The 229,668-nt window shown below is 47.8% G+C and overlaps 25 protein-coding genes and 1 long non-coding RNA gene across 52 annotated transcripts; 12 read left to right on the top strand and 14 right to left on the bottom strand.

Annotated features, from left to right (window-relative positions):
* The first annotated feature begins 879 nt into the window (after nucleotides 1-879).
* On the top strand, nucleotides 880-8,155 carry khdc4 (KH domain containing 4, pre-mRNA splicing factor). Of its 5 annotated transcripts, none has more exons than XR_015101175.1 (14): nucleotides 880-1,036; nucleotides 1,283-1,463; nucleotides 1,952-2,080; nucleotides 2,632-2,711; nucleotides 2,798-2,850; nucleotides 2,945-3,120; nucleotides 3,320-3,531; nucleotides 4,217-4,277; nucleotides 4,349-4,409; nucleotides 5,177-5,517; nucleotides 5,657-5,803; nucleotides 6,337-6,418; nucleotides 6,890-6,975; nucleotides 7,568-7,639. XR_015101175.1 is itself a non-coding variant. In XM_086113427.1 (14 exons), the coding sequence occupies exons 1-14, from the start codon at nucleotides 1,008-1,010 to the stop codon at nucleotides 7,792-7,794; spliced, it is 1,893 nt and encodes a 630-aa protein (XP_085969553.1). In that variant the 5' UTR covers nucleotides 880-1,007; the 3' UTR covers nucleotides 7,795-8,155. The 5 variants fall into 5 exon arrangements, 3 of the variants coding, with proteins under 3 accessions (XP_085969553.1, XP_085969551.1, XP_085969554.1); XR_015101174.1 differs by having other exon boundaries at nucleotides 7,565-7,636; XM_086113427.1 differs by having other exon boundaries at nucleotides 6,309-6,418; nucleotides 7,568-8,155.
* Nucleotides 8,156-15,335: 7,180 nt separating this feature from the next.
* On the bottom strand, nucleotides 15,336-16,644 carry uts2r3 (urotensin-2 receptor 3). The gene has a single exon (XM_086113813.1). The coding sequence runs from the start codon at nucleotides 16,518-16,520 to the stop codon at nucleotides 15,351-15,353; it is 1,170 nt and encodes a 389-aa protein (XP_085969939.1). The 5' UTR covers nucleotides 16,521-16,644; the 3' UTR covers nucleotides 15,336-15,350.
* Nucleotides 16,645-24,513: 7,869 nt separating this feature from the next.
* kcnj14 (potassium inwardly rectifying channel subfamily J member 14) lies at nucleotides 24,514-36,231 on the top strand. Of its 3 annotated transcripts, XM_086113123.1 has the most exons (7): nucleotides 24,514-25,203; nucleotides 28,029-28,170; nucleotides 28,573-28,669; nucleotides 28,750-28,784; nucleotides 29,384-30,865; nucleotides 32,519-32,836; nucleotides 33,120-36,231. In XM_086113123.1, exons 5-7 carry the CDS (start codon nucleotides 29,945-29,947, stop codon nucleotides 33,342-33,344), a joined length of 1,464 nt encoding a protein of 487 aa, XP_085969249.1. In that variant the 5' UTR covers nucleotides 24,514-25,203; nucleotides 28,029-28,170; nucleotides 28,573-28,669; nucleotides 28,750-28,784; nucleotides 29,384-29,944; the 3' UTR covers nucleotides 33,345-36,231. The 3 variants fall into 3 exon arrangements, with proteins under 3 accessions (XP_085969249.1, XP_085969250.1, XP_085969251.1); XM_086113124.1 differs by lacking the exon at nucleotides 28,750-28,784; XM_086113125.1 differs by lacking the exons at nucleotides 24,514-25,203; nucleotides 28,029-28,170; nucleotides 28,750-28,784 and having other exon boundaries at nucleotides 28,191-28,669.
* On the bottom strand, nucleotides 32,461-34,234 carry LOC147204367 (uncharacterized). Its single transcript, XR_015101151.1, has 2 exons — nucleotides 33,933-34,234; nucleotides 32,461-33,847 (listed from the first exon to the last, which is right to left on the bottom strand). It is a non-coding gene; the product is annotated as an uncharacterized LOC147204367 (long non-coding RNA).
* Nucleotides 36,232-37,874: 1,643 nt separating the features above from the next.
* myh14 (myosin, heavy chain 14, non-muscle) lies at nucleotides 37,875-69,879 on the top strand. 6 transcript variants are annotated; one of them, XM_086113930.1, is made up of 45 exons: nucleotides 37,875-38,078; nucleotides 42,460-42,640; nucleotides 44,867-45,073; nucleotides 45,366-45,522; nucleotides 47,719-47,746; nucleotides 48,491-48,605; nucleotides 48,895-48,942; nucleotides 50,565-50,657; nucleotides 50,767-50,830; nucleotides 51,067-51,165; nucleotides 51,540-51,683; nucleotides 51,762-51,976; nucleotides 52,271-52,423; nucleotides 53,174-53,347; nucleotides 53,491-53,664; nucleotides 53,763-53,877; nucleotides 54,136-54,204; nucleotides 55,536-55,744; nucleotides 56,136-56,257; nucleotides 56,358-56,427; nucleotides 56,597-56,757; nucleotides 58,105-58,213; nucleotides 58,635-58,766; nucleotides 58,851-59,057; nucleotides 59,132-59,269; nucleotides 59,346-59,469; nucleotides 59,587-59,758; nucleotides 59,848-60,060; nucleotides 60,338-60,482; nucleotides 60,781-60,987; nucleotides 61,073-61,177; nucleotides 61,277-61,429; nucleotides 61,907-62,155; nucleotides 62,240-62,353; nucleotides 62,582-62,680; nucleotides 62,750-62,962; nucleotides 63,053-63,214; nucleotides 63,309-63,437; nucleotides 63,629-63,717; nucleotides 63,798-63,921; nucleotides 64,322-64,530; nucleotides 64,752-64,860; nucleotides 65,050-65,222; nucleotides 65,376-65,399; nucleotides 65,745-69,879. In XM_086113930.1, exons 2-45 carry the CDS (start codon nucleotides 42,473-42,475, stop codon nucleotides 65,938-65,940), a joined length of 6,180 nt encoding a protein of 2,059 aa, XP_085970056.1. In that variant the 5' UTR covers nucleotides 37,875-38,078; nucleotides 42,460-42,472; the 3' UTR covers nucleotides 65,941-69,879. The 6 variants fall into 6 exon arrangements, with proteins under 6 accessions (XP_085970056.1, XP_085970057.1, XP_085970058.1 ...); XM_086113932.1 differs by lacking the exon at nucleotides 48,895-48,942 and adding an exon at nucleotides 49,221-49,232 and having other exon boundaries at nucleotides 37,876-38,078; XM_086113931.1 differs by lacking the exon at nucleotides 65,376-65,399.
* Nucleotides 69,880-69,929: 50 nt separating this feature from the next.
* Nucleotides 69,930-72,808, bottom strand: c16h19orf85 (chromosome 16 C19orf85 homolog). Its single transcript, XM_086113936.1, has 3 exons — nucleotides 72,725-72,808; nucleotides 71,688-71,877; nucleotides 69,930-71,330 (listed from the first exon to the last, which is right to left on the bottom strand). Exons 2-3 carry the CDS (start codon nucleotides 71,873-71,875, stop codon nucleotides 70,625-70,627), a joined length of 894 nt encoding a protein of 297 aa, XP_085970062.1. The 5' UTR covers nucleotides 71,876-71,877; nucleotides 72,725-72,808; the 3' UTR covers nucleotides 69,930-70,624.
* Nucleotides 72,809-73,880: 1,072 nt separating this feature from the next.
* Nucleotides 73,881-76,551, top strand: LOC147204363 (mpv17-like protein). 2 transcript variants are annotated; one of them, XM_086113819.1, is made up of 4 exons: nucleotides 73,881-74,514; nucleotides 75,923-75,993; nucleotides 76,063-76,092; nucleotides 76,208-76,551. In XM_086113819.1, exons 1-4 carry the CDS (start codon nucleotides 74,202-74,204, stop codon nucleotides 76,322-76,324), a joined length of 531 nt encoding a protein of 176 aa, XP_085969945.1. In that variant the 5' UTR covers nucleotides 73,881-74,201; the 3' UTR covers nucleotides 76,325-76,551. The 2 variants fall into 2 exon arrangements, with proteins under 2 accessions (XP_085969945.1, XP_085969944.1); XM_086113818.1 differs by having other exon boundaries at nucleotides 75,923-76,092.
* A 441-nt stretch (nucleotides 76,552-76,992) lies between these two features.
* On the top strand, nucleotides 76,993-81,481 carry rpl18 (ribosomal protein L18). Its single transcript, XM_086112977.1, has 7 exons — nucleotides 76,993-77,059; nucleotides 77,644-77,730; nucleotides 78,274-78,381; nucleotides 78,865-78,963; nucleotides 79,292-79,415; nucleotides 80,605-80,674; nucleotides 81,347-81,481. Exons 1-7 carry the CDS (start codon nucleotides 77,057-77,059, stop codon nucleotides 81,420-81,422), a joined length of 567 nt encoding a protein of 188 aa, XP_085969103.1. The 5' UTR covers nucleotides 76,993-77,056; the 3' UTR covers nucleotides 81,423-81,481.
* A 222-nt stretch (nucleotides 81,482-81,703) lies between these two features.
* Nucleotides 81,704-93,547, top strand: sphk2 (sphingosine kinase 2). Its single transcript, XM_086112976.1, has 8 exons — nucleotides 81,704-81,873; nucleotides 84,951-86,234; nucleotides 87,468-87,617; nucleotides 87,701-87,795; nucleotides 87,874-87,989; nucleotides 88,086-88,295; nucleotides 88,737-90,267; nucleotides 91,414-93,547. The coding sequence occupies exons 2-8, from the start codon at nucleotides 85,742-85,744 to the stop codon at nucleotides 91,474-91,476; spliced, it is 2,658 nt and encodes an 885-aa protein (XP_085969102.1). The 5' UTR covers nucleotides 81,704-81,873; nucleotides 84,951-85,741; the 3' UTR covers nucleotides 91,477-93,547.
* A 645-nt stretch (nucleotides 93,548-94,192) lies between these two features.
* cyth2 (cytohesin 2) lies at nucleotides 94,193-103,276 on the top strand. Its single transcript, XM_086113432.1, has 12 exons — nucleotides 94,193-94,367; nucleotides 95,517-95,667; nucleotides 96,010-96,076; nucleotides 96,157-96,275; nucleotides 96,353-96,433; nucleotides 96,659-96,771; nucleotides 97,483-97,631; nucleotides 97,707-97,818; nucleotides 98,263-98,339; nucleotides 99,540-99,611; nucleotides 100,487-100,641; nucleotides 100,845-103,276. The coding sequence occupies exons 1-12, from the start codon at nucleotides 94,301-94,303 to the stop codon at nucleotides 100,930-100,932; spliced, it is 1,251 nt and encodes a 416-aa protein (XP_085969558.1). The 5' UTR covers nucleotides 94,193-94,300; the 3' UTR covers nucleotides 100,933-103,276.
* A 913-nt stretch (nucleotides 103,277-104,189) lies between these two features.
* Nucleotides 104,190-107,960, bottom strand: LOC147204359 (neuronal pentraxin-2). Of its 2 annotated transcripts, none has more exons than XM_086112743.1 (5): nucleotides 107,478-107,960; nucleotides 106,018-106,339; nucleotides 105,532-105,779; nucleotides 105,130-105,309; nucleotides 104,190-104,399 (listed from the first exon to the last, which is right to left on the bottom strand). In XM_086112743.1, the coding sequence occupies exons 1-5, from the start codon at nucleotides 107,958-107,960 to the stop codon at nucleotides 104,190-104,192; spliced, it is 1,443 nt and encodes a 480-aa protein (XP_085968869.1). The 2 variants fall into 2 exon arrangements, with proteins under 2 accessions (XP_085968869.1, XP_085968870.1); XM_086112744.1 differs by having other exon boundaries at nucleotides 106,018-106,336.
* Nucleotides 105,545-124,915, top strand: LOC147204358 (BAR/IMD domain-containing adapter protein 2). Of its 4 annotated transcripts, none has more exons than XM_086112742.1 (17): nucleotides 105,545-105,667; nucleotides 109,993-110,191; nucleotides 111,306-111,491; nucleotides 112,849-112,971; nucleotides 113,037-113,112; nucleotides 114,640-114,726; nucleotides 115,869-115,930; nucleotides 116,030-116,101; nucleotides 116,884-117,021; nucleotides 117,311-117,463; nucleotides 118,205-118,381; nucleotides 118,608-119,223; nucleotides 119,717-119,909; nucleotides 121,057-121,149; nucleotides 121,893-122,052; nucleotides 122,135-122,175; nucleotides 122,401-124,915. In XM_086112742.1, exons 4-17 carry the CDS (start codon nucleotides 112,924-112,926, stop codon nucleotides 122,471-122,473), a joined length of 1,989 nt encoding a protein of 662 aa, XP_085968868.1. In that variant the 5' UTR covers nucleotides 105,545-105,667; nucleotides 109,993-110,191; nucleotides 111,306-111,491; nucleotides 112,849-112,923; the 3' UTR covers nucleotides 122,474-124,915. The 4 variants fall into 4 exon arrangements, 3 of the variants coding, with proteins under 3 accessions (XP_085968868.1, XP_085968866.1, XP_085968867.1); XM_086112740.1 differs by having other exon boundaries at nucleotides 119,669-119,909; XM_086112741.1 differs by lacking the exon at nucleotides 105,545-105,667 and adding an exon at nucleotides 107,934-108,068 and having other exon boundaries at nucleotides 119,669-119,909.
* Nucleotides 124,916-125,251: 336 nt separating this feature from the next.
* Nucleotides 125,252-126,357, bottom strand: ndufa3 (NADH:ubiquinone oxidoreductase subunit A3). Its single transcript, XM_086112747.1, has 4 exons — nucleotides 126,333-126,357; nucleotides 125,978-126,052; nucleotides 125,823-125,900; nucleotides 125,252-125,417 (listed from the first exon to the last, which is right to left on the bottom strand). The coding sequence occupies exons 1-4, from the start codon at nucleotides 126,337-126,339 to the stop codon at nucleotides 125,326-125,328; spliced, it is 252 nt and encodes an 83-aa protein (XP_085968873.1). The 5' UTR covers nucleotides 126,340-126,357; the 3' UTR covers nucleotides 125,252-125,325.
* A 57-nt stretch (nucleotides 126,358-126,414) lies between these two features.
* On the top strand, nucleotides 126,415-130,474 carry tfpt (TCF3 (E2A) fusion partner). 2 transcript variants are annotated; one of them, XM_086112746.1, is made up of 7 exons: nucleotides 126,415-126,633; nucleotides 126,939-127,040; nucleotides 128,424-128,546; nucleotides 128,770-128,840; nucleotides 128,927-128,996; nucleotides 129,400-129,558; nucleotides 130,076-130,474. In XM_086112746.1, the coding sequence occupies exons 2-7, from the start codon at nucleotides 126,942-126,944 to the stop codon at nucleotides 130,148-130,150; spliced, it is 597 nt and encodes a 198-aa protein (XP_085968872.1). In that variant the 5' UTR covers nucleotides 126,415-126,633; nucleotides 126,939-126,941; the 3' UTR covers nucleotides 130,151-130,474. The 2 variants fall into 2 exon arrangements, with proteins under 2 accessions (XP_085968872.1, XP_085968871.1); XM_086112745.1 differs by having other exon boundaries at nucleotides 126,417-126,633; nucleotides 126,904-127,040.
* Nucleotides 130,475-131,278: 804 nt separating this feature from the next.
* cnot3a (CCR4-NOT transcription complex, subunit 3a) lies at nucleotides 131,279-142,447 on the top strand. 4 transcript variants are annotated; one of them, XM_086113393.1, is made up of 18 exons: nucleotides 131,279-131,411; nucleotides 132,018-132,073; nucleotides 132,220-132,287; nucleotides 132,375-132,449; nucleotides 133,354-133,443; nucleotides 133,522-133,650; nucleotides 133,740-133,835; nucleotides 133,926-134,145; nucleotides 134,270-134,397; nucleotides 135,317-135,373; nucleotides 136,258-137,191; nucleotides 137,882-137,987; nucleotides 138,077-138,218; nucleotides 138,651-138,750; nucleotides 138,967-139,162; nucleotides 140,350-140,482; nucleotides 140,926-141,051; nucleotides 141,491-142,447. In XM_086113393.1, the coding sequence occupies exons 2-18, from the start codon at nucleotides 132,049-132,051 to the stop codon at nucleotides 141,587-141,589; spliced, it is 2,724 nt and encodes a 907-aa protein (XP_085969519.1). In that variant the 5' UTR covers nucleotides 131,279-131,411; nucleotides 132,018-132,048; the 3' UTR covers nucleotides 141,590-142,447. The 4 variants fall into 4 exon arrangements, with proteins under 4 accessions (XP_085969519.1, XP_085969516.1, XP_085969520.1 ...); XM_086113390.1 differs by having other exon boundaries at nucleotides 134,264-134,397; XM_086113392.1 differs by having other exon boundaries at nucleotides 131,290-131,411; nucleotides 132,003-132,073; nucleotides 134,264-134,397.
* A 786-nt stretch (nucleotides 142,448-143,233) lies between these two features.
* On the bottom strand, nucleotides 143,234-147,750 carry prpf31 (PRP31 pre-mRNA processing factor 31 homolog (yeast)). Its single transcript, XM_086113395.1, has 14 exons — nucleotides 147,603-147,750; nucleotides 146,891-147,106; nucleotides 146,670-146,730; nucleotides 146,503-146,586; nucleotides 146,324-146,421; nucleotides 146,047-146,153; nucleotides 145,431-145,600; nucleotides 145,195-145,352; nucleotides 144,541-144,630; nucleotides 144,245-144,372; nucleotides 144,054-144,126; nucleotides 143,813-143,941; nucleotides 143,502-143,600; nucleotides 143,234-143,417 (listed from the first exon to the last, which is right to left on the bottom strand). Exons 2-14 carry the CDS (start codon nucleotides 147,104-147,106, stop codon nucleotides 143,304-143,306), a joined length of 1,527 nt encoding a protein of 508 aa, XP_085969521.1. The 5' UTR covers nucleotides 147,603-147,750; the 3' UTR covers nucleotides 143,234-143,303.
* A 724-nt stretch (nucleotides 147,751-148,474) lies between these two features.
* On the bottom strand, nucleotides 148,475-164,397 carry lmtk3 (lemur tyrosine kinase 3). 3 transcript variants are annotated; one of them, XR_015101213.1, is made up of 17 exons: nucleotides 164,170-164,397; nucleotides 161,216-161,349; nucleotides 160,569-160,713; nucleotides 160,023-160,096; nucleotides 159,815-159,933; nucleotides 159,045-159,132; nucleotides 158,597-158,745; nucleotides 158,287-158,371; nucleotides 158,057-158,178; nucleotides 157,680-157,829; nucleotides 151,794-157,578; nucleotides 151,545-151,708; nucleotides 151,284-151,411; nucleotides 150,733-151,067; nucleotides 150,564-150,639; nucleotides 149,535-149,766; nucleotides 148,475-149,455 (listed from the first exon to the last, which is right to left on the bottom strand). XR_015101213.1 is itself a non-coding variant. In XM_086113896.1 (17 exons), exons 1-17 carry the CDS (start codon nucleotides 164,258-164,260, stop codon nucleotides 149,645-149,647), a joined length of 7,677 nt encoding a protein of 2,558 aa, XP_085970022.1. In that variant the 5' UTR covers nucleotides 164,261-164,397; the 3' UTR covers nucleotides 148,475-149,644. The 3 variants fall into 3 exon arrangements, 2 of the variants coding, with proteins under 2 accessions (XP_085970022.1, XP_085970021.1); XM_086113896.1 differs by having other exon boundaries at nucleotides 148,475-149,766; nucleotides 151,794-151,900; nucleotides 151,991-157,578; XM_086113895.1 differs by having other exon boundaries at nucleotides 148,475-149,766.
* Nucleotides 164,398-164,629: 232 nt separating this feature from the next.
* Nucleotides 164,630-169,467, bottom strand: leng1 (leukocyte receptor cluster (LRC) member 1). Of its 3 annotated transcripts, none has more exons than XM_086113340.1 (6): nucleotides 169,329-169,392; nucleotides 168,765-168,833; nucleotides 168,480-168,657; nucleotides 167,551-167,733; nucleotides 166,987-167,300; nucleotides 164,630-165,846 (listed from the first exon to the last, which is right to left on the bottom strand). In XM_086113340.1, exons 3-6 carry the CDS (start codon nucleotides 168,609-168,611, stop codon nucleotides 165,627-165,629), a joined length of 849 nt encoding a protein of 282 aa, XP_085969466.1. In that variant the 5' UTR covers nucleotides 168,612-168,657; nucleotides 168,765-168,833; nucleotides 169,329-169,392; the 3' UTR covers nucleotides 164,630-165,626. The 3 variants fall into 3 exon arrangements, with proteins under 3 accessions (XP_085969466.1, XP_085969467.1, XP_085969465.1); XM_086113341.1 differs by having other exon boundaries at nucleotides 168,765-168,854; nucleotides 169,329-169,374; XM_086113339.1 differs by lacking the exon at nucleotides 168,765-168,833 and having other exon boundaries at nucleotides 169,329-169,467.
* A 393-nt stretch (nucleotides 169,468-169,860) lies between these two features.
* tmc4 (transmembrane channel-like 4) lies at nucleotides 169,861-176,974 on the bottom strand. Its single transcript, XM_086113334.1, has 16 exons — nucleotides 176,345-176,974; nucleotides 176,046-176,274; nucleotides 175,782-175,933; nucleotides 175,266-175,415; nucleotides 175,105-175,190; nucleotides 174,120-174,265; nucleotides 173,858-174,005; nucleotides 173,335-173,493; nucleotides 173,095-173,252; nucleotides 172,520-172,640; nucleotides 172,228-172,325; nucleotides 171,958-172,141; nucleotides 171,304-171,434; nucleotides 171,043-171,198; nucleotides 170,132-170,210; nucleotides 169,861-170,048 (listed from the first exon to the last, which is right to left on the bottom strand). Exons 1-16 carry the CDS (start codon nucleotides 176,388-176,390, stop codon nucleotides 169,965-169,967), a joined length of 2,127 nt encoding a protein of 708 aa, XP_085969460.1. The 5' UTR covers nucleotides 176,391-176,974; the 3' UTR covers nucleotides 169,861-169,964.
* Nucleotides 176,975-177,116: 142 nt separating this feature from the next.
* mboat7 (membrane bound O-acyltransferase domain containing 7) lies at nucleotides 177,117-183,816 on the bottom strand. Of its 3 annotated transcripts, none has more exons than XM_086113335.1 (9): nucleotides 183,742-183,816; nucleotides 182,548-182,630; nucleotides 182,340-182,469; nucleotides 181,433-181,559; nucleotides 181,193-181,349; nucleotides 179,552-179,747; nucleotides 179,252-179,404; nucleotides 178,450-178,626; nucleotides 177,117-178,321 (listed from the first exon to the last, which is right to left on the bottom strand). In XM_086113335.1, the coding sequence occupies exons 2-9, from the start codon at nucleotides 182,621-182,623 to the stop codon at nucleotides 177,931-177,933; spliced, it is 1,407 nt and encodes a 468-aa protein (XP_085969461.1). In that variant the 5' UTR covers nucleotides 182,624-182,630; nucleotides 183,742-183,816; the 3' UTR covers nucleotides 177,117-177,930. The 3 variants fall into 3 exon arrangements, with proteins under 3 accessions (XP_085969461.1, XP_085969462.1, XP_085969463.1); XM_086113336.1 differs by having other exon boundaries at nucleotides 183,738-183,788; XM_086113337.1 differs by lacking the exon at nucleotides 183,742-183,816 and adding an exon at nucleotides 183,571-183,699.
* A 196-nt stretch (nucleotides 183,817-184,012) lies between these two features.
* rps9 (ribosomal protein S9) lies at nucleotides 184,013-186,282 on the bottom strand. The gene is made up of 5 exons (XM_086114485.1): nucleotides 186,227-186,282; nucleotides 185,644-185,756; nucleotides 185,231-185,353; nucleotides 184,869-185,055; nucleotides 184,013-184,271 (listed from the first exon to the last, which is right to left on the bottom strand). Exons 2-5 carry the CDS (start codon nucleotides 185,738-185,740, stop codon nucleotides 184,094-184,096), a joined length of 585 nt encoding a protein of 194 aa, XP_085970611.1. The 5' UTR covers nucleotides 185,741-185,756; nucleotides 186,227-186,282; the 3' UTR covers nucleotides 184,013-184,093.
* An 871-nt stretch (nucleotides 186,283-187,153) lies between these two features.
* Nucleotides 187,154-197,777, top strand: rbfox1l (RNA binding fox-1 homolog 1, like). The gene is made up of 12 exons (XM_086113040.1): nucleotides 187,154-187,330; nucleotides 190,511-190,747; nucleotides 192,989-193,171; nucleotides 193,706-193,759; nucleotides 193,842-193,934; nucleotides 194,102-194,171; nucleotides 194,240-194,299; nucleotides 194,368-194,500; nucleotides 195,115-195,154; nucleotides 195,239-195,309; nucleotides 195,396-195,477; nucleotides 195,969-197,777. Exons 1-12 carry the CDS (start codon nucleotides 187,244-187,246, stop codon nucleotides 196,011-196,013), a joined length of 1,155 nt encoding a protein of 384 aa, XP_085969166.1. The 5' UTR covers nucleotides 187,154-187,243; the 3' UTR covers nucleotides 196,014-197,777.
* A 261-nt stretch (nucleotides 197,778-198,038) lies between these two features.
* leng8 (leukocyte receptor cluster (LRC) member 8) lies at nucleotides 198,039-207,667 on the bottom strand. Its single transcript, XM_086113039.1, has 15 exons — nucleotides 207,330-207,667; nucleotides 206,526-206,652; nucleotides 206,302-206,424; nucleotides 206,142-206,222; nucleotides 204,890-205,304; nucleotides 204,576-204,729; nucleotides 204,326-204,496; nucleotides 203,983-204,222; nucleotides 203,528-203,686; nucleotides 203,155-203,449; nucleotides 202,413-202,514; nucleotides 202,263-202,331; nucleotides 202,046-202,175; nucleotides 201,766-201,973; nucleotides 198,039-201,136 (listed from the first exon to the last, which is right to left on the bottom strand). The coding sequence occupies exons 1-15, from the start codon at nucleotides 207,368-207,370 to the stop codon at nucleotides 200,974-200,976; spliced, it is 2,478 nt and encodes an 825-aa protein (XP_085969165.1). The 5' UTR covers nucleotides 207,371-207,667; the 3' UTR covers nucleotides 198,039-200,973.
* Nucleotides 207,668-211,756: 4,089 nt separating this feature from the next.
* cdc42ep5 (CDC42 effector protein (Rho GTPase binding) 5) lies at nucleotides 211,757-214,662 on the top strand. Its single transcript, XM_086113811.1, has 2 exons — nucleotides 211,757-211,917; nucleotides 212,684-214,662. Exon 2 carries the CDS (start codon nucleotides 212,686-212,688, stop codon nucleotides 213,529-213,531), a length of 846 nt encoding a protein of 281 aa, XP_085969937.1. The 5' UTR covers nucleotides 211,757-211,917; nucleotides 212,684-212,685; the 3' UTR covers nucleotides 213,532-214,662.
* A 495-nt stretch (nucleotides 214,663-215,157) lies between these two features.
* On the bottom strand, nucleotides 215,158-220,481 carry grwd1 (glutamate-rich WD repeat containing 1). Its single transcript, XM_086113810.1, has 7 exons — nucleotides 220,198-220,481; nucleotides 219,007-219,124; nucleotides 217,890-218,067; nucleotides 217,599-217,809; nucleotides 217,127-217,272; nucleotides 216,815-217,006; nucleotides 215,158-215,846 (listed from the first exon to the last, which is right to left on the bottom strand). Exons 1-7 carry the CDS (start codon nucleotides 220,427-220,429, stop codon nucleotides 215,538-215,540), a joined length of 1,386 nt encoding a protein of 461 aa, XP_085969936.1. The 5' UTR covers nucleotides 220,430-220,481; the 3' UTR covers nucleotides 215,158-215,537.
* Nucleotides 220,482-223,345: 2,864 nt separating this feature from the next.
* Nucleotides 223,346-228,074, bottom strand: LOC147204344 (uncharacterized). The gene is made up of 5 exons (XM_086114496.1): nucleotides 227,982-228,074; nucleotides 226,223-226,323; nucleotides 225,554-225,625; nucleotides 225,289-225,435; nucleotides 223,346-224,705 (listed from the first exon to the last, which is right to left on the bottom strand). Exons 1-5 carry the CDS (start codon nucleotides 227,992-227,994, stop codon nucleotides 224,346-224,348), a joined length of 693 nt encoding a protein of 230 aa, XP_085970622.1. The 5' UTR covers nucleotides 227,995-228,074; the 3' UTR covers nucleotides 223,346-224,345.
* Nucleotides 228,075-229,668: the final 1,594 nt, after the last annotated feature.

The following is a 229,668-nucleotide window of genomic DNA, read 5'->3' as shown; positions in this document are numbered from 1 at the left end:
GTCAGTTTTCGGGCGGGAGATGCAAAGCGTCCTCGGTTTACATAGTGTTTGGTTCCTAGGCAACAGCTCAACCCGAATTTGCACGGATGTCGCCATAGTTCATCACAAACGTACAATAAGACTGTCGTCATTTCACAATGCAAAAGAGAAACGTCTTTCCCTACTGCTCATATGTTGATGCCGACTTGAAATTGTCTTGCTTTTTTTCTAACTCAGCAGTTTTTTTAAACAGATATTTTCTTTTTATGTTTTTAAGTTTGACTTTAAAAAGCTTCCGCAATGGGGATTTTACCATGTGTTGTAATTTATCACTATGACGTTTCTGAAAAAAAAAAAAAAAAAAAATCACCTGTTGCTAAACCGAGTCTTTAAGACAGGGGTGCGCATTACGTCGATCCTGATCTACCGGTAGATCTAAGACAGGTCCCGGGTAGATCCGAGGAGTGTCGAGTAGAAAAAAAGGAGGAGCCAATCGGCGCATCGTTATCGCCGACATGCCCTGCTCAGCCAGGGTCTCCAGTTAGTCAAACATTAATACACACACAGTCGGCTGCTGCGGTCCTCTGCAATACATCTGTTAGTGCACGCAAAGAATACAACGGATCATTTTAACAAGCGATCGCGGTAATGCGTAGATTATAGTCCAAAAATATAAAATGTATAACGTAAAAATCACTTTATAATTTATTATTTTATACAATTCGCCGAGGGGACCGGACAGAGGAGGTCGGCGGTCCGGTCGTGGATCGCGGTCCGCCAGTTGAGGAAGGAGGCTGATATATACTGTACCTCCAAAATGGAACAGGTGAGCGCCACCATTTTGAAAAACGACCAGATTGTCTTTGTCGCCCTCTCACGGCGGCTTTGAGCAACAACCCACAAACCGGAGACGGAAGCGTCAGCTTGCTTAGCTCAGCGTCAGTTCGTGCCGTACGTGTGCTAAATATAGGAGAAGACAACCCTCGCGTGTGTTTTACACGGCGAAAGAGGAACTCTTAAGGACCTATATGTCATTAGGTGGAAGTCAAAACGGCGGGTGAGTTTGCGTTCGTGTAAATTTTCGCCGTCGTCATTTATACCCTTGTGATATTTATGTAATCACGGAGGACTCTTGCTGCGAATTAGCTCTTTGTAGTTAGCCACATTTTATTCGAACGGGCTACATACCTTTCCGTCTCTTAAAATACCGCAATCACAACAAGGCCTGTAATCATATGATCATATGCAAACCTTCCACTCGGCTGCGTATGAGTAAACGGTGCGTTGTTGTTGTTTTACTTAGCCGCCGCGCCAGCAAGTGGGACCAGCCGGGTCCCGGTTGCGGAGGACCGGGGGAGGCTGAGGCGGCACCCACCGGAGCTCTGGACGCAGCCGCCGCCGTTGCCGCGAAGATTAACGCCATGCTCGTGGCCAAGGGCAAACTCAAGCCCTCGCAGATCGGCCCACCGGGGCCTGTTGAAAAGGTACGCGACAAACACTGCTGCAAGCAAAGTTTTCTGCCGTTTGATTTTGTTTAACCTGCTCCTGGAATGAGAGTCGCTTGACACCGCCAGAGGTATGACTGTAATCATAGGGTTGTAGTTGGCAGTAGTTTAGAACTGCCCTGCGTCATAATGACACCCGGAGGCAGTTCAAATTGCAGCGGTACTTTGATTTGTTCGTACAAAGGACCTAATTTACCTGTCAGCTTTATTTATGGATGCTTTTCGAAACCGCCACACCGCTTCCTCCTATGAGCTCCAGTTAGGAGGTAGGCAGCAGCATTTTGGACAAACCGGAGACATGATGAGATGTACAAGGGCCACCGAGACCAAACACGAGAAGTTTAGTGCCACCCAGGCTTTGATTTTCCCCAGACAGCCCAAATGTGTCCATGAAAAGCATTTTCTATAAATGTAATCTTTGAGGTAAAACCACTCCGTTTATCGTTCCCTCCCCTTCTCCCTGACAGGTAATGGGCATCGGGAAACCTCAGGTGCCAGCCAAGACTAAAGACGACCTGGTGGTGGCGGAGGTCGAGATCAATGATGTCCCGATCACATGCCGGAATCTCTTGACGCGAGGACAGACACAAGACGAGGTCAGTATGGATGACTGGGTGCCTGCGTTTCGGACATCTCATTCATGTAAACATTTTTTAAATACCAAAAATGGCCATACGGGTTTTTCACAGGATAGCGACGATATCTCGGTCAATTATCATGTTAGCGGTGTTTCAACGCCTGATTCTCATGTTTTCGAAGCCTCATTTTATGTACTTGGTGATTTTTTTTTTTTAATCAATCATTCAAATTTGACAGGGTTGTACAGTCACTATTATAGAAGCCAATCAATACGATACAAAAATATAATATAAAAGCATGCAACTATGTCACGTTTCTCACCTGAGTCACAATGTATTGAAGAAGTTGCCGAGCACTAATGATTCTGAAGGCTCTGGGCAGATTAGACAGACGTGTTTTAATGATTGAAAAACAAACGAACAAACAAATAAAATCTAATATTTGTGTGTACTGGAAGCAGCGCAGCCAATGCAATTTCATGGAACACGAATTAGAATTGAGGTTAGCCGCTTGATGGCCCACCACTGATGAAATCTATTTGAAGATGTGCTCAACTCTTTGTTTCCAGATCAGTAAAGTGAGCAGTGCCGCCGTGTCCACCCGAGGACGCTACATGACTGCAGAGGAGAAGGGCAAAGCGCCACCCGGGTGACTTTTTTTTTTTTTTTTGGATTTCTTCTTGTTATTTTTTTTAATGTATGTCCTAATACGACCTCTGCGCTCTTTTGTCCCAGGGACCGCCCTCTGTATCTGCACGTTCAGGGACAGACGCGGGAGCTCGTGGACCGTCAGTACAGTAGTCATGCGTGTCATGTGTAATGATGATGATGTATTTATTTTTAATTTTTGTCTGCGACTGATGATTTCCTCTGCGCTTTTAGGAGCTGTGAACAAGATCAAGGAGATCATCACCAACGGGGTTGTGAAAGCAGCCACCGCCTCGTCGTCGGCGTCCTCGTCCTTCTCCTCCACCACGCCCGCCGTGACCGTTTATCAGCAAGCACCTCCACCTTCGCTTCCCCCGATGGCGCATCACAAGCCGCACTTCCACACCGGGGTAAGAGGGCGACGTGAGGATCTAAAACACACTGGGACCTCAAAAGTTTTGCAAGTCTTTCCTCAAGCTCCTACCATAAAGACTTTTTTTTTTTTTTAAAGTTTTTGTGGAAATAACCTTTGGAAGTGCCACTTGAATTCCCGAGCACTCCAAAATAGGTTTTGCCTTGACAACTGATTCCCGTGACATGTTCTGACAGATGCACTACGTTCAAGATAAGATCTTTGTGGGCCTGGAGCACGCCATCCCGGGCTTTGTGGTCAAAGAGCGGGTGGAGGGACCGAGCTGCTCGTACTTGCAGCACATCCAGTCTGAGACCGGGGCCAAAGTCTTCCTCAGGGGAAAGGGCTCGGGCTGTCTGGAGCCCACATCTGGACGAGAGGCCTTCGAGCCCATGTACATCTACATCAGGTGGGAGGGGGGGGGGGGGGGGCGCTCAAGTCCGCGTGATTTTCGAAATCGCTCCCCATCTAATCGATCGCGCTTGCCATTGTGGCCACCAATGGTTGGAAGGCATTTGTCACACCCCGTCCGGCGATTGGTCAACGATAGACACAGTTGGCGATGCACTTTGTCCAACAAAAGCAAATGGCGCATTTTTCCGTGAGCTTCTCTCGCCCACCGTCGATGTCCAGTCACTCAACACGCAGATCGGTTCGCCAATCCACTGTCGGCTGCGCTCGTGCGCACGCGTCACTCACCAGGTCAGGCCCCGCCTTTTAAAGCCACGCACACCCACACTCAAAAGTCACACAGACTACCCAAGTAAGACGTGAGGAAAGCGACCCAAGTGAACAAAAACGATAACTGCATTCCACATCAATTTGATGTTTGTATTCTATGTTGAAATGAAACTCCTCAGCTCATCTCAACATCTTGGCATCAAAATGCCAGAAGACGGTAGCAAATGTCCGTTTGTCTCAACAAAACCCCTTTACACACTCCAACATCTGACGTCGTTTGAATCCGCAAATGGTCTTTGACAATGTGCGGTGAATCTGGACTGCGTGGATGGTTGTGAACACGGCTCCCCTGCGCTTGTCCGGATGGAACAGTAGTACTTTGAGCTCACCGCGTTTCCCATCTTTCACTGCAGTCATCCCAAACCGGAAGGTCTTGCGGCGGCCAAAACTTTGTGTCAAAACCTGCTTCAGACCGTGAGTAGCGCCTTCGATCGCTTGCTCCTGTTCGCGTTGAACCACGCTGAGCTTTTGTCTTCTTTGATCAGGTCCACGCGGAGTATTCTCGCTTCCTCGCTCAAATGAGCTCAGTGATGCCATCGCAACAAGGTAGGTTGTCAAAACGGGATTTCAACATTTCTTTATTTTGGGACATTTTTGGTCAAGGTTGACCCGCTCACGCCTTTTTTTTTTTTTCTTCTTTCTTTTAAACAACCCGAATCAGAGTCTTTGGTTTTAAGTGCCAGGGGACGCCAATGGCAGCAATTTGGGCCAATCGCCCAAAGATGCTTGAGCCTTTGATTTGTTCAACGCTGAACATGATTCGGCGGGCTTGAATGAAGCGTCCGAGCGGCAGCTACGTAGCTGTTGGGTTCGCGCGCGACTTTGCTCGTCTAGAAACGACACCGTTGATACATGACCTCGTTAAACGCAACCGGTGGCAAACGAGCTTGCTTGGCACCTGCTTGTCACCTTGTCGCCTCATTCACCCTCGGGGAGCCTTTCCTTTGAAGTGTCTGTGTCTGTCACTCTTTGAAAGACACCATGGGGGGGGGGGGGGTTTGTTGCTGATGTTTACATATCTTTGCCTTGCCTCACGAAGGGGAAGGAAAAGAAACTCTGACGACTCCAAGAACTTGAGTTGGAACCTTGCCGTCTGGCAAAATTTGCAATCAAGCTGATGGGATAGCCCTCCCAACGAGATAAAAAGAGAGCGTGAGATGTGGGGGGGGGGGGGAGTCTCCCTTGACAGATCTGTGAACGGTGTCGCTCCATGTTTTTTTTTTTCTCTTCTCAAATAAAGGTCATGATTTTTTTTCGAAGACTTGGTTTCCTTGGACAAGACACTGACATTCGGACCCCTCTGCTCCTTGCAGGCTTCACGCAGCCCCCGGTGATGAACGGGATGCCCCCGTACTACCCCCCGGCCGGCTTCCAGCCGGGCTACCCCATGCCGGTGCCGCCGCCTCAGAACCAGCCCCCGCCGATGCCCTTCCCCGTGCACTCCCCCATGCCGCCCCCTGCGCCACACAAGGTTGTTCTCCCTCAGTTCCCACCGACGCCGGTGCCTCCACCGCCGCCTCCAAATCTGGGCCCGCCGCTCTGTCCGGCGCCTCCCGTTTCCGCTCCCGTTCCGGCACCTCTTCCGCCACCCGTTCTGCCTCCGGTTCCGGTTCCGGCCCCAGTTCCAGTTCCTCCTCCGGCTTCGGTGGTTCAGGTACCCATTTGCGATCATTGGGAATGTCATACCGTGCGCGATGATCATAGCTGACAGCGAACGGAACACTCAAAAATGCTTTTTCGGGACGCCTTGATTCCGTACTTGGCAAACAAACGTGTTTCTCGTCTCGGAGCAGACGCTTCCTCCCATGTCCTACGTTCCGTCGGCTGTGGCGCCGCCCAAAGCGCCGCCTCCTCCGTCCATGTCGGCCAATCCAGCGCAGAAAAGACGATTCACAGAAGAAGTACCCGACGAGTGTGACAGTGGCCTGCTCGGCTATCAGGTGAGCAACCGCTACAACGCGGCAATCGCTTTCTACATCTGCCTTGCCTTTTCACACACCGTCATCATCATTAGCTGTACGCAAGTCAGCTGACTTCATGCTAAAATGCATGGGAAACGCCATCGATGGGCTAACAAAGATTAGCATCGCTATTAGCTTAGCATGTACAGAACGAATATGCAAATAGAAGGTTCAATAATGCTCTCAAGCATATCTCCTCCCCCACACTGTGGGAACAATTCAAACTCTTGAAATTTTGCTTTACTTTTGTCTCTTTTTTTAATCATGTTGGTGTGTGAAGCTTTTTGACGTGCTTAGTGGGGAAAAAATATTTTCTGTGATGGGCTGAAAAGTGTCGAAAAATTGTGACCCAGGAAAAGTTGGTCAGACACCTGGTCAGAAATAAGAGACGGAAAAAACTAAAAAAGTGACACTTGATGCTGTGGCCAGTAGAGTCAAGTTGAGGATGTCCGCTAATGGCGCCTGTGTGTCTTTCTGCTCATAGCATGGACCCATTCATATGACTAATTTAGGTGCAGGCTTCTCCGCGGGCTGCCCCGAGACTGCAGGACCCCCACCTTCGAGTTCCTCTGGCCCGACGAGTGCGAGGGACAGGTAGGCAGAGTTTAGTTGGAAATCATTTCCCCTACACTGACTTTACTTCCTTTTTATATATCTATAGATATCTATCTATCTATCTATATATATACACACACACACACACACATACTCAAACACTATGTGACACGGTTTCTCATATTACCATAAACGCTATTATTTTAAGGAACATGCTTGATTACTTTCTTCACTCAGAATATGCCACTATTTTCAACACGGAATGATTGTAACGTTACAATTTTGCTTTGGCCAACATCGTGAACGAAACGCTGCGCAGTCTGACTGGCAAACCAAAAAAATGCACCAACAAACCAATCCAAAAATATTGCATGCAAACATATTGTAGTTTTAACAACTGCACCACAATTTAAAACCACTGCCCTGTTTATTTAATCAGTAGCGGAACAACGTTGTTGTTTTTATCTCATCACTATAAATGTCTAAGTGTCGGTTGGCTTGTTTCTTCAGTAGGCAGCTAATGCCTCCACCGCTGTTGCCCGTAAATGGTGTGAGACCCAAGATGGAGGAGAGGAGGCCACCGCAAGGCCCCGTGGGTAAGTCCAGTACGTCACATTGAGAAATCCCGTCCAAGTCCGCTCTCCGCAGAAGTGGAGTGTGCCCCCCACCCCCCGTTTTAGCAGGAATCCACATAGACTTAAACTAAAAATATCTCCTATGGCTGAGCTGAGGCAGGGTTGATGCATTTCCATGACTCTTCCAGGATTCTGCAGCAGCGACTAAAAAAACCGACAAATAGTTGATGGAGCCTTTTATCCAGTGTCTTGTCCCGTTCTGATGACATCATCATCTGTGTGCAGCGTTGGCCTCCCTCACTAACGAGAGTCTCTCCTGTTTTTGTGTTTTCTCTTTTTTTCCTCTGTTTTTCCTCTCTTCCATGTCATCCCTGGGGGGCTGGGGGGGGCTGATAACGACCTGTCACGTGCCGCCATCCTGACGCTCCTTTGGACGCCCCCCCCCCGACTGACCAATGGCGGTTGCGGGATGGCCCTCCCATCCTCCGCCAAACTAATCTTTTTCTTCCAATGTGGATTGTGTTGAATTGCTGCTGCCATGTTTTGTTGTTGTTGTTGTTGTTTTCTTGTCCCCCCCCTCCAAATGTGCATCCTCCCCGCCTCCTTTTAGCAGAGCCGACTGGGAAGAGGCTAAAAACGGGCTTGGTCGCATACGCCGGCGACTCCTCCGACGAAGAGGAAGACCACCCGAGCTCCAAAGCCTCGGGGTCAGGTAACCCTGGGGGCTCTCCTTCTACCTCCTTAGACTGGATCCAGGGGTACCGCTGCCCGCCGCCGCCGCCCCCCCGGGCGAAAACGCAGCCGCAGCAGCAGTCTATGCCTTTCTGGATGGCACCCTGAAAGTTCGACAGCAGTTCTGCGCGGATGACTCGTAGCTTTGGGTTTAGTTCAAGTAAGCATATTTTGTGTTTTCTACACACATGTACAGTGTAAAGATGATCCTTTTTCGAAGTGACACTTTGCAAAGCTGCGATGTTGGAAAGGTCACATCAGCAATGCCAGTTTGAATTTTGGAAGAAAAAAAAAAGTGAATATCTGAATAGATTCTTTGTGGAAACAATAAAAAAGGATGAGCAGCTTTAATTTCATCCTTCTTCAGTCCTGGACACACCATGTTGTTTTGTTTTTGTCGCAATTGTATTGGACTAATGTGTAGTAATTTAAATGTTGCTTTTTGGAAATAAAGTGGCGTAAATTATAATCCTGTGTAAAAAAAAATTCCTACCAAGCGACCAGCCCCGCTTGGTAGGGCCTCCCTGATGGCCACCTGCGTTAGGACGCGTGTATTTTACTTTTTTTTTTCTAATGTTTTTCGAAGAGAGGCACACACACACACACACACGCACGCACGCACGCACGCCATGATGAGAAACAGCCTGAAACTGAGGCATGCGATACACTTTTGCAGCCTGTTAACTATCGTAGCTCACACGTACCGTTTTAAAGTGCTTCCCTGGGCTCTCCTAGATTCCTATTCTTTGCCCGTGCCCTCGGTGAATTGTATATGAAGCAAACTCTGAATGAGAATAATGACGATGAAAGATAAGAGTGCAACAGCTCTGAACACAAGCTGCAATTGCAGTCTGCTGAGCGCTAACAACTTCCGGTGACGTAATCACGCGCCACCGTAAATTAAAGATTTACCTGCTTTATTTTATTTTTTAAATATTTTTTTTGTGAAAATGAGACTGATAGGATGATTAGGGTGCAGTGTTCATTAACACAAACAAATATATAACTAACAGATACATAGACACACAAATGTTTGTTTGTTTTTTTTCTCCTCGACACTCCTTGGATCTACCTGGGACCTGTCTTAGATCTACCGGTAGATCAGGAATGACGTAATGGGCTCTATCAGATAGAGTTTTTAACCAATCATATTTCAGATAGCTTGTGTTGCCAGGTAAACAAAATTTGCTCGGGGCCTTCAGATTAAACAGAGCAGGCCCCTGTGCGCTGTAAATGAACAGGCCCAGTCAGCTTGCAATAGCCAATCAGATCACGAGTCTGCGTACCAGGGCCAGCTGGAAGGCCTGACGTCGACACTGGACGTGCGCGTTCGGTGATTGGATGAGCGCCTGCTAGAGGAAGCTGTTGCTGCATTTTGACCCAAAATGGAGGCGCGCGTTCGGTGATTGGATGAGCGCCTGCTAGAGGGAGCTGTTGCTGCATATTGACCAAAAATGGCCGAAGGAGAAGACGTTGATCTGGTTGCAGGACTACTTTCCACACAATTTTCAAGACGGACCTTCCGCTGGATTTACCAATTGAAGTTGTTTTACCAAGGCAGCAAGGAAACATCAGAGCACGGCCGGGCACTTACAAGCTACGGTGCGTTTCAAAATGTTTGGGGACACTCGCGTAGATCTGCAGCTCAGTGAACAGGCACTACATTGGTGAGTAAATGAATTCTATTTTACATTTCTTCTTCTTATTTTATTTTGTTAGTACTAACGGTAACGAAATAAAATGACAAAGATACAAAAAAGGTATCAAATAAATCAGCTCACCTGCAACTTATAATGGCGCATTGTCGTCAGCTTCGTGCACTAAAATTCGTTCAATCTCAGCTGCTCAACATTTTCAGTTATTTGCCGTTGTATATCCTATTCTCAAAATGCAAATGATCTGTTCATTTTATTTTCAAAGAATAGTTTTTGTTCTTGTGTGGTTGGTGTCTCATATGAAACTGCGACATTGCGCAATTTATTGGACAGACTTGTTTATGATCACACAGCGTAATTTGGGTGGCATTTTATTTAGTATTTTTAAAATCTTTTTATTTTTGACAATATCTGTAAATGTAGTTCCCTGCTCTTAATTGTGAATGCATACTTGATGGTTTTAAATGCTCCTGAAATGAAGTGCTGCCTGACGAGCCTATATTGTGTTCATGTATGTGACGTCACTGAAGGCCTAAGGTTGAAATGCACGGCCCGCCACTGTCTGCTCTGAACACTGTTATTACAACTTTAAACTGCTCCGCTACAGTCAACATTTGTAAATTTAAAAATGAATCGAGTGCCACTCTGAGCGTAGGCGTTGACGGACAGTTCTACCCTGACACACCAAGACATTATGTCTGCCTTTGGAGAGACTTTGGAGTGTCTTCTGCATAGTCGCCCATAATGTTCGCATGAATAAAGTGTCATAAGGTCAGCGTTCAGAAGAACCTCCATGCCTGACTCGACTCGGATGCCCGTTTACGTGCGAGAAGAGGAGGAGGCCGAGAGTTGGGGAGGAGACCGCAGAGAAGAGCAGACGTGTCATATTTACAGTCTTGCTAGTAAGAGCCCAAGTGCGAACCGTAATACGTATGTCGGTTGGTGTAACCTCCGGCCTCTCAAGCTCACAAGCCAAGGCCTCGCCTGATCCTGGCCGCTCACGCCGACGTGCGAAGTCACCGAATGTGATGGAGAGGAGGGCGCCTCCCTGCGGGGTCCCATTGAGTCAAACAAAGAAACACTGTGAGCAGCCGTGGGTTCTGTATTTGCTGTCAAACCAGCAATTACAACGAGGTCAAGCACAAACACATTTGATCCAAGATCGTTTTCCCATGCCAAACGAGAGAATACAAACCAGCTGGCCATTGCAAAGATCAGACTACAACATTTCAACAATCCAAATGGACGTATCGTGGTGCCTCGACTTGAAAACTGAATTCATTCCGCGACCATGCTTGTATGTGAAAGCGCATCTGTCTCTGAGTATCTTTCTTGGATTTAAATGAACGGAAATGCAATTCGTCTGTTTCAGCCCCATCATCACCATCATCAAATCTTTTGTCATTTATTTTGGATTTGAAATATAGCACTCTACATTATTGCACTTTTTTAAAAATATAATAATAATAATAATAACATCATTGAGTAGATGGTAACAAATTCAACATTCATTCATCGTGATTTCGTGCCTCAACGTGCATTGGCGTTGCGCTCCTTGTGTGCGCACCCTGGCCACTAGAGGGCAGTGTAATGCAGATGTGCATATTCCACAAAGATGAGTTTCACAACAAAGAGACGCAGTCAATTTTAGTCGTGTTTGGCAGAGGATAAAGAATATCTGCCCGTTTTGTTTTCAATCATCTGTTGCAGTTGCAACTGCCTCAGCATTGATGCTAGTTTTGTTCGGCCGCCTACGATGTTTTGCAGTGTGTGGTAGCATTTTGTCAATGATTCGGTTCGATTAACTCCGCAACGTTTCATTCTTGGATTAATGTTTAGAATTAAATTGGGAATGGCAATAAACGGGCTTCAGGAAGCACTTGGCCTTCTTTTGGAAAAATATATTTTTTTCTTTTTTTTTTTTGCCATACGGAGATGTATTGTATATTTCGGATTTTGCATAAAACGAGCCCGTTTTTAAAATGGTTTTCTTTTATATGATGCCATGCTTACAGCCATATAAATATGTCAAGCGTATATGCAGGAAACATCGAAGGGTGAGGGGGGAAAGAGGGAAAGCATATGGAGGGATTGAATTTTCGCAGGAAGAGAAGGGAGTGCCGCGGGAATCTTTTTCGGCGTACGTATGCACAGAACGGGAGCCTCCTATACAGCTCGCAGCGGGATCTTGGCCCGGGCCGCGGCCTCGTCTCGTCTGCCCGGCGGGGTGCTTTCCTGAGCGGGCTGCCCAGGGGAGGGGCACCTGCCAGCAGGCGTGATCACTGGTCAAGAGGAGGGCCCGGCAGGCGGGGCCGGGGGGGCGCCGGGATGGAAAAGATGCTCGCTGGTTCCAGGAAAGAGAGACATCTGTTGGATGTATGAAATCCTCAGGTGGAGCGCGGCGACGTTCCCTCTCGCAACCCTTTGTCCCGGCGAGCGGCTAACGACGCCGGCTGCTATCTCGGGATGAGATCAGAAGCTTCTGTTGTCCAGCAGAGCGAGAGTTATGATTGGAGCGGGCCGCCTGGCGCTGGCCACTACCAACAAGCGCAAAGTTTATAGATGGGCCGGCCTGCCAACTGACACAATATTTTCCATCCATTTGGTCGCCTCGGGCTAACGGTGCCTATTTGAAGTTGATCAAACACTCGGTCATCCCAGCAGCCTCGTGGGAGAACGTCATCATCTCGTATGTTGAAATTTTATAGCACGTACGCGCGCGTCATTTTTTTTTTTTTGCATGTTCCCATAGCCTCGCTAACACAATGGACCGAGTATCAAAATAAAAGCTACGTTAGCGTACGATACCAAGTGGAAAAATAGACAACCCCGCGGCGTGTGTACAGGGCTGCAGCCGACCGTTATTATACATATCTAATGGGCTGCTAAGTGCTAACGTAAGCTCGCAGGCTGACCCGGCCGGCCTTCTTCTCTTATTTATCGTCCCAGCAATACAAATCCCCAAAGGTCCGGCACGTGAAGCGATCTCTGGAGACGGCTGCGTGTGGTAAATGTCATTTTTGCTGTTGTGATCCGTGTTGTTGTGGAACTAGCCATCGACGGTGCGACGCCATTCGCCCACGTTTCAAATTTCAGAAGTAGTCGCCGACCGCATTTCGCTCCGTGCTGGGCCTTTAAAAAATAAAATACATTTTAAAAAAAAAACACCTCCTTGATTCTCGCACGAGGGCTTTCACAAATAAGTGGAACTCGCTCGACAAGACATTTCCGAATGTGCCGAGATAGCCGCGGTTGTGTGCAAAAGGCTGATGGATATAACATTAACTCCTCAACAGGAGCGTCCCCCCCCACCCCCAACCCTGTGGTGGGAGCGCACACAGCTGCAGATCATAAGTGCGGCGGGAGCATCGTGTCGCAAGGTAGCCACGTAAATGAAAACGCATGCTCGGACCAGAGAAAGTCCTCAGCGCGGTTGACGTATCAAGAAATACGCTTCAGATGACTTGGGGTGTCTCTCTTGCGAGGCTTTTCAGTCGGATTTCCTCGCATTTGCTTTCATGTGCTGACGAGTACCGGGGCCCAAGCGGGTAGCCTGCTCGACTTCTCTCAGTAGGCTCATTTTGTAATGGTCGCTTAAATCAAATCAGGTATAAAAGTTTGGGAAAAGTTGGTTATTATGTGATTGAATAACGCTCAATCGAGCTTAATGGTTTTACTGTCTGGTGTGTGTGAGGGAAGGGGGTGGGGGTGGGGGTGGGGGGGGGGGGGGAAACCATTGACCCAGATACCGTGTGTCACTCAAGAATGAATGGTGACATTGAGCTCCCGATGAAATAAAAACCTCAAGAAAATCATCCGTCTTGCTACTGTAAAGTTGCCAACGAGGCCGTAAATATGTGCAATGATGAATTAAACGCGTATTGTTTTATTTTTATTTGTCCCAGCCTCGTCTCTTGCTAGTGCCAGTCGTTAACGGCTAAAATATCAGAATCTAAGAATGCTGATTTTTGGGATGGCCACTGTATTCAGTTGCTTCGATTGATTAAGAGGTCTTGTCATGTGCGTGGAATTGATTGTTGATGCGTCGCATCTTGAAGCAATGGAGACAAAATGGAGTGCACTCTTTGACCGCTACCGCGGGGCTGCGGCCCTTTGAATTTGGTCTGCTGCGTGGCATGCTGATGAAGTGCCGCCTCCATGAGGCAAAACCATTACTGTATTTATAGATAGATATCTACATAAATTTCATACATTTTGATTTCATCAAAATCACAAGAAAAGCACCCAGTCGTTCCACGCCTCGCTCCGACAAATCAATTCGAGTATATATTTCAATGTCTTCATCTCTTTTGTAGCAATCACTCATAACGTGCTTCTCGGAAATATTTCAGACGATCTGGAAAGTAATCGCAACTTATCTGAGCTCGATTTGAGTTCCAAAAAAAAAAAAAAAAAAATTCTACTGCATTTAAGGTTACTCGATCTTAGCTCTCTGCTCCCGCCCCATTAAATGGGGACATTTATGGCTTGCGTTAGGAATTATGAAGTCTAGAGAAGAAAATAACCGGTCTTGCAGCAAATGTCTTTACCAGACGTTTGAACCAGACGTCAAAAAAAATTGGGCCATGCGGGCACTTTAAAATAACCGCCATCCCTCTGATCAAGCACCATCCTCTGCGTTGTTATTTTTTTATTTTTAAATCTCTTCACCTCATCCTTACTGCGCTGTGTCATCCAATAATATTTGCCCGTGTGCGTCAACGAGCAGCGGGGTTTGTGCTCCAGTACGGCGTGCCCTTCGAGCTGGGCCTACCGAAAGCTCGTTGCTTCGGGGGGGGCAAACGTCACTCAGATCTTTGCAAATTATAGCCGGCTGCTGCAACTGAAGTATCGCACCATGATGCTGCGTTTTTTTTTTTTTTTTTAAATTGTCAAGCAAGATGTCATAACTTGCAGCACCCTAGCATAGCAAGAGATGTTTGTAATATTTTGTGATTATTTTTGAAAGTATTGGGAAGCTCTCGGTATGATACAGCGCAGTGCTACACCATTGCGCGACCATCCGGCCATTCATTAGCATTTGTCTTTGCTTTCCATACTGATGCAAACCTAACATCAGTATGTCATCAAGTACCGGTCCAGGATTGGCTTCTAATTTACCTGCCATGCCCGTTTTTTTTTTTTGTTTCTCATGCATCGAAGGTCTCTAGAATCAGCCCATGTAATGAAGTGTCCGGCGGTGTTCATTTTGCCCCGGTAACAGATCGAATGACTCTTTCAGTTGCAGAAAGCATCAGCTTTATTTCGAGCTCTAGATTAAGCCTTTAATATCAACATCAGTCAGTGACAGAGTCGAAGCCATGCGACAGCATTGCGCGTTCCAACCGAGCAACATCAAAGCGTGTTTTTAAACGTACACGAAGCTAAGCGAAGACTCGCTAAGGCTTCATTCGCAACGCCTCCGAAAAATCCAGGAGATACAGACGAGTTGACGACTGCAAACGTCTGTCAAAGAAGGACACAAAAAAATTCCTTGACCCTTTTTTTTTTTTTTTAAGAAAACAAGCCAAAGTGCATCAATAATTGACACCGGAGATGTTTGTGCATGCAAAATCTTCATCCAGCAAATAAAATGACATTCCTGCGCTTGGTGATTTGGTTCATGTAGCAATCATCTTCTTAATCTTAATAATAACAACAACTCACCTACAGTGATGCTCTTTTCCGATATTTTTACCCAGCAGCGGACGGATCATTTTTTTGTTCTACTTTCGCCGTGACTCGGATTGTCATTTTTGCACCGCCAGAAAACCAAACACGAGCGACTCTTTCATTCCGAAGTTGACACGGAACTGACTTGGCGAACAAGCGGAATCGTTGGGCTTTGGTGTCAACTGAGAATAATGCAAAAAACGATGAATTGACAGTATACAACCCCCACCCCCCCCCCCCACCCCCTCAGGCCCCCAGCCCCGCCCCACATGCGCCCATGTCAGAAAGCACACACAAGAAGGCTCACATTATTGTGCCGGGTGATCCAAAGGAAGCCTATTGCAGCGGACCGCTCTTGCGGCAGAGCCGATTGGCCGAGGTCAGAGTTTGACGTTTGCGTCTTCGCTTCCCAGTCAGTAGCGTGTAGAAGAACGGATTCACGCAAGAGTTTCCGTAGGTCAGTCCCGTGAGGATCCGGTTCACCGTCACTTGAGTGCCGACCGGTACTGTCCTCAGCATGTCGGGCTGGTAGAGAGGCAGCAGCTGCCAGATCCAGAAAGGGAGGAAGCAAGCCCAAAAGGCCAGGACGATGCCCAAGATGAGAAGCAGGACTTTGGGTTTGGGCGCGCGGGCGGGGCAAGCGGCGCTCGCGCCCGTCCCCCACGGGGCCCGGGTCTGAGACACCCAGTAAAGTCGGCCCAGGGTGGCGTAGAGCGCGCCGATGGCCAGGCCCGGCCCGAGAATGCTGGTGCAGAAGAGCACGCTCAGATAGGCCTTGGAGCTCTGCTCGTCCCACGCCGGCACGCACAGCCGGCCCTCCTGGTTCTCCCCGTCTTCCAGGTGCAGGCTGATCATCATGGGCAAGCTCAGCGCCACGGCCAGCCCCCAAGCCGAGCTCACTCGCAGCAGGCCCGACGAGTTGGCGGACGAGGTGTGCAGGGGCCGCGCCACGGCCCGGTAGCGGTCCAGGCTCATGGCGGTGAGCGTGAAGATGGAGGCGTGCATGGTGAGGAGGTCCAGGCTCAGGAGGAGACGGCAGCCCAGCTCGCCGAAGGCCCAGTCGGACGCCAGGCTGTCGTAGACGATGAAGGGGGCGGTGAACAGGTAGAGCAGGTCGGCCAGAGCCAGGCTCAGCACCTGCAGGTGAAGGGAGGAGGAGGGGGAGGAGGAGGGGGAGGAGAGGGGGGACGAGGAGGGGGAGAGCGAGGAAGGGCCGGAAAGGCAGGAGGGTGCGGGAACTCGCGTGAAGCAGCAGGCCGGGCCCGCTCCGCTCCTCCTCCTGCTGCTCCTGCTCCTGCGGCGCCTCAGGAGGAGGCCCAGAGTGTACAGGTTGCCCGTGATGCCCAGGAGGGAGAGCAGGGAGAGGAAAGAGCAGAACACGGCGGTGGATGCCAGGCTGGGAGATGGAGAGCTCGGGGCAGGGGTGGCAGGCAGAGAGAAATTGGCACTGGTGGGCAAGGCGGACGGTGCGGGGGGAGGCAAAGGCAAGGAGCCCGAGGCGTCCATTTATAGGAATTGTTAGCTGCCGAGGATGTCTGGAGGAATCGTGCAGGCTGGTGAATTTTATTCCAGGCTCAAGCCGCTTGATGGTAACGCATGCGAGTCGGCGGGGACAGATTCGGGGAAACCAAGAAAGAAACGCAGAGCTGTTATTCTCTCTCGGCGTTCTCCGTCACGCGGCAGGGCCAAAGGCAACAAAAGATAAACGCATTCGGTGCGTGCCTAGTGTGGAGTGCGACACGCAAATCAGCGGTAGAAATGCAAATGTCAGCGAAATGCCATGTTTTATGTGGTCGGCACAAGCCTTCCCGGTTTTATGGATTCCTTGGGAGTCGGTCTAGGCGGTCCTGGTTTCCGTAAATAATCGGATTTTCGCTCCGATCGAGGCTCTAAATCTTGACGGAAACCTCGGAGGCGGCTCGTCGCTTGGACACCGATCACTTCAGTGGCACAACTGAGATACCCGAAGATGATGATATTGTGCGCGGGGACACTTTCTCCCCCCCCCCCGCCCCCCTCGCTACTGAATGGAGACCCAATTGACATGGTTGACTCGAAGTTTTGACATTTTGGTCCGCTTTGACAGATGACACGCAGACACATTCTCGACATAAGAGCTCTGCGTGGGGGGCGCCCGCCCCCGACCCCGTGCGACGCACGCAGACCCGGGCGGCACCGGGGTTAAGAGCTGCAGTTGAACTGGAGAGGAGCAGCCGGTCCCCCCCCCGCTGTGCCGCGTGCCTCCGCGTTTACCAGCTCGCTTTGAATAGCTTTCCTGACCGCGCCACTTTGCTCGACGCAATCGTCTTTGCAACAGATGTCCGCGTCGGACGTCCGCCGTGATGAATTCACCTCCACGTATTCGCTCTCGAGCGTTTTTTTTTTGACTCCAGAATTTGAACGCCCTGCATAAAAACACATAAAAACGGTCCTTCATCTTACCTCAGAGAAGGTGGTGCGGAAACAATATTCCACCGATTGGTCTGGTCAAAAAGTTCCCTCTCCATTTTCGAATCCTTCTCGTGTGTTCATGAGTGGTCTTAAAATCCCCAGAATTTGGACTTGAACGTTTGGGCCGGATGACGAGATCCCCGGACACTCGATCGGCAAACTTTGCGATGCGAACTCCGCTGTCTCGTCCCGTCTCGCCCGGTGCCGCTCCCTCTCCTCGGCGCAGTCTTTGATGTGTCCACTGCCCCGTGTGTGTGCCGCGTGCGTGTTTGAGGAGAAAGGGGGTGGGATGCTGAGTGACGGACTCATCCTACACAATGGTGAATCGTAAGAGCAAGTTGTGTGGGCCTAAACCGGACCCAGGTGGTCCTAGCTGAGTGATTTATTTATTTTGAATTCAGTGACCACTTTGATTTCCATCCTAACAAATCACTCCGAACGGACAAGAATTGTCTTAAAACGCTGCAAAACCCGCAGACCCAAAAATGATATTTTTGCTCAATCTTTTGAAACCGCTTTGAACGATGACAGGTTTGCGGCCGCTTTACGCCCCGCTGATACTTTATTTGCGTGTTCCGTCATGTTTTGCTGGTTTTCGAATGTTTTGAAACCTTTAAGCCGGGCGTAAATCACCCTTTGGACCCCTTGACTATAAATGGTGTTTTGGCAAATGGTCAGTTGAGGTCTCTGACTCCTTTAGAAAGTCTTCAAAGCTCCCAATTTGAATAGAAATGTGTCTAATACATTTTGGCACAGTGTCGGTCAATAAACATTGTTTTATGTTGAGAGGGAAGAAATGTCATCTGTGCGGTATGTGCGGCACATTTGACGATAAAGTCGAATCCAATCCAATTTTAATTGAATCCGTTGCACACTACTAAAAAAAACAACCAAACAACATTTTTTCCATTACCTGTTTTTAATTGAGGCAAACAGCACCGTGTTGTATAAGGCATCATTAACTCATTCACTCCCAAAGACGTTTTTAAACGTCTTTTCAGACTTGGTCTAGAATTGGCTGGTACTGAATGAGTTAAAGAGAAGCTTCAAAAAGTCAACTGGCCTCAAGTGCAATTGACTCCATTTGCAGTCGCATCCATGTGTATGGTGTGTCCCTTTCAGGGGCGTGGCCTCGTGAGTGAAGGCCACTTGGCCAGCTCGTCTGCAGTTAGGTTAATGTTTCTTAATTGACTCATTGCATTGCTTCCCATGGGGCTTTTTTCCCTTCGCTTTCAGTTGAAACTTCAAAAAACAACCGGCGACAAGATCCCACTTGTTTAGCGCCGAAGCAACTCCCGAACATTTGCTCCATCCCGCCCCTGGAATCTTTTCATTTAGTTTGTTTGGCTGCGGCCCAGCGTTGCCCGTCTTCATCGTTTGAACCGGATTGGAGGTGGGGCTTTTTCTGGCGGATAATGCGGCCCCCCTCAACACCACATTCGTGATACCCTGAACGGAAAATGCCCCCCCCCCCTCAACGTATAAGGCAAATTGCTTCGGACAGCTCCCGCTTTGCGGGTAGTTCGCCATGTTTTCTTTTCATGTATTCAGGCACACGAGTGAAATGGAAGGCTCCCGCCGGAGCCTGTGGGGAAAGGTAGACTTACAACCTCAGCCAACCGACGTATCGCCGCTGTCGTCTCGCAATAACGCACTTTGACGCCGACCCTGGGTCAAACGCGAGAGATTGATATGAGATACGTTGTTTCATTTATCCACGAAATGATCTTAATCAGTCGCTTGTCGTTTTTTTTTTACATGTCAGCAAAGAGTTGGAAAGGTAGAGCGCGAGTCCCCAAAAGGCACATCAATGCTTATATGATGTTTTCGAATGGCCCTCCAGATGGGGAAAAAGGCTTCAAAAGTTAGCGTGAAGAGGAGGCTCGACTTGTCACCGGATAAACGGGCCTTTCTAGAGTCCTGGAGCGTAGCTCACAGTTGCCTGTTACCCGACCAGTTGTTTTTGGCCCGCCGCATGCGGAGCCCGTCGCCGCGCCTTGCCAGCTTCAAGAGGCTGCATGATTGAGTCAGGACTGGACCGGCTAAGTGTGCGTGCGAAGCGATAGCAGCGTTGGTTGGCTGCCTCGTACATGTGCTGGCATATGCACGATGGACAGAGATGGGCAGTAAAAGAATGTGTGTGTGTGTGTGTGGGGGGGGGTGCATACCTATCCCCACAGGGTGTGAGGAATTTGAAAAAATACCTGGCACGAGGATGCCAAAATGGGTGGTGGGGGTGGGGGGGTATGAGACGCTGCCATCATGCAAGTAGACACGGATGGATCGTCAGAAAGGAACTCCCTGTTGGCCTCATACTGACTCTAATGTGTGGGGAGTTAAGATTGTTTAAGTTTGTAGGGTTGTCCTTCTTTTGAGGGAAGAAGCCTTTAAAAACGCTTGAAAATTCTCATATCATGTGACTATTGAAGTTTATGAAGCTAAAATAATTGAAATTTGAATTCCATGATCATGATACGGTCACGATTTGTGTTGCGTTGTGGGGGGGGGGGGGGGGTTTATTGGGCGGGAGGTTGTTCATCTGTTGCATCATATTTTTTTTTTCAAACACGGAGTCTGTCCATCTTACTAACTGAAAGGGCCCGCGGCAGTAAATAGGTCCTCCACCCCCACCTGTCTTCCAGTGTTACATAAATGTAGCAGAGAAACATCAAGTCGCAGGAAATGAAAAGGCTTGACGCTATTTATTTGTCTCGGCACATCCGTCTGGATCGCTTGCGACACATTATATAATTACATTTACCTGAGCTATGGGTTCGTTCTCGTGCTTTGACCCGCCCTTCATGCATTTTGCGCTTGTTAATTGTGACGCATCAATCTCAAATATGCAAATGATGGAGCGCGCTGAAGGAGTTTGGTCCAATCTCGCCGCTGCAGACTCCGAGGCACAATTCTTAAGCCCACTCGGGCAGTTCAAATCCCAAACAAATGCATTTTTAGTGATCATTCCATTTGTTGGAAATGCACATTTCCATTGTCCTTTATTTTTCTTTCATTATTCCCAACATTGTAGTTACCAAACAGGTTTCTGTATTTTCTCAAATCGGGAGCCCTACTCCTACTACTTAGTCTAAAAGCGCAATTGCCGAAATAATTAGAAATTACTGTCACAATATCAATTCAACAAATACAACTGGGCATGCTAAAAGTGTGTTTTTTTTAAAACTAGGTCTGTGTAAATCCAGGTCATGGTAATCCGCAAGGGTCTGTTTTGGGGCATTTTTTGGTGTGTTGTATGTATGGTTTTTGTTTTGTTTTGTTTTTCTTGAATTACTTTCTGCGAATAGATGCCCCCTCCCCCTTCCATCATGTTTGCCGTAAATCTCTCTCAAATAAAAAAACAAAACTGTCATGAAGCTCCATCATACTGGAGATGCAGACTTTTAAAAATGTGTCTAGCAAGTTTTGCGTTGGCCGCCCGTGAATGGGAAAATTGTGATGTCATCGGAGGCCAGCACTGAGCGAAAAGGCGAACTTTCACACAGACTGGAAGCAGCGGAACCAAAAGAAAAGCAAATCCATTCATAACGTTTTCTTATTCGAATTGAGGTGAAAAATTGTCGCCCAGCGCTTCTGCTCGAATTTGGGCCTTTTGACACATGTCTCGAAGCGGTCCAAGTCACGGGAGCGATTGTTCCCTCGGGTTTCTCTCTGCTTCCGAGAGTTCACCAAAGGTCCGGCGCGTAAAAACAGAACCGCTCTTGAGACCGCACTCGCAGCCCCCTCTTGAAAAAACAGACTTTATTTTTCAGTGTATCTTTGTGTATTGATGCAGCCCACCCAAATAAACGTACAGTGTCCAATCATCGGGGAATCCCGCCAGGACGGAATCCCGCCAGGACGGAAACCCGCGTCAACATTAACGGCTCCCTAACGTCTCCCCGGCCGTCCTTGCCTCTCGCCTTCATTTAATTAATTTGCGGCGGCGTTGCTTCGCAAACGCACTGACAAATGACCGTCCTCGGTATCATAGCCTTGATTAAATGGGCGGACGCTTTCTCGCGTGACAAACGGTCGCTGGATCAGACTGATTCACAATTCGTGATGAGTTATTGATCCACCCCCCCCCCCCTTCCTCGTTACTAAGTCAGGAGTCCATTGGTAACGTCTTCCCGGCGAAAGAGTTCCATGAGAATTCACACTATGATTCTCTGTATTTCCCTGAAGTTCCCATTTGTGGCTACTTTCGCTTTTAGGATGGCTTCCGCAATTCATGTCCATTTGCTGCTACAGTGGCACCTTGACTGGCAAGTCGAATGTGTTCCGGGACCATGCTCGTAACGTAACACGTTTGGTTCTCAAATCATCTTTCGCAATTGAAATGAATTGAAATGTCACCAATCTGTTCCAGTGCAGCACCCTCCCCCCTCCAAAAAAACGCCACCAACCACAAAAAATGGTAAGATGTTTTTTTTAATAGGAAAAATGGTGCCGTAAACCAAACAGTTCACAGATAATTAATTAACTTAAGTCCCCCGGCCCTTCTGCGAGTTATGTTGAACGCTCCGTCTTACGACCACAACATCGACTGTAGTTTTGGTAGCGTGACTGTCGTGTTGTATCGTATGCTAGCATTAGGCTGGCAGAGTTTCACGAGTCAAAGTTAGACTCATTTTGTACACTCTGTGTATATCTTTTTGTTTTATGTTGGCTTTAAAGTTAACTTCAGCCGGCAGTGGCGATGAACAGCTTGAAGCGAGTATTTGGCCTCTTGTTTACAGAACTGTTTAACGTGTGCCAAACCTCTGCTTGCTGTAAAAGTTTGGTTTGCAACTCAAGGCAAATAAATAAATAAATAAACCTTGCTGGAATAACAACACGCACAACTCCAGAAATTGTGGCCGGAGGCCAATCATGTGGGAATGGATACCTGAAAGACCAGTTTGTAGTCCTTGACACAAAATAGTGATTATGCAAGTCATCATGACGGCGATGGATCAAAAGAGAGCAAATTCTAACACGGTACATATCCGAGCAAAAATTCGGGCCGCCCCCCTCTCAACTGCCTCATATTCGTTTTGCTTCACTTTCTGGATTGGCATGTTCCGAAGACACATCTGATAGAACCGTTTTGGGTGTACTCGAATCCCATTGGCAAATATCCAATTCATGAGGGGTTTTTTTTTTTTCCACTTTGGACAAGGCCTGATTCCAGTGTAGCATATTCCATTGAATTCATTGTCTTCCTTCCTTTGCTCAGGCTTGATGCATCTTGTGCCACTTGGGAGCGAAAGAAAAGCCTCATTGGAACCTTGTCGTGTAAATTCAGTGAAAGTATTGCCACGGTGACTCAAACCTGCCTCATATGCACATCGCCTCTGCCTCTCACATGAGCAAAGCCAGAGCACACTTGCATTATTTCAGGACATGGACGGACGGGTGAAATTCCACGTCAAGCGCTTCTGATTATAAACGTGGGCGCAGCGAGCAGGTGTGCCGCCTCCACCCCACTGCTTCAAATGGCCTGATTGTCTGCCGAGATTCAAAACAGACCGACACGAGCCTCCTCCCGTCTGAAACAAAAATGGTTCGAACCTGCCCCCTGGTGGCTTGTCAAGGTAATTGCAGCCAATCATCAACATGGCGTCATCATGCTGTGAATCACCGCTGAAGGCTGCCAGCGCGGAGGGTTGTTCCCTCCGTCCGAATAATATCTCAAGGCGAGCTGACGTCAGCTTTCCCATTGACTGCTGTGCGTCAAATCAATCATTTTAGAGTCGCCGTATGGAGGTAGCGCGCGTTTAACTTAAACAGTGGAAACGTTGGCTCGGGGCTGAACTCTCGAGCCGTGTGAAGCGCCGGTGGTTTTGTGCCTCATTAGCCGTCGCGCGATACGAACGGAAAGTTCGTTCTCACAGATGAACCACTTTTCTCGTTGTTTTAGGCTAAACACACAAACGAGGCTCGTCAAGCCACAGGGAAGACTTATTAGGCTGCAACTTGGAAAGTCCAATGTCCAGAGAGTCAAAGTCAGGGGTCTCAAACTTTGGTCCTCCAAGCCTCCTGCCTGTTTTCCGTCTTTCCCCGTTGCAACACACCTGAATTCCAACGATCGGGGCCGTTATCGGGCCAGGACCGCAGTTTGCTTGGTCAAATTGATCTGGCGTCGTCACGCGGGAGGTCATGCTGCACGTTTTGCGAGACTCCAGATCGGGGAGCATCTGAAGCAGGGACGCTTGTTGTTGTCGTGGGCCGCATCCTTATTCCGGTTTGCCCCCAACAGAATGCGACGACTGCTTGACCTCAGAGAGAAGCGTTTCACACAATAAGACAGTTGAGAGAGGTCAACCAACGCCATGCTGTAATTGATGTGATGGGTTCTTTTTCGTTTGAAAACCGAGTGCCTCGTTATTGCAGCGTGGAAAAGCCCTACAGTTTATTTTTTCATGATTTTGAAGCTTTGTCTTATATACGTGGGTTTTCTCCGGGTACTCCGCTTTCCTCCCACATTCCAAAAACATGCACGGCAGGCTGATTGAACACTCGAAATTGTCCTCGGGTGTGAGTGTGAGCGCGGATGGTTGTTCGTCTCCGTGTGCCCTGCGATTGGCCGGCGACCAGTTTAAGGTGTCCCCCGCCTACTGCCCGAAGACAGCTGGGATAGGCCCCAGGCCCCAGCCCCCCCCGCCCCGCGACCCGTGTGAGGAAAAAGCAGTTCAGAAAATGGATGGTGTTCTATACTTGCCATTTTTTTTTCAAAATCACTCAAATTCAGCAGAGTTGGTAACAACACGCTTTGCTGTGGCGTATCAAACTTTTCTATGCACATATATACGGTATAACATTTATATTGACTTTACAGGATTTTAATATCGGTGAAGTCCCATGTGGAGTGGGTGCGTGATATCAGCCTGATTCTTCTGGTAAATTTGACATCATCATCCTCACTGCCAACATCATCACGCATGACTCCTCCGTCACCGGCTCGCAACCTCCAAACCACACCCCCACTGTTTTCCACAGGTCAATCACGCACACACACACACACACACACACACGTACACCCTTGCGTAATATCTGGTGGCATATATTCTGCAACGATTCACTTTCTCATCCGCCACAATGAGTTGCATTGAAGCTTTTCCATTTTTCCAACGCTGCGCGTGACATCCGGCCGCACGGGCTGCTTGCGGCAGCTGTTTTGCTCCTGGAGCCGTCTGACGACCGTTTCCGCGTGCGACGCGTGTTGGCATCGCTGCGACGTCTTGATTTGAGATTAAATCGGATTAGGGGAAAAGTAAACACGCGGCAGTTGTTCTCTCACTCTGCTTTACATTCTCTCTCTCTCACACACGGAATACACGTGCAGTTGCAATTTGCAATTGAAATGCTCTTGACTGACATTGACATATTGATGAAGTGTGTATGGTTATGTATGAAGTCTATTCCTGCCAGCAGATGCAACAAAATGTCAAACTCGTGGTGGTATTAAAATATGGATTTGCAATGTTCTAACCGTCCGTCTATGACGATTGACTTCTTCTCCCTCTAAGATCGCGCACTCTTAGAATGAACCGGGACCGCGCGACGAGGTCAGCAGCAGCGGCGTGCGCCCGCCGCGGGAGGGACGTCGCGCCTCGGGAGCGCGCCCGCCACGCCGCCGGGACAGTTGACGCGGCGACGCGGCTCCAGCGAGCTCTTATGAATTGACACCTTTCTCCAAACTCTTATTTTCAATTGCGCAAAGATGACATCGTGAAGCTGCCCGAGGAGACGTTGGGTGAGTGGAAGTTCATTTTCATTGTCCAAACACACTTGTTGATTTCTTCTACGCCGTGTCGAATTTGCCATTTCGAGTCATGAGCGACGTTCATTGGTTGTCGGTTCGGGTGAGCTTGCCATGGAAGAAAATTGTCATTTCAAATGTGAAGAAACTGGAGTTTTTATTTGGATTGACAAGATTTTTTTTATTTTTTTTTTTCCAAACGGAAGTTGCTTTGAACAGTAAGAGAAATATCTTAATTCACCCTTAGAACTGCCCATTTTTAATTGAGCTTGCAGCATACTAGATCCCGTAGTCATTTGCATTTTAAATGTAGAGGCCCGACGACAAAGTCCGGACAGGTTTGGAAGCACTTGTCTCGGGTCCAAATAGTCCGATGTTGATCTCATCATCACTTTTGCAAGGTATAAATTAGCGAACGGAAATGTTGGTCATTTCCAGCGTAATTGACTCCGCGGTTGCCTTGCGCTGGGCTTCCTCCTTGTCGCTCAGAGAACAAAGTGAAAAGCATTGTGCTCATGCCGCCTCTTTCTTAACGGGATTTCAAGTCGCTCGTTGCTTTTTGGGGAAAACGGTCACGAGAAGGATTCTGAAGGCTCGCTAACTCCGCACCGCTAGCTGGTGTTCTTAACTAGCGTGCGTCTCTTTGCGTCCATGTCAGTGAGTGTTTTTTTTTTTTCCTCTTCACTCTGCCCCCCAAATCGCATGATTGCGGTCAACTTTGGATGGTCCACGCTAGCGCACAATGGAGGGCAAACAGACTGTGCTGATTATTTATTGTTGGGTTGCACGTATTTCCTTAATTAGAAGCCCGCAGCGTCTTAGCAGATTAACATTTGGTCGCCGCCACATGGCGACCTCCATTTTTGCATGCGGCCGGACGAGGGGAAAAGAAGCGGCGGAGTTTCAATTAGACGGAACGAGGCGAGCTGCCAAGACGAGCGCACGCATGTGCTTGTTATGGGCCACTAAATAACTGGGTGTGCGTATCGGGTTTTGGGCTGACTTTGTTTGACCTAATGCAACCTCCATCAAAAAAAACACAACAGCGTGGCGCTAGCCCTCTTATTGATCACGCTGGTTGAAAACCAAAAGGCCACTCAACCGTTGGAATGTATTTGTTTGAAGATGCAATTTCCTCTCTTACATCTTTGAAGTCATATCCAAATGCGGTTTGTAAAGCCGATTAAAATTCTCCCCAAAGTAAACGGGCCTTTAGTAGCGAACGAGAGCAATGTGAGGAAAGAGAGAGGACTCATCTGTGTCCTGGTTTCTAACTGCCACCGATCAATCGCAAACTATCGACGCGCGCATATTTGCTTTGCGCTGGCTTCGGCTCTCTTTGACGTTGTAACTTTGCGTGAGCGGTATTGATGAGTCCGCACTTAGCGATAGAGCATCGGACGAAATATGCCGCGAGAAATCGTCGTTGATTTTACTGCGTCAAACAACAAAAGTGCATGACGAGGCAGGGATGTTTTTATTATTGTCCACTTGGGGGCGCCATCCTCACGCGCAACGTTATTAACCTGTGGCTGATTGTGTCGGGCTTCAAAAGACAGGTGAGTGACGTGGGTGCCATGCAATGCGAGTCCAGTTGGCTGCTGCGAGCTTAGCTGTTAACTGGCTAACGTTAGCGTGAACGTTCGACAGTCGGCACTTGGGTGTGAATGTTAATGGTATGTTTTTTTTTTTGGTCACTGCTTTGTCAATAAAGCAACGGGTTGCGCACAATCACTTGTCGGGGATGTTACCGTACGTCCAAACCTGCGGCGATAGGCTTGATTAGATTCGCTAACAACGTCAACATTACCTTGCGTCACCAATTGCAGTAGTTCCGCGGTGTAAGCCAGCTCTGCTCTCTGAAAACTTGGACATTCCCTGTCTTTTCTGCCCTCCGACCTCCTGATTAATTCCATTCCAGTCCCTTTGACACATTCAAGGCGTGGTTTATTAAAATCTCAAATTGGCAATGGGCTATCCTCTTTACGCTCTTGGGAGATAATCAGTCTAAAAATGGCGTCATAGAACACGTTTTCTTCAACTAGGTCATAAAGTTGAGCTTTTCATCAAGCGGCGTTGGATTTTGTTCCATGACGCCTGATCCGTTTCTTTTTCCCTCGCGAGATCTGTCGGTAGGTCTCGGGCTCGTATGCGTTTGCACGACAGCGTCTTTTGTCGCAGCTTTCATTATCGCCAGCCGTCATCGGTCACTTTGAAGGGCGGCGACTGAGATTCGTTCGCTGACGGGCTTCGCGTGTGACCCAGGCCACTTGACAAATCACCTCGCCATGCACGATAAGATAAGGCAACACGTGGAGGCCGACATTGGATCGCGCTGCACACACGCACACACACACACACACACTTGCTTAATCACCTCCTCTGGGTAACCGTCGTCCAGCGACACTCGGGGGGCACAATGGGAGATAGCAGACCAATAATGTTGGGGTCAAGTGGAGCGCAGCCATCAAGGTCGGCGCTTTGTGCTCTGGACCTTTAATCAAGCGGAGAAATACTGGCCGAGTCACAAATATCCATCCGTTACTTGAACCGCTTCATCGTGGGCGCGCCGCAGCCTATCCCAGCAGTGGGCGGGGCGCACACCCGCAACCAGGCGCAGACTTACAAAATAGGCCTCATGAATTTAGGGCTACGCTTGTGGAAGCGCAATTGTGTGTGTGTTTTTTTTTTTCTATACACTGAAGCTACGCATCATTTTGTTGTACCTGTGCTGATATTCATCTTCGGGTGAGGAGTGGCAATGTCGTGCGAAGTGATGATGAAAGCGCCATTATTTTGTCATTTGAATCTCTTCCCAGGCTCGGCAGCAATAACGGACGTCTGTGGGATGCTCTTGCGATTCGACTGACTGGAAGGAAAAAATAAATACCTAAATAAAAATAACAATAAGATCCAGACAGAAAAAAACCAAAAAAAAAAAAACTAAGGACTGCATTCAAGGTAAGCGTCCGCTCATCTGTTTTTTTCCAATGACCGTTTATACGATAAAACGGCGTGCGGTAAAAAGGCAAATGTATCTTGTGGTTTTTGTCCGTACCGCTCGTCTGCAATTTACAAGCATGTTGCGTCCAGCCGGTGAGTCATAAATCCGTCGGATGCTTGGGATGCCAGTTTTATTGCCGCCATTGCCTCTTATGGGATTACAGACGATACCGTCGATCGGAATATTTGAAGCTCTTGCCTTCAGCTGGCTTCTGTCGATGCTGAGCGTCATTTTGGCTCCATTGGCAGACGGCGCCGGGGGCCGCGCGCTGACCTCACTTTTTTTTTTTTTCTCGAAGAAGAAGAAGACGACGCACGCCGGCTAACTTGTCTTTCTCTTTCCGCCCTTCGTCTTTTCAGGCCTGCCGGTGGCGCATCGCGCAAGAGCCTCCTCGGGCCTTGCGAGAGAAAAGAGACCAACTCTCCCGACGAGCCGGCAAAGACGCTCGCACGCAAGGTGGCGGCGCCCTTTTCTCTACGGAATCTTTTGCCTGAAGCCACCGAGACAAGCTTTGCTTTTTGCTGAACATGCGCCAGAAGGGAAAGTCGGCAGGCGTCACTTCCCAATTCAGGCAGGATCTTTTCCCTCCTTTTCATGTGTTGTCGTAGCACGCGGGAATCGACATTTTCCCCAATGTTCTGCTCGCCGCCAGAAATGCCGATGGGCTTTTTGTGAGCCTGTTGAAAGCGGGAGTGCCAGCTCAAGACCCGATTTCTCAAAGCCGCCGACTTTCTCGGCCTCCCTAAGACCGTAAAACCGTCTTCTCTCCGTCTTCGGGTGACCTGTGCACTTGCCGTTCGCCTTTTTTGCGACTCTTGCAACGAATCGGGTCGATTTCAGACCGGCTGGCCGTTATTTCTGATCAGGCTTTGACGCCGAGGCGTGCGGAGGCTCCGTCCGGGCGGGGACAGACGCGTCCGTTTCGCTTGATCTCTTGCATCGTGCGATAATCTTCAGGAAAGTAGCGATGGCAAAATGGGAGGTTGTAAAAGCTGCGACATGACGGGAGAAGAAGCGTCCTCGCGCGATATCGTTCTTGACTTTGAAAAACAGCCCTCAGTCTTGAGGGGGAACCATTTGGTAGTTCATTCAGAATAGGAGTTTGGGATTTCACGTATTCAAGATTCCCTTTCGTTCTTTTTTCCTTTCTTTTGTCACGCCAAAACCAAGGCATCTTCAAACGACTGTCACGTAAGAAACGGCATGTTTCGCTCTTTTCAAGCGCATGCAGAGCCGTCCTTTCGATCATCTCCCGCCCGTGATTTGTCCGTGTCCGGAGTTTGCGCCTCTTCCCATCGTTTGCCGTAGCGTTCGTCAAACGGCGCCCGAGTCCGCCTTCTCCCGTATTCCTTGAAGCTGAGCAACCCCCCCCCCCCACCCCCACCCCCCCCGCATGCTTTTTCATTGCCCGTTGAGGTCAATCCAGCCTTCCATCCCCCGGCTAATAGATGTTGGCCGTTTGCTTCAATGCACGGACAGCGTTCTTCCACGGACGCGCCGCGTGGATGTGCTCGATGAAGCCATTTTAGCTGGGAGGGAGCTTTCAGGGAAAAGGAGCCTTGTCCGAAGTGGAACTGAACAACGGCTGCGAAGACGATCCCCCCGTTGCCGTCGGACGGTATGGATCGTGAGGATTTCATCGTTTTGAATATGCACTGAAGAGCGACAACCGTCGTTCCCTCCGTCGCACAAACTTGCCCTCGCGGCGTTGAACAGACTCGAGAGCGCGCCATGGGCGCGGCACGCGTCAAACGGCGCTTCAGCCCTGCGGTGGATGGGCCGGCGGCGGCGGAGGAGGAGGAGGAGGAAGTCACGAGGCTGGCGCAGAGCGCGGCCGTCAATGGCGCCGCCCTGCCTCTGGACCGCGATGCGCGGAGGCAGAGTGCCGCGGGAGAGTCGGCGGCGGGAGAAGGCGGGGAGAGAACGGCGGCAACGCGCTCAGACCCGAGGAGGGGAAGAGGAAGCGGTGCCGGAGGAAGAAGGGAAGGCCGGCCCGGCTCGGACCGGCGTTCCCGCTCTTCCGCCGGCCGCCGGCCCCGAAAGCGCTTTGTGGGCAAGGACGGACGCTGCAACGTTACCTTTGTCAACATGAGCGAGAGGGGCCGGCGCTATCTCGGTGACCTCTTCACCACCTGCGTGGACATCCGCTGGCGCTGGATGCTGCTGATCTTCGCTCTCTCCTTTCTTCTCTCCTGGCTGCTCTTTGGATTTGCCTTCTGGCTCATCGCCTCCGCGCACGGGGACCTCTCCGTGCGCCCGCTCCCCGTCGCCGGAGGGGCGGGCGACGGGGAGGCGGCGCGGGTGGCGCCGGAGCCCTGCTTCCTCCAAGTGAACAGCTTCACGGCGGCTTTCCTCTTCTCGCTGGAGACGCAGACCTCCATCGGTTACGGATTCCGAAGCGTGACCGAGCGGTGTCCCCTGGCGGTGGCGGCGGTCGTTTTGCAGTGCATCACGGGCTGCATTATTGACGCCTTCATCGTCGGGGCGGTCATGGCAAAGATGGCCAAGCCCAAGAAGCGCAACGAAACTCTGGTCTTCTCCGAAAGCGCCGTGGTGGCCCTGCGCGACGGCAAACTGTGCATGATGTGGAGAGTGGGAAACCTGCGCAAGAGTCACCTGGTGGAGGCTCACGTCCGAGCGCAGCTGTTAAAGGTAAGCCGGCGGGACGTTCATCGTGACCGGACGGTCGAACGCCCGCTCGTCGTCCACCGACAATCCACGGCGAAGGCATTTGTAGTTACGTAAGATGCCACAAGGTGGCAGCCGTGCGCTTAAACACGGCGAGACAACCGCACACCGTCGCGAACGCACGTTACATCGGGAACTTTATTTGGGAGTTCAAGTTGTTCAAACCGACCACAATCACACGAAGCTTATCGAACGTAGCAGCCGAAATCTGACGTGGCATCGAACAAAACATGCACGCTTCCGCTTTGCATCTTGCTCTCTGGAATTAGTCCGGGATAAAAGCGATCAAACCGTTCAACTTTTGGCATTTAATGACAACGTTAAAAGTTAGCGAACACAGGCAAATTCTTCGGGTAGACGACATGGGCTGTTGATAGAAGCGCAAACTTCTTGTTGCACTTTTGATGGTACATGAGGTCAAAGACCGCCACCAAAAAGTGACATTTTGAACAGACGCAAAAAAACAAAACAAAACATAGTTAAGACTTCGCCCTGAGCACAGAAACAGCAAATCGACATGATTGTGGTCGGCAAAAAATAATAAATACCGAGAAAGTCTTACTTCGTTGCCATTGAGGAACTATGTTGCAGTGACTTGAGAAGCTTCACATAATGCTTTGCTGGCATCATGTGGCGTCTATCGACAATGATCAGCCACATTGGTTGACGACACATTCTTTCCGCGTCATCTGAGAGATTGCTTGCTGCTGTTTTCTTTAGCAACAAGTTAAAGTAGGCCGAGAAGTTTGGAGGGCCGACACGAATGTTTTTTTTAAATGGATTTTCTTCGATTTGTCTTAATCAAATGTTGACCATGTACAGTATGGAGAAGGGGGGCGGGGGGGGGGGGGGGGGGGAATGAGGGCAGGTCCACAGCGATGCCAATGGAAACGTCCAGGGGAGGATCAACAACACCTTCCTCGCAGCTGTGATTGACTCCGATCGAGATAAAAGAGGCGGACAGAGTGCCGAAACCATCTGGCCTGTATTCTGTGGCCGGGAGTTAATGACAGCTTGTTTTATTCTCCCTCTCGGGGTTAGGAAGATTTACCACGGATTAACTCGCACACTCCATTGTCCCTTTGTCATCGCATTTTTTGCTGCGTGTCGACTCGATCAGCCTTGTTGAACTGATTTTTAAACCGACTCCTTTATCCCACATTGAAATCAAACTCACTGTGAGGAGTGTCTGGTGCGAGTCGGCGCGCCGTCAAATGTATCCTCGAGGTGGGGGGGGGGGGGAATCTGTGAAGGTAGTATGTGATGTCTCTTAAGAGTGAAGCAAAGAGGAAAGGGCAGATGGGATTAGTTTTTTTTTTTAAGGGCTAAAAAAAAAATGCAATTGCAAATTCTGTGAGTGGATATGAAGGGTAGCATCCGTGATGAGACGTTACAGGATTTGATGAGTACAACGCGAGGTGATTTCAAACCACCGGGTTGTGTTTTTTCCACGCCTCCCTCAAAACGTGTTCCAACTCAGTAATTACTTTTAAGCAATTATATTCCAAAACAAATCTTATAATTCACTCCACAGGGTCTCCGGTAACGGTTCCAGTTGCCATTTTTTACAAATCTGAGTTTATTATTATTTTTTTTTTGTTGCTGCCTTGGCAACAGTCAAGGGTGACGGCAGAAGGAGAGTTCCTTCCACTGGACAACTTGGACATCAATGTTGGCTTTGACACGGGCACCGACCGCATCTTCTTGGTCTCGCCGGTCACAATCGTCCACGAGATCGACGACGAGTCCCCATTCTTCGAGATGGACCGCAAGGCCCTGGAAAGCGATAGCGAACTGGAGGTGGTGGTGATACTGGAGGGCATGGTGGAGGCCACGGCAATGACCACGCAATGCCGCAGCTCTTATCTGGCTTCGGAAATCCAGTGGGGCTATCGTTTTGAACCTGTGCTCTTTGAGAAGAAGGACCGCTACGAGGTAATGACACGAAGACCTGTTCATACCACCTCTGCGTACAAGGGCTGGGGAGGGATTTGCAACGTTATCATAAATTTCACACAGCAACCAACCTTCGTATTTTGGGAAACGCTTAATGCTGCCGGTATGACTCTGGCGCCAGGTGGCTAAGAAATCCACCCCTGAAGGAGCAGCGCATTGTCCATTGAATCAAAGCAAAAGTGTGCCCCAGATACTGACTAAAAAAGGGAAAAGAAATGGGCGGGCCACCCGTCTAAACCACACGTCCTTTCCTTTTTTCCAGGTGGACTACTCATTCTTCCATCGCACATACGAGATCCCAAACACGCCCTTGTGTAGCGCTAAAGAGCTTGCGGAGCTCAAATACATCAAGAGCTCACGCTCATCATTCTGCTATGAGAACGAAGTGGCTCTGCAACTCATTCCTCCCGAGGACAGAGCCGACCCAGATCCCGAGTGTGCCGCGCCGTCAAACAGGAGGCTGTCGGACCACCTCCACTACACCTGAGAGAAAGAGTCAAATGGAGAGGCCGCGTAGGATGGGACTCTACGCTGTCACCGTGCCGGCTGATTGGTCCTGGCAATCTTTCCAAATCATTGAAAATTTGAGTCTGCTCAGTTCCAACCTGGCCCATCACGACTGCAGCACAGCCATCGCGGATGGAACAAGCAACAGCTCCCCGTGGTGGCGGTCACTTGCAACTGCATTTCCCATGGACCTTGGAAGGATTTCAGTGGAATTCGGATGCAGTGAACGGTCGTGTATCCTCCCAGGTAGACCTCAGGAATGTATCTCAGTATGACGCTGATTTATCGTTGTGCTTTTCACATGGTAAGTATGGACAATACAGTGAACCCTCGTTTATCGCGAGGGGTTACATTCCTGAAAGAACCCGCGAGAGGCGAAAGTAGTCGGTAGAACTGCTCCTGAAGGTTTTCTTCTTAGTTTAGAAAGACTTGACGAGTCGACCGATGTTCAACAGCCTTTATTGCGTCCATCGCTGATGAACACTGACAAAAATAGACAACGACACGATGTATAACTTAGCTTCAGCATCTCAACAACATAAAACACACATTAATCATGGCCACGTACCGTTTCGCCTTCTAAACAGAAACGTAGGAGTAATGAAAAGAAATCGAAGCTCTTTCCGTATGCACCTCACGCTTTCGTCTCTCTTCTCACAAAGACGTAACTCCGTCCTTATCGGTGTGAACCACTTCCTGCCACTTAATGCAATCCTAAAATGTAACAGCAGGAGGCACAATAGCTTAAATAAATGTGGACTCGTCAGCAAATCGCATGCCGGGAAAAAGGAGAACCTTATAGTACATTCATTTTAATATGACCGTGAATCACGACAGTTACAGTCAACAAACACAATACCGTACTATAAAATGAAACCAAAGATCTAAACCTGTTTTTGTTGCAAACCTAAATTTGGCAACCTGTATATTGACGAAGCGCGGAGACTGTTGACAGCCAATCAGGACGCAGAGGCACTGTTTAAAAAAAAATAAAAATAATCTGCACTCACAGTGAAAAAAGATGAACCGTGTTTTAGCCAGGGTTCACTGTATATTTTTCGACGGTTGCCTGTGGTGAGAGAGATCAATTACATGGAGAAACAGTGACAAACTAGCAGCGGTTTGGAGCTTTTCCATGTAATTACTGTCTGCTGTTTAGTGTTGGGGGGGGGGGGGGGGGTTACCCGTTTTTTTTACACTATGCAGAAGCCTGACATGATTGTGAGTTTTACTTTGTCATTCGTTCATGATACTGGGAACGCACGTTTATTGGGTAACATGTTCCTGACCAACCCACGATAGGCAAAAGAGAGATCCTACCTACCCACCGACCTACCTACCCACCTACCTACCTACCTACCTACCCACCTACCCACCGACCTACCTACCCACCGACCTACCTACCCACCCACCTACCTACCCACCCACCTACCTACCTACCTACCTACCTACCCACCTACCTACCTACCTACCCACCTACCTACCTACCATGGGGGTTCACTGTATCTCTTTGTTCCAGGAATATTAACCCTGAAAGTGTCTTTGTATGTATAAATTATATTTATTATTTTCCTTCTCTGAAGAAGTGATAGAGGTGGACTTGTTCTGATGATATGCCTTGCTTGGGTTAGTTAGTTAAACCAAATACCGGTTGTAAACAAATGCATCCGTGTTTATCTCTATTCCATTTTCCCTTTGGATATGTTGCAAGTGGTTCACATGCTTTGACCATTTGTATTGGGGTGGTGCCTTTGAGCTGCATCTGAAGCTGTCCCTTGTGCCGCAGCAGTAATTTGGGGCTTTATTTTGGACAGCCCGTGTTTATTGTGTTCGGTAGAGCACCAAATGAGGTGAATGTGCGCTGTGCCGCAAAGAGCGAAAATGCCTGAGTAACTGATGCTCCCCAATAAGGTTTTTGATTGTCTGGACACGTCACAAGATGGTGGCAAGCCATTGTTTTGGCTAAATGAAGCTCCTCCTCCTTACTTCAACCTAGTTGTTTGGCACTAAGTTGCCACAAGGTGGCGCCAAAGCAGTGTTTAGTATTTCTTATTATCGCACTAAAAAGCCCAAGAGTCGTTTTTGTAATGCGTTTTTTTAAATAAGGAAAAGGGCACTGTATAGTTGTATATCATAAATACAAAGTAATATAACATGGTTGAATGCAGAGAATTGAACAGTTTGTGTATCATGATTAATTCACTTTGGCCACCAGAGAGCAGCATAATACAAGCATATGTCTATACTGTACATGAAGGAGCCAGTTGCAAAATCTCCGTAAGCTGCAATAATATTCCTTATTTTTCGCAGAGAATAAAGAATACATACCTGTGAGTATTGTTAAATTGTCATATATGCGGCGAGGGGATAAATCCGCGAATAGGTGATCCACAAATTGGCGGGGGCCACTGAATAAAGCAATTTATTCGATTGTTATGGTTGTCACTTGAAATTGTTTCTCCCATTGAACAAACAACCTCCATTGCTATCCTTTTCACTCGAGGAAAACATGGAAGATTAATATCGGTGACGACGCCTTTGCTTCTGTTCGACTGTTACTGCAGTTGGGGAGTTTTTGTAACCTATGTGTTTGAATGTTGTCAATTGTTGCGTCTTGCCATAAACATCCACCCTCAAGTTCTATTGATAGGCCGCACGGTGGGTCATGGGGCCCGCCTTCACTTCTGTGAAATATAACTTCAACTTTAGAGCAGCATCGCTTTAGCACTCTGTTTTCAACGTTGCATAAAAATTGTGACATGTTCTTTTTTTAAATGATGTCTCTCCTCCTATTATATGCGTTTAGACCAGGCGTTTGCAACTTTTGCTGTAGGGTCTCATTAAATATTTACAAATATTTACATGGACAGATGGGCCAAGTCAATTTTTCCATTTACATTTCAGTACTGTATTTTACTCTAAAAAAAAAGTTACGTGTTGGAAAAATAATCCGTGAAACAGCAAGGCGCCCTGCATTATCGGGAGGAAAACACTTTATACATTGAACTGTTTTGTGAGGGTTTTTTTGTTGGTTTTTTTTTTTATGTTATAGGACAAGAATGGCGAGGGCCATACTTTGATGATTGATTACAGACTGATACTTTGACTGATTTCGGCTGTATTGTATTACTAAAACGCACACATCTGTGAATTTGCATTTAGAGCTGCTTTTGGCAAATGCGGCTTTCAAATGAAACTGTGAGAACAAACAAGTCAAAGTTGAATAGCTGATGTTGAGTTATTCAACTCGCAAAACTGAGACATCCCCTTTCAACAGTTTTATTGTTGAGTAATTCATGTGTACTCTATCTATAAGATTTGTATAGTTGAACCGGAAAAAGAATTATTTAACTCCAGGTCTGCTTCCCAGGCGGTTAGTTCTCTAGACTCTCACACTCTGTACATTAACTGGAAGTACAGATACAAAAAAAAAAGAGATAAACATGACAGCAGGTAAGCTGATTCTAAAATGGACACGATGTAAACTTAAAGCATTGAACCGACTTATCTGTTGCTCGGATGAATAGCACAGTTGTGCTCTTTTGGCGGTGAAATGGATAGTTCGGTTCGCTCGCCATTATGTTTTTCTCATATACTGAAAGGCACCCCAAGCAAACATTTCATACCTACCTGCGAGAAAATGCCTTCCACAAACCCACTGACGGAGGTCTGGTTCTCAGTCTGTCCCTTTACAAGTGGCTGCCTTGTCACCAGTCTTTTGCTCTCAACTTTTGTATACAACAAAGATTATGAAAATACTTTCGTCCATAAAGCAGCCATGCATTCAAATGGACAAGTGGACAAAAAGTTTTTTTAAAAATCGTCATAACACGAAATGCAAGCAAAGCACAGATAGAGTAAAAAAAAAAATACACTCGAAGTATTTGCGATTCGTTACTCTCCACCAATGAGTACCAGGCAAAAGGCATTTGATTAATACTCGTCAGGACCGTTCAGTCAGCTCTGGGTGGGTCGGTGTGAATCACGTACGTGAGATAAGCGTGCAACGCTAACAGACCTCAGATCGGTGTGTGTGAGGTCTTCGCAGTCGCGTCGTTAAAAACAAAGGGCGCGCAAATCTCCGTACTGTTGCGCGAGGCTGACGCACAGGCACCTGCTGCGGCGCTCCCTGTTGGCTGTCGCGCTCGTCGAGTCGCGCTTTAGCCCCGCCCTTCCCGTGTCATCATTGGTCAGCGGCGTCATTGCTTTGACGCCATTCGTCACCGCTTCCGTGTCGTGCCAGTCAAGGGGCGGACGGATGTCACCGAGTCGTCAGGGTGGCTTCACGGCGCCCTATGTAGCTTCCCATTGGCGTGTCCCTGGACTGGGCCCGAACTTTCGCTTCTCATTGGCGTTCGGACAGGAAGCGTGGCTCTGGGGCTGAAGCCTTGCGCTCTGCCCTTACCCTCTCTCTCTCTCGCTCTGTTTCTATCTGTTTCTATCTCTCTCTCCCTCTCTCTCCCCCCCCCCCCTTTCCCTCCCTCCCCTCCCTCCCTCTCCCTCTCTGTCTACTTTATTCCCAAGCAGGACCGTGTGTCTGTGTGTGTGTGTGTGTGTGTGTGTATTGAATGTGCGGCTCCACTGGGCTTGAACGGTGCGATGATAAAAGACGTCTCTGCGGTAGGCTACACACCTATCCGAGAGCGAAATAGCCAAGAAACATCCTGAGGACGGTCCTCCGTTGACCTTTAACCGTTTGGAGCACAAGCTGAAGGTAAGAGCTTTGAACTGGTGTGTAATTCAAGTTAAAAAAAGGGAGCCGGTGTGAGCGTCTTGATCGCCTCATATTTGCGCCTTGTAGCCGGCTAACGCTAGTTGAGCTGGCGTAAGAATGAACGTTGGTGGTGAGGCGTTCACGGTGCTTTTTACCTTTGTTAAAACAAAGACGTGCCTCGATTTTTTTTTTTTACAAAGGGAAAGCCACCGGCTGACTGACCGTTTCATTACGCATTGCAGCCGTTGTGACCGGGAGCCGATCGGTGTGCTATTAACGCTTTGTAACGAGACAGAGAAAAAAGTCAGGTATTATTTCACTGCTATGTGTCATTTTTGCCTTCCACATGTCAGTCGGGAAAAGGGCCGCAATCGATCACCGAGGTGTGGTTTTGAGTCGGGGGACATTTTCAGGGTCCCCCGCTAACACCGCCGAGGTGTGCTGACTGGCTGCCTGCGTATCATTATAATAATAGCTTCATTACAACCCTTGCCTTGCTGATAAAATGCCTCATCATGCACCTTTAAAGCCAACTAGACGAAGGTGTGTCCGGCTCCAATCCCATACCAATTAAAAATTAATTGAATTCCCTTCACTCTTTCACTCCATCTCTATCTACCGAAGACTCCAAATATTAAATACTTCTTTAATCCAGATCGCGTCTGTGATGTCAGCCAAAAAGATATTACCTGATTTCAATAGCTCTCAAAATGGCTTCTAAAATAATGTACTAAGACAATTGAATGTTTTGACTGGGTCCTTCCACCCCACAACACCTACTCACGCTTACTCCTTTCCTTGATTCCTTTCTTCCCTCCTGACCTAACTTCTTGTTTTTCATTTTACATTTTCCACCCTTGCTTCTCAAAACGAGGTTCAAACCCAGAACCTCGAACTGTGGGGCAGATGTGCTCACCGCAACATATATTTTTATATATATATATATATATATATATATATCTGTAAAAGAAAGAAATGTGACACCCTCACATAGTGGATGGCCTCAGTTCGGGTTGTTGTTTGTTAGGCTGCAGCGTTCAGAATGTTGCTATGGAGGGAAGCTGTTTGCCTGTGTGTGTGTGCGTGTGCGTGTGCGTCCGTCCGTGTGTCCCAGTGTCCATCCATGTGTCCCTGTGACTGCAATTGTTTGTGTGTGTGTGTGTGTGTGTGTGTGTGTGTGTGTGTGGAGGAACAGGACAAACGAGACGGAATTGTGGACCAATGAGTCCACATCTCCCACGCTTGCCAGTCTCACAAGAGGTTGCACATAGTTGGTTTATGATGACAAGTTTATAGTAGTGGGCACATTCCATCGGATGATTTTCACATTGTTGAAGACTTCGGATGCAAAAATTGACCACTATGAGCAGATGTAGTACCCGTTGATAAAACGCAGTGTCACTTTAGTGTGCTTTGTTGTTCCCAAAGGGAAACCTGCCTCGGGACAGGATAAATAGCCACTTTAGAAACAGCTAATGCAATCGAGACAGTTTCGGAAAAGGTACACCTAACCGTCAGGGTTGCTACATTTTTTTGTTGGAAACCGTCCTATGGAAATAAAAAGGGAGTTTAAAAAAAAAAAGTGAAGTGAAGGTTAGCTTTGTAGGGAACTCTGGGAAAATGCATTTACCAGAATCCAGACTCGATTACTTGGAGCGCTACACTCCATTCCCAGTCATCAATTCCCATGCTCAGTGTCCAAGCAGTCCTTAACTTGTATCTACTGCTGTGGCCAATGAGTCGAGCTTGGTGTTCTCACCTGAGGATTTTTTTAAGAAGAACATTTTTTAAAAAAGCAAACCAACACGGCAGACTTGTCCTTCACAAACCAACCCCGAGCTATTTCATTGCCACAGAGTGACAGACCGGCTGACTGGGTGGTGCTGGCTCTATTGTCTATTCCACACCCTGTCTTATTGTAACAGGTATGGTAGTGGCGGGGTTACAACAAACTTTCTGCCCTGTCATCAACAAACATTGCAGGCAAAGAAGAAGAAAAAAAAAGCGAAGCTTGAGTGCGACGCACGACAGGAATCAAGCCTGATGACATACCTGCCGTGGCTCGGAGACACCTGATATTTTACACACGCGAAGGCACTCGCTACAGGGCGGTTTCATAGTCCGCATTTCTCATCGGCACGCTCGGCTAATCAGCGAAAAGAATGCGTTCTTGGAGTAGCTTTGTAAATAAAATGTGGGAAGAGAGAAGTCGCTCATGCGAATGCGACGCGACTGCGGGCTAAGCTTGCCGGGCGTGATGTCAGGCATTTGAAAGTCTCATGACTGCACACAAAGCACGTCATCATAGAAAATGAACAAAGTAACTTAATTATCATAGGAGTGTTCCGTTCTGCACATTTGGTGCAGCCTTTTGAAAACTCTTGGGGCTCCATGAAGTATCTTATCATTTTGAATAACAGTGGAATAATCAAAGACAAGAACAATTCTGGTTGGTTTTATCGGACCCTTTTTATTTAAACTCATTCTCATGGACCTATTTTTGTTTTTGACGGGGCAGGGGCGTTCACATGGGCGGAGAAAGAAAGATCTGAAAATGGCTGCCATTGAGTATCAATCAACGTGGCCCCTTTTCCGGTTTCCTTTTTTTTTTGTAGATACAAGCCATCATCATTTTTGCCATTCCCAGTTGAAGTTTAATGTGAAAGTAAACATAAAACAAAGAACCACGCTTGTATTTCACCAAAGCTCATTCCATTTCTTACAAGCGTCTGATAGCTTGTTGCTAACGCACAGCGCAAGACGTCGACGACAGGCTAACAAAACTAGCACCGGTGATTAAAAAAATGCAAATTAGCCAGGCTAGAGTCCCAAGCGGTTTCCGTGAATAAAGGAGAGTTGCGAAGGCTGAACTGTGAGCACGTGAGGGCCAGTGCATCTTTTCTTTTTGGCAAAAATACAACAAAGGAATTTTTCTTCATCTTTCAGCTAAAATGGCACCGTGACTTACAAATAGGAAACAACCAATTAAATGTCTGGCCAATTTAATCGGCTGATATTGGCTCTTTTAAACTCAACAAAAATCCTTTTTTTTTTTTTTTAACACATTGACAACATAAGAAAAAGGTAAGCGTTGCACTCCACAAAAATTGTTTTTTTCTCCCTTCGGTTCATCTCTTCATTGTTGAAAAGCCATCTTATAATTAACTAGCTAATTAATCGCTGACCACAATTTTTGTCTGCCAAATATCAAACCGCCCTTAAAAAAAATCCTTATTGGACACGAGTAAATGTTGTATTCCTGGGTGACATTGTTAACCAAGCAGTGACCGTTCATTGCGGGCGGTAGAAACAGCGCGGCAGCCAGGCCGCCGTGTAAAGCGTCATCAGTCTTTGTGGCCTCCTTGGGAAGTTTTCGACTGACTGGTTCTCACGGAACGACGACGTTGTCAGAACTCATCTCTAATGCCCCCGTCGTACCTCCGCACTCGTTTCACGCTCGCCACTTTGCGCCGTCGCCTCATCTTTCACAGAATAACGACCCGGAACGCCTTTGCCTCGGCACTTTTGCCTCCGCGCGGTCCATTTTTCTTTGCTTTACAGCCGTGGCGCCTCAGCAAATGCAACTTTTCCACTTTGCGTCTCCTCTCCCTCAGCTGCCATGTCGGTTCACTCCCCCTTTCCTGCATCCCTGTCTTCTCCTCGATTTGTTCTGTCTTCCAATTAGGCCATCACTGGTCCGCGCTCACATCGCATGTGGCCTGGATGCTTCGTGCTCGCTATTCTTGCTCTCCTTGGCCGGTTTAACACTACACGGCTCAAGCGACACCATTCCCCCAATGTTTCGTATCCTTCCAAGTGGCACAAATCCGATATGTGTCCTGAATCTCTGATAAAAAAAGCGTATGTACCCAAACTTTATAGTTTTTTGTGCCTTTGTGTTGTGACGAATCAAATTTTGAGTGACAAGCGCGCTTCAAATGCCTTGCCGCTCCAGTGCAAAAAAGGGGCAAAAAATTAGAATGATGTGTGTGGGCATGGAGAGTCACAGTCGCCGATGCACTGTCGGCAGCCAAGCACACAAATTCATCTTGGATTTGTCGTTCGATAGCTGGTTGAGGATTTACCAACTTCATTCTCCGCTGAATACAGAATGTTGGAAGCCATCACATGATACCCTCCCCCGCCCCAAAAAAAGACATCATACTCGCCAAGGATGCTCCTTAGAAATGATATTGTGTGTGCGCTTTTCAGCTGTGGCTGTCCTGCTCCGAGCGGTGCAGCCATGAGAAACACTCCAAAATGAAGGGAAAACACTGTTGGAAGGAAACTAATAAAATTCACTGCAACAAATGTGATCGTGTTCTGGCCAACTGGTTGCTGTTTGTGTCATTCCTGGTTTTCTCCCCTCTCCTTCTCACAGTGTCAGCAGTATCATGTCCAGGCCATTAGGGAGCGGCGTGAACGATGTCACCCGCTTCCTCACGTCGGGGGTGGTTCCGAGTTCCCCCACCGCCAAATCGCCCATGTTGTCCGCCGCCGGCCAGGCCGACTGGGCGGCCAAACGTCTGGTGTGGGTGCCGTCAGAGAAGCATGGCTTTGAGGTGAGTGGCTGTGACCAAAAAAAACAAAACATCCATGTAAGTCTGGTCGATTCATCAGTACAATCGAGACGATTGGCTTTTTTTTTTTTCTTAGCAGTGTCCATTCTTCCATTCCATTAACACTACGAGGGCAGCAAACACAGAAACACTAGTGAATCAATTTTGTCACTGACTTGGAATCGCTTTCCAGCTTTGGTCAATGAGCAAAAAAAAAAAAAAAAGCAACCCGCTGCCAAGTACATTCAAAGGCTGTTGCGAGCAAAGGGTGTAGCGCAACCAACTTAGCCAACAGTTGAAATAGATGAGGATATTGCTGTCAGCCAATTCTCAGGAGACCCCATTCGGCTGTTGGCCTTCGGCAATTGCTTCGCAATGCTGGCACCAAACTTGAAAATAGGATCTAATACTACAACATCGATACCACTGAACAAGACATGTATGTTTCAAAACAAAAGGGGTGGGGGGGGCATCCAAAAAGCAAAACTTTATTCCCGTCCCATTTACCTTTTTTCTTTTCGTAATTGAGAGGGGTGGGGCGTTCAAACTGGAAATGTAATTTTTGTAAAATAAATGTGAGATTTAATTTTAAGGTCATATCAACCAGTTCTTCTGTCAACAAACGAAATAAATTTCAGCTTGTCCGTATTCCAATTGTCGACCACGATAACGCCCTCCGAAAGGATTCTCCCTGAGCGTACGGCTTCAGGGTCGGGCGTGTCCAACAAGTGAGACCGAGCAGCCACGAATCTCTCACTCAACTCATCATGCTCCGTGGCCTCTCGGACTAGCGGGATTGAATTTATTATTATTTTTTGCCGCGATACGTCATTACGAAGTTCCACTTTGTGTAAATTGCTGCGTCGCAGCGATTGGTGCTCGCTGCAGGATTCGGCGTGAATTTGAAGTCATCCCATCTTTTCTGCCAAACTAGTTTCAGCGCAATCTGTGACTAGAACAATGCTCTCCCTTCACATTCCCCCTTCCGCGCAGACGCCGACTTCATTTTACACGCCCGATGAGAATGGCGCTGCTGAGGAAACGCGCATGAGGCAGCCAGAGATGGTTGCCTCAAGGTGCTCCTTCAGTTATTCTATGAAACTTCCCTTACTTTCCTCCATGAAGTATCTCCAGTTGGTCCAGAATGCTGCCGCTCACTTCCTGACTTGTACTTGTAAGAGGGAGCACATAGGTCCCACTCTGGCATCCCTTCACTGGCTCTTTTGAGATCCTGTGATTTGTTTTCAAATCACGAAATGGCCTGGCCTCACCTTACCTCTTGGAGCTCCCCAGCCCCTGCCCGATGTCTCAGGTCTTCAGACCAGACACTATTTAGAGGTACCAAGAACGCCAGAATGTCATGATCGAATAAAGTCAGTCAATTTAAGTCAACTTAAAAAAAAGAGTTGTAATGATGCCACCAAAAAAAAAAAATCTGAAAGTTAACAATTTGACATCATTCCCACCCCCACCGGACTCGAACACTCTTTTTTTGCAACTAGAGCTCGCGCTAATATGATGTAAAAACACACTCATCGTTTAGCCGTGTTGTTAAATAACAGCACTTTCCCTTCCGCATGTGTCAGGTGTCTGGAATTCTCACAATGTTAGCGTTTAGCCTGCTGAGTCAGTCGAGGCTGCCCATCCCCGCCGCAGTTCTGTCACCGTGGCAACACAGCGATGACACACATAGCACCGCCAATCAAAATGACCCTACAGTTTGTCCTGCTATGTCGCAGTTCTTGGGGATTTTTCTACTTTTTTATTTTATTTATTTTTTTGAGAGATTTTCTGTCTCTGGTGGATTTTTGCTCTTCCCTGCGTGGCTTTAATCCATTCCACGGATCCCCGGGTACTTACTACCGTAATGCCCTGCAAGTGGGAAAGGAGAGCCAGGCAGTGCGCACACTCATACAGGACCTGCTGCTGGCCACAGCTCACGCCCAAGCACTTACACGCAAACTTACTGATGTCAGGCGCCACCTTTGTCGGCCCTGCCTCGGCCTCGTAAAGTCACATACATGGACAAAGGCGAATTTAGGGCAATTAATATCACATTCAAACCGCTTCACTCAATAAACGGTCAAGTCATAGTTCAGCAAGAAATCAACATAGTGATGGTTCTTCGGGCACATGTGTTGCCAAGTGTGTGTGTGTGTGCGTGTGCGCGCGGGTGGCCCTCGTTTTTAAGGAACATTCTTAACGAGCCTCTGGTCTCCCTTTGGACAGTCGGCCAGCATCAAGGAGGAGCGCGGCGACGAGGTGGAGGTGGAGCTGAGCGACAGCATGAGGCTGCTGACGCTCTCCAGGGAGGAGGTGCAGCGGATGAACCCGCCGCGCTTCAGCAAAGTGGAGGACATGGCCGACCTCACCTGCCTCAATGAAGCCTCCGTGCTGCACAACCTGAGGGAGAGATACTACTCAGGCTTGATTTATGTGAGCGCACTCGCCGCTGTTGTGCCACACGTTCACTGGCGTGGACAAAAGTTTCATCTGAATTGACCGGTCATGGATGTGGCCAGGCCACTTTCCGTTGCTTTGTCCATTTGAATTCAATGAATCGCTCGGCTCTAACTCAGAGCACAAGCACACGGGAGCTGCTCTCAGCCACAACCCTCAGAAAGACACTCGCACACAGACTTGCTGGGATCACATGGCAACCCAGCAGGCCCCGCCTCTTTCAGGGCGCATCCGCGTACGCACATCTGACTATTTTCTGATTTTGCAGACATATTCCGGCCTCTTCTGCGTGGTGGTGAACCCCTATAAGAACCTGCCCATCTACACAGAGTCCATCGTGGAGATGTACCGGGGCAAAAAGCGCCACGAGATGCCACCGCACATTTACGCCATATCGGAGGCGGCCTATCGGAGCATGCTGCAAGGTACTTAGCGCCGCTATCTTTGACCTCTCCCGACAACCGAGCAATCCCCAAGCATCTGCTATCAGCTCAGCTCGACTGGAATGTGCCGCGAAATCGCGCGCGTGATCTTTGGTCGCGTCACCTCGCCGTGAGCGCGATTCCAGGGCGTGGTATTCCTGCCACTTATCGCTCTTATCGAAAGTGGATGGAAATTTGTTTTGAGATGGTATTTTTCCTGAAAGAAAGTGCTGAGGAGTGGCGTCGCTCGATCGTTACTCGGCACAGTGCTGATTGTAAGGAACAGGAATTCATTCTGTAGGATTGACACTCATTGAAGACTTGACAAAAGTACTTGCACTTAAACTAGAAGTCTAGATACTAATTCTGTACATGTTGATAACTTTCGGTTCACATTCATCCAGAAAGAAAAATGACGTTGCATGCTCCAGTCAGGCTATTCAATGCCACCCAACAGTCGACAGGGACCGTCCTATTTGTCCCTATTCATCATCAACCAATCAATAGCTTAATGCTATAAAAATAATGTCAAATGGCATAAGTGGCTAACGAATAGCATCGGATATTTAAACACAACCGGTGTGTTAACACCTGTAGACAATGAAACAAACCTCAGAAAGCCATTTATTCTACATCCTCTGTTTAATTCTTTACATTCAGTCTCACTGTGGTATGACTGTATTTTTTTGGAATGTTTTCAAGTGTAACATGATAGAGTGAGGTCGCACATTCCAAAAACGTGCATGGCAGGTTAATGGAACAGTTTAAATAGGTGTGATTGTGAGCACGAATGGTCCTTCCAACGATGTGGACCCTGCGAATGGATAGCAACCAGCTCAGGGTGTCCCCCGCCGGGAGGCCAGAACGGATAAATGACATTTCCTTTCATTTCAATGGGGAGAGATGATTTGAGATACACGTGTTTTGAGTTTGGAGCACGTTCACCAAACAAACCTTTTTAAAAAAATTTTTTAAAGAATCTGTTGCCGTTGTCGTTTATGCTACCTTGTTCATGTCAGGTCTGTTCTGTTGTACGCTAATAAGCACATCCGCAGAGGTTGAAAAAAAAAAGCCACAGGCCTGGTAAAAGTAAAAAGTCGTCGGATAAGTAAATACTCCAGTAAAGGACAGATACTTGAATTTTTCTACTGTATTGAAGGACCGAAACAAAGTACTGGTCGTTTGCCACTTCCCTCCACTGGGGGGAAACAAAAAGGTAAGAAAGTATTTCAAAGCAGCTGGATTGAGCAACATCTCTGCCCCAGGGTGTCTCCCTGAGATAACAGGACGGGGCAGATCAGATTCTGGGGCTATGTGTTAGCCACCACCCTCAGGGTTGGCTGCAGGTGTGTTACTGCGGCGACAGAACCAGTAGGACCAGTATGAATTCTTCCACGCTTGAACACATGTGAAAAGCTCTTAAGAAACGGTTACAAGTCCGGCTCCCGAAAAATGTGGCCCGCCAGGGGGACAAAATGGGCCGGCGACCTCGTTTGCGGCTCGAATTAGGCATGCGGAGGGTAGACCGGATAGCGAAGGAAGTTAACGTCACAACAATTGGCCCGGATGAATCACTCCGGCCTCTCGTCTGTCAATCATGAGGTGCGAAGCTAAGAGGAGGCGTCAAATTAGGTGTGCAGTCCTCAGATCGCTGATTTTGATTTAACGTGGCACCTCGACGTCAAATCAATTTGTGTCTTTTGAAATGCCATCCATTCTTGCGGGCCACCTAAAAACGCCACCATTTTTTTTTTTCTTACGTGGCATCTTTCGATGGATGCCTGTGATGGATGCATCACAAAGATTTTGGGGAGCAAGAATAAGGTTCTGTATTGATCAACATCAGCGAATGATAAGAAATAAACTGGTTCCCTAAAACGTGATTACGGTGGGTACTGTAGTATTGGTGTGATGGATGTGTGCCGTAAAGGAGTCGCCTGGAGTCGAGTCAGCGTGTGAGCCTTGAGCACCAGTCAAAGCACTGGACGCAAAACATTAAGAAAAAAAAAAAACCCCCACCCCTTAGCTAGCTGCCTTGACATTGCCAATGTACCACTGCACTTGTCAAACAAGTGCTTTTACAACTGGGACTGTACATCCAGAGGCGGGCCCGCATTCTCTTGTCAACTTCAGCTTTTGATTTATGACTTGGTGTGATGTCACTCTTTTAACTTTATTTTTTTTTTTGTCTTTGCACAGACCGAGAGGATCAGTCAATCCTGTGCACGTGAGTAGCCGAAAGCTGCTGAATTTGTTTTGCCTTGAGGGAACAGTCAAGTGTGCGACCGTGTCAGGCATTAGTGTCAGTCAGGGCGCATGTCTGGCTTTCGGGTAATATGGGATTGTTTTTCCTCTCTTTTAGCTTTCGCTGACCTTTTCGAAGCTAGTTAGATTAGACCACAACAATAAAATTAATGAGAATCCCCTTTTCTCAGTTTATTCCCAAAGGGACGTTTGAAATTTGAGCCTGTTTCGTTTTCCACAAAAATATGACCCTCTTGTACTCCGCTTACCACTTCAACCAGTGAATTTCATTTTGAAGCCTGTTACTAGACTTTGCCGGAAGGTTGGGAATCACTGCTCTGTTCGATCCGTCAATTTGAATGCAGTAGTTTGTGTCTTTTTGAAAGCGTGCACAGCTGTTGCCCTCTGTGCTTGCGTGCATCCAACCAACCATTTACTGGTTCGCCATAACAAAGGCCTTGTCACCGTTTTGTAGTAAAAATCGCTGGAAACGTTGCAAACGGGCTACGTTCAAACGAGTTTCGACTGTTGTATATTTGTTAGCGTTTAGAAAAGAACTTGAAGTCTTCGATTTGGCTCCGTTCACAACCTTCAGTCGTCCCCCCTTTGGTTTCAACGTTCACCCGAGTGGCACGGCAGCCTCCGCTGAATGATGTGATGCGATGTATTGGTTTTGTTTTTTCAGGATGAGCTCTAGTCACTCTTCAATTTGGATGCTGTGTTTCAGGGGCGAGTCGGGCGCCGGCAAAACCGAAAACACAAAGAAAGTCATTCAGTATCTGGCGCATGTCGCTTCCTCTCACAAGGGTGCTACCGCCATCAGGAGCAAAGACGCCTTACAGGTTGGATGCCGTTTTGCGCACTCTTTCAAATCGTGGCGACCTTTAAGGCTAGAAAATAGTGCTGTCTCGTGCTACGATCGGTGCTAACACTTAGCGCTGCTTTTCTTTTCTGCGTCTTTAAAATACGAGCCCATTTCATTCACCGTTGGGCATTCTCGCTACCTCTGGGCCGTGCTCGGAAATGCCACATCTCTCTCTCTCTCTCTTTCTCCCTCGTGGGGTGACGCACTTATATTTATTCCCACTTGCGTCTTCCTTCCTGTTGCTCTTTCCCCTGCTGCATGCCCAGATGGATGGCGCTCGCTCCTTAACCAGGGGCACCACTTTGGTCAACAAGGTGAGTCGACTCCTTGCTGCTGTCCTGCCCTGTGCTTTCTTTTTCCTTTTTTTTTTTTTCGCGCATCTTCTAACCAGCTGCACAACAGTAACTCCGATGAAGCGCCAGTGACTCTTTCCCGTCGTGTTTGCATGCAACGGCCAAGACCTTTGCTTTTAATTTCACATAATTTCTCATGTCTTTGTTGTCTTTTTTTTTAAATTAACCCCATTTCTTTATCCCATCCATGTGTTCACCTGCCCACCTCCATCTCTCCACCTTTCTGCACAATTCCTCAGATTATGCAATATGTGAGTATGCACTAACTTTGGGGCAATAGGGTCAGGTGGGAAGGGGGCGGCACGGCTAAAATTACTCTCTTCACACAAGAGCCATGTTATCCGATTGTAGCGCTATGCGTGTGTATGCCTGTCGCGGACTGCCGATGGAAAGGTAAGTGCGGGAGAGTGTGGCTTTCAGATTGCGTTTCCGCCGCGGAGTGACCTGTGAGACACACTCTACGCCAATCCTCAACACAGCCAGTTGCTCAGCCAAAGCACGAGCCTCGGCCTGTTTCCAAACTGGCTGCCGTTGCATCGCGCGCCACCATTGAGATGTTGCGAGATGTTAACGAGTGCGCAGTTTTGCCTCACACACAATGTGTAATTGTCCTACAAATATGTCCCAACTCGACAAGACACACTAGTACATGTACCTTCATATGGATAGAAGGCTATCAAATAAATGCTTCAAATGGCCTCGAGCAGATCAGGGTGGACAAAACCACACCCCGCACCACAGGATCATCTTTAGGGACACGGTTTGATTTGAGCGGTCATTCCTTGGGTATCTTGAAAGGCGCTTATAAATAAAATGTATTATTATTATTATTATTATTATTATTTAAAGTAGAGGAAACGTCTATGCCAAGGCTGAGCATCCTAATTTGGATCCACCAACTTATATGTGCTCCTCAGCAAATGTTTAGGATGTTTGGCTCTCAGGTTAAATTTCAGATGAGTGGTGCATGATAGATAAACACACAACCACATGCCTGAATTGGGGCAATAGTCACGAGGATAATGGCCGCATCATTGGCCTCCATGTGATGAAATCAGCATCTCCTGAAGAAATAATCTTGACTGACCATACAGAAAGAGAGCTACAGCTTGACCATTCCCGGACTGTACGGGGTCGACAACGCCTTACGCCGCCGGCAAACACGGCCGTGTGGCTGACAGCTAGAGTACATGACAAGCTTTCTTACGTGCCCGGTTGAGCCGATGGGCTTTGCACGGTCGCCGGCCGGCGCTGCGCAACAATCGCGCCAATGCACGGCAGCGGGCGAGAGCCCGCATGAGCTGAAACTGCCCCTGTTTGTGCGACAACAGCTCGTTACCTCATGACGGCCCATTGTTCTGACAAGTGCTGGCGGCCATTGTTATTTGTGTTTGTGTGTGTGTGTGCGTGTGTGTGTGTGTGGCTATTTTAGGACATCCTTTTGTGTCAATGCACTTGAAAGATGACACCAAGATATTTTTAAATCTTTAGATCCATTTACCACGAAAATGATTACTCCAAAAAGATTTCACAGTTGTATATTGTGTGTTACGTTCCAAACGGATTTGTGTGTGCGTGCCCAGGGCGAGCTGGAGAGACAGCTGCTGCAAGCCAACCCCATACTGGAGGCCTTCGGCAACGCAAAAACGACCAAGAATGACAATTCCTCAAGATTTGTAAGCTCATCGTTCATTCATTTCTTTATTTATGTATTTATTTTAGTTGTGACACGTACCATTGTTCGAGTTTTGTTTTTGTTTTTACAGACATCATTTCTTTCCTCAGGGTAAATTCATCCGCATTAATTTTGATGTGGCGGGCTACATCGTCGGTGCCAACATTGAGACCTGTATCCTTCTCACGCAAGAGGAGCCCCGTTTGCCGTCGAATGTCACAGATGTTTCGAGTCATTTCAACAAGCAAAAGTGATTTGACATACAAGTGCCACTCTTAAGTCAAGGTTGAGGCCGATTTGTCTTTGCGGCCTCTTTCTGTGTCAAAGAAGCTATTGTGGCCGCTCCTTCCGTCTTCCTTTCCTGTTTGCACGATATCAGCGTGTGAACATCCTTGACTCGTAAACTCAAGACCTCCTGGAAAAGTCCCGGGCCACCCGTCAGGCTAAAGATGAGCGGACGTTCCACATCTTTTACCAGATGTTGCATGGAGCTTCTGAGGCAATGAAATGTGAGGAGAAATGATCAAGCGATGAAAGACATAAAAGGGCCGGTCATGACAAGGTTGCAGAGAACGTCAACGTGCTGACGTCTACGAGAGCCAGTTTACTGGCCCCGTGAGGATCAATTTGAAATCTGACACAGTATAGAAAGAGTCGCGTGTGTAATGATTACAGGCTGAAATCTGATTTGCCAAAAATAAATAAAGCCCGGTAAAAAAATCTAGCATCCACATCGACCTCTGGAAGCAGGACAGCCAAGTGAAACGCGACAACATGAAGGGAAGAGAACACCTTGTCATGAACCAAATCATTAGAATTTTGTTGGTTGTGCTTCTGATTCACCTCTGATGAAACTTGTCACGTGATTTCTTTTTGCCCCTAGCGGACCTGCTCTTAGGAACCGCCGACGAGTACCGCTTTCTCAGCGGAGGTACCATTACAGTCCCTGGTCAGAGTGATGCCGAGAACTTCACCCAGACTATGGACTCCATGGCCATAATGGGCTTCAACCCCGAGGAGCTGATGTGTAAGTTGAGGTTCCCGCGAGTCATCTGTACGTCGGCTCGCCAATCACCTCGCCTCGACGTTGCCGTCGTCTCCTCAGCCATGCTGAAGGTGACATCCGCCGTGCTCCAGTTCGGGAACATTTCCTTCACAAAGGAGAAGAACCACGATCAGGCGTCCATGCCCGACAACACGGCGGCTCAGAAACTGTGCCACCTGCTGGGCATCAACGTAATGGAGTTCACCCGAGCCATCCTCACGCCGAGGATCAAAGTGGGTCGGGAGTACGTTCAGAAGGCCCAAACAAAAGAACAGGTAATAGCCATTCACCGCGGCCTCACGCCCTTCTTGCGGCTGGCGCGAAAAAAAGTTCTTGAGAGAGAACCTGCGGTATTACGCACCAGACTTGGATCAGCAGTAGCCTACAGCCATGTTGGCGCTTTCCCTATTTCTCCCATTCACTATTTAAACAGCTGACTTGGCACTCTGCTTTGTATAATAGAGCGCTTCGTAATCACAACCGCTCAGACGTATGCGGGCGCCGACATTCCAAATTGGACTATAGCAACTTGAGAAAGCCTCGACGTTGATCCCATTTCATGTCTCCAGGCTGACTTTGCGGTGGAGGCCCTGGCCAAGGCAACATACGAGCGCCTGTTCAGGTGGTTGGTGCACAGAATCAACAGAGCGCTGGACCGCAGGCAGAGACAGGGAGCCTCCTTCATCGGCATCCTGGACATCGCCGGCTTCGAGATCTTCCTGGTGCGTTTTTATCCCGATCCGGGCTACTGTTTTCAACTTGAACAGGTTCCGTCCAGGAAACATTTCCTTTGTACGTCAGTGAGGTTTTTTATTTTTTATTTTTTTTGCTTCATTAAAAACACAGTGCATGACCCCCCCAAAAAAAGTGCTTTTTGGCGAGCTAGAATGCATTAACGGCATTTCAATTCATTTCCATGGGGAAAATTGATTTGATATACAGCAGTAGCTGGAATTTTGTGATGAGGTCATTCCAGAAAGTCGGTCTCAACGCGGCGCGTAAGAAAACCAAAGCAATATGGTTGAACTTTGTAAAGTGTACTTCTCTCTCCATATGTCTTACTTTGTGCAATTGCTGATGCCCGCCTTCGAGGAAAAGAGCCTCTTCATCTCAGTGGGACACCAAACCGGTTAAATAAAGTTGAAGTAAATTCATTCATAAAATGTCAATCCAATGAAACCCCAAAATATGAACAAAACACACATTGAACCCTTTGATGCACCCGATAACGTGATGAGCTGTATTCCTGATGGCGTTTGGAACGGAGAACAGATTATTCAAGGGTAAAATACCCAGTGGCCAAATCAATCTGCCTGAAAATAAGTGTAGCATAACCACACTAGATAACTATATAAAAAAAAATACAAGACAGCGAGTGCTTCAAGCAACACGGAAATGTGCCTGCCGTTTAGGCCGCCGGAGGCTCGTGGTTTTCTTGGGCCGTCAAACGTTCTCCTTTGCCTCCTGTGCAGCTGAACTCCTTCGAGCAGCTCTGCATCAACTACACCAACGAGAAGCTGCAGCAGCTCTTCAACCACACCATGTTCATCCTGGAGCAAGAGGAGTACCAGCGAGAAGGCATCGAGTGGAACTTTATCGACTTTGGCCTCGACTTGCAACCGTGCATCGATCTCATTGAAAGACCGGTAGGTTCACCTTGCCAGATCAAAAACCTTTGCTCGGAGGTCAGATGCACCATTTTCAAACCGTTTCTAGGCGCACAAGCCTTTGTACAGTACACAATGGTTTTTGTCCATAACGTGTCCCGCCCGGTCTTTGCCTCGGCTAGGTCCAACCTCCGGGCGTTCTGGCTCTGCTGGACGAAGAGTGCTGGTTCCCGCGAGCTACGGACCAGTCGTTTGTGGAAAAGCTGACCAGTCAGCAAGGCAACCACCCCAAATTCTTCAAATCCAAGCAGCCGCGCGGCGAGGCCGACTTTTCCATCATCCACTACGCCGGCAAGGTGCCCATCGACTCCAAAAGAAGGAAACGGCGGACGGTGCAAAACCATGTCTGACCTTTTGTTTTTGTTTTTTTACTTCCCGGATTCCGCGCCACCAGGTTGACTACAAGGCCAACGATTGGTTGGTCAAGAACATGGATCCCCTGAACGACAATGTGGCGTCCCTCCTCCACCAGTCGTCCGACCATTTTGTCTCCGAGTTGTGGAAGGAGGGTGAGACTGATGCGCTCGACTGTCCTCCTCATGCATTCAACCCGCGTGAATGAGCGACAACATCTTTGTCACCTTTTCTCCTCAAAGCCCTCAAGTACAAGCAACGAAGTGCTACTAACTGACTATTTTCTCTCCTTTTTTTTATCTTGCATCACACTTTCATCTGTCTCTCTTCCTTCACGTTCTCTGCTGTGCTGACTCAATCTTTCCTGATTCTCGGTCCTCTTTCCCTCTTTGCTTTCCCGCACCCCACCTCAGATATTCAAACTCTACCTCGTGTCTACTTCTTTGACTCCTACACCACACTGCAGGCAAATGGCTCCGACAGTAGGTTCCTCTGCACCGCTGCGTGTGTCCTGCATGAACCTCTCCCCTCCTACTCGAGATCGTGTGCTTTCCGTCCGCCTGTGTCTCTTGATTAGGTCAAAAGAGTGAACCCCCGTTTATTTAGTTGTTCCCACCCGGTGAAAATCGACCAGGTAGTGAACGCACACTTTTGCTTGGCGACCGTTCTTTCTCTTTGCTGTCAAGAAAAGAGAGACGGCGGTATAACATGACTTGCCGAAGCGAAAAGAAGACGCTCCGTTCTCCAAATCGACGCGCTTGCTTCACGCTTGTCCACAAAGTGCTACCGTTTAACACTTTATTTCCCCCCCCGAAATTTTGCTGCTGTAGACTGCAAATTTCCCCAGTGTGGGAGAAAATCTTCAATTCCAATTTGCCAGCATACAGTAAAAATCGTTTCATCATTTCTGATATAGCGGTGGGTTCACTGTGTTGTTTTTTTTCTTCCTGTATTAGCGCTGCTTTCAGTAGATGTGCCTGCGTGACGTCTGGTTTCCCATTTCACCGGCACTTGAATGGTGATTTGTGACCTGTGTGAAGATAGCAGCATGCTCACGCCAAAGCAACATCCCACCTCGCGGCATCCAGGCGGAGTTGAATACTTAGCAATGGATGAGCTCGGCAGACGCACAATATTGCCTTCCTAGCATTCAAACACGATGCAAATGACATTTGGCCATTTGGTGTTTTTCTTTATTTGGTGCCTTGAGAAAGAAACAAAAAAATCTCTCCAAACTCGATCAGAAGCACTTTTTCAATGTGATCATGTCTACAAAGAGTAGCGGCTGTGAAGCAATATTCTGCATCTCTGAAAGTCGAGCGTCCCGTATTTCCTCAAAGTGTTGCCTCCGTTGCCGCGCCACAATTAGCCGTTGGGTGCGCCTCCCTCCCGAAATAAGACACCTCCGCTCCCATCAGTGAAAAACCAGGCAGTGACTTAATTGTCTCAGTTCTAGACGCTCTTGTTAAATAGGTACCGCTGAGGCGGAATGGTGCGATTGATCCCCAAACAGTTGAAGATCCTTTCGAAGTCGTCTACAACGCGACTCTAAAAATGGTACAGGGAGTGGGCATGCGGAAAAGCCTTTCTGGATGATTGTCCTTTTTTTAGGCAGATCTTGTACCATCTTAGAGCATTTCAGTTGACCCCCGCCCCCCCAAAAAAAATGCCCCCCGCCACCATGTGCGAGAATACAGTACGTCCATCTATCTGATAGCGTGCTTTGGGCCGAGCTTTGGTCGTGTTTTTTGAGCTGATTGACGAGTGTGGGGAAATGCCTTAACGCCGCCCCCGCTGCGCGCTTTCTGTCCAGTGGACCGCATCATCGGTCTTGACCAGGTGTCGTCATCAGGCGAGAACAGCGGGCAGGTTGCGTTTGGCGCATCGGGACTGAAGACCAAGAAGGGAATGTTCAGGACCGTGGGCCAGCTGTACAAAGAGTCGCTCGCCAAGCTGATGGCCACGCTGAGGAACACCAACCCCAACTTCCTGCGCTGCATCATTCCCAACCACGAGAAGAGGGTGAGACGCGAGAGGAAAATCAGACAGTTCTACTGAACCAATTTTTTTTTTTTACCATGGCGCTTAAACTAATGTTACAATTTTAAAAGATTGCAGCGCATTCATGCAATATTCCAATGCTGCTAAATGCCATTCCTTCATTCATGAAATGTCATTATGATTCCCAAATGAATCATACAATTTTGTCATTGTGATTCATACATCAGTATAGTGAATTTTGTCACGCATGCGTGAATGAAAGTCTGCTTAAAAATGACTGAATTAAGTCCTCATAATTGACACATGATTAAAAATCTTTACCATGCTTAAACAAGTGGGCCCCTTGAAAAATATTCGGGCAATTCCCTTCAACAAAATGGACATCTCACTCTTATTTTTTATTTTTTTTAAGGCTGGCAAGCTGGCACCGCACTTAGTTTTGGACCAGCTGAGGTGCAACGGGGTCCTGGAGGGCATCCGCATCTGCCGACAAGGCTTCCCGAACCGCATCCCCTTCCAGGAGTTCAGACAGAGGCGAGAGTGTTTCTAATTGTACACCGACCGGCCACTTGTGCCTCATCCACGCGCATTCCACGCCTGCTTCAGCGCCCGCTAACTGAAATGTGTCCCGCAGATACGAGATTCTGACTCCCAACGCTATTCCTCGCACCTTCATGGACGGAAAACAGGCGTCAGAACTCATGGCGAGTCCTTTTCCGCCAGCGGCGTGGGCCATGCGTCGCGGGCCCGTCTGACCTAATGCCGCACGTCACAATTGCGCGCATCCTTTGTGCCGCTAGTGTGACACGTGTGTAGCAGTCAAATGATCACTCCACCAAATGCAGATTTGAATCTCCTCCTGTCTTTGCTCAGATCAAAGCCTTGGAGCTGGATCCCAACCTATTCCGGGTGGGCCAAAGCAAAGTGTTCTTCAGAGCCGGCGTGCTGGCGCACCTGGAGGAGGAGCGGGACTTAAAAATCACAGACACTATCATACGCTTCCAAAGTGCTGCCAGAGGCTACCTCGCACGCAAGTGAGGAAACACTCGCTAGGTGTTGAACCCCGGGGGGCTGTCGCACTTGGCCACGTGGTGGTTGTGCTGGCCCTCGGGGGGGGGGGGTTGCTCATCATGGTCAAAGTACAGACAGTTGTGAAAAAAAGAAAAGAAAAATAAGAGGCGGTAACAGTTTAAACAGTAGGGCAGAGGCAAGAGGGGGCCCGGCCCCCTCCAATAAATGTCGTTCCCTCCCCTTCACGCTAAATCCCCCAAAATATATTTCACATATTTTTATCATCTCATGCCTCTCTCCTCCGCTCCACTTGCGTCTTAATGTCTTGCTTATTACTATTTTTTTTCTTCAGTCGATGACACCATACCAGGATGCCTGGGCCTTTCTTTTGGACATGCCAAATGAAGTAACTGTTAAGTTGTTTGTTTTTTTCTAGGCTAATAGTAATAATAACTAAATATAAATATTACCAAACGAAAACATCATCCTATGGGTATTTAAAAAAAAATTGATGAAATACCCTACAAATCAAGGTCAGGAGGTTTGAGTGCATCAAGTGACCCTAAGAAGTATACCAACAGAAGGTCGTCTTCATAGGGACACACAAGTTGGCAAGTTTGGAGGTTAGAGGCCTGACAAAGTGCCGTCAGCTTAGGTGGAGACGAGGACATACAACTCAGCCGAACCCAAGTTCAGACAGGGTCGGTCGAACAACAATAAGCACAATCAAATAAGTGCGCCAAGCATTTGAGACGAGAGTGCCTTACAAGGCACTTGTTTAGTGGCCCCGCATCCAAGTCAGTGAATTTGTCACTCAGCCACGGTCAAAGGAGCTGGAGTATCGCACAAAGGCGAGCGCTGGATCTGGCTCGCGGGCCTTGTGGAATTTTGACACCTTGGCTCTGCGCGGACTCAAATCTTGACTACTTCCAACTGATTGTTGAAACGAGGACCCGTTGGGACAAAATGACCCAAGGAGCACGGTCGCGTCCAAAAGCGCCTCGAGCCACACGGATGCTTGAACTTTCTGCCAATCCGTACTCACGACGTGGGACGTCCTCGACGGGAATTTGGCGAGCCGCCATCGGAATGCCGCGAACGGCGTGAAAAATGGGAGACGCGGGCTAATTAGAAACTGGAAATGTCGGTTCATTCACATTGACAGCCAGCTGTCAGAATGCGCGAAAGAGCGTGTCACTGTTGGAACTGTACGCCGCCTCTACTCCGAATACAATTGACGGCGTTTTCAAGCCTGCAATCTCATCAAATAACAAAAATATTATTTGAAGGACTCGAAATGACTTCAACACCGGCAACAGACCCCAAATGTCAAAGAGCCCTCTCCACCTTTTGTCTTGCTCTCCTCTTAGAGCCTTCATGAAGAAACAGCAGCAGCTGAGCGCTCTGAGGGTGATGCAGAGGAACTGTCACGCTTATCTCATCCTCAAGAACTGGCAATGGTGGCGGCTTTTCACAAAGGTGCGACCGGCTAGTAAGATTGGCGCCTTTCAACTTTGTTCTCGCAGCGTTTCCCCCAACATGCGCAGTAGCCTGAATTGATATTGTAACAAGGATAAAAAGACTGCCTTGGTTTGTTATATTTCACACACATTTCCCGTAATTATGACTGGTGGAGTTTAGCGTCGGACGATGGCGATGGCCAACTGGCCCTGGAAACTACCCACAACCTTTTCCCACTTGCATGACTGTAAATAAATTGTCTTTACAAGGACGATGACCGTTTTTACCGGCACCGTCCGTCACAAACTTTTCCGTGGTCCCGCCTCATAGACTCTTCCTCTCATCTTACATTTGATCATTTTCACGTTGCCAAAGTCTTTAGTCAGCTTTAGGACCAAATATCGCAAGGTTTTCGTGAGTCTTGCTGTGCGCTTGGCAGGTGAAACCGCTGCTGCAAGTGACGCGGCAGGATGAGGAAATCCAGATCCGAGAATCGGAGCTGCTCAAGGCCAAGGAAAGACTTGCCCGAGTGGAGCAGGACTTCACCGACCTGGACAAGAAACACACCGTGGTGAGCAAACCTCCTAACTCGGGAGATCAGAGCCTTGTCGCAGATGTCCCTGGCCCATTGTCCCACCTCTTCGTCATCCGTCAGCTGATAGAGGAGAAGGCGGTGCTGGCCGACCAGCTGCAGGCCGAGGCCGAGCTTTTTGCAGAGGCCGAGGAGATGCGGTCCAGGCTGGCCAGTCGCAAGCAGGAGCTGGAGGACGTGCTCACCGAGCTGGAGAGCCGCTTGGAGGAGGAGGAGGAGAGGGGCCTTCAGATGAGCAACGAGAAGAAGAAAATGCAGCAGAATATTCAGGTAAGGAAGGTGGAGGGGAAGAAAAAACAAGTTTCCGTATTTATGTTGCGCTTGCAATTTGATCCTCCTCTTAGGACCTGGAGGAGCAGCTAGAAGAGGAAGAAAGCGCCAGGCAGCGCCTCTTGCTGGAGAAGGTCTCCCTGGAGACCAAAGTCAAAAGTATGGAGAACGACCTTCTGACGGCGGCGGAGCAGAGAGATCGCCTCGGCAAGGTTGGCGTCGCGCGGACCGCCGTCGATCTTGTCGGAATAGCTTTGCCCACGCTGTCAATCGCGTGGTGTCGAGCAGGAGAAGAGACAGCTGGAGGAGCGCCTGGCCGAGGTGACTGACAACCTCACCGAAGAAGAGGAGAAGAGCAAGAGTCTGAATAAGCTCAAGAACAAACAGGAGGCCGTCATCGCCGACCTCGAAGGTGAAAAGAGCGCAAATGTTGACTGCACTTGTGCGCGACCTCTCAATCGATCCATTTGGAAGGGTCTGTTTTCCGTGTGTTGCCATCGATGTCCCTCTCTCACCGCGTGTGGTTTAGATCGTCTCAAGCGCGAGGAGCAGGGGCACCAGGAGCAGGAAAAGTGGAAGAGGCGGATGGAGACCGAGGCGATAGAGGCGCAAGAGCAGCTGTCTGACCTGAGCCTCGTCTCCGGCGAGCTGAAGGGCAGCCTGTCCCAGAAGGAAAAAGAAATCACCGGACTGCAGAGCCGGTGCGGACCCACCGAGCCGCGGCGATGGAATAAGACAAAGGAGAGTCCCGGTCAACTAATAGCTTTCTTTCCACGTGGAAAAAAAAAAGGTTGGAGGAGGAGGTGGCACGGCGCTCGGAAGCGCAGAGGTCGCTGAGGGAAGCCATGTCGCAGGTGTCCGAGCTGAAGGAGGAAGTGGAGAACGAGCGAGGCATGCGAGAGCGGGCCGAAAAACAGAGGCGAGACCTCGGGGAGGAGCTGGAGGCCTTGCGGACCGAGCTGGAGGACACCCTCGACACCACCGCCGCCCAGCAGGAGCTCAGGTTTGGACGGATGATGCCGAGTCGGTGTTGAAACGATGCGGGCAGCGACGACATTCTGAATTGTTGACGTTTCGCCGAGACGGCTGAAGAGAAAGCGGCCACGGGGCGTGAGGAAAGTAAATGTTCCTTTCTAGCTCAGAATGAGATCAGGTGGGGAATATTTTTGAGATGCAAAATGCAGGAGTGGCTTGGAGTCTCCCATGGAAAAGCGAAGCCTGATCAAACCTCAAGCTGGGGCGCGCACGTTTTTAGCGAGCCTTTATCTCCCCCCGCGCAGGTCCCGTCGGGAGGTGGAGTTAAACGACCTCCAGCGTTGCGTGGAAGATGAGACGCGCCGCCACGAGGCCCAGCTGTCGGAGCTCCGAATCAAGCACAGCGCCGTCGTAGACAATCTGCAGGAGCAGCTGGACAACAGCAAGAGGGTGAGAAGGAGAAACGCAAGGGGGACGCCTTTCAAAGCCTCCCGCGCAACAAATCCGGGATCCGCAGAGACCATCGCAAATCCTTTTTTCAAACATTGCGCACACAATAGTATCAAGAGCGCTTTGAAGGAATGACAACAGACTAAAAAAAAATCTCTTCATGAAGAATTTGAATGCGCTTGCTTCAAGCCGTTGGGGATAAAAAAAAATAAATCGATGCGGAAAACAAAGATGAACACGCGGGTTTCACTCTGCACGCGGCGTCATCGGTCGCGTTGCGCTCCGTGCTCCCGTTCAGACGCGCCAGTCGTTGGAGAAGGCCAAGATGGTGCTGGAGGAAGAGAAGCAGAGTTTGAGCACGGAGCTGAAGGGCCTCCAGGCCAGCCGCACCGAGAGCGACCGAGGACGCAAGAGGGCCGAAAGTCAGCTGCAGGAGCTCACCATGCGCCTCACCCAGGCCGACCAAGAGAGGGAGGAAAGGGAGGAGCGAGTGCACAAGCTGCAGGTGAGACCGGCGGACGCCGCCGCCGCGGGCGTTTTGACCGACGACGTCGTCGTCACGTCTTTGCACTCCTTCTGTCTTGTTCCAGAATGAAATTGAGTCGCTCTCCAGCAATTTGTCATCCTTTGACAGCAAATCCCTCCGTCTGTCGAAAGAAGTCAACAGTCTGGAGAGCCAGCTTCATGACTCACAGGTAACGCACACGCTCTCGCACTTTTTTTAGTGGAGGAAATCCTCCCCCCCCCCCCCCCCCCCCCCCCCCCGGCTAATCTTTTTGCTCTCCACCCTCCAGGAGCTCTTGCAGGAGGAGACCCGCCAGAAGTTGGCCCTGGCCGCCAGGGTGCGAGCGCTGGAGGACGAGAGGAACGGACTGACGGAGAGACTGGAGGAGGAAGAGGAGAAAGCCAGGGAGCATTGCCGGCAGATTCAGACTCACACTCAGCAGGTAGGCCGCGCCCGCCCCGCCCCGCCCGACACCTCTTTGTTCGGAGCTCAATTCGGGCTGGTGAAGAGGCACCGTTCCACCGATTTGCTTCACAGGCGTAATTTGACTTCATCAAATCCATTTTCTTCATTGTCATCAATTCAAATGCCATTCATCCATGCCAGCCGCCACGAAAATGTTTTCACGAAAAAAATGCATTCAAAAAGATCTACGTGCCGTATTTTCACGCCGGGTGCTAGCTCCGTGTTTAACACATACACAAGATTGGACACAGGCATGGTGAAACATCGCGTCAACAATCAATTTAAAAAGGCAGCGGGAGCAATTATTGAAGGATTTAACTATGCACTCACGTTATTTGTTTGAATCGATCCTCACTCGCAACTTGAGTCCGGACGTTTTCTGGCCTTGACCGAGGACAAAGTTGTTTATTTCGGAGGCACTCACGCTCGCTTTTCGCCGCCGCGACTCCCCCAGCTGTCGGAGATGCGCAAGCACTCGGAGGAGGTGAACACGGCGGTGGAGAGCGGCGAGGAGACCCGCAGGAAGCTTCAGAGAGAGCTGGACGCCACCGTCCAGAGAGAGAAACAGCGGGAGGAGGAGAAGGAGCGCGTGGAAAGGCAGCGCGAGCGCCTCAGGGAGGAGATCGAGGACATGACTCTGGCCCTGCAGCGGGAGAGGCAGAACTGCACGGCACTGGAGAAGAGGCAGAAGAAGTTCGACCAGGTGGGTTCGGGGCGGGGCCTCGCAATTCCCACGCGGACGCCCTTCCGGATGCCATGCGCATCACCTGCGCCTCTTCTACCGCAGTGTCTGGCCGAGGAGAAGGCGGTGAGCACTCGCCTGGCTGAAGAGAAGGACCGAGCGGAAGCTGACAGTCGAGAAAAGGAGACGCGCTATCTGGCGTTGTCCAGGGCACTACAGGTACGTCGAAGTCGGACCACGGCAAATTTCCCGACCCGCCGCCGATGGCTCAAACTTGACGACGGGTGAACTTGTACTTGAAACGAGAGAGAACGAAAGCGCGTGATGTGACAAAATGGGCCAATTGCTGCTTTTGACAACCTTGGACAGCGAATCTCTTCCGTTACACTTAAGTGCAGCCGATTGCGGGGGGCGGTTCAGGATTTTCATCGCCGTATTTGTGCGTAGGAGGCGCAGGACCAGCGGGAGGAGCTGGAGCGATCCAACAAGCAGCTTCGCCTGGAAATGGAACAGCTCGTCAACCAGCAGGACGACGTGGGAAAGAACGTAAGACTTCGGTCGAAGTCCTTCTTGTCTTTCTTCGGCGAGTCCTCGCGTCACCTTGCGCGCGTGCAGGTCCACGAGCTGGAGAGGACCCGGAGGGCTCTGGAGGCGGAGGCCGAAAGCCTCCGTACCCAGACGCAGGATCTGGAGGAGGAGCTGACGGAGGCGGAGAACTCCAGGCTGAGGCTGGAGGTCACCCTGCAGGCGCTCAAGGCTCAGTTCGAGAGGGAGATCAGCAGCAGTGAGGAGAAGGGCGAGGAGAAGAGGAGGGCCCTGAGCAAGCAGGTCGAGACGGGCAAGCCCACAGGAGCAGACCTCCGGGGGGGGGGGGGGCGTATCTGCGGGGCTGAGTGTGCTCCTTCCTCGTGTTGCCAGGTGAGGGAGCTGGAGATCCAGCTGGAGGAAGAGCGCAGTCAGCGCTCCCAGGCCGTGCTCACCAAGAAGCAGCTGGAAGCCGAGCTGCAGGATTCCGAGGCTCAGGTGGAAACCTCCAGCCGCAGCAAGGAGGAAGCCGTCAAGCATCTGCGGAAGCTGCAGGTAGCAAGCGCTCGCGCTCGCGCCGCACCTTCCCCGCTGTCAACGCGCCACGCCGTCGGGGGGGAAAAAAAACATCTCGGCGGCTTTGTCTCAGAGTCAACTCAAGGAGGCGCTCCGAGAGCTGGATGAGGCCAAGATCACGCGAGACGAGGTCATCGCGCAGTCCAAAGACAACGATAAGAAAATCCAAACGCTGGAGGCCGAAGTCCTGCAGCTCACCGAGGTTTGTCAAACACGCCACCTGGAGGAGGCGCTGGAGGAGAAAAGTCACCTCATCCGTCATTCGGGAGCTGCTCTCGGCCACGGCTCGCGCCCAGACGCGCCAGATGCAGACTCGCGGAAACCATCACACAAATGTGGATGGTTTGTTGTTGTTCCTTCGACTAACCGCGCGGCATCTTTTTGCGTGCGCAGGAGCTGTCCGTATCCGACCGGCAGAGAAGGCAGGCTCAGCAAGAGAGAGACGAAATGGCTGACGACATGGTCAACAACAGCTCCGGGAAGTCCGTCTCACACCGACGCGCCGCGTCAAATTCATGTCGGGCTCGTCGTGTTGTTTGCTAACGGCGCCGCCTTTGTTCAGGTCGGCGCTATTTGAAGAGAAGCGCCGGTTAGAGATGCGAGTCAGCCAACTGGAGGAGGAGCTGGAGGAGGAGCAGACCAATGCTGAGCTCCTGTCGGAGAGACAAAGAAAGATGGCTTTGCAGGTGCGTGCCTTTCAGCCAAAGACGCTCCTTGCCGTTGCCGATGCACTGGCAGCCATTTACGGAATGCCCCAAGTAGTGGGCCACGCAAATTCGGGCTCTCGCAATCAGCCCACACCTCTCCATGACATCACTTGCTAGACTGCGCCCATTAACTCCTTCAGTGCTAGCCAATTCTGGACCAAGTCTGAAAAGACGGTTAAAAACGTCTTTGGGAGTGAATGAGTTAAAGATACACACAAACCAAAAAATTAATGGCAAAACCTCTTTCGTGATGTTTTTAGTCCGGTGTTATTCTTTATTCATAACATTTGATGTTTTTGTTGTTGTTTGGAACGAAATCATGGCAGTTGAATTCATTTTAACGGGGAAAGCCACTTTGCACCTTCCTGCCGTCGTTCAGGTGGAGACGCTGACGGTGCAGCTGCAGGGCGAGAGGACCCTGGCCCAGAAGGCGGAGGCGGCGCGGGAGCAGCTGGAGCGCCACAACAAGGACATGAAGACGCGGCTGGAGGAGCTGGAGGGAACCGTCAGGGGCAAACACCGGCTCAGCGTCGCCGCCTTGGAGACCAAGATCGAATCGATGGAGGAGCAGCTGGAACAGGAGAGACAGTGAGAGACCAAAACACCTCGTTTTGGGGGAGGGGGAGGGTGTTTTTCCTTCTTCTTCCAAGAATCTAGCAACCAACAACTAAATGTTAAATCTATCTATTATTGGAAATGGTGCATTTATATGATTAAAAAAAAGAATAATATGGACTATGAAATTTCTCATCAATACCTCCGATACAGTACATCGATACTAAAATAAAAGTGTTTGTTTTGTCTCTTAGGGAGCGCGCTATTGCCAACAAGTTGGTGAGGAAGACGGAGAAGAAACTGAAGGAGGTGATGATGCAGGCCGAAGACGAGAGGAGGCACGCCGACCAATACAGAGACCAGGTAGACAAGATCTCATCATTGCATACCTTTCATTGAAGAGAAAGCTTTTTGTCGGCGGAGTTTTCACCTCGGAAAGACACCAAACCTCGGTTCATTCCCAAGACCGAGAAGGAGTGAAAATACACCGTCTTCATGTGAGAGCGATTTGCTTTTCCTCTATTCATTCGAATTGCGATCTGTCTGGCGTAGCTGGATAAGTCCATGGTGCGCCTGAGGCAGCTGAAGCGTCAGCTGGAAGAAGTGGAGGAGGAGAACTCGCGCTCCAACGCGCAGAAGAGGAAGCTGCAGCGAGAACTGGAGGAGCTGACGGAAAACAGCCAAAGCAGGATGCGTGAGATCACCACCCTGCGCAACCAGCTCAGGTAGGCGCGGCGGCCGTGCTCCCGCCATGCCGGCGCCATTTCACTTGACCCTTGACCATCATTTTACTTTTGCTTTGCTCTGTTTGCTTCCGTTTGTGTTCACCTAACACTGTCCCATCTGTGCCCATCTGTCCACGTCACACCAACACTCAGCGTCCCTGAATGGAGACCAGAGCAGTAGGTCATTGTGTTTTTTGCTCTTCGTCTTTTTGGAGTTTTTTTTTCTGTCCATGTCTAAACCTGTGCGTGTGTGTGCATGTGTGTAAACCATGTTTTGTTACCGTTTGTGGATTTAATGTACCGGTATTTATTTTATCCCATTGGCATATACCACTTTTTTTTTTTTTTTTGGCAGGGGTGGGTAAACGTTTGTGCAGTGGGATACATTATAGTCCAATGTCGTGTACTTTTAGTTCGTTATTGGGACAAAATGCTTTTAACCGACTCCCGAGGCGTTTTGGGCGTATATTGTTGATGCGGCGTACGCAGCCACATGCCGTACTAATTAAGTCGATTGTGCAGACGTACTCCGTTGCCGCTGACGATGCGCGGACGGCGAGCTCTGGTGGACGAGTACTCGTTGGACAACTCGGATTCGGAGGAGCCGCCCGCCTCGCCCACGCCCTCCCTGGGAACGCCCCGAACCCCGACCCCGTCCTCGGAGCACAGCCTGGACCCGAACCCGCCGCCCTACAGCGTCAACAACCTACACCAATGATGTACCACACATACACACGCAACACTAGTTTAGGATACAGTCAATGAATTGCTCAAGGAAGTTGCTTTTTTTTCCCCCCCTTTCAACAAGTGCAAACAAAAGAGATTTTACGGATTTATTTATTTTTTAACCTTCCAATGCAATATGTAACATTCGAAATGACATCATGATGCAGCTTCAACTTTCACATTTGAATCAGCTGCACAGCGTAAAGGTGTAGAACTAGACGACCCTTACACTGTATCATGGGTGGGCAACCTTTTGCTATCCGGGGCCAAATTGAAATTATGAAGGGGAAAAAAAAATCGACTGCATTCCACCAAATAGTAGCCGCCCTTCTAATAAAAGCCTCCCTCAATTTAGATGCCTCACTTTTTCATCTTGATTTAAAAAAAAAAAAAAAGCTTGTATCAATGGCGTTGTAATGAATTTGGCTGCTGTTGCTAACCAAAAACGCAGCCCCTACAGTGGGGTGGAATAAATCAAAACGGCTGTTGTAGTGACTCCACAATGTTGTGGGCGTCCCCCTACCCTGTCATAAAAGGGTGCTCAATGTGCACCTTGAAGGGTCCAATGCCTTGTCAGTGGAGCGCTAAACTCCTTTTGCGCTCCTTGAACAGGCTGCGTATTGGGACCCTTAAAACGGGGACCGTTTCCAGGCCAATCGTGTACCTTAGGGTACAATTGGGTCACAGGCGCATCGGACTCCGGGGAACTAAAACACTCAAACCATGAAGACCCGATGACGAAAGATACTCAGCATGGCGTACTGCAATGCATCGTGGGAGTTCTGAAAAGCGCACAAGCGACAGCGAACGGTCAACACTTCGTTTGAACGGCATTCGGTTGCCCATCCCCTGGTGCCGATGACTGTAGGCGCCATACATTTGGACCGAACACTTGTTTATACCCTCATGTGACAAAAAAAAAGTCGAAACGTGGTCCCTTTGCTAGTTTCCACTATTTCAGTTCCTTTAGCACTTATTTGTTGCTCGGGGTTCCGTTGCGAAGAAGAAAATTGAAGCGCTGCCCTTTTTTTTTCCAGACAGTGTAGGAGACCCTCCTTCTATCTCCGGGCCACTATTTATTTTTGATTGAATTATTTGTTTTTTTCCAGATTTGATTTGCACGCAGAGCCGGCGCGTAACTCACCAGCCACATGTTGCCCACCCCTGATGTTCCCATGACAAAAATAAAAGGGCTGCCGCAGAGTGACAAATTAGACAATCCATTTGCGTGAGCCAGATATTTGATTCAACGTGTGAATTTGACCTCTTGCGTGACGGAATATGTCTCTAGGTCACGCCGTGTGACTTTTTACAAGGGTCATTTGCATAGCGACCGCCCGATGTGCTGACACGGCGGGGGAATTTGCCCGCCGGCTGCCATCCACCCGTGAACAAGTAGCTCGCAAACGCTACCTCACGCCAAACAGGTTGTCGAATCGTTCCGCGGCGGGTGTAATTTATTTGTGCAAAACTCTCGAGTCGTTTGAATTTCTCTAATTTATATCAAGCTAAATATGTTGATGCTTCTTTTTACTGTACAAACATTTACTGTCTGTCACAGGGGAGGCAGTTTTCTACCCCAAATATTTTAATCCAAAGCAAAACACTTTGCGGGGGTGGGGGCGAGGGGGGGGGGGTCTTGTTTTGTTTTTAAACTGAGGAACGCATTTTATTTGGACGGTTGTCTGAGTATTGTTTACTGCTTTACATTTGAACCGAAATGACAGCTGCTGCGTGGATGAGAAAAGGGACGAAAGGTCGTAGGAGAGAGTAGAAAAAGATCGGCTCTCATCCGGCGTTGCTTTTGGATGAATTCCCTTCTAGATAAAATGAATATTGTAGGTTGAGTTGAAAAGAAAAAAAATCGAGGCAACAAGTTAATACAAGTTAGGAATAACCTTTTATGTTAACCTTGGCAAGCATCCAAACTCATGTTTCCTCTTCTTGTTCCTTTTCGGGGATATTTCAGTCACATTTTGTACACTGTTTACATGCGTGTGCCCGATGGAGACATTTGGACACAATTGGCACCATTGGAATATGCGTCGTAAATGGGGACGGTGGGGCGGGCGCATTAATTCGGAATATCTAGGGCTCGGAATGATACATATCGCATCGGGTATATGAGATATGTCTCACTTGTAACGTCCACGGAAACTGACAGGTTTCGGAAACTAATGGGATGAACATGAAATGAAAATGGTGGACTTGCAGGACTTGAAATGATGACGAGCTGATCTCTTGTGCCACACCGAGCTCCTCATACGGCTGCTAAACCTGGAAAACAAACTTGCTCAAATCACGTCATAAAAGCCTGCCTTTTGCATCAGTGAAGCTCCAAATCGGATGAACTAGTGTCAAAGTGATTTTATTTTATTTTTTTCTAAAATGACCTCTTAAGCGAAACGAAGTTAGCATTAGCTTCGGACGCGAAAGGTTTCAAGATGCAGAAAGTGCTTTTTTTGCCCACGCTCAAATGTTTCTGGAATTGTTGTCAATGTTTGGACTGTGGAGAAAGTATATACACTGACCCGTCTTTATGTTTACCAAAATGAAGGATGCACTGGACCAGTTCAGTAGAAGACAAGTTTGCCTTTTAATCAAGAGTTGACGTTAGATCTGTGCGAAGCTAGCATGAGCAATGATGGTTTTGCCTCAAATGAGAGCTACCAGACAACGAAAGGATTACATTTGAACCAATCAATGATTCTTTTTAGGGTTTTCTTTTTGCCTTTACACACCACCCACAATGGATTTGATGTGTCGACTTTAAGCTTTGATGGATACGGAAAATGTCTGCCGCCTAGCCCTTTTGTGTCGAGTCCATTTTCAGGGGCTGCTTTGACATAATTATCAAAGTAACTGAAAGCCCTTTGTCGTTACCGATTTCAAGCGCCACTTGACGCTTGTTTGCGGCTCTTACTGCCTTCACCTTTGTCTCCAGTAAAGAAGGCGCCTGGCCTGCTCTCCCGCTGGGTTGAGATGAGGTGAGGAGGCCGGAGTTGCCTTCCGCTCGGAGTACAATTGCGTCATTGTAAATGCAAATGCCACAGTCAATCACGTGGTGGTGCTTTTGTTTCACATTGCTTGTGGTGCGTAAAGGCAAAATCATTAAACGTGCGTTACGCTACGCTAACAACAGTGTGTTACGCTACGCTAACAACAGGCTCGCAACGAATCACAGCTGCCAGACAACTGAAGGATCGCGTTTTGAACCAATCAATGACTTGTTAGGATATCCGTCCTTGCGCATCACCACAACGGATCAAAACAAACAAACAATATTGATGGTTTATCGACGATTAGGCGGTTTGGCAAAGATACGATATTACATTTTACATTTTGGTTTTTGGCTTGCGCAAATGCCAAGACGACTGGTTTGAGATCGGGTGACTGCAATATTCCTTTTATTTGCTTTCAAAATGTCCACAATTGCATTTTTACAGTAACCGTAAATGCTGAATGTTTTATTTCATAGTCCCTCGTGACGGTGTGGAAAAACAAAATGATCAAAACTCTCGGCTCTCCAAATAGCTGGACCTAACCGTAAAACACACACTAATGAGTTTTTGATTTGTCTGTTTGTTTTTAAGTGCTTTTTCTGGCAATATGCAAATGACTTGTGTGTTGTGTAACGGCTGCACCTTGCACATCAGCGGCGGGTGGAATTGTCCATATCGGCATCGACTGTTGGTGAACACGCGTGCGTTCACGAGCCCCAAAGTTGAATTGTGGAACGCCACAAAGCTCTGTTCGGTCGAGGCAAGCTGATTCTCAAAGGTGTTTTGCTTCTACTTTTCTCACTTATGGTTTGCTCATGGCTACTGTGCAACTTGAAACATTGTTTTGTTTTGGTTTTGTTTGTTAATGATGCTGTAAAAGAAAAGATATCTGTCCGGGGTCCACTTTTAATATATGTTGTTGGTTTTCACTTTGCTGCATCTGTGCTTTATTTCTCACACACGCACAAAACAACAAAAGTTCTAAATGGATCATTTATTTGATCAGCCAGTTCCATTTTTTGCTCTCAGCATTTTGTTACATTTAACACGTAATACAGTAATCCCTCGTTTATCGCGGTTAATCGGGACCAAAACCAACCGCGATAAACGGAAATCCGCGAAGTAGCGTCCAATTAACAAACAGTTTTTTTTAAAGTCCGCAAACGGTCCTTCAGACCGTTCATCTCAAACTGATGCCCGCTCCGGTTGAGGTACTGCCGACAGCACCAAGCGACGGAGTAGCACGCTGGATGGTTTCGTTCCCATGGTATATGCGTGCATTCACGTTTACTTTGGCGACGCTTAATTCAGTGACTGTTGCCGTTCTCATTGCGGAGACTTTTTTTTTTAGAAAAGTGGTGTGAGATTTGGAAATACACGCTCACATCATTCATCTTCCATTTGCCGATTTTGCTGACGACGAACGCCTTGATGACGAAAACTTCATTATAACGACCAGATTTTTCTCACCAAATGGTTTCACGTTTTATAAAATCACTTTTCCTTCATATTGACAATTTGTCATTGACGTGTTTGTATTGTCTCACGTGTTCCTCCGTAGTTGGCGGCCGTTTCATTGGAACTGGTTAACAAGGAACTCCCCCGTTAGACATACAGATTCACGATGACCCTCGAGGTATGACGACCTCATGTAAAGAAACTTAACAGATCTTTTTATGGGGTGTAAACACCATGGTGGTAAAGCGTGTTAAAAGCTGCACATTCGGGTGACTCGCTGTCCATGAGGATGTCGGTGAACATCAATTGGTCTTCGTGAGGCGGCGTCGCGATGTGGCGAAGTGAGGCTTCCAGAGGCGGGGCCCAAAAAGACTGTGCCACGCCCCCCGTTGACATCTTGTGTTGGCAGCCGGACAGCACGGGAACTGGTTCGGGGATGGCATAGTCTCGGTCTTTGGGTAAATCCGTTACGATTGGTCCGCTGTCGCCGCCGAGGCCGCATCCACCGTCTCCGTCCTCGCTTTTCGAAAAGTGACCCGTGTGATGAATGGCACCGTCGTCCACAGAGAACAGATCCATAATGTCCTCCCAGTCGCTCTCGGCGATATCGGCCAAATTGCGAGGGTCACCGGGGATGTCGAACATTTGCGCGGCATCAAAGGACAACGGCGAAAGCGGTGGCACGAAGGAGGGAGAGATGGGGGCACCGTCTTCAGAATCGTCCTTAGGGAAGAACGTTTCACCTGCGGGACATGTTGAGGACCTGTTGCGTTGTTCCTTTGTCCCGCTTTCGACTTCCTGGGCGTCACTGTGGTTGCGGCCGTCCGAGCGGTCGCATGACGGCTCGGCCGTTGACTCCGCCTCCTTCAAGTAGAGAGTGGACGCGAGGCGGCGATTGGCCGCCTCGATGTCAGCAAACTTCCTGTTTGCGTGCGAAAGGACATGTCAGATTCACCTCAAAACAATGCCCTCACTTAAATGTACGCCGTGCGCCCATTTGTTGCCGGGTGAATCGTCAACTTTTGACAAAACGCCTCCCTCACAAAGGTGCCGAACCCCAATTAACTTCCGAGCGACCTGTAATCAGTTGCCGTGACCCCATTAGTTGCAGCATGAGGCGTTCACTGGTGGAATAAACGGACCCTCCAAATAGCCACGGTGCCGCACTTCGTCATCTTCTACTTGTGATCACCGAATACCTCCCGTAAATAAACACGGGCCAATTTGTTGCCAGGAGGGTCATCCACTTCAAGACAAATAAATGCCTCACTCAACACACCTCTGTATCATGTTGTGCAGGAAGCGGCGGTGGTTGACCTGCCGCTTGGAGGGGCGGTTCCTGCGGGGCTTCTGGAGGGTCCTCATCATGTGACCCGCCGCCGATGTGACAAACGTGTACAGGTCCCGACCCCGAGGAGCCCCTCGCTCCGGCCCAGGCTCCAGTGGCAGCGACGCGGATGCTTGCATGCCTTGGACATCAGACCCAAGCAAACAAAGCAGTGAGAAACTGTCCTTCTAGTCATGCTTGCAGTTGGCGTTGAATTTCAAGACACAGTATTTCCTGTCCTGGGGAAGGGGATGGGGGCGGGGTCCAAACTTTCTCACATACAGGAAACGGAGGTGCCCAAGTCCAGTCCTCGAGAGAGGGAGATCTTGCACCATCCTTGTTTTTCTATTTTTGGGGGGTGGGGGGGGGTTGCAAAAGTTTTTTTTAATGAATTTATATCAGTCATAATGCGATTGCATGAAATCCGGATGTTTTAGTCTGAATTATACCCAAATATAACACGCACGAAATCCGTTAAGTAAAAAAAACAAAAAAAACAATGAGCACTAAAGTAAACTGAGACTGACAAAAGCAACAGCACATAAAATGTACTGAAACCAACCAATGAAAATCAGGTATTGTGTTATTTTTGTGGTCCGCAAGAAATATCTTCCAAAAAATAATAGTCTTATAGTTGGGTCAGTACTAGCGTTAGCATCAGGATATTTTAGTTGTAAATATATTAGCTGGTGTGTTTGTCCTTCATCATGTTGGACGACCCTTTCTGACACGAGGCAGCACGTTTCACTTTTGCCTGGAGGCACTTGAGATTTCTTGACCGTTTGAAGACACCCAGTGCAGGGGGAAGCAAAGCAGCCCCAGAACCTCACTCTGCCTGCTTTTGTGGCTTGTCAATATGCATTTCAGTGCCACCCTTCAGTTTTTTTAATCTTCTGTTCATTTCCATTCACCCCCATCAAAAGTTTCCAACAATGAAAATTCCCAAATTTTGCAACCTCAAATTAGAGGAACGAGTTAAAAATCCAAACCTGTCCTTTTCCTTCTTGTCTTCTTCCTCCAAACGAGCGACGAGGTGGCCCTGTCGAAGGCGTCCGTCACTGTGAGAGCATGCGCGTGTTTTCTGAACCCAAGTCAAGTGACATCCGCGCAAATGATGCCCTTCCTTTTTCTATGACCACCCCACGCCCCCGGCGCCCCAGCATTCAGAATCGAATCCCACTTGCTCAGAGCCCTACACCAAAACCAGGCAATTATCGGAGGAGTCAAACCATGGACACGCATCCACCATTGTGTCACGCACAAAAGGCCGCTTGCCCTGCAAAACCGCTGCGCACTTCTTAATTGAACCGCTTAAACCGTCATGCTCATTAGCGCATTCTCAGAGGGAAGAGCCTACGTGGTTGCTAGTGCCTTAATTGACCCGTACCAGACGTGCAAGCACCTTCCAAGGCGGGGCCATTTTGGACAAAGTGGACGGACAATGAAGGGCAATTACTCGATTGGAAGAAAACTGGCTTGAGCGAAAACACTCCCGCTCCAAAGTGGAAGAGAAGTAGAAGTACATGTTTGTGTCAAAAGAACTGCGACCGTAACAACAGCTCCAAAAGCGTGGCGCCGCCTCCGCCATGCTTTTGGGGCTGTTTTGAGTGAGCTAAAGTCGAGTGTTGAACTCAGTGGCAGCACAACGCCCTCGTGCTTTTGCTCAGGGATGGCGCTACACTCGGGCTAACTGGGGCGATAGCCTGATCAGATATCTGTGTAGCCTCAGTGAAGCCTCTCCAACATGATATTTAAAATATATCAATTTTTTTTTTCAGTCAAGCCCCTCTCTAGCCCTAGGTGAACAGCTGAACTTTATTTGGGGATAATTAAAATGGTGTCAGGTGTGTGTTGATTCTCATTTAACGTGTTTGAATGTGACTGGTCAATTCTCAACATAGTCCATTTTATGGGCAGCATGGAGAAAACGACACCGCACGTCGAACTTCCTTCCACTTCTCGAGCTTGACTGTTTTGAAGGTCTATTTTGAGCGTCACACGTGAGGCCGCGAGAGGCAGCTCCATTTTTGTCTTCAGCTCTTACACGGTGGCAAGAGTTCTCTTTCTGCTAAGTCACTCAAGCGCTTCAGAATGACTTTAAAAGCACAGAATGCGTGCGCTTTGACTCACAGCAAACTTTGTAACTGTCGTGAACTTTAAGTAGCTCGCGTTACTCTTTTTTCTTTTTTTTATCAGATCATTGCAGCAAGCTGACATGTTATCGCGGGGGAGAATGGTTGAACTTTGACCCAGTGAGAAGGGCCTCCGAGATTGATTTCAGCTCCTCCTCGTCCAACAGAGTCGTGGGAAGGAGTCTCTCCGGGCCGAGGAAGTTGGCAGAGGAGCCGTGTCGGGACCTTAAGAAAGCAAGGATTGTGGAATTTCGACCTCCTCAGTTCAGAATTATTTTCAAATCTGGGATTTCATTCCAATCGGTCCCCTCTTACTGTTTGTAAGCTTTTGAACATGAACAGGGCCCGGGCTGCATTCAGGGCCCACCCGTACATCAGCAACGTGGTCGGCTACACGGCGCTGTTCTCCTGCGCCGACCTTTTCCAGCAGCGCGCGTCGCGCCGCCGAGACCGCTCCGCCGGCGTGGACTGGCGCCAGACAGCCCGCGTGGCCACCGTGGGCTTCTGTTTCCACGCCAACTTTAACTACCGGTGGCTGCGCTGGCTGGAAAGGATGCTGCCTGGGGGCGGGGTCAAGGCGGTGACGGGCAAGGTGGTGGTGGATCAGCTGGTGGCCGCCCCGCTCACCATCAGCGCCTTTTATATTGGTGAGTTGCCGATTGAAATCATCTTCTTTTGTTCAGTTCAAACAGTCACTCTGGTAAGTGATAACAGTGATTTTGTTTTTGTCGCTTCAATTCAATGGACATAGACCTGCTCCTACGTGTTCGCACACCTTGGCCACCAGGAGGAAGTATAATACAGATATAAGGATATACAGTACAGCAAACCCTCGCTATAACGCGGTTCTTCTTTCACTGCTGTTTCACGGATTTTTTTTTTTAGTGCCATTTTTTTGTTGTTTGAAGAGTGCATTCTGTTCTGTATCCAGATTGGCTAAAGGACTGTAGACCAATGTCAACAGTCTTGGCACCTCATCTCTGTAAATCTTGCAAAAATTACAAACAAAACAGTTTTTGATCACTGGCTTCATTCTGTAGTACAGTATTGTATGATAATTGTAAAAAGAAAGTCGACCGTAATTGTCTTTGATTTCTTTTTCATTACTCCTACATTTCTGTTTAGAAGGCGAAACGGTATGTGGCCATGACTAATGTGTGTTTTATGTTGTTGAGATGCTGAAGGTATGTTGTACATTGCGTCATTGTCTATTTTTGTCAGTGTTCACCAGCGATGGACGCCCTGGGTGGATAATAAAGGCTGTTGAACATTGGTCGCCTCGTCAAGTCTTTCTAAACTAAGAAGAAAACCTTCAGGAGTAGTTCCAGCACACTGACTACTTCACTGATTTCTGCTCTTGCAGGTTCTTTTTGGAACGTAACCACCGCGATAATGGAGGGTTCGCTGTACAGGACTTGACATGGAGTGGGTCAAACTTGCTTCAGTCAGCTGTAGTAATAATACTGTACTGCTCATTCTTCGCAGAGGACAAAGCCAGGATTTCCTTAACTTGGGCCTTTTTATTCATTGGCCAGTGGGATTGTTATGGTTACGCCCAGTCAATTCTGCCTCGCAACAGCATAGCGGTGACTTGGGGGAAAAAAATCCAGACGGGTTTGCACTGCTGCAACTGTTGGATTTTTTAAAAACATTCCATACGTCAGGCATTGTCAGTAACTTTTTTCTGCGTTCAGTATTTTCCAACATTACTGCTGGGAAGCAATCATGCACAACAAGTCAAAATGGCATAAAATAAGGTCTTTTAATTTTGTATTTTGCATTGTGCTTTAAATAGCTGTGTCCATAATTCATAGTACAGTATTTGATATCATCCGATCTCGAACAATGGTCGCCTGTCTCGGATCCACCACCAGTCATCCCAACAATTTGTCAATCATGTGTTGGTTCTTCCTGCGATTGGCTGGCAACCGGTTCAGGGTGTCCCCCGCCGACTGCCCGAAGAAAGTTGGGACCACCAGCACCCACCGCGACCCTTGTGAGGATAAGCAGATCGGAAAATGGATGCATGAATGTGTTGGTTCTTCCTCCTTTCAGGTTTGAGTTTCCTCGAAAACAAAGATAATCTTTTTCAAGATTGTAAAGAGAAATTCTGGACGTCTTACAAGGTACACATTTCAATTTTGGTGGTAATTGTACAGTGCTCTAAAATCAATGCTATTTATGTCTTTCTTCAGACTGGTGTGGTGTTCTGGTCGACAATGCAGGTGAGATCTCATTGGTTGCTCACCTACTGTCAAAGATAGATTTCAAGCTTCAGCTTTAACTTTAGTTACTCCCCCCCGCCCTCGACCATCATCATGATCATTATCACCATCCCAGGCTGTGAACTTTTCCCTGGTCCCCCCCATGGCTCGGACGGTGTTCCTTGGGGGAGTCGCCCTCGTGTTCACCATTTTCCTGTGTCACCTCCGACAGCAGGACCACAAACTGGAATGAATTTTCGCCAACTTTTGTACTCAATGGCCATCTACTGCACTGTTGTCATTTTTTTTCTTCAAGATTTTAATAGCGTGTCGAATGAAATTTCAGACCATTCTAATCAGAATTCTAATGAGATTGTCACGTGTGATTAAAGCCCCATTTTAATTGTCATATGGGTTGTTTACCATTGATGATTTCTTCTATTTTGTTGGTGCTGCATAGATGAATTTGAAAGTGTAATATCAGAGGCTGTTGTAAACGATAAGTGTTTCTTATAAAAGCTAAAGATATTGCTGCATAATTTGTTTGTGTCTTTTTATGACATTCAAAGAAATTAATCGACAATACATCTTTGTTTATAGAGGGCTTTCACAACACGCTCTGCAGCTGTAAAGGGGAAAACCAAGGAATAAATGCGTCTTTGTTGTATTGTCATAGCAAGGCAGAATTGTATATAGTTAACATATAGTTAATGGTTTTCAAGGAAATAAAATAGGTTGATAATGTTACTTTACTGACAGACGCATACTCAGATTAATAATCGTAACTATTTTGTAAATGGCATATAAATCGATGCTTTGATTTATCCTGTCGCTAGAGGCGCCGTTCAATATTCCGCCCAGTTTTTACACGTGGTGCCTACCGGAAGTCATGGTTGACTTTAACCAATCAGAAACGCGAGATTTCCGTGCACTGTTTATCGCGAGACTTACGCTCTTCCTTTTCCCTTTTCCCTTTGAATCCAAGATGGTAGGTGCCACTAGTTTAACTTTCACGATACGCCAGTTTGACTATCCACGGTCATCCTCCTAATTGTCACCGCGCAACATATTCATTGTGACATTTACCGATTGTGGGAACAGTTTACATTGCGATGCAACCGCTATTTCGTGGTATATGTCCTTCCCAATCACGTTAGCTTCGTCTCTTCTTGTCCACAGCTAGCCAGACTAAATCCTTGACGGTACACACAACACACCTTGAAAAGTGGCTCTCGATGTAAAACAACAAGGTCCAAGCTAAAGTATACGTATAGTATGTATATATATATAGTATAAGTATACGAATGTGTCATGTGGTGGTGATGGTGGTGCTACACCTCTCATCTTTGCGTTGGCCAACTAATTATCCGCGAGCGCTTGAAAGTCAACGTGTGTACCGACCGACTTGTTCAAATATCGCGATGCGCCTCGTGTAGTTCATTTTAATTAAGTCTTGTATTCGTGGGTGGAAAAAGCACTGGTCCCAGTTTGTACCAAGCGCCCACTAGTTACAATCGAGGAAATGAATGAAGGTGATCTTGTTCATTTATGTGTGTTTCGTGATTCCAAAAGGGAGTTGACATCAGACATAACAAGGACCGTAAGGTGCACAGGAAGGAGCCAAAGAGCCAGGATATCTACCTGAGGCTCCTGGTCAAGGTAAGTGCGTCACACACAGATGTGCACTGAACCTCTGTTGATCGCCGGGGAGATGTTTCTTACCCAACTTTCGATTGTTGACAATCGGTCATGTCGAGACCACATGATTAACATCCCCCTCACTCCCATAAGCGATCGTTACATTTTAAAATACTGCAAATTTCAATTGTATTTCGCAGTGCACGTTCTCACGCTCACTTTTAACAATCTGATTTTTTTAAAACCTCGCTTTGAGGTATCGAAAATGTGTTCATTTTGCAGTTATCCAAATCAGATGCAAAGAAGTATTTTCTTCGAGCTGTTTTTACCCCATAGTTGAAGTTTAGTTTAAAACTTGACATTGAAACAAAGATTGCATGTTTAAACCTTTAAGTGTTGAAGTAAACCATACAGTTTTGTCCAATGAAGGTTCATGAACTTCATTGATGGGCTAATGGAAATTCTAACCCTTCAAATAATACATCACTACTAGAACGGATACGGAGCACCGACACGTTTGGAATGGAACACAATAACGTGTCCTCAACATGGTTTGCCTTGTAGCTGTACAGGTTCCTGGCCCGCCGCTCCAATGCGCCCTTCAACAAGGTTGTCCTGAAGAGGCTCTTCATGAGCAGGACCAACAGGCCTCCCATCTCCATTTCCCGCCTGGTCAGTCTTTCCAACCTCATACTCCTCATGATGAAAAGACCAAGTCCGAAATGCTTAATTCGTTCAAATTCTTGGATCGTAACCTTGTGTACGAGTTTGAAAAAACAAAACAAGCCTACTGGGGCTTCATTGAAAACAAAGAGAAGTTCCTTCATGCGGGCCGAAACCTCAGTAAGTCACAATTTGGTCAATTTGACTGCAGTAGCAGCGAAAGATGACCAGCTTTTCCTTGTAATCCGCCAGCAGCGCCACTGTCATCCTTGCCTAGATGGCGCCGTTTCATAAAACAAAAGCACCGAGCACCATAGATGAGTTGAGCTTGAATCCTCTCGAGGCCGCTCAATTTTCACGGTCCTCGGCGTAGCAGATAGCTCGCCCTTTAAACCGTGTTTCGTAAGCGTGTCTCTTCGTAGGGGAATTTTTGTACACACAGAGTCGTTACGGATTGTCGAGTCAAAAATGTCGATTTGTGTCTCGTTCCAGATCAGGAAGATGAACATGGCCGGCCGCGAAAACAAAATCGCCGTCGTCGTGGGATCAATCACCGACGATGTCAGGATCCAGAAAGTGCCCAAGCTCAAGGTCAGCGGCCACTTTGCATTTTCCACGACTTTGTGTGGGCGCGACCCCTTCTGTGCCTTAGTGTGACACTTCCAGTCTGTGTGTCTGCCGCTGACACTGGAAGCGCTCTGCCGTTGCAACGGGATGTTCTTAGTGGGAAATGGACATTTAGTTTACAGTGTCATCGGCCGGCTGCAGCACACACAGACTGGAAGAGTCACAGAAAGGTGGAGGAGTTGAATATATTTTTTTCTTTTTTCCCTGGATCCAATTCCCGAATGCGGATTAGCTCTGACTTTTTGGGAGTGGTCCACGCTTGTGTCTCTGATTGTGACGTCGCTCTCTCAAGGTGTGCGCTCTGAGGGTGACTGACGGTGCTCGTCGCAGGATCCTGCAGGCCGGAGGCCAAGTGATGACTTTTGACCAGCTGGCTATGGCGACACCCAAAGGACATGGCACAGTGCTGCTGTCTGGTAAGGACAATGCCGCGCATTTTTTCAGTGCTCGGGAAAGGTCGAGATTTAGCCCTGGGCTCACGACGCACCGCGTTTACGGTGAATGCGTCGCACGGCTGAAACTCCAAAAGCAACATCGCAATGAACAATTCGATTTTGAAATATGGAAGATTGCGATCTGAAAACAAAAACGCGCTGCTTCATTTCAGTCGCTCAGTAGGGTTTATATTTTTTCTGGATTTTATTTTTATTTTTTTCATTGCTCGTTTCAAGATGAGATGAATGTCTAAGTGGCGTAGTCCACATGTCGACATTTATGTTTCATGAAGAGTGGAAATGTAAAAGCCACGGCTCGGCTTGCTTTATTGTCGTCATCGGATGTATAGCTTCTTGACTTGTTTATGCCCCGCCTGTTTTGTACAATTGTGACATTCTCCTAGTGAATGCAAGTCAGTGTTTACGAAGGTAACGGCTCCAACTGAAGTAGATGAACTCTTTCATCTTGATTAAGGGTTCTTTTTTTATTTATTTGAGCGGACGTTTCACCCAGTAGCGCAAAACATTTACGTGTCATAAATCTGACATTCTCTATTGTAATACAGGTGACGTTACTGCTTGTGTATGTTAAAAAAATACATGGGAAGAGGAGCTTGAAAAAATTGTCGCATAAGAAATCACAATATTGAGGGGGCAAAAAAATGGTATCCTTCAAAATCATACTTTATACACACTCGGCGTCTCGTGACTTCTTGGCTGATTCTGAGAAGCTGCACCTATTGTGGTACTGCACTTGGTTGACAGAGGCAGTCCTGCCGTGTTGTATAAATGATCAGAGTGTAGATGTCAAGCATGTGGAAAGTGTGCGGTCGCGCTCCCTTTGTGGTGGTCAGACGCAAGCAGCCGCCGTCGTTCAATATCCAGGCATGGATGTTCTTTTCGATGAAACTTTAATCCGCAGCCACTTGCTACTGCGGATGCATGTTGTTGGTCCTGAGCCAAAAATTACAAGAGAAAAGACTGCTTGAATTGATTTTGGGCTTCACAAGCCCGTGGGTCACTTAAGGGAACGTCATCTATGTGCCCGAACCCCAAAATTCGGAGAACCTTTGGGAACCTCCACAGCCGCATGTTGATCATTTTTGTAGACGATGGCAAACGAGATAATAAAACCACACCTGAAGGCTATGAAAATGTTTTTGTTTTTCAGGTCCCCGTAAGGGCAGAGAGGTCTACAGGCACTTTGGAAAAGCTCCTGGAACTCCTCACAGCCACACCAAGTATGTTCATTTCTTATGATCTTCAAGCCGCCATTTATTCTGATGAAGTGTTCCTCAAAAACAGCTTTGTAAGCCCCGAAATCTACATTTAAATTGATTGTAAGCCACTCCAATATTTTGCACAATGTGAAGACTGCATTTAAATAATGTCGTGCACGTTTCATAAATGTGTACCAAAATGTGTTTTTTAACTGTTCTTTCATAGATGCCATTCAAATATATTTCACATCAGTTCAATACAACGGAACTGTCATGCAATGAAATGTTCGCACGTTCTCAAAGTGTCTCAAAATGACACTTTGAGAATCCCTGGTGAAATTGTTTCAAGACTCATTGGCTTTGTTGCTATCGTCACTTTCGAGTCGAGTCAAATGTATGCATATGGCTCTTTATCACAAACGAGCATCAAAAGGTGGACTTTGCACAATCAGGATTTTGATCCGATCAGAATGTACTCGTATATTAAGTTAAACGGCTTTTTATTTTATATTTCTTACTGCTCACTCAACTCCTGCTATTCGCAGGGATCGGGGCGGAAGAGCCAACAGATAACCCAAATTTGTTTAGAATTGACATTTATTGAAATGGGGCGAACCTCGCACGGCCCCTCTCCTCAAAGGTCAATAAACGTGTGTTAATCGTAACTTGTGCTAACCTCTTTTTCTTTTCCAGGCCCTACGTTCGATCCAAGGGCAGGAAGTTCGAGAGAGCTCGCGGTCGCAGAGCCAGCCGCGGCTACAAGAATTAAAGTCTCGCTTTGTTGACCGTGCTTTCGGTTTCAAATAAAAAGACTGGCTGTACAAAACACTTCCTCTTTTGTGTTCTGTCCTGCCCCTTATATGGTGCCACTGCCACAAACTTGGTGTGTGCAAATTCTTGTAACATGACCTTCAACAACGATACATTCCTTTGAGCAGCTTCGGCTGAAAGCGCGAGGGCAAGTCATGGCTCTGCGTGGAAATGATTGGCTGCCGAGGCATTTTGATTGAGGCGTTCTGGTCCAAACAGGAAGCGCGCGACGGTCCGTCACTGATTGGAGAATGTCGGAGGGTGTCGCGATGTTTTCCATCTCGCCATTGGGTTTCCTTTGCGCCGCTCAACGCAGCAACAACAGCAGCAGCAGCGTGCGCGCTTCCGGCAGCGCAGCAACACACCGCTTGGCATCGGAACGAACAGCTGTCCACGGCAGACGAGATGAGGTACGGCGCCGTCTCCTTCCATTTCGATTATAGCGGACTGCTTGGTAATCTCGCCTTGTTAAACCTTTGCTCTGGAGTCCAAACCTAACCTCGCTAGCCGACTTCCATGCGACTATCAACGTAGCTAGTCGCGAACCTACAAAAAAGGAGCGTTGAATGCCTTCCGAATATATCTTAGGGCTCTTTTAAGTATCTATCGCTTGGACACCGAATCACTTGACGCTTCACGTTTCAAGACGAGAAGCAGCCAGTTAGCTTCCAGTTGGCGTATCGGTACTTTAGCACACTTGGCTAACGTCAAAACAAAGTCGCCAGAAATTGCGATGTCCTATCCCAGGACAAATTACAACGCATAGCGTCTGGTTTAGTAGCTCGGACTTTGAAATGAATCTCTATCGCCATACCAAGCCGAAGAAGCCTGTCCGGCTAACATCCGCGCAACACCGGTTAAAGTTCAAACACGAAGCACACTTTGTTTTCAATTTTACGCTAAATTTTCCGTCCCCCAGAATGAGTGCATTTTTACGGAATCATCAATTGTCGAAGTAAAAAATATGGTTCAGCGAGGAGATGGTGTTGCGTGATTAATGCATTTTTTCATCAATTGGAACTTATCACTCGGGGGGGGGGGGGGGGGGGGGTTTGTACGGGGTGCAGTCTTAAGTCAAACCCAGTACAATCACCCACTCACTGAATCAATCAATCTATCTATCAATCAAAGCCTTCAAACCAGAAAACAAAACCATTGAGTCCGGTGTGACTCTTCAAGGGCGATCTGGCCAAGAAGACAGAGCACAAATAACGTCATAATCACGGTACGATGAATACATAAAAAAAGACAGTAGACATCAAGGTATTCGTTCCAAAGAGGATAAAAGAACAACAGTACAGTTTCAAACAGAAAACTGTCACTCGGCTACCAATTCAAACAGAAAACTGTCGATATTTGTGGCGCAGCAAGTACAGAACAAATGGATATATTGCAAACACGGCAAAACAACTGCAGTCGACTGTATCGTAACACCCTGAGAAAGATTACAGTACATGATTTGCTTTTCGTCAGGGCCCAGAAGATGCCCATGCCCACTAAAAATGTTTTGTTTACGACAAGATTATGAAAGGTAATCAGTCCATTTTATCGTACATGACCATAGACACAGAGCCCATTTTTATGGAGCAAAAGCACCGATTGATCAACAATTTAAACCTGAGGTTTGTGCTTCCAAGCCAAAAATGTTTTGCCGGGGCCATCTTGCCTCACCTGTGCACGCTCTGAATATGAGAAAGGACATGAGAAGTGGAGGCGGTTCAGCATGAGTCTCGAACACCACATGTATAAATTGAGCAAGGCAGTTTGATGAATGTTATTGTTGAGCGTCAAACAATATATGCAGTCAGGGGTTAAAAGCGAGAGCTTGCCCTCACATGCCCAAAATACCCCCCACAAGTCAGTCCACAGCAGCTTCATTGTGTCGGAGTCCAAATTAGCCCATTGCTTGTATTCTTATTTGACGGGTCCACGCCCTGCTTCAAGGACCAAAGGTGCAACAATGGCCGCCCGGCTGCTCCTTTTGGAATGCGAACCTTATCAAAACAGGACATCGGCCAGGCATTGATTCTGTCTGCGCCGCAGCTTGCATAATGTTTCCTGACTGTCGTAAAAGTTGAAAGTAAGAGGTGACCACCTCCAATAGTTGAGCAATGATCGTGCCAAGCGTTGTACTTTGACATATCAAAGCAGCTTTGAACCGTCATATTCCCCGGCGCATTTGTACGCTACGATGAAAGGTCTTTTCTCAGTGAATCGAGACCTTCATGATATTGGCCTGAATTCAAAGAAAGCTGAGTCATTTCTCAGTGCTCAGTTTGTTTGCTTGTCATTTAGCCAGCCAACAAACATTGCGTACATTTACCCCCCCCCCCCCACCCCCAAAAAAAGTATAATAACATAAATAAATTAATTAAATACACTGATGGAGGCCTAGCGCTTGCATCAAACTGCCTATTGTCGCACCCAGTTGAAGTTTACCGTCAAAGTAGTGCCTCAGGAAAGTTTGCGAGCTTAATGCTAACACACAATGCAATACGTATGTATATATACATAGATACATATATTTATATATATATGTGTGTGAGTGTGTGTGTCTACGTACGCAGGGTCCGACATTAACGGTGGCTTGATGGCCCTAGGTCACTATGTGGCCAGCTGAATTTCTCCCGACAGTTTTAAAATAAATGCAATGAAAAGAACACATTCTTTCTTTATATTTATTCTTCAATATTTTCAGTTTTATCCACTTAAAACGATCCATCGTCATGGATTACATCCTTCCTATGGAATGGATTACGCAAGATCGAAAGCCCAGAGGGAAAACAAAATCTGTACATTGCGACATTGACAGCCAGCTACCCTAACTACAGAAGAGTGTGTATATTGTTTTTGCCTAGCGATCGTTGAAGCTTAGCATATTATATCGTGAGTATACAGGGTCGGTGCAACATGATTGGGCCACCAGCCAAAAAGGCTTCATGACGTCGCCTGCTTCATATCAATTTCAACATAAAAGAGCCTGTGAGAACTAGAGTGGACCTTCTGCATTTTGAAAGGGAAAAGCCAAAAGTGACTTCCTCAAATGTAATTCTACAAATGAAGTCAAAGGGCATCGTATCCGTCGGATGGATGCTTGTCTAGCAAAGTCTGCAAGTCTCGGACTACTCGTGACCGGCGTCATTGCGGGCAGATGCGGTTCGTTGTCTCGAAAGCTTTTGGCCACGGTGCTTGTTGTGTGTCAGCAAATTCCCGGTGATGATGATGATGACTTTGACTCACAATGTGGCTGAGCGAAAACAAAATGAGCGCGTCATGCAAGGTACCCGCCCACGTCTTCCTCTTCTCGCCGGTTTGCGTGAAGAAGACCCAAATTTTCTGGATGGTGTCAACATCATCGAGCTGGACTTTGATCGGCAGCGTCGCAAAATGGGAATTCGGGAGCTGGGCTACTCGGAAGCTAGCAAAATTGCCAAATATATCGCAGTCGACTAGAAAACAACGCTGTCATTTGGCGTCTTTTATGCAGGCGGCGAGACGTCCGCGAGGGAAGGCGGCGCTTGGAATTTTTACCATGACGAAGAGCCACCTGGACCTGTCTCCCTGTTTTTGGTTTGTTTGTTTTGTTTTTGGCCCCCTGTCCGCCTGTCTCTCTGCTGTTGCCGCCACCCAGATGGAGGACAGATTAAAAAAAAAAAAAAAGACGACGACACTCCTTGGCTCTTATCATCTCGTCAAAATCAAGAACAATCCTGCACTTTTTCCTGTCTGCCCAGCACCAAACAGGCAGCCTCATCACAAACATGTTTATTTAATGAGCTTTTTTTTTTTTTTTTAGCCTCCTTGTGGAGTCACGGTGTTGATTTTGCTTTTTTTTTCCCAACTTACTCATTTGATCAGTATTCTCAGTGGAACTTGATGCGTGTTTAATTATTTAAAAAAGTCTCTCTTATTGATGTTGTAGCTGCTAAATCGCCTTACGTTGTGATGTTGTTTTTGTTTTACCTCGTGGATCTGACCTGTTTGAAATGTGTTCAACGATGACCTGACCCAGACTGAACTGTAGATCCTTATCTCAGCGACACACTGGAAGCTTCCATTTTGTCACGATGAATCAGAAACTGTTTGGCTTTCTTCTCCAATGCAGACACCGAGAAGGACACATGGGAAGGAAATGGTTTTTCTTGTCAACGCGAGAACTGAAAGATCTTTTTTGAATCAATTGAAGTTGGCCTCGCGGCTTTTAAATTTGTAAAAAAAAATATTATTATTATTTTTTTTTTGGCCTCGTTCAAACCGGTCCACCTCCGGCAAGCGAGGATGCGCTCCCCGGAACCGTCCTCACCCCCCCCATCGGAAGCCCTCCTTCACGGCCAGTTTGCCGGCTGGGCCTCCGGCGGCAACAACCACGCCGGCGGCAGCAACAGCAGCGGCAGCAACAACAACGGCTGCCCCGACAGCCCCGGCGGTCCGGGGGGGCTCTCCCCGGCCGCCTCGCCCACGTTGGCTCCGGCCTCCAACTACGCCCTGACCCTCACGCACGCGCACGTCCACGTCCAGCGCCTGTCGCCGCGTCCGGGCAAGGAGGCCCGTCTGCTGCTGCCCATGTCGGAGCTGGTGGGCTGCAGCTGCCCCCGTGCCCCCGCGCCCCCTCTCCTGGTGCTCTACTGGTACCCGCCGGGCAAACGACGCAAAGGGGTGTCGCGCCGCCGCCAGGTGAGGGCCTACCTGGCCGAGAGCAGAAGCGAGGCGGAGCGATGGTCGGCCGCCGTGCAGTGTTTGCTCCGAGGGGTGCCGGTCACGTCTGAAACGGGTGAGGGTGCTCATCGCATGCGCGAATACGGTTGTTTTAGTCTTTGCATGTAAATGTTGACTTGTCGACCGTCGAACTGGAGTTTGTGAGTTTGTCGTTGAATTCGTCAGATCTCGGGTGCCTGTAACGCGCTTGACTTTGGAGTCGGCCAGTCCTCCACGAAGTTGGTGGCTGGAGTTCACTGCAAACCTCTTTCCTCTTGCTTCCATTTTGATTCCGGCGTCATTTGTAAACGGTTGCTAAATATAGCTTCCTGTCATTGTGACCCAAGACATGAAAGCATTTTTGAGGAAAAACGCCAACCGACGGCGGGGGTGTCAACGCCTGAAATGGCTTGATGTCACTGCTACGTGTACTTTCAATATACTTTGCTAGCTGCTCGTCCCAATTTTCACCTTTTTTTGCGTCGCCTCGGCGCTTCCCCGGCATCTGACCTCCTTTCCTGTCTCCTTCCTCCCCCCTTTGCCTCTTGAATGTGTCTAATCTCCCTCTCTCCTTTTGTTTCCTGACCTCAACGAAAACCTCCTCATCCCCCTCGCCGTGTTTACTCCCAAGCAGCGAACGCAGCCGCCCTCACGTCAACCCAGCCGCCGAAGTTCATCCGTCATCTCTGCTCCTTTGTTTGCTTCGCTTGTTGTTTGGCGCGGCGCTCGTGATGGGTTTTCGCGGTGGCCGTGAGCTAGATTGCTTTTCTGTTGATGTGTGCTGGAGTGCTCGCGGATTGTCGTTACGTAATCCAAGATTAAGTGTGCGGTCGCATCATCTCCCTGAGCACTCAATCAAATGGCGAATCGAGGCGAGTCACGTTGAAATACGGCACGTATCCAGTCGTCTTTTATCGGAGAGATGCATCTTGGGAAGAAATGGCGCATTTACGTTGCTGACAAGTTTGTTGAAATGGATGTGAAATGACCACCAAAACGTCATGACATCACACACCGCGGTGGACTTGTGGGGACGTATTTTAACTCTGTGTGGAAGATGACATGGAAAAAAAAGGTCTCTGTTTGGAAGTCGCAAAGTGTTGAAACGTTGCATTGAGCATTTGACATTTCTGCCAATTTATGAGCATTCTCCCCGCACAGCGCCGGGTTGTGTGCAAAACTGTAAATCCTGCACCCAAGGTCCACCATTGTGCAACAACGCGGTGACGGTTTACCTCACATCCCGCTTGGCCCCATTTTAAGCCGTCTCATTCTCACCCACTAATTTATCCCCCTCCCCCCGTTTAAGAATTTTCCAGAAGCTTGCTACCTCGTCCCAGGCGACTACTGCTGCTGGTCAATCCCTTCAGCGGGCGAGGACAGGCAATGCAGTGGTGTCAGACGCACATCCTGCCGATGATCAGAGAGGCCAACATCAGCTACAACCTGATCCAGACAGGTAGCGCCACCACGGCAAAATGGACCCTCATGAGACTATGCCGATGTTGAACAAGTTGCCCACTGCGTCTCAATTTGCCTCAGAGCGGCAGAACCACGCCAGAGAGCTGATCAGGGACATCTCGCTCCCGGAGTGGGACGGCGTCGTCATCATTTCTGGAGATGGCCTCCTGCACGAGGCGAGAATGGAAAAGGGCGAACGGGGACGCATCACGGGAGGCGCCTCGATGCTGATACGATGCGCTCTGATCCGGCAGGTTATAAATGGCCTCATGGAGCGTCCAGATTGGGAGCAAGCGATCAAAACGCCCGTTGGCATTCTGCCATGCGGCTCAGGCAACGCGCTGGCCGGGTCCATCAACCACCACGCAGGGTAGGAAACATTGCAGCGTTGTCGCGACGGTGGCGCAACATTTAAGCCCTTCGCCGACATCTGCGTTGCAAGTCACGTTTTATGGTGCGCGTGTAGGTTTGACATGTGCCTTCGGGAGCCTCTGCTTTTGAACTGCTGTTTCCTGCTTTGTCGCGGCGGCGTGCGGCCCATGGACCTGGTCTCCGTGACGACCAGCCCGCCCGGCACCAACAACGGTCGGACTGCTCCTGCCGTGCCCAGGAGGCTCTTTTCCTTCCTGTCCGTCGCCTGGGGATTTGTGTCCGATGTGGATATCGAAAGTGAGAGGTGAGCAACGGAAACGTTCGACAAATGGGTGAAGAAAATCCCGCAGCAAACTGGGAAAAAAAAATCCAAGACATAAAAAATAATGGGGGGGGGGGATTGAGAATATGCCAACCCACGGGTGCCGAACTGCGAATATGCAGGAGTCGACTGTAGGTTTACACTGTAATATCGTGATTCGCCACTAGATGGCGCTTGTGTATTTGGCCCTTCCACTGCCCGCACTACAACGTGAGTAGGCCGAATCTTTTTTTATTTTTTGTCCAGATTTCAAATGATATGCAGGGCAAACATAATACCTCACTCATTTTAAACGCTGAGTGAGTTGATTTTTAGGTTTTGCGCCATCTTTGAATGGTCATTTTTATGCAAGGGAGCCTTCGCGTTTGGGGGAGAAAAAAAAATGACAGTGCGCCATTTCAAGTCCTTGTCACGTGACGGCAGGTATCGGGGCCTGGGCTCGGCACGTTTCACCCTGGGCACGCTGGTGCGCATCGCTTCCCTCCGCTCCTACAAAGGTCGTCTGTCCTACCTGCCGCCCTCCGCCGTGGCCACGTCACCCGACGCCACGCCTCCGCCGCCGAGGAGGCCCCTCTCCCGAAGCGTCACCGAGGGCCTGGAGGGCTTCTGCAAACCCCCCATCCATCGCACCTCCTCCGACATGGGCATCAGCGAACAGCGGAGCCTGCGGCGGGGCGAGGGCGAGCAGGAGAAGGAGGAGCGGCAGCGGCAAAGAGAAAGGAGACGCCTGCGAGCCCGGGGCGGCGCGACCGGCGTGGTGAGGGCCAGCAGCCTGATGGAGGACAGGGAGAAGGAGAACGAGGGGGCGGTTGAGATGGAAGAGGCCAGGCTGAAGGGCCAACGGGGTGACTGCGCCGTGGGAGGGGACGGCGGACTGGGGCAGATTCAAGACGAATGCCGCGACGAGGGACCAACCGAGGAGGACTCGAGCGAGACGGAAGAGGAGCGGCATCAGGCCGGCGACGGGCCGGACGGCGGAAAGGGTGAGGGGGTGGTGCGCGGCCAAGAGCTCGGTGAGGGCTTGGAGGCAGATGGAGGCTGTTCGGCCTATCAAGATGGACTCCGGGAAGTCGGACGGGCCGTCAGGAAGAACTCTGCTCCTTCCAGCCAGATTGCCAACACTCTGTTCGCTCAAGCCGACTGCAATTGCGTGGAGGACGTGGACCTGGATGGAAGCTACTACCAGAGAGAGGTGTACCCTCTGGATGTCACCCGCGAACGAGCCCTCACCATCTCCTCCCCCTTTCGGCGCCCCCTGTTGGCCTACAAAGCCAGAGTCGCCGACCAGAACCAGAACTCCTCGCGGCCGAGGCCCCTCTCTCTCCTGCAGCACTCGCACTCCAACTCGCTGCCTCCGAAACTTCCCTCCCTGTCCCTCTCTCTGTCCCCCACGCCTCCGTCCTCGCCTTCGTGCGCCTCCCCGCACTCCTCGTCCTACCTGGCCCCGCGCCCCAACACGCCCGGTTCCGCCTCGCCCTCGCCCTCCGTACGCACGTCCTCCTCCTCCTCCTCCTCCTCGTTCAGCTTTGACATGGTCGAGCCAGCGGGAGCCCTGAAGAACCGTCCTTACGTCACGCTGCCTTTAAATGTCCCCAGAGATGACCTGCTGCCCCCGCTGGAGCAACCGCTTCCCACGCGAGACTGGGTCACCATCGAGGGGGACTTTGTCCTGGTTTTGGCCCTTTACCAGAGCCACCTGGGAGCCGACCTGCACGCCGCGCCGCAGGCCAAGTTCGACGACGGGCTCATCCACCTGACCTTTGTGCGGGCGGGCATATCCAGAGCCACGTTACTGCGACTGTTCTTTGCCATGGAGAGAGGAACGCACCACTCCGTCAGCTCGCCCTACGTCAGCCACATTTCCTGCCGCGCCTTCCGGCTGCAGCCTCTGTCTGCGCGCGGGACCCTCACCGTGGACGGAGAGCTCGTGCCGTACGGGCCCTTGCAAGCGCAGGTCAGTTGGATGGCAGCGAATCTCTGCCTTTGTTTTTTTTCTCTTGCGCATGAGGTGGAATTTCTTTTCTCAGGGATGGCAATTTTCCGCGGAAATCCGCCGTTTTATTTCTTAAATTGATCATTTTTGTGAATCGTCTAAATCCGTTGAGAAAATTTTAGGGAGGGTCAGGTACCTTATCGTCGAGTTTTCACGAGCTCTCCCGATCAGTCTTTCCATCTTCCGATTGTAAACAGCCCTGCGATTGGACGTGTGTGATGTCTTACTTGTTGTGATTGGTCGCCCCGTCCAGGCCACGCCCCTTTCCGCTTTTTTCATCACTCGCCATTGCCGTTTTCTGAAATGTCATAGCTATGAAAATCTGTGTTGGGCCAGCTGTCGTTGGTCAAACTTAAAATTAAACCCAAAAAGCCTATCTAGAAAACCTGATTTGCAAGGCAAAAAAAAAAATAAAAAAAAGGGAAGGCGTTCCTTAAATCAGCGTCAAACATCCGTTTTTGAAGCCAACTCTGATTTTACCACATGGCAAAACATGTCAACTTTGACAGCGTTACATTCCGACTCCGTGATTTGCGGCGACTTCCAACAGAAACGCGAGCCTATTTTAATATGCACGAATAAAGCGTGCTCGACGTGCGCATACCTCCAGACATGGCAGACATCTCGTCACACCGCGACGCCCAAAATTAAGTGAGCAAATATCGACGGAATCCAAATCTTCATTTTGAATGCAGTCAAGAGTATGAATCTAAAATTTCTCAACAATATAATGACAGATGATGTGCCTCGATGGGCAAACGAGAGGATGTAGAATGATACGAGTCACACCAAATACTGTTCCATCAGCCACGCGTGTCCCGTAGCGACTCGTTGGCGATTGTTTGAGGAACGAGCTAGATGACTCGTTTAATTAGTCATCTCCTGAAAAGGCCCAAATCTCAGCCGAGAGAGAGTATTATTCACCACATGTGGCCGTGACCGTTATCAGAGACGAACCACAAAGACCCTGTTAGCGCGCACCCGAATGAGATTGGGACGTGTGTCAGTTAAAATGGTCCCACAAATTCCCTTTGCGGCGGTCCGCCATTTTCTTGCGAATCGAGTTAGCGCTTGCATGTTTTTTGACGCCTTATCCTTGCGTTGCAGGTTCATCCCTCCATGGCGCGACTCATTGTTGGTGACTCGGGAGTGCAGGTCACCAGGTTCTAAATCAGGAATTGTTTGAAACACTCACCTCTGAATGATGTCCCCCCTTCTGTTGCTGCGTATGCTCTTGAGAGACTGAAAAAACCGAGGTCGCACAAACGGGTTGACGGAAAAAAAGGGATAACTTTGCCGAGCCGCCCATCGATAGAGCAGGAATGCAGGGATTAATTGTGACATTTGATTTGATTTTTTTTAATGGAGGAATGCAAACTGCACCGCATTGCACAGCTGCGGGGTTACGCCAAGCGAGCCCGGCAGACGCATGAAAACTGCACAGCCTGGAATAACGAGGGAAGAACAATCGAATGTTAGCTGATTTTTGTTTGTGTTCACCCCCCCCCCCCCTGCAGACTGTGCATGATTTGGGGCTATGTGTACGTGATGGTATGCATGCTCAAAAGCACTACCGATATTTTTGCCTTACGGGTGGGGGGGGGGGGAGAAGAACATTCAATTGACTTTGCCGACAACGCTCGACAGCAGCCCCATGTCGGAGCTTCGGTGGTTAACAAAGTTCATTTCACTTACTTGACCTTCAACAGTATTTGATGTCGACATTAGGTTGCACTCAATAATCCTCTGGAGTGCATTGAAGGCTCATTTCGCGCAGCACATGAAAGCCTCTTTCACACGGAGCCGGCAATTTATCCACCTCTTAGACAGAACTCGGCAATGCTACGAGCGCGCCCCTTACAGATACTCGGGGCTGTACCGACTCGCTGACCACTGCTGCTAACAGTCAAGCCACATGATCCGAGCGTAAGGAAAGCAGGGAATTGAGTCTGCCGCATGCGAAGCGCTCCGCCATTATTCACGTTCAAAGTGATGTTGTTGCTTCAAAATGCACATCTAACGAATCCCCTTTGGCAGTCAACGGATCTAAAGCCCCTCTTTCATAGAATCGTTCCCCATCTGTCAAATTGACGCTGGTGGTGAAGTCACTTGAGTTTGCTGCTTCGGTTTCTCAAATTTTCGCTCGCGAGTGAAACAAAAAAAATGTGCCGCGCGATAGCTCCAATCTCTAAAAACTCATCACTTGTGTCCCTCGTAAGGAGGAAACCGGACCCCTCCTTCCCGTATTGCTTATTATACAGAAGCGCAACATTAAAAGGGAAGGTCGGGTGATGCTGCATTTTAGAGGATGTGTGAAAGGGGCTAAAATCACAACACTAGAATGCACACTTGACGTTTTAAAGGTGCGGCGTACTTTGCAAGAAAGAAAGCACCAGAACGAGTACCTTAGACCAGATGCTACAAAAAAAATCATTTGTCAATTTGTTTTTAATGATCATTTTTAGCTGGGAAAGTTGAATGTACAAACATTAAAAACAACACTTTTGCGTGCGGGGTGGGGGTTTGGGGGTCACAATGACGGGAAGTGAATTTGACTGAGCATTGACAACTGAAATCCTGTTCATGTGTCTAGCTTTGCCTTAAATGACCTCACAGATATTTTCAGATGAAATCAAACAACAGGGAGTGACAATTGATGACCTGCTTGGTGTCGATGGAATTATCAGACCTGCTGATGAACTGGTCAAATCAATAACACGTGCACTGGATCAAACAGTCAAGATAAATGTGTGAACTGTTTGGGTCCCTGTCAGCACAGCGCATGTCCTGCTCATGCCTGGAGATATCAATGCCTTTTGTTTTATAATCCAGCTGAAAATCTTGACGGGCAAAAAGTGCACGACACCGTTTCACTGCTCATCAGGCTGCTATTTTGCTTGTTGGATTCTGTTTTGTTTTGTTTTGTTTTTTTAATTTGTGCACAGTACAGCTAGAGTCTACCACAATGAAGTAGGGTTGTAATAACACCACATAGAAGAATATCACAATTTACACTTTTGATCCGTATGAACCATATCAAAAGACTTTTTTAAGATTGACCATCTTTGGATGTTGGAATGGAACAAATGGATTGGTCTGCCTCTTGTTAATGTCATGCACTCGTCTAGAGCGGCTCTGCTTGTAAGAAATTGCATTTATTACTAAAATGAAGAACAGCATATACGCTTACAGTGTACAGTTCATAGTTGTGTGTTTTCAATAAATGCAACAGAAAAACTGCTATGACTTGGTTTTTCTCCGGTAATCGAGAATGCAGCTGCCTCACTACTGCAATGAAACCACACAAACAAGAATATAGCACTGCAATTATACAGTTGATGTTAAATGTGTGAAAGTAGTACATCTACATGAAATATCTTGAGATGCTATTCCTGATGAGTAAATGACGTAAATGTGTGCCGATCTCTATGGGCGTGTCAACTCATCCATCGTTGATCGTGGGAGTTATGTTCCAACAAGAACCTGTGATCAGTGAAATCCGCAAAGTAGTCAACTTTATTTTTCACAATGATCACAAATACAATACTGTATTGAATGAAACCAAAGATTAAACCTCTTTTTCACACAATGCACTGTAAAAAAATTGCACGAAAAAATCAGTGAAAGCCTGAAGCCGTGCAAGATGAACCGTGTTATAGCGAGCGATTACTGTATAGCTAGTGGAAGTGCTGTAGGTTGTAAGTTTAGCACTGACGTTGAAACTTTAAGATTTCATATAAAAATGGGGCCCAACGTCGAGTTTTGGAAAATAAAACTGCGGAGCGGAAACCCGTTATCGAAATAAAACATCGATTTTGAAAGATGACGCGCGGACCGGAAATGTTATCCTCGATCACCAGACATCGCTTCCGGTGTGGGCACCGTCTTTGTCTCCGGCCCGACATATCGAAACCACTAGTGGTCGTGGTTTTTTCCTCCTTCCTTTCACTTACGAGGATATATTTGCATATATATCCACATTTTCTACTATTGAATGACAGTCGACTCGGAAATATTTATGCCTAAAAGTAAAGCGCCGAAAATGGATGACTTGGACTACAGTAAGTGGCTTAACGAGGAGCTGGTTTTATGGAGACGTTATCGGCAAGCTAGCGGCGGCTAGCCCGAATCGCTTTTAGCTCGTGCTGTTTGATTAGGGGCTGACAAAAGAGGGGGTTCGGTACACAGTCAGACGCAAACGAGCAGAACGTGTTCTTAAATAGCTGTTAAAATCGTATCGCACAGTCTCGCCGTGGCTCAGTTCGATTGACGCAGATGTCGGCTTCATATCGATCCATTTTAATACACTATCGGCCAATGTTTCGGGTCAGGCCGCCAGGTGGACTTTTAACTGCGCCGCTGGGCTTCGCGTTACGCGGCGTCTTATTCTTTAAAATGCTTCTTAACCCGGGCTCGTAACAAGCCGTTTGTTATTATTGTGTTGGATGCGGACTGTGGGCGTGGTTGTTGGGACGAGGTGGGGGTGAAGGCTTCGTTTTGGATTCGTCATGGCGTTCCTTGCAGCGTGGTAAACTATTGGTCCGGGGTTCACAAATGGCCACATTAACTGTCGAGTTAAAGCCCGGTAACCCACGAGTCATTAAGGTAGCGGTGGGCAACTCGGGTCCTCGATGGCCGCCTTCCTGCGTGTTTGAGATGACGCCCTCCTCCCACACGCCTGATTTAAAAGATCAGGATCGTTATGAGACTTATGAAGAGCTTGCTGAGGAGCTGATCATTTAAATCAGGTGTGTTGGAGGAGCGAGACATCTAAAATTTGCAGGAAAGCGGCCCTCGAGGACCGGCGGCCGCCCACACCAGTTTATGGTGTTCGAGACAATGTTTTCTTTGATGTAACTGAAAGTTGGAGTCGCCAGCAAAAGCGCAGAAAAGCATGGCATGCCTGGAATTGAACCCCATACTGCTACTATGAGGCCGACAAAACCGACACTCGGTCATTGTGCCGCCTTTCGTAAAGCCCCAATGATCCTGAGCAGGACGCGGAATAGACAAGATGGATTTTCCCCTCACTTTTTAACTTCCTGATAACAATGGCAGATTACGGCCATTCTTCCCAATGTCAGTAAAACTGCTGTTTATAATTTAGTTTGAGCTTAAGAAAGAGGCACTCCTGTTTTTGTTTTTTGTCAGAGTGCAGTCAGTGCTTGTCGTTCCTGCAGCGTTAACGGACTCCTTCTTCTCACCCGCAGTCCCAGTAGACCTGAGCCCAGAGGAGCGCTCGGAGCTGGAGGACATCCGCAGAAGGAAGGGGGTCCTGTTACAGGAGATCCAGAGGCTCCGCGAGGAGCTCAGGGAGGCCATTTTGGAGGTGGAGGGGCTGGAGGCCAGCACAGAGGGCAGGTGAGGAGGGGCCACGCCAGGCCCAATTACGGTCGCGCGTGGTCAAACGATGGTTCGGGCAATTTTAGTCTCAACGTCTCCTGCTCACACGTGACTCACGCTTTAAACGGCGCAGCCTATTGTCCTCAGCGCTCCCAGTCGAAGGCAACAGCCACCGTTGTACGAAATCCATGTGAGGACGCTGGCGAATTTCCAGTTTGTTCATATTTTCACAATATGACCGAGACGAGTCTGAATTGTTGGGCCCTTGACGTCGCGTCTTCCATTGTCCACTCGAATTCCTCTGCGAGCAACGGTCTTTCTCGGGTCGTAATCGGGCCTCGTCTGCTCTTCGCCGTGCAGTAAAACCCTTCAGAAAAATCGACATGTGGCGATGGGAAGGAAGAAGTTCAACATGGACCCTAAAAAGGTAGGAATGTCCAAATGTCGCTCGAACAGAGTGCGAGGAGGGCGCATGGGAGGTGACGGGCCGTCCGTTTGTCTTGGCAGGGCATCGTGTTTCTCGTGGAGAACGAGCTGCTCAGACACACTCCGGAGGACATCGCTCAGTTCCTCTACAAAGGCGAAGGCCTCAACAAGACGGCCATCGGCGATTACCTCGGAGAAAGGTGGTGAATTGGAATCTACCGTCGCTCTTAATCGCCTCCTGCCCCTCATTTACGGCTGCTTCTCCGCGCCGCTGCAGGGACGACTTCAACATCAAAGTCCTCCAGGCCTTCGTTGACCTGCACGAGTTCACCGATCTCAACCTCGTCCAGGCCCTCAGGTAAGCGTCAACTCTGCAAAGGAAACTCATCGCACCCTGCGAGACAAAACGTACGGCCTCGTGGAAAGTGCCAAACCCTCGCAAGCGCAGCGACTCCATTTTGCAAACCGACAGCGGTTCGTGCTGAACTTTGGAGCAACCGCCATGATCTCGGCGTGCTCCATTGATCGTTTGGTCCAGCGTGCGCCTAAAGCTGATTCAAAGACTGATGTGTCTTGCTCGCAGACAGTTTTTGTGGAGTTTCCGTCTGCCCGGTGAAGCCCAGAAGATTGATCGGATGATGGAGGCATTTGCCCAGCGATACTGTCACTGTAACCCCGGCGTCTTCCAGAGCACTGGTACACGCGCACACATGCACGCACATTTCATCAGGGGGTTTTTTTTTTCTTTCCCTATTTCTGCTCCTGCCGACTGAAAGCGAAAGTGCAGCTGGACTCCGAAACGCCCCGTTGAACACGTTTTGTCAAAGTGACAAAACGAAAAAGTCATCGGCCCACTTTCAGCCGTATCGTTGCTCGCCATTTGTTTCGATCGTCCCCCTCTACGGCGCCAACGCACCAAACGTTTCAACAAACGATCGAACGTCCGCATTCTTAAACGTCATCGCAGCTCCTGACATCGTTTTAGAAAGCTATCCAACCCGCAGACGCACTTGTGTGCGTGTTGTGGGTTGAGCCACTCAACGTTGTTTTGCGGTTCGACCGTAATGGGATGAAAGTTGAGTCCGAGTCGGTTCGCGCCGTTGATATTTTTCAGAAGGAACGGAGCAGTTTCACGTAATTATGATGGATGCCCTTGGAAAAAAGTCCCCAAAAGGAGCGATTCAAAATCCCAAAAATGTCGTTGCATGTATCACACTGAAAGTCGCATGGCCAACCGGAAGACACTTTGCGTTCCTTTCATTGTCACACTTTCCCAAAGCGGCTTCTTTCTTGACATTCTCTTCTCTTACGTTTGAATGCATTTTTGTCCAACACGCGTGACTTATCGCGGCCACTTGAGGCGCTTTAGTTCCTCCGCCTTGCTCTGAACCCGCCGCTCGTTGGCAGACACGTGTTACGTGCTGTCCTTCGCCATCATCATGCTCAACACCAGCCTCCATAACCCCAACGTGAGGGACAAGCCGGGCCTGGACCGCTTCATCTCCATGAACCGAGGCATCAACGACGGAGGCGACCTGCCCGAGGACCTCCTGCGCGTAAGGCGAAGCTTCCGCCCCGTCCGCCGCAGCGCGCCGCGGCGCTCGCCCTGATTTCTTCTCTTCTCGCTCCAGAACCTCTACGAAAGTATCAAAAACGAGCCCTTCAAGATCCCCGAGGACGACGGCAACGACCTCACGCACACCTTCTTCAACCCCGACAGAGAAGGCTGGCTGCTCAAGCTCGGTGAGAGAGCAAAACGCCGCTCTCGGGCGTTGGCACCTTTGCTGTTTTCTCTTCCGAAGCTTTTTTTTGGGGGGGGGGGGGGGTCCCATGCATCTCTGTCTGTCTACCTGGCAACAAAATGGCGCCCGAAGGGCTCACTGTTGTTGCATGGCATTGGCGGGGCTTGCCGGGTGTGTCACTAATGTATCATGTCCTTCTCTCTCTCTCTCTCTCTCTCTCTCTCTTTCTTCCTCTCTCGTGTGCCTCTCAATAAATCCGCCGGCCCCCTTTTCATCTTCCGCTTCTTCTCCCGCGGCTTCCGCTGCCGCCGCTTGTTTTCTCAGGAGGTATGTACTGACCAACTCACCGTTGCGTTCGCGGGCGTAGGAAGGTAGCTCACGGCGGGAAGGGGAAAGAAAACCTTTGCGCAGGTGACTCCTTCTGACTAGCGTCCCTTGTTTGCAGGGGGGCGGGTGAAAACCTGGAAACGCCGATGGTTCATCCTCACAGACAACTGCCTCTACTACTTTGAATACACAACGGTAAGTCGGCACACTTTCCTCGTGGAGCCTCGCGCGTTTTACAACAACAACAAAAAAAAAAAATGTCGGATCTCGCTCGATTGTGCCGGCGTGCCTCCCGCGTGGCCCGTCAATCGTCTCAATCATTGAGATTGCTTTCGCTCAAGTCCTTCACTTCCCAAATTTCAAGCCATGTACATTTACGACCGACAGAGTGAAACGTTTCATGATTTCATTTTTAGGTCCAAACAATGTTGATGTTTGGAAGGGAACGATTGTTTTTTTTTTCTTTCTCCTAGACCAGGGGTGAGCAAACCTTTTGGCTCGGGGGCCACATTGACTTTTAAAATTTGACAGAAGGGCCAGGTCAGCACGAGCTATGGTACATTAAAAAAAAAACTGCATTTGTTGACAGTCCATATCAAACATCAACAGAACAAAAGCATGAAAGTACGGTATTAATATACTTTTTTTAAATGACAAAAGTGTTGTTGATGACCTATTTTAGCCTGTGCATCGCTGCAGATGGGTTGTGATCAGACCAGTAGAAGTAGAGCGATACAGAGGTACTAGGTGGTCGAAAAGATTGCCCCGCCCCCACGTGTTCTGCAACTTCAAATCAATGCGCCACCTGGCGGTGAAATGCCTGTCATTACAAGTCCAATTGAAATGAATGCAATCATTCACATCGAACCTTAATTGTGGACCAACCTTCGGCGGGCCGGATTAAAAAGACCAACGGGCCGGATTCGGCCCGGGGGCCGTAGTTTGCCCACCCCTGTCCTAGACCCTTAAAATTGATAGTTTGCTAACACACCTTCATCAAATTTCACCACGCAAGCCCAAAGTCCCGACTTGAAGCTCTTTTCCACCGCACTCGACATGGCTCAATATTGGGAAGAGTAAAAAAAAAAAAAAAATCCTCATTGTTTTCAATCTAGACAGAAAAACAGGCAGGATTTGTCCTTCTGAAAAGGATCCGTATGGAGGCGGTCAGTGGTCGGATTGAAGTTGAGCCGCGAAAGGATTCATTTGTTCATCTGAATGTTTGGGACGCTTGAGAAGTCGGACCGGTTGGGCGGCTGGTGCCCGGCCGGCTCCAAGCCGTCACAACCCTCGCCGCGGGCTCCATCTTTTCTGACTTTTTTTTTTGCGCGTGGCTCCTTTTCGCACCCCGCCGGTCCCGGCTTTGCTCTGAAGCCGTGCCTTTTCCACTCGCAGGACAAAGAACCTCGAGGCATCATCCCCTTGGAGAACCTCAGCATCCGCGAGGTGGAGGACCCACGCAAACCGGTAAGATCACATTCCGCTTTGTTTGTTGGCGGCGAGGCTGGATTTAGCCTGCATGCTTGACACAACTCCAGATTTTTTTTTTTTGGCAAGCGGCACAATTGGGAGAGCAGTGGAACTAAAAAAAAAACAAAGAAGAAGAAATGGAGTCAGGCCGGTTCTGTTGGGGGAAAGCGGGCCTTCTTTCTCTCGCGTGTTCGTTGAATTTCGGACGAGGAGAATGTTGCTTCGTCAAATACAGGCTGGAATCGATGAACAGTTTCTCCAAAGCTTTTTAGTAACGGAATATTCCGGGCGTCAGTGAATTACAGACGATGGCTGCGTGTCACGAATGCGAAGCAGGAAGAGATTCACATCATTTATGTACCATCAGAAGAGCGGTACCGAGAAACAAGGTGTGATGTCGTGACTTTCGTTTCTCCTAAACCAATTCTCAGCTTGGCGCATTCCAATGTTTGTGCGTCTCCGGCAGGGAGTATTTCAATTTGAAGTGATGATTGTTACAAGGACGCCAAGCGACACCGCGGGCACGGGAAAGTTCTACAGCATGACTAAATATGAGCAGAATACAGACTTCAGTCGCATTCCGTATGTGGCAAGTTTTGGGTAGCGGCCAATGTGGGGGCAGCACAAATGCACCGATGGCCTCTCCCGTGAAATCACACTTTGTCCACAAGTTTGTTGTGTATATGGAAGAACGTGATGAGGTGTTTTCGATGTTCCATTGACATTGATACCTTGCTTGAAGGTTAAGGTAAGGTAGGTACCAGCATACGCGAAAATAGTAAGTGTGAAATCAGAATGGGACACCGGCACTTGCCGTGTCCAATCGGGCCCGAACGAGTTTTTACGCGGCCATTCTCATCCGATCCCAACAGAACTGCTTCGAGTTGTACATCCCCAACAACCGCGGTCAACTCATCAAGGCGTGCAAGACGGAGGCGGATGGCCGCGTGGTGGAGGGAAACCACATGGTGTACCGCATCTCCGCCCCCACGCCCGAGGAGAAGGACGAGTGGATCCACAGCATCAAGTACGTCAACAAATTACAAGGAGCGGGGAAAAAGCGCCTTTATTTGACAAAGTGCATCGGAATCACCGGGCACGCTGAACGCCACATTTCAGCATTGCAATGTTGACAAGTTTGCTGACCGTAGCGTTCCAATTTTAGTAGAAGCGAAAGTACATCATACAAATGTCATTTTGACTAAGGTTTGTGTGCACGTGTCACGCCAGGTCTGCGGTCAGCGTGGACCCCTTCTACGAAATGCTCGCTGCCAGGAAGAAACGTATATCGCTGAAGAAGAAAGAAGAGCAGGCCTAGAGTGTTACCCGCGTCCGCCCTCCTCCTTTTCGCCTCCTCTTCCTCCCTCCGAACTCCTCGTCCCTGCAGCCGCCACGTTGAACACACTGGCCGACATCCGCGCGGGCGAGGGACCGTGCCGTCCTCAAAACGGGAACTCTTCGGAAAATTCTAGCTGCAAAGGCTCATCACATGCAGTGTTCCCCCAAGTATGTGCAATTTTTTTGGTTTTTCTTTTGGTGGTCTTTCTGGGATGCCACAAGATTGCGACAAAACACGGTCTCATATAAAAGCGCTGCTTTGGTGTCATCTTGTGATAATCGTGTGTCGAGGCACTATGTCGAAGTGAGTGGAGGAGCCTCCAGTCCCACTGGACAGGCCTAATGTCAAATCGTAAAGTATTCGACCTTTTGGCGGAGCGTCAATTATTTCCCGCAGTTCAGTTCTTTAAGGCTGCATGTTGAAGCGGGGAGAGGAGCTTCGGATTGACGGATCGAAAAGTAGTGCTTTGGCCCCAACTTGTAGCATCTTGCGGAAGGGCTCCCTCCATCCCCATCCCGCCGCAAGTGCTTTGTCACAACGCTTTCCTGTTCCATTGGCCTCAATCGAAGCTCCTCCTCCCCCCCCCCCCGCACTTCAGCATCCAGCCCAACACAACCAAAAGCCGCAAAATGGCGACAATAAAGCTCCTCAACTCGCTGCTTTTCTATTAGGCAGGGCAATGGCATGTCGAGTAGAAGCTCCTCCCATCACTTCAACATGGCTCCTCGGCACAAAGATGCCAGAGGATGGTGCCAAAGCACTACTTTTGTGTGCTTTGGCGCCACCCTGTGGCATCTCAGGCGTAGGATGAAAGCACTTTTTTTTTTCTCTCTCTTTTGAAATCAGCCAGAGCTTTGAATACAAGCTCCTTCTCTCACTTTTGTCATCGTGGGACCAGAATGGTGCCAGAGCACCACGTTTCTTTTTATACTTTGATGTGATTCGAGAACATTTCAGAAAATACACCACATGAATTTACGAGAGAATCACGACTAGGCAGGGGACACTATTAATAAGCAATTGATGGATTTAGATCTCCCCTCTGAAAAAAACAAAAAAGTCCTCATTGCTCCAGCCTCCATTCTTGACAAGTAGATGAAGAGGTGACATTTTGACCTCCGCCCCCTCATCCAAGGCAGCTCATGACATTGTACGACTTTTTTGTAAATAGGCGTTAGCATCTTTGTTTACAGCACACCTGGAAAGACCATTTAATTTATTGTTCCTGTTTTGTACAAGCTACTGTTAGGAGCACACGTAGACGAGCGTGAAGTCGCCAACGAGTCTTTAGCGTGCCTAGAAGAAGAGCCGCCAGGATATGTGCCGTTTTGCCCGGTGAAGCACAAGCCTCCATGAAATAATCCCACGTTGTTTTCTCGCATTTCTTCGGCTTCCCGCTGTCCACGGAACACAAAATATCCAGCGCTCCGTCCAGGTCAAACGAGTCCTGTGACCTTGTTTTAAATGAACCGGATTTGACACGTTCATGCTTTTTGTAGACGGTAACTGAACTCGAGATGCGTTATTTGTTTTCACTGCACTTTATTAGTTCCTTGCGCCTGCCGCGCGCGTTGGTGAACCAGCTCGCCAATAAGTGAGAGTGGGGCTGGGGAACCGCATGCAGGCCAAACTCGGAGGGAAGTCTTCTAAAAAGACATTGGTTCAATCTTTTGATCATATTTTGATGGCCCCTGTTGGAAAACCAAAAAACGGGTTCCCCACCGCACGTTGATACAAAATGCGATCACCTGCTCTCTTTCAAGTTCAGAAGTTCTCGACCTTCATGCTCTGTAGGCGGGGGTTTTTTTTCTTCTCTAAATATTTTAGTTCTTGATTCCCAAAAAAAAAAAAAAAGGTAGCATGAGGCTGAATGATGACACTGATCGTATTTGGACCTTTGTAGCCGCGGCGACGGCCAAGCGGATGAACACAAACTTTGCGAGTTGCCTTTACGTTAGTCGTTTCTCTCCCAAAGCTTGCAAAGGCCCGGCCTTTTGCCAGTCCCGTACGTGCTTCCGTGTATTTGCCTGTGGGCCTTCTTCGACCTTCTGGAAGTTCTTGAAGTGCAAAGTTGCCAAAAAAGGAAAAAGTCAAAAGATCCAAGTGTTACAAACTGCACAGCAAAATTCTTTTGTTTCTGAGCCACCTCTTTCTGAAAATGTCTTTATTTTCTATTTATTTATTTACTTATGCCGAAGTGAAGATGGAGCTAGATATGATGTAAATGTAGCAAATGGTGCAAACCGCGCACACACACACACACACACATACATTGGTGCCAGTAAACTACAGTGTGACAATAAAAAGGTGATGATTGACTGTTGATTGATATGCGTTTCTATTCATCTTCATTCAAGTGGCCCAAAAATAAGAAAAACAGATGACAAACAATTTTGATTTGGGGGATTTAAAAACAAAAGTAACAAAAATGATCATAAAATTAGAAACACAGAAGCATTCTGAGTGATGGGATGTCAGGCAGCTGAGAGGATTCAGAAGTGAGGATTGATTTTTGCGCGACATGTACATTTTTATCACCTCACGACTTTTAATTGTTTGTATATTCCAGAATATAAAACTTCAGCCCGATAGATTCAGTGCTATAGTCGTAAGACTCTCTTCGAAGTAAGTCCTGCTCCCATCACAGCTCAACTCTTGCCTTCCCGTGCTGACGCTCGCTGAGTATTGTGACAAATTGACTTCATGATTTGAAGTTACATTATTTGAAGAAGTGCCATTAAAATGACAAAATGACAAAAAAAAAATTATATACAGTCACAGTTCAATAACTTTTTCAGGACACTTCTACTGATCCATACTTGCGCTAGTGTGTTTAAAACGATACATTTGAAGAGTCGTCGTCACAAAAGGACTCTGAGTAAAATCTACGTCAATGTGTAAGTCTAACAAAATGATGACACTTCTTTGGTTATTTAGCTGTATTTTGTGTGGAAATCTTCCAGATAAATTTGTCAACACATTGTTACAACAAAGTAAATGATTAGCTAAATTATGAATAAAGTGACAAGATGTCAGAGAACCTAACTAATCATCAGACATTGGCCATTCAGGCTATTATGTTGCCTCAAAGACTGTACAAGTGACCCCCCCCCCAAAGTTCAAATCAAGGCATTGATCCCCCCCCCCCCCCCCTTAAAAAAGTCTTTTGACCCCCATTTTAGAGCATCACAGTGTTTTGTATTGTCACCGTCAAATGTGATGCGCTGGAGTCTTTTTCAGTGACAGGTCTGGAAGGGGCGCCTCAAGACACCCCCGTGCAGCTCCACGTCCGCGTCGGACCACGAGATGACGTCGCCGGCCAGGTGGTTGCGGCACGACGCCAGGCCCTGGATGTCGGCCCCGCTCAGGACCGAGGACCACATCTGCACGTCGGCCAGCTCCCCCACAAAGGACTGCGTGGCGTCGAAACGCCCACCCAGTGTGTCCTTCAACCGGTGGAGGGAAGGACAAATACCAAGTTACTGAACTTGAGTCGGAGTCCGCAAAGCAAGCAAAAAACCCCAAAACAAAACATTTTCACGGTGTAAAAGCTAGCTAGCATTTTTAGTGAAGCTGTTTTTGTTGTTGTGCCAAGCTATCGAAATGGATGTCGTGTCCAACTGACAGGAAAAACTTTTGTACTTCAGTACATATCTGTTTATTTATTTTTTTTTGTTGAATCAGCACTCATACTTTTACCACCATTTATTCGTTTTTTGGGGTTTTGAAGTAGTGTTTTGCCGCCATCTTCTGGCTTCTTGGTGCCAGGGAAACTAGGTTGAAGTGAGTTGGGAGCTTCATTTGAACAAAAGTAGTACTTTTGTGCTAAGGAACTGTTAAAGTGAGTTTAGCTTTATTTTTTAATTTCTTTTGGCAGTATGGTGCCAAGAAACCACGTTTGAGTGAGTTGAGAAGCTTCACTTCAACAAAAGTAGTGCTTTGCTGCCATCTTCTGGCATCCTGGTGCCAAGTGTATGAAAGTAGGTTTAGTGCCAGGGAACTATGAAAGGAGGAGCTTGATTTTGAGAAAAGTAGTGCATTGCTGTTATCTTGTGGCATATACAGGTAGGTGCCAGGGAACTATGTTGGAGCTTCATTTTTGTCACGTCTACCTCCAAGGCAACACGTTGATTGGATGAATTGATGGTAAAAAATGTCTTTCTCGTTTGTTGTCACCTGTTCCTGTCCCAGGACAAAGACCCCTCCTGCTCTGACGGGATGCCAGGGGGCCAGACCCTCGCCGGACCCCTGCAGGTCGCCATCTTTGTAGGCCTCCCAGTGGCCGTCTCGCGTGGACCACGTCACGCAGACGTGGTGCCACTTGCCGTCACTCAGCGTCACGGGCAAAGACACGGCCTGCGACGAAGGTCAGTCACATTTTGCGACAATCGGTTAAAAAAAAATAAAAATACAAGGACAAAAGTATTGGGCCAGCTGGCTATTCCTATCAAAATGTCCCACAATGCATCACTCGACCCACACTAAGAGTTACAAAGAGGCTAAAATGAGAGCAAAAGATCAACTCCATCAAAGTGTTGTTGTTGTTTTTTTTTTGCCTCCCACGACCCCCCACCTCACCTGGTCGTCGACCAGCAGCTCCACGGGATTGCCCCCCCACTCGATCAGCACCACTTGGTTGGCCTGGCCCGGTGCCGAGTAGGAGAACGGCGTCCCCATGGCGGGCCCGGCGCCGGCCTTGATCCGCAGACACAAAGTGAGTGCGAAGATCTGGCGCGGCAGCGTCCTCTTGATGCGCGCGTGCATGTAGCCCGTGCGCACGGGGAAGCTCAGCTGGAAGGCGCCGACCTCCTTCTTCCGGGCCCAACCTGAAGGTCCAGTGCAGCGAAAGGCAGCATGTGAATGTTGCTCACCTGCAGTGGTGGCAACTAAGTACAAAGACTTGCTTGCTCAATTTTTCAACAGGAGTATTTGGCATTTTGGGGCTTGATGTCGCCTGAAAAAACGACATCACAACTGTGATGTCCTTTTCAAATCAGTAGTTCTGCTTGAAGCAGAAAATTTGAACCCAAGTACGGTGTGAGGACTTGAGTCTCCATTGCGCACCTGCAAGGTGAAGCTGGTCGAGCATGTTGTCCAGTTTGTTGCCGCGGTGACCTCCTCCTGCGAGGTCATCGTGACCGCCCGCCTCGTCGCGCTCGTGACCGCCCTCGTCCCCGCGGCGGCTCTCGTCGAGGCCCTCGTCCCCGCGATGGCTTCCGTCGCCGCGCTCCTCAAAGTATCCGGTGTGGTTGCTGTCGCCGCTGTGGTCGTTCGGGTGTTGCCGCTGGTGGTCGTGCGGGTGCAGCTGCTCCTCCAGAGTGTCGATCTTCCTCTGCAGAAGCTCCTTCAGGGAGCTCGAGTAGGTCAGGGACGAGTTCCTCTTCTGCTGGGGGATTGCAAGACACGTCGGGCGCGTGGTTAGAACCGTTTGCCACGTGGCAAGGTGGTCTCGGGTTTGAATTGGTGTTCGGGCAAAGCCGTTCTGGTGGAGCTTGCATGGTTTCTTTATATGTATCATTTACTCTGAAAGAGGCGGGGCCCAAACATTTCATCAAAACGGATTCGTCCAATTGTCTTTGATGATGATCATTATGACGGTCTTAATTCACGGACAATGCTTCATCTGTCGGGATCTTTTTAAGGACTCCCCCTTCCTTCTCATGCAATGGACTATTCCGTCTTTCTCCTTCAACTCGACGCCTCTGAACAGAGCAGAAACTCGAGCACACGCCAAAATGTCTTTCACTGTCAACCATCTCCACCGATTGAATGACACATTTGAATGATCTCTGAGCAACCCAAATCAACAGGATTTTTTCTTCTTATCGTGCCATGTTTGCGGCGCTCTCGTCGAATGGAAAGTTTCGGCTCAGCTGCCACCTTCATGAGGGCAAGAAAAGGGATGAATAGCGAGAGAATCGTGAACGGTTGAATTTCTGCGCATGTGTGCCGGTCAACCCTGCGATTGACAGGCGATTGGCGCGCTCGAGAGAATGTTTGTAAGCGTTTGTGTGGTTGGTCCATTGTGCCTTCGGGTGTAATCCGTGCGCGGCCTAATTACCTCAGTCAAGGCAGATCAGCCTAATTGCTGCTGATCTTCGAGCCCCGACCCCGCCCACCCAACTCCTGCCCCCGCCCTTCCTCACGACGCCGCTCCTGACATGGATCTGCGGTCACGATTCAGCAAAGCGCCCGGGAAGACGCCATCATGATGGCCCGTGGTCAACCCACAAAGAGTCGATTTTGCGACTTGAGCACGTGCTTATTTTCTTGACGACTTTTCATCTTGCCAATCCATGGCCGAAGGAAAGAGAGTCGTCGAATTTTGTGGGCTCAACGAATGATTCTTGTCTCACGCCAGTCTAAAAAGCACCAGCTCCACCCGTTAAAAAAACAAACAAAATCCACGTCAAGGTTGTTTTTCTGTTCTTTTTTCCTTCTAGGTCAAGGAGTTCAAAGAGTAGCTGGAATTTGAAGGGTCCCTCCCCACCCCCTCTTTTCCCCAGCACAAGTATCTGTCTCACCTGCAGGTTTTCCAGCCTGTCCTTGAGCGCCTGCAGCATCCTCTCCATCTGCTCCGACGAGGACGACAGGGCGGCCCCCGAGCTCACGTGCTCCACGACGTCCCTCTCTCGGGGCTTTGCGCCGTCGGCTCCGTCCGAGGGCGCGCTGGCTCGGTCGAAGCCCTCGCACAGGGCAAGCTTGGCGGTCAGCTCTCGGATGGTCTCCCTCTGGTCCAGGATGGTCTCTCTGTGGCGCAGCAGACTCTCGCGCAGGTGCAGCGTGGCGGCCTTGGCCTCGCCGCTCGCTCCCCACCAGCCGGCCGGAGGCGCGCCCGCAGCGGGGAAGCAGGCGGGGTCGGCGTCCGCCGGAATGGGGGTGCACACCAAGCGCGGCTGTGCGCCGCCGTGCAAGTCGTTCAGGTCCCGCGTGGAAGACGCGGGCAGCAGGAGCAGAGAGAGGAGGAGGATGACCAACGGAGGCGCCGTCTTCCTTTTTCTCTCCATCCTTCTGAAGACTCGGCATCAAAGTCGAAAGGCCATCGTCCGGGCGGCCGATTGGTTCTTGCTTCCTTCACCGATTTCTGGGATGGAACTGCAAAACGAGAGCCACAGGTCTGATGCGCTTTCCGCCGCTCTCTCGGTGTTCACCTTTCTCTGCCGGCGACGTAGCGTGACAGGCAGAACAATGTAAGATGAGGGGAAAGCGAATGCAGATGGGGTTTTTTTGCAGGGGGAGGGGGGGCAGATATCCAAAGGCTTGGTATAAAAACTGAGAACAATGTCGCGTTGAATAATGCAGATCTAGCTTGCAAGTGTTTTTCACCATTTCGGTTTGCCTGAGGTATTGGCTGGAAGGGGGGGGGGTGGGGGGGGGACACACTTGGCGCCTGGCACACATTTTTTTTTAAAGGTTTTAAAGCCTCTCTTGTTTTCTTTAGACACCTCCTGAAAAGGGCGACCGATGGGTCCAAATTCCATCTTGTGAAACGGAATCCCCTGTGTGGCCATTTTGTCTTGACGGTGACATGAAACGTCCCGCATGATAGAAAGTTGAGGCCTCCGCACGGGTGGACTCCGACGTCGGACGGCAAGCGGCAAAGGACGTCGGGACCGCGGCTCTGGTTGCCCTCTTTTTAGAGCGCCGAGGCTTAGAGCCCAGACAGATGGTCTCCAAGTCGCGAAGCGTGTCAATACCGATCTCGCCTGTTGGATCCTCCTGCCACTTGATCAGTTTATCAGCAGCGGCAACCGGCTCAATTAACCTAATTAGGAGCAGTTGTTGCGCTCCCTTGACCTCGGATCGCCGGGCTTCTTCGGCGTCCCCCTCCTCCTCCTCCTCGGTCTGCGTTCTGCGTGTTGGCGGTAATCCGCGGCGAGGTCGCCGCGCCAGATGGCGGCTATTTAAGTCGCGCCATCGGTTGTAAACGGAAAACCCGACAAGTGCGCCTTAAAAGCTCAGACGGAAGCAAGTTGCCGGGCGCGGAAATAAGCGGCGAGCGCTTCAAGGTCACCGTTTTGGTCGTTTGTTTCTTAGAAGCTTTCACAAGCTCGCAGGCCCCTTTTTCAGCGTTCGTGTTGAAGACGGTGTGACAAAATCGGAACAATTTCTCTCCTGATGAAAGTTTGCTTCTTTTTTTTTTTCCTGATCCTAAACTCAACTCTTCACTCATGTATGCAAAACACTTCATGTCATCTTTTTCTTCTATTTTTGTCTCACTTTTGGGGCGTAATATTCAGACTCCAATGTGCCTTTTGTAACATTCGGTCCTCTAAAATGAGTCTGGATTTTTGTCACAGTTGATGATGCCACGATTTCATTCATAAAATTCAGAATAGATTTTCCTAAAGAGTTTTTTATGTCATTTTGCATCTGAGCGAAGCTCATAAATTGCAACTTGATTCTTTTTCCAAATGATTTTTTTCATAAAATGATCCCCTCCCTCCTGTTGAACCTCATTCCGGATGATTTCATCACTTCTTTCCAGTTACTCCTGTAAGAAATACTTCTCACTTTATTTTCTCTTTTCATTATTTAAATTAGTTGCTTTTCCCGCTTCTATGGCTTTTTTTCAATCCATTGTAATATTCCTGCTTTATTTTCATTGAGATTATTATATATTACATTTTGTTATAGTTAAAAAAAAAAGTCATCGTTTGGAATATTTTGCATGACTTTTTCTTGCATGATTGCAACTTCCCGCTGGCAACACTCGTAAACGTTAATCTCGCAATATTATCCCGTGAACCGCCAAATGTACGACTTTCCTCGTATTGTTTGTGTTTATGTCGTCCGTCTCCAACGGTGAGCGTGTTCAAAGCGTAGCTCGGCCTGATTTGGAGACGGGCGGCCAAAATGCATGCCACTCCCTTCCCATGTTCCTCACATTTTGTCTCGAGAAAATCAGAAGAGGTCTTACCTGCCGTTTTGGTCGCTCGAGCATCCGCGCGCACACTGCTGAGATTTTGCCAGGGATTTCCTCGTTGGGAGCCTTCCTCGTCATCTGCCTCTTCCCTCCTCCTCTCTCTCGCTTGGCAGACTCCGCCTCCAAGGGGACCGAGCGCTTACCTTCCAAGATGCCGTCGTATGGGCAAACATGCCGGCACGCGAGCTGCTGACCTGATTGGCAGCCAACGAGGTGGCGGCAGGACACGTCGCCGCTTTAAGGGTGAAAGGTCAAATCAACGTCTCACACACACCGATTGAAAGACGGCAGCCTGCCTCTTCATCTGTACAAGTGAGAGAACCCCCCCCCCCACCCGTACACACAATTCTCCACACTCGTTTCAGTCAATTCCACCCAACTTGAATCTGCAAACTTGTGTGCTTCATTTAGTTGGAACCAGGCTGTGAGAATTCTGAGTATGCCAACAACTGAGGAAAAAATATTAGGATTATTGTTAATTTCTTATGTTGTGTGTCCTGAACAGTGCTTTTTAATTTTTATTTTTTTTGCTTTTGTGAAAGCGCGATTTCAATAAAGTTGAGATGAATTTTGTTCGGTTCGTCACGAAAGCGTCCATCAAACAAGTAGCAATCATCGAAGATCTGCTTCCCTCTAGTGGCCAAAAGCCGTTTAGCGTTTTCGATGCACTCGAAGAGCGGCGTGTGAGCCTGGAGTTGATGTTTGCAAAAGTGGTTTCATCCTCGCCCTGGGAGCCTACAACGGCTCGGTCTTCTGCTTTGACACGTTATCTTCCGTGTGACGTGTTGGCTTCATCAACGCGGGGTTTTCTTTCTTTCTAGTTCTTCATTTTGTGTCCCTCAAACAGGATCAACTAAAAATTCCCCCCAAAGAGTTTGACAAAGAAAGGCCAAGGTGAATCAAATGTCTAGTGAGTGGTTTCTTCCGCACAAAAAGCGAGAGCGGAAGTGGGACCCTCCTCATCTCCGGACGTGGCAACCTCACCAAGAAGAGTCGAGGGCCCGCCGTGTCCTTCGGGGAGCAGGAATGCGCGCTACTCTTGATCTATGTAGGCCAGGCCTGTGCCTGTGCCTGGACCCCCAACCCCCCCTCTTTTTTTTAGGGGGGGGGGCTTAAAAAGGTTCAAGTCATTATTCTCCTGCTGCTATTCAGACCAGGTCCCGTCAGCTCATTGTTATTCAGGCCCAGTGAGGGAAAGCAAGCGAGCGAGCGGCAGGCCACTACTTTGGAGGCCGATCGCGCTCCGCCGGGAAGCTGCGAGGGCGGACCTGCTATGCAGGGGGGGAGGGGGGGGGGCTGGAGAAAGAGCTCCTGGACACTTTTTTTTTTCACTTTATGCATCCGTGAAGGCATGTTGCTAATCGGCTCAGTAATGAGGAGAGGTACTGAACGGCACCAAATATCTGACCTCCATTCTTGTGTGCAGGCGAGGGAGAGAGAGAGAGAGAGAGCGAGCGCATGTGAAAAAGGGGTGGAGGGGAGTTGAGATTTAGTGGCCTGCCTGGTGAAACAATCCCCCCACTCACTGAAGCCACCCGACACAAGAAGAGAGAGGACAGCTCATCAGGAACTCTCGCTCGCTCGCCTCTTCCGACTATGAGATGAGAACAAGGTAACTCCTTTTTTTTTTGCTATCCCGTACTGTGGTGTTCCATTTGCTGCACACTTCAACAGGCTGTAAAAGGCCAGGCTCACATCCACCACCTACAACAATGACGAGACCATTTTGTGTGTGTCTTGAAGTGAGTCGGGCTCGGCAACCGATCCCGTTTTGTCGCCGCTTTGCTCGATTGTGCGGCGGTGGGAAATGATTTGGTCACAGTTGAGCCGTGCTTCTTGTTCTTTCCAGCATTGTTGCTCGCCTTAACCCTTGACCGTGTAGAAAATACTTTCAACTCCAGTAATGTCACCCAGTATCGTGTTTCTCAAACTTTTTCTATTACATGAGGTATCAATTTTTTTTTTGGGGGGGGGCACTTGTCTCTTGAAGACGTTTCATTGCTAAAATGTACATTTAACGTCACTGTAACATACCGGTATGTATTTGTGTACAGTATTTGTCTACATATATTTAGATAAATATAGGTAGATGTACACGCGCACACACACGTGGATTTTTTGGTGACTACATTTTCCCCATTTGCCTTAATTGCTAATTTGCTGGCAGAAATCATGTTTTTTTGGGGGGGGGGGGCAGATAGATGGAAGGATGGATGGCTAGAGCAAATGCCTTTAAATGCATCAATTAGTGCCCCCCCCCACCTTCCCAGGCTCAAAAGCACATGAATGCATCTTCTGTCAGCTCCCAACCACCTGCAGACTTTCCCCTCTTTCATGCTAAAAACACTGCAACTCCCCCAGAAGAAAATCTCTCAAGATATTCTCCACTTTGAAAGAATTCACAATCTTCTGCTTTTTGTTGTCGCAGCCCTTCTGACACACACACACACACACAGAAGACCCGGGTGGCCCTAATGAGCAATAGTCTGGAATCGTTTTTCTTTGCGCCACGTCGCACGAGCTGATCTGGGTCAACGTCTTGCCTGTAATCTCACTCACATAATAAAGCCCGTGGCTGCGCACTTTGATTTCTTTTTTTTTTTGCCACCGCGCAAAACCAACCTGGACATCCTCTTCCCATTGTGTGGCTCCGTTTTGACACCTGTGACTGGCCGCCCCCACGCCGGCCCATTCTGCTTATCTTGCGGAATATTTGGCTTGGCCCGATAGCGCTGATATTGGCCCCAACATGTCTATCCGGGTGAAAATATCTGCTTTTAGTCAAGGGCATGCGCTCCTATCTTGACGTGAGGTTGCAGTGACCTCCAAACACCCCCCGGCGCCTTTTTTTTTATATTTTTTTCTAAATCACATACTTGCACTAATTAGCTGCAATAATCTCACACCTTTGAATAAATATAAAGACTCCCTTTCCTAATTCAGCGTATCTCTCTTCTCCTGTAAATCAGAGCGTCCTGACCAAGGAAGAGCGAGACCCCGTCAGGAACAACACACTTGGAAGAGAGAAGCCGCAGAAGCACAAAATGTCACGAACGGACGAGGTCAACAAGATGACGGAGAATGTTTATAAGGTATGAACGCTCCGTTTCACAATTGCCAAGTGGTCGCGGCTGACAAGTTTGATGTTTGCCAACAGGGGATCCTGGACCACTTTAACCCCAGCTTGAAGAATTTTGTCACCATGGGAAAACACTACGAGAAAGCCCTCACAGGTTTGTTCCCCCGACCCCACCCCCCACCACCCCAAAAAAATGTCTGCATTATGTTGAAGTCCGTTGTGGCGCGGTGGGGGGCACTTGAACTATGTATCTAATGTATATATATATACATACATACATATATATATAATTTTAGTGTCTGTTTACGTGCATTTGATATGTAGCAGTGTGTATTGTCCCAAATTACGTGTCACACTTTCAACTTTCATTCTACTCCTGCTGTCGGGGAAATGAAATGTGGAGGAGTGAAAAGCATCTGTTAGCATATCAAAGTTCAAGGCTTCTCAAGATTTGTCTCTCCAAGGAGGAATTTTGTCTGAGAGTAGGAGACAGCTGCATCAACAAATTGCAAGGCATCGTAAATCACACATGACTGAAAAACGCCATGTCGACATTCTATTCATAGCTTTCCATCTTGGTTTTCCCCCGCGATTGAAACATACCTCCTCATCAATGAATTAAGCAGTCAAAGGTCCTATTTGGTCTTCGTCTCAAGACATTTTGGACAAGCGTATCCTTGCAAATTTGTGGGAGGCCCTTTTCTCTGATTCGCCGGCTACAAAGCAAGGTCCATCAAGACACGCTTGGGTGACTTTGGCACACGGAGGAAGCTCAGAGCAAAAAGCTGTCGGAGCATTTCAACTCTTCATCTTCCAGTCGGGCGTCCGTCCCAATGCCTACCGTGAGGAAGTCTTCCAAATACTTTCTTATTGCACTGAAGAAGACATTTTTTGTTACGGTCTTGGAATTTTTCAGACAACTTTTCACTTTCAGTCCCTAGATTGGAACACCAGATACTTTTCTGCGAGTCGCTTTTTCTTGTCACTCAGTAGCACGCACACCTTCAACAGTGGAAATCTGGTCATAAAAGTGAAAGAAAAACAGTATGACAGAATCTTTGTTGCGTGTCCAAACTCAAAATGCCGTGTTCCTAACTTGGGTCCCGTTTCTTGTCCATTTTGAAAATCCACCCTAATACCCATTTTAATTCCTTGGCATTCAACACAGCACGAGGCTTGAGCCCCTATCTTTTTATTGTATTAAACTATGTAAGTCTTTCAAAATTATGTTCAATCATCTTAGGTTTTATATGCAGTTTTTATTTATGGACGGCAATTTTAAAGTGCTCTGAAAAATGAAATGAAGTTGAGTTTGTCCACATATTTATGAGTTAGCTTTTTCTGTTTACGCAGCATTTTGAACATCCTCAAAGTGACGTCTCGACTCTTATGCTGATCCTGTAATGAGTACAATGGTTAAAAAAAAGAATTGTAGATACTTGCCGTGCGTTTATCCAGATTGACATCATTTTCGTCCACATCTCATTCCCTACCCCTCAACGATGTTTTGTCAAAATTGATTGTGTCGTGTTTGTGTAATCTTGCTAAGTGTATCCGGTTCAGATGTCAAAATCAATGTCATTGGGAAAAGCCACCGTATAACCGTAACAAAGCTAGTGGTGGCCTAAAAGTTTTACTTGGTAGCGCGTGAACGTTTCCCAACATGTTCTGTCTTCCTTAGGAGTGACAGTGGCAGCGAAGGGCTACTTTGACGCTCTGGTCAAGCTGGGAGAGTTGGCCAGCGACAGCCAAGGCTCCAAGGAGCTGGGTGAGTGCATGCGCAAGGTGCAGGTTGAAGGGAAGAAAAATAAAAACCAGCCGCTCATAGACTCCAACCAGCTGAGAGGATTCGGGGCGTGGGGAAATGGTCTGTGGGACTCGGAGAGCTTTGTGTTTGTCCAGGGAGGAGATGAAGACACAAGAGGAAATGTAGAGAGCGAGGAAACGCGGGGAAAGGGAGAGAGTGGACTCATTGTTGGGAGATTAACAACACCGCATGATCTCATTGTGATGCCGAAAAGAGCGGGGGAGGCGGGCAGGGGTGTCAAGAGGGCAAGATGCCAGCCGCTGCATACTACTGCGCTCTGTGGCCCATCCAGAGAGGACGCTTGCTTCGCGTTTGTCAACCGGGGCTCTGTGTGCAAGCTACTAAAACATCTTTCGCAATATATTTAGACCGCCTTGTGACTTATTACACAGTTGAGCGCAGCGACGTGTATGTCCGTGAGCCCCGAGGCATAAGGCCTCGTGGTTTGGTGCGCATTTACCTCATACTGTATGTTCACTTGTTATGATGCCCAAACGTTTCCATGCTTACGTTGACGGGGCCACTCTGGAGTGTGGCAGTTTCCGGGTCCGCATCGCTGTCGCTTCAAAACATCACCGACGCTCGGGTGGATTACTGAAATGAATGACGATTATTACAGGGCCGCACCACAGTATGGCGGGAGCATCCGGTCCGCGACAACTATCAATGCGCATTCCTCGTTGCGCTGACGACTAACAAAATATTGTTTCTACTCTTACAAGGAAATTAAATCTACGTGTGTGATCGTATAGTATTTTTAACTAAAATGATAAGAATCCCAGTCGTCTATTTTTGCAACTACACACAGTAAAAGAGGAGGAGAACAGATTTTCCCTTGTTTACAAAGCGTCATTGAACGCACCAGATAACAAAGTTTACGTATGACTCCGTTTGGCGTACCGTATAATCATAATCGCAATAATTGAAGAAAAGCATGTCTGCAACTACAATTTGAGATGATTTACATCTCGTGTAGCTCTCTTTCTTAATATGCTTTTAAACCTATAGAGCTGTTAAACCGCTTTTCATTGTTTTGTCCCAATCTCAATGGACTATTTTATTCTGCTCTGTTCTATCCTCTTGCCGGTGACCCCGTTGCGCAGGAGACACGTTATTTCAAATGGCCGAGGTCCACAGACAGATCCAGGTGCAGCTGGAAGACGTGGTAAGGCGGGAGGGAGAACGCCACAGAACGCGCGCGGGCATCAAGTTGTGAGACACGAATGAACATTTGCGCGCGTGCCTTTTGGCCATTTTTCAACAGCTCAAGTTGTTTCATTCCGAGCTGCTGGCCCAGCTGGAGCAGAAGCTGGAGCTGGACATAAAATACCTCACAGTAAGTCTACTCGAGGATGGGAGGTCCTCCCGCAGATGACGCCCGCTCGCAATCATCTTCACGGGGCGCCCCGTCTGGAAATCCGTAGATTTTCATTTGTGACCGTGACTTCATCCGTTGCAGTTTTACCTCGCCGCTTCCACACCTTTTCGTGTGATTTTTCTTCCTTCCGAGTCGACCCGGTCCAAAAAAAATGTGTTGGGGAAATTTGGTTGACAAAAAACGAGACCATGAAAATTCGACAGCTCCTCGCCTATAATCAGCAGCTTGGTATTTAGTCTTTAAGTTATTATTTTATCAGTTATTAGTCGTAAAATCTATTAAGTGTAACAGCGGCGACAAGCGATGGAACATTAGAGTTAGCTTATATTTCATTTTGACTGTTGTTTTTCAAAATCAGTCCATTTTAATACAATTTCAGAGCAAATCTGCCAATTTTCATTCGTTTTTATTTTGTTCAAAATTTGGGAGAAATTTACTGTATTTCACTGACAAGTTTGAATTCAACACACCTGCTTCCCATTGACACCCTCGACCTTGTAGCGTCAATGATTCACATGACAGAAGGGCTGCAACATTTCTCACTGGGCCCAATTTGGACATTTTCACTCAGGGGTGTACTCACTTCTGTTGCCAACGTTTAGACATATAGTTGAGGAGGACAGTCGAGATACACTCTTATCCAAACTCCACGCTGACTGCTTTGTAGTATCATTTCATCACTATTGTCCCAAGAAAAAAAAAGAAAACATTTCTAAAAAGGTCAAATTGTCCTCCTTTAGGCCACACTAAAGAAGTACCAGAACGAGCGGCGGTCCAAGACCGATTCCATCGAGCGCTGCCAGGCGCAGCTGAAGAAGCTGCGCAGGAAGAGCTTGGGCAGCCGCCACCCGAACAAGTACGGAGACCGAGAGATGCAGGCGAGTCTACGCCCGGCTCCTCCAAAACTCGCTTGTTTTTTGGAAATCAACAGGTCGCTCTAAAATGAGCTTACACGGCAATCTGCATCAGCTGAGAGGGTTTTATTTGCCTAATATGGAAGTCAAGGAAGCAAGTGTTGTTTTCTAGGAAAGGTCAACGCGGCCACGAGCGCTGTTTTGGATTCGTTTGTGATGCAGGAAGCGATGTCGCGTGTGCCATTCCCGGTTGGCAACAACGTGTACTCGAAAGGTCACTCCTCAAATGATATGCGTCCGATTGCGTTCTCAGTTTGTGGAGCTGATGAGTCGGCGCCAAGTGGAGCTGGACACGCTGGTCGCTACGGGTTACAGGTCGGCGCTGACCGAGGAGAGGAGGCGATACTGCTTCCTGGTGGATCGGCAGTGTTGCGTGACCAAGCTGCTCATCAACTACCACTGCAAGGTGACGGCGTCGACTCGCCCCTCGGTCAGCCGCGGCGGTCCGCCTGCGATCCGGTCGACGCTTGAGCAAAACGTGCGGTCGTGACATCACGAAAGAAAATGTGAAGGCTTTAACAGCTTTGCCACCATTTTGGTTTTTCGATTCAATGGACACTGTGCTGCTCCTGAAGAAAAAAAAAAAAAAGGGGGCGATTGTTATCCATTTTTCTCTCTTTTGTAACGTTAAACAAATAACAGTAGAGGGGACCCCAAAATAACTAATTAATCAGCTGATGATCGGAATTTTAATTTTGGAATCTGCGTTAAGCTCAGAAATGATCATTTCTTGCTTGTTCAAATTCGCCAACAATATGTTTCAAAAATGTATTAAGCTGAAACATGTTTAAAGCGTTGGGGAATTGGTGTTCAACAGATCTTGAGCCCCTATTTTAGTGTTACTTTTTTTTTTTTAATTGCATTTAACTACTGTATGTTGCTGTTCTATTGTTTTAAAAACACGTTCAATGATTTTGGTTTTGGTGTGCGATTTTCATTGACTTTTCTTTTTTTTCACAGCACTTTGAAAGTGCTCCGTAAATGAAATGATATTGTTTACCTTTATCGCAGATTTCCACCCAGCGCGGGTGGGTACGGAGGATTATCCTCCAGGATGAGCAGGACATTCACTGTAGCGGGTTTGTGTTTCAAAATAAGTCATTCGTTCGGATGGGTTTTTTTTCTTTTCTTTCAAAATTCGGCACAGGTGAAGGAGCTCCTGTCACAAAAACTGTCGTCGTGGCAGCAGTCGTGCACTCAGCCGACCAAACTACCAGAGCGCGCTCTCAACTTGCTGCGTCACACGGCGCCGCAGAGCTCCGGGGCCGCCGGGATCGCCGAGGTCCTCCGATACACCAAGCTGGGATGCTCTCAGCCGGAACAGGTCAGACCGCGACGGTGTTCCAGTGTTGCATTTTTTCCAAAGCGTTTAGCCGCATCCCCGGGTTAATATGATCGTCCTCACGGCCCTCGGAGGGGAAAACGCAAACGCCACGTGACCCGGACAAATTGTCCCCAAGTTTGAATGTAAAAATGGATAGAAGGATGTCACGTGTTGCAGCCGAGGCGGAGCTTTGTGGCTTTTCAGTAGCTGGTGTCTTGTTTTGTAGAGGCTGTCGGTTCAAGAGGTGCCACCTCTGTTGAATGGTGACCGCTCGCAGCAGCAGCAGCACTCGCTCCCCTCCTCGTCCTCCCAGAGCGACGCCTGCCCTCAGGGCTCTCCGCAGACCTTCCGGTCCGTGTCCGCCGCCGGAACCTCGTCGAGAGGAGCGTCCCCTCAGCACAGCTGCTCCCCGCTCACCGCGTCGGCGACCAGTCCCCTGGCCGACGCCGGCGCCGGCCCCGGCGCGTCCACCCCCACAGGAGGCGCGGCGCAGCCCGCCTCCTCTCTCCTCTTGGCCGCCAACACCGGCAACCTGTCGCCGAGCCTCATCCCCTCCACCGTCATGTCGCTCAGCCAGGTGGCCCCGAGCGAAAGCGCCTCGCAGGGCGTCACGCTGGCGATTCCGCACAGCGCCCCCCACAGCCCGACGCTGCCCCACAGCGCCCCTCTGTCCAGGGCTATGACTCCCGTGCAGCTGCTGCACCAACAGGTGGGCCCGGGAGGGAACAACACTCTACCTGTCGCTCATCCTTGGCTGAAGAAGACTGCCGAGATGTGCGCCACGTCCACTCTTCCGCTTCCCAAGCGGCCCGGCAGCGAGATGAGGCTGGACGGCTTTCAAGGTGATGTGGACCTCAAAGTTTCATCTGCACCAGCCACGCGTTGACTTCATCGCGTCACAATTACGGAAACCATCAATACTGTAAACGAAGGCATTCAAAACGGCACGCGCGCTTCTGAAATGGTTAGGAAGCGAGATGCATCTCGAGCCGTCGCCGAACTGAACCGTAACGTGCTCACCGGAGACGCCGATTGTTCCGTTGGATTGAGTGTGTGTGTGTGTGTGTGTGTGTGTGCGTTTTGCTCGCCAAAGTTGGCTGGAACAACTTTTGCTCCGACCGACCAATCGGAGGACGGGAAAAAAAATGCCGTCGTGTCGAATTGCGATTGGGGATCGGGTAACAAGTGATCAGGGCTCATGGGACATTCGCAAGCCAAATTAGTAAAGTATCCCGGTCTGCCTGTTGTAAATGAATGAACACAAAGGTTTTGCCACTCTTGCTCCAGGTATATCCTGTCCATTTCTCCATATTCATCCTTGGCTTTTTGGCTCAGGCGCCAGGATGCCGCCTCTTTCGGGGCCCACGCGGGTGGAGGCCATGTTTGCTCACTCGCCCGGCGCGTCGGAAGGCGGCGTAGGAGGCGGCGGAGCTTCCTTGCTGCACTTCCTGCCGGGGGACGGCATCACCCTGCTGATTTCTGAGCCGAGAGACGGGTGGCACTACGGGCGGAATGATCGCACCGGGCGGTACGTTCCGAGGCTCAGATTACAGCCGGAAACGCGTCCGGGCCACTTGGTCCCAAACCTCGAAGGAATGTTGTTTTTTTCCACATTCTGCATTACTATAAAGATGATGGCAGGGAAAAAATAGTCACTGGGGAGATTTGTCATTTCTATTTGTAGTACAGTGGACTACAAATAGTTCTAATCTGTGCGGAATTGATGCCCATTATACTTTTTTTTTTTCCACAGAATATTCTTTCTCAAGTCATTCTTTTTTATGCGAGTCATATTATGTTGGAGTAACGGCAGTCTTACACTTTTGGGCTCCCCTACCCACCTCCCGTTGAAATGGACTAAGATTCAAACACACAAATATAAAACGAAAGTCAAGTCAAGTCAACAGTATTTCTCGAGCACTTTCAAACAGCCATCGCTGCGTACAAAGCGCTGTACATGGAGCAATTTAACATGCACAATAAACAGTCAGACAAATCGCTAATAAAGGCGGTAGAAAGCACCAAACAGTAAAACCAAGAACAAATCCAAGTCATGCTGAGTCGAATGCCAAAGAATACAAGTGAGTTTTGAAGATGGGCAGCGAGGAGGCTTGCCAAATGTTCAGTGGGAGCTCATTCCGGAGAGAGGGACCGGCAACAGAAAAGGCTCGATCCCCTCTGAGCCTCACTTTAGTTCTTGGTACTTCTAATAAAGTCTGCTCCACAGACCTGAGGCGCCGGGCAGGTGCGTAGGGGCGGATGAGCTCAGAGAGGTAAGGTGGCGCGAGATTATTCAGAGATTTGAAAACAAATAAGAGGATCTTGAAAAGAACTCTAAAATGAATGGGGAGCCAGTGAAGCACTCACAAGGAGCCGCTTTAGGCCACAACTCACGTCCAGGCGCTCGCACTGAATTGGGCAGGCATCACTGACTAGGCCACGCCCCTTGAAGGCACACATCAAACACTGGCTATTCATTTCTCTTCTTTTATTTTGTGTTCTTGGACTGTATGCTTTTCTCATCTGATCCAGGTTGCCATTTAGTTTTTTCTTTCTGCTTTTAAATGCTCCATTTGATTTGGCTCTCTTTGAGTGTTTATAAAGACTCATTTAAGAAGAAGAAAAAAAAAGATGATTGTGATCAAGCTTTTGTTTTTTTTTGTGATGTTTGACAGGAAAGGCTGGTTCCCTTTCTCCTACACTCAGCCACAACATGGCCGGACAGATCACCTTGAGAGGCGAGTCAGCCTTGACCACACACCCAAAAGGTACAACCCTATATTACAGTCCTGCTTATAAGATAAGAAAACCTTTATTAGTCTCGCAATGGAGAAATTCACGATTCACAGCAGCAAAGCTATGAAAGGAAGAAGTAGAACAACAAAACATAGGAGCTGCTGGAAAGGCAGCCACTCACGCGGCGCCATTTTGAAGTCAAAATAACAAAAATAACACAACACAACACATGGGACACAGACGGCCGTGCAATCTTCGCCACTTTTCTGCATACACTTTGTTGTCTGAAGCGGTTCTAGATGAAAGAGGAGAGGATCAAAGTGTCCTTTCACCAGTGGATCAGAGACGTCATGCTGAAAATGTGCACGCGTCCGCTACAAGCTAAGTTTTGAAAGCAAACGCGAAGCTGTAGCGTCCATTGACGAAAAAGAGATTGGCTCACATCTCCTGTCCCATGTAAATCCACTTCGATTCCAAGCCGCGGCTCCCGGTTCCACATTATCCTGTCATTGTCAATCACTGGCCGCGACATTAGGTACGCCTGGACATCAAATGAGATTTCATCTGACGTATGACTAGATTGCCACCTGACGGAAGTGCCGCAATGAACTGCAACCGTTGGATTGCAATGTGAATGCAAAACTTCTCAGGCGGTGTCAAATCTCAAGCGAATATCTCATTGGGTTGGGCAGGTGGACCAATGAAGTGTCTGCTTAGTGAATGTAGCAATTGCCTGATAATGTGTGCACCCCGCCCCGCCCCGCCCCACCCGCAGCTCCTTTTTCCTTTCCAAGGCCAACAGCACCAGCATGAGCCAGCTGGACCAGCTGGTGTCTCCCAATCTCAACCCCGAGTCGGCGGAGGAGCGCTCCTTCCCCCCCCAGAGGATCAGCACCTTCCGGCCGCGCCCGTACAGCATGGCCGACTCCAACAGGGTCAGAGGCTGATCAAGCAAAACGTAGATACGCCAAGACGGCGTGAGTAATGACCACGGTCTTTGTTTCTCAACTATGGCAGATCTGCGCGCAGTTGGCCTCCTCGCCACCGTCTCCAACGAGGTATTTGTTAACATGCGTCTTAAGTATTGAGCATCTCCGACTGATCCAGAATGTTCGGGGCAGGGGGGGGGATATGCTTTTAAAATAACATTTTCCATTTTTAAAAATGTTCCCCCTTTGAGCTTCTCGAAAACAAATGAGAGCAACAGCTCGCCAACAGAGAATCTCTTTTCTCTTGAGTTTGAGGGAGCATTTGTATGTATTGTTTTTTTTTTTGTAATTCAGGACCAACCCGTTTGCCCACATTCGTCTCCGAAGAACCGTCACCAACGATCGCTCGGCGCCAATCATCGAGTGAGCGCGCTGCTTTTGGGGACAGAACACATCATTGCTTCGAGAGTACTCCCCCCACCCCCTCTCTGTTTTCTTTACATTTCATTTATTGTGATGCAAGTTAGTTGTGTTTTTTTTTTTTTTTTTTTTTTTTCTAAAGGTGGATGTTCTGTGATCCATCAAAATTGTTCAGTGAGACTAAAACGGGGCTGGGCCAATGCTTTCTGATCAGGGAAGTCCTGCGAGGGCTCTACTAAAATCATGAAAAATAATACCAATATACTGTCATTGTTTTGAGGCCCACCACTGCTCCAGATAAACACCAATGCTCAAAATCAACATCATTTTAGTTTTGTTTATTTTATTTTATTTTTTTGGATCATCCGCTGTAATGGACATTTTTCGGCTTCTCTCCAACAACTCTTTTGCCTATCGTTAGCCTTTTGTTTGCCTTCTTGCCTCACTCACAGAGGTGCTTTTAGCTGAGTGTGTGGCAGGATTGGCTTCTATTCTATAGATTGGGCACATCTGCAGTCGAGTCAAGCCAATCAACTCGACTGCAGCCAATTAAGCTACGGTAATTGGCTGATAAATTCAGATTGTGACCTTAGGTGGCATATAGTTTTAGATTCGGGTGTTTTTGGCACTGCTTTCAAGATGTACAGGTAGTTATTGTATAAATTAGGATTTCACAGTCGTGTGTGTGTGTGTGTGCGTGCGTGCGCGTGGCTGTAACAGGCTGAGGCCAGTAATCAAACATGCTGCTGCTTTGATATTGCGTATCACCGGTGTTGCTCTTCACCTTGTTTAGTGTAATGTTCTCGACATTTTTGGGGTCCGGGACATCTGCTTATTTTTGCCCAACCCTGAGAATTGACACCCCCCCCCCCCCCTGTCACGGTCTGCTTCATCTAAAACAGGCAGAGTTTTTTTTTGTTGTTGTTGTTTTTTTTGTCAGTCTCATGACCTGACTTTCCAAATGCTAACTTGATCCTTGCAAGTTAGCAATTTTAGCCGTAGCTTCTTCCTGCTGATGTTTCATCATAAAAGATGAATTAAGTCACGATCCCACAGAAATGCTCGGGATTTTGTCATTTTGAAATGAATGCAGCTAATGTTCAATTTGCATTAACACTCTGCCATAGTAACTTGAACAATGCAAATGTGAGCGAGAGCCCCCCCCCCCCCCCCCATCCCCTTCCTGGGTAAAAAGCTCAAAAAACAACATTCTGTCATGTAGTTATATCCACTGTGAGCTAAACTTAAAATGTAGTTAATTCATGATGAAGTTGTCTCTCGGTAGAAGACAGTTTTAAAACTGCACAAGAGCAGTGGGTCACCTGGACTGCAGGATGCTTTTATTTTAAGGAGGGGGGGGGGGGGGGTTCCCCCCCGAAAGGAAGAAGAAAGTCGTGGAGGGTAAGTTTGAAGAAAAGTCAATATTTTAGTCTTTGGAGGTTTTTGATTCCTTTTCAGTCCCCCGATACAAAGCTAAGTCATCATGAGGGTGAGATGCACCATCATTGTTTGCGTTTAACCCAGGAGACTGAGCTGAATCTCGTGTTGGTCAAAGGTTTGCAGTACTGTATTGGAAAGTGCTGGAGAAGGTTTACAGGAAAGTTGTCGAAAGCCACGGAAGCGTTCATTGCTCAGCGAGACATCAAATGCCTTTTTTGTAGCTCTGTAGCCGGAAGAGAAAGATGGTGTTTGTAAAGCCAATGTTGTAACTGCTATGATGTGATATTTGCAGTTCCTCGAGGGAGATGACATCATCAAGACTAACGGCCGCCCCCATAATCGAGTCGAGATGCGCTTGCTTTGGCACAAATTCTGATCCAACGTGTATGTGATCTTTTCACTTTGGTGTTCGGATATTTGTATCCATGTTGTGGAATCAGGTTGGCTTAAAATGATGAATGTGAAGTTGATATAACGATGTTGAAGTTCAAGGTATTCAAACGACAAAATCAACAACGTATCCCGAATTTTGTTGGGAAGAAACGGCTCCACCGAATGCAGAGCACATGACGTAATCGCATGATCAAGACTAGACGTGAATATTTCGAGTGGAGTACGAGTGAAGCGCCATGTCCACACTGTTGCTCATTGCGGCCGGTTTGGACATTTTCTCTTCGCGCTGTACTCCACTTTTGTTGCCAACCGTTTGATTGCATTTGTGTGGAGGAACTCGAAGTTTAGTTCGACAAGCTCTACACTGACTACATTGTAGAAAAGTGTCACATCTTCAGTGTTGTCCCACGAAAACGAAAATGTGAGGGATATTCTCACTCGGGTGAGATTTTGTAAAAGTCTTCTTCCAATTTGAAATGCTAACAAACACTATGCAAATGTTTCGACATTAGCCATGTGAAATTGTATACAAAGTAAGAGTCTAGGTGGCTGCAGTTTCCTAACATGAGTAATAATGAATACTGACATTGAGCAAAATAAAGAAAAATCTGTGGCAGACGCGTTCCCGTTTTTCTTTTCTATTGGGTTCATTCAAGTTGGAGCTTTCTGGTGATATAACAATCGCTGACTAAGTAGTTTAACCAAAGACGTCTGTTCTCACAGTTCATCCTATTTTATGCTTTGTGCGGGGCAAATCATGATCGCGTGCAATAATAAACTCAATTCAAATTTTAATCCGCTTGAAGCTTGGTCAAAGCGCTCGGGCGGGATCAGGCTGATGTTGAATCTGCCACGACCTACTCAAGGTAGAAAAAAGAATTCAAACAAAAGCTAAACCCATTGTTGCTTCATCCTGTTTTTCCGCCAGTCAAATGACGAGCAACGAGGCAAATACGGTGAACTAAATAGACAATTTTTATTGTGGGCCATTGACAAAGGCAAAACAAAGTGATCAAGAATGTGAAGTTAAAGGTCTTTCAGCCATTGCAGCCTGTCTCCCCTTTGCTCACACGGGTGCACGGGAATGTCGGACAAGTTTCCGTCATCTCGAACAGGAACTGCGATGGGGGACGAGGAAGATGTTAGGCAGAACAAAAGACCGTGAGATCTATATTTGTGACTGCAGTCTATTTAAACTTGCATTTTACAATTATTTTGAATCTATCCCCCCCCCCCCAAAAGTTCTTATGGAGCTCTACACTAAATAATCTAATATTAACAATACGAGGCAGAGAGGGCCCCAACTTATCTCAAAAAATGGTCATTGTTGCCGCAGAGCAGAGATAGTCTATGCCTGTGAGTATTGTTTCATACTCTATTTGTACTGCATGTGTTGCTGCTCCTTGTGTGTTAAATGCTTGCAGTTTACTTGGCCAATAAAGATGATTCTGATAATATAATGAAAGCTATGTAAACCAACGAACTGGTTGGCAGTTGTCACAGACTGTAGTGTCAGAATTTACCTGGGTAGGTGTATGGCACCGCAGAATTGATCATTCCTGAATACTTTGTGTATGGACTTATTACCGGGAGCACAAGACCTAACGAAAAAAAGTCAAAATTAGTCCTTTATTTGACAAATATGGCCGATGTGAAGACGGACTCGTTGTGGACTCACCCATTAGACCTATCGCGCAAGAGGCGAAGATGACAGGCTCTTTATTCCACGCATTCTTTAAAAAGGCTGCAACCCCTGCACAGAGACACAGACGGTGATCATTATATTTTCAAACGGCGGACATTTTACGACAGATAATATACAGTTAATCCAGGAAAACCTAACTATATTAGCCAGCGTTAGCAAAACACCCAAGGTCACGCGTTTTTAATCAATAAAACATCATTTGCCACAGCAATTAGTCTTTTTACTTGGTTTGAAAAACGAATTATTGCATTATGCATGAATGACGTAAGGAATATTAATGCTTATTTCAAACAATTGTCATGTCCAAATAATCGGAACACACACGCACCCGCCATCTTGGTTTGTGACGTACAAACTGGTGGTGGCTCATGGGAAATGTAGTTGTGTCGTCGGCCATGACGTATAAATCGTGTGCCTGCTGCATGTAAACACAAGCGAGTCGGTGCGAAATGAGGAGTCACATTTCATGCTAATTTCTTCACCATAATGTGTTACTAAAGTATCCACTAGGCCTCTTGATGAATAACTAGGTGTTTTTGGATGTGCTGTTAACCATGATTGTTTCTTAACTTTGAAGAGACACAAGTACTCCCGTCTTGAACTCAACTGGGCATCGACTTCTAAGAACGGTAAGTACAGTACTGCCAAGGATAAGGAATGGACATACAGTATTCTTCTTACAGTTAGGTGATTTATCTCTCACCGTTATCCGCACCACTCAACGACCATTAACCACAGTAAGACGTTATTGTACTGGACACCATCAAATTGCACTTCATCAACTTAATTCTAGAACTCCGCTTAATGATCCGTGAGAGTTATTACAGGGTAACAAATATTAAGATTCTTTTTTTTTTTCTCTTGGAGGATTCTTAGGTGTTTTTTTTTCTCCGTTGCAGTTTCGGGTGCCCCCATTTACTACCCCCTTTCCCAGATAATGGAAGACTTCTCTGGTTTGGCCCTCCCTCCTCTATTTGGGGGACACATCCTGGAAGCGGAACTGGAACCAGGTGTTGTGGAGCTCGGACCCGGGGAGGTGATTTTCGTGTCATTTGTTTTCTGTCAATTACACATTTTGTATTATAAACAACCAAATATCTTTGCCTTTCAAGCCGCTTCCTCAATGCTAACGCTGATTAGGATCTGTCTTGCAGCGCTATAACCCTTTCGGCCAGGAGTGCCCAATACATCGATCGCGATTGATCCGGATCCAAGTCAACCAAGAGGGGTGGGAGGAGGAATTGCGGGGGGAAAAAAAAAAAAAAAAGATTTGTGTGTCTGTGTGTTTCGGTTTCGTTCATGCCAGGGGCCATTCCGGCTGTGCCTGCGTGTGCATACGGTTGGACGTGTGCGATCGGGCCGATGGCGGGAGGTTGGTCGCTTCAAAAGTCGATCTTTGGTCAAAAAAGTTTGGCCACCGATGCTTTAGGCAATGGCTTGAATATAAATGGCAAAATAACCTATGCAGATAGACAAGATAACAGTCAAATATTCTTTATCCTCTGCAAAGAACGATTAATATCAGTGCTGTACAGGTTAGGTGAGCCATCTCAATGAAAAGTATTATCAGTCTTTTTTGTCTTATAGTGCCCCCGGATGGCCAAGGTGGGCACTCAATAGAAAGACCGGCACAACAGCCAAAACTGTTGTCACTCTTAAAAATGTTTTAATTCTATTTAATAATAACATACATAGGATGTACTTCCTGAGGCTGCTGAGGAAGCATGGCCTGCCACAGGAGGTGCTACGACAGTTCTACACGGCAGTCATCGAATCAATCCTGTGTTCTTCCATCACGGTTTGGTTTGGGGCCGCCACAAAAAAGGACAAAATCCGACTTCAACGGACAGTTAGGACGGCGGAAAAAATCGTTGGCACCGCCCTACCCACTCTTGAGGACTTGCACACTGCAAGAATCAAGACAAGGGCACGGAAAATCCTCCTGGATCCCCCGCACCCTGCCCACCACCTTTTCCAGCTACTCCCCTCAGGCAGACGCTACAGATCCATGCGCACCAAATCCAGTAGACACTTAAACAGCTTCTTCCCTCTAGCCATTAACTCCTTAAACAGTCACTGACGTAGTCACTCTTCTTGTACTACAAATACTGCTACTGGTTACTCTAAAATGGTTCAATGATTTGTTGTTTACGATGATACTAATGCAGCGTGTTATACCGGAGACAAATTCCTTGTGTGTTCTACATACTTGGCCAATAAAGATGATTCTGATTCTGACATGATTGTATATTTTCAGGAACTCTGATATCGTGGAGTTTTGTTTATTTTTTTTCCTCGGGGTGGAGGATGGCATTTGCATTCATTCCAAGTGTAAATGTTTTGTTTCGAACAAATGTACCTTCCTTCCTGTTTTAAAATGGAGCACTTTTCACTGACTGAGATTGTTGTCTGTCCCCAGGTGGAATTGGGCCCAGGGGGCAACGAACTGCTGGAGAGCGCTGCCCCGGAGGACAAAGAGAGAAGAGTTCTCGATAAGAGGAAATATCTGGCGCTGAATAGACGATGCAAAGAGATTGAACAGGTTGCGTCTGTGTTTATTGTTTCTATCATTTGGTACCCCCCAAACTATGTCATATTTTGTCGAGGAAGAAAATGCAAAATGAAAGAGATTCCTCCAAAGAATGACAACCGTTTTGGGGAGACTGTTTTCATTTGGATGGGCTCAAAATTTATGAATCTCATTTCCGAATATCAGCATAAGGCAAAGTGTATTGAACTACCATCCTCACCACTGTCCCATCCAGGTGAATCACAAGATCCTCGGTCGCCTTCACCAAGTCCAAAGACTTACGCGACGTCTGAAGAAAGAAAGGCGGTAGGGAATGGTTTTGCTTTCTTCTCATCTCATCTTAAATGTGTTCTGGGCCCCTTTTTGTTAACACTACTATTGTTCTGTTACAGGTTCCTCATGAAGACCCTCGATGCTCATGGAGACGACTACAGGAATGCTCAGCTCACCATGCTGCTGGAGGTCAGCTGTGACACAATGAAAACCAAAAGGGTTCTTATTCATGTGTGTGTCTGTTTCATTTTAATTACATTTCATTATGTTCAAAAACCAAATCTTATGACACTCAAATATCTTTTTTAAACGTTTACTTATAAATGGTGTGTACAAGTCAAAAAAGTGTGTGTGTGTGTATGTGTATATATATATATTCATTCAATTTCTTTGAGTATGACCGTCTATGTTCAGAAGTGTTGAATGGGCCAATGAAGAGGCAATTTCGATTTCACTTTTCACTCTTTCCGTCGCCCCTGATGAAAAATGTAGCTTTTCTTCTGTTTCTAACATCTGATGTCCTTCTCCTTGAACCGCAAAAGGCCACCTCGGTGCACGTGTCTTTTCATGTCATGATGTCGCTCTGTTGCAGGATGAGCCCGGAGCACCTTCGGACGCAGCTGTCGGCGCTGCGGACGATCGGATCAACGGCGTGACGGGTTCCACCTCATCTCCCGCTTTTCACCATCCCTCTGGGCCCAAGAAGCGAAGACACGTTACGCCGAAGCAAGAGAAGGACAAAGATTTACAGGTAGGCTTTTGGCCCACACTTTCAGGGGATTTTACAGAATGCTTTCCGTAATGCCCTCGCACGCAGGGAAAGGAGAGCCACCGTTGCGTTCTACTTTTCGGCCGGGAGAAGAGTAAAACACAGACAATGAGCGCAGTCGCGAAGAATCTCCCCTCGGCCACAGCTCTCATCGACACACTCACGCAGACTCGTCAACACACGTCGCCTAGCTAGCTAGCCCCACCTCTTCAAGGCACATGCATGTCTCGAACACATACACACTACAAGACGTTTTGTACGCATTGCTCCCTAGCTGCACTTCCCTCCAAAAGTATCGGAGTCCTGTAGCGAGGTCACACAAACATCGGGCATTGCCAATACAACAATTTGGAATCTCTTAAAAAACTGTTCCAGTGCCTTTGGAGGAGGATTGTAGTTCAGGTGGGCCTGGAACGTATCCCCCGATTGAAACGGGATTCACCGTATACAGTATATTGATTTCATAGCTGGTTGATTTAATTGCTTTTTTTTTCTCCAGAATGAAGCAGATATGACGGTGCTGTCGGACGCGCAGTTTGGAGAAATGCCCAGCCCGACCTCACTATCACACTGACAGAAATAAATGCGTGTACAGTAAGAGGCACACAGTTTGACCAGTTTCATCGGAAAATAAGTTAGTGAACAGGTGCTGTCTTGTCTCATTTGGATATTTTCCTCTTTGTATAATGACGTCCCATCATAGCACTTCTTTCCCCCCCCCCCCCCCCCTCCCAAAAAACGTTTTGCGATACATTTATGTGCATTGTTATTTGCCGATTTGATTAGTGGATCTGCTGTGAATATTTTTGGAAAAAATGTTAAACACTGGTTTTGGTTGTCTTTTTTTGCGGGTTTTGAAATCTAGATTACAACCATTAAAAGCAGTAGAATGCTGTCATTCAGGAGTCGCTCACCTCTTTGAAAATGGGAGCTCCTTTTTGGGTACGCATTAATACCAGTTTGAAACACACTTCTAAAATCTGCTCAAATGACCTTCAATTGTGTGTTATTAATAGCATTCATATATGTTAAGACACTGATCACAATAATTGATTTAACCAGATTGGAAACGGATAAATATCACTTTGCAACACCTATTTCATAATATATCTGCTAGTGTTGACATTTTCAAATGCTCCCTTCTAGACCATCAGCAGACCTGCAGGCACTCACGTGGTCCCAGGACTAGGTGCTACGTGGTACCCCCAAATGGCACCATGTTGGTGACTCCTACTCATTGCATCAGAGACATTTGTGATAATTTACTTAGATGATTTGGCAAGTCGCAATTATCAAAATAAAAGAAGTAGTTACCATTTTAACGTTGAACAATTCTGCAGACTGCTATAGGTTTACCTAATAAAGTTGGCATCATAAGTGTGTTTTGTGTGAACAGTGCGTGTTTGGCGGTAATGGCACTGTTGTCGGTCGTTATTTTAGGAGAAAAATCATTGGGAATAAATTAATTCAATATTATGGGATGAATATACGCTTTTAGTTTGTGTCAGACATCAAACCCAGCATTAAAAGACTATTCTTCATTGTGTGTGTCTATGTGGGGTTGTAATTCATCGCACAACTGAACCGACGGCTGGCCGTCGTCCCAGCGGAAATCCATCATTGACAGACATCGCGCTCGTCCAATCAGAGGTCGTAGATGGGATTTAGGGCGGGTTTGGAATGGAGAGGAGGGATCTTTTAGCAACCGTCCATCTTCAGCTATATTCCAGTCAACGAGCTTGTCGAAAAGAAAACACAATTTGGAAGTGAAGAAGACCTTCTGGAATAAGTTGTGGCTGTTATTGACAAAAGAGAAACGAAAGCCCATATCATAGGTAAATGTGGAAGAAAGAAAAGTGCGACTCTTAATGGTCGACTCGAGCCAATTTCCCTTTTTCCTAAATATGGCTAGCTGAGCCGCTAGCTAGCATTTTATGCCTTAGCTAGCCAGAAAGACAAATTAGCTAGCAGGTTTGCGATGGGAACGCTTTCTAAACTAATTTGCGTTTCACCACGCACAAGTGCTTTGCCAGAGCTATGCATTTGTTATTGCATGAATGCGATGTCCTCCCAAAGATATGCATCGTGCTACATGCTGAAAAGCGAGCTCGTAGGTGCTCGAGCGAGGGGGACGAGCTTTAGCAGCTGGCTAAGCAGCGTTAGCCGAATAGCTGCCAGCCATATCTGTCATAGTTTTGCGAGAGGCAATTCCGTTTCTGTGCATATAGACGAAACGACGGCGTAGTTATGTTTTGAGAGTGGATTTGAATGCGCGCCGCTCATGAGCGCGCAGCGCTAGTTAACGTCAGTTAGTGTGGCGCGGCTATCGTGCAAGTTGGTTTGATGAATTATGTTTTGTTTGATGCTGTGAGTGTTATGTATTACCCCCCCCCCCCCCCACATGCACACACACTTTGCTCACACAGCTAACTTTGTGACAGACGGAATGTGGACATCGTCGTAGTCAGAGCCATGGCTGACAAGAGAAAACTTCAAGGTAAACACTTGTTTGTGGGAGAGTGTCATTTGTTGTGCTGTTAGCACGGACTCCCTCATGGTGTTGTATTCTAGCCCTGCCTCAATTGCGTGACAATGTTACGGATCGTAATGAATGAATGTATTTAATGGTTCTTCCCCACACAGGTGAGATTGACAGATGCTTGAAAAAAGTAGCAGAAGGCGTGGAACAGTTTGAGGACATTTGGCAGAAGGTGAGAACGTTTGTCTTGTGTGTTTCCGCTGTCTCTGTTGGAAAAGAACGCACTGGTTTACCGGGAACGCACCCCCGTCTGTTGTAGCTTCACAATGCAGCTAATGCAAACCAGAAGGAAAAATACGAAGCCGACCTCAAGAAAGAGATTAAAAAACTACAGGTATGACATATTCCCAGATTTATTTTCTTCATTTTTTTCAGTCATGTGCCTGCATAAAATTGTCTCACAGGCTGGATTCACATTGCAGGGTCAAGTACTAAATACTTTTGCTGAGAATTTCGAGTGGCTCAATCTGGAGCGGTTCACAGAACACGTGTAACAATGCTAAAATTGCACTCAACAAGTGTCGACACTGGGCAGCGGCAATAACACAAAAGTAAACCATCAGATATACATAAAACATATTGAGTTGGCTTGTGCTACGCTGGCTGCCGTGCACAATGGACATCGTCAAATATTTTTGATCGATGGATAGCAGCTATCATACAAGCCTCTTGTACTTTTGGGGGAATACCGAAATAAAATGATTCCATTGTGATGTGAAGGTTCAGATATGGGTGCACGGTGATCAGTGTGCAAAATGGTGACGACCCAATTGATCAAATGTGATAATGGCATTTCCCTCCCAGGGCGGAAATGTAACGCAGGCCTCGGGGAGGCGAGATTTCCTCAGTCTCTCAGTGGAGTAGGGCAGTGACACGTATTCATTCTTTTTTTAAATCATTTTTTTTGTTTCGACGATTGACTTAGCTCCAATGTGTGGTTTAGATTTACAGTAGGGTTGCTTTAGTTGGGGCTGTATGTTTATGCCGTTTGAGCAGATGTGGATGTTGATGTCAAGGTGGCGTGAGCAGTGTGAATCGCATCGACGCTGAGCTCGAATCGGCACAAAACCGAGACGCGTCCGATTTGGAGGCTATTCAATCGATTGCATTTTTGAAAAGGATCACGTTCACTGTCATAATGCATTTTCCAGTTGTGCCGCCGGAGAGCAAAAAAAAAAAAAACGGCCAATTGTGTCGCTTGTAAATTCAGCCCAAATGTTTGCCGGTTCTCCTTGCAGCGACTGAGAGATCAGATAAAAACATGGGTGGCCTCCAACGAGATCAAGGACAAACGGCAGCTCGTGGAGAACCGCAAGCTCATCGAGACGGTACGCCGCCCTTTTGACATGCGTTGTGTTCTCCTTGCTCATGTTGGCATAATGAAGGGCTTCCATTGTGACCGTTAGCAAATGGAGCGGTTCAAAGTGGTGGAGCGGGAAACAAAAACCAAGGCCTACTCCAAAGAAGGATTGGGGCTCGCTCAGAAAGTGGATCCGGCTCAGAGGGAAAAGGAGGAGACGGGGCAATGGCTAACAGTAATGCGACGTCCCGACTTGAATATGCACAAGTTTTCTTCCGACCAAGGCTGCGACGTCCTCGTTCCTTCTCTTGCCCTCTCTTGCAGAATACGATAGACACTCTAAACATGCAGGTCGATCAGTTTGAAAGCGAGGTGGAGTCTCTTTCGGTTCAAACGCGAAAGAAGAAAGGTGACAAAGAGGTAAACCCACTTTGATTGCTTCCCTCCAAGCAAGTTGAAGTTGCTCGTCTCAGACGGCTCCTTTCCCCTCGGCCTCGTCCCGTCGTGCAGAAGCAAGATCGAATCGACGAGCTCAAGCGTTTGATCGAGAGGCACCGGTTCCACATTCGCATGTTGGAGACCATTTTACGGATGCTGGACAACGACTCTGTGCCGGTGGACGCCATTCAGAAGATCAAAGATGACGTGGAGTATTACATTGATTCTTCGCAAGACCCCGACTTTGAAGAGAACGAATTCCTGTACGATGACTTGGACCTCGAAGACATCCGTGAGTTGCGATTTGTGTTTTGGGATACCCAAACATCCCGAGGCTTTATTGTTGTTGTTGAGGGTTTTTTTTTTCCCCCCCTCCCCTTCCCCTCGCGATGTTGTCTGATTTCTCGAAGCTGCAGCATTAGTGGCCACGTCTCCATCGGGTCAGGGCAACATGGAAGATGAGATGTACCTCCACTCGAGCAGCACTCCCACTTCCACCACCTCGTCGTCACCCATCCCTCCGTCGCCGGCCACTTGCGCCGCGGTGAGTTTCTCTGCTTTTGCCCCCCTGCCATCGAAACTCCAGCCAGCCCCGGTTCAACGCGCGCAAAAGATCCGCGTAAGCGTGATAAAATGTGGGCCTTGTGGTGAAATTTCAGGATGAAACTAAAATTCCTTTTTGTGAGCTTAATTTGACACTTTTTGAAAGCGAAACATCGGAGAAGATCAAATTAAGTGGGACCGTAAAAGGTTCTGTACCTTTTAGGATCGTCCAGAAATTTCAACCGGAGGCTGAACATTGCAGCTTTTTCGTGAGTGGCTTTTAATCATGTATTTCCTCAAGTCGTGGCCTCCGCTCAATTCAATTCTCCAATTCATCAACGGTCAAATAGTTGCGGCACCTCCGATGTCAGGAAACAAGAATAACACCACGATTCATTTCTGCAGCTGTATTTCCCAGTGGCGTACCCCAAACCGAGGCCCTAAATATCCTTCCTAATGACTCTTAAGCCTTCAATACATCGTTGAGATCTTCAATAACTCCACAGATGTGATATCTGTCTGCATCTTGCCATTTTCTTCATTTTACATTTTTTTTACTTTTTCGGTCTAAAATCTTCAGCGGTCCTCAATTTGACAACAAAAAACATTTATAGGACAGTCAATTTTTTTCCTCATACGGTCCTGGCATATGCGTAAATATTTAAACGACCCAACATTTTCACCCCCTAGCAGATGCCCGGAGGTCAAATAACGCCCCCAGCCACTAAATGAGGAAATCCTTTGGTTTGAGTGCTTGTACATTCCCTCTTTTGAGCCCCCCCCCCCTACCCTGCTAACCCACCTGCAAGCCCCCGTTGTGTTCTAATCCACTGGCTCGTGTGCTGACTCAACAACCTTCCCCCCCCCCCCCCCCCCCCAAAAAAAAGTGGATTGTCACATGAAGGTATCTCCTCCTATAGGAGAACTCAGAGGACGATAAGAAAAAGGGCCGCTCAACAGACACTGAAGTTAGTCAGGTGAGAGGCTCTCATCTGTGCTGTGTGGCTTAGATGAACAGTGTAGCGCCGTTGCGCTCTTCGCCCTTGGTCCTGAAGAGTCCCGGTGGCCGAAGGCTTCCTGTTCCCTTCAAAGCAACACTTTTGTCTCTCTGGGACCACGGCTGGGGACTTCTGCTTTGGTTGTGTCATCTTCTGACTATGTTGGGCTTCTTGAGTTCACGCTGCACTTTCCTCTGTGTGCACTTGAGCCATGTCCACACGTACCCGGATGTTGTTTGAATTTTATTTTTATTTTTTCTAGAAGCCGGGTGAAAGCGAGCGCTCGGACTACACGCACACGACAGTTTTTTCAAGAGCACATGAAAAACACGCTGCACATTTTTGCCCATCATTTTGGGGAGTAGTGTTGAGTGAATTTCGCTTTCTGTTCAAAATGGGCTCTTGAACAATACTTTGGCACTCACCGCAGGGTCATTGTTCCAAATCGCCCCTCGTCGATCTGGAGACCGGAAGTCGCCAGAATGATTCTGAGGTGGACAACGTCAAATTGGCATCATGACGGCAAATACTTTACGCTCCTAAAAATCACATCGTCTTTGTTGCGCCGTACATTGATTGTCGATCACCTCCAAAGCCGCGAATGGCATAAACCGATGGCACATTGCTTGTCCTTTCGAACATGATGCGACCGTATTTCTAAATTGCAAATGACCAGAGGAGAAAATAGCAGAGCTTGTAGTAAAAATGTACGAGCGCCTTGCGGCTCCATTCCGTCGACTCGGGCGCACCTTTTTCAAACGATCCGCGTACGTGTAGAGATGAGCCCTTCGTATGCGGCTCGGATTTGGAACTGCGGACGAGCCTATCTGACGTGTTCCTCTGTGGTGCTTTTTGGCTTCCAGTCGCCTGTTAAGAACGGCACGCCCTCCCTGCTCTCCTCCTTCTCCTCCTCCACCACGTCCGGCTCCTCCTCCTCGTCCTCCCTGGTGTCCATGGCGAGCGTGGTCGGAGGCGGCCCCGTGGTTCCGACCAGCAGCGGCCTCATAGGAAGCTTCAGCAGCGCCGTGCAACAGCATCAGCATCTGCCCGCGCAGCAGCAGCAACAGCAGCAGCAGCAGCATCACGCTCAGTCGCAGAACCAATCGCAGCAGCAGCAGCAGCCCCCTCTGTCCAAACCGTCGGCTTCCTCAAATAGCACCCCCAGTCCGCCCGGCAACCTGCTGCTCCCGGCTTCCACCGCCTCGTCTCTGCCGGCGCCCAGCACGCCCGTCTCATCGGCTGCCGGTTCCCTCGCCCAGCCCTCGTCCGGGTCCGCTCCCGTGTCCAGCTTGGGGCTCGGGCTCGGATTGGGTTTGGGCAAAGGGGGCATGACGGGGGGCGGCGGAGCCGGCCAGATGTCGTCTTTGGGCCTGGGGGTCCACTCGGCGCCCCTGAGCACCATGGCGGGGCTCATTTCGGGGTCCACGCCGGCGCCGTACGCGCAGGCGGCGGCGCCGGGGGGCTTGGGCCTGAGCGGCAGCGGCGGCGCGCCGTCCGGCATTTCGGCGGAGAGCAGCACGTCCATCATCGCCACCTCCGGCTCCAGCGGCGTCACGACCAACGGAGCGGCCACGGCGCTCGGCCTGCTGGGCTCCGGCCACGGCTCGCTGAGCGGAAGCATTCTGGGCCTGGTGTCCGGCCAGAACGCGTCGTCCGCCGCCTCTCAGGCGCCCCCCAGTTCCGTCGGCGCTTCGCCCGGAGTGGTCGGCATGATGGGGGGCAACGGCGGCATTGTCGGAGGCGTGAGCGCCGCGCCCGCCCGACCGCCCAGCGGACTCAAGCAGAATGGAAGCACAAGTATGTGGCCCGGTGGCCCCCCTCGGTGTTTGGCAAACTTGATTGAGGCCTTTTGAAAAATCTCACCACGCATCGCCAAAAATTCACGATGGGTCCGCGGGTTCATTGTGTACCTTTGCCAGCACGGCGCCGTGATGATTCTTTTCGTATTGCCGTACGACGGAGTTTTGTTCACATGACGGCAACATCTACCGAATTCGTACGTGCGTTGGAATGTGCCGCAGACCGTCGCGAACGCCGGCGTTGAGCCGTTACTTGGACTTATTTGATCCTCTCCCATCCGATGGAAGAGTATGTAAATTTGAATATCGGAGATTCCCTGGCCAGTCCGTCTCAACTTTTGAACGACTCCGAAAACGTTGGGCATTGTTGTGCTCCCTTCCGGCTGAAATTTCAGAATGAACCTAAAATGGACTGAGAGATACAGAAAGGCAGCGCTCGTTCCCGTGCTTGGGAGTTTTGTTGCTGGCTTCGTGGATCCAGCACCTGATGTAAATTGAAGTGAAGGCAATTTGTAAGAAACATGACGTGTGCGCGCATGATTTGCCTTTGCGGGCCACATCGAATGATTTCCCCCGGGCCTCGAGTTTGACACCAGTGATCTTCACTGTCACTTGACAGTAAACGTCTCCAAAGCATGTGTCGGCCCTTTGTCCTCCGTGCCGGCTGACCTTCTGCGATCTCCTTCAGGTTACAGCGCTGTCGTGGCCGAAAGTTCGGCCGAGTCGGCTCTGAGCACCCCGAGCCAATCTCAAAGCAGCCAGCCGTCATCCCTCAGTTCCTCCGCCAGCCAGCCGTACGTCCCCCTTTTCCTTTTGCACTCTTGATTGTGCTCGGCGCGCTCCAGACTCGCAGCGACCGCTCGTCTCTCTCTTGCCCGCGCAGGTTGGACAACGGGCCCAGCTTAATCAGCTCCATCACCTTACCCCCGAGCTCGCCGTCGCCCTCCTTTTCGGACAGCACGCCCGGCGGAGGGAGCCTCCTCAACGGGCCGCACTCCTACACGCAGGCCTCCGAGGGCCTCAAGGTGAGCTCCGCTAATTGACTCGACATCATCTTGCGTGCCGCGGGGACACACTGCAATTGGCCGTGCCTCCGGCAAGTCCGCCGCACATGTCGGAGGAGGAAAATGTCGTCCAACGGTCACGACTCGAGCAGAGACTTGCTAGCGCTTGAAAGAAAATGTGGCGTCTAAGCAACCGCTGAGGGCATGACTCAAGTTCGTCAAAATGGTTGCGAAAGAAAGGAAAGCAAAGCGTTCTAAAATGTTCAGGGCAACTGTGTTGTATTTAAAAAGTGAAATACAACTGAATTGTACTTCACAAATGTACTGTACAGGCTTTTTAAAAAAAATCCCTGGTCTGTGTCAAGAAGCCTGCTTGTTGTTTGTTTTTGTTTTTTTTCTACCTCAAGATAGCACCGCTCTGATATCTCTGACCTGTCCTCGTCCCCTCCTCAGGCTCCCGAGCCTCTTATCTCCCTGAAGGCCATGGCGGAGAGGGCGGCCCTGGGATCGGGCCTTGACGGAGAGATCCCCAACCTGCACCTAACCGAGCGAGGTCGGAACGCCCACGCCTCCTTGTCCCTTCGCTTCGCCGGACGCTGAAAATGTGCCCCGCGTAGCCGTAGCGGTCCTTAGTTGTAGTACAGAAAGCGCAACGCGTGCTTGCGCCCACCTTGTAGCCATTGCGAGCGAAGCACAATGTCGAGCGCAGGCGAGTTGCCGCGTTAGCGAACGGCGTTCTTGACGGCGCTCTCTCCTCCTTTTCCTGCAGACATCTTCTCGTCGTCCGCGGCGCCCGGCGCCCCTGCCGCGCCGCAGCCATCCGTGTCCGAGGTCAGCATCCCGCCGTCGCTCGGCGTCTGTCCCTTGGGGCCCACCCCCCTCCCCAAAGACCAGTTGTACCAGCAGGCCATGCAGGAGTCGGCGTGGACGCACATGCCGCACCCCTCTGACTCCGAGAGGATCAGGTGAGGGCCTCTAGTCGCGAGTGGCAGCGCGCGTTGAAGTACCGTATTTTCACGCCCTCTTCAAAGGTGCCACGTCACTTACGTGTGCTGTTTCTTGAACACGTACACAAGATGCATTGTATTCCTGGACGCAGGTGTGGCCACGCGTACGCCGGCGTCAACAATACGGCTGCGTGCATGCGCGCTAGCGTCGGTTTTTAAAAAGGCAGCCGGAGCCACACTGAGTTGCCTTTATTGAAGTATTGTACTCAAGTTATTCCTTTTTTTTTTTATCAATCCTCATCCTCAAATCCATCAGAGTCCTCATCTTGGACATTTGAAATGAACGGCAAGCTCACAATCAAACACGCCGGGTTTCCCTCCCGTCCGTCATTGTCAGAGCCGCTCTCCTTTGCCAATCTATTCCCAAATTGTGGCGTCACTCGCCCGGCGCTGCCTCTCACTCTTAGTCGAGCTGCGTTTGCCATCGTCACCCACGCTGGCCGCTTCTGTCCGCTACCATGGCAACCAAGCACAACAGGAAGGCCCGCCCTTCGCGCGCCCCGTTGAGCGTATCGCTACCGTGCCGGTCCCCTTTCTTCTCTCCGGTGTGGTTCACCGCGATGTCAAAGATGTCGGTAACGGAAGCCAAGTGAGTCCGGCAGAATAAAGGATTCAGAGCTCCGATAAGCGCCGCAGCGGAAGCTAGCCACCCTTTTTTCCTTGTAATCCGCCGCATGTCGGTGCGCCGCGGTCGTCCTTTCCCGGATGGATAGATGGCGCCGTTTCAAACAACAGAAGCACCGAGCACCATGGATGAGTTGATCTTGAATTCTCCCACGGCGCCCTCCGTGTAACTGATAGCTTGCCATCGAAATTGTATTTCCTAAGCGTGTGTTCGTAGGGACCATTTTTAGGGTGTTGTTTTGCACAACGCGCCTATTGGGGGCGTGCCTTTAGCGTCCACGTTTCCCTTGAACATGCACGCGCTGTCCTTCGCAACGTCCGCTTTTCCTCGATATAAGTTAAGCCGCGCGTCTTTGCGATATCGGTCAGTCAAGCGGAGTCACCGAAGTCGGCCGACAGCGTTCACAGAGTTACACGAGGCGACTCGCGTTATTCGGCGTGGAGAAAATGCCGGCCCGTGTCGTGCGCCTTTTGCGCGGACGTCTTTGTGCTGCGTTTGATCCGATTCTGTGTCGTCGCAGGCAATACTTGATGAGGAACCCGTGCCCCACCTTGCCCTTCCATTATCAGATGCCTCCGCACCACTCGGACTCCATCGAGTTCTACCAGCGACTGTCCACAGAAACACTGTTTTTCATCTTCTACTACCTGGAGGTGAGCACGTGACACGTCGGTCGGCTCGGTCGACGGCACCTCCGCTCGTTCCTCGCTTTGAGTGATGAAGTCTAGTCTATTTGTCAAGATTTTCTATTTGTGCATTTATAAACCCGTGAAAACAAATTTAACTAGAATGATATCATGACCAGAGAGGCAACAAAAAAAATGCGGACAAAGTACTGTTTTTGCATAAGTCAATCTCAAATCAATTCACCATAGTTACTTGCTACCAAGATGCCACAAAATAGTGAACAAAGTATAGGTGAGGGGTGATTTTTTTTGGTGTGTGGAAAAAGCTTGTTTGGGGGAAGTCCGCTCCCGGGGGGTCGTTGTCAAAACTCACTGGAAGTCTCATTATTTGGAGGGGGTTGTTGCATTGGCACATTTTTCTCTCCACTCTTAATTGTGACAAGTCACTCCCACTTTGTGGCCTCCCCCAGGGCACCAAGGCTCAGTACCTGTCGGCCAAGGCGTTGAAGAAGCAGTCATGGAGGTTTCACACCAAGTACATGATGTGGTTCCAGAGGCACGAGGAGCCCAAGACTATCACTGATGAGTTTGAACAGGTCAGGATCTCTCTCTCTCTAGTCTGCACAAACACGCCTTGACCAGCATCAAAATGTCTTTCACAGTGCAGACAATGTTTGAAGTAACATTGGATTGGATTGGATAAGCTTTCCAATGTTACATGCGTCTCATGTGTGACCTTCTTCATTCCTACGATGTGGTGTTCCGTCGAAGTGAATGGAAATGCCAATCCCATTTTGATTAGCAAAAACAACGCTCAATATTGTACAATTATAAATAGAGAGTACTTGTAATAACTAAAGAGAATACAAAGATTGAAACGTTTTCATTGAATTGGTCTATTTTGCTTCCCGTCATTTCTATGGCTAAAATGCATCACTTTTTCTCCCCGCTGTCGGGAATACATTGTGCACGCATGATGTACTGATGTTTTTTTTTTGTTTTGTTTTGTTTTTTTGGGTGGGGGGTGTCCCACAGGGCACTTACATTTACTTTGACTATGAGAAATGGGGCCAGCGGAAGAAGGAGGGCTTCACGTTTGAGTACAGGTACCTGGAAGACCGAGACCTGCAGTGATCGCCCCTCCCGGAGGACACCCGAGAGACACAAATGTACTGCTGTCGACATTCCGAGACTGAACTCCAAACTGTGGATAGAGATTGTGATGTGTAGTAGAAAACGCTCTCCCCACTCCCAAAAATGAAAAAAAAAAAACAAGCCCATCAACAACAACAACAACAAAAAAACGCCAACAAAAAAGCAAAGAGCGGTGTCTGTTATAGGCTGCGTCTCATGCGAAGCCCCCATCGCTTAAGTAGCGCCTGGCCCTTCACCAAACGGAATATAACAACAACAAGAAGCGCCCTCTGGGCTTCTCTTCCTCGCCCCCTTCGATCAAACGTCCTCGCGCTGCCTGACGCGAGAGAGCGTTGCCGCGCCAGGCGTGCGTTCCTGCCGGTTTGTGCGCGCACTCACTTTGTGGCATTAGGAAAGCCCGACCCTCCCTCTAATGCATGTTTCTTATCGTTTGTTTTCTTTCTTTCTTTCTTTCTTTCCAAAAAACAACAACAGACATTCTGTGTACACGAGCCTGGACGCCTCTTATGACCGGACACGAAACGACAACAAAAATGTTCCTTGTGAAATCAAACTGCCCTTCTTGTATTTACTGTAACTTTCTGGTCCAGAAGCGGGGGAGGTACAGCGGACATTTTCGTCTCGGTGCGTAGGATTGGCTTCGTTTTAAAACCCTGTGAATGCCTGTCGTGGTCACTCTTAGACCTAGTGAGCGCTTATCAATAGTGTTCTTGATCTTGTCGTGGTCCATTTAATACAACGAGAAGGCAAAAGGCGGCTGAGAGCGACCACAGGGCCTCTCCCTGTGGCAGGGATAGCGTCCTAATCGGACTTGGATTAAATTGCTATGCAATTGAACTGGTCTCTGACTCCCTCTCTTTACCAATAAAGTTTGTTTTTAAGTTAAACGGGTTGCATTCTTATTATGGCTTTTGTGTTTTGAAGACGACGTTCCGTACATCCTCACAGGAGGATTTGGGTTGTTGATTGTCGGCGAGTGAATCGCAAAGGTTCTCGCCGCCTTGTTAAAATGCGGGTTTAGAAATCGAAGGTGGCGAACCGAGTCACAGATTGTCTGCATTTCTTTCGTGCTCAAGTCAATCCCACTGGGGCCACATGACAGAATTGGGGACAATTTCTTTTTTTCCTGTTGTGGGTGGGTGGGGGGGGGGGGCGTACATCCTGTTGGTTGCCCACCACGGCTCTGTCAGAATTCAATTTCTTTTCGTCATAACTTGTTCAGGTGAAAGTGCACCAAAACTGTTTACATGCATCCGCTTGAAAAAACCAAATCCTGAAAGCCTCTTTCTTGCCGTTGTTCCATCTCGCCCCCCCCCCCCCTCCCACCAAGTGGACAGTTAGACTAGGCTGGGGTTTGGTTTTGTTTTTTTTTTTCTCTTCCCCCTCCTTCCAGCACTCATGTTGATCATCATTATGATCATTTCAGAGGTGTACTACAGTGACAATATTTGTTGTGTGTAAAAGCAGCTGACTGGTAAGGGGGGAGGTTTTGACTGTGAAAAGGCGAGTGTGCCCGTTGTCTTGTCACAGCTCTGCATGGGAGATGTTACAGAGTTCTAAAGCAGGATTGTACACATTTCAATAAATACTTTTGACAAATCACATGGCTGCGTGGAGTCCAAATTAACAAAGATGTACACGTTTTATTGAAATTAAAAAGTCAAGCGCACACAAACAAAAAGGACGGCAGATTTCACTTCTGGGATTCCTTCTTGACTTTGAGGAATTCTGCCATGTTGGAGAAGTATTTCTGGTTGGCCTCCGCCACCTTTTTCTCCGCCGCTTGCGGGTTGACGATCTCCAGCCCCTGGCAAGGAGATGAAACGGTGACGATACTGAATGCGGGGTGGCGCTGGGGTGGGCCAAAAGGAGACTTTGCCGCCGTTTTCACCTGGAGAGGAGTGAAGGCCACGCTGGAGCTGGTCCCCGACGAGCGATCTCTCACCGTGGACTTGCCGCCATACGTCATGCTCTGCTTCTGCAAAGTCCTCTGTTGGCAAAGCACAACATTTCCTTGTGTTTGACAATGAATGGGTCACTTTTACATACGCAAGTGACATGCAGGAAGAAAACAAAACGAAAAAAATAAATAAATAGAGTGGCAAACTAAGCTGTGACAAAGTGCTGGAAACCATCAAAAATAAGGTTCGACTACAAATAGTTAGACTAAAGCAGCCTTACAAAGACTTGGCCGGTTTTTACCTGGAGCGATTTGGATATTCTGGCCTTGGTGGCGTCGTTGACCTGCGCCTGCCTGACGCGACCGCTGCCGCTTTTCCCCAACTGACCTAGACTGAAGCCCAGATCCTCCTGGTAGGCGTCATCCTCGATCTGCCATCACAACAAAGGAAAAGTTACCATAAAGCCACGTGGTGTACTTTTTTTTTTTCTCCAGCATGCGTTCCAAAGCAACACACGTGATGCGGAGGAATTGTTAGCGTACTTCGGCAAAGGTCATCCTGTTGGCATGTTTCCTGATCTCGGTCAGGCCCAGACGCTCCTTCATCTTTCGATACCTTCGAAAAGAGGCGCAGGCTCAAAAAGGAAACGGTGGCTATTGGCAACATCGCAGTTTGAAAAATGACTCTTCTCTATTTGCTTGGGGGGGCGGGGGGGGGGTGTGTGCTTGCGTACCTCCTGCCTCCCCTCTTCTTCCTCTGCCCGTCCAAAGGAGCAGGCAGCGGTTTGACCTGCTTGACAGGCGGCGGCTCCTGCCACTTGTCGAACTTCCTCTCGATTTCTTCTTTCAAGTCGTAACCAACCTGCAGCATCGCCACAGAGTTTGACGATTTAGAATTCGGCTGGCACCCTGTAAAAGACGCCCCACCCCCCTTCCTCCAATCCAATCTGCGTCCACGACGTGCAGAATTGCGCCGTCATCTTGATCAAGGCACAATAATTACGCCATCGTCATGAGCGCGCCTGCTCACCTTTCCGTCAGAGCTCTCGTGGAAACTGTCCACTCTGGAGGCCAACGTGCATTTGGCGGACACCAGACGGGCCGCCTTCCTCCTGAGATCCTGAAAGGAGACGGCGAGACAGTGAACTTCCATTGAATCAGCCGATACATTTCACCCTCTTATTCTGGCGCCATCGTGTGGCATCGAGGTATCAAGGACCTTCATTGAACGACCCGAGGGGCTTTATTTAGAAAAAAAATATTTTTTCCACTGGCGGCAGAGCAACAATAAACCGTTTATTTCAAAAGGAGATGGGTTCAAAACACGCGGAAGAGTGGGCGCAAAGGATAAAACTCCAACTTCGCACAATTCCGTCTGACTGAAAAGGGGAGCACATTTTAGAGGTTATTGGATCAATCGAAGACCAAATTAATCCACCGCGATTTTCGATCATCGATTCATTTTTTGGAGGCCTCGTTTTATTTGAAGTGGCCCAAAAGTCCTCCGAATTTCAGCAAGGGTAAGTAGGCTTCGATTTCTGCCGTCCTGCGGTGAAGCGGGCCGACGCCCTTTGCGCGGACTCACCATAAAACGGTCGCGAGCGTTTGCTTTTGCTGAAGAAAACAACGAGGGACATTTGGGTGGAATTTCTGCGACAAAAGCAGAAGAGCGGAAAGGACTCACGGGCGGGAGCGTCTGCACCACGTCGCAGTGGTAGATGAAGCCGGTGTGGGGCAGCAGCGAGGTGCTGCTGAAGCCCGACAGCGTTCGCCTCTGCGCTCCCAGCAGCATCAGGTTGCAGGCGGGCATCTTGGACAGGTTGGTCAGGCCGCCGGCGATACCTGAGGGCACCACGTCCACATCGTCAGCAAGCGGGGGAATAGGCGGCCGGCGAGCGAGCGTGCGAGGCCATTGCCGACCCATGATCTTGGCGGCGGTGGACGCCCCGACGATGATGGAGAGATTGGGCGCAATGAAGGACATCCTGGACTCCACGTACTCGTAGATCTGGTGCTTGGATTGGTTGAGCTCCAGAGCCATGTCGCACGACTCCTCCAGCTGCTTCAGCTCCGCGTCGTTCAGCAGAGACCTCAACGCACACGCACACAGTTCACTACACGGATGCCGTTGGAAAAAAACGCAGCCTCGGGGGATTTGAAAAATGCCATTTGAGTACACCCCGATGTTGATTCGAGTTCCAATCATCGTTCAGCCTGAACTGAGCCGAACGAATTCTGCCCGGCAACCGGTGGACGGGCATACCGATGAGCAAATGAAGGTTGCCGGTGAATTGCCGTGCCCAGCCAGACCGATCGCTCAACGCAGCGTCAAGCTCTGGCCAAGCTCTGGTCTGGTCTGGTACCACCTCTGCCTCAATTTGAGCCAGGACCCCCCCCCCCCCCCCCCCCCGAATACTTGTTCTGATCGACGGTGTTTCTAACGTGGCTGTTTGAAGAGAAATGGCACGTCACACAGCACAGCACAAAAGCGTGTTGGCGTTTCCTCGTGGCGCGACCGCGACCGCGTGCACCTCACCCCTGCGTGGTGGAGGCTGTGACGCTCACGACCATGATGGTTGCGTTGGTGAGGATCTGCTGTAAAGTCTCGTTGTTTTTGCACTTCTCCAGGTTGTTGCCCAGCTCCTGAGCACAAGGGCAGAGAAAAACATATTCGTCCAGAGGGGTGCCATTCACATTCAGGTGGGTGGGGGGGGGGGGGGGTTCCTCAAGATGATTCTTCTGCTGTCCACTGAGTTGCTGTAAATCCAGAATTTCGTCTTTGCGGTGCTGAGAAAGTCTTATTCTACTCTCACCTTGACTGTGCGGATGTAATCTAAAGAATCGGGCACCAGCGATTCCAGCTCAGGGAACCTCTTGGAGTATTTGTCGCGAGTAAACTTGTGAATGATATCTGGAGGCAAAAACGAGGACTCGGGTCGACACAAGGCAACTGAGAAATGGAGAACGTCCGGAGGGCAACGGTCACACTCACTGAGTTCGTTGTCGATCTCCACCGTCAGGTTATTGGCCGCCACGATGAGTCTGTATTCTGGGTCGGCCTCTACGGGGCCTGACACTGGAGGGGCAAGAAAGAAGGAAAGAATCATAATAACAAGAATAATGATAACACAAAAATGGCTTATTACGATTTTAGCTCACCCTCTGAATTCTTGCGCTGCTTTCCGACATATCTTGATATCTTCTCCATGATATCTGAAAACTGTCACACAACGGCTTCATGAAGAAACGACCACATCGACAGACATTTCAACACAATCTCACGTCGGGATGGCAGGGGGTGCACGGAGGTTATCCGCAGGGTTTCAAACTTCAAAAATTCCCCCAAATTTGCAACCCTCATTTCACATTCTGAAACGTACCTGTTTGCTGTTTCGGAGCTTTGCGATGGCCGCGACGCTGTCGGCTTTACTGTAGTCCACTTCCATCTCCTCGGGGATGTCCTCCAGCCCGCCGTCGTTCCTCCCCTGCGAGGCTTCTCCGTCGCTGTCGCCTTCCTCTCCTTCTGGATACAGGCCATCCTCGCCCTCGTCGCCCGCTTCCTCCAAGTCTGCTAGGAGCTCGTCTGCCAGAGACATCTGCACGCAGGGGCAGAAATGCTGACAGTTTACATTTAAAAACAAACACTGACTAAACCTCTGGGATATTGGCCTTTCTGTGACAGTCTCTCTGCATCTTTGTTGCAAACTGTTGATGACACCTTAGGCTCGGCCTAAAAATCCCAAATCGACATGCTATCTTGGCCAATATGGCTATACTATATGCTATGTGTACATAGAATGCTCAATGCACAGCATGCTGACAGTCATTTGTGTGCGAAGTATGTCAGTCAGACTGCCTAACATTTATCCACTAAATGACAAGTTTAAACGACCTGTTACAAGCATCCACAATAAGCTCCGGACTCTTGACTGAATTACACCTATGACTGACAATACAAAGAACGAATAAGGATTGCATTAACAATAACAAAGTACGTGCGAAGCTATTGCACTGCGTTTAGTTGACGATCGAGTCCAAGGTAGCGAACGTTGGCTAACGCTAATAAACCCTCTCGCACGCACATGAACTTACCTGGAATGTTCTAACTTCACGAGATTAATAACGAAAGCAGACAAGCGTCCTTAATCGGGTTCAAAGCCTTTTAAATGATTCGACAAAGGCCGAGTTTCACCCTTTTCTATCACAAATGGAAGAAGCTCGGACGGTGCTTGTCGCGTGATTAATACGTCACACAAAGCCTATGGCCTTATGGGAAAATAGTGTTGTAGTCGGCTATCAGACAAACGGGAATCGGGGAAAGGGCCTGGAGCTGCTTCGCTAATAATTATATTTTATACATGAATTAAATATTTAATTTTTGATTAAATATAGGAGAATCATACAATACAAGGTTTTTTTTCTGTTCTAGTATTATCACAAGTACAAATTACTATTAGATCCATCAAATTGATAATTGTTGCCCAAATGTCAAGGTTTCTAGTAATGATCCTTGTGGAACACCACTTGACAACCCATCCATCTGTCCATCTATTTTCTATAGCACTGGACCTTATTCGGGTTGTGGTGAGCTGGAGCCTCAAAGTCTCAGCTGACTATTGGCGAGAGGCGGGGTGCATCCTGGACTGGTCGCCAGCCAATCCCATGGCAATCAAGCTTTTTACACAAGCACATTTCAAGACAATTCAGTCATCATTGAAGAGAACATGCTTGTTTTTGGAATCGTGGGAGGATGCACCACAGGAAAGCCAGAAAAGAGATTTGAACCCCAAACAACAGAATTGTGAGACAAATACGCTAATTTGTTGACTGTGCTGCCAAACACTAAAATATATCCTGAATATTGTCATTACAGTTTTTTTAGATTCGGTCGAAGTAAAAGACTGTTGCATTAGAGACAATAATTAGAATAGAAACAAGGTAAAAAGCGAGCATCCAAATGGAAATGCTTTTGGAGTTTTTATTCTTCCCCATTGTTTTTACAATATCCCTTGAAATAGGTTTCTTAAAACAAGACAGGTTTTAAATAAACACTAAAACAGGCTAAACAAACTATTCGATCCATGACTGCATGATGGATTGTTATTCGTACAAAATAAATTCATAATCTACACACACACACACACACACACACATGCGCGCACACAATGAAACGGAAGCTATTTACTGATGAAAAGCCTTTTTTGTCAGTTTTTCATGCTAAGCTACACTGAGCCTTTTGAAAAGAATGACAACACTGCTAAACATACATAGACATTGGAGGAAATGAAGTATTACATATTGGTACATATTGACAGGTAAAATTATACAAAATACCTTTTTTGGTGCAATTAAGACGTGTGGGAAAATATTTTGCTTTATTTGTTATGAAGATCTTACAGAAGAGATAATCTAGATGCATTCTGGCCCAAATTATAAATGTGTGTATGCCAACTGCATAAAATAAATAACATCAATAAATACATATCAAAAGAAATGCTTGGCATCTGGCTTTACAAACAGAAAAAAATGAAATGGCAATAAAAGAAGAGACTACTTTTTAGGAACTCAAAGTACAAAGAAAATGATTGTTTTGAATTGTTAATGCAGGCTGAGAAGAAGACATTGAAAAAGTAAACATTTTAAAAATGATCTCCTATTCACTTTGTATGGCGACGTTTTGTACAGATGTGAACGTATTCTAGGAGGAGCTGAGCAAATTGCGTTTCAAAGCGACGGCGGTAAAAAAACCTCCATGAAGAGAGGCCTGATCAAAAACAAAAAAAAACAAAAAAAAACCCGAAAAGAAGAGGACAAACAAAGACCCTTCCCCTCCCGTTTGGGGAATAATGATGCCGAAAAGAGAAGCTGGTACACAGCGAGACTCCCGCTGCATCTGTGTCAAAACGCCTCGCTGGTTCCTCCTTCCAAAGATGCTTGAATAAACTCTGTAAACAGGGTGGCTGGTCAAAACTGGATGGCGTCCAGCATTTCCAAAGGGGAGTCGAGTCGTCCACTTCCATTCACCTGTCCAGTAGAAAAATAGCCTCTGTGTGAATGGTTGCTTGCTGGGGTCCAATTCAGGGCTCAGTCTCCGAGGGTTGACTGCCAAAGTCTTTCCCGTGGTTCAAGCGACATCACGCCAAGTGGGGGTCCTTGGCCGGGCTGACGGTGAACCGTGACGATGTCACCGCATTGGCCCCACCCACCGGGGCTCTGGCCTCTTTGCGCTTGAAATCTTTGTTTTTGCTGCTGGAACCTGGTCGAGAGTGAGAGAGACACCAGCACACCGCTTATGCTAAGGCTTCGATGAAAACGATACTGGGTCCGTCCAGGGGGAGTCCGTCATTTTTCTCGCATCTTAAGTTAAAGCTTGAATTCAAGCATGAATGGATCATTTCTTTGATGAAGAACCCCCCCCCCCCCCCCCACACACACACACACACACCCCCGCCTGCAAAAAGATAGTGCAGGTCGAACATGAAAATGAAAACCTCAGCTCGCTCAAATCCAATCTTCAACGGAATCTCGAGTAAAAGTAACTCAATCTGCTCGAAATAGATTGCTAACTAGTAACCCAATAACTTTTTGCTATGTCAGGATCTTCAACATCATCAAACACTTCATTTAAAAAAAAAAAACGAAATCTAATAAAAACGAAAGTAGAATAAAGCATTTTTGAAAAAGTAAGAGCAAACCTGCTCTCAAAACTAATTAAAAGTAACTGAACTGAAAAAATATATATATACTTTTCAAAACGAAATGAGGAAGGCGTATGGTATCTCCTCATTATTTGATACGTGAGGCAGGCACGCCGGGGGGTTGCTAGCTAGGTGGCTAAAGATAGCTCAGAAGGTAGGTGGGAATAGTTGGGAAAGTAGAGCAGCCCTGTTTGCACTGCAGGCTGGTAAAGGTAGAACGGAAGATCAATATGCAAAGTTAGTTGATGGAATCCAAACCGCGGTGAGATTCAATCAACTCTCCCGCTTGTTTTTTTTTAGATCAATGAAATCGATGCCCATCGTCAGCAGCGAAAAGCAGTCTTGATATTCTCACCATGTAATGTGTTTTTGACAGACGCAGCGGCTGGACTCGTGTGCGCTGAAGTGCTCAACGCATTAGTTGGCGTTTCCTGTGGCAGGAGACAAGAGAGAAGCCCGTCTCAGTGAACCATCAACAGCTACTCTGTGTGACTTAAGAGAGACACGCGGCATGGCGTGCGTACCTGATCAAAAAGATAAATGGTGACATCATCAAAAAAGGACACATTTCTCCCTCTGTCTCTCTCTCTGTCTAACGGCTCCTTGGGCGACTTGAGCAGGCTTCTCAGGCCGACGCGTTTGTCCACGTCCGTCTCGGTGACGACGATGACCCGGCGGGAGCTTTCGTCCTCCGCCTCGTCTTCCTCCTCCTCTTCGGGATCGCTTCCCGGAAGCAAGCCCCTCCGTCTGCCGATCCGACTGCCGATCGCCCCGTCCCCAAATCCTCCTTTGCCGCTCGGGTTGAGGGGCAGAGTCAGGGCGAGGGGCGGGAGGGCCAGAGAGAGACGAGCTACTTTGGCTACAAGACAAAAAAGAGAAAAAAAAAGCACATTTTCTCTTTGTAGTTTCATTTTATAGACACCTCAGTTGTCGGAGGCTGACACACCGTAGGCACTTGGTAATTGACCAAGCGAATAGAATACCGTACATCAGTATTATTTTAAAATGATGAGAAAAAGATCACGTCAAAAAAAAAAAAAAAAGCGATAGCGCAGAGAGACATTGTAAGACAAACCTTTGATCGCCTGGTTTGCAGACGACTGCAGTGTTGTAACCTCCGGTTGTTCAATCACAGTGAGCGGCCCGCTTTCAGTTTTCTCGCTCTCCGCATTGGGCTCAGCGCAGCTTTCCTGCTCCGTTTGGCTAAAACAACAACAAGGAGTCACGTGGACAGTCTGGGTCTGGAGTTTTGTGCATTAAAAATTAAATAAAAAACAAACACATATCGCTGAGGGATGGACTTTGATGATTAGCGTGCAGAGGCTTGCTTCAATACCTGTTGTCCTGGTTTTGGTCCTGCACAGCGGTCGTCTCGCTCTTGCTCTCGGACGTTTTGTCCCCCCAGGGCCGAAGTGTGACTGTGTCCTTAACTGTCGCTCCCCAAAGCACGTTTGTTTTCACATTCTCACTCAGGGAGAACTGGAGCCGTTCCTCACACACCTGAGAGGACAGAGCGCCACCAGGAACAAGAAATGAGAGCGTTGAAGCGAGATGGGAAAGATGAACCTGAGCTCCGTTTTCTGACCTGCATCATGAGGCCGTTCTTGGTGGTCATCTTGGAAAGATTACTCTGATCCTTAGCAGCCGAGGTTTGCCCCGGTGACCTCAACGCCTCCTCCGCATCCTCTGCGTCTGAGGAATCGACCAGCAGATGGGATTCATCAGGAATCCCGTCCGAAGCTACCCTGCGCTCCTTGACAGCGGAACCGCTTGTCTCCTCACCGCACAGGCTCGAAGCGGCGCCTTTTTGATCGGGCGTTTTCTTCAGGCGCTCTAAAAGCTCGAGGTTTTCCAAGAAAATGTCACTCAAGGTGCCCTCCTCATCCCCGGATATGCAACACAGTTGTTCCAGTTTCTCAAAATCCTCCAAGGCTTCCTCATCCATGTCTTTCCATTCGGAAATGAATAATTCAGGCAGGTGATTGACAGGAGCTGGTGATGGGTGGGCGTCATTCTGACCTTGGGTCTCGGAGGAGTTCCTTTCGGTGTCTCGTGACACATGCTCAGAAGGGTGGTTCCGATTGGCCACGGTGCCCTTATTCTGAATAGTTGCCAGATCTTGCAGAGGTGTCTTCGTGAAACTGGTTTGGGGAAATTCTGCCTCAGGGTTCAAGTCTTCGAAATTCGGGGGACTGCTCAATTCCTCGGTCTCTGAAAGGGATGGCGGCGGACTCGGAAAAGAGTCATCTAAACTCTCCATCTTATCGTCCTGCATGTCAAGGTCAATGCTCGGAGGAGGACTGGGGAAGTCCACTGAGCTGAAGTTGTCCACCTGCGGATCAGCCACGTCTGCGAAATTGTCCTCTCCCTTTGGCGTGCTCACGCTGTCTTCTGCGGGGTGCTCAGCATGACGTGAACGTCCTCTTTCAACTTGACAATACAAGTCAGAGTCAAGGTTTTGCTGGTCCGAGTAGTTCTCCTGAGGGCCTTCGGTTTCGCGAAAGGTAACGTTGGCATGTTGACTCTCCAAAGTGCGAGAGAAGCAGTTCACCGAAACAGCATTGTCGTCAACTTTTTGTGCCGCGGGCGGCGACGGCGGCTCCTTCTCCTGGAGCTCGCGGAGTTGACGCTGAGGCCAAATGTTAAAGTTGTGATTTTCTTCTGGCCCCGCAAGTCGCCCATCCCCGATCGTGCCCATACTGAGAGACTTGTGCTTGTGCTCACCTTTCTCAGAGTTCTCTTGATCGGGGATTTCTTTATTCTCCACTTCATCCGATGTTTTCCCCAATGCATTCAATCTGTCTATTGCCACAAGGTTTTCCCAATTTTCAACCTGTTGAACATCCGCCCCCTCCTGCTGAACCTCTCGGTGGACATCTTCCTTCCCGGATGGATTTTCGGTTAACCCCTGCCTTTCATCATTCCAGGACCCCTCACAAGTGACCAGCGCACCGGGGTGGGGCTCACTTCCTGCAAGCTCATCATTTTCTTCCGCCTCCCAAAACTCCCGACCCACGACGAGACGCTCGGCCACCTCCCACGCTTCAGTCCGCAAGCCGGGGAACAGTTCAGACCTCAGCTCATTATCCGAACACCTCTTTTCGGGAGCGGCCCACTGGTCGTTTTCGTCGGGCCAAACAAGCAATTCCCCCGACTGTGAATAACGCTGGCGCTCCAGCTGATTGCTCTTATTGTCACGGTTTACTCTCACCCCCTCGCCGTCCTCGAGACCGTTAGTCCGACGCTTTGCTTCTTCTTTCAGGGGTGACCTCTCCTCCTTCACGACGTGACTCAACTCTGCAGCTGCCAGCGCTTTCTCCGTCTCCGTCCGGACCTTTGTCGTCTCGTTCTCACAGTCATCTGAGCAGTGCAGGTCTCGCAAGCCCAGCTGGTTGTGGTCGGTGTGGTGCAGCTCCAGCTCAGCCATCTTGTTCCTGATCTTGGGTCTTTCAATGCCTTCCTCTCTCCAAGAGGGAACCGTGAGATCGCTCACTTTACCCTCATCCGAAGGGGTTTCTTCATGAAACCTAGGGCGCTTCATAGAACCGTCGCACAGGTCAGACAGTTTGGACTCTGTGCTGTCGATGAGAGATTCGATCGCGGCATTTCCACAGCGATGGACACCGAAAGAAGTGACATTGTTTTTTATTATTGTGTAATCCTTGGCTCTGTTGGCATGCGGAGTCAAATATTTCTCTTCACCATCCATATATTGGCAGTCCGCCACATGAGAGATGACTTCATCGGCGCACGGTTGGTGTTTCGTACCATTGCTGCGCGTAAAGCTCTGAAGTGGCACGTCTTCTAATTTGGAGAACAACTTATCAATAAAGTCAACGCAGTCTTGGATTGGGGGATCATCAAGCAGTCGGGAGGATTTCTGACCGTTCAAGAAAATGCCAGAATTCTCTCGCTGCCCCGGCTCGAACCCTTTGATCGGAATATCTGCGGCAGTGCCAAAGTCATTTTCGGGCGTATTCTGACAAGACGTATTGATCTTCTCAAATATCCGGAGGTTGTTTCTCGAAGGGTACTTGTGTTCGGCCTCGCCCTCTTCTTCAGTTTCTGTTTTTTCCTCAATCCCCACGAGTGTTCCTCTCTCACCTCCTCTGCCACAGCTTTGCCTGGAGCCGACAAGTCCGTCGCTGCTCCTCCTGCTCATCCCATCCCCTTCCCAATCACTGTCTGAGAAATAAGCCGAGTCCCGATGCGGCGTTTCATTGCCCAGAGCCCGCCAGCCGCCGCCTCCCACTCCCATCCAGGACTCGCTGGGAGTGAGGCAGTCGGCAGAGCTGGATGTCGCAAGTGACAGGACGGAGTCAGTGGGGGTGCTCAGCGAGATGTCGCCCGACGCCTCCCCATCTGGAGTGGTTGCAGTGGCGGCTTTGTCAGCGACATGTTTTTCTTGGATACTCTCATTGTGCTGTCGTGAATGCTTATCGTCCAGATCTGTGCTGGGGTCACCACAATCTTTTGAGTGATCCATATCAGCTGCTACAGACGCCTTATCGGTGTCGCGCTTTTCAGCGTCAACTGCGATTCCATCTCCTCGCTTTGGACTGCTGACCCGCGGGTCATCCCTGGATAACTTGCCGTTCTCAAAGAAAGAAGCTTTGCGACTATGATCTGCAAGGAGTGATCTCACAGGGATGGAGGCTTCGACATCCTTGTTGCAAACTTGAGCTGAAAGCTGTGAAAGATCTGCGGCTTGTCCCTCTCCTCTCGCAGGTAAGGCGGGTCCATCCCAACTCTCTTCTGTTTTCTGACGAGCAAGCGTTTGGTTGTGCAGCAGGCCATTTTTGGGCATGATTTCTGAAAAGACATAGTCCCCAGACTGGCAGTGATCTGCGTCACTTCCTTGGTTGCCCGATTTCACGGTTGCGCCTATATGAAGGACGGGGATCTCGGGTCTGGTGGAAACTTTGATCTCGGTCTTTTTAGCACGCTTCGTGACTTGGGCGTAGATGGCCTCGGTTTGCGTTTCATCTTTTCCTTGGTTAGATGAGCATATGGAGCTCTCCGATTGAAAGCGGATGGTCTGGGCTGAATTTGGATCGATACATATGGACTCGTACTCGGGCGAGAGAGGGGTCGGAGAGGAATCCGCTTCTTTTCTGTTTGTAGCCGTGTTTTGCCTGGATATGATTTCAGTTAGAAACGTCTCCGCCGACTGGATCTCCTGAAGGAATTCCTCCCTCGTCATTTCCGTTCTCTGTGACTCCTTCTCCGTCTGCTGTGGTTGACACTCTCCTTTCCCAGCGATGATCTCGGAGAGGAGGGAGTGTGACCCTCTTACGCCTTTTGAATAAACGTCTTCAGCTTCAGTGGATGAGGGAAGGCCCGGGGCACAAACAAATGGGCGCAACCTAGTTCCGGATGGGTAGAGGTACTTCACCGGATCATTTCCTGACCCTCCATTTAGATCTGCGTCCGTGTCGACCTCCGTCAGAAAAAGATCTCGGTGGAACGATTCATGAGACGCTGTCAAGTTCTTCTCCGTTGGTGCCGTGCTGCTCTGGTGTTTCTCCGACACCCACGACTGTCCAGCTGAGCCCAGCTCTGTAATCAGAGACTGGGAACGTCGCATCCCCTTGATGGGCAACACGACATTTTTCGATCTCTCCGCATCTCTCCTCTCCTTCTGCCCAACTTCCCACGAACTGTCGGACTTGCACTCACTCGGCTCTGCCGCAGTAGATAGCTCTGTCAGAAACAGATGCATGGGGGATTTCTTGGCAGCGGCTACACGTTCTGCCTGAAGTTCCGCATCTTCCTTCCAAATTGCCGGCAAGATGGTGTCGAGACGGGACTGGGTCCTCTTCATTCCCCGGGAAAGGATCCCTCTGGAGCCCGGCTCTCCGTCCTCGGACGGGCCCGAACGAGTGACCGAGGTGCCGCTGCTCGGTTTCTCAGGAGACAAGAAGGGCGAATCGTCCTCATCTGAGTAGGTGGGACTGGATGAGGACTGCCCATCAGTCCTGGGCTGAGGGCGAGCTATATTGCGATAAATCGGGCGCAGGGGGTTTTCTCTGCGAATGGGCGACTCAAAGTCTTTCGCACGAGAGTGAGCGCCCTCCTTTGAGTTGTGCGTTGATGTTGTGTGTCCGGTCTCTCTCTTGGCAGGGTCACGGGTTAGCGGGTCTCTCATCGATCGGTACCTAGAATAAGAGTTTGTGTTGTTGCTCAGGCAAGTTCTTTGTTTGGTGTGAGGAGGGAGAGGCGGCGGACACGTTTGAGTTGGGGGGTAAATGGGATGACTGGATGGTGGGAGGGAGGGAGAGAGGGACGGAGATGGCGGCAAAGTCTGTCGAGCTCGATGGAGTCCCAGGTGACCAAAGCTAGAAGGTGGGCAGCTGTTCATCTGATGGGGGTCGGTCTCAATTTTGCCACTCGGGTTGTAATGAGGAAGTCCTCTGTACCCGAGCGGAGGTGCGGGCAGCGGGCGCCAGTGAAGGTGGTTGGCTGATGACAAAGACAGCGAGCGAGGTTTCGGAGGAAGGATTGGAGCTTGAGAACTTGAGGAAGGTTTTTTGTCAGGAGTCTTATCTTCTTCTTCATCTTCTCCTAAATCGATCACCGAGAAGTCGGTCACTCTGCTCGAAGTGTCTCGGAACTCAGCCACGCCCGTGTTGGGGACCTGGAGTTTCACCTCACTCGATCGCACGGTCTGCGTACCTTTTGCACCGGCACACTTGTCAGAGGAACAATAGGGCACTCGCTCTTTTCCCAGCATGCCGCTGCGGAGTTCCACAAGCTCCATGTCTCCGGGACAAATTGAGTCCGGCTGGCTCTTCCCTTTGAGGGTCGGCGACTTCTCCTGGGGAGTGTGCTCCTCCAGTCGGATGTAGTACTCGCTGGTGAGGGAAGGGCTGCGTGCGCTGATCACCGGCACCACAGTTGGGGTGTCCAGGGACTGCCTGTGGTTGTTGTTGGTCACAGCCGGAATGGGTTGAGCAGGGGGGAGAGGTTTGTAGCCCCGTCTGGCATGAGCTTTCTCCCAAAAATACTCAAAGTTCAACCCTTTGCTGGTTTCGGTCACAGTCAGAATGTCGTCCAACTCGGATGAGGAATGCGTGCCGCGGATTCCCACCGGGTCCAGCAGAGGGTAGGAGCTGTGGCGGTCTCGCCGCCGCTCGTGCGCCGCCTGGAAGGCTGGTGGGCGGAGCAAGTCCCAGCGTCTTTCAAACGACTCCTCGCTCTCGCCTCTCCTTCTCCCACCGTCATACTGATCTTCCTCCTCATCCTCGTCGCCGACGTTCCCCCTCGCCGTTCCTCGCTCGGCCGCCAGAAGGGAGGAGAGGAGAAGGAATACCTCGGCCACCGATGGCCGCTGGGACGGAGGTAGCCAGCAGGACTGCATGATCTCGTACCTTCAGAGATGAGGGGAAAGGGCTCAAGTCCAATGTCATCATTTTTGTCAAAAAAGTGACAGTCCATGACATGACCGTGTTGTGAGAAGAGCTTCACTGACCAGTAATCTGCATGCGAGAGTTTCAGTCTTGGCTGGGCCAGCGTGATCTGTCGCTCCCTGACGACAAATGTCAGAACCTCCTCGTCACTCAAGTGCCTGTGAGGCTGAGAGCCAAACTCAAATAGCTCCCATATGACCACCCCCAGGGACCTGCAAGTAGGACGTTGAGGAGAGGAGATTAGTCATGGCAAAGCTTGCACTTCTCAAAGACGACACTGATCGCGCGAGAAAGTCGAGGAACGCAAAATCCAGTCGTAACACATTCATCTGACGTTAGAAGAGACATTTACCTGCATGCTCGAATGAGAGCCAAGACAATAGATTGGAAAAACCCAAAAAGATGTTTTTTGTTTTGGTTTTTTTCCAACAGAACTTACCACACATTGCTGGTCTTGGTTTGGTCAGTGACGATCAGGGAGCCTCGGTACTCTTCCAGGAGTTCCGGAGCGATCCATCGTAGAGGAATCCAAAGCTTGTCAGGAGTGAGGTAATAGTCCTCCTGCGCGCATACGTGAAGGTACATTGACAGTAAGGAGTCTTCGGCACGGAATGCTGTTGTGAGCCTTTATCCGATGACTTTGGAAAAAGACAAACTGAGTGGGCTTACCTTGTATTGATTGTGCGACAGGCCGTAGTCGCCGATCCTCACAGTGAGGTCGGAGGTCAGCAGGCAGTTTCTTAAAGCCAGATCACTACAGACGACAACGCGATCATCATTCCTCATATGGAATAACCTTTGTAGATTTTGTCCAAACGGTGAATGCCTACTTTTCTTGTTTTTAACTCATTCAGTACCAGCCAATTCTGGATCAAGTCTGAAAAGACGTTTAAATACGTCTTTGGGAGTGAATGAGCTAATAAGCAGTAAAATGATCCAAACAACTAGTATAGCCTTTCGCTGCAGGCGGCATTCCCACCTGTGGATGTAGCTGTTCTCGTGAAGGTGCAGCAGGCCCGATGCGATTTCGAAGGCCATCCGCTGAAGAGTCAACAGGTCCCGCGTGGGAAGGTCCGGCGTCATCCCGTCAGCCTTCCGCTGGGCTCGCAGGTAATGCTTCAAGTCACCCTGCGAGGACACAAAGTGACGGGGATGACTCAACCCAACAAGCGCACCGGCCCCTCTGTCGTCATAAATATGTCCCCCCTGTTTTTTTTTAATTTATTTTTTTATGTTTTGTTTTCCAGCGCACTGCCACGGAATTTAATAATGAGCCGGCAGTCTTTGCGTAAAGTCGTTAAGGCTGAAGGGCGAGAAATAAAGCGGGGGATGATGTCAAAGGATGACAAATAGCAGCTAAGGGGAGGACGTCGGGAAAGTGCCCCCCCCGCAAAGGCTCAATCAATCGGCTTTGCTTCCCCACTGACCAGCTGACAGAATTCCATGACCAGGAGGAAAGGGATGCTTTCGCTGCACCGGCCCAAACACTGAAGGATGTTGGGATGTTTCAGACTCCTGCATGGGGACACAAATCAGACTTTGTCAAAAACAGCAACATCAAATCAAATAAAACAACTTTGGCGGCATGAAAGGTCGGATCAATGTCCAAAAAAAATAGAGTATCAAAGGCAAGCTGGCGGCAGTGAAAAAATGGAATGAGTGAGATCAACAACACATGAAGGTCATAATAATTATAATCCTAATAGTAATAATAATAATGATGCATCTGAGGAAGATGTCAACAAACGTCTTCTCAATCCGGCGGTTTTTGACCGTTGCTTATGTACTGCACAAGTTTCACTCCCGGAACGGCCAGGCACTTTCCAGCCCGGATCATCTGGAAGGACTCCCCCCTTCGTGCTTAAAAGCTCACTTTTCTCGGATTGGACAAATTGCACACGCTCACTGTGGGCCATCTCCCTCGGGGATGCACCGTGACAATGCTATTAAATTTGCGCTGCCGCTACACTTTCAAACATACTACTATAGTTCCTGCGCTACTTTCTTTCTAATATGTTTTATGTGGCAATATATACATATACATACATCTCCTTCAAAAATATGTTTTGGGACACGTGAAGCCATCTCTGCTGCCAATTGTCTGTTGACCGGGGTAATGAAACTGGACTAGCGAAGCCATCCCTGTTGTGGAAGTGGCAGAGGGCAACAACGCCCGTGACAACAACGGCTCGCTCACCTGTACGGCTCCGACTCGGCCAAGAATTTCCTCTGCTCCAGCGGACCGGCGCCGACGCGTAACTCCTTCACCACCACCTGCGAGGAGCTGCAGTCGCACAGCACCTCGGCCAGGATCACCTGCCGGACGAGCGGCCGACGGCAAGGTTGGCGTTTCATTTGACCGACATGACGACGAGCGGAAGATACCGGAAAGGCCGACGTCTTACTTTTCCGAACCAGCCATTTCCAATCTCCTGCAGGTAGTTCAAAGTGTGCCTTTTGAAGTACTGGGTCTTGGAGTCTGCCCAAAGAACGAGACAGAAACAACCTTGATGATGTGAGAACTCCCACAGACATAAGAGTGTGCTGAAACATTCGAAACCAGGCCTGGAAAAAAGGCTTGAGGCCCAAACGAGGAGGTGCCATACTCACCTATTCGCAGATGTGTTGATTTATTTTTCAACATCCTCCAAAAAATACCAAATATCTTTTGTGGGGTGAGGACAAGCCAATCCCCGTTTTGCAGAGAAAACATTTATCCAATGTGGATTTAACACTCAACGTACGTCTCACTAACACCAAAAGGCAATTTTCCTTGACGGGGGAGTGGATGACAACTGCCCCATCGGCCCACCGCTTTGCACACCACTGTCTCACATGGACCTAAATACCCATCACTCACCCCAAAACTCCCACCAAAAAGACCCCCCCCCCCCTCCCCTCCAAAAAAACCCCCAAAAACCTTTACTGAGAGGAAAGAAGCCGAAAGTTACCTCCATGGTGCAGGGCGGCGCAGTTGGGCCTCTCCCTGACGGGCAAAGTGTAGACCTCCGGGAGCGAGGGGCATGACGACAGGCTGTCCTCCTGGATGGGACTGGACCCCCCCGAGCACTCCTCCCCGTCCGCATTGTCAAACTCCTACGAGGAAGGAAAAGAATTGCACTGAGAAAAAGAATTTTTTTTATTAGTATCACTTTGAAATATTATGTATATTTGACTATACATTATTGTTATATATTCTTGTATATATTATATTTATGTCATTATTATTCTTATTTCTAATAGCCATAGTAGTAATACTGCTGATGAATAAATCAATTAAAATGTCACGTATAATAATTGTTCTTGTTATTGTCATTTGTATCATTCTGAAAGAAACTGGAGTCTTTTTAACAATGTTTTTATTATATAATAACTTTTATGATTATTAATAAGAGTCATAACTTTATTTCATTGATAAATGTGTGGGGAAAAATAACAGCAATTATTATTATTCATAGTATTTCGATTAGGACGACAAGTCGAGTCAGTTTCGTCATCTCGATCTCGTAAATGATGATTTTTGATTCAATCCTGTCCTTGAAACCCGTGAGGCCAATTTAGAAGGTGCGCGTGTTGTCCAACTCTGAGGCGGCCTTACATTGAATCCCACGCCGCCCCTCTTGCAGCACAGACAGGTGAGGAGCAGCAGAACAAAGGAGACCAGCCCCGAGCACGAGATGAGGATGACCACGTAAGGCGGAGGAGACAGCGACGCCGTCCTGCTCTGAGAAACTGAAAGCAGCACACACCAAGAAAAGGGGGGAGGGTTAGTTCGGGTACGTCTTCATTTCTGCATTTTTTTAAAAATAGGAGCCTTGAAGAAACAAGGCAGAATCAGAAAAGTGCGAAATCGTGTTACACGGCTCTTTTGTTTTGGAGGGAGAAATTAGCCATTGGAGCGTTGTCCTACAGCGACAGGTTGAGGTCAACCCCAATGGACGGCTTGCATCAAGGGAATTCTTTCTTTTTTTTTACTTAGGTGGGAAGCAGGAAAGTCCAAGGTTGGAAGAAAAACAATTTAAAAAAGTGGAATCAAGAATTGACGTTTGAAACTAGCAGCTGCTAATTCCGGTATAAGGACAGGAAGCACGAGGAGAGGGAAGTGTCAGCATTCCACTCACAGTTAAGAAGCCAAGGAAGGAGGGGGGGGCTTGGGGTGGGGGGCTGGTGCTGCTAATCGGGAGGGAAGAAAAGGGGGTGGAAAACGGAATAAAAGAAATGACGTAAGAAAGGTTTACGAGTGAGGTGAGAAAGAGAGAGAAAAATAGGGAGGGGGCGGGACATGTGGACATTTGTACCTCAAAGTGGCCGTTTGTGGGGGGTGACCCATCTGTAGAAAAGAAAAGGGGCAGGGAGGGCAGGCTGGTTAAACACCCTCATGGTGACATGTGCAGACGGCGCGATCGTAAAGGCACTGGGGCTCGTCACTTTAGCACCCAATTCCATCACTCTACTCCGTCGGTCGGATTTCCACATAAATCACAACCCGCCAGTCAATCTAAGGCAGCGTTAAGGTCTTGAACACAATACGATACGTGTCTGTCGAGGTAGTTTTTTTCAGCTTGCTTTTGTGTTGCCATGTCAATCTAATCTGCCCAGTGCTCGCTCGTGTAATTGTAAATTGAGGGGTTCGTTGTTTTTCAATGGATGGCTCGACTTTACGAAATGGCAAAAAGGAGCGACGGATTCCGTTTGAACGAAGCTTTATTGAAAGGACGATCGAAAAAACACACGCCTCTCGTCAAAGAAATCACTTCCTGCTTTCCCTTTCTTCAGCCAATCAGAAGCTATCAACATAAAAACATCTCTAAGCAATTATTAAACAACAAAATGTGAGTTGGGTATTCTTAACATGAAATAATATGATGCTTAAACATAAAATGATAATAATTAATGATATAACCTAAGCTTACATAATTATCACTTCACAGTATATTGGCAACTGGGACTGTTTCTGTCACCAAGCACTTTTCAAATTCATTCTTACACGGCCAGAGCGCTGCAAAAGTATCAGTGGTGTATTTGATGTACTGTATTTTGTTTCAATGTTTGAGATTTTCTTTGGAAAGGTAACTATTCACCGTGAACTTGAAATAATTTGTTTTGTATGCGATTGATGGTTTTTCTAGGCGAGGCCATTTAAAGGGAAAAAATATCATTGAAAAACAGCACTACCGCTAGTTGGAACGAATTGGAATCCCTCCACAGGTGGACACAGCCGCCGGCCCACTGTTCAACACTTTATTCTACACACGGTAACAAAGTACACGAGCGCATTCTTCGATGAGCCGCCAAACGCCTCAACTGACACCGTCACTCAATACATAAGCCAGTTAGCAGCCAGCCAAACTCAACATTCTTGCTGGGATGACTTCCACGTCACTCGAGAGGCCAAGCACTTGGGGACAATTTTATGATGTCACCAATAGGACGCAGTTGTCAATTAGCAGGCACTAATATTACTGCAGCTGACTGAGCAGTTGAGACTGTCCTCACGCGGAGATGCATCCATGCATACATGCGGGATGCAGATGTTATACTGACCCCTGGTGGCAGAGGCGCGCACACCAGAGGGAGCAGCACAGCGGCCATGAAAAATAAAGCATGAAATGATGATGTGCAAATTGATTAAGTCTTGCCGATCTGTTCAATTCGGTTGTTACTGTGTGTTTTCTTAAGGACGTCACTGGACTACATTTTTTATGAGTACAGTCCCTGGCAAGGTCGTCTCACTGTCAACAGTGCATGCATACATTTCAGAGCACATTTAAAAATGCATGACCCTCCCCAAAATAGTGTCGGAGTAAGGCTGCTGAGATAAATTGTGTGACAGGGCAAGTGACGCTTGCGTGTGCTTTCCGTGCACTTTTCAATGGAAGTGGATGACGACAACCTGCTGAGTTGGAAAGAAGTCGCATTGGAAATAAATCAGTCAGAATTTCGCCAAACGAAAGCCTCTTGCCTCAATACGAGCATGATGGTCAATGCACCCCCCCCCCTCCCCCCAATCCGAGCATATGATGCACACAAGCATCATAAACAATAGCTCTGAATACATATTTTGTATTTTTTGAAGGTTACACAGACACATAGTGGACCTAAAAAGGAACCTAACCTCACCTCAACGGCCTTGTGCATCATGCTCCAGCAACGTCTTCTCACAACAACACAAAGACATGCACATACTGCACAACTCGGCCAAAATCTTGAAGGGGCGCGTGGGTGGTGGTGGTGTAGAAATTCATAAAAATAGAAGCTAGTCTGCATTGCTTCAAAGCCTGAATAATGCGAAGGTCTTTTTTCCTGATGCCATCGACGTGGGGCCGAACGTTGCAACCTCCCCCTCCTCGAATCAGTTTTATTTTGCATCACTGCACGCATGCACCATTCTCCCGCTGCGATCATCATCGGCATTATCTCACGGCCACGTTGGTAATAAAGCATAATAAAGACACCGCCGCCCCCTCCCCCCATCGTCCTCTCTCCAGCCTCCCTGACAGCTCTACAATTCAAGCGCCTCCATCCTCCATCCCCTCCACCGATTCGACTCACCTTCCCTCTGCGGGGCTCCGAGCGCTCTCTCCGGGCTCATGTACGACATGACCCCCGCCAGAGCCACCATCACCCAGCAGTGGGGCCGCATCGTCGCCGCCACAACAACAACAGCATCGGAGTCCTCCGGTCCCGAGCGCTCTGTCTCCGTCCTTCCTTCCTTCCTCTTGTGTGTGTGTGTGTTTTTGTGGTGGTATGAAAGAGCTTTCTTCGCCCCCCCCCAACTCCCGTCCTCCTCTTCTTCTAATCCGCAATTCCGTTTAGTGATCTCGACCCGCTATTGTGCATCCGCAGGCTGCTCATACATGACAACATCCAACCAAGCACGGTCACCCCACCTCCCCCTTCTATGAATATGCACCCCCCCCCCCCCCCGCCTCACAGACACATAGCTCCCCAAAATATATCCACATCCTCCGCCGGATGACGTCACAAGAACACATTGTCATGGCTCCCGCCGTGCGATAGTAAATAAGTGGACCAGTCTTTATATTTGAGCTCATACATACATAAATAGCGCGTCGGCGTTTTTAATACAATACAGGTGTGATTCATTGATGAACTATCGGAGGGTAGCGACAATTAGCTGTCATTCGGACACGCCCACTAGAGGCATCAAAAAGATAAAATCATGTTGAAAAAGCCAACGTAGAAACATTTCCGCCTGAGGTGAATTGTAAAATTATATCCGGAGGAATAATGAATTGAACAATGCCACAAGAGGTGAACATATATATAAAAAGTTGCTGGTTAAGGGAAAACATCGATGTACATTCAAGGCTTACTTTGAAAACACATTTGGTGGCCCAAAACAAAAAATATGTATCCATGTTTGTCTTGAAGCTGGGTTTGCGCCGACATGTCAACTGGTGAATCCGATTAAAGCGAGATCAAATAAACTTAACACGAGTGGACTCGAAGTGGATGAGTGGAAACAGGATGCGGCTGAGCTCAATTTGCACAGTTTTTGCGGTTATCATTATTGTGGCTTGTCGTCTGTCCGTATGTACAAAATCACTGCGATAGTCCAACACTGTGGTAGCTTGACTTGCGAATTTAATTCAATCAATCACATCTCCACGTTCCCCCTCTGAAGTGAATGGAAAAGTCATGAATCCCGTCTGTACCTTGAAGGGGTGTGGCCTAATGAGCGACACGTGCTGGAGTCGGTTTGTCCAGCTCATTCAGTGCGAGCGCCTTGGGTGCGAGTCGTGGCCTACAGCAGCTTCTTCAAATGTCCTTATTTCAATATTTATGCGTTTGACTACTGATCCGAGAAATGAAGGTCACACAATAACAAATGAGGAAACTCACAAGTCACTGGTTTCTCGCATACGACATGAAAATCATTTTCATTTCACTGATTCGGACACTTTTCCTTCGAATGAACAAAATATTTACATCGCTTGTTGCGCGTCAAACGCGGCCCGCCATTTTTCTGGGAACATACCCAAAGTTCATAATTTTAGGATCTCGTCCCTCCAGCTGTCTCTGTCGCGCCGTTGCCGCTTGCGGGCCAGCTCTGGGAAGTAGGCGTTGTTGTAGGGCCGGTCTCGCTCATTCACTCCCTTGCCGGCCTCCTTGTCCTTGCCATTCCGTTGAGCCAGCAGCTCCCGGGCCCGCCGCCGTTCCTCTGCCTCACGCTGCAAACGCTCTGCACGGAGTCTCTCGATTGAGCTAGCGAGACAAAGCAAGCAGACCGCTGAAGGATTATTGGGCTGGAGTCAGTTCACTTGGAACAATTTTGAAAAATCATCTCGTTGCAAACTTCCGACCCACCCCCCCAAATATTGCGTTTGCAATTTTTTTTTTCTCCAAGACCACCTTTGTCCATTTTTTTGAGTAAACATAAGCAATACATTATTTTGTATGACACGACACAATATCAACTAAATCATCAAATGAAACATTAATTAATTACGAAAGGCAGTTTATCTACTAACGCTCTGAGCACCGCTCATGTGAAATGCCATCGGTGGGAATCCTCGCAACTACTTTTTTGTTTGTTTGTTTTTTTATTTTTAAAGTGCGGAGAAAAGTCTCGGCCAAATCTGGCTAGAATCTAGCTGCTAGATCAGAAAACTGACAACATTAGGAAAACAATATTTATGGTCAGCAGATGGCAGCATGAAATCTCTTTTGGAGGCGCTCACCAACGAGGAGAAAGCTTCTAAAACGCGGCACTTTGGGAAACGGGACCTTGACAAGCAGCTTGTGATTGTCACAAAAGAGAGAAAAGATGGTGGACGTTATTCAAGTTTGGAAGTGGACGTGATGATGTAAAGCAGGTGCCGTACATGCACGCATGCATACGCATCAGTAAAGACGACTAAATGGCGTGCAAAAACTTTGCAGGGCATGTCCAAAGTTACATTTTGACACCAGTGATTCATTATAAATACATTTTGTCATCCAAAACATTTTCATCCTTGTTGGTGGTATTTTTGAGAAAATGTTTGAAGCCTCACTCAAGCAAAAATGATTCCAGTCAGGTTTTTTTGGGGGGGAGTGGGGGGTGTTCTGAAATAGATGATTTGGATGAAACCATTTCCTGCTGATGATTAAAACAAGGTAGAAACAAACTCTTCTTGTGTCAGTTGATAGTTTCTGTGCCGACACCCTCTTTGAAGAATTGAAAGAATTCACTTGCCGACCGTGAAAGACTCGAGTTGCAGTCCTGCAAGCGTTCCTCATGACAACTTCAAATTACAAAGTCATCCGAAAAATAAATAGCGGTGCTCACGTAAAATGCAGCGACCTGAAAAAGATCCTCGGTTCCTCCGCCCCATTGGCACGCAGCGACGGGCTTTTTTTTACCTTTCCTCACGGCTGCGCTTTTCGCCTCTGTCGCGCTTGTCTTTCTTCTTGCTCTTGTGCGTCTTGGTGGGCGTCTGGCCCAAAGCTTTCTTCATCTCCCTCAACGGGTCCAGACTGTCCTTCAGCCGCCGATCCTTCTTCTCCCGCTCCTCCTCGCTTAACTCCTTCCTCTTCTCGCCGGGCTTCTCCTTTTCTTTCTTTTTCTCCTCCTCCTCCTCCTTCTCTTGGCCAGTTTTCATGTACCACGGCGTGACCTCGGTGCCCGGTTGGGGCCCGAGAGACACCAGTAAGCCGATGGCGCGCTCCTGTTTCTCCTGGAAATTGGCCACAAACACGCATTTCATTGACGGGGACAGTTTTCAAGGATGTCAGGTTGCTCAGGTTTGTGTGACTGAATGATTTGAGTTATTCAACTGATCTAGCAACCACAACAACTAAACCAAGAAGCAGAATGGGGTGGTGGTGCATCTATTAATTGGTAACTATTCGTTTTTTTTTTTTGGTCCAATTCAGTGACCAAATTAATCACTTTCGTTAGTTGCAGCCCTGAGAAATAGTACCTACCTTCTCCTCTTTCTTTTCTTTGAGATACTCCTCATTGTCCTTTTTCTCCACAGACTCTTCGAGGGGGAAGAGGTTGAGATGCTCCAAGGCTCCGCCGCGTTCCTCATCTTTCACCTCCTGGCTTCCTCCTACTTCCGACTGTAGAGCCGCTCGGGCTTTCCTTCGCAGAAACTCGGTGCGTGCCTGGAGGTGTGCGAGAGAAGACGCCGTGTAATCGGAGGGAACGGCGAGAGCACTTAGCGCAGAGCGCTGCCAATACAAACACCGGGGACCTGGAGGTCAAGCGATCCTGGAGCCACATCAAAATTGATTTTTTTTTTTTTTTTTTGCTTGGCTTACAACCACAATAAAGCTTTGGAAAAATGCGTTGTGTAGTGTTTGCATTATTACCCAAAAGGTATTACAAAACAAAGACGCACACATGATTACAAGTAAGCTCAATAAACAGGCTGTTAAACATTTTATTTTACACCAAGCAAAATTTCACAATAAGAGGAGGATAGACGTGAATTCTGTCGGTTCTGCCATCCAGTGGAAGCGCATTTAATTGTTCTTTTGGCACGATACGTCTGGCATACAGAGATGAACAAAGAACCACAATGGGCACGGCATCAACAATTTGGACTAGCAATTCAATGAAAGTGGCTCATCTTCCCACGGCGCAATGGTTCGGAATCACAGGCTTAAGTCACGCACTCGTCATTGGTCAGTCGACTAGGAAACGTTGATGTGACGCACCAGTGAGTAGTCCAAGACACTAAAAATCACACTAGCATGAACATGACTTCATGCCAATGCTATGTTTTTGTTTTTAATATGCAGGACTCCACAGATACTTTTACATAGTACATACAGTATAACCATTTTCCACTGCGCCTTATCGACCCCCCGCCCCTATTCCTGTTCGTGTGTGTGGAACAACGAGTCACCTCTTGCTCGGCACGTTCCACTCTCCGCTTGGCCTCTCGCTCCTCCGCGGCTGCCTGAGCTTCATCTCTCCTCACCCGGGCAACGTTGTCCTTGTTGCGGACGTGCCAGCTCTTCTTGGGGAGAATGTTCATGGTGAAGTCCGCAGGACGCTGGTTAGCCCGCTAAGCTCCACATCGACTGTGGCGGAAAAGAATATTGAACGCTTCAATCAATGAAACATCTCGTACAGGAGTGTCACTGAACACATAACGGTACATAGCCTAAACTACAATATAAAAACTTACGCGTGGTCGAGTATGACGGAAGGCTGAATGAATCGTGAGATCTGTGTACTAGTACGCTCCATGTCCTCACTAGGAAGACAAGTCAGCACACTGGTCGAGGAAATGTGTGAGAATGTTTTTTTTTTCCACTACTGTGTGACTTTTCTTCACACTCATAGGAGATCTTTGACAAACTAGTAGGACAACTGCATATTACTAGTGAGGCTCAAGTACTTGTGGGTATGTATGATGATAGTGCAACTCGGGCTGTACAGTAGTGCCACCAGTGCAACATAGTGATAGGACCTCAATTATGCCGGCAATAAAAGGATATCTAAAACACTTTTAAACAACTACCTTGCACTAGTTGGCGCTTTTGTCCTCGTTTGGGGGAAAAAAATGCTCAAGCGACTTTGCATACGCTACAAGCATATCAAAATTAGCATTAGCGCTCTCTTCTGTAAGCATTCGCTAGTGGACCTGAGCTCATTTTTAAGTTTACCCGACAGGCTCTCGAACACATAACAGTACACGTTTAATAAGATACGGATGAAAAAGGAGATCAAATCGATGGAAGTAACATACCTGGCAGAAAGTTGCATTTGCTAGGCAGCCACCGGAAGACCTCACCGGAAGTAAACACGAAACGTCTTGCAACGACACAATTTAAACTCTTGATGTCGCCACATGCCGTTTAATTTATTAATATGAACTAAAACGTCGTAGACGTAGACGAATGATGCAAAGTCATGCAAAATCAGATACATTCATGACATGTATTTAGACTTTTTGATGTGGTTTCTTGCCATCGCGCATTGCAAAGTGAAATGGCTGCATTTGTTTTCAAGTGCAGCCCGCTAAATTTTTGGTTGGGGTATCTGCCCATCAGTTCTGCGGTTTGGGATTCAAACCTCGGCTGGAGCCTTCCTGTGTGGAGTTTGCACGTTACTCCACGGCTTTCTGCTGAAGGTCCACAGCCCCAAAAGATGCATGATTCTAAATTGTCCGCAGGTATGAATCAGTGTGTGGATTGGGTGGCAACTAACCCACGTGATACCCCACCATTTCACACTCACCACAAAATCATGAATCTTCAACCGACTTGCTAATACACAAATGATGTAAAAATAAGTTTTTATTTTACATGATTTTTTTTCCATAATTATCATGAATACCTGTATCTTAACTGCAATAAAACAGTCCGCAATGGGGAAACGTTAGTCACGCAAAGTCTCTTGTTGGTATCTGCAGTTGGCGACTCATATTCTCAATCTGTTTAACCAAGAACTGCTTGTCACGGCCTTCCTGTGAAGGGGGAAAAAAGGTGGTAGGACCACACAAAGGGACAAAAATAGACAAAGCAATCAAGGAAAAACAGTGCAGATTACCTGTTTGAGTTGAGCTCTGAGCAAAGTAACAATTTTTCCATAAACAGCTGCCAGAGCGATGACATAACACATCACTACGCTGTTTGGGGGGAAAACAAAAAGAATCATTTTGCATGGAAGGATCGCATAATAAGCATTCAAGAGACACAACATTAGGTACGCCAGCACAAAAAAATATTTCAAAACAATTCTTGACTGTTGTGTTTTTGTGAGCAGGTGAACTGGACTACAGGCGATAGGTGCGGTACCCCCCAGGACTGGTCGCCAGCCAACCACAGGCCACATACAGACAGACATCGATCGGCAAAAATAGCCACAGACTATCGAGAGTTTTCAACCAACATGTTTTCAGAATGTGGGGGGGGGGAAGTCAAGTGGAACAACCGGTGAGTAAGTCCACCTCACAGTGCGGAGGTCCAGGGTTCCATTCCAGGCTCCGGCCATCCTGTGTGGCGTTGGCATGTTTTCCCCGTGACTGCGTGGGTTTTCGCCGGGTACTCCGGTTCCCTCCCACATTCCAAAAACATGCATGGTAGGTTAAAGGAACGCTCTAAATGAAACGGAAGTGTGATTGTGAGTGCGAAGGGTTATTTGTCCATGTGTGCGATTGCGATTGGCTGGCCACCAGTTCAGGGTGTACCCCGCCAATGGCCCGGAGACGGCTGGGATAGGCTCCCGCACGCCCATGTACACAATCATGAACCCATGGTACATCAACGTTAAACTATTCAAAACAAACAAATCACCCTCACATTTGGCTCATCAGTGGGATATATATATTTTTTCCGATTTGGACCGAGTTCAAATAAATGAGGTTTTCAGCAAAAAAAAAAATTCATTAGGATTGACTCCTCAGATGACACGTAATGTTGTGGCCATGTGTTGATGTGTAATCGTGCAACTTCACTGACCAAGATAATGCAAAGAGAGGGACCAAGAATGCCTGGGATCCAACGAAGAAGAGAAAGTCCTGCGTGACTTTCGAGAGGCGGTCGAAAGACGTCGGAACGATGGCCCACATGTAGGGGAAGACGCGGAAGGGCCCGCAGCCCATAGATGGACGGATCCTGAAGAACCAAACGTGGCTCTTCAACAACGGCCGTGCATCCATTTTTTGGCAACGCGACACGATAGGACGTAACGATTCATAATCAGCCAAGGCGACGACTCACTCGGCCACACTGTAGATCATAACCAGAGTGGCCATGGCCCATCCGAACAGCAGCACCATCAGGAAGAAGAAGTTGGAGGTGGTGGAGCGGAAAGTCTTGAGTGCGGGGCGGCAGTTGGAGAAGAGTGTCACCTGAGGGGACGCGACGCAGCCGGTTGGAGTATGGAAACCCTTTTGAGCCGACACCCGCGATCCAGCGGAACTCACTCTTTTTCCTCGCTAGTAGAACAACTGTGGCATTCGAAGCAAGCACGGTGAAGCGGCGTTTAGTTGCCGACAGAAGCAAAGTCGGCCTCAACTATAAATGCCTTTAAATCCGTGGTTAAAAAAAAAAAAAAGCCTTTAAATGTCTGATAGATTCCAGTGACGTGATTTCTTTTTTTCAAACAATGTGGGGCTCGGGTGTTGAAATCGAAAAGTCAGCTTTCCCAAAACTGACAGTAGTCAGTTGCTTTGTGATTGAAGTTCGGAGCATGCGGTTGTCAATGAGTCCACAGTTCGGCCTCACTAGTAACATGTAGTTGTCATCTGAGCGCGTCAGCGACTGGTGGGACAAAGAGCGTACAACCGATGCGATACGACGAGCGGACGCCGGGTATCAAGGACATCAAATCAATGCTCAAACGGCTTTCCCGAGACGAGTCAAGCGGCTTACCTTCTTGCAGTAGAAGAGGATGACAAACTTGGCGGTATTAATAAGGGGCAGCAGGGGGCAGAAGAGAGCCCCCGTCCAGACCACCGTCTGCCCATCCACCAGGTTCAGCACGTTGGCAGACACCACAAACTCCTGTCGCCCCACCCATCGAGCCACCTTGTTGGACCAGTTGTCCACCAGCATCCTGTCAAACACAAGCCAAAGACTGCAGCAGTTGCCCCCCCCCGCCCCCGCACCCAAAAATGGAAACGTGAGACCATTTCGGCGCACCTGCGAGGAAACTCGACCAACACCAGAGCGCCGATGGTGACGATGAGGTCGAAAAGCGTCAACTTGTACATTTCCTGCCCCACTCGCGTTTCCCAGCACTGAAACAAACATGAAGAAAAAAAAAAAAAAGGAAATTGCACAATGTTGACCTACAAGCACAAACACAGTATGATGCTTATAGTTCGGCTGAAGTGGTAGAAGCGCTCACGCACTGTGTACTTCAGTATTAGTACAAGTATTGACGTTAAAAAAAAAAAAAAGAGAGAGATGCGTGACGTTTGTGAATGCTTACCGGGTACTCCTCGTGGTTGTACTGACACAGGTCACACTTGCCCGTGTCCGCCTGGCATTTGATTTGACCCCAAAGGGTGAACAGCAAAACTCCCAAGCTCACCAAGCGCAGGAACACCGACCTGAACGTGAGAGAATGCAATGATGGAAAACTGTCGCGATTGCCGCCGGTGTTTGAATTTTATCACGAGAAAAGGAGTCCTCGTAAGGACACGGTTGTCGACTGATTGGTTTATATCGGATCGAGATGAGTTCAGCACTGAAGAAGTGTTCATGTTGACAAAGACAGAGATTTGCTTGCATGACTGTTGTACTCTCATCTTCGATTCACGTTTGTGCCACACGTTTTGGCTTTTAAAAAAAAAAAAGGCATATTCCATCACAATTGCAATATTGTTGGCAGGAAAAGAAAAGAAAAACGAGAGATGACTTTTCAAACTCGTTCAGAAGGAGAGCAAATCAGTGCCCCCCCCCCTTTCTACCAGTTGCCATCGAGCGAAGGATAATCATTTTTGCCTTGTCGTGACAATAACTCCCGGCGTCAACAATCCAAGTCCACAAATGCGCCGGCCAAACCTCAGCAGCGCCAGGACGACCGTGGTGCTGGGCGGATAGCGCTCGACCAGGGCGATCTGCTCGCAGAGCAGCGGCACCAGGAAGTTACCAGCGGTGATCACGATGGACGGCAGATACTCCAAAATTAAACCCAGAATTCCGATCTGACCACTCCTCTCCTGTTCGGGGGCAAAAAACAAACAAACAAAAAAGAACAAATCCGTCACACTTCCTCCATTAAATCCAGTCGTGAGTGCTGACCTGACTGAAAACGGTGGCCATAAAGATGCCGTAGCAGGCTGCCCCGATGAGCCCCAACGCAACAAAGCCCATGACGATGCGAAGGGAGTACAGGACGACCTTCTGAGGCAAGGTCAGAGAGGCTGCTCTCTTCTTCATGAGTTGCTCCTCCAGATCCACCTGAGTGGAGCAAAAACACATTTTGAGAGGCAAAAATCGTTTCTTCCACTTTGTGCTCGAGTGCTGATTTATGAAGAGGTCAGATCAATGATCCTCGAGGGAACTGAAAAATGGTCACCTAACAATTTTTTTTGGAGGGGGGGGGGGTTCGGATTGTGGAGATGGGGTTTTGGCCTTTTGACCCTTCCGTTTTTCTGTACGTAGCCCTTGAAGGAATAAGTTTGGACACCTCGACATGAAGCCAAGTGGCCAACCGATGTGCTTGCTTAAAAATACACAACTTGCAATTCTCTTTGTCTTCTGTTTATTTGGACAGTAAGCAACTTATGAACCCGAAAGGTGGTCTTGCGTGTCCCCATCTGACCTGCAGCCGGTAACGGATGTTTTTCTGCTTCAGCTTGGTCGCTCGGTCTCCCAGGCAACCGTAGTCCCAGCCCGTGAACACGATCATGCTGTAGTTGCCCGCTGCGCTGCCTCCCGTCGCCACGGCAACGCGAGCGGCCGTCCCCATCCTGCGTGAGAGCGGAAATTGCGGAATTCGAGAGGAAATTGCGTTTGTTTGTTCGGTCAAATGAACACGCATATGGCGAGCGCGACACACAAAGCGAGTTTGTTCTGTGACTGACCGAGCCGTGATGCAGATGAGGCAAAATGCAAAGTAGAAGACGGCAGTGAAGAGGTAGGCCAGCGGGATGTTGTAGGAGAAGTTCCTGTCGCCCACCAGCGTGTTGCCGTAGTAGCCATAAAACAAGTACGAATACTCCATGAAGCCCTGAACACAGGGAGAACTGTTCATCAGAAAGCGTACAGAGCAACATGTACAACTCATTACATCCTCGTTTCCCAACTTTTATTGAGCAACGGTATATATCCTAAAGGAGAAAAATGCCACAGCACCATTCATCCATCTTCTAATCTTACTTATCCTCACGAGGGTCTCGGGGGGGTGGTGGAGACTATCCCAGCCGTCTTCGGGCACTAGGCGGGGGACACCCCGAACCGGTTGGCACACACAGACGAACAACCATCCACGCTCACACTCACACCTAGGGACAATTTAGAGTGTTCAATCAGCCTGCCCTGCATGTTTTTGGAGAGCCGGAATCGAACCCACGACCTCTGCACTGTGAGGTCGACGCGCTAACCACTCGTTCACCGGACCGCCCTATGCCGCAGCACATGTCACAAAAAGGATATGAGAGGAACTTTTTTTTTTTTTGGGGCCATACTCAAGTGTAATTGCACATCCAGTACAGTAGATGGCAGCAGCACTCTCACAGTCAGAGAGCGCGCAAGGAGTATTCGCTGTTCTGCAGAGGTGTACTTGCAATAATTTTACAGACAAATGATACTATTGATAGTTGCGGCGGATACTTTGGGGGCGTGGGGGGGGGGCAAAATATTTTCTTCTTCTTGAGGGGGGCGGGCATAACAAAACACAAATAAGAAGCACTGCACTCAAGTAAATGAGAAGCACCAAGAGTCAAATTATCCAAATAATCAATGAACTGCCATTAAAAAAACTGCATTAAATTGGTACTCGATGAAATTGCAAATGCTCTCTGCCCTCGCCATTTTAGCGAGTTGCCTTGGGTCGCTTGAGTTTCTCACCGTTCCTGAAAGGAAGTCAAGGACGTAGTTATAGAACGCCACCAAGCCTTGAGGATTGGGATCATATTTCATGCATTCCTCGGGCCCTGCAAAACACGCACGCACGCAGCGCAAGGCCTCAACAAAGCGCACTTGCAAAGGTCGTTGACCGGAGCGCGTACCGGTGGGGTACGCGGGGCTGCTGTGGACGGATCGGAGGACGATGCTGGGGATGACGACGAACCCGGCGATCAGTAAGAAAGACACCAAATTGAGTAGCACCAGGAAACGCAGGAGCAGGAAGTAAGACTGGACACCGCCGCCAAAGTTGCCTGAGGGGACCAAATGAAAAAAGATGCCGTGTATGAATTGTGCTGAAGGTTGGAAAGCTGAAGCGACACGCGAAGGGATTGCGGTAAATATCGAAATGTAGAGAGCTAGCTTCGAAATGCATTCAATGTGGAAGGCGGTGGTGAATGTGTCAAGCTATCTCATTTCATTGGGAAAATTTGGGACAGTGGGAAATTTCCCGGATGACCGCAAAAAAATTCAAGTGAGAATTCATGGTCGGTCAATCAAGCCAATTATGTAAAATATTTCTCAAAATTGGGGGCCAGGGGTAAAAAAATGTGACATTGTGAGAATGTCGGGACTCTTGGAAACTGGCTAAACTGAACAAAATAGTTAATGTAGAGTACCTCCGATCTGCTGCAAAGACTTCCTCCACAGCATAAAAAGGTTTAGGAACTCTCCGGCAACGTTTCGGATTTTCTTGAGCATTTTGCGCTTCTTTTGTTTCCAGGACGTCATCCTGGAGGAAGCGACGGGCACGTGCATTTCCTGCACCTGCCTGGAGACGGAAAACAATGCGCATGGCGATAGAAAATGTGGAGTTGACCTCTACTACAAAACGAGATTGAATTCACAAAAATGATCTTTTAAAAAAAAACAACATTTCAGACCTCACAGCTCTTTTCAGCACCATGGGCAGAGGGATGGTGCGCAGCTCCCGAAGCTCCTGGCCCGATTCTCTGCCGCCATCCACTTCTTCATCGTCCACATCCTCACCCCTCGCTCCTTCTGAGGCTGCCGGGTCCCAGTCGAAGTGAGGGTAGTTCCGGTTGGACCCTCGAGACGAAGGACGTCTTAATCTCGGCGAGCCCTGGCCATTAGAGTACTCGTAATCCGCCACTGCGAGACAACGGAGGCTTTTAGACAGGCAAGCGAAGCAATTGGAGTGCCGGGAGGAATAAGGACTCACCTTCAGCGTATTCATCGTCTCCATATCCTGGTCTGTGTGGGTCCATTCCTCACAAGTAACTATGAATACAAGTCAAAATAAGAGGAAGGCAAAAAAGGGGAGCTTGTTTTGAGGGAACTGGATTTCCTGGATTGTCTCTGCCCTCCTCCGATGGACTTTACTCTCTGAGAAGGAAGACACACACTTCCTTGTATTCTATTGTGTGCTTTAACCCATTCTCACCCGCAACAATGGAGCACAATTCATCCCATTCAAAGAATAAATAAGTACATAGAGGGAAAATTGTGTATAAAAATCCTTAACGTCCTGACAACATAAATGATCTGGAAAGCGAATACTATGTACATTGCGCATTAAATACATTTTTTTTTGGGGTGATATATAAAATGAGACCAAGATGAATGATTTGAAATTTCTTTTCCACCATTGATGTGATCAATAACCCGCAAAACTCAATGGGGCGGGGGGCAAGGAGGGGGTTATTGAGAGGCACTCTAATTAGTGGCAGCTACGCGCCGACTCCCATTTAAAATGAAATCAAATGCGACTGCTTTCACATTGCCAGTTATGTGAGGGTGTGCGCATTTATGCAACCACGTTTTCTCACTGGGTTGTTTTTATTTCCGCTTTTGAAAATATTTGAAATGATTTATCTTGGTCTGGTTTTTGTTGTTATTTACAATACAATAAAATGCATCCTGATTTATAGAGCGCTTTCACAACGGCTGCAGCTGTAACAAAGCGCTTATTTCACAAAAACCTGGCATTTGACCAGGGGTGTGTACACTTTTTATTCCTCCTGAATTCTGAAGTTGGGACTTTACAAGATGATATGAACAGTGGTGGGATAACATAACATAACAACAGGCGGGGTGTGTTTGTGTTGTCAAGGTGCAGTTCACAGCGACAGCTAAACCGACGTCGTCTCAAAAGACATTGATCAGTGCAATTTCATTCTTTGCCATGTGAATGGCAGGTAACGTACGTGCGGCGCGTGTCACGGTTCAGAGTAGAACTCAAAGCAGGGAGTGCCACAGCAGGAAAAGTGACCAAAAATGCAGAAACAAAAAAGAAATGAATAAGAGACACGTGCAATCCAGATGAATTGCAGTACTTGATCACAGAATCGTCTGGGCGTACAACATGCAACATTCCTTTGGACTTTAAATGTTGTTCAATATGACAAGAAGGTAGGAGTTGAGTGGGTTTGGGTAGGTAGAGAGATAGATAGAATGGCACTCCACTTTTATTTCTATGATGATTGAGTCAACGCCAAGTCATTTTCTTTGTTTCATGTTTCATTTGATTGTAGATTAAACGGGGAGTGGCAATGAACAGCGCAAATTATTATCATTATTTTTTTTAAATAAAACTCCTGTATGTTGTGAAGTGTGTCGAGTCGAGCTGAGTTGAGTTCGCCGCCACCCAAATCAGCCCGACGACGGCTCGCAATATTGCAAAACCTCAAAGCTGGGTCACTTGTATCGCACAGCAAGACCGAACATGTCCAGAAACGTGTGATGCCTAAAAGTCTTGAGCAAACGCCGCCTCTCCCGTCCCTCCGGTTGAGTCAAGCGACATCCCATTCAGTGGTCTTTTTCAGTTTTGTCGTCACGTGTTATTTTGGACTTATCCGTCTTCCCCTTGTCTCCTCGCCTGGCTCCCTCGAGGACCCCGCCCACTATCATACAGCCCACAGCCAGCACGTGCACGGCGAAGTAGATGGACGACCAGTAGCTGATGGTGTCGGAGGCTTTGAGCAGCACAAAGCCCATGCACATGTAATCGTAGGCTCGCATCTTCAGGAACCAGTGGATCCCGTCGAAGATTTTCTGACCGCGGGGGCCTAGCCGGGCGCGGACCGACGCCTCCATGGCCGACTCGGCGGCGATGCAAAGCGGGATGGTGAGGAAAGAGAGGTAGTATCCGGCGTGGAGGCCGTGCCAGTAGGCGCTGATGAACATGGTCCAGCCCGCCCTAAGTACAGCGTACACTCGTCAGTTTACGCACGGACCGCGGGAGGAAGCGTCCGAAGAAGCGTCAAAGCGGCGTTTGCCATTTGTTGTCAAGTGCGGGAAATCAAAACACACATTTCCCTCCCTCACCTGAGCGCGTAGGACTTGAAGGGGGCGTTGGGGTAGACGTAGTGGTGCAGCCACCACTGCACCGTCATGTTCCAGTAGCGCATGCCGTGGCGCACCTTCACGCAGAAGTCCGTGTTGTAGCAGTCGATGTTCTGGATGGTCTTAAAGTCGTACGTCTCCTCGGCCGCCGAGTCGAGGCTTGAGGGAAAACACAAACATTTGTGCTAAAGACGGGTTTCATATATCGGGTTATAAATATATGAGAGAGAGAGATATATGGATATACAACACACAATCAAATGAACTCATGTCGATAAATACAATGAAAAGCAAATATCCAGCGGCAGGAAATATCATTTAGGAAGTTATCAGGATGTTAATCCTTGTCATATGTGTGTTTGTGTGACCAATAGTTTGAATGTGTGCCGTACTGAACAAATTTGCGTTTGATTTGTGTCGGACTGTTTTCTTTTCTTTTTTTTTAAGGTTGTGACATCCAGTTCAGTTTCTTGTGCAACTTGTATTGCTTGTTCAAATGAAGATTCACTTTGTTTTATCAACGACTCTCATTTAAGGGGACACGGTTTTGGAATGTTGAATTCTGCGTCATAAAAAATGATCGCAGAGTGACTCGTAAACCGTAAATGGGCGCTCACTTACGGAGCACTTTTCTATCCCAAAGCGCCCTACAATCTTTCCTCATTTACCGACGAGTGACGCAGCATCAGGAGTAACGGGGTGTTCAGTATCGTGCGCAAGGACACTTGGACGAGGTTGCAATGGCCGGGGATCGAACCCCAGCTGAACGACCACTTTCAGGCACCTGTAGCGGACGGTGGGTCCTCCGCCCGGTTTGCACTGAGCCCGTTCCGGATAGCAGCCCAGACCGGCGCTGATGCATCCGGCCTCTGCGCCGCACCAGGCGGCGTAGAAACGCATCCTGAACGCGAAGAACACCACCACCATGTAGAAAAACCTGACGTGACGGAGACGGACAAGAGCATGGGTGTTGGAAACAGGATTTCAGACATAGGTCATGATGCCTGCGTCATACTGAGAGCTCTGTCTAAGAGAGAGAGAGAGCAAAATATCCGACAAATGAGCCGTAAAGAACTAAAGTCACCTGAAAAAGAAATTGTGATCCAGGAACTGGTGGGTGCGGACATAAGCCAGAGGGAAGGCGGAGTTTACAGCCAGAAAGAGCGCACCGTAGACGGGCACCAGCTTCAGCCGCTGCAGGCATGGCATCCAGCCGGGCAGGGCCAACGGTTTGGGCTGTTCCAGCCAGTCGGTGTAAGTTTGGAAGCGAAAAAATGGGCCTTTTGGGGGGTGGGGGGTGGGGGGGGGGATACCGGAGAGAGTGAGAAAAGGCGGTCATGAAAGGACAATGATAGACGTGAATGAACAGTGGAGATGCCAGGTAAGGAAAACACAAAAGGAGAAAACGATGGCCTTGGGTTGGGGAAGAGCACAACAGCAGCAGAGTAGAGCTACAACAGGAGGGCTGAAACATTTTGGAAAATAATGGACTGGAAATTGGGATTGGGTTTTTTTCGCCCCTCAATATGCTCATTTGCCACGAATTAATGGGAAGGTTGTAACTGAAAGACAGTTTATTAGCGACTCCCGCTGGAGTCGTGAGATTCCTCAGCACCTTGATTTGCAGTCTCGCACGCTAACCCCCGAGTTGCTGGTTTCTTTTGATTATCAGAGGGAATAATATGAAGAAAGAAAGATTCAAAGCATCCCAATAAAGTGTCGATGTTTTCCAATCCTGGTGTCAAGGCGAGTCGCATTTTCCCATAGCGACGCGTAAGATGCTTCAGAGTCATTTCAAAAGCATGTTTTTGAAAGTCTTGGTCTTGAACGATTTGCACTTTCCGTATTCTCAGCACAATTTGTATTTTTTTTCAATTCCTTGACTTTGCTTTTCAATCGCTTTATTTATGTTTGTAACTGCTTTCAAAATCGGGCTTTTATTTACAATATGGGAAGCAGGTTGCAGATTAACTGCGCAGTAAATTAGTGATTCAATGCATTTATTTATTTGTTGTTTATCCATCCATCCATCCATTTTCCGAACCGCTTGATCCTCACAAGGGTCGCGGGGGGTGCTGGAGCCTATCCCAGCCGTCTCCGGGCAGTAGGCGGGGGACACCCTGAATCAGTTGCCAGCCAATCGCAGGGCACACAGAGACGAACAACCAACCACGCCCACACTCACACCTAGGGACAATTTAGAGCGTCCAATCAGCCTGCCATGCATGTTTTTGGAATGTGGGAGGAAACCGGAGCACCCGGAGAAAACCCACGCAGCCCCGGGGAGAACATGCAAACTCCACACAGGGAGGCCGGAGCTGGAATCGAACCCGGTACCTCTGCACTGTGAAGCCGACGCGCTAACCACTGGACTACCGGGCCGCTCCTTGTTGTTTATTATTTATGTTATTTTTTTACGACCACTAATTACTGCAAAAAAAAAAAAAAAGTTTCTTATTCAGTCCCTTAACTTGCCTTCTACTAGATCGCAATGTCAATTTGAATTTGATGAATTGTTCAGCCCTCTACATTCTACTTGGTACTATTTAACTACAATACGCGTCATACGTGTACCGACTCACGCGATGTTGGATAGTTTGCAGAGTGAGACAAAGAGAGAGAACAGTTAACGGTCACGCGTCAAGCCATTTCGACAGGATGAACAGGACAAGATGAAAATGTTTCCACATATCCTCTTACAAGTGACGCGAGCTCGTGTCCCCACCTGTCATGACGCCCACGTAACAGTAGCTGTAGGACATGATGTCGTACAGCGACGGCTCCCGAGACAGATGAGCAACGACCGAAGACCTGCCGAAGGAGCTCGCTTCCTTCTTCTTCTCCGCGTGGAAGCCGTGCACCTCATTGGCCAGGCTCACCATCTAAGATGGAAGGCAATGCAGAAAGTGGCAAAAAAAAAACAAGCAAACAACTTGTGGATTTCGCTTTGAGGGCCATCGTGTACCTTGAGAGTGAGAAGCAGCTGGACGGCGTTGGCAAAAGGCGTCGGCGCTGACAAACCGAACCACGTGACCAGCCGGAAGAAAAGGAGGTAGAGGAAAGTCCAGGTGAGACTCAACGCGGGCGCCAGCCTTCATGCGCAGACAAGAATGTGCTCAGGAGGAGCCCGGAATTCATTCATTGTCATGGGTATAAAAACTCTAGACACCACAACTGATTTATTTTTTCTTTTCAAGAGAGAAGTCCAAATATACTCAGATAATGCGGTTGCAGAAGTGTTCACACCCACTTATAACTGGGAAGCGCTTGTGTTCAAAATTATCCAGTCCCACTCAAACTTACTTTAACTCATGAAGTGCCAGACATTTTCAGACCCTTCTTTACTCTAGCACGTGAAAAACAACAACAACAACAAAAAACAAAGACAAACCTGGGATGCAATGCCTGGATTTTTTTTTTTTTTTTTAAAGATAAACCACATCCTCGGCACTGAATGAATTAAATGGGAGTCAGCACACACATGCCACCATGGACAAAGCCTGTGATTGACCTCAAACACATTTCAGATGTTCTAGTAGGCTTTCGTGACATTGTTTTGCTTTGTAACAGAAGCCTGATGGTTATGCGCGAACACTGACGGCTACTTTGAAGATAGCACGAGGCTGTCATCACTAAGCGTATGGTGTTCATTGGTTGATGAGCAGCAGCGTGTTTGCGCCAAACATTCCTTGTAGAATTATGGCCAAAAGGAACATAACACATTTTGCTACATGCATGGTCTGTTTTTTGTTGTTTTTTTAAATCATGTGCTATATCTTATTGTTCTCAAATGTTTTGAGACTCCGCTATATCCCGGTGGTCTACAAAAATAAATAAAAATGTAAAAAAATAATTTAAAATACTACAGGTACCTCCAGCTACTCTTGATAATAATCCACGTTCCGATCACCGTCACCAGCGAGTGGAGGGCGTGCACTTGACAGGTGGCGATAGTAACGGAGAGGCCCAGAAGCATGGCAGCCCCCTGCTTTACAGGAGGACCTGAAACCAAAAGACGATATCAAGACCCCAACTCGTCCAAACTGTCCAAAACAAGGAAGGACTCCAAAAGACACTCACTGAGGTAACGGAAAAGGAATCCGAGCGGGATGGAGGCTGCTAGGACTCCCAAGTACACCAGCTCATCGGGAGACATTGTTGCTCTGCAAGACCAAAACAAATTCTGAGATTAATATAAGTGAGAGTATCAAAAAGGTTCCAGGACTGGTGTCACAAAAGATATATTTCAAAACCTAAGACATCCTGTGGCTTTCGCTTTGTTCAGTGCGCAAGAAAACGAGCGCATCGGGGCAGGACAGCATGCCTGCTCAAAATCCCCTCAGCATCTGGCAGTTCTTGGCAGAGAACACTTGTGCAACCTCCCTACTCCCCCAAACGTGCTTTTTTTATTTTAAAAGGCGTGGTCAACAAGATGGTCGTGATGATGGAGAATCTTTCGAGGCGTGTATGAAGGTGTAAGCAGAGAAGGCTGGAAAAGTCAATGGACTCCAGAGGAATACACTGAAGTTGAGAACTCGCCAACTTGGATGTGAACTATAGGTTGTGTGACAGAATTTCTCGAGCTCACCAAGTACATCGAAAATTGAGATTTTAATACGAGAGCTGCAGGAAGAAAACATCTGCCTTTTCAGGTACATTGTTCTTTTAGTTGACCTTTTCTGAGCAAAGAATTAAAAATGTAACAATAAAATACCTCTGTGCACCACGATTACACTTATAGTAGGCTACAAGTACAGTTGAATTAATCTACCTAGAAGTCAAGTAAAACAAAAAAAGGCAGGCTTTTTCTACCTCAGTGCACGCTGACATTCGTTATTTCTGGTTTTGGTGCTTTGTATGCACGAGGAAACTTTAGTTCGGGATAGGCAGCAATGTGGCACAAGGAACGATATAACATTTGCAAAGCAAATTTGAGGTTTTACACTGAAACGTATTTTAGTAGCCGGGCTGTGTATCTACAACCTATGAATGTATTTAGAATCAAAACTATGCAGAACTCCGCCGGATTTTTCTTCGCCTTAACTAGGTAAGTCAACGTCGATTTAAAAATCGCTTCAGTGTAAAACACAAGCGGTCACTCACATGGACAAAGCAGATATTGTTGAAAGAGTTCGAAACGAAGTGAAAGTCGGCACCCGGGCGGGAAAAGCAGTTTCACAATGCTAACAGCACGACAGCGTAGGACATTCCAAACAGTTTCGACGGCAAGCGTAATACATTTACACAAGCGTGACATGATGCCAACATACTTACACTGATGACTGCTCGGTGGAGACGAACCCAACCCTATTTTGCCATTCCGACAAGTCTCCGCAGATTTGTAGTAACTTCCGGGTTCGTGACGTTTCACTTCATAATTGGACGCGGCCATTTTAGCTTTGCGGTGGGCTACCAAAGGGGGGGTATGTCTTTTTCCAAAGATCCACCCCAAGACCATCCTGGTTTGTAAGACGTTCACAAGCCTGCTATGAATCGAAAATGTAACAAGAACCGCCCCCCCCCCCCCAAGAACAAGACAACTCAGTTTGTTGGTCAAACCAAACATTTATTGAAAGCATGACAGAACAGAAAGTATCATAGCGCACTTCCTGATTTGACCCCCTTCTTAATCCTCCTCCTCCTCATCAGCTCCGCCAGCTCCTCCCTGGCCCTTCTTGGAGTTCTTTCTCTTGACGCGGCCTGGACGTCCACCGCCGTACGGAGACCTGAGGGAGAAGTCGATGTGCTTCTGGCTGTCCAGGCGCACCACGAAGGAGGGGATGTTCACCACCTGCTTGCGCACACTGCGGAGAGATTGCGGGGGAAACTTTAGAATATGACGTTTGATGCCATTTTGTGAACAAGGGCAAGCTACACTACTCAAGTTAGGGATTCGGGTGAAATATCAGGATGCACCGAGAATACTAAAAGGTGGACACATGCTTTTTGAAAGTTTGGAGAGCCATCATGTGGACATGTGCATTTAAAAGTATCCATCAAAGTCTCAGTGATTCCTGAAATTTCAATTCAACTTTGTGCAAGTAGTGTAGTTTCACACAGGCTTCATTGACGAGGAATTCTTGACACCACAGAAAATCTGCTCATTTAAAATCTTTAATCATCAGCCTGGGGTGTTGCCAGTAGCAACCGCTACCATTGCCCGAGATGCAACCCGTACCTTACCTAAACAGCCCCCGGCATCAGTTGGCAGGATTGGCTCTGGGCAATGCTTTACTGACAAGGTATACGGCTTTGATGCCGAATTGACCTTGATGATATTTAACCCGTCTCAGCAGAAGGTGTTAAAAGCCAGCAGTCCTCTGATGGAAGAGGAGGCATCGGGCATCTCATAAGACTTGTCGCCCTCTCTCCAATGTGTCGATTTGGTGTGATCAACGTACCGGATGTGCCTCTGGCGGATAAGCACGCGGGCGTGGTGGATACTCTTGGCCAGTCCGAGCTTGAAAACCTGAGTCTGAAGTCTCCTCTCCAAGAAGTCCTCAACCTTCAGACCCAGGATATAATCCAGCTTCATCTTGGCTTCATCCAACACACCGATACGCACCAGACGCCTGAGCAAGGCATTACCTACATGTGACAAAAGAATTTAGTTCCACCCTGCAAAAAACAATTAAATATTTCAGGGGCACACTAGCCCTCATTTACGAGGAATTCGCGACCACACTGGAAATTCAGACAAATTTGAGAATTAAATCACTGGCTCAAGCATCCAAGTAGCTTTTAACACAAATTGGATGAGTACCTTCAAACAGACGCTTTGGTTCTTTCTCATCCAAAGTGAGCAGCTCTCTGGCAGCTTTACGAATCTTAGCCAGGGTGAACTTGACTCTCCACACTTCACGCTTGTTCCTCAAGCCATACTCGCCTAAAAGAGATGATGGGTCCAAGATTGTCATATGAGCAAACGGGTCCACATTCATAGTACAGATAGATACCTTGGCCTTTGGAGGGTTTTTTTTTTAAAACCTCAGCGCACTTTAATTGACTCATTTCAAATCCATTTTCCAACAATCAATGCTATTACAGCCAAACCCCAATACAACTGAAGCTCAAACCGTGGCTTATTAACTCGACTCATTATCTTATTAAAACGACTCGCAGGTTGTGGCCCTCTTAAGTCAAGGTACCACTGTTTTGCAATCAGCCATTACATACCAATGAGTTTCAACTCCTGGTCGAGACGGGACTTCTCGAAGGGACGGCGGGGGGTGACATATGTCTTGCGGCAGACCCAACTCCTGGCAACGGGCATGGCTGCTTACAAGGACCTGAAACACGACAATTAGCTCATCAACGCATAGCAGGTCTTTAGATGACCATCCATGCCCAGGACAGCGTATGTGATCAGAGGCAAAAATGTAATTCACTACAATGAATATAGCCTCAATAATGTCTCACAAGGTTAATATTGTAAACTGCGACTGCGTTATGCTACGATTTGACACAAATGTAAGATTCAAAGACACTCGTGGAAAAAAAGCGAACATTACACGTTCAATTTAGAACTAATGCGAGTAGGCCGCACATATGCCAAACCACGTTGCTCTCCACGAGACTTGTTAGCATTAGCATCTGCTTTAGCATTTCAATAAACGACACAACACCGTGTTAAAGTTTAGTAATGACTCAAAAAGTCAAGTGGGGGAATTCTTCAAAATGACATTTGCCACCAAACGCCCTAGAAACCTTTAATTAGACGACTCGAACTTGCGAAAAGCCAAAGGGAGCTCTTCGTTACCTGCTTCGATCAGGCTCGCGTAGTAAAGAGGAAGTCAATGGCGGCCTGGAGCATTTTATACTGCTTTTAAAAACACACATCCCATCATGCTTTTCGACAAACAAACGGAAATTAGGATTTTCGGCTTGTCGCCCTCTGTTGCCGGAAAACAATATCCACTGGCAAACGCTGCAACAAATGTGCATCACAGTACTGCATTTGATATTGTCGATTTATTTATTTAATGCAGGAAGATAATAAGAATTGTGCTCTAAGTAGCAATACTGTGTAGTATGGATATATTATATACCCGCATATTCTATATTTTCGTGCAACCACAGCACAACTCATCACCAAAATAACACGAACTGTCGTACTCGTAGTGGCACAAAAACATTCAGGCTTCTGCTAGAAGCAACGGAAAAGAAAGTACTAAAATAGAACTGGTTTTCCGTATGGTACGTTTTTCCCGCTCACTATTCACACAGACAAGGTGAGGCTGAGCACAGTACTTATTATTAGGTCACAAGGGGTCCAACAACCTGTAGTGTGACAGTCTCCACGACTGGATACTTGTCGGATGTACAGTACATTTGACAAAAACATGTCAGAAGCCTTGCTTGCCACAATGTGTGTCAAAGCGAGTGAGGGTGGTAAGGTGGTAAACTCTGAAGCAAGGACATGGGGGGCCTATTTATAATACTCTGAAATGGGAGCCCCAAGCATGTGTTTCTGTCTGTCAGGCCGCATAATCGCCTCATGGACACACAGAAAGCTCATTTCACTGCTCCTGTCTTGACCGGACAGGACGCTGCTTGTTTTGTGTGTTGGTGTTGACTCACCTTCACACTTTGGGTTCGCAAACTTTTAGCCTTCCCTCACTAAAATCCTCTTGGATCTTTCCCTCCATTTGGATTTCTTCTTTCTTTTCCAGCCGGATTCGCCGTCTGCTCTCCAGAGAACTACTTGTTTTTTTTTTTTCATCACCCCTTGTCCTCGGCTTGTCCTCGCTCTCCTCGTGTGAGGCTTTTTGAGGCTATGCTGTCCTCGCCCACTGTCATCCTCCAGCCTTATGGACTGCCTGTCTATCCGCAGACTACCACCTGCTACCCCAGCATAGTCCAGGTAAACTCTCGTGCGTTGCCTCTGGTTTGTTTTGTTGAAAAGTGAACAAATGAGTCAGGTGTGAACGAAGATTTTTATTTATTTATGGATTTATTTTTAATGTCAAGGGTAGAAAAGGAGGAACTATGGAAAAAAAAATAGGCTGAACTCACTAATCATGGTCAATGCTTCAAAATATCTCTTATTTAAAATATCGGTTGTTCAAAGTTATCCTAATATATTTTAAATTATTTCTCCAGGAAAACTTGTTTCTGAAGACGGCACCTAGTAGAGTGACAACATACTGTAGCGTAGCTAATCTTGAGGCCATCGGTGGCTGTGATGCTAGCAAATAAAGCGACAGTTGGGAACCTACACCAGTCAGCAAAGTGGGGCTATTCTGAAAACAAATAAAACCTCAGAGGAAGTGTCGACATTTGAAGACCCTATAAAACAGCTTCTAAATACGTTTTGGACGATGGTTGCGGAAAACATGCAAAGGCCGAGAACTTCGTAGTGCTCAGTTGTGGAGAGATTGCGGGAAAGTCTTTTTCACCATTTGCGCTTCCTGAATTTTTTTTTTAGTGTGGCTAAAACGCTGCCAAGTGACACACTTTAGAGTCGCTCTGCTGGTTAAGCGCGAACTTGAATGGCATTTGTTCGCGTCAGTGGTTAACCGGCGCAATTGTGACCGTATGTGCTGTTAGATAGCTACACGTGCGTGCAGGCTGCTTTGGAGTCTGTGGTCAGCTTCATGGCGAGAAGGCAGAAGAACAGGGGATTGATTGATTGATTGATTGATTGATTGATTGATTGATTGATTGATTTTTTGAATCAGCGGTCACAGCCAACGTGGAAATGGGGTTGCCACTTTAGAGCGTCTCATTGATGCAGCCAACAGTGCACGCGTGTGAGAGAGAGAGATGTTTCATGGCTAACGTGATGCTTTAGAGCGCCTCGTTGTTGGCTGTGAGTGCAAGTTATGAAGAGAAGTTGCAAAAGGTAGGGAATTTTTATTTTTGTTCTATGCCGAAAGGACACCCAGCATGCGTACAGGGGCTTCGATGTCTATTGTTGCATTGGAGCACCTTGGGGGAGGTTTTATTTCTGAAGTCTTATTATGTGGCAGCCGGCGTGTGGACTGGGCTTTCGCGCTGGCATGGGCATGTTAAGAGCGCCTCGTTGTCACGGCACGGAAAAAACCCTGCGTGGGGATTTACAGTCTGAGAGTCACCGGCGACTTCGAGTGGTTATATCTTGCAAGTCTCGCACGTAGTTCTGTGTCAGCATAAGAACGTTTATCGACCAAGTCGCATCCATTTTTCCAGGTTGCAGCCGTGGGGCTTGGTTTTCAGCACATTCACCTGACGCGGAGAGAACCGCTTGACTATTGCCCTCGTTTTGAAGCCTTATTTTATATGCTTGGTCATTTTTTTTAACCATTCAAATTCAGCAGGCTTGTTCACAATACTCTTCAAAGCGACTTCAACGCATTTTTTTTTTGACATTTAATATGTACTGTACCTAAAAACTGAGATGGCCTTTGATGGGAAAAAGCTTCGTGTGTGTGTGTGTGTGTGTTCCTGTCATGCCATCAGTGCCACAATGCATCTGGCCTGGCTCCACCTTAAAGGTGTATTTTTAGTCTGGCTCTCCCGAGCAGATAATCACAGGAGGAGATTCTGTCACCTATCTGGTTTTCTGCCATCAGCTCGTCTTAAAATAGAGGGTGGGGTGAGGGCCTGCATGGCGATCGTCGAACCAAGAGTCTCAAAATAAGATTGACAGAATGCGTGCGGCGTGATGGCGCTCGCTCCGATGTGGACGCGAACACTCGAGTACGAAACGACAAAAAAAGTGATGGCAAGTTCCTCGCCTTCGTGCCTGCGATGCTGTGAACGCAACACGAAATGTGATCATTTGAACTGGAATATCCTCGTTTTGGACTTTGACATTTGTTTTATAGATTCAGTCAGTTTTCATTCATTTTTAGAGCAAGTTTGTCCACGTTTGTTGCTTTTGGATTCTACCGCCCCAAGACGGCCGGCATAGGCTCCAGCACCGCATGCGACCCTTGTGAGGAAAAAGCAGTTCAGAAAATGGAGGGATGGATATATGTTCGTTTTTAGAGCAAGTCACTTGCCACATGCACGGTCGGTGGTCGGCTGCGTGGACACCCGGCCTGCGAGCTGTCGACCTGTGAACCCCAAGCTGACAGCTGAGGTGCTATGAGAGGAGAACAAGACACATGACCATCGAAAGACGAGGGCGAGGGGGTGACGACGTGTCTGCGCGTTGAAGCACGTGCATGCGTATGAATGGAAACAAGAGTGTACGATGCAGTGATTGACAGTCCCAGATGAGCACAGGTGGTGCAGCAGCCCTCCTCAGCCCCCCCCCCTTCTCCTCCCCTTGTCGTCGGGGTGATCATTTGACGCGATTGGTGGAGGGGTTAGCCCTTTACGGCGGAGTGGGCGGGTGGTGGGCCGCCATGAAAACATGCGGCAGTTGATGTCGAGCGACTCGCAGATCCCGGGGTGCGCTGAAGGGGTAAGGCGACGCTTTCGTTGTGTTACTCTTGTCTAAAAATCAACCCGCCGCAAGTTTTTTTTTTTTTTTTTAACTTTGTATTTTTCTCACATGAGATTGGAACGCGGTGACGAAATCATTTTTGACTCATCTGAAAAAAAAAAAATCTATGTTTGTAGAGTACAGGAAAAATGGACAAAATTGGACAAAATCAGTTGACCGCAAAATAGCCGAAGCTGCGAAACGCTCCAAAAGATTGAGAAAATGTCAAATTCGATTTGCCTCATCAAAATTGCCACTGAGCATTCGCCTCGAAATTCATCTGAATCTAAATTGAATCGAGTCACAAAAGAGGTTCATCATCTGTAGAGCTGGATTGATTTGCCTTCTTGAAAAAAAAAAAAAGAGAGCATTCCGGTACATTTTTCTTTCTTGTTTTATTGTACTGTTTATATTTGTGGATCTGTATGGCTTTGCATTTCCTGGAAAAAAAAAACTGGGGGAAAGTCAAAGGTGACATATTTTATTGTATTCAAAGTTTCCATGCTGCCAGTTCATCTGTGCTTTTCTCTGGCTAGCCGGCTAGCAAGCTAGCTCCGGTATCGATCTATCCATCCATGTATGTGTCTGTCCCTTCTAATAACCCCCCCCCCCCCACTTCTTTCTCTCTAGGGGGGGCCCACGCAGGAGGCGGGCCCGGGTGGCCCCGACCCCACCCTGCCTCAAGTGTTTGCTGCCCCGCCCTCCTACCCGGCCCCGGGTCAAGGTCCAGCGACACCCGCGGGCAGGCTGCTGCCTCTGGATTTTAGCTCGGCACACCCCGGCTCCGAATACCCCGAGCACGCTCAGCTGAGGGTCTACCAGGGCCCCCAGCTGGAGGGCGCCGAGCCTCTGGCGTCCGGCAACACGGTAGGAAGTGCAAGGAAATGAAGGTCACATGATCACAAGATCACGCGAAGGCCGAATGAATCTTTTCCAGAAACGACATACGCTAATGGAAGGCAGTGGTTGGAATAAAACATTACTGGCGAGACAGAGTCATTCTACTCGTGCACTGAATTGTCCAGCTAGTCAAGACACACTAGTACACGTAACGTGGACATTAAAACGGGGCAGCGAGGATATTTAGCGAAAGCTTCCCATTGATAAATGAGCCAATATATTTGTCCTATCAGAGGCCCACCTTCTACTTTTGGTGCCCCCCCCCCCCCCCCTCTCCTGTTGGCTCAAAGGAGGCACGTAGCATATTCGTCTCTCTTGGCTCAATGATGACGCATCCTTCTCTGTCTTCTGCTGCTCAATGGACTTTTGTGCGACCTTCGTATATTTGATGACAATACAGCATACCCCCCCCCCCCCCCACCAGACACACAAGGCTCCATGCTGGGAGAAAGTTGAGGCGCCGCCACGGAAAAGGGGGGGAGGGGGGCGAAAGGGGGAGGCGGACCAGATGACACCCACCCCCCCCCCCCACCCTCTCTCCCACTTTGAAATATCACAACGCAGGTCCAGAACGCTATTTTGCATCGTGACATGACACCACCAAACCAGCTCAAATCCTCTGCTCCCCCCACCCTGTGTGTGTGTGCGTGTGCGTGTGCGCGCGCGAGTGTGTGCGTGCCTGTTTGTGTGTGTGTGTGTGTGTGTGTGTCCCCCCCCTCCCCCCCCAAGCATATTAATGATGACACTTTCCCTTTAACCCTTGGCAGAAGAGCAGCACCTTGACCGTTTGGAACGTTTCGTTATGCTTTTTTTTGTTGTTGTTGTTCTTTCAAGCTTTCTGCACTACATTCAGGCCTCACCGGAAAGCTAATAACACCCTCTTATGCCTTTATTGATTTATTTTCCCATGTATTGATTTGCACCCCCCCCCCCCCCGCCCTTGCGCCGGTTTGAAAGCATTCACTTTTTCTTCATGAAAACGATTTAACACGCCGGTTTCCCCCACGCGTGATTGCACACGTTCCGTGTGAGCGCACGACGAGCATCGTGCTGCATTGTGAGACACCGAATGTTTCTTTTCCGTTCTTTTGGCTCATGACTTCCGGTATCCGGGTGCATGGGACACTTTTTAAAGCAGACGGATTTCCTGAGCATTTGCTTCACTTTTTGTTCTTCTAGCTGCTTAGGGTGAGGGAGCAAGCGGTATTGGGGCCCTCTGGTTGGTTTTGACTGAGAACAAGTCGCCACGTACGCTGGACAGATTGGTGTTCTCGTCTGTGGCACGGCTTGCAAAGTTTGAAAAGAAAACACTAAAGTTTAAAAAGAAGTCAGCTCCAACATGTCAGAGTTTGATCAAAAGTCAGAAAATTCAGCCCCCGGGGATAGATTGTCTTTTTTTTTAAACTCATTATAGAAGTGTCAAATCTCATCTTAGTCAAGAAAACGATGCCAATTGGGTTTCAAGCACCTATTTTGGGATTATTTCGTCTTTTTTGGGGCTGCTTCATAGATGGAGTCATTCTCAAAATTTTGTCTGATTGTCGGCAAATTTTATATAGCAGACAGATGGATGTGGGCGGAGCATGGTGGCAACGTTGATTGACTCGCCGCAAAACCCAAAAGTCTCATAGTATGAGCCACCCCCAAAATTTGAAAAGACACAGCTTTTATGGTCCTTTTGGTCACCCATGAAAAATGAATGTGTCCAACAAATATTGTGCAATTGCTGCCAAATTCGCACCACTTATACCAGATGGATCAGGCTAAATGTTGAAACGTTAAATTGTTTTTTTTTGTCACTGTGTCACGAGAGCATGGCAGCAAAGTTTGACGATGGGATAAGGCTCATTCATAACCCGGCTAATTTGCAGTTTATTAGCAGTACAGTTGTACTTTCCTACAGGCATGTTTTGGATTCGCGGGCCCCGCCCCCCCCCCCTTTTCATTTTTATTTATTTATGTATTTATTGATTTTCACACCTCCTCACATGTGCCTGAGAGGGATCACTGGTTGCGGAATGCTCTTTGGTTTGGATCACCTGACCCGGTGGCGATGTCTCGTATAATGTTATGCGATGCTTTGGACACAACCAGGAAGTGATCGGATGTCCACCAGTGTCATCCATCCTTGCGCTTCCTCTCACCACCTCTCTCTTTTTCCACCCGTTTCCCTTTATTCTACTCTGGCCGGTCATCCATCGCCATTAGGAGGATGCTTTGGCACCCGCGACCTCGGACTCCCAAGCTCTGAGCGCATCGGTGGCATCCAGCGGCGGCGGCGGTGGGAGCGGAAGTGACGACGAGGGCTCCGGTAAAGCCCAGCCCAAACGCCTCCATGTGTCAAACATCCCTTTCCGCTTCCGGGATCCAGACCTTCGGCAGATGTTTGGGGTATGGACTTCTGTCTACGTATATTGTTCGGTGAAAACATATTCACTCCCTTCCCGAGTTTGAATTTTTCTGATATCGCACATAAATGTTTCGGAAGCTTCGAGACAAAAAATCATGACCGACGAAAATAAAATAAAAGATCTTGGTGATCCCGAAGACTTTTGGAAAAATGTTCTGCAGACTGACAAAACAAAGGTTGAACTTTTTACAGATAGCGTAAACATAACACATTTGGTGGCAAAGTGATGGTCCGGGGCTGCTATGCTCCTTCAGCACCTGTACAGCTTGTTGTGAGTAACATTGAATACCAGAAACACGGAACATTCCAGCAAGTCCACCACTAAATGCCTGAAACATACAATGTAAAAGTCCAGACTGAAGTCCAACAGAGATTTGGGGATTTGACCCATGCTCAAAAGCCCTTCAATATCAGTGAGTTAAAGAAGAGAGCGAAAGACTCATGACCGGTTATCACAAACGCTTGACTTCAGTTGCAAGTGTGATAATATGCAACAAAAAAAATCTCTTTTCTAGCAATTCGGAAAGATCCTGGATGTAGAGATTATCTTCAACGAAAGGGGGTCAAAGGTAAGCATCGCAATTTGCACGTCATCCAAACGTGAATTGGAAATATCGACAGAACTCACCCGTACGGCAAACACTCACGCAGGGATTCGGCTTCGTCACCTTCGAGAGCGCAGCCGAGGCCGACCGAGCGCGGGAGAAACTGAACGGGACAATCGTGGAAGGGAGGAAGATTGAGGTGAGACACACACACACATACACACGCGCACACACACATTGGTTTCCATAGCGATGAGTCACTCGACGTGTTCTTTCAAGAATAGCGCATTTGGTTATGGTGGGAACACAATCACAATTTTTTTTTTTTTTTTAAATGCCATTGGTGACATTCTTTTGCCTTTTCAGGTTAATAATGCCACCGCGAGGGTAGTGACCAAAAAGCCACAGACGCCGCTTGTGAATAGTGACCTTTCAAGTAAGACACAGCTTCATCAATATTACTCTCATTTCTCGACTGTGACTGATTTGGTCTCGACCGCGTAGCTTCTGGGTGGAAGCTCAACCCTGTCATGGGGGCCATGTACGCACCAGAACTCTATACAGGTGAGTAAACGCAACATAACGCCACGGCTGACTGGTTTCTAATCCATTCGTCTGCTTTTGTGATCGAGTGGCCGGGTTCCCGTACCCGGTGGCGGCGCCCGCACTGGCCTACCGGGGCTCCGCGCTGAGGGGTCGAGGCCGGACTGTCTACAACACCATTCGCTCTGCCGCAACACCTGCTGCTGTGCCCGCCTACCCCGGGTAAAGCCCGAAATGTTTATGACATACCGATTTGCTGTGGCACAGGTCGCCCTTGACACTTTAATTAACTGTGCTAGACTGAACTGAAGTGGGTGGAATATTGGACTGGATGAGACTGTACCGAACTAGGGTGAATTTGACCAAGCTGCGGAAAAGTACATTAAAGTGAACCGAACTGAGCTGGACTAAACTGGACTGAGTGCGACTAAGCTAAACCAACTCAACTGAGCTGAGGTGGTACAAACTTGGCTGAACTAGGTTGGACTGAATGGGACAAAAGTACTTGTAACCAAAATGAGCAGGAGTAAAGTGGACTGGACTGTAGAAAGTGGAACTAAATTGAACTGGACTGTGGATAAGTGGTACAGAGAATGGATGGATGGACGAGCTGGAATGCCTTGACTGTATTTGACTAAGTGGGACTAAAGTAGACTGGGTTGTACTAAAATTGACTCGATCAAACTCAACTGAACTGAGCTGGACTGAAGTGAAGTGAAGTCGAATGGACTGCACTGGGCTGGACCAAAGTGAACTGGGCTGCATTTAAAACTGATCTGAACGGTACTGGGGACCTGCTGCAACGGTTTCAAAATGTTTTCACCTGTCGCAATCAGGGTGGTGTATCAGGATGGTCTCTATGGAGCAGAAGTCTATGTAAGTCACCAAACCTATTTGGTCAGCGTCCATTCAACTTGTCGTAACTTGTGGTCAGCGGTAACATGACGTATTCCCATGCAGGGAGGATATCCTGCTGCCTACAGGGTGGCCCAGACGGCATCGGCGGCTGCCGCGGCGACATATAGCGACGGGTAGGGAGACGTGTCTTTGAAACTACCGTCACCTGGAACTCCCATGATGACAACTGAATCTTTATATCTTGCCATGATGTCACCAGATATGGCCGCGTGTACGCCACAGCTGCGGACCCCTATCACCACTCGGTAGGACCAACCACCACATATGGCGTTGGCACCGTGGTGAGTTCACGCACGCTTGGCCGCTTAAACTGTATACAGTATTGGGTTGCTCACAAAAATTGGGCAGTAAACTTACAAAATTCTGCTAGCTTAATGCTAATGCACAGTGTGAAACACCATAGACGGGCTAATGAAATTAGCATTGATGCCCGAATAAGATAAGATAAGATAAGAAAAGAAAACCTTTATTAGTCTCGCAATGGAGAAATTCCCGATTCACAGCAGCAACGTTTTCAAAGGAAGAAGTAGAACAACAAAATATAGGAGCTGCTGGAAAGGCAGCCACTCACGCGGCGCCATTTTGAAGTCAAAATAACAAAAATAACACAACACAACACAACACATAGGACACAGACAGTCGTGCAATCTTCACCACTTTTCTGCATACACTAATAATCGGTCAATATTAGCTCTTTTGAGATCGGCAAAAATCGGTCACTTTTTTTTCTCCCCCGTTGTTGTTGTTTATTTTCATTTCATTTCATTCGCAGGCCAGTTTGTACCGAGGAGGATACAACCGCTTCACTCCTTACTGATACAGCCCACTGTGACGGGGACGCTGCACACAGGAAGTGACTGGATGGACTGAAGTTGTAAATATTGTGTACCGTGCTGTTCTCCACGCTCAGCACATGCTTTGCGTTATTTATGTAGTTCACAAGTGAACTGTAAAGGAGGACGTCTGATGCTGAACACCACAGTGGGTGATATCTGGATCTTTTGTCAGAGGTCAAATTGTACAACATTTTCATACGTTGTTTGGATGTTGTGCCGAATCTTTATTTAAGTGTGTGTGTGTGTGTCCGAGCGTTTGCGTGGGATAAAAGTGTGACATCAGTTTCACTATGAGATACTTTTTGGCCCGTTGCAGAGTTGACTGGATTTGATTGGGGTTTCTTTTGTGTTTCTTACTAACAAACTACCTCTTTTCTTTTGGCTTTGTCTTCCTGGTCTCGCTGTGTGTGTGATGTTTACCTCTCAATAAAATGCTTTTCATCTGGCTTTTTTTTTGTATTACTCATTTTTATTTCCCACTCAAAAGCTTTTTGAAGTTCTTTTTTTTTTTTTTTTCCAACATCGTTTACTTTTTGTCTATCGTTGCTTTTTCTTTCCTATGTAGAAAATATAGAGAGCTAGTTATGGTTGAACGACTAATGGTATTTTTCCTCCCCTTCAAAGCTCTCTTGTTTCATTTCTTTCTGTATTTTTTATTCGTTTTGCTTGACCTTATATCTGTCTTATTTCTTTTGCATGTTTCATTCTGCTTTTCGCGCACTCTGTCCTCTGCTTAGCTGTTTTGTATTTCTATTTTAGGTTTTGCTATTCGCTAACTGCTCTGAAAAGCAGCAGGCATTTCTGTTCTCTCGACTTGCCTGCTAACTACATTTCTGAGCTTGTTCTGCAACTTTTGAAATATTTTTTTCTTTTCAGCTTTCTTAATGCTTGCACTTCACTTTAACCGGACCTTCTGGATTTTCTAAAGAACGAACAATACAATTCAACAAGCGCTTGCAGTCAAAGGTTTGCACAGTTTCTAGTGCTACAGAATGAGAAAATCTGTTGAAACTTTTGACTGGTAGTGTCGTTTCCTTGTTGGGGCGATGCCTTGAGATACGAGTAGTCCAACTCGGGACTTTTTCCCATAAACGAGAAACGTTCGGACGATTTTAAATAGTTTAAGTGAAACAACACGCAGGGGGCTAACGAATAGAATCGACACTAAGTGGCGGTGTTAAACGAAGTGGAATTTAAACACAGAGCAGCTTGTCAACAAACATTCTAAATTACGAAACTCACAAGAAAAACGGACATTGTTGCAGATTAACGAGTCATTTACAACAGAGTGAAGCTTGTCATGACGGCATTTATACTGCCGCGCGGTGGCCGAGACGCACACAACAGCAGTCGAAATCGTTGGTTTTAATGTTTGCCGAAACACATCAAAATAGTGGAGGCTTTTTCCTCATAAAGTACATATTTCTTTTTTTAAGGTGCCTTTTTAGGGGCGAGGAATGGATTGATGGCATTGCCACTCATTTAAAAGTTGAAATTAGATTTGTCGTCTCAAGCCGCGTTGCCACAAAACGGACACTCACAACGAAAGGCATTCGGTCCAGATTTCTGTCCTTGGTTTTACAAACCCTTGAATATCTTACCATAGGTGTCAAACCCAGGGCCTGGAGGGCCGCTGTCCTGCATGTTTTCCAAGTCTCCAAATGAACGGGTTCAATGTCAGGCTTCCGCAGCGCTTGCTGATGATCTGATCATTTCAATCAGCTGTGTTGCAACAGGGACACTTGGAAAACATGCAGGACAGCGGCCCTGCAGGACCTGAGTTTGACACCCATGTCTTAAACTCTTGCTTTCCTTCTTGCTAATAGCATGTATTTTTTCCTTGCTTTACCTTTTTCAAAGGCGCTTTTTATGGTTCCCCCCAAAATCCATTCAACTCCATCGGCTTAAAAGGTATCACAGGTCATTCCCGCGACATTTTACAATAAACCTCTGATGGCATAATCCAAGTATTTTTGTTTTATATTACACAACACAGCATACGTGAATGCTTCTTCGTGTTTTATTATTAGATTCTTCAAAAGAGGGTATGTACACAATATTCATACAGATGCTGGTGCTATCAAAACTTGGTTTGAGGGGAGGGACAAAAAAGAAAAAAAACCCCAAAACGGACAGGCATTGCAAATAACCCAAAATAACCTGCTACAGATGTTAGTGAGCTGCAATGTCCATACTTACTACCGTGACTATGTGCGAGTGCAACATACTCAACATAAAATGAATGACATGTATGAGAGCAGGAAGAGAGAGACAGAGGGCATGCATGGGCGAGGAGAAACAACCTAAGTGGGGGAGGAAAAAAAGATGAGAGAGAAAGGAGGTGACAGGGAGAAGATGAGAAGTTCATACGGTGTTGGGAAGAACTTTGAGGGGCAGCTATCAAGGAGGGAAGTGACAAGACTGATGAGTAATCAAGAGCACATGGGAGCAAAAATACGGAAAACGGGACTTTTAGGCGCCAGGGAACATAAACATTCCTCGTGTGAATGTGTTAAGACCTGGTTGCGACTTCGACCACTTTGGTGAACATAGAACAGCAGATGAATCGGTTCACGACGCGGACGGGACTACTGAACAGAAGACAGCTCGTCTCGTTTTAAACTCAACCGGACGAACAGAAATCAACTTGATGCCATTACCTAACATGTTAAAATAGAAGTTACGTGATAAGGGAGGTGGGGGGGGGGGGGGGGAACAAAATAAACATTGGACGAGTTAGCGGCACAATCGTTGCACATGATGCTCACAACCATATCCATCTTGGATTTCAACTGGCGTGAGACTGGAATTTGCTCACAAGTGACCCCTTCCCGCTTGCTTGCTTTCCGTAGGAGGTTCGCCCACTCGGCGTCCTCGTCATCATCCTCATGTTTCCCTCCTGCAATGCAGCCAGCCGTGTGAGCGGCTTGGTGGGAGTGAGCAGGGGTGCGACTCCCCGGGGAAGGATAGGGAGGGAGGGGTTGGGGGAGGGTCAAGGGGTGAGGAGAACAGGTCGAACAAAAGGGGAAGAAAGGAGACATGTTGAGATCAATCGTCATGACGCAAATTACAAGGTCAAAAATCACATCAAGGAAGTCTCGTAACGGAGTTTAAAAAACAAAAACATGTTTTAGAACAGGGGCAGGGAACCTGGGTGTTTTTCATTTTTCGGGGGCTCTTTTTTTTTCTACAACAGGTTTTCTTTTGTCATTAGTACAGGAGAGCGAGGTGAAATGTTCTGGTGGGCCACAATTGGCGCCGCAGGTTCCGCACCCCTACATTAAATCTTTGGCAGCCGGCGTCGCTTCGCTTTGACTGAAAGCAAAATCATACACGCACACTGCTCTGCAATAGAAATCTAAACACACTTACCATGTGTGGATACACCTACTGTACAAAGCCACTGCAGAATGAACCACAGCAATTATCATACAATTTTACATTCCATGGAAAAAAAAAACAACTTTAGAACTCAAGTTTCTTAAAATGCCTCTCAACAGCTCGACATGAACATTTTCAAAGAAACAGAAATATTGATTCCCAACGACGTACTTTTCTTTATGCACATTTGAGCTCCTGTCCTAGCATGTAAAGGTCAATCTGACTAAACAGGAATGACTAATTTCATGGATTCCCCCTTCCGATCAATAACTACTGACCGGCGTTAAAAATTCAGACATTTCGACAGCAGTGTTTGTGAAATTTAGATAGATGGCAATGAGACTCAATTCATATTCAAGCCTTTGCCACCATCATTGTAGCTGCGTATTTCTTTCCTGGCATCAATTTAAAGGCCAAATACTGCTGTCCAAAACCCGGAGAAGATCTAACGGGGATGGGAGCGAGCCTCATGATGTTTTGCCGCCATCCGTCTCGTTTCGGAGAGTCCTTCTCTTACCAGCCTTAGTTGCAAACGAGAGCCACAGACACAGCATACAAACCGGGCGATGGATGTCATCACTCGTCCTCCTGCCGAATTCCGCCACAACCACCTGAGGTGAGGCGGACGAGCACCGGCGATGGAAGAGCCGGCCGGTGGAAGGAGCTTCACCTGAGGTTGACCACAAACTTCTTTCGGCGCAGATAGAGCTCGCCTTCAGGGTTGGAGGTGTGAACGTTCGACGACCTCAACCAAGAACACGCTTCCGTCTCAAAGAGTCATTGCTTCCTGACTGGATGTCACTTGACCAGTGACGTGAACTTGAGTCCCAAACTCTCCTCTTCGGGCAACTGTAGACGAGGAACCGCACCAGAAGCCACAGACCTTCAGGATCGGGCGGTCGCAAGGATGCGCGGACATACAAACCACAGCTTCCACTTCTTCATGATAACCTTGCTGGGGATCTTTGCTTCCTCTTTTTTGTTTTTGTTTTGGGCCAGTCTATATTGAGCTGCATGCTTGTATGGAACATGACTCGGACCAGCTGAGTACCTTGTTCTTGAGACTTGAGACTTGAGATCTTGGAGCTGTTGACTTGGGGAAGGAAGAAAACATAACAGCACACTGTTAGCGTTGACATCTGACAGGGCTAACGGAACAGGAAGCATCGCGTGAGCGCCCTCCCTCAACTGGCTGTGTGACTCTTTGGCCTCTAAAGTGTTGAGTGAATGGAAGCAGCTGGGGAGAGGCTACAATGAAGGCGGGCGCTTTCTGCCTCGCTGACTGTCGTGAGAGGAGCTTTGTGTGCGTGTGTGTACAAGAGAATCTGTAGCGCCATCTGTCTAAAGCCGCTAAATGACTTCTGGATTCGGAACTTTCATCTGACATGGGACTTCGAGTCACTACGTTCTACTAGGTCCTATACGGGTGCTGGTCTGCCTCACGGAACTGGCTGAGGTATTAAAAAAGTGCGCTGCATTCGTCAATACTCTGGATCTGTGCGGGCCCACGACTACGCGCCCGCCCCCTTTAAATGCGCAAGGGCCGCCCCCCCCCCCCCCTCAGGAGGCCGCCAGTGTGGTGGTGCTGCTTTTACAGTCTATTCTTAGAGGGTCTGAGGGGGTAAAAGTGACACCCAACCCAGCAAGAAACTCCATACAGGATTCTAAAGTAGGGAAGCCTAGCGTGGACTGCACATACTCCACCGGCAAGTCAGGCCGAAACCTGTGGAAGAGGAGAGAAATGGTCAGAAAGGCAGGTTTCGCTTTCATGTTGACCAATCCAGTGAGCCCCCACTGTGTCGCAGGTCATACGTATCACAGACCTTGAACACACACACACTGCCGTGGTGGTTATTGCGGTATCGCCGCATCAAGGACGCTTCCGGCTTAGCGCGGAGAAGGGCCAGTGTACATCGAGTTTGGAACCACCGGAATGACATTGGCCGAGTTCGCTGAGGTTTTTACAAGTCAGTGTTCCGCTACCCGGAAAACGGGTTGTCACTGGTTAGGAGCGCTCATCTTTTTTGAGTGACTGATGGGCTGCGTGCAGAATTTCGTAAACAAGTTGCCTGCCTACAATTAAACTAGCAAGACAAGATACTGCAAGCAGATGCCTTTTTTTAGGAGTGAATGATGAACGCCATGTTTAATTAGAGCCATGCGGTGAATCAGCGCTGCGCACGTCGCGTTTTTGTCAGAAACGACAGCAGATTCTACTGTTGATTAGGGCGAGGGAGGGGAACCCAAAAATAAAACCGAGTGGAATTTCACCTGCTGCAGCTCGGTGTGGAATGTTTGAGCCACGATTGAATGGGAGTTCACTGGATATGCTTCACGGTCGTAACGTCTTACGTTTTGACAATGGCCCGAAGCGCAACCTTTCTTTCCCTCTCGACAAACTTGTCGATGAGGTATGCGGCCATGCGGGGAGCCTCCTGATACAACTTGAAGAAACGGCGGTAGTTTCCGAGAGCCCAGGCGGCGCGGAGAGCCAGCGCGTGAGCGACACACACATCCGCTTTCAGTGCCGGCGTCAAATACACCAGCTCAGTGATGAGATCTGCGGTTGGGACGACACGGGATTAAAAGAGGCAATCAAAAGGAAAGGAGTGCGACGGTGTTCTCAGCACACCTCCAGAGTTTTTGGTGAAGATGTAGTACAACAAGCGATAGGCGGTAAACTCTCCGATGTTCTCTGAGGGGTTGTCCTTGTAGAGGGCCTTCAGCTGCGTCTGGCACTGGTTGAATTCCTCATGGTCACCCTGGGCAACAAAACGCCAGCCTCTCAAGTTTCGATTTGACAGCCGCAAAAAGCAAAAGCTTCCATTCTGCCAAGTCAGCAGTCTCACCTTTTCCAGGGCAATGCGTGCGTGACACTCGTAGACTTCCACGGTGAATTCGGTACGAACTCCTTGGACCTGGGTTGAGATCATGTTCAACTTTTACTTGTAAATTATAAATGAGAAACAAATAGCGCGGTGAATGTGCCTCGCACTTACCGTGAGGTCCTGTCGTATGGACTTCATCTGTTCACAAGCGTAAGGGTAGTCCTGTTTGGTTTTCCAGTCCGCTTTCACCGCCTGTAAAGATTTTTTTAACACCTGCATGGCAAAGAAAGAAAAAGTTCACAGGTCACCATTTCTTGTTCTCTGACACCAACTATTACCTACGACCGTGTTTTGCCGCTATTCTGTGGTTTAGAGTGCAGATTTTTAATACTACGTGTGCACTTTCAGACACAGGAACCTCTATGAGGCAGAGAAGTTTTTCGACTAACTCTCACTGACCCCAGAAAACAGTCGCCGTTCCCAGAGCAGAGAATAAATGCCACTGATTCTTGTTTTATCCCCTTTTTGAATGCGCTGCAGTGACACGTGTTTTTCTGTGAGCCAAACTAATGGTTATACCATGTTAGCATTAAGCTAGCAGACTTGTTACACAAAGTGATATGGTTTGAACATTTTTGGTGTATAGTTTCCAATGTATTGCATTCTCTTGTTTTGTGTGTCACAGTAAACTTCAACTGGGATTGACGGACAGCTGGCAGCAAGCACGCCGCAGCTCTTACGTGATGTCTCATTTCTCACTTGTCAAGATGAAGGGGAACAGGCCGAAAGGTTAAAGCATGTGGAAGGGGTTGACCTATTTTTAAAATTCATCATTTTGGACTCTGATGTCACCGATTTTCACCTGAAACAATGAGGTTGCTTTTAGCGTATCTCAGAGAAGATGACGACTCACGTGAATAGGCCGCACAGTGGCGGGGTCTGGGGCACAGGTGAGCCTCAGGTAACACTTTGTGATGTCCTGACATGTGCCAACAATGGGACAGTCTTCCCAGCTGAGGCCCTCCTGTGTCCCATCAGGCATGTCCAGATGGTTGACAGACAACACCAGGGGCTCCGAGCGAAGCTGCTTCTGGAAGCGTGCCGCTCGGCTCTGCTTTTTGGCTTCCCTGTCAGGATCGCGGAAGTCCAAACCAGCGTTGCCACCTTTTCTCTTCTTACCACCGGGTGTATTGGAGTCATCCATGTTTCTAGACAAACGGAATGGGAGGCTATTCAAAACGTCATGAGAGACGTTAAGTCATAACCAAACATTGTTTCGGTATTACCTCCTGCCCCTAGCTTTTCCACCTCTTCCTCGTCCCCTCTCTCCGCTATGTCCTCGATCCCTGTCGTTGCCACGCCCGCGACCACCTTTCTGATTTCGTCTCGTCAGCTGAGGTCGGAGATCGCTGGAAAGGCTGTTGTCTGACTGAGAGCCAGAATCACTGGTAGAAAACAAGAATAGAATGGCAGTGACCCCCGACTCAGAAAATAAATAAACTAAATAGACTGGTGCAGGATTCCCAACCACTGTGCACCACGATAGATCATCAAGTGGACCTCAGGAAATTAGCCAATGTCACTTATTTACTTCAACTCATGTAATCTTTAGTCATCCATCTATTCTAGCAGCATACAGCGGCAGGCAGAATAATTGCAATTACATGTATCCGCCTGTCAGCATGAGTCTTGGCTTAATAAAGGTGGGGCAAGCGAAACAGGATGCGTTCAAGCTCTCTACCTCCGCCGGTGTCTTTGGTTGCTGCGGTCACGGTTTCTGCCGTGGGTCGGGGAGGGGGAGCGCGAGGAAGAGTGTGATGAGCTGGAAGATGGACTACGCTGAGAAAAGATATTCCTATAGTGACCCAATCTGTGACCTCCACCCCTGCCACGCGACGCAGCAGCTGTGCTTCCGCCTCGACTCGCTGAAGTCTCCACGCTCCTCGGGACCGCATGCCAACGAGACTGCTTACCCTTCAAACTACAAATAAAAAAGAACAAGATAAAACACTCAATTAGACACTTTTGTCATCCGCCATTAAAAAAAAAAAAATTGGAATAAATAAATCTGTTTTATGGCTTACTCTGGCAGGGGCTCACGGTCCCAGTCGATCGTGTAAGCGGATCCATCCTTCAGGCGGTCCTGTAGAACCTCCTTCAACACCTTCTCTGTGCGATCTTTGTCGTCCTCCGTCTCGCAGGCTGTGAAACAGCGCTGCACATACTCCTTCATGGCTGGCGGCCAGTCCTGGGGTCTGCGGACGCAAGTTAGCAGGTCAGGCCGTCATCCCACCAAGCCTAACGACGGTTCTGAGCAGCTGGTCCGCTTCTTACCGTGTCTGAGGTGTCGCGCTGACATTCACGGGAGAGGAAGGGGCTGGACTGAGTGCAGCCGGCTGCTCGCTGGGTGAGAATGCCTGGTTCGAAGCAGTCACCTGATAAGGCCTCTTTGGAATATTGAACTTCATCGGGGCAGTGCCAGGTGACTCTGTGGAGACAAACGTGAAGAGCACTAAGTAATGTTCCCCTGTTATCGCAGCTGACCAGTCACAGGCTCTCGAAATCCTTTTTTTTTAAGCAGAGGTTTTCTTTTTTGGGTTCAAACGTAAGCAGATTTGTCTGATTAACGTACTGAAATCAACACTTACGTTTCATGCGATGCCAGAGTTGCTGTCCTGGGTTTTGGGTTTTGGCTTTATTACCCTCTCCTCTGACCATGCCCGCTCCGTATGGCCCCGCTTGCTGCTGGGATGGACCCTGTGGGGGCTGATAGTTGTTCTGGGCCTGAAAGCCCGCGCCGTAGCTGGGCCTTGCCGAGCAAGAGTTGTAAACCTGCATGTGGTTGGGGTCCCCATGTGGATATGCCACGGAATTGTTGGAATTGTAGGCAGTGTGTGGGGGAGGAGGGGGGTATTGGGAATTGGGGGGAGGAGGTAAGGGTGGGGGTGGGGGAGCAGCAGGTTTGTCTGAGGTTGGGCTTTGGGGTGGCTGAGGAGCGGAGGGCGGTTGAGGCTGAGAAGTGTAGTTGGGGCTCTGGTCTTCAATTCCGGGCACTGGGGGAGGCTAGGGAAAGAAACAGGATCATTTTAGGCACAAAACCGTGCCAGCTATGACAAAACACTGTTGTGTAACACTTCCTGTGCACTTTTTACCACCAGTCTTTTTTTTTTGCTCTCATAGGAGCACAACTGAACAATAAAACAGTCAGTAATACCGCCAAAAATGAAGTTACTCTCTCATATATATATATATATATATATATATATAATGTATTGGATTCTATAAATTCAAGTTTTTCCCTCAAACCTTTTGACAACAACGCTATTGAAGGACAAGTTTATTAACACCTGACGTATCATGTGAACAAATATGGCCTATGTTCGGTTCGGTGAACACAAGAATAGAAATGAGGGGGGGGGGGCTTCTGTTACGGCCTGTTTTTTCATAATAATTCTTGTTCACCAGGATGAAATGGATAGATGAATGCTAGACTGATTGGCTGAATGCGTATGGCGGGAATCTACTAATGAAAGCTATTTTGATGTGCTTACAATGGAATTCAACTTTGGCGGTCTTAAAGAGGGTCTAAAATTAAATAACACTTTTAAAAACAACTATTTTTGGTCACGCTATACGAGGCAAGGCTGAAATTTTGATTTGCTTTTGGGCTCTCACATACATAACTGCACCACGGGACGGCCGCGGGGTGAACGAAAATGCGTTTGCTGTAATGCCTTATTTTGGAGATGCATAAGTGACGCCCTTGACTGATCTGGAAATCATGACATTACAGCCAATGACAGATTATGCATAAAATGCAAAATATCGGCTGATTCGATCCAGATCAATGTAAAGTCTAGAGAATAGACCAAACAAATAAGATATGATTCTTCTACATACCTGTCCATTTGTGGTTGGTGGTGTAGGGTGGTAAGGGCTTGGAGGAACAGCATACTGGTTTTGTGTGTATCCAACTCCATACTGTAAAATAGGTTTAGTATGTTATGCTCCGCGCTAAAGGGAAAGCTTTGTTTTTATTGCAATTTAGGTCTATACGTACCAGATTCATGGGGTAGTAGTAGCTATATGGGTATGTGTACCCTGGATACTGAGGCTGATTTTGCTGGTACCATTGATAATACTGCTGGTGGTGCATGGCGGCGTCATTGACTCCTGCCTGAAACTGACAAGTAGGATTTACCTGATGTTAAATTATGAGGACTAATAAAATGTGCTACGTTACAGATGTCACTGCAAAATAAAGGCACGACAGAGCTGGCTTACCTCTGCTGCAGCATGGTTGGCCTTGGCATTGCTCTGAGTCTTACTAATAGAAGCAAGTGCTTGTCTTGCTTTCTCCCATTCTGGATTTTCTTGAACATGGTTCTCTGCAGCACCAACACCGTAAGCCCTACCATTTCAATGAAAGTCAGGAGTAGTGTGCATTTAATGATATGGGAGAATAACATGTAAAACAGAAAACAAAAAAATTGGGTTTTAAGTCTCCTCACAGTTTAACGAATCCAGTTCAATAGACATTTCTGGGCAATTTGCCACATTAGAGACATATCTGCGTGGGTATCATTAGTTTTGTGAAGTACATCAAGGCTGCAGTCATTTTTTGCCATGTTTGCTGACTTCAGTTATGTTTCGCTTCAGGTCGTTCATGGTCCGTTTCTTTAGTCGCTATCTTTAGCATAACCAGAAAGAGCTAAGTCATAGGAAATGACACTATACCTATTACATGTGTTGGCCAAAGAATTGAGCAATGTCTTTCCAATTAACCAAAAAGGAAAGCAGTCACAAGAAATACCACTTTGATGTGTTTCCTCAATTATTTTTGTAAAAAAAAAAAGAATAATAATAACGTGGACACCACGTGCAGAAAAGAAAATCCAACTACATTAGTGACAAAATAGATGAACATTTTTTCCAACTTCCGTGTATTGAAAAGTGCTCGTCGAGTTGGTGACGGCACCACCCTAAACCTTAGTTCAAATCTCGACACGTCTATAAATGTCCGCTAACACAGTTCAGTTGTGTATAAATACACCCATGAGTGTTATTTTCTGGAGAAGTGTTACATACCAATTATTTTTCGGGGCTGCTTGTGCCGCGTTGGCCGCCATTTCGCCTCGGATCAAAGCTAACTAGGACGGCTTAGTTTTCGCTAGCTCGAAGGCTAGCACAGATGCTAGGCTAACTCCCTTTGCTCTGTACTGTTACTAAACCTCGAAGTGAAGAAAAAAACACCTGCCAGTTATCTGTGGTGAACTAAACTCTGTGTATATTGGAACGCACACTTATCTTTACGCTATCGCGGTTCAATTACAAATCTAGTGAAGAGCACCATCAGGGATGTCAAGACACGATATGTTCGTCGACAACAACTCGGACGGACTTGCTGAGGAATACAAAATGGCAGAAACGCCAAGCTCTGTGACTTGCTAGCGGCAGGAAATGCGTCACTGATTTATCGCTGCAAAACGTACTTGCGACCTCAAAACACTTGTTTAAAAACGCGAGAATGTGACCCAAGGACGTGTTAAATGATGTAATGTTTCGTCATTCCTTGACATTTTATCACTGCATCTTGGGATCCCACTGGGAAAAAAAGAAGTACAATATGGTTTCAATATAAAATAGATTTTTTTCCCCATTGGTATTTCACTTGACTATTTATTTTAATGACGACTTTTTACTTTTCCTACTTACATTCGAAAACTTATTTAACTTATACTACCCATCAATTTGACAAAATAGCACGTTATCATGACGTCACACATACTTCCGGGTGGCAAACTCTCGATTGATCAATAAGCCAACCGAAAGCCTACTTTGTCACACTTTCACATCGATACCATTTCCTATTTACAACTTTTACGTTAATCTAATAACAATGCTGTGAAAGCTACAAATGCTTGTAAACCCTTCCATTTAGTGAAATGTATATGAAACCTCTGTCATTGTTGTTGTTTTTCTCTACGTTGTACACAAGTATACTTCGTGTTTCAAATGTTTATTTAATTAACATAGTATATTGTGCTTGTTTTTTGCTATACAGTAATAAAGATTGATGTAAAAAAAAAACGCTCCATAAATCGAATTCCATGATTCCCTCGACATTTCTAGGCATGACACGCCCATCTCCAATGTTATTGGCTGCTGTGTGTGGGCAGGACACGCCCTAGGCTATTTAACAGAACTGTTTGCTGCAATGATTTATTTTCTGGGTTCAATTCTCGTCTCAGTCCTTCCTGGAGTTTGCATATTCTCCCCATGTTTGTGTGGGTTTTCTCTTCTTTCAAAGACATGCAAGTTAGATTGATATAACACTTTTTTATAACAGTTATTCACAGATGTGAATGTTTGTCCATATGTACCTTGTCCTTGATTGTACTGGCGACCAGTCCAACCTAGGGCCCTGCTTCTCACCCAGTCAGCGGGAACAGACTTCAGCTCACTAGCACTATAGAATTTAATGGATGGAGACATCATTATATTTTTCCACAGTTGATGAAGGAACTTTAACTTATGCAATACAATACAATACATGCTGATTTATATAGCGCTTTCACAACAGCGGCAGCTGTAACAAAGCGCTTAACAAAACAGTTAACATAAGTAAAATAATAAACACAACACATAACATAAAACACGGACAGTCGTGCAGTCCTAACCACTTTTCCGTCACACGCTTTGTTGTTTGAAGCAGTTTGAAATGAAAGAGGAGAGAATCAAAGCCTATGTCTAATGGCTTACTACAAATGGCCTAGTAAAGTAAAATCCCCACTGTGAATAATATTCCACTTTATTTAATTTGTTGTCATGATCAAAAACTATGTCTAAAAGGGGGGGGGGTATTTTTTTCCGTCTATGCATCCTAAAATCAGCTGGGGATCACTTCTAGGCCAGGTCACCTAAAAGTAACCCCTATGAGGACGCGCGCCACCACCGTGTGTACATCATGCAGCTGGAGGCAGGACATGTGACATCAGGGTATGCTCCGTCCTCCATACTCTCAACCGATATTGTGGCCTTCCCATTTGCACGCAAACATCGATTCTCGCCCGTGGCCACATCGGCTGATGGCCTTTAATTGCAGAACATCCAGTTCCTCCACTCAGTCTCTGGACAAAAGATAACCAAAACAATCTGACGGAACAATGTACAAAATCCGTGCATGATACAATACGGGATGGAGAAAAGGTACTTGGCATAATTATATTATCAAGTGAACTGTTTGTTGAACCAATCAGATTTCAAATGTGTCGTCACAGGTCAAGAGCGCTGATGTCAACATTTTCCGTCGTCTGATTGGTTCGTCAGAGAAAAACTTGTGACAGCCAACTGCAATACATCAAAAGCAAACTGCACATATGCACGTTTAATAGTGACTATCTACGGTAGATGTGATGATGTTTATTTATTTATTTTTAATTTTGTCGCGTTATTAGCTCAATAGAGATTCTGAACTACTCCAGCGTGCTCTTACATTGTGTGTGGTTTTTTTTTTTTCATAAAAGCAAACTCCATTTTGCCTCAACTGCATTAGGACAAGACGAATCAATTGTACCTAATTGACAAGGATCATGCTCAGCCCTAACCAAAATCTTCGCATAATTTACTGATGAGCGACAGTGTAGAGACTTCAAGACGCCAGTGACCACATCATCTGTTGTAATCATTTGGAATGATGCAACATTCCAGTCGCACACAGAAACGCTTGGAGACGATTGAGATTTTTTTCATAGTAGAATATAAGGGGGCAGGGGGACTTAGACGGAAATGTTGTCATCATGATGATTGTTTCCAAAAAGGATGTGTGTGCGCGTAAGCGTGTGCAAGCACTAGCGAGTTACCGAAAGGTGAGTCATTTCCTCTCTGCTATTCCCTCTCTCCTTCTCATCCACATTGGTGATATTTTTATCCTTGGTATTTAATTTCCAAGTTTCTGATGGGTATAAACTGTCTCATTAAAACTACTATTCTGATGTAGAAGTGGCACGATATTATACCTTCCTAGTTTGTTCATCCGTCAGTGGACACCACAATCTTCATCTGCAATGAGTAATTTCTTCCCATCGTTGTCTCGTCTCATCACGCAAATATGTTGACCATTTGTCACGACCTCTCTGAAACAATGACTCACCCACAACCATTGTTACCTTTTTTTTTTTACCCTTTGGAAGGAAGCTGAATGAGATATATTCCGGACATTCATCAAGAGTGGGAATTTTACAATCGGTGGGCATTTGATTCAAGTCCAAACTCATGCCAATAATTACAAATGTTAATACATCAAGCAGATGCACTGTAATAATGTTGACCCAAAGTCATGTGTCTTTTTTTAACCATTATTTTAATGATGTATGACTGATGATATGTGAACTATTCTCCATGCACACTACGTACGGTAAGTGGCATTTTCAATAGTACAGTATGTTCAACGACAGCTGCGGCTGACTGACTTCCTTGACTGCATTGTTGAAACAGCACAATAATTACAGTGACTTCATACTCAAATGTCACACATTTTTTCAGTATCCCGAGAGATTTCAAAATAAAATAAAATTATACGTTATAAATACTGCGACAGTCTGAAGACTACTCCTGGCTGTACCTTGAATCTTTTCAATCGGCAAGGGCTCCATCTCGCTCACTGTGAGAAATGATCTGGAAAATAGATGGACAATGTCAATAGGTGGTGTTTGTTTATAATCTAGAATTCCAACAAAAAAAAAGTAATAGATGGGTGGGTACCCTATTAAATACAATTTCCCCCAAAGAGGGATGAATACAGTATCTTTTCATCGTCAGGTTCACAATTACACCTTGACCTCAAAGGCAGAACGTTAACTCAGTTGCATTGAATTCACAGCAAGGTTCACGGCTTTGCTGTCACTTTAGAGGTACATCTTGCACTCATTTACTCCTTATCCCTCAAATCCCACAAGAAAACCCAGAACCAGCTGTCACCGTCAACTGCGCGCGTGTGTGCAGCCAAAGTCTGATGCAGCTTTTCCCCTCTATGTCATCTCATTGTCCAAAAACACTTCCAGCCAAGGGTTTTCATTGGTTTGTGTAACTTTGACTTCAGTTTTTTTTAAGTGTGGTGACTTTCGGTTTATTTTGAGTCAAAACCCCCAAAACCATCCATGCTGTAAAGATCGGCCCCTTTTCTCATTCCAGAGGAAGAAAAAAAAAGCCATTGATGACGACGGGGGGAATACTCACAATTTAGAACACTTGATAAATTTGTGACAATTATTATCCTATGCTTACACCTATTTGGAAAATAAAATAATAGCTCGCTTCTCCCTAGAGCCAGCGCCGAGAGAAGCACTTGGATAAGAGTAAAAGTTAAGTCCCGACACCACAAATTGTTGTTATCCCCGAACCGCGTGGAGGTCAAAGAAAACGTTGTGTAAATGGTAGCTGTGAAATTTTGAGGGGGTAAACGTTGGATTCCAACTCCCCATGTCGCGTCACTTCCTCGGCTAGCGCCCATCCCTTTGGAAGAAGAAAAAAAAAACGACGGCGAGGGAAAAGAAGAACGAAGGGGAAAAAGACACCCGAAAGTCGAGAGGGGAAACAAATATCCAGATGTGAAAGAAAGTCGCATCTACGTACGAGAGAGGGTGAAGCAAACAGCAGAATTCGATCCTTATTCTAAGTAAGTTATTTTACGGTCAAAACTTCACGTGTTTTTTTGTGTGGCGCGCGACGAGCATGCCGATTGGCGAGGAGCGTTGCGGCTGCTAGCTTGAAAGTTAATACAGAGCATATTGAAGACTTTGGAGAACTCTGATTCCGATTTGAGTGTGGATACGTTTGGTGGGATAACGCCGAGAATGCCACGTTCCCCTTCTTAAACCAAGTAATGCAATACGAGTAAATTATTTACTTGTAGTTGGCCAAGTTAATATTTAATTGCACTCAGTGGACGCATAAGGCATTTATCTATCTATCTATCTATCTATCTATCTATCTATCTATCTATCCATCTATCCATCTATCCATCTATCTATCTATCTATCTATCTATCTATCTATCTATCTATCCATCTATCTATCTATCCTTCTATCTATCTGATATTTACCGAATTTTTATTTGACTATTTAGGTGGTCTTTGTTTTTGTGTGGGGCGATGTAGAACCTCGCAAAAGCTTGCACGCTGGGTAATTTGACTGTTAAAGTAATGTAGTCTTGTTTTGCTCCCCATGCAACCCCCGAGGGCAGACAAAAATATGCGCTGAGTGTGTTCAAGTACAAGCCTCAGCATGGCCTTCGTCATAGCAGCAATCATTGGCCCTCCACCCTCTTGCACAACACTGTTTGCTTTTTAATCAAGAGTATTATCTTCCTGCGCCGTATCCATTTCGCACCGCGCGGTAACTTTTTCACTGCCTTAAATGTAGTGTGTTCAATCTTTTTGGCAGTTATGCCACTCCACAAATCAACCCGGGCTTCCCGCTTGGACCCCACCATGATCTCAGCCCCTCTGGGTGACTTCCGCCACACCATGCACATTGGCAGAGGTGGCGACGCCTTTGGGGACACCTCCTTCCTGTCCACGCTGGGTCCAAGCCCGCCCACCTCCGACCCGGGGAGTCCAGGTTCTTCGTCCGCGGACTACCCGTCATCTGTAAATCACAATGATGTGTTTCAAGAGCCTACGGGGAGTCTCCAAAGCGATGAGCTCGATTACTCCGAGTCGGTGTCGTCGTTCGCGCTGGATTTGGATCTAGATCTGGGCCCTTCCATGCTGGGAGACGTACTAGGGGTGATGGATGGAATGGGACTGGACTCCAACAAAGATGTCTTTGGTCCCAAAAGCGCTGCGTCCCCAGTGGAAATTATGGAGATGTCCGTCGTAAACAGGCACAACGAGCTTAACGGGAAGAACCTGGATGAGAACCAGATGGGCGAAGGCAGAACATCAGAAGGGATCAAGTCCAAGGGGCTGCGACCCAAAGTGAGATTCAGCGACAAGCGGGAAGAGATCATCCGCCAGCCCTCCGAGGAGGAAGAGGCTCAAGGGTTCGACTTCCAGGAGGAGGACCCGACGGAGAGTCCGACGAGGGGGATGCGGGTTGAAGCGGAGCCGGCCAACCAGAAAGATCTGCCTCCCAGCCCGGCTTCGTCTCATAGCTCCGATTACGAAGGAGTGAGCTCGCTGGACCGGAGGAGGGTCGGCAGCAGCCACTCGGAGACTGACTCGGAGGAAGAGGAAGGAGGGCGAGGTTATACCTTTGAAGACGAGTTTGATGATGAAATTGGACTATAGGCCCGTTTACTACCAAGCGTGTATTAATCGCCACGTACAGAGAGTTACAGGTGTCGGGCTTTCAGGTAGAATTTCAGGACGAACCTGGAGTGCACAAAAATCTTGACGGGACTGCGTGGGATTGAATTGCGCTAAAAGTAGCGAAATGTTCAAAATGTGAATTTGAAAGTCAAGAAGTCAAATTTAGATCAGCTGTAAATGTTCTGGAGCGGGATTGCTCAAGTCCGCTTCCTGGTGATCATTGGAATCAGTGGTGTTGGAGGAGGGAACCATGTAAAACTTGCTGGATGGGGGCGCTCCAGAACCGGACTTGGGCACCCCGCTCTAGGGCATTTTAGGTTCGCCCTCAAAGTTTTACTTGAACGTCAAATGCCCCTCAACTTTTTGTGAGTTAGTGCACGTCTTAATTCACATTACAAACTGATGGATTCAAACTTGATTTTTTTTTTTCTACAAGCTGTTCAGTGTGAAGACGGTCTTCTCTGCTGGGAGAAAAAAAAAGAAAAAAGACATTGTCCTATCGACAACTGTAACAGACATGCCAAAGACTCGTTTCATGACAAGCAGCATTTGTTTTTCCGACAGTGAAAAAGATGTAGCACTTTCTTCTCCACCCCAATTCACCCGGAGGCCTTTTAATCTCAACGTAATTCATCTTTCACCAAATGTGCCATCCATGTTTTTAAGTGCCTTAAATTGAGCAAACATTGTACCGTCTTTTTTTTTGTTTTTGTTTTCTACCTTTGCATGTTTATGTCTCCAATGTCTGTCATTCTCTCAGAACGTCGTCGGGGCAGATTTTGTGAACGCGTAAACATTCCATGTCTTGAAAATGTGACGTTCTCTGGATCAGATCTCGTTAGATCGAAGTGCAGAGTAGTTTTTGTGTGTGTGTGTGCGTGCGTACATGTTTTCATCCACTACCAAAGCTTTTTCCTCTTTGGGCTGCAGGGCTGGAAAAATGGGACAAATGCTGATACAATCAAATATTGAGTCTTTTTTTTTTTTACCCCCCCCCCCCCCCCATGCTGTAAAATGGAGAGTGTAAAGTGTTTATCCATTGAGCATGCTGGCATTTAATGTCTTGTGGTTTACAGTGGAACAATAAAACAAAACTATTTGGGATTTTAAGTAAGTGCAAGCTTGGTTCATTTGTTCATAAAGAAGAGCAGCTTCATCATGAGGTTGTCACTTCGCATCTTTAGAATCGATTCTGACTTTAAAATATTTGCATTAATGAGACCACAAAACCATTTTTCCCCACTAATTATTCTATCTTTGCTGATTATTTGGAATTGGGTGATTTAAAAAAAAGTTATCAACAATTAAGCAATATCACACGAGAGGGATTGATGGACTTGCCATTCTTTTTCAACTGCTCGAGTCATTGTTTTCCAAAAAAAAAAAAAAAAAAAGCAGATGTTCTCAAATGTCTTGTGATTAAACGCAAAATGATTCGTCTGCTTTCTTGAAGGACTCGAAATCAGAGAACAATGACTGTTGAGAGGCTAAAATCAGATTTGGAGAATTTGAAGTCAAACAACGTCTCCAAACGATTAATTGAATTTCGAATTCTAGTCCATATTGGATTTTAAGCATGAAATAGTTCATAAAACAGCCAGCATGGAAATTACACAGACTAAAACTTTAGTAGAAAAGCTCATACAGGGCAGCTACATTTGCTTGCATCCGTCAAAATAAAATAACATTCACGATAGATCATGTCCCGTTTGAAAATAACAGATGCAATTCTTCCAGGTGGCACAAAAGTGACCGACTCCTGTGAATATTCCTCCGTGTGTGTATATATATATGTGTGTGTGTGTGTTTTTTTTTTTTTTTTGGGAGGGGGGGTACATGTATAAAAGGTTTGCTTATCTTACAATCGGTGCCTACGGAGAGCGCTTTTGCCACCCGGAAGTATGAAAAGAGGTGTTCCTCAGGGACCAGGTACATTAGGGAATTCTGTATTTCACACACACGAAGCACGCGGCGGTGGCAACACACTACACGGATATGGTCCTGAACACGTTGAATCCCGACAGCGCCGTGGAGATCATCACGCCGGGAATCTGCGGGTGCCAGTGGATCTCCTTGATCTCCGACTGGCCCTGGTGCAGAAAGAGCAGCTGCGGGGGCAGGGCTTTCATGCCCTCCGGCCGGGCGCCCGCGTCGCACGACTCCACCGACAGATCCCACTGGCTGACCACGTCATCCGCCCCGGACGCGGCGAACACGCTCGAGTCGGCCGGGTTCCACTCCACCGAGGTGATGGGGGCGCAGTGCTGCTTGAAGTTGGCCACGGGCCGCCCCGTCTGATGAGGAAGAAGATTAGTTTCGATTGGGGAAAACGGATTGCTTTCTCGAATTCTGAACACTTATAAAAATAAAAAAGGACAAATCAAATTTAAACGATCAAACTAGAGCTCCTAAATAGTGAATTCTCCACCCCGAATAAGTAAAGTCTGTCCAAACCTGATCCGATGGGCTGATTGTATTTTGTGCACATTACTGCCAGCTGCTCAATCCAGATCGGATCAGGATTGCGTTCCATTTTACAACCGAAAAGTGCACACACCAAACTTTTACATTGGCTCGGATTTGAAAAATTCAATTGGTCCCGAATCGGACCTGCATTACGCTTGGTTTGACGTTACAACATCACAATTTCACAACAAGACAGCACATTTCGGATTAGATCTGGATTCGATGTTGCTTTTACATTGCGGCTCCAAACGCTGTGTTAGGATGCGTTTTTCTCAAGCAATTTGATCAAGTACATCGGATCTGACATGTTACATTGCGACCAAATGCGTCATCTCGGATTAGGCCGGATCAAGTTTGTGTTCCGTTTGGGATGTAAATTTGGATTTTCATTGGATACGTATTTTATTTTATTCCTCAAAGACACCAATTTACCAAATAACTTTTTATGTGGATTATCTCCAGAACGGGAAACATCATTGAAGCAATACACTGCTAATAATAATAAATAAATGATATTCAAATTGACAAACTAATATTGATATATACACTCATCGGTCCTAATCTTCATGCAAAAGGGGAAAAAAAATCCTATTCACACTTCTCCCGAAGTAATCAATGACAGCATGATGAAGAAAACCCACACAGTCATCCGATGACGTCGCACTTTGAAGCCCTCGACACGGTTACCGCGGTAACGCTCGACGGTGCTGTTGTGACTCACACTCACAAATAGAGTTGCCGGTCACGATGGCCAGAAGCGACGATGACTAATTGTCGCAGCCAAAGCGTTAGTTACCTTGAACTGCCGAAGGTCCCACACTTTGAGAAGCCCGTCGTCCCCTCCCGAGAGGAGGAACGGTTCCGCTCGGTTCCAGCTGATGACGTTGATGTCCGACTCGTGGGCTCGGTTGGCTGACAGCATGGAGTTTGGCGGGGCTCTAATATCCCAAACACGGATGGACTGATCCACTGAGCATGACGCAAAAACCTGGAACGGACGACAACAATGAACTCAGGTCTTGCCAGAAGTCGGCCATCTGTAATATTTGAAGTTGCACATCTCCCGGTTTAGGGGGCGGGGGGGGGGGGGGGGGGGGGGGGCGAGTACCGTAGCTTCAGTGGGCGACCACTGCAGGTCCTCGACGGACTTGCCGTGAGAGCTGAAAGGCCGCTGGTCGACCCGCCAGGAGGCTCCGCCCTCCTGAGGCTCCCACACGTGGATGTTCTTCTTGCTGTCGCCGCTGACGAGGCGACCTGCGAGTGCGGGCACACGACGGCGAGCTTGCAGTGACTCACGTCACTGAAGATCACAGAATCTTGACCGCGGTTTACAGGCTTTCATTAAAAAAAACAAAAGATCAAGAATTACTCTGCTACCTCGATTGAAAGGTTTAGCAACTGTTTCTCTCCTTGCCTATGCGCAAAGGCATGATGGTGCCTCAATTGCTCTTTTTTTTTTTTCACTTCACAAAACGAAGAGAAAGTGACAGCTCCTAACTTGATAAACTCAAAAGTCGGGGGAAGAGAAAAAATTCGGAAGTCAAGATGTCAGTGTTAGCAGCAAAGTGAAAAGTTCTTACCAGGAACCATGGGCGACCAGTCAATTGCAAAGCCTTCTGTCATATGACCCGAGAAGCTGAAGAGCGCCGCGGCTTCCTTCTGCTGCCGCGTGAACGTCGCCATGGCCGCAGAACTGTGGACGGCCTCCAGTTGAGGCCGCAGATCAAATATTTCCACCTGTCCCTTCTCGGACCAGACGGCGGCCAGTGACTGGTCTCCACGCCGGGTCACCTGATAGCAAAACCAAAGGGGAAAAAAATGGAACTTCCTGCCGCAGGAAATCTTCCAGTTTGGATCAAGAGCCAACATACTCGAACTCTGTTGATGCCTCCAAAATGAGGCATCATGGCCAGCTCCAACAGCGGCTTTTTACTTTCATCCCCCTCCTCCTCCTCCTCCTCCTCGTCACTTTCTTCATCGCTGCTTTCATCCTCTTGCTCCTTTTCTTTCTCTGTCCCGTGAAGATTGTGCATGCGCATGACCAGAAGTCTGCAGGGGAAGTCAAAAACATGGCCTGATTTTTTCCCCCTCCTCTTTCTGCCGTTGCAGATGCTCTTTGAGCGGGGGAGAGCAAAAAAACGGATGACAAGAACAATAAACGAGAGCCCAGCGAAGCCATCATTCAAATGAGTTATTGTTTCCATCTGTGCTTCTGCCGCTTTGCCAACTCTTGTCGGCTGCGAAAAGTAAAACTTACGGAAATGAAGCAAACCGCCACATGACTGAGCCCGGAACTTGGGAGATGAAATATGGAGAGCCGCATCAATCGAGATTCATTGAGAGCAGAGATGGCCAAACTCCGATCCTCCACGTTGGAGATTAGATACATCGGAAGTGTATCTCGGCAGCAGTTGTTTTAAATACTACTCGAGGGGGGCTTGTGTTTGACTCCTGGTACATACCATGCATGATTCACTGATTTCAGAGTTTTCACACAATTAGGCCATTTACCATTTAGGAAGGACCATTTTATGCACCTCTAAGGGCTATTTTGGACACAAGCAACAACATCATACAACATCTTAACAATTGTTTCAATACTTTGCAGTCATAGAAAGCAGCAAGTGTGGAGTCCACCGACATTTCCAAACCAGATACTTTAGCGAGCCTTCATTGGCTGATCACGAGTGGCTCTTCCCGATTTCTCTTTTGACTCTGGTGAGTCAAAACACGCTCTGTTGGGTTGAGCTCACAAGAGGGACATTTGTTGGCCTTCAGAAGGTGCCGAGGGGCTTTCACGGCACGTTTGGCCCCACCTACGTCTCGCACTTTTGCCGAGCACCTTGTGCAAGGAAATGGAGGCATTCTGTATGAAATAATTTCAAACAGCAACACGCAGAGCGACTTGCCCGTTTGCCCGCCGCGTGCAAGCGAGCTCGCCAAGTGAGTTTCGGCTTGTTTGTGTTGTGCGCATGAGGCAACACCAACCTGTTGGCCATGGCGGTGTCAGCCTGTGTGCCCGCACACAGCAACATGGACAGAGGGAACTCTTTCCTGCCGTCTCCATCAGTGTCTGTCAAGACGTCGAAGCTCAAACATGGCGCGCCTGCTCGTATTGGATGGAAAATTGGAGAATTACATTTTTGTAGAAATTGAAGTGGACACAAAAATGCAGGAATTCCCCAAAAAAACACTCAGAGTACAATATTGTTTCTAATTGCACAAATATTAATAGTTATGCTAACATGTTGCAAAATAGCAAATCAAATGGGGGGGGGGGGGGGGGGGGACAGAAAGCAAATGTCATGCAGGACCTTCGATTGGCATGTTGTAATTCAGCCAAAAATGTGGAAGGACGTAAATATGTTTGGTTGGAAAATTCAATGCAGAAATCTGGAATTCAGAAAAAGTGGAAACATGGAGAGTGTGAGAAACGGTAACACGCCCCGACTGAGCAGAATAGTTTATAGTTGGTTTGAATTTTATCATGCAAATTGTGAAACATTGAAAACATATGGGAATTTGGGTCATGTGAAACCTCCCCTTTTCCAATACATTTGACATTTTCATTATTATTGAAAAGCACAGAACTACAGAAGGATTTGTTAAATTTGCAAACCATCTGAATTTACTGTTTTGTTTTTTTAAATGGAAAACGTGGAATTGTGACAAAAATTGGTATTTTGAAGAATGTGCTAAATAAATGCTTCCCAGATGTTGTGAATGAACTGAATGTTTTTAACCAGAATGAAAATGAAAAAAATAATGGAATAATAGTGGCAATAGTTCACAATTGGGTTTTAATCGACCACTCCATTTCGTGGTTCAATTGCAATTGGCATAAAAACACTCCTCTTTATCATGCTATTTACATTTGGACATACAACTGCCAAATTATTGATGGACGTGGCCACTGAGTTGAGACTGTCATCAACAATGAGACTAGAAGAGTCACTGAAAGGCATAGTGGACATCCTTCAAAACATTCTGGTCTGGATCTAAGCTCTTGTTGGAGGGAAGCAATTACTGAGTCAATGAACAGCGTCACCTGACAGCAGAATATCCCAATTTTTTCGAGTGTACTGTGACCAACATTCGCGTTCTTCTTCGCACACAAAACGAATGTATTATTCCAACACTAGACAACATTCCCTTGGAGTTTTCTTGTCTCCCACTCGCCTGTTTGACACTCGTGGTACATGCGGTAGGCAGACTGGTCCATCTGCAGCTCCTCTCCTGGTTTAAGCGGTTCTATTCCGGGCACGTAAACTTTTTTGTCGCCGTCTCCGTCCGCTCCTTCGCCCTCCTCCATGTCGACTCCCTCATCGTCGTCGCTGGCGGCCTCGTCCTGCTCCTGATCCTCCATGCCGTCCGCTTCCTCGGCAAACGTGTCTTCGTTGGAGGCGGACATGTTGGCGATGAAGAAGAAGACGAAGAAGAAGAAGACGTAGAAAAAGACGAAGAAGAATACACACTTCTGGTCACGTGCGTTAAGCCCCTCCTCCTTCCCCTCGCCGTCATCACCCCCCCCCCCCTCCTTTCTGGTTTCACTCCCACCTAATTGTCTCCCACTCCTCATTTACGGGAACTCAGCTGGTCCCGAAGTACACGAATGACTGGCGGTAATAAACTAAAAAAAGAGACTGGCGGTCATAAAGAGGCTTATTTATGTCCCGTCCGAAAATGTAACTGATATTTATCAGTTACTCTTTCTTGTAAGGGACATTAATAATTCTGACGTGCTAGCGAATGTACTCATGGAGACGCAGAGATACGTGTGTGCATGTTTTGTTTTGTGGGTTTTTTGACCCCAAACATTTATCAAGTCTCAAATAATTTGATTTATTTGCGGAGCAGATTTTCTCATCGATGACGTCATTCAATGAGAAGTTTTCTAATTTTGAGGAGTATTCTATAGAGGTTGATCCCAGGAATTTGAAGTAGGAGTTTATTAAACAATAAAAATACGACAATATAATGATTTTACTTGTGTCTTCTTTTTTTTATATCATCAACTGTTTTTATTTCTTAAATTCGCAGCCTGTTTAGCAGCAAATCATTTTCTTGTCTAACAACATTTTCAGATGGGGTCATTTGAAACACAAATTTACATGATACTGTAATGTTTTTTGAGAACTTCAAAATCAAAATGAGAATAAGAACTTGTCAGAAATTTCGGAGTGTTTCTCGCTCATAGATGTCAAACTCAGGTCCTGGAGGGCCGCTGTCCTGCATGTTTTCCAAGTCTCCCTGTTGCAACACACCTGATTCAAATGATCAGATCATCGGCAAGCTCTGCGGAAGCCTGACATTGATCCTGCCCTCCAGGACCTGAGTTTGACACCTATGCTAGCTGATCAAGTAGCCAGTCAAAGCTTGCTACTACCCAGCTGTTGCAGCGCAAGTAGAATCAAGCTTGCCTCTATCTCCGACTACCCGTGACTGTGTCCAGCCCAGCAAAGCTTTACAGGATGTCTTGGCAGTTAATTCTCAGTTTTGCTATTCAATCCTTTTTGTTGCCGCAAAATGCAAGTTTTGCCTCGCGAACACCAATGCGAAAACGCTTATTTCGAGCCATATTTGTCATGGACATCAATTATACATGTATTTTTGCTGTTTACCATCCATTCTTTTATGAATGAAATATAAAAGTAATGCTTCAAAAACAAACAAACAAAAAAAAAAGATCAAATCTTCACAATACCTCCCGGCCAATGAAAAACGGCCCCGGGCCGGACTTTAAACAACACCAAGAGTCTCTCCCTCAGCAGTTTAGTTTCCCCGCGCTAAATTGATTATATTTAGTCTGATGTTGTAATTTGTCTGACCCGTCCTTGGCCAAAAACCAAAACAAATCAATGCACTGTTAGCTCCCACAGTGTCCACGGCAACATGCCTTTTGCATTGTAAGGCTTGCGAAACAACAAGGAGGGGTTTTGTCAGGACAAGGGTGCACATTTCACGTGTGGGTGTATACAAGCAGGGGCAAGTACTCGCGTTTAAAATGCAGCTGCAAGTTCCTTTCACGTGAAGATCCTGACACTCACACAAAAAGTCTCATCCACAACACATTCCTCTCTGGGTTGTGATTTTTTTTTTGGCAGATTTATTTGTCTTTCCCAATGTTAGAAAAAAAAGAGCCGTGAAACTATTTTTATCTCGGAAGGACTTTTTTTCAGCATGGATAGACGTGGACTTTGTGTCCTGGAAGCTAGCATGTCAAATCATTCACAAACCTTTACAATTTGGGAAAACGGTAAACAAATAAACCAAATGAAGCACTGGCACAGGGCAGGCCACCGTAACTCCAACCACATTCTGGCTCTGTCATTCTCCCGCAGGCCTGTTTACTCAAAGACAGAACAATGAACAAGGGGAGGACAGTGGAGTCCAATGTCCCAGAAGGGGTTCAGCAAAGAAAATTAGCTGCATTCAATTTATTTGACAAATAAACTTCAAAAGATAGCCGTCATGGAGCACGTTATTCATATGGAACAATAACAACATTGGTACCATGGCTTAAGGGGTTAATTTGTTCCATGATCCTCCTTGTAACTAAACGTACTCTTTGAAATGAATTGAAATGGCCGCCACAATTGTTTTAGTTCCGTTATCTTTTGGAAATAGCACTGTATTGTATAACATAAATATGAAAAAAAAAATAAGAAAGGAATGTAAAACAAAAAACGGTTTCAGAAAGTGTTAACTTGCAGACAATGTTGAATTCTTGTGTCGGTCCACGAGTGCCTTCAAGGGGCGTGGCCTCGTGACATCAGGATCTGGAGCCGGGTTGGCATTTTGGGTTCATTTGACTGTTTTGCCATGTTCAGTAATTGGGGGGAAATGCACCGTTTTTGTTTTTGTTGTTTCGCATCGCTCGAACTTGCTGGAGTATCCGACGCTCGCTCGTACCCAAAGTTCGGCTTGCAACACAAAAGGAAAAAAATTCAACCAAGCGACAGTGAAGGCAGCAATGTATATTTATGTTGTATTTTTGGCTTTTTTTGTAGGACCGAGGATTCCGATATTTGACAGAATTAAAATTCCAAACCGAAAAATACAGAATGGATCAAAGATTTTTTTTCAGTAGAATATGACCGTGACAAAATCAGTCGACAAGTTTGCAAACGGCAAGAAGCCAAAGCCACAAGAACCTCTAATAATTTAAGATACAAGTAAATTATTTACGAGCTCAGTAACGGAATGAATGATACGCGTATCCAGTCAAGTCAGCCGCGTTAATATTCAAATGGTTCTCCGCGGTTTGCCTTTCACAGGGTCCATTGTACTTTGACACGCCTCGTTCCTGAAAAAAACACAGCACAAACATATCTCAATGGCTTTAATTCACATTTTTATACAAAAGTAAAAGTCCGTAGACGTCATATCTTACAGTTATGAAAACAGTCAATGTAAACAAATGTGACAGATTCCACATCAGACACACGCGAAGGCTTAGTGTGCATCGGCTTGGTGGGCATATACCTCTTGTTAGCCAAAAGTTTAGCTAGCTGGACTTTGTCCTACTTAGGCAGGCGAGTACTGTACTATGCTCTATATGTAAGCTGTGTTCATACCACTGGAGAACGTTCAAGGAAGAAACGCTAACAGAACCACCGGCATACATTTACAACCTAAATTTGTCCCATGAAATAGTCTGACGTCATTGCAAACATAGAACGTCTATGTAGCATATGTGTATGTTGGATTGTTTTGTCCAATCAGATTTCAGCGTCGACATGTTGCCATGTCAATCTATTCAGAATCAGTAGTGCTGGCCCATGAAATGTTGCCTTTTCCATCCTGTTTGGTTGGTAGGCGCAAAACTTGTCACAGCCAACTTAGACTAGCGAAACATGTCTGTAGCAATCTGTACACATGAATACATTGGATAATCAGCAACGCTGGTGAATATGATGTATTTTATTGCATTTTTCTTTTGGGCATCTCTCGGATAAATACTGACTCTGAACAGAACTCTACTTGCAATTTGATATAGTACTGACAGCTTCTACGATGTGTGACTTGAAGTTGCGGTATTAAGGGGTGGATTAAAGTAAGACCCCACTGAATGACCAGGTACCAAATCTCGCTTCTGCTTTAAATGTTTTTTGCACTATCAGGGCAGTGAACGTAACAAAAAAATAACAATAAAAATAATTTGGACGTTAAAAAAATGCAACCTGCGCATGTCACTTCATATGATAACACCAGCATACTGCCTCACAACACACCACAAATAGAAAGGAAACAATCATTCAGTGCCAGGAAATGTCTTGCATTTTGTGTGCATCGTTGGCTTAAAAAGAAAAGATCCTTTTAGGTTCCTATGGCAACAACCACTGGTAGAGTCTGAACAGGAGGAGGCTCCACGCAGAGGCGGGATGCACGGAGAGGGAGGCAGGGCCGCGGCTGGACGAGGCCTGGGTCAAGTCTCTCATCCGGGCCAGCTCGGCCTCCTCCATGCTGCTGCTGATGGCCCGGGTGGTCAGGAGTCGGACCCTGGACGGACTGTCCTCCTTCTTCTCGGCCGCGGGAGGCAGAGTAGGGGGCTCGCAGACTTCCATGGAGGGCGAGCATCCGACCTCCAGCCACTGGGTGAACAACTCCGAGGTGAGCTTGAGGAGCTCCTCGGGAGAGGAGAAGAGCGGGGAAAACTGGGACGGATCCATCTCCTCCCGCAACCTCTACAGCAGACAAATACAGCAGACGGGTGGCATTGCTGAGTGGCCAGTGGTCAAGTATTGTTCTTCTTTCATTTTTTTCCAGACTTGAGCAGGCCTTATCAAAAGCAGCATCATACGCAGTTGCGCACGGCAACAAATTATTTTAGTGTGAGACGCAGACCCACAAACATTTGTGACTTGAAATTTCCCAGAGGCAAAGGCTGAAAAGGAGTCACCGTTTTATATGACAATACAAAAAGTTACACTTTGCCCCGTGTGCAACGATGAATGAATTTGTTCTCAGACCATTTTTGAAATGTAAAAAAAAAAAAAAACAAGTGCCTTGAAACTTCACCAACGCGAGGACTGTTATTGAAAGCATTTCAAGTCAATGTGGAGAAGCTAATCTGAAAAGTAGCAATACGCACATCGATAAATTATCTTAGTGTCAGAACCATACAAATCCCCGGCTTGAAATTTCCAAATAGCAAAGGGTGGAAAGGATTTACAAATGTTTATGGTGACACACTTTGCGGTGCGTTAAATTATTTGGGAAGCCCAACTCATAATCCATGGCAATAACCGATAAAATTTCAAACCCCACCTCTGTGTTTTTATTCTTTCTGATGATGATATCCAGTGTCTGCTTCAGGTCGAAGATCAAAGAGTGATTGAGATGCTCATCCCAGAGGTTTCTCAAAAGTACATTCCAGGATTCGAGGAGAACGATCGCGGCGGGGAACACGCAACACTGCGGGGGACAAATGGCACAACAACAAGTTAGTGTTTGGTGGGCAAAAACACGCCGCAAATCTCCACAGGACGTGCTCAATTTCAGTCGGCGTCTGGTAACGGCGAACGGGACTCACCGGATCCGTGTCACACAACATGCTTTTGGCGTAGTGGTGCAACACATAGTAATCTTTGGGGAAGACAGTGCGCTGAAAAGAGAAAAAGAGAAAGATGGCAAATGGGACGCTGGCGCTCGGGTGTAGTTGTTGTTATTTTCAGGAGGCTTTGTCATGCGCTTACATCACCAGGTTGCAGTTGATCAATTGTTCCGCTTTGTCGGCATGACATCGTTTATTTTGGGCAAACATTTGTTTTCCATACGATCGCATACGGGGAAGCTTTTTTTCCCCCATCGGAGCACTTTTTTTTTTTTTTTTAAAGTGCTCGAAAGGCTTTACTAGCCTTCCATGCATGTTTTTGGAATGTGGAAGGAAAGCAAAGTACCCGGAGAAAACCCACGCAGGCATGGCGGAGAATATGCAAACTCCACATCGCAAGGCCGAAGCCGGAATCGAACCCTGCACCTCTGCACTGCGAGGCTGACGCGCTAACCCGTCGACAATTGAAATCATTGCATTCTTGAATGATGTCACACCACATATCAGTACCGGGTGAGAGACGTACACCCGATAGAAATCGGTTTGACCTTGCTGTTGATTTGTCGTTTCAAACTTGGGTAGTTTGGTTGCGCCGTAACCAACATGACAAATGTGACACCCGTGCCATATGCGATGCCTTAGACTTACAAATCCGGTCGGGTTTGCGTCGATAGCCGTCTTAACGTTCTTCACCACCTCCCAGTCACATCCACCACATTGGACAGTCAAGAGTGATAGCAAGAGCAAAACTGGAAGTGAACAAATGAAAAACAGACTCGCATCAATGTCTGGAAACTTTTTGTGGTTTGTCACCTTGTTCAGCGGAATAACCAGAGGTGGCAAAACCACTCACACGCTGTCTTTTCGAATCTTTTTTTAAAGATTACACTGACGTCAGAAGCTTGTTGTTTTTTTTTTAAGGAATGCTTTCACCACAAATGGAACTGACAACACCAATTAAAACGTTCTTCTTATCTTAGTTCAGAGAAGTGGAATGACTTGCTTCTCTGAATGTGGAGCATCATGGCCGCTCCCTAGTTCACAATCCGCCATGTCAGAACTGCCCGTTTTTTTGCACCTTATAACAGATCTCAAATCAATCAAGAGCTTGGCCGTGGTTGACGATGCAAGCTAAAATAACACAATCCTATCATGATCCCCAGACAGGAAATTCAGTTGAGACAGCAACTAACCACAAATTGTTTAAATAATTTAAAATTGAGATAAATTCTCTCTTTTTTGTGTGTTTTGATTTTACATCATGTTATTATCCGTGGAGATTTTTATTTTTTCACCTTGCACCACAATTGGGCAAAAAATTACTGACAACATGATATAATATGGAACCCCTGCACGATCACAAAAGGTTGTGCACGGAAGAAGCGTGTAGTCATAAGCACATGAAAGCGCAATCGTTTCTTGACTTAACTGAGTAAAACATTTTTTGAATGCTTCATACATACTGTATACATATATATATACACGTTATATATACACACACACACACACACACATATATATAGAGTATATATATAAATACATACATTATATACATACATAATTACATGGCGGCCCGGTAGTCCAGTGGTTAGCACGTCGACTTCACAGTGCAGAGGTGTTCGGGTTCGATTCCAGCTCCGGCCTCCCTGTGTGGAGTTTGCATGTTCTCCCCGGGCTTGTGTGGGTTTTCTCCGGGTGCTCCGGTTTCCTTCCACATTCCAAAAACATGCATGGCAGGCTGATCGGACACTCTAAATTGTCCCTAGGTGTGAGTGTGGGCATGCATGGTTGTTTGTCTCTGTGTGCCCTGCGATTGGCTGGCAACCAATTCGGGGTGTCCCCCGCCTACTGCCCGAAGACAGCTGGGATAGGCTCCAGCACCCCCCGCGACCCTAGTGAGGATGAAGCGGTTCGGAAGATATATATATATATATATATATATATAGCCATTCATATATTCCGTCCGCTTTCACCTCACGAGGCTCATAGGTGGCGGGCTACAAGCAATAAACTGGGTACACCTTGAACTGGTCGTCAGCCAATCGCAGGGCACCCATAGAGGAACAACCATTTGCGTTCACAATCACACCTAGGGACAATTTCGAATGTCCCATTAGACCTGCCATGCATATTTTTGGAATGTGGGAGGAAACCGGAGTACCCGAAGAAAACCCACGCAGGCCCGGGGGAGAACATGCAAAGTTTACACAGGGAGGCCAGAGCCAGAATCAAACCCTGCACCTCTGCACTGTGAGATCGACGGGCTAGATGAGATTAGTTTTCAAAACCACTCGTGCCTCCTTGCTTACTTTGCACCAAGGTGAAAAACATGAATCTTTCGTACATGATTTCGTAGAAAGTTGCATCCACACTGCATCGCTAGTCATAAACACATAAACATGCTCACCTGGCAGTGACATCCTTTTATCTTTCAGAAAATGGACACTTCTCCATTTCTCTGGTTGGCAGCAATCCCTCACATGAGTCTCCCCCGCCACCCCCCCCCCCACCCCCACCCACAGAGAAGACAGACAGACAGACAGACGGGCCTTTCTGTGTCAGTCAGTGAAAGGCAAAGTTTCCTCGTCGGTGCCTTGTGGCGGGGTCTTTGACACCGAGTGCGTTGTTGCGCGCCGCTGTCCCCCTTCCTTCCTCTTCAGCGTCCCACTGACATCGCCCAAAAAAAAATAGTCGTTCTCGCTCTGGTACTTTCCAGCTTGGGTCCTCTCACGCCATCCTTCTCTCTCACTTTGGATTTCTCCCACTGCAGCCTTGTCAGAGCTTTTGTTTAAATCGCAGTTTCTGTCTTTCACTTTCTCGCCCCCCCCCCACCCGCCCCCTTTTCCCCTGCTGACCTAAAAGCTTCCCCGAACAGCCTAATTTGAAACACCCCCCCTCCCCCCGGCCTTTGGAAAGTGGCTAATGGATGAGGCAGTGGCCTTCCTCTCCTCTGCCGCCGCGTCTCGTCCGTCAGACGGCTCAAAGTGAAAGTGCTCCGCCGGGGCTGTTCGTCTGCTCCCTTTAAGTGGCCGCCCCTCCCACCGCACACACGTTTTACCTCACCATTGACTGACCCGGCCTCCTCCCCCTGCTCCCCACATTCACTGACCCCCCCCCCCCCCCTCCTCCTCCTCCTCCTACGAGGCTTAGTCATGCTGTTGGATCGTATGGTTTTCATTTGGACTCACCCCCACCGCCCCCAACCCCCACCCACCCAACTCCGACACCTCTAAACATTTCTCTCCCGGCGGGGCCTGCGTGTGCGCAACGTCCGCCTGCTTCATCATCCTCACATGATCCAAGGATGGAAATCGGGATATTTCTCCAAAAGGAAAAGTGTTGCAACACAGCCCAAACTTGCAAGTCATCATGTGACTGCTATCCAGCCTTTTCAATGAAGTGCCACCGATTGAAAGCGTTTGGGGAGTTTAGTCGAGATCCAGTCCTCACTAGTGGGACAACAAGGGAACACACGTAGAATTACTCCGTTTTACCAACAACGCGCGCGCCCCCCCCAGTTTAACTCGGCTGCAACACACCTGATTCCGATGATCAGCGCATCAGCCAGCTGTGAAGCAGCATTAGAATGATCCTGATTATTTGAATCAGGTGTGTTGCTCCTGGGAGAGCTGGAAAACAGGCAGGACAGCGGCCCTTGAGGACCGACTTTGGACACCCCTGATCCAAATCATGTGTGTAAAAATATTCTGGCCCTTGTTTAGTGGTGGATCCTCGCATGCATATTTGTGGAGTAAATATGCAAGTGATTAGCGGAACCAGCGCAAATGGCAACCCTGCCTCTACTTATTGGACCTTGTTAAACAGAAACACATTCACGAACGCGTTCACTTTCACCGGTGACATACCATTTACACAGGTACACCCGCACCCCACCCCGCTCCGGCCCTCAAGTGTAATTTCAACAGCCGTATGTTTTGACTTATTTTTATTGGCAAAATGTGCACACGTCAGCATAGGTAGTAAAGCATTATTTTTATTTAAAAAAAAAGGAGTCCAAGATGTGGTTCATTAAGATTATGGCTGCCAGGGGTCATCTAGCTAGAAATTCGTAACATGCAAACAATGTGCTCCCT

Source organism: Hippocampus guttulatus, chromosome 6 (genome assembly GCF_054856545.1).
Source record: "Hippocampus guttulatus isolate MCC_2025c chromosome 6, RoL_Hgut_1.0, whole genome shotgun sequence".
In the NCBI taxonomy this organism is placed as follows: domain Eukaryota; kingdom Metazoa; phylum Chordata; class Actinopteri; order Syngnathiformes; family Syngnathidae; genus Hippocampus; species Hippocampus guttulatus.
This window is presented reverse-complemented; position numbering and strand designations above follow the sequence as displayed.

What these genes read in the sequence shown, in the direction of transcription:
- uts2r3 (XM_086113813.1), bottom strand. Translation starts at nt 16,520, where the DNA reads ATGGACGCCTCGGGCTCCTTGCCTTTGCCTCCCCCCGCACCGTCCGCC.
- LOC147204344 (XM_086114496.1), bottom strand. An exon ending in ACGCAAACCCGACCGGATTT is followed by an intron (nt 225,626 to 226,222) that starts GTAAGTCTAAGG and finishes TTCTCTTTTCAG; the next exon opens with CGCACTGTCTTCCCCAAAGA. An exon ending in GAAAGAATAAAAACACAGAG is followed by an intron (nt 224,706 to 225,288) that starts GTGGGGTTTGAA and finishes TGTCTGCTGTAG; the next exon opens with AGGTTGCGGGAGGAGATGGA.
- LOC147204359 (XM_086112743.1), bottom strand. Translation starts at nt 107,960, where the DNA reads ATGGAGAGAAAAAGGAAGACGGCGCCTCCGTTGGTCATCCTCCTCCTC. An exon ending in ACAGGCTGGAAAACCTGCAG is followed by an intron (nt 106,340 to 107,477) that starts GTGAGACAGATA and finishes GCAATCCCCCAG; the next exon opens with CAGAAGAGGAACTCGTCCCT. An exon ending in CGACCAGCTTCACCTTGCAG is followed by an intron (nt 105,780 to 106,017) that starts GTGCGCAATGGA and finishes CTGGACCTTCAG; the next exon opens with GTTGGGCCCGGAAGAAGGAG.
- cnot3a (XM_086113390.1), top strand. Translation starts at nt 132,049, where the DNA reads ATGGCTGACAAGAGAAAACTTCAAG. An exon ending in CTTGGACCTCGAAGACATCC is followed by an intron (nt 134,146 to 134,263) that starts GTGAGTTGCGAT and finishes GATTTCTCGAAG; the next exon opens with CTGCAGCATTAGTGGCCACG. An exon ending in TCACTGATGAGTTTGAACAG is followed by an intron (nt 141,052 to 141,490) that starts GTCAGGATCTCT and finishes GGTGTCCCACAG; the next exon opens with GGCACTTACATTTACTTTGA.
- rps9 (XM_086114485.1), bottom strand. Translation starts at nt 185,740, where the DNA reads ATGCCCGTTGCCAGGAGTTGGGTCTGCCGCAAGACATATGTCACCCCC. An exon ending in CCAGGAGTTGAAACTCATTG is followed by an intron (nt 185,354 to 185,643) that starts GTATGTAATGGC and finishes CATCTCTTTTAG; the next exon opens with GCGAGTATGGCTTGAGGAAC. An exon ending in ATCCGCCAGAGGCACATCCG is followed by an intron (nt 184,272 to 184,868) that starts GTACGTTGATCA and finishes ATCTCTCCGCAG; the next exon opens with TGTGCGCAAGCAGGTGGTGA.
- rpl18 (XM_086112977.1), top strand. An exon ending in ACCTGAGGCTCCTGGTCAAG is followed by an intron (nt 77,731 to 78,273) that starts GTAAGTGCGTCA and finishes TTTGCCTTGTAG; the next exon opens with CTGTACAGGTTCCTGGCCCG. An exon ending in ACTCCTCACAGCCACACCAA is followed by an intron (nt 80,675 to 81,346) that starts GTATGTTCATTT and finishes TTTCTTTTCCAG; the next exon opens with GCCCTACGTTCGATCCAAGG.
- grwd1 (XM_086113810.1), bottom strand. Translation starts at nt 220,429, where the DNA reads ATGTCCGCCTCCAACGAAGACACGTTTGCCGAGGAAGCGGACGGCATG. An exon ending in GACACCGCCATGGCCAACAG is followed by an intron (nt 218,068 to 219,006) that starts GTTGGTGTTGCC and finishes CTTCCCCTGCAG; the next exon opens with ACTTCTGGTCATGCGCATGC. An exon ending in GAGGCATCAACAGAGTTCGA is followed by an intron (nt 217,810 to 217,889) that starts GTATGTTGGCTC and finishes TTTTGCTATCAG; the next exon opens with GTGACCCGGCGTGGAGACCA.
- leng1 (XM_086113339.1), bottom strand. Translation starts at nt 168,611, where the DNA reads ATGAACATTCTCCCCAAGAAGAGCTGGCACGTCCGCAACAAGGACAAC. An exon ending in TGGAACGTGCCGAGCAAGAG is followed by an intron (nt 167,734 to 168,479) that starts GTGACTCGTTGT and finishes GCACACCTCCAG; the next exon opens with GCACGCACCGAGTTTCTGCG. An exon ending in AAGAAAAGAAAGAGGAGAAG is followed by an intron (nt 167,301 to 167,550) that starts GTAGGTACTATT and finishes GCCAATTTCCAG; the next exon opens with GAGAAACAGGAGCGCGCCAT.
- kcnj14 (XM_086113124.1), top strand. Translation starts at nt 29,945, where the DNA reads ATGGGCGCGGCACGCGTCAAACGGCGCTTCAGCCCTGCGGTGGATGGG. An exon ending in TCCGAGCGCAGCTGTTAAAG is followed by an intron (nt 30,866 to 32,518) that starts GTAAGCCGGCGG and finishes CCTTGGCAACAG; the next exon opens with TCAAGGGTGACGGCAGAAGG. An exon ending in AGAAGAAGGACCGCTACGAG is followed by an intron (nt 32,837 to 33,119) that starts GTAATGACACGA and finishes CCTTTTTTCCAG; the next exon opens with GTGGACTACTCATTCTTCCA.
- lmtk3 (XM_086113895.1), bottom strand. Translation starts at nt 164,260, where the DNA reads ATGCGGCCCCACTGCTGGGTGATGGTGGCTCTGGCGGGGGTCATGTCG. An exon ending in CGCCGCCCTGCACCATGGAG is followed by an intron (nt 160,097 to 160,568) that starts GTAACTTTCGGC and finishes TTCTTTGGGCAG; the next exon opens with ACTCCAAGACCCAGTACTTC. An exon ending in CTCTCGCATGCAGATTACTG is followed by an intron (nt 157,579 to 157,679) that starts GTCAGTGAAGCT and finishes TCATCTCTGAAG; the next exon opens with GTACGAGATCATGCAGTCCT.
- c16h19orf85 (XM_086113936.1), bottom strand. Translation starts at nt 71,875, where the DNA reads ATGCAAGCATCCGCGTCGCTGCCACTGGAGCCTGGGCCGGAGCGAGGG. An exon ending in CTGCACAACATGATACAGAG is followed by an intron (nt 71,331 to 71,687) that starts GTGTGTTGAGTG and finishes GCACGCAAACAG; the next exon opens with GAAGTTTGCTGACATCGAGG.
- mboat7 (XM_086113335.1), bottom strand. Translation starts at nt 182,623, where the DNA reads ATGTCTCCCGATGAGCTGGTGTACTTGGGAGTCCTAGCAGCCTCCATC. An exon ending in ATTATCAAGAGTAGCTGGAG is followed by an intron (nt 181,560 to 182,339) that starts GTACCTGTAGTA and finishes CTGCGCATGAAG; the next exon opens with GCTGGCGCCCGCGTTGAGTC. An exon ending in AGCTGCTTCTCACTCTCAAG is followed by an intron (nt 181,350 to 181,432) that starts GTACACGATGGC and finishes CTTCCATCTTAG; the next exon opens with ATGGTGAGCCTGGCCAATGA.
- leng8 (XM_086113039.1), bottom strand. Translation starts at nt 207,370, where the DNA reads ATGGCGGCCAACGCGGCACAAGCAGCCCCGAAAAATAATTG. An exon ending in AACCAAAGACACCGGCGGAG is followed by an intron (nt 203,687 to 203,982) that starts GTAGAGAGCTTG and finishes GTTTTCTACCAG; the next exon opens with TGATTCTGGCTCTCAGTCAG. An exon ending in CCATACGACAGGACCTCACG is followed by an intron (nt 202,332 to 202,412) that starts GTAAGTGCGAGG and finishes ATCTCAACCCAG; the next exon opens with GTCCAAGGAGTTCGTACCGA.
- cdc42ep5 (XM_086113811.1), top strand. Translation starts at nt 212,686, where the DNA reads ATGCCACTCCACAAATCAACCCGGGCTTCCCGCTTGGACCCCACCATG.
- ndufa3 (XM_086112747.1), bottom strand. An exon ending in TTGCGCGATAGGTCTAATGG is followed by an intron (nt 125,901 to 125,977) that starts GTGAGTCCACAA and finishes TTTTTTCGTTAG; the next exon opens with GTCTTGTGCTCCCGGTAATA. An exon ending in GGTGCCATACACCTACCCAG is followed by an intron (nt 125,418 to 125,822) that starts GTAAATTCTGAC and finishes CCCCCATCGCAG; the next exon opens with TTCCTGTTCGAGATGACGGA.
- tfpt (XM_086112746.1), top strand. Translation starts at nt 126,942, where the DNA reads ATGGAAGACTTCTCTGGTTTGGCCCTCCCTCCTCTATTTGGGGGACAC. An exon ending in TGGAGCTCGGACCCGGGGAG is followed by an intron (nt 127,041 to 128,423) that starts GTGATTTTCGTG and finishes GTCTGTCCCCAG; the next exon opens with GTGGAATTGGGCCCAGGGGG. An exon ending in GATGCAAAGAGATTGAACAG is followed by an intron (nt 128,547 to 128,769) that starts GTTGCGTCTGTG and finishes TGTCCCATCCAG; the next exon opens with GTGAATCACAAGATCCTCGG.
- cyth2 (XM_086113432.1), top strand. Translation starts at nt 94,301, where the DNA reads ATGACAGTCGACTCGGAAATATTTATGCCTAAAAGTAAAGCGCCGAAA. An exon ending in AACCTCGTCCAGGCCCTCAG is followed by an intron (nt 96,434 to 96,658) that starts GTAAGCGTCAAC and finishes TCTTGCTCGCAG; the next exon opens with ACAGTTTTTGTGGAGTTTCC. An exon ending in TGGAGGACCCACGCAAACCG is followed by an intron (nt 99,612 to 100,486) that starts GTAAGATCACAT and finishes CGATCCCAACAG; the next exon opens with AACTGCTTCGAGTTGTACAT.
- myh14 (XM_086113930.1), top strand. Translation starts at nt 42,473, where the DNA reads ATGTCCAGGCCATTAGGGAGCGGCGTGAACGATGTCACCCGCTTCCTC. An exon ending in CAGAGAAGCATGGCTTTGAG is followed by an intron (nt 42,641 to 44,866) that starts GTGAGTGGCTGT and finishes CCCTTTGGACAG; the next exon opens with TCGGCCAGCATCAAGGAGGA. An exon ending in TTCCCAACCACGAGAAGAGG is followed by an intron (nt 55,745 to 56,135) that starts GTGAGACGCGAG and finishes ATTTTTTTTAAG; the next exon opens with GCTGGCAAGCTGGCACCGCA.
- rbfox1l (XM_086113040.1), top strand. Translation starts at nt 187,244, where the DNA reads ATGCTGTCCTCGCCCACTGTCATCCTCCAGCCTTATGGACTGCCTGTC. An exon ending in TGGAAGGGAGGAAGATTGAG is followed by an intron (nt 193,935 to 194,101) that starts GTGAGACACACA and finishes TTGCCTTTTCAG; the next exon opens with GTTAATAATGCCACCGCGAG. An exon ending in TGTGAATAGTGACCTTTCAA is followed by an intron (nt 194,172 to 194,239) that starts GTAAGACACAGC and finishes TCGACCGCGTAG; the next exon opens with CTTCTGGGTGGAAGCTCAAC.
- LOC147204358 (XM_086112740.1), top strand. Translation starts at nt 112,924, where the DNA reads ATGTCACGAACGGACGAGGTCAACAAGATGACGGAGAATGTTTATAAG. An exon ending in AGGTGCAGCTGGAAGACGTG is followed by an intron (nt 115,931 to 116,029) that starts GTAAGGCGGGAG and finishes ATTTTTCAACAG; the next exon opens with CTCAAGTTGTTTCATTCCGA. An exon ending in TGGACATAAAATACCTCACA is followed by an intron (nt 116,102 to 116,883) that starts GTAAGTCTACTC and finishes GTCCTCCTTTAG; the next exon opens with GCCACACTAAAGAAGTACCA.
- tmc4 (XM_086113334.1), bottom strand. Translation starts at nt 176,390, where the DNA reads ATGGACCCACACAGACCAGGATATGGAGACGATGAATACGCTGAAG. An exon ending in CTCATCTGCATCACGGCTCG is followed by an intron (nt 174,006 to 174,119) that starts GTCAGTCACAGA and finishes GCTCTCACGCAG; the next exon opens with GATGGGGACGGCCGCTCGCG. An exon ending in GTCGTCCTGGCGCTGCTGAG is followed by an intron (nt 172,641 to 173,094) that starts GTTTGGCCGGCG and finishes TCTCACGTTCAG; the next exon opens with GTCGGTGTTCCTGCGCTTGG.
- LOC147204363 (XM_086113818.1), top strand. Translation starts at nt 74,202, where the DNA reads ATGAACAGGGCCCGGGCTGCATTCAGGGCCCACCCGTACATCAGCAAC. An exon ending in CATCAGCGCCTTTTATATTG is followed by an intron (nt 74,515 to 75,922) that starts GTGAGTTGCCGA and finishes TCCTCCTTTCAG; the next exon opens with GTTTGAGTTTCCTCGAAAAC. An exon ending in TGTTCTGGTCGACAATGCAG is followed by an intron (nt 76,093 to 76,207) that starts GTGAGATCTCAT and finishes TCACCATCCCAG; the next exon opens with GCTGTGAACTTTTCCCTGGT.
- prpf31 (XM_086113395.1), bottom strand. Translation starts at nt 147,106, where the DNA reads ATGTCTCTGGCAGACGAGCTCCTAGCAGACTTGGAGGAAGCGGGCGAC. An exon ending in ATTACATCCGCACAGTCAAG is followed by an intron (nt 146,154 to 146,323) that starts GTGAGAGTAGAA and finishes CCTTGTGCTCAG; the next exon opens with GAGCTGGGCAACAACCTGGA. An exon ending in ACAGGATGACCTTTGCCGAA is followed by an intron (nt 143,942 to 144,053) that starts GTACGCTAACAA and finishes TTGTGATGGCAG; the next exon opens with ATCGAGGATGACGCCTACCA.
- khdc4 (XM_086113425.1), top strand. Translation starts at nt 1,008, where the DNA reads ATGTCATTAGGTGGAAGTCAAAACGGCGG. An exon ending in AAGGGCAAAGCGCCACCCGG is followed by an intron (nt 2,712 to 2,797) that starts GTGACTTTTTTT and finishes CTTTTGTCCCAG; the next exon opens with GGACCGCCCTCTGTATCTGC. An exon ending in GTCAAAACCTGCTTCAGACC is followed by an intron (nt 4,278 to 4,348) that starts GTGAGTAGCGCC and finishes TTCTTTGATCAG; the next exon opens with GTCCACGCGGAGTATTCTCG.
- sphk2 (XM_086112976.1), top strand. Translation starts at nt 85,742, where the DNA reads ATGCGCTCCCCGGAACCGTCCTCACCCCCCCCATCGGAAGCCCTCCTT. An exon ending in GCCGGTCACGTCTGAAACGG is followed by an intron (nt 86,235 to 87,467) that starts GTGAGGGTGCTC and finishes CCCCCGTTTAAG; the next exon opens with AATTTTCCAGAAGCTTGCTA. An exon ending in ACGGGCCCTTGCAAGCGCAG is followed by an intron (nt 90,268 to 91,413) that starts GTCAGTTGGATG and finishes CTTGCGTTGCAG; the next exon opens with GTTCATCCCTCCATGGCGCG.